This window comes from Triturus cristatus, chromosome 8 (assembly GCF_964204655.1).
Source record: "Triturus cristatus chromosome 8, aTriCri1.1, whole genome shotgun sequence".
NCBI classification, from domain to species: domain Eukaryota; kingdom Metazoa; phylum Chordata; class Amphibia; order Caudata; family Salamandridae; genus Triturus; species Triturus cristatus.
The window spans coordinates 1,145,007,936-1,145,296,293 of record NC_140591.1 but is presented as its reverse complement, the minus strand read 5'-3'; positions in this window follow the sequence as shown (position 1 = coordinate 1,145,296,293).

Sequence of the window (288,358 nt, the reverse complement as noted above, 5' to 3'; positions counted from 1 at the left end):
GGTCATTCCCCAAGAGGCAATCCACGGGGGCATCGTCCCGGACCGTCACTTTCAGTAGGCCGGAGACCCCTCCCCATTCAAACGGGACGCAGGCCATCTTGCACATGCTTTCGGAGTTATCCGCCGAGCGAACGGGGCAGAGAATGTTCGGCAGGATCTGCTCGGGCTTCACCAGGTGACGGCGGACGGCCGTCACGCTGGCGCCGGTGTCGCGCAAGGCCTCAGCTCTCTGTCCATTAATGGTCACCCACTGACCGTATTTTCTGGTGTTGGCGGGTAGGGGGACCCGCGGGACCATGTCTCTTCCCCCTAAGCAGGCCAGGACCATGGCGGCCGGTTCCCACCCTTGCTGGTCCTGCTCATACTCCTCGGGTCCTTCCGGTAACTGCTCCTCCCCCAGGGCAGCGGCAGCTACCTGGCGGGGCTTGGGCGTCTGGTTCAGCGGGCAGCTCGGATCGTTGGCGTAGTGGCCTAGTCGCTGGCACCGGTGGCACGTGACGTTGGCTCGGTACCCAGGCCGCAACGGGGGGTTGCCCCGGCCGGCCGACGGCGGAGTGCTGGTCACGGTTGTTGCTGGTACGGCGTCTCTCCCACGCCCCTGACCTCCTCCTCCTCCTCGAGGTCGGTGCTGGCCGTGGTTGTTTCTGTTCTGGTCGTGTGGCCCCTTCCGGCCCACTCGGGTGCTTTCCCACCGGTCAGCCTCTGCGGCGAGCTGCCGGGGGTCAGTCAGCTTACTGTCGAGCAGGTGCTGCCTGAGCTCGACGAAGCAGTTGTTCGACAGGTGCTCCCATACTATAAGGTTGAAGAGTTGTTCGTATGTGGTGACCTGACTTCCCTTGATCCACCCTTCGAAGGCCCGGCTGAAATAGTTCACGTATTCCACCCAAGTTGTACCTGGGATCCGGGTGCAATCCCTGAACCTCTGGCGGTACATCTCGGGTGTGAGGCCGTAGCGGGTGAGGAGGGCAGCCTTCATGTGGTCGTAGGACGACATTTGGTGATCGGGGAGCTGCAGCAGGGCATCGCGACCCTCGTTAATAAATCTTCCCCAAAGTCCGGCTCCCCAATCATTCCGGTCGATCCGGTGGGAGGTCATTGCGATCTCATAAGCCTTAAACCACTGCTGTATGTCGTCTTCTCGGACATACTCGCGGACCACATCCTTGGGGATGTGCACTTTTTTCTCCGTTGGTCCCGGGGTGTGTGGTCTTTCAGGCACCCCCAAGTCCTTCTGCTGTTTGCGCAGTTCTATCTCTGCCAATTGGCGCTCGTGCTCGAGCGTTAACTTTTTCTCTTCCAGCTCTCTCTGCCTCTGTTTCTCTTCCCGTTCCTCTCGAATCCGCATATGTTCGAGGTTGAGTTTTTGTTCAGCTAGCTTGAGCTCTCCATCCATCTTGAGTCGTGCCATCTCCAACTCGTGCAGTCTGACCCTGTCTCTTTCTCGTATCTCTTCCGGTGAGAGGCCCGTTCCCCGCTCCTCGGGAGACGTGGCGTTCCCCTCTGGTGTAACGCTGTTTTGGTCTGGTGTGATGCTGCTTGGGTCGGAGGGTCTTGTGACCCCCGTTTCTGTCCACGACTCAAGGGCGCGCTTTAGATCATCCTTGGTACTCAGGCCGGTGGTAGCAATGCCAAGTTCTATACAAAATTGTCTCAGTTCGCGGTGGTTGTATTCGTCTAGTTTCTCCATTTGGAACTTCTCGGTGGAGCTGCTATCTTTGGTCGACATCGTGCTTTGTCGTGGGGTGAGCTACTCTCTGTACGATTACGCGTTGATTCGGATCGCGCCGCTGGCCACCAATGTTAGAAAAGGTAGACGGACCGGGAGGGTCGGCCGGGGTCAGGAGGAGAGGTCTCCGGGGAGAGCCGTCTCCAGCGATCGTACAGACAAGTAACTTCCCCCCCCACAGACAAGTATCACACACGGAGAAGGTTCAATGATCTTTATAGGTACGTAAGTAAGGTACGGTCAAACGGTACAAGGAGGTCTGGACTCAGGGGTCCCCTCGATTAGAGTCTCGCAAGGTAGGGAAGGGGGTAGCGGGACAGTCTATTCATCAATCAGGTGATGGTGATGAGCTCACAATCCTCGAGCTTTGGTGGTTAGGTGGTATGGGCCGCGGCAGCGCCAGCAGGTCCCGGTGCGGATGGTCGATACAACGGGCCGCGGCAGCGCCAGCAGGTCCCGGGAAGATGAACGGTCCGCGGCAGCGCCAGCAGGTCCCGGTGAGGATGGTCGTTACAACGGGCCGCGGCAGCGCCAGCAGGTCCCGGGACGATGAAGGTTGCAGAGGGCCGCGGCAGCGCCAGCAGGTCCCCGGAAGATGAAGGTTACAGAGGGCCGCGGCAGCGCCAGCAGGTCCCAGGAAGATGACTGTTGCAGAAGGCCGCGGCAGCGCCAGCAGGCAGGACGATGGTTCACAAGAGCGGGCTACGGCAGCGCCAGTAGTCCGTCAGGGTTGAGTTCACTCGGTGTCTCTCGACTCCAGGATACAACTGCCTTCCTGCTCCGGAACTGCCTCAGTTATAGGGCTGGGGCCCTTTGATGTCCGGACCCTCGCACTTGGAGGTCGGAGGGTCCGGGATGAAGGTGTCCAGACACCCAGCAGGGGGTGGAGCCAGTGCCCGGAGAAGCTGGGAGCGATCGGCACCTGGCGGGGGAGAGCCCTTGACACTTCGGTCTCCCATTGACCTGCCAAGTGGTCCGCTCACCTCCTGGGTGGATAGTGGTGCCGGGATGTCGGGGCCGGCCAGGCCCGGGGTTAGGGTCGAGGGGAGGCCAGGCGGCCGCGTGGTACAGGGTCCAAGATGGCGGCTGGACCCGTCCGGGAAAGCCGGTGGGGCCGGACCCCGGGATGCGGGGGGGTCCGAGGGCAGAGGGTCCGTCGGGGGACGGGGTGCAGGTGCTCGTTGCGGGGTGATACCAGGTGGTCCGGAGTTCGGGCCTTGTCGAGCGGGGAGGGCGCGGGCCGTCTGTGAGGCCTGTCCAACACACCACAAATGGACACCAATCCGGTAGTATATAAAAATAAGCTTTTATGTAGTTTCAGCAGAGTTAAATACAAGGCCCAGTAACGTTGAACTGATGGGGCCACAATTCTTAGGAATACGGTAAAGTTCTCTTTGTACGGAAAGTTCTTTAGGCGGGCACAAGGTGACTGTAGGCCTCAGCACACTCCGGGCTGAGGCGGCGACTGGGAAGCCCAATGCAGATGACAGGGAAATCAGAACGTTGCGGACCCTGGATCCGATGTGAGCTCGCGGTCTAGTTCGTAAATACAGTACCTTGTTTCTTGTCGCGAAGGTGGGTGCGGGATGTCAGCGGCTCTTTGACCGAAGAGCGAGGCGGCGTCCGGGGCTCCCACACTTCACGATGGGTGTCTGATCTTCAGGCTCACGACCAGAGCGGGGTGTTGCAGGTGGCGGGTGAACAAAGCGGGGCAGCCGGGCACGCAGATATGTCCGGGCCGTCCGAGGCTTGGAGATGCTCACAAACGCCGATTCCGGCGGGAGGGTGAAGGTGCACAGCGAGCCTCCAGCGAGCGAGGTGACAGGGGCAGCCCAGCACAGCGTAGGGGGAGCAGCTCCGATCGAGCGAGGCTCTTCCCAAGGCGGGGGCGGCTAAGCAGTCCTGGTCACGGCTCCGGGAGGGACTGCGGCACGAGGGTCACAGCTCCGGCGAGGGAAAGGACACCACGGTCTAGCAGCAGGCGAGTGAAGATCAGGTAGAGCCCAATGGTCCTGGGGCTCAGTTCAGGGGGCAAGCTCAGTTCCAAGCCCTTGGAGATCGTTTTGGAAAAGCACAAGTCTTGAAAATAAAAATAAAGCAAAGTCTTCAGCAACAGTTTCTCTTCTCCCCTTTGGCAGCGAGGTCACCACTGCAGGCCAATCCCCCAGGATAGGGACAGTCTTCCTCCTACAGCTTTCCCGGTGCCTCCTCCTCAGGCAGAGATTCTTCTTGGTCAAAAGCGGATCTAGTTTCTTAGGAGCAGGGCTCCTCCATTTATCCCACAAATCTTTTGTTCTCCCAGGCCAGGGGGGCCCTTGCCTAGTTCAGTCCGGTTTCTGAGCACTTTGTTTACGTGATGCAGGCTTCTCCTTTCAGAGTGCAGGGCAGAGTCATCAGACGCTCCACAGGGGGTGGAGCCGGCATCGAGGTAGCGGAGCACTGTCCTATTCAGAGCCTAGGAGCACTCCTCCCACCCATCTACCTGTCGATCGTCCTATTCATACAAGGCTACCTAGCCCTGCCCATCTGGGTTCCCCCAGCCCTGTCACTCACACCAGCCAGACATCAGATACACATCACGCAGAGGCGGCTGAAATGGTTAGGCAAGCAAAGGCCAACTTTCTAAAAGTGACATTTGCAAACCCGGAATATTAAAATAAACCTTGCGAAAAGATGTACCTTATCATTCCGAGTTCAGGCATACTAAACTCGATCTCCTACCATGTTCCCTGGGTCGGTTAGGATCATAGGGTGTAATAATCCCGGCCGCCCACACTGGCCTATGAGAACAGGGTAGCCTTACAGCAGTGAACAACAAAAGGGCGGTCATTCACTACCAGGACATGCCACGCATCTAGGCTTGTCCTACCTTAGGCTCACAATGCACCCTGCCCGTGGGCCTACCAGAGGGGTGACTAACATGCAGCTAAGGGAAGGTTTCTGGGACGGCAAGTGTGGGCACTTGTCGGTCGGCGCGTCAGTACCAGACTGCACGCAGGTTCTGCGATGGCAGACCTTAGACGTATTTTACCGGCCGCTTCTGTGGGTGGCACAACCCGTGCTGCAAGCCCACCAGCGGCGTTTGCCTTTACATGCCCTGGCGCTCCTGGCGCACTTTACTGGGGTCTGATAGTAAATCAAACAATCCAATCATGGAATCCAACCCACATATACAATTTACAAAGGGAGCACTCGCACCGCGACACTGGTTGGCAGTGGCACAGCGCGCTGAGCGGCCAACACCATAAAATCACATGAGGCACAGCGACAAAAAGAGGGAGGGAGACTCACGCCAAGGTGCCAGGTCTAACACGTGTCCCCTCCAGCTGAAAAGTGGGGGGAACTACCCTACCCCAGGGAGTTCCTCATCACTAAGGCGGAAAAATCTGGACAGACCGTCAGCATTGGCGTGATCCGTACCAGGGCGATGTTCCACCGTGAAATCCATCCCCTGTAGGGAAATGGACCACCTCAACAGCTTTGGATTCTCACCCCTCATATGCATCAACCATCTGAGGGGCCTGTGGTCCGTCTGAACCCGGAAGTGAGACCCAAACAAGTAGGGTCTTAGCTTCTTCAGCGCCCAGACCACAGCAAATGCCTCACGCTCAATAGCACTCCACCTCTGTTCCCGTGGAAGTAACCTCCTGCTAAGAAAGGCTACGGGTTGATCTAGGCCCTCCTCATTAATCTGTGAAAGAACAGCCCCCACACCATGCTCTGAAGCGTCTGTCTGAACGATAAACTCTTTGGAGAAGTTGGGAGCCAAGAGCACGGGCGCCGTGCACATAGCAGTTTTCAAGGCCTCAAAAGCTCTCTGACAGGTGTCAGTCCAGATCACCTTCCGGGGCTGCTTCTTCGAAGTCAGCGCTGTCAAGGGGGCAACCATGTTGCCATACCCCTTGACAAACCTCCTGTAGTACCCGGTGAGACCTAGGAAGGCTCTCACCTCGGTCTGGGTTTTGGGCGCCTCCCAATTCAGGATGGTTTCTATCTTGGGCTGAAGGGGTGCCACCTGGCCACTCCCAACTTGGTGCCCCAAGTACACCACGGAACCCTACCCGATCTGGCACTTACTCGCCTTGATCGTGAGGCCTGCCTTCCGCAGCGCCATCAACACTTCCCAGAGGTGTCGCAAGTGTTCCTCCCACGTGGAGCTGAACACGGCGATGTCATCTAGGTAGGCTGCACTGAACGAATCCAGCCCAGCCAACACCTGGTTGACCAATCTCTGGAAGGTGGCAGGGGCATTCTTCATCCCAAATGGCATAACCCGGAACTGGTAGTGCCCATCTGGGGTGGAAAATGCTGACCTCTCCTTGGCCCCCTCGGTCAAGGCGATCTGCCAATACCCAGACGTTAGATCAAACGTGCTGAGGTAGTTAGCAGCCCCTAGCCGATCGATGAGCTCATCAGCTCTGGGGATGGGGTGTGCGTCAGTCCTAGTGACTGAATTGAGTCCTCTGTAGTCCACACAGAACCGGAGTTCGGGTGTGGCTCCCGGCGCTGCAGCTTTTGGGACCAAGACCACGGGGCTGGCCCAAGGACTGCTAGAAGACTCAATGACCCCGAGTGCAAACATCTTGGAGACCTCCTCCTTGATGCATGTCCTCACCCTGTCAGTCACCCTGTAGGCCTTGTGCCGCACAGGTGGGCTATCCCCAGTGTCCACATCATGGACGCACCAATCAGTGACACCAGGGACCAGGGAAAACAGATCAGAAAATTGTCCCAGCAACTGGCGACAATCATTCTGTTGCTCAGGGGTCAGGGTGGAAGAGAGGATGACACCATCCACTGACCCATCTTGCTCCTTGGCTGACAGGAGGTCAGGAAGAGGTTCTGTCTCCTCTTCCATCCCCGCATCTGTTGCCAAGAGCATGCCCACTTGGGACCTCTCCAAGTGGGGCTTGAGGCGGTTGACATGTAGGACCCGTAAGGGGTTCCTGGGAGTCTTCAGGTCCACCACGTAGGTAACAGGACTCTTGCGCTCCACCACCTCAAAGGGACCGGTCCACTTATCCTGGAGCGCACATGGCTCCACGGGGGCCAAGACCCATACTTTCTGCCCAGGCTGAAGCTCTACCAGAGTGGCATTCTGGTCGTACCACCGCTTCATCTCCTCCTGGCTGGCTTCCAGATTTGCCTCAGCAAGTTGCCTGAAATGCCTAGTCTGATTCCTGAAGGCCAGCATGTAGCTATATACATTCTGGGGAGGTTTCCTGGGAGATTGCTCCCAGCCTTCCTTGACCAGACTTAGAGGTCCTCTGACGGGGTGACCATACAGAAGCTCAAAGGGACTGAACCCCAGAGACTTCTGTGGCACCTCACGGTAAGCGAAGAGAAGGCATGGTAAGAGGACGTCCCACTTGCGCCTCATGGGTCCTTCTAGGCCCATTATCATGCCTTTGAGGGTTCGGTTGAATCTCTCAACCAACCCGTTCCCTTGGGGGTGGTAAGGTGTGGTGAACTTGTAGGTTACACCACACTCTTGCCAAAGAGATTTCATGTACTTGGACATGAAATTGGTACCTCGGTCAGACACCACCTCTAGAGGGAATCCCACTCGGGAGAAAATTTCCATCAGTGCACGTCCCACCACGGGGGCCGTCACTGTCCTCAGAGGAATAACTTCCGGGTACCGGGTGGCATGGTCCACCAGGACCAGGATGAACCTATTGCCCATCGCTGTCTTGGGGTCCAGTGGCCCTACAATGTCAATCCCCACTCGCTGGAATGGAGTACCGACCACAGGGAATGGCTGGAGTGGAGCCTTCTGCTTCCTCCCACTCTTTCCACTTGCCTGGCAAGTCTGGCATGTCCTGCAGTGAGTATCCGAACTCCTGCACATTTGAGGCCAATAAAAGTGGGTGACAAGCCTTTCAAAGGTCTTGTCCTGCCCCAAATGCCCTGCCAATGGCACATCGTGAGCCAGCCCCAGTAGGAAGGCTCTGAAGTCCTGGGGTACCACCAGCGCACGGGCTGACCCAGGCTCAGCAACCTTAGGCTCTGTATATAGGAGGTCGTTCTCCCAGTAAATGAAATGTGATCCTGACTGATCACCTGCGGCCTGGGCTGCAGCCTGCTGCCGCATACCCACGAGAGAAGGGCACTCCTTCTGTGCCTTACAAAAGTCCTCCCTGGTGGGACCCCCTTCCTGCTGCCAATGGGTCAGCTCCGGTAGGTCTCCCAGTTCAGCTATTTGTTCCCCTGTAGGCTCCAGGGCATCCCCCTCAAGGTCTGCTTCCTCCTGGACCGTGGGAACTTCAGGGGCCGCCTTCCCGCGCCCCTTGCTCCTTCTCTCTGAGGCCGGCTCCTGGGCCTCCCTCTCAGGCTCCAGGACCTCTCGAGTACCTCTACTGGCTGCCATGGACCGTGTGGTGACACACGCCCAATCCGGCATACCCAACATCTCCAGGTGAGCACTCCGCTCCACCTGAGCCCAAGGTGAGCTCTCCAAATCGTTCCCTAACAAACAGTCTACAGGCATGGCGGGCCTCACAGCTACCTGAAGAGTACCAGAGACCCCCCCCCCCCCCACTCGAAGGGAACCTGAGCCACCTTGCAGTGCCTCTCTGTGTTGTCAGCGGCAACAACGGGATAGAATGCATTGGGGACCACCTGCCCCTGAGACACCAGGTGACACCTGACAGCTGTCACACTGGCTCCTGTATCTCTAAGAGCTTCCACCCTATGGCTATTTATGGTCACCCACTGCCTGTACTTCTTAGTGTTCTCAGGCAGCTGGGTTGGAGGGACCACTTCACGGTCTCCTAGCGAGACCAGGGACATCTCTGCGGGACCCCACCCACCTTGGACATCCCTCTCCTCCCCCAAGGCTACACTAGTCACCTGCCGGGGTGGAGCACCAGTGGGTGCTGGTTTACCAAACATCGGACACTTCACATCAGAGGCAAAATGCCCCAAATTGTTACACCTGTAACATCTTACGGGCCCCTTCTGAACAGGAGGACCTGTCGGGGCCCCGGTCGGTTTCTGGGGTGGGGGAGGCTGAGAACCCTTCCCTTGGTTCCCTTGGTGATTATTTTGGGGCTCTTTTTGGAACTGCTTCTGTTTACCCCTGTCCCCCCCACTCTTCTGCTGGGGACCCTGCCCACCTTTGGCGGAATCTCCCACGGTACCCTTGTGGACCCTGGTACTGACCCAGCGGTCCGCCTCCTCAGCAAGCTTCCTCGGGTTAGTCAGCCTACTATCGATCAGGTGCTGGCGTAGCTCAGGAAAACAATTACTGGACAAGTGCTCCCATGCCATTAGATCAAGAAGCCCTTGATAATCATTCACCTTACTACCCTTTACCCAACCATCCAGCGCTCTGCAAAAGAAAGTCACATACTCCACATACGTACTATTGGGAATCTTAGTGCAACCCCTGAACCTCTGTCTATATAACTCAGCGGTCAACCCATACCTAGCCATCAATGCTTCCTTCATATGGGAATAAGAATTACGAACATCAACAGGTAAATCTAACAGTGTGTCCCGCCCTTCACTCAGGAACCTTCCCCACAACCCCGCTCCCCAATCTTTCTCAGGGACCCGGTGGGAAGACATGGCTACCTCGTAGGCTCTGAACCACTGCCCGATGTCGTCATTCCTGAAGAACTCCTTCACTACATCCTTGGGAATATAAACTCTTGGTTCTGCCGGTCCTGGCGGTGTGCTGCCACCAGAGGGATTAAGCTCCAAACTTTTTGCTTTCAGCTCCAGCTCCCTCAGCTTCATGTCATGCTCTAATTGTAGTTTCTTTTCTTCCATGGCTAATCTTTGTTTTTCCATATCCATCTGCCCATGAAGTTTTGCCATTTCCACCTCGTGTGCCCGGGTTGCTGCCCTGTCCGCCAACTCTTCTGGCGACAGGCATCTGCCAAACTCATGGACACTTTCTGGTGGAACCACTTCCACCTGATTCTCTGGTGCCTTTGACTCATACCAGGCCCTCAGCGCCTTCACAAATTGCTCCTTCTTCTTCAATCCAGTTTGGGCAATCCTGAACTTGGAGCAAAGACCTTTCAAGTCTTCATTGGTACGATCCAGAAGTGCGCCTTCTTCCCAATCTACGTCTTCAAATCCAGAGATTATGGAAGCCACCCTTCCGGCGGAAAGTGAACCAGGCATGGCTCTAACAACGGAGATTCTTGGCAAAACAAAAACAAATGCTAGCCTTGTGGCTGTGTTACTGGTCTGCTCTCACTACGTGGTGATCAGTGATTCACTATACGCAAACCACAAATGCAAATCCGTAAATCCTCACCGCTGCCACCAATGTTAGAAATGAGGGGGCTCTGGTTGACGAAGGTGTGAACCCACAACAAGCAGGGACCCTTTACTTCTTGTCAGGGCGAAGGATGACTCCCCAGAATAACCCCTGCTCACCCTCTAGGTGCGTGGCGCGAGCAGTCTAGGCTAAGTCTCAGGCGTACACGGTTAAGCAAGTGCAATCACACATACAGTAAACCCCCTGCATGCACCACAAATGGACACCAATCCGGTAGTATATAAAAATAAGCTTTTAAGTAGTTTCAGCAGAGTTAAATACAAGGCCCAGTAACGTTGAACTGATGGGGCCACAATTCTTAGGAATACGGTAAAGTTCTCTTTGTACGGAAAGTTCTTTAGGCGGGCACAAGGTGACTGTAGGCCTCAGCACACTCCGGGCTGAGGCGGCGACTGGGAAGCCCACGGCAGATGACAGGGAAATCAGAACGTTGCGGACCCTGGATCCGATGTGAGCTCGCGGTCGAGTTCGTAAGTACAGTACCTTGTTTCTTGTCGCGAAGGTGGGTGCGGGATGTCAGCGGCTCTTTGACCGAAGAGCGAGGCGGCGTCCGGGGCTCCCACACTTCACGATGGGTGTCTGATCTTCAGGCTCACGACCAGAGCGGGGTGTTGCAGGTGGCGGGTGAACAAAGCGGGGCAGCCGGGCACGCAGATATGTCCGGGCCGTCCGAGGCTTGGAGATGCTCACAAACGCCGATTCCGGCGGGAGGGTGAAGGTGCACAGCGAGCCTCCAGCGAGCGAGGTGACAGGGGCAGCCCAGCACAGCGTAGGGGGAGCGGCTCCGATCGAGCGAGGCTCTTCCCAAGGCGGGGGCGGCTAAGCAGTCCTGGTCACGGCTCCGGGAGGGACTGCGGCACGAGGGTCACAGCTCCGGCGAGGGAAAGGACACCACGGTCTAGCAGCAGGCGAGTGAAGATCAGGTAGAGCCCAATGGTCCTGGGGCTCAGTTCAGGGGGCAAGCTCAGTTCCAAGCCCTTGGAGATCGTTTTGGAAAAGCACAAGTCTTGAAAGTAAAAATAAAGCAAAGTCTTCAGCAACAGTTTCTCTTCTCCCCTTTGGCAGCGAGGTCACCACTGCATGCCAATCCCCCAGGATAGGGACAGTCTTCCTCCTACAGCTTTCCCGGTGCCTCCTCCTCAGGCAGAGATTCTTCTTGGTCAAAAGCGGATCTAGTTTCTTAGGAGCAGGGCTCCTCCATTTATACCACAAATCTTTTGTTCTCCCAGGCCAGGGGGGCCCTTGCCTAGTTCAGTCCGGTTTCTGAGCACTTTGTTTACGTGATGCAGGCTTCTCCTTTCAGAGTGCAGGGCAGAGTCATCAGACGCTCCACAGGGGGTGGAGCCGGCATCGAGGTAGCGGAGCACTGTCCTATTCAGAGCCTAGGAGCACTCCTCCCACCCATCTACCTGTCGATCGTCCTATTCATACCAGGCTACCTAGCCCTGCCCATCTGGGTTCCCCCAGCCCTGTCACTCACACCAGCCAGACATCAGATACACATCACGCAGAGGCGGCTGAAATGGTTAGGCAAGCAAAGGCCAACTTTCTAAAAGTGACATTTGCAAACCCGGAATATTAAAATAAACCTTGCGAAAAGATGTACCTTATCATTCCGAGTTCAGGCATACTAAACTCGATCTCCTACCATGTTCCCTGGGTCGGTTAGGATCATAGGGTGTAATAATCCCGGCCGCCCACACTGGCCTATGAAAACAGGGTAGCCTTACAGCAGTGAACAACAAAATGGCGGTCATTCACTACCAGGACATGCCACGCATCTAGGCTTGTCCTACCTCAGGCTCACAATGCACCCTGCCCGTGGGCCTACCAGAGGGGTGACTAACATGCAGCTAAGGGAAGGTTTCGGGGACCGGCAAGTGTGGGCACTTGTCGGTCGGCGCGTCAGTACCAGACTGCACGCAGGTTCTGCGATGGCAGACCTTAGACGTATTTTACCGGCCGCTTCTGTGGGTGGCACAACCCGTGCTGCAAGCCCACCAGCGGCGTTTGCCTTTACATGCCCTGGCGCTCCTGGCACACTTTACTGGGGTCTGATAGTAAATCAAACAATCCAATCATGGAATCCAACCCACATATACAATTTACAAAGGGAGCACTCGCACCGCGACACTGGTTGGCAGTGGCACAGCGCGCTGAGCGGCCAACACCATAAAATCACATGAGGCACAGCGACAAAAAGAGGGAGGGAGACTCACGCCAAGGTGCCAGGTCTAACAGTCGCACTCTGCATGTCCTACCAGCGTGTTACCCCAAAGCATTGTGGTCCATGAAGTCAGCATCAGCGAGTGCGCCTCTGCCAGGGTATTGAGCAAGAATCAAAGTCGCGTTGGCCATCCCTGGACATGTGTTTCGAGGTCATTACCTCTCATCAGCAGGGAATAGGCATGTGTGTAGGGTTGCTGCGTAGGCTGCCAAAATTTCTTCTCAGGTCCGGTACCGCTCGTGGCACGCAGGTGCGTAACCATGAGCTCGTCAGCCCCACCGACTCAAGGGAGCCTGAATATAAACATGAATCCAATTGGTCACACACTGCTCGTCCTACCAGCGTGTTACCCCAAAGCATTGTGGTCCATGAAGTCAGCATCAGCGAGTGCGCCTCTGCCAGGGTATTGAGCAAGAATCAAAGTCGCGTTGGCCATCCCTGGACACGTGTTTCGAGGTCATTACCTCTCGTCATCAGGGAATAGGCATGTGTGTAGGGTTGCTGCGTAGGCTGCCAAAAATTCTTCTCAGGTCCGGTACCGCTCGTGGCACGCAGGTGCGTAACCATGAGCTCGTCAGCCCCCTCGGCTCAAGGGAGCCTGAATATAAACATGAATCCAATTGGTCGCACACTGCTCGTCCTACCAGCGTGTTACCCCAAAGCATTGTGGTCCATGAAGTCAGCATCAGCGAGTGCGCCTCTGCCAGGGTATTGAGAAAGAATCCAATTGGTCGCACACTGCTCGTCCTACCAGCGTGTTACCCCAAAGCATTGTGGTCCATGAAGTCAGCATCAGCGAGTGCGCCTCTGCCAGGGTATTGAGCAAGAATCAAAGTCGCGTTGGCAATCCCTGGACACGTGTTTTGAGGTCATTACCTCTCGTCAGCAGGGAATAGGCATGTGTGTAGGGTTGCTGCGTAGGCTGCCAAAAACTCTTCTCAGGTCCGGTATCGCTCGTGGCACGCAGGTGCGTAACCATGAGCTCGTCATCCCCACCGGCTCGAGGGAGCCTGAATATAAACATGAATCCAATTGGTCGCACACTGCTCGTCCTACCAGCGTGTTACCCCAAAGCATTGTGGTCCATGAAGTCAGCATCAGCAAGTGCGCCTCTGCCAGGGTATTGAGCAAGAATCAAAGTCGCGTTGGCCATCCCTGGACACGTGTTTCAAGGTCATTACCTCTCGTCAGCAGGGAGTAGGCATGTGTGTAGGGTTGCTGCGTAAGCTGGCAAAAATTCTTCTCATGTCCGGTACCGCTCGTGGCACGCAGGTGCGTAACCATGAGCTCGTCAGCCCCACCGGCTCAAGGGAGCCTGAATATAAACATGAATCCAATTGGTCGCACACTGCTCATCCTACCAGCGTGTTACCCCATAGCATTGTGGTCCATGAAGTCAGCATCAGCGAGTGCGCCTCTGCCAGGGTATTGAGCAAGAATCAAAGTCGCGTTGGCCATCCCTGGACAAGTGTTTCGGGGTCATTACCTCTCGTCAGCAGGGAATAGGTATGTGTGTAGGGTTGCTGCGTAGGCTGCCAAAAACTCCTCTCAGGTTCGGTATCGCTCGTGGCACGCAGGTGCGTAACCATGAGCTCGTCAGCCCCACCGGCTCCAGGGAGCCTGAATAAAAACATGAATCCAATTGGTCGCACACTGCTCGTCCTACCAGCGTGTTACCCCAAAGCATTGTGGTCCATGAAGTCAGCATCAGCGAGTGCGCCTCTGCCAGGGTATTGAGCAAGAATCAAAGTCGCGTTGGCCATACCTGGACACGTGTTTCAAGGTCATTACCTCTCGTCAGCAGGGAATAGGCATGTGTGTAGGGTTGCTGCGTAGGCTACCAAACATTATTCTCATGTCCGGTACCGTTCGTGGCACGCAGGTGCGTAACCATGAGCTCGTCAGCCCCACCGGCTCAAGGGAGCCTGAATATAAACATGAATCCAATTGGTCGCACACTGCTCATCCTACCAGCGTGTTACCCCAAAGCATTGTGGTCCATGAAGTCAGCATCAGCGAGTGCGCCTCTGCCAGGGTATTGAGCAAGAATCAAAGTCGGGTTGGCCATCCCTGGACACGTGTTTCGAGGTCATTACCTCTCGTCAGCAGGGAATAGGCATGTGTGTAGGGTTGCTGCGTAGGCTGCCAAAAATTCTTCTCCGGTCCGGTATCGCTCGTGGCACGCAGGTGCGTAACCATGAGCTCGTCAGCCCCACCAGCTCCAGGGAGCCTGAATATAAACATGAATCCAATTGGTCGCACACTGCTCGTCCTACCAGCGTGTTACCCCAAAGCATTGTGGTCCATGAAGTCAACATCAGCGAGTGCGCCTCTGCCAGGGTATTGAGCAAGAATCAAAGTCGCGTTGGCCATCCCTGGACACGTGTTTCGAGGTCATTACCTCTCGTCAGCAGGGTATAGGCATGTGTGTAGGGTTGCTGCGTAGGCTGCCAAAAATTCTTCTAAGGTCCGGTACCGCTCGTGGCACGCAGGTGCGTAACCATGAGCTCGTCAGCCCCACCGGCTCAAGGGAGCCTGAATATAAACATGAATCCAATTGGTCAAACACTGCTCGTCCTACAAGCGTCTATGTCTACCCCCAGCATAATTCACCCCAGAAGGGAGTCCATGTCCACCCCAGCACAGTCCACCCCAGAAGTGGGTCTATGTCCACCTGCAGCACAGTCCACATTAGAAGGAGGGCTATGTCCAACCCCTGAACAGTCCACCCCAGAAGGGTGGATGCCCATCCCCCAGCACAGTCCAAACCAGAAGGGAGTCCATGCCTACCCCAGTACAGTCCACCCCAGAAGGGTATCCATGACCACCCGCAGCAAAGTCTACCCCAGAAGGGTGTCTATGTCCACCCCCCAGAACAGTCCACCCCAGAAGGTGTTCTATGTCCACCCCCCAGCACAGTCCACCCCAGAATTAGGTCTATGTCCAATCCCCAGCACAGTTCACACCAGAAGGATGTCAATGTCCACCCCGCAGTAGAGTCCGCCACAGAATGGGGTACATGTTCACGACCCAGCACAGTCCACCTCAGAGGTGTGGATGCCCATCCCCCAGCACAGTCCACCCCACAAGGGGGGCTATGTCCACCCCAGCACAGTCTACCCTAGAAGTGGGTCTATATGCACCCCCAGCACAGTCCAACTTTGAAGGGGGTACATATTCACCCCCAACAGAGTCCACCCCAGAAGAGTGTCCATGTCCACCCCACCACAGTCCACCCCAGAAGGGGGCTTTGTCCACCCCCTGCACAGTCCACCCCAGAAGGGTGGATGCCCATCCCCCAGCACAGTCCAGCCCAGAAGGGAGTCCATGTCCACACCCAGCACAGTCCATCCCAGAAAAGGGTCTATGTCCACCCCATGCACAGTCCACCCCAGAAGGGTGAATGCCCATCCCTACCACAGTCCACTTCAGAAGGGTGTCTATATCCACCCCCAGCACAGTCCACCCCAGAAGGGGGCTATGTCCATCCCCTTGCACAGTCCACCCCAGAAGGGTGTATGCCCATCCCCCAGCACAGTCCACCCCAGAAGGGGGTCTACATCCACCCCAGCACATTCCACCGCAGAAGGGGGTATATGTCCACCCCAGCACAGTCCACGCCAGAAGGAGATCTATGTCCACCCCCAGTGCAGTCCACCCAAGAAGGTGGGCTACATCCACTCCCCCTGCACAGTCCACCCCAGAAGGTTGGATGTCCACCCCAGCATAGTTCACCCCAGAAGAATGTCTTTGTTCATCTCAGCACAGTCCTACCCAGAAGGGGGTGTATGTCCACCCAATCACAGTCCAACCCAGAAGGGGTATATGTCCACCCCAGCAAAATCCACTCCAAAATAGGGGTTATGTCCAACCCCCTGCACTGTTGGACACAGAAGGGTGTATGCCCATCCCTCAGCACAGTCCACCCCAGAAGGGGTTCTACATCCACCCCAACACATTCCACAGCAGAAGGGGGTATATGTCCACCCCAGCACAGTCCACGCTAGAAGGAGATCTATGTCCCCCCCCCAGCGCAGTCCACCCAAGAAGGTGGGCTACATCCACTCCCCCTGCACAGTCCACCCCAGAAGGTTGGATGTCCAACCCAGCATAGTTCACCCCAGAAGAATGTCTTTGTCCACCCCAGCACGGTCCTACCCAGAAGGGGGTGTATGTCCACACAATCACAGTCCAACCCAGAAGGGGTATATGTCCACCCCAAAATAAGGGTTATGTCCAACCCCCTGCACTGTTGGACACAGAAGGGTGGATGTGCATCCCCCATCACAGTCCACCCCAGAAGGGTGTCTATGTCCACCCCCAACACAGTCTACCCCAGAAGGGGGGCTATGTCCACTCCCCCTGCACAGTCCTCCCCAGAAGGGTGGATGCCCATCCCCCAGCACAGTCCACCCCAGAAAGTGGTCCATGTCTACCCCCAGCATAATTCACCCCAGAAGGGAGTCCATGTCCACCCGAGCACAGTCCACCCCAGAAGTGGGTCTATGTCCACCTGCAGCACAGTCCACCTTAGAAGGAGGGCTATGTCCAACCCCTGAACAGTCCACCCCAGAAGGGTGGATGCCCATCCCCCAGCACAGTCCAAACCAGAAGGGAGTCCATGCCCACCCCAGCACAGTCCACCCCAGAAGGGGGTCTACTTCCACCCCAACACAGTCCACCCCAGAAGGGGGGCAATATCCATCACCCTGCACAGTCCACTCCAGAAGGGTAGAAGCCCATCCCCCACGCAGTCCACCCCAGAAAGTGGTCCATGTCCACCCCAGCATAGTCCACCCCAGAAGAGGGTCTATGCCCGCCCCCCAGCAAAGTCCACCCAAGAAGGGTGGGTGACTATCCCCCAGCATAGTCTCCCCCAAAAGGGGGGCTATGTCCACCCCCTTCACAGTCCACACCAGAAGGGTGGATGCCATTCCCCCAACACAGTCAACCCCAGAAGGGGGCTATGTCCACCCCCTGCACAATCAACCCCAGAAGGGTGAATCCAATTGGTCGCACACTGCTCGTCCTACCAGCGTGTTACCCCAAAGCATTGTGGTCCATGAAGTCAGCATCAGCGAGTGCGCCTCTGCCAGGGTATTGAGCAAGAATCAAAGTCGCGTTGGCCATCCCTGGACACGTGTTTCGAGGTCATTACCTCTCGTCAGCAGGGAATAGGCATGTGTGTAGGGTTTCTGCGTAGGCTGCCAAAAACTCTTCTCTGGTCCGGTACCGCTCGTGGCACGCAGGTGCGTAACCATGAGCTCGTCAGCCCCACCGGCTCAAGGGAGCCTGAATATAAACATGAATCCAATTGGTAGCACACTGCTCGTCCAACCAGGGTGTTAACCCAAAGCATTGTGGTCCATGAAGTCAGCATCAGCGAGTGCGCCTCTGCCAGGGTATTGAGCAAGAATCAAAGTCGCGTTGGCCATCCCTGGACACGTGTTTCGAGGTCATTACCTCTCGTCAGCAGGGAATAGGCATGTGCGTAGGGTTGCTGCGTAGGCTGCCAAAAATTCTTCTCAGGTCCGGAACGGCTCGTGGCACACAGGTGCGTAACCATGAGCTCGTCAGCCCCACCGGCTCAAGGGAGCCTGAATATAAACATGAATCCAATTGGTCGCACACTGCTCATCCTACCAGCGTGTTACCCCAAAGCATTGTGGTCCATGAAGTCAACATCAGCGAGTGCGCCTCTGCCAGGGTATTGAGCAAGAATCAAAGTCGCGTTGGCCATCCCTGGACAAGTGTTTCGAGGTCATTACCTCTCGTCAGCAGGGAATAGGCATGTGTGTAGGGTTGCTGCTTAGGCTGCCAAAAATTCTTCTCAGGTCCGATACCGCTCGTGGCACGCAGGTGCGTAACCATGAGCTCGTCAGCCCCACCGGCTCAAGGGAGTCTGAATATAAACATGAATCCAATTGGTCGCACTCTGCACGTCCTACCAGCGTGTTACCCCAAAGCATTGTGGTCCATGAAGTCAGCATCAGCGAGTGCGCCTCTGCCAGGGTATTGAGCAAGAATCAAAGTCGCGTTGGCCATTCCTGAACACGTGTTTCGAGGTCATTACCTCTCGTCAGCAGGGAATAGGCATGTGTGTAGGGTTGCTGCGTAGGCTGCCAAAAATTCTTCTCAAGTCCGGTACCGCTCGTGGCACGCAGGTGCGTAACCATGAGCTCGTCAGCCCCACCGGCTCAAGGGAGCCTGAATATAAACATGAATCCAATTGGTCGCACACTGCTCGTCCTACCAGCGTGTTACCCCAAAGCATTGTGGTCCATGAAGTCAGCATTAGCGAGTGCGCCTCTGCCAGGGTATCGAGCAAGAATCAAAGTCGCGTTGGCCATCCCTGGACACGTGTTTCGACGTCATTACCTCTCGTCAGCAGGGAATAGGCATGTGTGTAGGGTTGCTGCGTAGGCTGCCAAAAATTCTTCTCAGGTCCGTTACCGCTTGTGGCACGCAGGTGCGTACCCATGAGTTCGTCAGCCCCACCGGCTCAAGGGAGCCTGAATATCAACATGAATCCAATTGGTCGCTCACTGCTCATCCTACCAGCGTGTTACCCCAAAGCATTGTGGTCCATGAAGTCAACATCAGCGAGTGCGCCTCTGCCAGGGTATTGAGCAAGAATCAAAGTCGCGTTGGCCATCCCTGGACAAGTGTTTCGAGGTCATTACCTCTCGTCAGCAGGGAATAGGCATGTGTGTAGGGTTGCTGCTTAGGCTGCCAAAAATTCTTCTCAGGTCCGATACCGCTCGTGGCACGCAGGTGCGTAACCATGAGCTCGTCAGCCCCACCGGCTCAAGGGAGTCTGAATATAAACATGAATCCAATTGGTCGCACTCTGCACGTCCTACCAGCGTGTTACCCCAAAGCATTGTGGTCCATGAAGTCAGCATCAGCGAGTGCGCCTCTGCCAGGGTATTGAGCAAGAATCAAAGTCGCGTTGGCCATTCCTGAACACGTGTTTCGAGGTCATTACCTCTCGTCAGCAGGGAATAGGCATGTGTGTAGGGTTGCTGCGTAGGCTGCCAAAAATTCTTCTCAAGTCCGGTACCGCTCGTGGCACGCAGGTGCGTAACCATGAGCTCGTCAGCCCCACCGGCTCAAGGGAGCCTGAATATAAACATGAATCCAATTGGTCGCACACTGCTCGTCCTACCAGCGTGTTACCCCAAAGCATTGTGGTCCATGAAGTCAGCATCAGCGAGTGCGCCTCTGCCAGGGTATCGAGCAAGAATCAAAGTCGCGTTGGCCATCCCTGGACACGTGTTTCGACGTCATTACCTCTCGTCAGCAGGGAATAGGCATGTGTGTAGGGTTGCTGCGTAGGCTGCCAAAAATTCTTCTCAGGTCCGTTACCGCTTGTGGCACGCAGGTGCGTACCCATGAGCTCGTCAGCCCCACCGGCTCAAGGGAGCCTGAATATAAACATGAATCCAATTGGTCGCACACTGCTCGTCCTACCAGCGTGTTACCCCAAAGCATTGTGGTCCATGAAGTCAGCATCAGCGAGTGCGCCTCTGCCAGGGTATTGAGCAAGAATCAAAGTCGCGTTGGCCATCCCTGGACACGTGTTTCGAGGTCATTACCTCTCGTCAGCAGGGAATAGGCATGTGTGTAGGGTTGCTGCGTAGGCTGCCAAAAATTCTTCTCAAGTCCGGTACCGCTCGTGGCACGCAGGTGCGTAACCATGAGCTCGTCAGCCCCACCGGCTCAAGGGAGCCTGAATATAAACATGAATCCAATTGGTCGCACACTGCTCGTCCTACCAGCGTGTTACCCCAAAGCATTGTGGTCCATGAAGTCAGCATTAGCGAGTGCGCCTCTGCCAGGGTATCGAGCAAGAATCAAAGTCGCGTTGGCCATCCCTGGACACGTGTTTCGACGTCATTACCTCTCGTCAGCAGGGAATAGGCATGTGTGTAGGGTTGCTGCGTAGGCTGCCAAAAATTCTTCTCAGGTCCGTTACCGCTTGTGGCACGCAGGTGCGTACCCATGAGTTCGTCAGCCCCACCGGCTCAAGGGAGCCTGAATATCAACATGAATCCAATTGGTCGCTCACTGCTCATCCTACCAGCGTGTTACCCCAAAGCATTGTGGTCCATGAAGTCAACATCAGCGAGTGCGCCTCTGCCAGGGTATTGAGCAAGAATCAAAGTCGCGTTGGCCATCCCTGGACAAGTGTTTCGAGGTCATAACCTCTCGTCAGCAGGGAATAGGCATGTGTGTAGGGTTGCTGCTTAGGCTGCCAAAAATTCTTCTCAGGTCCGATACCGCTCGTGGCACGCAGGTGCGTAACCATGAGCTCGTCAGCCCCACCGGCTCAAGGGAGTCTGAATATAAACATGAATCCAATTGGTCGCACTCTGCACGTCCTACCAGCGTGTTACCCCAAAGCATTGTGGTCCATGAAGTCAGCATCAGCGAGTGCGCCTCTGCCAGGGTATTGAGCAAGAATCAAAGTCGCGTTGGCCATTCCTGAACACGTGTTTCGAGGTCATTACCTCTCGTCAGCAGGGAATAGGCATGTGTGTAGGGTTGCTGCGTAGGCTGCCAAAAATTCTTCTCAAGTCCGGTACCGCTCGTGGCACGCAGGTGCGTAACCATGAGCTCGTCAGCCCCACCGGCTCAAGGGAGCCTGAATATAAACATGAATCCAATTGGTCGCACACTGCTCGTCCTACCAGCGTGTTACCCCAAAGCATTGTGGTCCATGAAGTCAGCATCAGCGAGTGCGCCTCTGCCAGGGTATCGAGCAAGAATCAAAGTCGCGTTGGCCATCCCTGGACACGTGTTTCGACGTCATTACCTCTCGTCAGCAGGGAATAGGCATGTGTGTAGGGTTGCTGCGTAGGCTGCCAAAAATTCTTCTCAGGTCCGTTACCGCTTGTGGCACGCAGGTGCGTACCCATGAGCTCGTCAGCCCCACCGGCTCAAGGGAGCCTGAATATAAACATGAATCCAATTGGTCGCACACTGCTCGTCCTACCAGCGTGTTACCCCAAAGCATTGTGGTCCATGAAGTCAGCATCAGCGAGTGCGCCTCTGCCAGGGTATTGAGCAAGAATCAAAGTCGCGTTGGCCATCCCTGGACACGTGTTTCGAGGTCATTACCTCTCGTCAGCAGGGAATAGGCATGTGTGTAGGGTTGCTGCGTAGGCTGCCAAAAATTCTTCTCAGGTCCGGTACCGCTCGTGGCACGCAGGTGCGTAACCATGAGCTCGTCAGCCCCACCGGCTCAAGGGAGCCTGAATATAAACATGAATCCAATTGGTTGCACACTGCTCATCCTACCAGCGTGTTACCCCAAAGCATTGTGGTCCATGAAGTCAGCATCAGCGAGTGCGCCTCTGCCAGGGTATCGAGCAAGAATCAAAGTTGCGTTGGCCATCCCTGGACACGTGTTTCGACGTCATTACCTCTCGTCAGCAGGGAATAGGCATGTGTGTAGGGTTGCTGCGTAGGCTGCCAAAAATTCTTCTCAGGTCCGTTACAGCTTGTGGCACGCAGGTGCGTAACCATGAGCTCGTCAGCCCCACTGGCTCAAGGGAGCCTGATTATAAACATGAATCCAATTGGTCGCACACTGCTCGTCCTACCAGCGTGTTACCCCAAAGCATTGTGGTCCATGAAGTCAGCATCAGCGAAAGCGCCTCTGCCAGGGTATTGAGCAAGAATCAAAGTCGCGTTGGCCATCCCTGGACACGTGTTTTGAGGTCATTACCTCTCGTCAGCAGGGAATAGGCATGTGTGTAGGGTTGCTGCGTAGGCTGCCAAAAATTCTTCTCAAGTCCGGTACCGCTCGTGGCACGCAGGTGCGTAACCATGAGCTCGTCAGCCCCACCGGCTCAAGGGAGCCTGAATATAAACATGAATCCAATTGGTCGCACACTGCTCGTCCTACCAGCGTGTTACCCCAAAGCATTGTGGTCCATGAAGTCAGCATCAGCGAGTGCGCCTCTGCCAGGGTATCGAGCAAGAATCAAAGTCGCGTTGGCCATCCCTGGACACGTGTTTCGACGTCATTACCTCTCGTCAGCAGGGAATAGGCATGTGTGTAGGGTTGCTGCGTAGGCTGCCAAAAATTCTTCTCAGGTCCGTTACCGCTTGTGGCACGCAGGTGCGTAACCATGAGCTCGTCAGCCCCACCGGCTCAAGGGAGCCTGATTATAAACATGAATTTAATTGGTCGCACACTGCTCTTCCTACCAGCGTGTTACCCCAAAGCATTGTGGTCCATGAAGTCAGCATCAGCGAAAGCGCCTTTGCCAGGGTATTGAGCAAGAACCAAAGTCGCGTTGGCCATCCCTGGACACGTGTTTTGAGGTCATTACCTCTCGTCAGCAGGGAATAGGCATGTGTGTAGGGTTGCTGCGTAGGCTGCCAAAAATTCTTCTCAGGTCCGGTATCGCTCGTGGCACGCAGGTGCGTAACCATGAGCTCGTCAGCCCCACCAGCTCAAGTGAGCCTGAATATAAACATGAATCCAATTGGTCGCACACTGCTCGTCCTACCAGCATGTTACCCCAAAGCATTGTGGTCCATGAAGTCAGCATCAGCGAGTGCGCCTCTGCCAGGGTATTGAGCAAGAATCAAAGTCGCGTTGGCCATCCCTGGACACGTGTTTCAAGGTCATTGCCTCTCGTCAGCAGGGAATAGGCATGCTTGTAGGGTTGCTGCGTAGGTTGCCAAAAATTCTTCTCATGTCCGGTACCGCTCGTGGCACGCAGGTGCGTAACCATGAGCTCGTCAGCACCACCGGCTCAAGGGAGCCTGAATATAAACATGAATCCAATTGGTCGCACACTGCTCGTCCTACCAGCGTGTTACCCCAAAGCATTGTGGTCCATGAAGTCAGCATCAGCGAGTGCGCCTCTGCCAGGGTATTGAGCAAGAATCAAAGTCGCGTTGGCCATCCCTGGACACGTGTTTCGAGGTCATTACCTCTCATCAGCAGGGAATAGGCATGTGTGTAGGGTTGCTGCGTAGGCTGACAAAAATTCTTCTCAGGTCCGGTACCGCTCGTGGCACGCAGGTGCGTAACCATGAGCTCATCAGCCCCACCGGCTCAAGGGAGCCTGAATATAAACATGAATCCAATTGGTCGCACTCTGCATGTCCTACCAGCGTGTTACCCCAAAGCATTGTGGTCCATGAAGTCAGCATCAGCGAGTGCGCCTCTGCCAGGGTATTGAGCAAGAATCAAAGTCGCGTTGGCCATCCCTGGACATGTGTTTCGAGGTCATTACCTCTCATCAGCAGGGAATAGGCATGTGTGTAGGGTTGCTGCGTAGGCTGCCAAAATTTCTTCTCAGGTCCGGTACCGCTCGTGGCACGCAGGTGCGTAACCATGAGCTCGTCAGCCCCACCGACTCAAGGGAGCCTGAATATAAACATGAATCCAATTGGTCGCACACTGCTCGTCCTACCAGCGTGTTACCCCAAAGCATTGTGGTCCATGAAGTCAGCATCAGCGAGTGCGCCTCTGCCAGGGTATTGAGCAAGAATCAAAGTCGCGTTGGCCATCCCTGGACACGTGTTTTGAGGTCATTACCTCTCGTCATCAGGGAATAGGCATGTGTGTAGGGTTGCTGCGTAGGCTGCCAAAAATTCTTCTCAGGTCCGGTACCGCTCGTGGCACGCAGGTGCGTAACCATGAGCTCGTCAGGCCCACCGGCTCAAGGGAGCCTGAATATAAACATGAATCCAATTGGTCGCACACTGCTCGTCCTACCAGCGTGTTACCCCAAAGCATTGTGGTCCATGAAGTCAGCATCAGCGAGTGCGCCTCTGCCAGGGTATTGAGAAAGAATCCAATTGGTCGCACACTGCTCGTCCTACCAGCGTGTTACCCCAAAGCATTGTGGTCCATGAAGTCAGCATCAGCGAGTGCGCCTCTGCCAGGGTATTGAGCAAGAATCAAAGTCGCGTTGGCCATCCCTGGACACGTGTTTTGAGGTCATTACCTCTCGTCAGCAGGGAATAGGCATGTGTGTAGGGTTGCTGCGTAGGCTGCCAAAAACTCTTCTCAGGTCCGGTATCGCTCGTGGCACGCAGGTGCGTAACCATGAGCTCGTCAGCCCCACCGGCTCGAGGGAGCCTGAATATAAACATGAATCCAATTGGTCGCACACTGCTCGTCCTACCAGCGTGTTACCCCAAAGCATTGTGGTCCATGAAGTCAGCATCAGCAAGTGCGCCTCTGCCAGGGTATTGAGCAAGAATCAAAATCTCGTTGGCCATCCCTGGACACGTGTTTCAAGGTCATTACCTCTCGTCAGCAGGGAGTAGGCATGTGTGTAGGGTTGCTGCGTAAGCTGCCAAAAATTCTTCTCATGTCCGGTACCGCTCGTGGCACGCAGGTGCGTAACCATGAGCTCGTCAGCCCCACCGGCTCAAGGGAGCCTGAATATAAACATGAATCCAATTGGTCGCACACTGCTCGTCCTACCAGCGTGTGTTCTGCTTGGGTTTTCGGATCAGATAGAACCCGCTCAACAGAGCCTCTCTAACCCAAACCAGAATGTTACCCCCTCCCTAGGGCCTATTCACACCTAAGAAACCACATATATATGTACCACCTAAGGACAGGGAATTCCTATTACATACATGTATATATACCTACAAGTGGCGGCCTCGCGGTCCCAAACGGACCCAGGACTTCCTGCCCAGACGGCAGCCTCAGACAAGTGGCGGCCTCGCGGTCCCAAACGGACCCAGGACTTCCTGCCCAGACGGCAGCCTCAGACAAGCGGCGGCCTCGCGGTCCCAAACGGACCCAGGACTTCCTGCCCAGACGGCAGCCTCAGACAAGCAGCGGCCTCGCGGTCCCAAACGGACCCAGGACTTCCTGCCCAGATGGCAGCCTCAGACAAGTGGCGGCCTCGCGGTCCCAAACGGACCCAGGACTTCCTGCCCAGACGGCAGCCTCAGACAAGTGGCGGCCTCGCGGTCCCAAACGGACCCAGGACTTCCTGCCCAGACGGCAGCCTCAGACAAGTGGCGGCCTCGCGGTCCCAAACGGACCCAGGACTTCCTGCCCAGACGGCAGCCTCAGACAAGTGGCGGCCTCGCGGTCCCAAACGGACCCAGGACTTCCTGCCCAGACGGCAGCCTCAGACAAGTGGCGGCCTCGCGGTCCCAAACGGACCCAGGACTTCCTGCCCAGACGGCAGCCTCAGACAAGTGGCGGCCTCGCGGTCCCAAACGGACCCAGGACTTCCTGCCCAGACGGCAGCCTCAGACAAGTGGCGGCCTCGCGGTCCCAAACGGACCCAGGACTTCCTGCCCAGACGGCAGCCTCAGACAAGTGGCGGCCTCGCGGTCCCAAACGGACCCAGGACTTCCTGCCCAGACGGCAGCCTTAGCACGAGTTCATCCTATGATTACCACGACATACAACAGGGGAATCAGTGTTAATATGTATCAGATCACACAAAGACTGCTAGTTGAGCACAACCTGTTCTCCAGTTCGAGGGGCTCCTTTCTCCCTTATTCAGTTACCACTTACCTGATCAGGGTTAACATCTGTTCATATCAAGTCACAGCTGACTAGAAGAATAGGCTACCCTCTTATACAAGAACACGCAGCTCATGTTGATTCACTATAAACTGAATACTTTATTTAGTTACTACATACACACTCACAGAACATAATACATATCATAACCTGCAAAGAAAAGTGAAAAGATTAAGTTGTACACTCTAATAAAAAGGGGTTGACATCACCTTGGTCGTATGTAGCCTGCACTCAATGGTCATCTAGGTTCCCTTCTCGTCTGTGCCTCGGCTTCGCCTGTAAGTCACACCTCCGCAGTCACGGATCTACTCCCGTCTCCCTCTCCGAGTCACTGGGACCTCTTCCTCATCGGCTACTCTCTTCTCTTTGGAATATCTATTTCTCGGTTTTTCTCCACCTTCAAGTTTGTCATCTGTCTTCCCTGAAATAAGTAGTAGCTTTACTGCTAACGGCCAGAGGCCGCCTACGGACTAAAAAGCAAGTGCCAGTATCTGCCTCAGACTTTCACTAATATAGAGGTGCATTCTCTCATGGAAAATTCCAGCCCGTAACCTGCCGCCCACCAAATTCTTGTACCTCCCCGTGCCAAGGACACGTTCCCAGCCGGCCGGCCTGATGTAGTGTCTTCGGCATGAAGAAAAATACAATCCTTCGATAAGGGCCGGCCTGAACCGGTTCTCTCCAAGCGAATAACACCTCATAACTAAAACATTGCATTTGACCTAGAAGCATCCCAAGCTGCCGAAGCAGAAAGAAAGATGGAGTCCCTCCCGTTTGAGGCCTACCAGGCCTGAATTCAGCACGGCTCCATGAAATACCCCCACTACAAGACAGGTTATCCCTAATACTAACGAATCTATCCCCTAGGCTAGGTGTGCAAGCCCTGATCTATGGGGAAGAGCACAGGATCATGTCAAAGAGCCTAGTAAATAGGCTCCATTCACTACTCTAACCCTTAGACTTGGATGGAAATAGACTGAAGTCATATTGGTTCCCCTTTAACACAAGAAAGGCCGGGAAAATCGAGCAGTACATTTCACCCTTGACTTCAGTCTATGATACATTCATTAAATGGAGCTAACATCTGTGGAAGAATAATATGAAACAGAGCTAACTGATCTATGTCTAGTACCAAGTGTGCAGAATTGAAGTAGTGAAGGAATACACTGAATAAAGCAACAGATAGAAATCAAAACAGCAACAGCAATCAAAATACCACCTAATGTTTGGCGTAGCATGTGTATATCTGGTAACCAATTAAAGAGCCAGTCAAACCAGCCCCGGTCAATGTGTTTCCTAACTTCTTCCGTTAAGTCATGCAACTTGTCAATATGTGCACGAATGGATTGTGTATGATCAGATAAGTTAAAACAGCAGAGACCTTCAAAGTCAGAGCAATCATGTCCATGTTTAAGCAAAAGATAATCAATGGCTGCTCTATTTTGCAAAATGGCCCTACGTTCACCCTGGGCGTCTAATAGCATGTCAGACAAGACTGTAGAAGTATGATGAATAGATTTCACCATCCAGCAGGCCATTTTCCCAATGGATTTGGCATTATAAACCGCCAAAGCAGGAACACCAATAATTGAAACAGCTAAGCTAAGGTATTCAGACTTGGAATATAAATGCAAAGATGAGTCACAATCCTCCTGTAACATCACAGTATCTCGAAGCACACGAGAGTTGGCATTCGGATGTGATGAAAACATCAACAAACTGAGTCTCGTAATGGCACAAGGGCCTCCGGAAATGTTTGCAGGGACATATGGCCAGGAAGTATTACCACATGAGAAAAGCCATCCGGCAGGTACAGATCTCATCGGTGTCAAACAGAAGTGAGGGGCATCAGTCACCCTCTTGGCCAACAGTGTCCAAAAGTTCGATGATGAATCCCACGCATCGAAGGAACGCAACACTCGGGTTCTCAGTTCATCCCGGGTTGACGGGATCCCTTCTCTCTCGTCGAACCATCCCAAAAGGAGTCCAGCGCCGACACATCCTGCAGCAACAGTCCAAAGAATGATCTGAAAGAGAACCAAATACAGGCATTAATCATTCTCGTAAATAACATTTGTCAGCTGGGACCGCTTCCCAGCTATCTTTCCCTGGTCTCATAACCAAAATGGTATTGTCCTGACCGGTGGCAATGATCTATGCTGGTTCAGGGGGATTCTTAGGCGACTGAACCCAAACCCTAGCCCCAGGGTTATCCGTAGAGCCAAAACCTTTCTGGCCTCGTATAGTTAGCAAAGTTGGGGCAGTGCCTTTCGTAATCTCACCACTGAAAACAGGCATTATGAGTAATTGAGCCACTCGGTCAGTGCGATGTATCAGTAAATCAACCTCACTGCTATTCAGCAGGAGCACCTTAATCTCTTCCTGATAGTCACTGTCAATTATTCCTCCAAGCACCTGAATGCCTTTTACAGCCAGCCCCGATCTAGGGGCGATCAATCCGAAATTCCCAGGTGGTATATGAACACCAACACCAGTAGTAATGATGACCCGGTCCTTGCTTTTGATAACGGTGTCATCCATAGCATGCAAGTCTAAACCTGCCGACCCAGGGGTCGCTCTGCATGGAGCCAAAGCTCCGGGAGTAATTTCCCAATACATCACAGTTTCTCTGATTTCATTAGGCATAGTCTCAACATTCGGGGGAAACAAACGCATAAGTGGAGATTCAGCATTTAAAAAAGGACGATTATTCAAAATCAATAGTGCTTAGGGTAGAAAGTCTCGCCAATTTTTATACTTGTCATCTGTTAACTTACGCAACTGGTCCTTTAACAGGCCATTCAATCTCTCCACCAGGCCCGAGGCCTGTGGGTAGTAGGGTATATGGAATATCCATTCAATATTATTTTCCGCACAGAATTCCTGTACCAATCTTCCACGAAAATGGGATGCATTATCAGATTGAATTTGGAATGGCACACCATAATACATCATAATCAATTCCAGTGTTTTAATGGTATTCAATTGGGTAGCTTGCTTACATGGAAGGGCTACCAGCAAGCCACTGTATGTATCGACAACTGTGCAAACATATTGACAATTCCTACTCATAGGAAGTGGACCGATGTAATCAATCTGCCAAATTTGAGCGGGCAGTTTTCCGCGATGTAAATGACCTTTGACAATTTGGGGCACCTTACGCTGTCTAATATGCTGACAAACTGGACAGTGTAAAATAACATTTTTAATTAAATCTAGGGGAATATAAATTCCTCGATCAGCAGCCCACCTGCTGGTGGCCTTCTCTCCAAAATGTCCTGCCTTCTGGTGTGCCCATTTCGCCAATCCCGCAATATCAGAATCTTGCCTGTCCACCACTGCCTCAGCAATTTTAGATTTCTCATCTGCAATGTTATGAAAAAATTTGTCAAGGGAATCTATCGGGGTGTGAGCATCCACATGGAAGATTGTAACAGTACTCTGTGGGAGCATCTCCCAAATCTCTTGCCATAACTCTTTTCCCCACAGTTCTTTGGAATGTAACTTCCAATTATGAGAATGCTAAGTCGGCAACCAAATAGCCAGTCCATTGGCAGTAGACCAAGAACCGGTGAAAATATGACATGTACCAGGTAACTCTTGTTTCAAAACTTGGTAAACAGCGTAAAGCTCGGCAAATTGGCGGCTTGTACCTTCACCAGTTGTGCTCAGCAGTTTCTGTGTGACCGGATTATAGGACACCGCCTTCCAGTGCCGTGTCGTCCCTATAAACCTCGCTGAACCATCTGTGAACCAAACATGGTTTCTTTCCGCTGCGGACAAATCATCAAAAGGCTTACCCCATTTAACAGGAGACTCCTGCACTAAAGGTACGGAACACTCACTCTCAGTCTCAGTCGACGGTGCTCGCGCCACCTGCTCATGTAAAGAAGCAACTCCTTTCGGGCCCACACGTGCCCTGTCTTGTATGTACCATTTCCATTTAATCACACTCGCCTCTTGAGCATGTCCAATTCGGTGAGTTCTCGGTGAACTCAGAACCCACTGCATGATAGGAATTTCAGGACGCAAAACTATATCATGTCCCAAAGTCAATTGCTCGGTATCCACCAGAGCCCAATAACAAGCAAGTAACTGTTTCTCAAAGGGTGTGTAACGCTCACCAGCATCAGGTAATTTTTTGGTCCAAAAACCTAACGGTACTCTACTCCTGCCTTGTTTCTGCCACAAACTCCAATTTGCATAAGGGCCCTGTACAGACACATTCAAATCCACATCACCATCACGTACAGGCCATAAATCCAGAGCATGTTGAATTGCCTCTTTTGCCAGACTAAACGCATCTCGCTGTGGTTTACCCCATTCAAATGCATTCTTTTTACGCGTAACCCGGTACAAAGGGGCCAATATTTGACTCAAATGAGGAATATGCTGGCGCCAAAAACCAAACAAACCAATGAAGCTCTGGGCTTCTTTCCTATTCCTCGGAACTGCAAAACCAAGAATCCTCTGTTTAACCTGAGGGATCACTTCACGGTGCCCTTCATGCCAATTAATACCCAAAAATTTTACAGCCTGGGACGGACCTTGCAATTTATCCGGATTGATTTCCCAACCTTTCTCACGCAGACACTCAATGACTCTGTCCAATTGTGTCTGAACTTCCTCTTGTGTTTCGCCTTGGATCAAAACATCATCAATATAATGACATATCTGAATTTGGGGATGAACCGGTACCTCAGCCAAATGCTCTGCCACCAGCCGGTGACATATCGTAGGGCTATGCACATAGCCCTGGGGAAGACTTCTAAACGTCATCTGACGCCCGTTCCACGTAAAACTGAACTGTTCCTGACACTCAGGGGCAATTGGGATAGAAAAGAAAGCATTAGCAATATCAATGGATGCATACCATGTACCTGGATGTTTTTGTATTCTTTCAATTAGGGTAATAACATCCGGTACTGCAACAGTCAAAGAGGGCGTGTGTTTGTTCAATTCTCGATAATCAACAGTCATGCGCCAAGAATTATCACTCTTACGCACCGGCCAAACAGGATTATTCCAAGCAGAAGTAACTGGAGTTATAACTCCTGCATCCACCAACTCCTGAATAGTGGTACTAATCTCCTCATGGCCACCTGGAATACGATACTGCTTCTGACAAACCACTTTTGTCGCCTGTGGAACTTGTATGGGGGGCATTCTTAAACGACCAACCCGTATAGGCCTGGACGATATATAATGTGTCGTTCCAAATTGGTAACACCCGTCATCTAGATGTAACGTCATTCCTTTCAAAATATCAATTCCAATTATGAATTCTAAGAGTGGCACCACTAATACAGAATATTCTTTTCTAGGGATTCTACCTATTCTCATTTCAAGCAAAGTTTGAACTGCAGGGGTTTCTTTTCCACCTAATCCGGTAATAGTAAAAGGCTGACCTGTAAACTTCTTTGATTTTCCATGAATAAGAGTGGCCTCCCCTCCTGTATCTACCAATGCTCGGGCCCTTTGGATATTACGATGTCTCCAATAAATATCAATATCTACATAGGGTCTATTATCTCTGTGAGCCCATCTGTGTACCGGAGCTTGACCTATTTCCTAGTCATTCTTACTGCATTCTGTGTACCAAGACAAATCAGGATAAAGACTCTCACGTTTCTTAGGTATCGGTACCTTCTGTTCATATCCATTCCCCGTACGGAACGGATTCGAGTCTTCAGTATTGTACCGCGGGTTACGATCGACCAAACTGTGACGATCCTCTCTCCTCCTCAACTCAGGGGATTGATCCCTATCATCTCTACGTCTGCTGTAAGCATAATCATTTCTCCCCCTCTCTCTTTCCCCCTCTCTTTCCCTGTCTCTCTCTCGACGGGGGGACACATCACGTACAGAACGCCGATCATCACGACGATCAGAGCGCCCACGGCAGTCGTCATCACCGCTACCGTCGGAACAACCACGATCACACTCAGTCGTCCGAACACGCCGGGCACCCTCCTTCCGATCCAAACCACGTTTGCGAAACAACTCCCACAAACGAGTAGTGGTCTCACCGTCAATGTCTTCCCTACGTACACCATCGGCCACAAGACCAAAAAAGATATCACGTCTAGTAAGTTTATTCTCACCAGGAGTACGAGTGTCAGGCCGGGACTGACGTTCAGGTTTAAACCACTCACCCAACTCACCGAGTTGGCGCACTGATTCCAACACCGTAGATAACACATTGCCAGTCTGATTAATCAATAAAGTCATCATAACCTGCTTGTAGGCAACAGGAGAAGAACGAATAATACGATTCCGCACAGAAGATGTCAACATCCCATCAAGCAACCTGTCAGCAGTACCCAGAAAAATTGCCGTCTTCATCACCTCCTCTTTGAGACGTTGCGCAGCGTCACGCAGAGTATACCACGGCTTGTCATTGACAGGCCAGTCAGATTCAGTAGGATATTTCAAATTACAACCCTCAGTCGCCAATTGGAGTAAAGAAATTTGAGCGCCATCATTATAGTTACGAAAATGATCCTGCACAGTAGAATCCAAACTCAAGGAACAGAACTTCAAACAATCGCCAGTATCCAGCATAATACCAGCAGCGCCCAGTTCATAAAGGCGCACCATCCATGTGAGTAAGGCCTCACCAGTCCGCTGCCTAAATCGCTGCAAAATATCACTAATTTCCTGTTGCGTAAAGTCTTCCAAACAGTCCAAAGAAACACCCTGCGGAGCATTGGGAGACTGCTGCAACTTCCGACGAAAAACTGGATGCGCAGAGACCGCGGGACGAGCAGCACAAGGAGCCCGATCAGTACTCGTAGAGGGGCAATCAGTGTAAGAGGCATCGATCCCACCCGAAGAACGAGCGCAATCACAGGGTGCACCCTCAGAGGTGCGAGAAGTAGACGTACACTCATGACGGGAACGAGAAGACTCGCGTTTGGCAGACTCCTCACCCGAGGAACAAGAGTCAGTCGAGTTCCAGATATTACCATCCCATTCATCAGGATCCCAATCCAGTCCGGCTTTCGCCACGACTAGACGCACCTTTCGCGTCGAAACCCGACCGCGCCTGTTCTTGTATTTATAACGAGCAATTCGCACAGCCGCCCTTTCGGCAATCGTTTGGTAAGTCTCCAGTTTATCAGCAAGCAACTTATTTTGACACCGCAACAAAGTATGAGAATTCTGAATCTCAACAAAGTGCGCTTCCACATCGTGAAGAGAGACCTGTAATTTCAACAATCTCTCATGTAGAAGCCGATACGCAGACAGAACAATCCAACCTCTGCGCCCCAAAACGGGAATCTCCTCACCCCTCGATACAGGTGCCTTCTGCAAACAAGCAATCACATTAGCCGGCTCCGCCAGCTCTAAAGAAGAATTCCAATTCTCACTCAAACCAGTAGAGTCAGCCCACTCACGGGCTAACGCTTCATAAGGCGTTGAATCCCAACCGGGAATATCAACGGGCAACTTAAAAGCAGATTTGGATCTTCTAGAAAACATCGTGAAAAAGAAAAAAAGAAAAAGAAGAGAAAGAAGAAAAATAAAAACTATACACACAAGTATACAAAAAAAAAATGCAAACAAAACCACGCACGCGCCGAAAGCAAACACAAGACAACCACAACGCACACAGGTTTCGTAAACGGTTCGTGACGCCAAATGTTCTGCTTGGGTTTTCGGATCAGATAGAACCCGCTCAACAGAGCCTCTCTAACCCAAACCAGAACGTTACCCCCTCCCTAGGGCCTATTCACACCTAAGAAACCACATATATATGTACCACCTAAGGACAGGGAATTCCTATTACATACATGTATATATACCTACAAGTGGCGGCCTCGCGGTCCCAAACGGACCCAGGACTTCCTGCCCAGACGGCAGCCTCAGACAAGTGGCGGCCTCGCGGTCCCAAACAGACCCAGGACTTCCTGCCCAGACGGCAGCCTCAGACAAGCGGCGGCCTCGCGGTCCCAAACGGACCCAGGACTTCCTGCCCAGACGGCAGCCTCAGACAAGCGGCGGCCTCGCGGTCCCAAACGGACCCAGGACTTCCTGCCCAGACGGCAGCCTCAGACAAGTGGCGGCCTCGCGGTCCCAAACGGACCCAGGACTTCCTGCCCAGACGGCAGCCTCAGACAAGTGGCGGCCTCGCGGTCCCAAACGGACCCAGGACTTCCTGCCCAGACGGCAGCCTCAGACAAGTGGCGGCCTCGCGGTCCCAAACGGACCCAGGACTTCCTGCCCAGACGGCAGCCTCAGACAAGCGGCGGCCTCGCGGTCCAAAACGGACCCAGGACTTCCTGCCCAGACGGCAGCCTCAGACAAGCGGCGGCCTCGCGGTCCTAAACGGACCCAGGACTTCCTGCCCAGACGGCAGCCTCAGACAAGTGGCGGCCTCGCGGTCCCAAACGGACCCAGGACTTCCTGCCCAGACGGCAGCCTTAGCACGAGTTCATCCTATGATTACCACGACATACAACAGGGGAATCAGTGTTAATATGTATCAGATCACACAAAGACTGCTAGTTGAGCACAACCTGTTCTCCAGTTCGAGGGGCTCCTTTCTCCCTTATTCAGTTACCACTTACCTGATCAGGGTTAACATCTGTTCATATCAAGTCACAGCTGACTAGAAGAATAGGCTACCCTCTTATACAAGAACACGCAGCTCATGTTGATTCACTATAAACTGAATACTTTATTTAGTTACTACATACACACTCACAGAACATAATACATATCATAACCTGCAAAGAAAAGTGAAAAGATTAAGTTGTACACTCTAATAAAAAGGGGTTGACATCACCTTGGTCGTATGTAGCCTGCACTCAATGGTCATCTAGGTTCCCTTCTCGTCTGTGCCTCGGCTTCGCCTGGAAGTCACACCTCCGCAGTCACGGATCTACTCCCGTCTCCCTCTCCGAGTCACTGGGACCTCTTCCTCATCGGCTACTCTCTTCTCTTTGGAATATCTATTTCTCGGTTTTTCTCCACCTTCAAGTTTGTCATCTGTCTTCCCTGAAATAAGTAGTAGCTTTACTGCTAACGGCCAGAGGCCGCCTACGGACTAAAAAGCAAGTGCCAGTATCTGCCTCAGACTTTTACTAATATAGAGGTGCATTCTCTCATGGAAAATTCCAGCCCGTAACCTGCCGCCCACCAAATTCTTGTACCTCCCCGTGCCAAGGACACGTTCCCAGCCGGCCGGCCTGATGTAGTGTCTTCGGCATGAAGAAAAATACAATCCTTCGATAAGGGCCGGCCTGAACCGGTTCTCTCCAAGCGAATAACACCTCATAACTAAAACATTGCATTTGACCTAGAAGCATCCCAAGCTGCCGAAGCAGAAAGAAAGATGGAGTCTCTCCCGTTTGAGGCCTACCAGGCCTGAATTCAGCACGGCTCCATGAAATACCCCCACTACAAGACAGGTTATCCCTAATACTAACGAATCTATCCCCTAGGCTATGTGTGCAAGCCCTGATCTATGGGGAAGAGCACAGGATCATGTCAAAGAGCCTAGTAAATAGGCTCCATTCACTACTCTAACCCTTAGACTTGGATGGAAATAGACTGAAGTCATATTGGTTCCCCTTTAACACAAGAAAGGCCGGGAAAATCGAGCAGTACAGCGTGTTACCCCAAAGCATTGTGGTCCATGAAGTCAGCATCAGCGAGTGCGCCTCTGCCAGGGTATTGAGCAAGAATCAAAGTCGCGTTGGCCATCCCTGGACACGTGTTTCGGGGTCATTACCTCTCGTCAGCAGGGAATAGGTATGTGTGTAGGGTTGCTGCGTAGGCTGCCAAAAACTCCTCTCAGGTTCGGTATCGCTCGTGGCACGCAGGTGCGTAACCATGAGCTCGTCAGCCCCACCGGCTCCAGGGAGCCTGAATAAAAACAGGAATCCAATTGGTCGCACACTGCTCGTCCTACCAGCGTGTTACCCCAAAGCATTGTGGTCCATGAAGTCAGCATCAGCGAGTGCGCCTCTGCCAGGGTATTGAGCAAGAATCAAAGTCGCGTTGGCCATACCTGGACACGTGTTTCAAGGTCATTACCTCTCGTCAGCAGGGAATAGGCATGTGTGTAGGGTTGCTGCGTAGGCTGCCAAACATTATTCTCATGTCCGGTACCGCTCGTGGCACGCAGGTGCGTAACCATGAGCTCGTCAGCCCCACCGGCTCAAGGGAGCCTGAATATAAACATGAATCCAATTGGTCGCACACTGCTCATCCTACCAGCGTGTTACCCCAAAGCATTGTGGTCCATGAAGTCAGCATCAGCGAGTGCGCCTCTGCCAGGGTATTGAGCAAGAATCAAAGTCGGGTTGGCCATCCCTGGACACGTGTTTCGAGGTCATTACCTCTCGTCAGCAGGGAATAGGCATGTGTGTAGGGTTGCTGCGTAGGCTGCCAAAAATTCTTCTCAGGTCCAGTATCGCTCGTGGCACGCAGGTGCGTAACCATGAGCTCGTCAGCCCCACCGGCTCCAGGGAGCCTGAATATAAACATGAATCCAATTGGTCGCACACTGCTCGTCCTACCAGCGTGTTACCCCAAAACATTGTGGTCCATGAAGTCAGCATCAGCGAGTGCGCCTCTGCCAGGGAATTGAGCAAGAATCAAAGTCGCGTTGGCCATCCCTGGCCACGTGTTTCGAGGTCATTACCTCTCGTCAGCAGGGAATAGGCATGTGTGTAGGGTTGCTGCGTAGGCTGCCAAAAATTCTTCTAAGGTCCGGTACCGCTCGTGGCACGCAGGTGCGTAACCATGAGCTCGTCAGCCCCACCGGCTCAAGGGAGCCTGAATATAAACATGAATCCAATTGGTCGCACACTGCTCGTCCTACAAGCGTCTATGTCTACCCCCAGCATAATTCACCCCAGAAGGGAGTCCATGTCCACCCCAGAAGTGAGTCTATGTCCACCTGCAGCACAGTCCACCTTAGAAGGAGGGCTATGTCCAACCCCTGAACAGTCCACCCCAGAAGGGTGGATGCCCATCCCCCAGCACAGTCCAAACCAGAAGGGAGTCCATACCTACCCCAGTACAGTCCACCCCAGAAGGGTATCCATGACCACCCGCAGCAAAGTCTACCCCAGAAGGGTGTCTATGTCCACCCCCCAGAACAGTCCACCCCAGAAGGTGTTCTATGTCCACCCCCCAGCACAGTCCACCCCAGAATTAGGTCTATGTCCAATCCCCAGCACAGTTCACACCAGAAGGATGTCAATGTCCACCCCGCAGTAGAGTCCGCCACAGAATGGGGTACATGTTCACGACCCAGCACAGTCCACCTCAGAGGTGTGGATGCCCATCCCCCAGCACAGTCCACCCCACAAGGGGGGCTATGTCCACCCCAGCACAGTCTACCCTAGAAGTGGGTCTATATGCACCCCCAGCACAGTCCAACCTTGAAGGGGGTACATATTCACCCCCAACAGAGTCCACCCCAGAAGAGTGTCCATGTCCACCCCACCACAGTCCACCCCAGAAGGGGGCTTTGTCCACCCCCTGCACAGTCCACCCCAGAAGGGTGGAGGCCCATCCCCCAGCACAGTCCAGCCCAGAAGGGAGTCCATGTCCACACCCAGCACAGTCCATCCCAGAAGAGGGTCTATGTCCACCCCTAGCACAGTCCACCCCAGAAGGGGGCTATGTCCACCCCGTGCACAGTCCACCCCAGAAGGGTGAATGCCCATCCCTACCACAGTCCACTTCAGAAGGGTGTCTATATCCACCCCCAGCACAGTCCACCCCAGAAGGGGGCTATGTCCATCCCCTTGCACAGTCCACCCCAGAAGGGTGTATGCCCATCCCCCAGCACAGTCCACCCCAGAAGGGGGTCTACATCCACCCCAGCACATTCCACCGCAGAAGGGGGTATATGTCCACCCCAGCACAGTCCACGCCAGAAGGAGATCTATGTCCACCCCCAGTGCAGTCCACCCAAGAAGGTGGGCTACATCCACTCCCCCTGCACAGTCCACCCCAGAAGGTTGGATGTCCACCCCAGCATAGTTCACCCCAAAAGAATGTCTTTGTTCATCTCAGCACAGTCCTACCCAGAAGGGGGTGTATGTCCACCCAATCACAGTCCAACCCAGAAGGGGTATATGTCCACCCCAGCAAAATCCACTCCAAAATAGGGGTTATGTCCAACCCCCTGCACTGTTGGACACAGAAGGGTGTATGCCCATCCCTCAGCACAGTCCACCCCAGAAGGGGTTCTACATCCACCCCAACACATTCCACCGCAGAAGGGGGTATATGTCCACCCCAGCACAGTCCACGCTAGAAGGAGATCTATGTCCACCCCCCAGCGCAGTCCACCCAAGAAGGTGGGCTACATCCACTCCCCCTGCACAGTCCACCCCAGAAGGTTGGATGTCCAACCCAGCATAGTTCACCCCAGAAGAATGTCTTTGTCCACCCCAGCACGGTCCTACCCAGAAGGGGGTGTATGTCCACACAATCACAGTCCAACCCAGAAGGGGTATATGTCCACCCCAGCAAAGTCCACCCCAAAATAGGGGTTATGTCCAACACTGTTGGACACAGAAGGGTGGATGTGCATCCCCCATCACAGTCCACCCCAGAAGGGTGTCTATGTCAACCCCCAACACAGTCTACCCCAGAAGGGGGGCTATGTCCACTCCCCCTGCACAGTCCTCCCCAGAAGGGTGGATGCCCATCCCCCAGCACAGTCCACCCCAGAAAGTGGTCCATGTCTACCCCCAGCATAATTCACCCCAGAAGGGAGTCCATGTCCACCCGAGCACAGTCCACCCCAGAAGTGGGTCTATGTCCACCTGCAGCACAGTCCACCTTAGAAGGAGGGCTATGTCCAACCCCTGAACAGTCCACCCCAGAAGGGTGGATGCCCATCCCCCAGCACAGTCCAAACCAGAAGGGAGTCCATGCCCACCCCAGCACAGTCCACCCCAGAAGGGGGTCTACTTCCACCCCAACACAGTCCACCCCAGAAGGGGGGCAATGTCCATCACCCTGCACAGTCCACTCCAGAAGGGTAGATGCCCATCCCCCACGCAGTCCACCCCAGAAAGTGGTCCATGTCCACCCCAGCACAGTCCACCCCAGAAGAGGGTCTATGCCTGCCCCCCAGCAAAGTCCACCCAAGAAGGGTGGGTGACTATCCCCCAGCATAGTCTCCCCCAAAAGGGGGGCTATGTCCACCCCCTTCACAGTCCACACCAGAAGGGTGGATGCCATTCCTCCAACACAGTCAACCCCAGAAGGGGGCTATGTCCACCCCCTGCACAATCAACCCCAGAAGGGTGAATCCAATTGGTCGCACACTGCTCGTCCTACCAGCGTGTTACCCCAAAGCATTGTGGTCCATGAAGTCAGCATCAGCGAGTGCGCCTCTGCCAGGGTATTGAGCAAGAATCAAAGTCGCGTTGGCCATCCCTGGACACGTGTTTCGAGGTCATTACCTCTCATCAGCAGGGAATAGGCATGTGTGTAGGGTTTCTGCGTAGGCTGCCAAAAACTCTTCTCAGGTCCGGTACCGCTCGTGGCACGCAGGTGCGTAACCATGAGCTCGTCAGCCCCACCGGCTCAAGGGAGCCTGAATATAAACATGAATCCAATTGGTAGCACACTGCTCGTCCAACCAGGGTGTTACCCCAAAGCATTGTGGTCCATGAAGTCAGCATCAGCGAGTGCGCCTCTGCCAGGGTATTGAGCAAGAATCAAAGTCGCGTTGGCCATCCCTGGACACGTGTTTCGAGGTCATTACCTCTCATCAGCAGGGAATAGGCATGTGCGTAGGGTTGCTGCGTAGGCTGCCAAAAATTCTTCTCAGGTCCGGTACGGCTCGTGGCACACAGGTGCGTAACCATGAGCTCGTCAGCCCCACCGGCTCAAGGGAGCCTGAATATAAACATGAATCCAATTGGTCGCACACTGCTCATCCTACCAGCGTGTTACCCCAAAGCATTGTGGTCCATGAAGTCAACATCAGCGAGTGCGCCTCTGCCAGGGTATTGAGCAAGAATCAAAGTCGCGTTGGCCATCCCTGGACACGTGTTTCGAGGTCATTACCTCTCGTCAGCAGGGAATAGGCATGTGTGTAGGGTTGCTGCGTAGGCTGCCAAAAATTCTTCTCAGGTCCGGTACCGCTCGTGGCACGCAGGTGCGTAACCATGAGCTCGTCAGCCCCACCGGCTCAAGGGAGCCTGAATATAAACATGAATCCAATTGGTCGCACACTGCACATCCTACCAGCGTTTTACCCCAAACCATTGTGGTCCATGAAGTCAGCATCAGCGAGTGCGCCTCTGCCAGGGTATTGAGCAAGAATCAAAGTCGCGTTGGCCATCCCTGGACACGTGTTTCGAGGTCATTACCTCTCGTCAGCAGGGAATAGGCATGTGTGTAGGGTTGCTGCGTAGGCTGCCAAAAATTCTTCTCAGGTCCGGTACCGCTCGTGGCACGCAGGTGCGTAACCATGAGCTCGTCAGCCCCACCGGCTCAAGGGAGCCTGAATATAAACATGAATCCAATTGGTCCTACACTGCTCGTCCTACCAGCGTGTTACCCCAAAGCATTGTGGTCCATGAAGTCAGCATCAGCGAGTGCGCCTCTGCCAGGGTATCGAGCAAGAATCAAAGTCGCGTTGGCCATCCCTGGACACGTGTTTCGAAGTCATTACCTCTCGTCAGCAGGGAATAGGCATGTGTGTAGGGTTGCTGCGTAGGCTGCCAAAAATTCTTCTCAGGTCCGTTACCGCTTGTGGCACGCAAGTGCGTACCCATGAGCTCGTCAGCCCCACCGGCTCAAGGGAGCCTGAATATAAACATGAATAAAATTGGTCGCACACTGCTCGTCCTACCAGCGTGTTACCCCAAAGCATTGTGGTCCATAAAGTCAGCATCAGCGAAAGCGCCTCTGCCAGGGTATTGAGCAAGAATCAAAGTCGCGTTGGCCATCCCTGGACACGTGTTTTGAGGTCATTACCTCTCATCAGCAGGGAATAGGCATGTGTGTAGGGTTGCTGCGTAGGCTGCCAAAAATTCTTCTCAGGTCCGGTATCGCTCGTGGCACGCAGGTGCGTAACCATGAGCTCGTCAGCCCCACCGGCTCAAGGGAGCCTGAATATAAACATGAATCCAATTGGTCGCACTCTGCACGTCCTACCAGCGTGTTACCCCAAAGCATTGTGGTCCATGAAGTCAGCATCAGCGAGTGCGCCTCTGCCAGGGTATTGAGCAAGAATCAAAGTCGCGTTGGCCATCCCTGGACACGTGTTTCGAGGTCATTACCTCTCGTCAGCAGGGAATAGGCATGTGTGTAGGGTTGCTGCGTAGGCTGCCAAAAAATCTTCTCAAGTCCGGTACCGCTCGTGGCACGCAGGTGCGTAACCATGAGCTCGTCAGCCCCACCGGCTCAAGGAAGCCTGAATATAAACATGAATCCAATTGGTCGCACACTGCTCGTCCTACCAGCATGTTACCCCAAAGCATTGTGGTCCATGAACTCAGCATCAGCGAGTGCGCCTCTGCCAGGGTATTGAGCAAGAATCAAAGTCGCGTTGAACATTCCTGGACACGTGTTTCAAGGTCATTACCTCTCGTCAGCAGGGAATAGGCATGTGTGTAGGGTTGATGCGTAGGCTGCCAAAAATTCTTCTCATGTCCGGTACCGCTCGTGGCACGCAGGTGCGTAACCATGAGCTCGTCAGCCCCACCGGCTCAAGGGAGCCTGAATATAAACATGAATCCAATTGGTCGCACACTGCTCGTCCTACCAGCGTGTTACCCCAAAGCATTGTGGTCCATGAAGTCAGCATCAGCGAGTGCGCCTCTGCCAGGGTATTGAGCAAGAATCAAAGTCGCGTTGGCCATCCCTGGACACGTGTTTCGAGGTCATTACCTCTCATCAGCAGGGAATAGGCATGTGTGTAGGGTTGCTGCGTAGGCTGACAAAAATTCTTCTCAGGTCCGGTACCGCCCGTGGCACGCAGGTGTGTAACCATGAGCTCGTCAGCCCCACCGACTCAAGGGAGCCTGAATATAAACATGAATCCAATTGGTCGCACACTGCTCGTCCTACCAGCGTGTTACCCCAAAGCATTGTGGTCCATGAAGTCAGCATCAGCGAGTGCGCCTCTGCCAGGGTATTGAGCAAGAATCAAAGTCGCGTTGGCCATCCCTGGACACGTTTTTCGAGGTCATTACCTCTCGTCATCAGAGAATAGGCATGTGTGTAGGGTTGCTGCGTAGGCTGCCAAAAATTCTTCTCAGGTCCGGTACCGCTCGTGGCACGCAGGTGCGTAACCATGAGCTCGTCAGCCCCACCGACTCAAGGGAGCCTGAATATAAACATAAATCCAATTGGTCGCACACTGCTCGTCCTACCAGCGTGTTACCCCAAAGCATTGTGGTCCATGAAGTCAGCATCAGCGAGTGCGCCTCTGCCAGGGTATTGAGCAAGAATCAAAGTTGCGTTGGCCATCCCTGGACACGTTTTTCGAGGTCATTACCTCTCATCATCAGGGAATAGGCATGTGTGTAGGGTTGCTGCGTAGGCTGCCAAAAATTCTTCTCAGGTCCGGTACCGCTCGTGGCACGCAGGTGCGTAACCATGAGCTCATGAGCCCCACCGGCTCAAGGGAGCCTGAATATAAACATGAATCCAATTGGTCGCACACTGCTCGTCCTACCAGCGTGTTACCCCAAAGCATTGTGGTCCATGAAGTCAGCATCAGCGAGTGCGCCTCTGCCAGGGTATTGAGCAAGAATCAAAGTCATGTTGGCCATCCCTGGACACGTGTTTCGACGTCATTACCTCTTGTCAGCAGGGAATAGGCATGTGTGTAGGGTTGTTGCGTAGGCTGCCAAAAATTCTTCTCAGGTCCGTTACCGCTCGTGGCACGCAGGTGCGTAACCATGAGCTTGTCAGCCCCACCGGCTCAAGGGAGCCTGAATATAAACATGAATCCAATTGGTCGCACACTGCTCATCCTACCAGCGTGTTACCCCAAAGCATTGTGGTCCATGAAGTCAGCATCAGCGAGTGCGCCTCTGCCAGGGTATTGAGCAAGAATCAAAGTCGCGTTGGCCATCCCTGGACACGTGTTTTGAGGTCATTACCTCTCGTCAGCAGGGGATAGGCATGTGTGTAGGGTTGCTGTGTAGGCTGCCAAAAACTCTTCTCAGGTCCGGTATCGCTCGTGGCACGCAGGTGCGTAACCATGAGCTCGTCAGCCCCACCGGCTCGAGGGAGCCTGAATATAAACATGAATCCAATTGGTCGCACACTGCTTGTCCTACCAGCGTGTTACCCCAAAGCATTGTGGTCCATGAAGTGAGCATCAGCGAGTGCGCCTCTGCCAGGGTATTGAGCAAGAATAAAAGTCACGTTGGACATCCATGGACACGTTTTTCAAGGTCATTACCTCTCGTCAGCATGGAATAGGCATGTGTGTAGGGTTGCTGCGTAAGCTGCCAAAAATTCTTCTCATGTCCGGTACCGCTCGTGGCACGCAGGTGCGTAACCATGAGCTCGTCAGCCCAACCGGCTCAAGGGAGCCTGAATATAAACATGAATCCAATTGGTCGCACACTGCTCGTCCTACCAGCGTGTTACCCCAAAGCATTGTGGTCCATGAAGTCAGCATCAGCGAGTGCGCCTCTGCCAGGGTATTGAGCAAGAATCAAAGTCGCGTTGGCCATCCCTGGACATGTGTTTCGGGGTCATTACCTCACGTCAGCAGGGAATAGGCATGTGTGTAGGGTTGCTGCGTAGGCTGCCAAAAACTTCTCAGGTTCGGTATCGCTCGTGGCACGCAGGTGCGTAACCATGAGCTCGTCAGCCCCACCGGCTCCAGGGAGCCTGAATATAAACATGAATCCAATTGGTCGCACACTGCTCGTCCTACCAGCGTGTTACCCCAAAGCATTGTGGTCCATGAAGGCAGCATCAGCGAGTCCGCCTCTGCCGGGGTATTGAGCAAGAATCAAAGTCGCGTTGGCCATCCCTGGACACGTGTTTCAAGGTCATTACCTCTCGTCAGCAGGGAATAGGTATGTGTGTAGGGTTGCTGCGTAGGCTGCCAAAAATTCTTCTCATGTCCGGTACCGCTCGTGGCACGCAGGTGCGTAACCATGAGCTCGTCAGCCCCACCGGCTCAAGGGAGGCTGAATATAAACATGAATCCAATTGGTCGCACACTGCTCGTCCTACCAGCGTATTACCCCAAAGCATTGTGGTCCATGAAGTCAGCATCAGCCAGTGTGCCTCTGCCAGGGTATTGAGCAAGAATCAAAGTCGCGTTGGCCATCCCTGGACACGTGTTTCGAGGTCATTACCTCTCGTCAGCAGGGAATAGGCATGTGTGTAGGGTTGCTGCGTAGGCTGCCAAAAAATCTTCTCAGGTCCGGTATCGCTCGGGGCACGCAGGTGCGTAACCATGAGCTCGTCAGCCCCACCGGCTCCAGGGAGACTGAATATAAACATGAATCCAATTGGTCGCACACTGCTCGTCCTACCAGCGCGTTACCTCAAAGCATTGTGGTCCATGAAGTCAGCATCAGCGAGTGCGCCTCTGCCAGGGTATTGAGCAAGAATCAAAGTCGCGTTGGCCATCCCTGGCCACGTGTTTCGAGGTCATTACCTCTCGTCAGCAGGGAATAGGCATGTGTGTAGGGTTGCTGCGTAGGCTGCCAAAAATTCTTCTAAGGTCCGGTACCGCTTGTGGCACGCAGGTGCGTAACCATGAGCTCGTCAGCCCCACCGGCTCAAGGGAGCCTGAATATAAACATGAATCCAATTGGTCGCACACTGCTCGTCCTACCAGCGTCTATGTGTACCCCCAGCATAATTCACCCCAGAAGGGAGTCCATGTCCATCCCAGCACAGTCCACCCCAGAAGTGGGTCAATGTCCACCTGCAGCACAGTCCACCTTAGAAGGAGGGCTATGTCCAACCCCTGAACAGTCCACCCCAGAAGGGTGGATGCCCATCCCCCAGCACAGTTCAAACCATAAGGGAGTCCATGCCTACCCCAGCAAAGTCTACCCCAGAAGGGTGTCTATGTCCACCCCCAGAACAGTCCACCCCAGAAGGTGTTCTATGTCCACCCCCCAGCACAGTCCACCCCAGAAGGAGGTCTATGTCCAATCCCCAGCACAGTTCACCCCAGAAGGATGTCAATGTCCACCCGCAGCAGAGTCTGCCACAGAATGGGGTACATGTTCACGACCCAGCACAGTCCACCTCAGAGGTGTGGATGCCCATCCCCCAGCACAGTCCACCCCACAAGGGGGGCTATGTCCACCCCCAGCACAGTCTACCCTAGAAGTGGGTCTATATGCACCCCCAGCACAGTCCAACCTTGAAGGGGGTACATATTCACCCCCAACAGAGTCCACCCCAGAAGAGTGTCCATGTCCACCCCACCACAGTCCACCCCAGAAGGGGGCTTTGTCCACCCCCCTGCACAGTCCACCCCAGAAGGGTGGATGCCCATCCCCCAGCACAGTCCAGCCCAGAAGGGAGTCCATGTCCACACCCAGCACAGTCCATCCCAGAAGAGGGTCTATGTCCACCCCTAGCACAGTCCACCCCAGAAGGGGGCTATGTCCACCCCGTGCACAGTCCACCCCAGAAGGGTGAATGCCCATCCCTACCACAGTCCACTTCAGAAGGGTGTCTATATCCACCCCCAGCACAGTCCACCCCAGAAGGGGGATATGTCCATCCCCTTGCACATTCCACCCCAGAAGGGTGTATGCCCATCCCCCAGCACAGTCCACCCCAGAAGGGGGTCTACATCCACCCCAGCACATTCCACCGCAGAAGGGGGTATATGTCCACCCCAGCACAGTCCACGCCAGAAGAAGATCTATGTCCACCCCGAGCGAAGTCCACCCAAGAAGGTGGGCTACATCCAATCCCCCTGCACAGTCCACCCCAGAAGGATGGATGTCCACCCCAGCATAGTTCACCCCAGAAGAATGTCTTTGTCCACCTCAGCACAGTCCTACCCAGAAGGGGGTGTATGTCCACCCAATCACAGTCCAACCCAGAAGGGGTATATGTCCACCCCAGCAAAATCCACCCCAAAATAGGGGTTATGTCCAACCCCCTGCACTGTTGGACACAGAAGGGTGTATGCCCATCCCCCAGCACAGTCCACCCCAGAAGGGGTTCTACATCCACCCCAGCACATTCCACCGCAGAAGGGGGTATATGTCCACCCAGGCACAGTCCACACTAGAAGGAGATCTATGTCCACCCCCCAGCGCAGTCCACCCAAGAAGGTGCGCTACATCCACTCCCCCTGCACAGTCCACCCCAGAAGGTTGGATGTCCACCCCAGCATAGTTCACCCCAGAAGAATGTCTTTGTCCACCCCAGCACGGTCCTACCCAGAAGGGGGTGTATGTCCACCCAATCACAGTCCAACCCAGAAGGGGTATATGACCACCCCAGCAAAGTCCACCCCAAAATAAGGGGTTATGTCCAACCCCCTGCACTGTTGGACACAGAAGGGTGGATGTGCATCCCCCAGCACAGTCCACCCCAGAAGGGTGTCCATGTCCACCCTCAACACAGTCTACCCCAGAAGGGGGGCTATGTCCACTCCCCCTGCACAGTCCTCCCCAGAAGGGTGGATGCCCATCCCCCAGCACAGTCCACCCCAGAAAGTGGTCCATGTCTACCTCCAGCATAATTCACCCCAGAAGGGAGTCCATGTCCACCCCAGCACAGTCCACCCCAGAAGTGGGTCTATGTCCACCTGCAGCACAGTCCACCTTAGAAGGAGGGCTATGTCCAACCCCTGAACAGTCCACCCCAGAAGGGTGGATGCCCATCCCCCAGCACAGTCCAAACCAGAAGGGAGTCCATGCCCACCTGCAGCAAAGTCTACCCCAGAATGGCGTCTATGTCCACCCCCCAGAACAGTCCACCCCAGAAGGTGTTCTATGTCCACCCCACAAGGGGGGCTATGTCCACCCCCAGCACAGTCTACCCTAGAAGTGGGTCTACATGCACCCCCAGCACAGTCCAACCTTGAAGGGGGTACATATTCACCCCCAACAGAGTCCACCTGTTAGACGGACCGGGAGGGTCGGCCGAGGACAAGGGGAGAGGTCTACGGGGAGAGCCGTCTCCAGCGATCGTACAGATAAATAACTTCCCCCCCACAGACAGACACCACACAAGGAGAAGATTTAGCGGTCTTTATAGGCAATTTCTTAAGGTACGATGAAATGGTACAAGGAGGTCAGGACTCAGGGGTCCCCTCGATTCAAGTCTCTCAAGATGGGGAAAAGGGGGTAGCGGGACAGTCTGGTTACCAGTCTGGTAGTTGAGATGGTATGGTGGATAGCTCACAATCCTCGAGCTTGGTGCTCTAGCTGGGACGGGCCGCGGCAGCGCCAGCAGGTCCCGGTGAAGATGGTCGATACACGGTCCGCGGCAGCGCCAGCAGGTCCCGGGAAGATGGTCGATACACGGTCCGCGGCAGCGCCAGCAGGTCCCGGTGAAGATGGTCGTTACAACGGGCCGCGGCAGCGCCAGCAGGTCCCGACGAGGATGGATGTTGCAGAAGGCCGCGGCAGCGCCAGCAGGCAGGACGATAGTTCACAAGGTAGGGCTACGGCAGCGCCAGTAGTCCGTCAAGGCTGAGTTCTCTCGGTGTCTCTCGACTCCAGGATACAACTGCCGTCCTGCTCCGGAGCTGCCCTAGTTATAGGTCTGGCGCCCTTTGATGTCCGGACCTTCGCACTTGGAGGTCGGAGGGTCCGGGATGAAGGTGTCCAGACACCCAGCAGGGGGTGGAGCCAGCGCCTGGGGGAGCTGGAGGCGATCGGCACCTGGCGGGGGAGAGCCCTTGACGCTTCGTTCTCCCATTGACCTGCCAAGTGGTCCGCTCCCCTCCTGGGTGGATGGTGGTGCCGGGATGTCGGGGCCGGCCAGGCCCAGGGTTAGGGTCGGGTGGAGGCCACGTGGCCTCGTGGCGCAGGGCCCAAGATGGCGGCTTGATCCGGCCGGGGGAGCCGGTGGTGGCTCGGTCCCGTGATACATGGAGGTCCGGGGGCAGGAGTTCCGTCGGGAGACGGGGTGCGGGTGATTCTTGTGGGTCACGCCTGGCGGGCCGGGGCTCGGGCCCTGTCATGCGGGGAGGGAGCAAGCCCTTCGTGTGGCCTGTCCAACATGCGTCCCCCCCAGCTGAAGGCGGGGAGAGTCACCCATCTTCCTGGGGACTCTCCTCGTCGAGGCGGAAAAAGCGTGACAGGCCATCTGCGTTGGCGTGGTCTTGGTCCGGTCGATGTTCCACGGTGAAGTCCATTCCCTGCAGGGAGATGGACCAGCGCAATAGTTTTGGGTTCTCCCCCCGCATCTGCATCAGCCACTGCAGGGGTCGATGGTCGGTTTGTACCCGGAAGTGGGTACCGAAGAGATAGGGCCGGAGCTTTTTGAGGGCCCACACCACTGCGAAGGCCTCCCTCTCGATTGTGCTCCAGCGCTGTTCTCGGGCCAGGAGACGTCTGCTGATGAAGGCCACCGGCTGGTCATGACCCTCGGGGTTTAGTTGGGAAAGAACCGCTCCGATGCCGTGGTCGGAGGCGTCTGTCTGTACAATGAATTCCCGACTGTAATCGGGGGCCTGGAGCACAGGGGCGGTGCACAGGGCGGCCTTCAGCTTTTCGAAGGCCGCTTGACAGTCGGGGGTCCAGTTAATCCGCTTCGGCTGGTTTTTGGACGTGAGACCCATGAGGGGCCCCACAATGCTGCCGTAGTCCCTCACGAACCGCCGGTAGTAGCCAGTGAGCCCCAAGAAGGCTCGGACCTCGGTCTGGGTGACGGGGGGCTGCCAGGACTGGATGGCAGCAATTTTAAGTTGCAGCGGGGCCACCAGCCCGCTTCCCACCTGGTGCCCGAGGTAGGTCACGGACCCTTGACCAATTTGGCATTTGCCAGCCTTAATCGTGAGGCCGGCCCGCTGGAGGGCCTGCAGGACCTCTTGGAGGTGGAGGAGGTGGTCGGACCAGTGGCGGCTGTACACAGCGATATCGTCCAGGTAGGCGGCGCTGAACTCTTCGAGCCCCGCCAAGACCTGGTTCACTAGACGTTGAAAAGTAGCGGGGGCATTCTTCATGCCGAAGGGCATGACCTTGAAGTGGTAGTGGCCATCGGGGGTAGAGAAGGCGGACCGTTCCTGAGCCCGGGGTGTGAGACCGATCTGCCAGTAGCCCGCTGTTAGGTCGAAGATGCTGAGGTAGTGGGCGGCCCCCAGCCGGTCGATCAATTCATCCGCTCGGGGGATAGGATGAGCGTCGGTCCGGGTGACAGCGTTCAAGCCCCGGTAGTCGACGCAGAATCTCAGTTCAGGTGTGGTGCCGGGGGCAGCGGCTTTGGGGACCAGTACAACCGGGCTGGCCCAGGGGCTGTCCGAGGGCTCGATGACCCCGATCGTGAGCATTTTGGCCACTTCCTCTTGGATGCAGGCCCGTACCCGATCTGGTACGCGGTAGGCCCGGTGTCGGATAGGGGGACTGTCCCCGGTGTCCACGTCGTGCAAGCACCAAGGGGTGATTCCGGGGGTGAGGGAGAACAGTGTAGCGAACCGCAGCAGGAGGTCCCGGCAGCCCTGGCGTTGCTCTGGGGTGAGGGCATCGGAGAGCCGGACCCCGTCCACGGAACCGTCGTTCTCCTGAGTCTTCAGGAGATCCGGGAGGGGTTCGGAGTCCTCCTCCGCCCCACTGTCCGTAGCCATCAGGAGGCTGAGTTCTGAGCGCACAAAGTGTGGTTTGAGTCTGTTGGTGTGGAGGACCCGAAGGGGGTTCCGGGGGGTCCCCATGTCGATGAGGAAAGTGACGGGGCTTTTGCGCTCGACCACTTTGAAGGGCCCCGTCCACTTATCTTGCAAGGCACATGGTTCGGTGGGGGACATCACCCACACTTGTTGACCAGGTTCGAACTCGACGGAGGAGGCATTGTGATCGTACCATCTTTTCATGTCCTCCTGACTGGCCTCGAGGTTCGCCTTGGCCATCTCCCTGAAGCGCCTGGTCTGATTGCGGAGGGCCAGGAGGTACTTGAAGACGTCTGGAGGGGTCTTTAAGGGGGCCATCTCCCAACCTTCTTTGACTAGGCTGAGGGGCCCTCGCACAGGGTGCCCGTACAGGAGTTTAAAAGGGCTAAAGCCGAGGGACTTCTGGGGAACTCTCGGTAGGCGAAGAGGAGGCATGGGAGTAGGACATCCCACTGGCGACGGAGGGGCTCTTCCAATCCCCCAATCATCCCCTTGAGGGTGCGGTTGAATCGCTCCACTAGTCCGTTCCCTTGGGGGTGATAGGGGGTCGTGAATCGGTAGGTGACCCCGCACTGTTGCCAGAGGGACTTCATATATTTTGAGATAAAGTTCGTGCCTCGGTCGCTGACGACTTCTCGGGGGAAGCCCACCCGGGAGAAGATCCCCATTAGGGCCCGGCCAACCACCGGAGCTGTTACAGTTCGTAGGGGCACCGCCTCGGGGTAGCGGGTGGCGTGGTCCACCAGTACCAGGATGAACCTATGTCCTTGTGCCGTGCGGGGGTCCAGGGGCCCCACAATGTCTATTCCTACCCTCTCGAACGGGGTGGTGACCACTGGGAAGGGTTGCAGAGGGGCCTTCAGCTTACGGCCGCTCTTCCCGCTGGCCTGGCACGTGGGGCAGGACCGGCAGTGGTTAAGGACGTCGTTCCGCATCTTCGGCCAGAAAAAGTGAGTCACTAGGCGACTGTAAGTTTTGTACTGGCCCAGGTGTCCAGCCAGGGGGACATCGTGGGCCAGAGTTAGTAGGAAGTCTCTGAAGCGGAGAGGTACTACCAGCACTCGACCGGCCCCTAGCTCTGCGATTCTTTGTTCGCTGTATAGCAGGTCGTTATCCCAATAGACCCAGTGAGTTCCGGTGGAGTCCCCTGCGCTCTGGGCGCTGGCTTGCTGGCGGAGTCCCTCGAGGGAGGGGCAGGTCTTTTGCTCCTGGCGGAACTGTTCTTGGGTGGACCCCCCTTCTTGACGCCACTGAGCCAGGCCGGGAAGGTCCTGGGGTTGCGCGTCCCCTTCAGTCGTTGGTTCTGGGGGGTTGGCCTCATCGTTGTCCTCTACTGGGGCGACCGGGGGCGGAGGTGCTGGCCATTCCGGTTCTTCTGATCGGGGGACGGCACGGGCGGCCATGGACCGGGTGGTTACGCAGGCCCAGTCCGGGAGGCCCAGCATCCCCAGGTGCTCTCTACTTTCGACGGTGGCCCACGGGGAACTCTCAAGGTCATCCCCCAGGAGGCAGTCCACGGGGGCATCATCCCGGACCGTCACTTTCAACAGGCCGGTGACCCCTCCCCATTCGAAGGGGACGCAGGCCATTTGACACAGACTTTCGGAATTGTCGGCTGAGCGGACGGGGCAGAGAATGTTCGGCAGGATCTACTCGGCTTCACCAGGTGACAGCGGACGGCCGTCACACTGGCGCCTGTGTCACGTAAGGCCTCGGCCCGACGCCCATTAATTGTCACCCACTGGCCGTATTTCCGGGTGTTGGCGGGTAGGGGAGCCCGCGGGACCATGTCTTTTCCCCCTAGGCACGCTAGAACCATGGCGGCCGGTTCCCACTCTTGCTGGGCCGGCTCATATTCTTCCTGTTCCTCTGATAGTCGTTCTTCCCCCAGGGCGGCGGCAGCTACCTGGCGGGGCTTTGGTGTTTGGTTCTGCGGGCAGCTCGGGTCATTGGCGTAGTGGCCGACTCGCTGGCATCGGTGGCACGTGACGTTGGCTCGGAACCCCGGGCGCATCGGGGGGTTGCCTCGGCCGGCCGGGGGCGGGGTGCTGGCCACGGGTGTTGCCGGGATGGTGTCTCTCCCTCGCCCCTGGCCTCCTCCTCCTCCCCGGGGACGGTGCTGCCCTTGGTTGTTTCGGTTTTGCTCGTGTGGTCCTCTCCGGCCCACTCGGGTGCTTTCCCATCGGTCAGCTTCGGCGGCGAGTTGCCGGGGGTCAGTCAATTTACTGTCGAGGAGGTGCTGCCTGAGCTCGACGAAACAGTTGTTCGACAGGTGCTCCCATACCATAAGGTTAAAGAGTTGCTCGTAGGTCGTTACATGGCTCCCCTTGATCCAACCCTCGAAGGCTCGGCTGAAATAGTTGACGTACTCCACCCAAGTTGTACCCGGGATCCGGGTGCAGTCTCTGAACCTCTGGCGGTACATCTCGGGTGTGAGGCCGTAGCGGGTGAGGAGGGCAGCCTTCATGTGGTCGTAGGACGACATTTGGTGATCTGGGAGCTGCAATAGGGCATCGCGGCCTTCGTTGACGAACCTCCCCCATAGTCCGGCTCCCCAATCACTCCGGTCGATCCGGTGGGAGGTCATGGTGATCTCGTAGGCTTTGAACCACTGTTGTATGTCGTCCTCTCGGACATACTCTCGGACAACATCCTTGGGGATGTGGACTTTTTTCTCGGTTGCTCCCGGGGTGTGCGGTCGCTCAGGCACCCCCGGTTCTTTATTCTGTTTCCGAAGTTCTATTTCCGCCAGTTTGCGCTCGTGTTCGAGTGTTATTCTTTTTTCCTCGAGCTCTCTCTGTCTCTGTTTTTCTTCTCGTTCTTCTTGGAGCCGCAGATGTTCTAGATTTAGTTTCTGCTCGGCTAACTTTAGTTCACCGTCCATCTTGAGTCGTGCCATTTCCAACTCATGTAATCTGGTTCTTTCTCTTTCTTGGATCTCCTCCTGCGAGAGGCCCGTTCCCCGCTCCTCGGGAGCCGTGGCGTTCCCCTCTGGTGCGACACTGTTTTGGTCGGGGGATCCGGCGACCCCAGTTTCTGCACACGACTCAAGGGCGCGCTTCAAATCGTCTTTGGTACTCAGGCCGGTGGTAGCAATGCCTAGTTCCATGCAGAATTGTTTAAGTTCGCGGTGGCTATATTCTTCCAACTTATCCATTTGGAACTTTTCAGTGGAACCGCTATCTTTGGCTGACATCGTGGTTTTGTCGTGGGGTGAGTACCAAATCGTCTTTGGTACTCAGGCCGGTGGTAGCAATGCCAAGTTCTATGCAAAATTGTCTCAGTTCGCGGTGGTTGTATTCTTCTAATTTCTCCATTTGGAATTTCTCGGTGGGGCTGCTATCTTTGGTCGACATCGTGTTTTTGTCGTGGGGTGAGCTACTCTCTGTACGATTACGCGTTGATTCGGATCGCGCCGCTGGCCACCAATGTTAGACGGACCGGGAGGGTCGGCCGAGGACAAGGGGAGAGGTCTCCGGGGAGAGCCGTCTCCAGCGATCGTACAGATAAATAACTTCCCCCCCACAGACAGACACCACACAAGGAGAAGATTTAGCGGTCTTTATAGGCAATTTCTTAAGGTACGATGAAATGGTACAAGGAGGTCTGGACTCAGGGGTCCCCTCGATTCAAGTCTCTCAAGATGGGGAAAAGGGGGTAGCGGGACAGTCTGGTTACCAGTCCGGTAGTTGAGATGGTATGGTGGATAGCTCACAATCCTCGAGCTTGGTGTTCTAGCTGGGACGGGCCGCGGCAGCGCCAGCAGGTCCCGGTGAAGATGGTCGATACACGATCCGCGGCAGCGCCAGCAGGTCCCGGGAAGATGGTCGATACACGGTCCGCGGCAGCGCCAGCAGGTCCCGGTGAAGATGGTCGTTACAACGGGCCGCGGCAGCGCCAGCAGGTCCCGACGAGGATGGATGATGCAGAAGGCCGCGGCAGCGCCAGCAGGCAGGACGATAGTTCACAAGGTAGGGCTACGGCAGCGCCAGTAGTCCGTCAAGGCTGAGTTCTCTCGGTGTCTCTCGACTCCAGGATACAACTGCCGTCCTGCTCCGGAGCTGCCCTAGTTATAGGTCTGGCGCCCTTTGATGTCCGGACCTTCGCACTTGGAGGTCGGAGGGTCCGGGATGAAGGTGTCCAGACACCCAGCAGGGGGTGGAGCCAGCGCCTGGGGGAGCTGGAGGCGATCGGCACCTGGCGGGGGAGAGCCCTTGACGCTTCGTTCTCCCATTGACCTGCCAAGTGGTCCGCTCCCCTCCTGGGTGGATGGTGGTGCCGGGATGTCGGGGCCGGCCAGGCCCAGGGTTAGGGTCGGGTGGAGGCCACGCGGCCTCGTGGCGCAGGGCCCAAGATGGCGGCTTGATCCGGCCGGCGGAGCCGGTGGTGGCTCGGTCCCGTGATACATGGAGGTCCGGGGGCAGGAGTTCCGTCGGGAGACGGGGTGCGGGTGATTCTTGTGGGTCACGCCTGGCGGGCCGGGGCTCGGGCCCTGTCATGCGGGGAGGGAGCAAGCCCTTCATGTGGCCTGTCCAACACCACCCCAGAAGAGTGTCCATGTCCACCCCACCACAGTCCAACCCAGAAGGAGGTCTATGTCCAATCCCCAGCACAGTTCACCCCAGAAGGGTGTCAATGTCCACCCCGCAGCAGAGTCCACCACAGAATGGGGTACATGTTCACGACCCAGCACAGTCCACCTCAGAGGTGTGGATGCCCATCCCCCAGCACAGTCCACCCCACAAGGGAGGCTATGTCCACCCCCAGCACAGCCTACCCTAGAAGTGGGTCTATATGCACCCCCCAGCACAGTCCAACCTTGAAGGGGGTATATATTCACCCCCAACAGAGTCCACCCCAGAAAAGTGTCCATGTCCACCCCACCACAGTCCACCCCAGAAGGGGGCTTTGTCCACCCCCCTGCACAGTCCACCCCAGAAGGGTGGATGCCCATTCCCCAGCACAGTCCAGCCCAGAAGGGAGTCCATGTCCACCCCAGCACAGTCCATCCCAGAAGAGGGTCTATGTCCACCCCTAGCACAGTACACCCCAGAAGGGGGGCTTTGTCCACCCCATGCACAGTCCACCCTAGAAGGGTGGATGCCCATCCCCAGCACAGTCCACCCCAGAAGGGGGTCTACGTTCACCACAACACAGTCCACCCCAGAAGGGAGTCCATGTCCACCCCAGCACAGTCCACCCCAGAAGGGGGCTATGTCCACCCCCTGCACAGTCCACCCCAGAGGGTGTTTGCAAATCCCCCAGCACAGTCCACCCCAGAAAGTGGTCCATGTGTACCCCATCATAATTCACCCCAGAAGGGAGTCCATGTCCACCCCAGCACAGTCCACCCCAGAAGTGGGTCTATGTCCACCTGCAGCACAGTCCACCTTAGAAGAAGGGCTATGTCCAACCCCTGAACAGTCCACCCCAGAAGGGTGGATGCCCATCCCCAGCACAGTCCATCCCAAAAGGGTGTCTATGTCCACCCCAGCACAGTCTACCCCAGAAAGGGGCTATGTCCACCCCCCTGCACAATCCACCCCAGAAGGGTGTATGCCCATTGCCCAGCACAGTCCACCCCAGAAGAGAGTCTACATCCACCCCCACTCAGTCCTCCCCAGAAGGGGGCTATGTCCACCCCATGCACAGTCCACCTCAGAAGGGTGGATGCTCATCCCCAGCATAGTCCACCCCAGAAGGGGGTTCATGTCCACCCCCCAGTACAGTCAACCCCAGAAGGTGGTCCATGTCCACCCCCACAGCTCAGTCCACCCCAGAAGGATGGATGCCCAACCCCTCAGCACAGTCCACCCCAGAAGGGTGTCTATGTCCACCCCAGCACAGCCTACACCAGAAAGGGGCTATGTCCACCCCCCTACACAGTCCACGCCAGAAGGGTGTATACCCATTCACCAGCACAGTCCACCCCAGAAGAGAGTCGACATCCACCCCCACTCAGTCCTCCCCAGAAGGGGGCTATGTCCACCCCCTGCACAGTCCACCTCAGAAGGGTGGATGCCCATCCGCAGCACAGTCCACCCCAGAAGGGGGTTCATGTCCACCCCCAGTACAGTCAACCCCAGAAGATGGTCCATGTCCACCCCCACAGCTCAGTCCACCCCAGAAGGGTGGATGCCCATCCCCTCAGCACAGTCCACCCCAGAAGGGGGCTATGTCCACCCCCCTGCACAATCCACCCCAGAAGGGTGGATGCCCATCCCCCCAGCACAGTCCAACCCACAAGGGGGGCTTTGTCCACTCCAGCACAGTCCACCTGATAAGATGGTCTATGTTCACCATCAGAACAGTCCACCCTAGAAGCAGGTCTATGTGCACATCCCAGCAGAGTCCACCCCAAAAGGAGGCCCATGTCCACCCCCTGCACAGTCAAACCTTGAAGGGGCTCCATGTTTACCACAGCACAGTCCACCCCAGAGAAGTGTCCATGTCCACCCCACCACAGTCCACCCCAGAAGGGGGCTTTGTCCACCCCCCTGCACAGCCCACCTCAGAAGGGTGGATGCCCATCCCCAGCACAGTCCAGCCCAGAAGGGAGTTCATGTCCACCCCAACACAGTCCATCCCAGAAGAGGGTCTATGTCCACCCCTAGCACAGTCCACCCCAGAAGGGGGGGCTTTGTCCACCCCGTGCACAGTCCACCCTAGAAGGGTGGATGCCCATCCCCAGCACAGTCCACCTCAGAAGGGTGTCTATGTCCACGCCCAGCACCGTCCACCCCAGAAGGGGGCTATGTCCACCCCCCTGCACAGTCCACCCCAGAGGTGTTTGCCCATCCCCCAGCACAGTCCACCCCAGAAGGGGGTCTACGTTTACCACAACACAGTCCACCCCAGAAGGGTGTCTATGTCCACCCCCAACACAGTCTGCCCCAGAAGGGGGGTTATGTCCACTCCCCCTGCACAGTCCTCCCCAGAAGGGTTGATGCCCATCCCCCAGCACAGTCCACCCCAGAAAGTGGTCCATGTGTACCCCATCATAATTCACCCCAGAAGGGAGTCCATGTCCACCCCAGCACAGTCCACCCCAGAAGTGGGTCTATGTCCACCTGCAGCACAGTCCACCTTAGAAGAAGGGCTATGTCCAACCCCTGAACAGTCCACCCCAGAAGGGTGGATGCCCATCCCCAGCACAGTCCATCCCAAAAGTGTGTCTATGTCCACCCCAGCACAGTCTACCCCAGAAAGGGGCTATGTCCACCCCTCTGCACAATCCACCCTAGAAGGGTGTATGCCCATTGCCCAGCACAGTCCACCCCAGAAGAGAGTCTACATCCACCCCCACTCAGTCCTCCCCAGAAGGGGGCTATGCCCACCCCATGCACAGTCCACCTCAGAAGGGTGGATGCCCATCCCCAGCATAGTCCACCCCAGAAGGGGGTTCATGTCCACCCCCCAGTACAGTCAACCCCAGAAGGTGGTCCATGTCCACCCCCACAGCTCAGTCCACCCCAGAAGGGTGGATGCCCATCCCCTCAGCACAGTCCACCCCAGAAAGGGGCTATGTCCACCCCCCTGCACAATCCACCCCAGAAGGGTGGATGCCCATCCACTCAGCACAGTCCAACCCACAAGGGGGGCTTTGTCCACTCCAGCACAGTCCACCTGATAAGATGGTCTATGTTCACCCTCAGTACAGTCCACCCTAGAAGCGGGTCTATGTGCACCCCCCAGCAGAGTCCACCCCAAAAGGAGGTCCATGTCCACCCCCTGCACAGTCCAACCTTGAAGGGGCTCCATGTTTACCACAGCACAGTCCACCCCAGAGGAGTGTCCATGTCCACCCCACCACAGTCCACCCCAGAAGAGGGCTTTGTCCACCCCCTGCAGAGCCCACCCTAGAAGAGTAGATGCCCATCCCCAGCAGAGTCCAGCCCAGAAGGGAGTCCATGTCCACCCCAGCACAGTCCATCCCAGAAGAGGGTCTATGTCCACCCCTAGCACAGTCGACCCCAGAAGGGGGACTTTGTCCACCCCGTGCACAGTCCACCCTAGAAGGGTGGATGCCCATCCCCAGCACAGTTCACCTCAGAAGGGTGTCTATGTCCACCCCCAGCACAGTCCACCCCAGAAGGGGGCTATGTCCACCCCCCTGCACAGTCTACCCCAGAAGGGTGTATGCCCATCCCCCAACACAGTCCACCCCAGAAGGAGGTCTACGTTCATCACAACACAGTCCAACCCAGAAGGGGTCTATGTCCACCCCAGCAAAGTCCACCCCAAAATAGGGGTTATGTCCAACCCCCTGCACTGTTGAACACAGAAGGGTGGATGTGCATCTCCAAGCACAGTCCACCCCAGAAGGGTGTCTATGTCCACCCCCAACACAGTCTACCCCAGAAGGGGGGCTATGTCCACTCCCCCTGCACAGTCCTCCCCAGAAGGGTGGATGCCCATCCCCCAGCACAGTCCACCCCAGAGAGTGGTCCATGTCTACCCCTAGCATAATTCACCCCAGAAGTGGTCCATGTCCACCCCCCAGCACAGTCCACCCCAGAAGTGGGTCTATGTCCACCTGCAGCACAGTCCACCTTAGAAGGAGGGCTATATCCAACCCCTGAACAGTCCACCCCAGAAGGGTGGATGCCCATCCCCCAGCACAGTCTACCCCAGAAGGGTGTCTATGTCCACCCCAGCACAGTCTACCCCAGAAAGGGGCTATGTCCACCCCCTGCACAGTCCACCCCAGAAGGATGCATGCCCATTCCCCAGCACAGTCCACCCCAGAAGAGAGTCTACATCCACCCCACTCAGTCCTCCCCAGAAGGGGGGCTATGTCCACCCCCTGCACAGTCCACCTCAGAAGGGTGGATGCCCATCCCCAGCACAGTCCACCCCAGAAGGGGGTTCATGTCCACCCCAGTACAGTCAACCCCAGAAGGTGGTCCATGTCCACCCCCACAGCTCAGTCTACCCCAGAAGGATGGATGCCCAACCCCTCAGCACAGTCCACCCCAGAAGGGGGCTATGTCCACGCCCCTGCACAATCCACCCCAGAAGGGTGGATGCCCACCCCCCCAGCACAGTCCAACCCACAAGGGGGGCTATGTCCACTCCAGCACAGTCCACCTGATAAGATGGTCTATGTTCACCCTCAGAACAGTCCACCCTAGAAGTGGGTCTATGTGCACCCCCCAGCACAATCCACCCCAGAAGGGTGGATACCCACCCCCCCAGCACAGTCAAACCCACAAGGGAGTCCATGTCCACCCCAGCACAGTCCATCCCAGAAGAGGGTCTATGTCACCCCTAGCACAGTCTACCCCAAAAGGGGGGCTTTGTCCACCCCGTGCACAGTCCACCCTAGAAGGGTGGATGCCCATCCCCAACACAGTCCACCTCAGAAGGGTGTCTATGTCCACGCCCAGCACAGTCCACCCCAGAAGGGGGCTATGTCCACCCCCCTGCACAGTCCACCCCAGAGGGTGTTTGCCCATCCCCCAGCGCAGTCCACCCCAGAAGGGGGTCTACGTTCACCCCAACACAGTCCACCCCAGAAGGGAGTCCATGTCCATCCCAGCACAGTCCACCCCAGAAGGGGGCTATGTCCACCCCCTGCACAGTCCACCCCAGAGGGTGTTTGCAAATCCCCCAGCACAGTCCACCCCAGAAAGTGGTCCATGTGTACCCCATCATAATTCACCCCAGAAGGGAGTCCATGTCCACCCCAGCACAGTCCACCCCAGAAGTGGGTCTATGTCCACCTGCAGCACAGTCCACCTTAGAAGAAGGGCTATGTCCAACCCCTGAACAGTCCACCCCAGAAGGGTGGATGCCCATCCCCAGCACAGTCCATCCCAAAAGGGTGTCTATGTCCACCCCAGCACAGTCTACCCCAGAAAGGGGCTATGTCCACCCCCCTGCACAACCCACCCCAGAAGGGTGTATGCCCATTGCCCAGCACAGTCCACCCCAGAAGAGAGTCTACATCCACCCCCACTCAGTCCTCCCCAGAAGGGGGCTATGTCCACCCCATGCACAGCCCACCTCAGAAGGGTGGATGCTCATCCCCAGCATAGTCCACCCCAGAAGGGGGTTCATGTCCACCCCCCAGTACAGTCAACCCCAGAAGGTGGTCCATGTCCACCCCCACAGCTCAGTCCACCCCAGAAGGATGGATGCCCGACCCCTCAGCACAGTCCACCCCAGAAGGGTGTCTATGTCCACCCCAGCACAGCCTACACCAGAAAGGGGCTATGTCCACCCCCCTACACAGTCCACGCCAGAAGGGTGTATACCCATTCACCAGCACAGTCCACCCCAGAAGAGAGTCTACATCCACCCCCACTCAGTCCTCCCCAGAAGGGGGCTATGTCCACCCCCTGCACAGTCCACCTCAGAAGGGTGGATGCCCATCCGCAGCACAGTCCACCCCAGAAGGGGGTTCATGTCCACCCCCAGTACAGTCAACCCCAGAAGATGGTCCATGTCCACCCCCACAGCTCAGTCCACCCCAGAAGGGTGGATGCCCATCCCCTCAGCACAGTCCACCCCAGAAGGGGGCTATGTCCACCCCCTGCACAATCCACCCCAGAAGGGTGGATGCCCATCCCCCGAGCACAGTCCAACCCACAAGGGGGGCTTTGTCCACTCCAGCACAGTCCACCTGATAAGATGGTCTATGTTCACCATCAGAACAGTCCACCCTAGAAGCAGGTCTATGTGCACATCCCAGCAGAGTCCACCCCAAAAGGAGGCCCATGTCCACCCCCTGCACAGTCCAACCTTGAAGGGGCTCCATGTTTACCACAGCACAGTCAACCCCAGAGAAGTGTCCATGTCCACCCCACCACAGTCCACCCCAGAAGGGGGCTTTGTCCACCCCCCTGCACAGCCCACCCCAGAAGGGTGGATACCCATCCCCAGCACAGTCCAGCCCAGAAGGGAGTCCATGTCCACCCCAGCACAGTCCATCCCAGAAGAGGGTCTATGTCCACCCCTAGCACAGTCCACCCCAGAAGGGGGGCTTTGTCCACCCCGTGCACAGTCCACCCTAGAAGGGTGGATGCCCATCCCCAGCACAGTCCACCTCAGAAGGGTGTCTATGTCCACGCCCAGCACCGTCCACCCCAGAAGGGGGCTATGTCCACCCCCCTGCACAGTCCACCCCAGAGGGTGTTTGCCCATCCCCCAGCACAGTCCACCCCAGAAGGGGGTCTACGTTTACCACAACACAGTCCACCCCAGAAGGGTGTCTATGTCCACCCCCAACACAGTCTGCCCCAGAAGGGGGGGTTATGTCCACTCCCCCTGCACAGTCCTCCCCAGAAGGGTTGATGCCCATCCCCCAGCACAGTCCACCCCAGAAAGTGGTCCATGTGTACCCCATCATAATTCACCCCAGAAGGGAGTCCATGTCCACCCCAGCACAGTCCACCCCAGAAGTGGGTCTATGTCCACCTGCAGCACAGTCCACCTTAGAAGAAGGGCTATGTCCAACCCCTGAACAGTCCACCCCAGAAGGGTGGATGCCCATCCCCAGCACAGTCCATCCCAAAAGTGTGTCTATGTCCACCCCAGCACAGTCTACCCCAGAAAGGGGCTATGTCCACCCCTCTGCACAATCCACCCCAGAAGGGTGTATGCCCATTGCCCAGCACAGTCCACCCCAGAAGAGAGTCTACATCCACCCCCACTCAGTCCTCCCCAGAAGGGGGCTATGCCCACCCCATGCACAGTCCACCTCAGAAGGGTGGATGCCCATCCCCAGCATAGTCCACCCCAGAAGGGGGTTCATGTCCACCCCCCAGTACAGTCAACCCCAGAAGGTGGTCCATGTCCATCCCCACAGCTCAGTCCACCCCAGAAGGGTGGATGCCCATCCCCTCAGCACAGTCCACCCCAGAAGGGGGCTATGTCCACCCCCCTGCACAATCCACCCCAGAAGGGTGGATGCCCATCCCCCCAGCACAGTCCAACCCACAAGGGGGGCTTTGTCCACTCCAGCACAGTCCACCTGATAAGATGGTCTATGTTCACCATCAGTACAGTCCACCCTAGAAGCGGGTCTATGTGCACCCCCCAGCAGAGTCCACCCCAAAAGGAGGTCCATGTCCACCCCCTGCACAGTCCAACCTTGAAGGGGCTCCATGTTTACCACAGCACAGTCCACCCCAGAGGAGTGTCCATGTCCACCCCACCACAGTCCACCCCAGAAGGGGGCTTTGTCCACCCCCTGCAGAGCCCACCCTAGAAGAGTGGATGCCCATCCCCAGCACAGTCCAGCCCAGAAGGGAGTCCATGTCCACCCCAGCACAGTCCATCCCAGAAGAGGGTCTATGTCCACCCCGTGCACAGTCCACCCTAGAAGGGTGGATGCCCATCCCCAGCACAGTTCACCTCAGAAGGGTGTCTATGTCCACCCCCAGCACAGTCCACCCCAGAAGGTGGCTATGTCCACCCCCCTGCACAGTCTACCCCAGAAGGGTGTATGCCCATCCCCCAACACAGTCCACCCCAGAAGGGGGTCTACGTTCATCACAACACAGTCCAACCCAGAAGGGGTCTATGTCCACCCCAGCAAAGTCCACCCCAAAATAGGGGTTATGTCCAACCCCCTGCACTGTTGAACACAGAAGGGTGGATGTGCATCTCCAAGCACAGTCCACCCCAGAAGGGTGTCTATGTCCACCCCCAACACAGTCTACCCCAGAAGGGGGGCTATGTCCACTCCCCCTGCACAGTCCTCCCCAGAAGGGTGGATGCCAATCCCCCTGCACAGTCCACCCCAGAGAGTGGTCCATGTCTCCCCCTAGCATAATTCACCCCAGAAGTGGTCCATGTCCACCCCCCAGCACAGTCCACCCCAGAAGTGTGTCTATGTCCACCTGCAGCACAGTCCACCTTAGAAGGAGGGCTATATCCAACCCCTGAACAGTCAACCCCAGAAGGGTGGATGCCCATCCCCCAGCACAGTCTACCCCAGAAGGGTGTCTATGTCCACCCCAGCACAGTCTACCCCAGAAAGGGGCTATGTCCACCCCCTGCACAGTCCACCCCAGAAGGATGCATGCCCATTCCCCAGCACAGTCCACCCCAGAAGAGATTCTACATCCACCCCACTCAGTCCTCCCCAGAAGGGGGGCTATGTCCACCCCCTGCACAGTCCACCTCAGAAGGGTGGATGCCCATCCCCAGCACAGTCCACCCCAGAAGGGGGTTCATGTCCACCCCAGTACAGTCAACCCCAGAAGGTGGTCCATGTCCACCCCCACAGCTCAGTCCACCCCAGAAGGATGGATGCCCAACCCCTCAGCACAGTCCACCCCAGAAGGGGGCTATGTCCACGCCCCTGCACAATCCACCCCAGAAGGGTGGATGCCCACCCCCCAGCACAGTCCAACCCACAAGGGGGGCTATGTCCACTCCAGCACAGTCCACCTGATAAGATGGTCTATGTTCACCCTCAGAACAGTCCACCCTAGAAGTGGGTCTATGTGCACCCCCAGCAGAGTCCACCCCAAAAGGAGGTCCATGTCCACCCCCTGCACAGTCCAACCTTGAAGGGGCTCCATGTTTACCACAGCACAGTCCACCCCAAAGGAGTGTCCATGTCCCCCCCACCACAGTCCACCCCAAAAGGGGGCTTTGTCCACCCCCCTGCACAGCCCACCCCAGAAGGGTGGATGCCCATCCCCAGCACAGTTCAGCCCAGAAGGGAGTCCATGTCCACCCCAGCACAGTCCATCCCAGAAGAGGGTCAATGTCCACCCCTAGCACAGTCCACCCCAGAAGATGGGCTTTGTCCACCCCGTGCACAGTCCACCCTAGAAGGGTGGATGCCCATCCCCAGCACAGTCCACCTCAGAAGGGTGTCTATGTCCACCCCAGCACAGTCCACCCCAGAAGAGGGCTATGTCCACCCCCCCTGCACAGTCCACCCCAGAAGGGTGTATGCCCATCCCCCAGCACAGTCCACCCCAGAAGGGGGTCTACGTTCACCACAACACAGTCCAACCCAGAATGGGTCTATGTCCACCCCAGAAAAGTCCACCCCAAAATAGGGGTTCTGTCCAACCCCCTGCACTGTTGAACACAGAAGGGTGGATGTGCATCTCTAACCACAGTCCACCCCAGAAGGGTGTCTATGTCCACCCCCAACACAGTCTACTCCAGAAGCGGGGCTATGTCCACTCCCCCTGCACAGTCCTCCCCAGAAGGGTGGATGCCCATCCCCCAGCACAGTCCACCCCAGAAAGTGGTCCATGTCTACCCCCAGCATAATTCACCCCAGAAGGGAGTCCATGTCCACCCCCCAGCACAGTCCACCCCAGAAGTGGGTCTATGTCCACCTGCAGCACAGTCCACCTTAGAAGGAGGGCCATGTCCAACCCCTGAACAGTCAACCCCAGAAGGGTGGATGCCCATCCCCAGCACAGTCCACCCCAGAAGGGTGTCTATGTCCACCCCAGCACAGTCTACCCCAGAAAGGGGCTATGTCCACCCCCCTGCACAGTCCACCCCAGAAGGGTGTATGCCCATTCCCCAGCCCAGTCCACCCCAGAAGAGAGTCTACATCCACCCCCACTCAGTCCTCCCCAGAAGGGGGGCTATGTCTACCCCGTGAACAGTCCACCTCAGAAGGGTGGATGCCCATCCCCAGCACAGTCCACCTCAGAAGAGGGTTCATGTCCACCCCCAGTACAGTCAACCCCAGAGGTGGTCCATGTCCATCCCCCATAGCTCTGTCCACCCCAGAAGGGTGGATGTCCATCCCTTCAGCACAGTCTACCCCAGAAGGGGGTTATGTTCACCCCCCTGCACAATCCACCCCAGAAGGGTTGGGACCCATCTCCCCAGCACAGTCCACAACAGAAGGCGGTCCATGTCCACCCCAGTACAGTCCACCCCAGATGGTGTTCAATGTCCACCCCCACAGCACAGTCCACCCCAGAAGGGTATCCATGTCCAACCCCAGCACATTCTACCCTAGAAGGGTGTATATGTCCACTCCCCAGCACAGTCCACCCCAGATTAGAGTCTATGTCCACCCCCTGCAAAGTCCAACACAGAAGGGTGGATAGCCACCCCCAGCACAGTCCACCCTAGAAGGGTGTCTATGTCTACCCCAGCACAGTCTACCCCAGGAGGGGTCTATGTGCACCCCCAGTGCAGTGCACCCCAGAAGGGGGTCTACGTCCACCCCAGCACAGTCCACCCCAGGAAGGGGGCTATGTCCACCCCCTGCACAGTCCACCCAAGAAAGGTGGATGCCCATCCCCAGCACAGTCCACCCCAAGTGGGTATCTATGTCCACCACCAGCACAGTCCACCCCAGAAGGGGTCTATGTCCACCCCCTGGACAGTCCACCCCAGAAAGGTGTATGCCCATCCCCAGCACAGTCCACCCCAGAAGGAGGTCCATGTATACCCCAGCACAGTCCACCCCAGAAGGGGGTCCATGTTCAACCCAGCACAGTCCACCAGAGAAGAGAGTCCATGCCCACCCCACCACAGTCCACACCAGAAGGGGGCTATGTCAACCCCCCTGCACAGTCCACCCCATAAGGGTTGATGCCCATCCCCCCAGCACAGTCCACCTAGCAGGGGGTCCAGGTATACCCCATACAGTCTACTCCAGAAGGGGTTTAATGTCCACCCCAGCACAGTCCACCCCAGAACGGTGTCCATGTCCACCCCAGCACAGTCCACCCCAGAAGGGGGTCTATGTCCACCCCCAGCACAGTCTACCCCAGAAGGGTATACATGACCACCTGCAGCACAGTCCACCCCAGAAGGGGCTGTTCGTCCACCCCAACATAGTCCACCCCAGAAGGGGGCTATGTCCACCCCATGCACAGTCCACCTCAGAAGGGTGGATGCCCATCCCCAGCACAGTCCACCCCAGAAGGGCGTTCATGTCCACCCCCAGTACAGTCAACCCCAGAAGGTGGTCCATGTCCACCCTCACAGCTCAGTTCACCCCAGAAGGGTGGATGCCCATCCCCTCAGCACAGTCCACCCCAGAAGGGGGCTATGCCCAACCCCCTGCACAATCCACCCCAGAAGGGTGGATGCCCATCTCCCCAGCACCGTCCACAACAGAAGGCGGTCCATGTCCACCCCAGTACAGTCCACCCCAGATGGTGTTCAATGTCCACCCCCACAGCACAGTCCACCCCAGAAGGGTATCCATGTCCACCCCAGCACATTCTACCCTAGAAGGGTGTCTATGTACACTCCCCAGCACAGTCCACCCCAGATTAGAGGCTATGTCCACCCCCCTGCAAAGTCCAACACAGAAGGGAGGATAGCCACCCCCAGCACAGTCCACCCCAGAAGGGTGTCTATGTCCACCCCACTACAGTCTACCCCAGGAGGGAGGTCTATGTGCACCCCCAGTGCAGTCCACCACAGAAAGAGGTCTACGTCCACCCCAGCACAGTCCACCCCAGAAAGGGGGCTGTGTCCACCCCCTGCACAGTCCACCCAAGAAGGGTGGATGCCCATCCCCAGCACAGACCACCCCAGGAGGGTATCTATGTCCACCGCCAGCACAGTCCACCCCAGAAGGGAGCTATGTCCACCCCCCTGGACAGTCCACCCCAGAAAGGTATATGCCCATCCCCAGCAGTCCACCCCAGAAGGAGGTCCATGTATACCCCAGCATCGTCCACCCCAGAAGGGGGTCCATGTTCAACCCAGCACAGTCCACCAGAGAAGAGGGTCCATGTCCACCCCACCACAGTCCACCCCACAAGGGGGCTATGTCAACCCCCTGCACAGTCCACCCCAGAAGGGTTGATGCCCATCCCCCCAGCACAGTCCACCTAGCAGGGGGTCCATGTGTACCCCAATACAGTCCACTCCAGAAGGGGTTTCGTGTCCACCCTAGCACAGTCCACCCCAAAACGGTGTCCATGACCACCCCAGCACAGTCCACCCCAGAAGGGGGTCTATGTCCAGCCCCAGCATAGTCCACCCCAGAAGGGTATACATGACCACCTGCAGCACAGTCCACTCTAGAAGGGGGTGTATGTCCACCCCAACACAGTCCACCCCAGAAGGGGGGCTATGTCCATCCCCCTGCACATTCCACCCCAGAAGGGTGGATACCCATCCCCAGCACAGTCCACACCAGAAAGTGGTCCATGTCCACCCCTCAGCACAGTCCACCCCAGAAGAGGGTCTATGTCCACCCCCAGCACAGTTCATCCCAGAAGGGCGGATGCCATTCCCCCTGTACTGTCCTCCCCAGAAGGGGGCCATGTCCACCCCTTGCACAATCTACCCCAGAAGGGTGGATGCCCTTCCCCCAGCACAGTGCAGCCCAGGAGGGGGTCCATGCCCACCCCAGTACAGTCCACCCCAGAATGGGCTCCATGTCTACCACCCAGCACAATCCACCCCAGAAGAGTATCCATGTCCACCCACAGCACAGTCTACCCCAGAAGGGTGTCTATCTCCACCCAAGCACAGTCCACCCCAGGAGGGGGTCTAGGTGCACCCCCCAGTACAGACCACCCCAGAAGGGGGTCTAAGTCCACCCCAGCACAGTCCACCCCAGAAAGGGGGCTATGTCCACTCCTGCACAGTCCATCCCAAAAGGGTGGATTCCCATCCCCCACACAGTCCACCCCAGAAAGTGGTCCATGTCCCACCCCTGCACAGTCCACCCCATAAGGGCGGATGCCCATCCCCCAGCACAGTCCACCCCAGAAAGTGGTCTATGTCTACCCCCAGCATAATTCACCCCAGAAGCTAGTCCATGTCCACCCCCAGAACAGTCCACCCCAGAAGAGGGTCTGTGTCCACCCGCAGCACAGTCCTCCTTAGAAGGAGGGCTATATCCCACCCCTGCACAGTCCACCCCAGAAGGGTGGATGCCCATCCCCCAGCACAGTCCACCCCAGAATGTGGTCTATGTCTACCCCAGCATAATTCACCCCAGAAGCTAGTCCATGTCCACCCCCAGAACAGTCCACCCCAGAAGAGGGTCTGTGTCCACCCGCAGCACAGTCCTCCTTAGAAGGAGGGCTATGTGGAGGGCTATGTCCAACCCCTGAACAGTCAACCCCAGAAGGGTGGATGCCCTTCCCCTAGCACAGTCCACCCCAGAAGGGTGTCTATGTCCACCCCAGCACAGTCTACCCCAGAAAGGGGCTATGTCCACCCCCCTGCACAGTCCACCCCAGAAGGGTGTATGCCCATTCCCCAGCACAGACCACCCCAGAAGAGAGTCTATGTCCACCCCCACTCAGTCCTCCCCAGAAGGGGGGCTATGTCCACCCCCTGCACAGTCCACCTCAGAAGGGTGGATGCCCATTCCCAGCACAGTCCACCCCAGAAGGGGGTTCATGTCCACCCCCAGTACAGTGAACCCCAGATGGTAGTCCATGTCCACCCCCACAGCACAGTCCACCCCAGAAGGGTGGATGCCCATCCCCTCAGCACAGTCCACCCCAGAAGGGGGCTATGTTCACCCCCTGCACAATCCACCCCAGAAGGGTGGATGCCTATCTCCCCAGCACAGTCCACAACAGAAGGCGGTCCATGTCCACCCAAGTACAGTCCACCCCAGATGGTGGTCAATGTCCACCCCCACAGCACAGTCCACCCCAGAAGGGTATGCATGTCCACCCCAGCACATTCTACCCTAGAAGGGTGTCTATGTCTACTCCCCAGCACAGTCCACCCCAGATTAGAGGCTATGTCCATCCCCGTGCACAGTCCACCCAAGAAGGGTGGATGCCCATCCCCAGCACAGTCCACACCAGGAGGGTATCTATGTCCACCCCCAGCACAGTCCACCCCAGAAGAGGGCTATGTCCACCCTTGGACATTCCACCCCAGAAAGGTGTATGCCCATCCCCAGCACAGTCCACCCCAGAAGGAGGTCCATGTATATCCCAGCACAGACCACCCCAGAAGGGGGTCCATGTTCAACCCAGCACAGTCCACCAGAGAAGAGGGTCCATGTGCACCCCACCACAGTCCACCCCAGAAAGGGGGCTATGTCCACCCCCTGCACAGTCCACCCAAGAAGGGTGTCTATCTCCACCCCCCAGAACAGTCCACCCCAGAAGGTGGTCTATGTCCATCCCCTTCACAGTCCACCCCAGAAGGAGGTCTATGTCAAATCCCCAGCACAGTTCACCCCAGAAGGGTGTCAATGTCCACCCCCCAGCAGAGTCCACCACAGAAGGGGGTACATGTTCACCACCCAGCACAGTCCACCCCAGAAGTGTGAATGCCCATCCCCCCAGCACAGTCCACCCCACAAGGGGGGCTATGTCCACCCCAGCACAGTCCACCTCATAAGATGGTCTATGTTCACCCTCAGAACAGTCCACCATAGAAGCAAGTCTATGTGCACCCCCAGCAGAGTCCACCCCAAAAGGAGGTCCATGTCCACCCCTGCACAGTCCAACCTTGAAGGGGATCCATGTTCCCCCCAGCACAGTCCACCCAAGAAGAGTGTCCATGTCCACCCCACCACAGCCCACCCCAGAAGGGGGCTTTGTCCACCCCCCAGCACAGTCCACCCCAGAAGGGTGGATGCCCATCCCCAGCACAGTCCAGTCCAGTAGGGAGTCCATGTCTACCCCCATCACAGTCCATCCCAGAAGAGGGTCTATGTCCACCACTAGCACAGTCCACCCCAAAAGGGGGGCTATGTCCCCCCATGCACAGTCCACCCCAGAAGGGTGGATGCCCATCCCCAGCACAGTCCACCTCAGAAGGGTGTCTATGTCCACCACCAGCACAGTCCACCCCAGAAGGGGGCTTGTCCATCCCCCTGCACAGTCCACCCCAGAAGGGTGTATGCCCATCCCCCAGCACAGTCCAGCCCAGAAGGGGGTCTACGTCCACCCCAACACAGTCCACCCCAGAAGGGGGGCTATGTCCATCCCCCTGCACAATCCACCCCAGAAGGGTGGATACACATCCCCCAGCACAGTCCACACCAGAAAGTGGTCCATGTCCACCCCCCAGCACAGTCCATCCCAGAAGAGGGTCTATTTCCACTCCCAGCACAGTCCACCCCAGAAAGGCAGATTCCATTCCCCCAGCACAGTCCTCCCCAGAAGGGGGCTATGTCCACCCCCTGCACAATCTACCCCAGAAGGGTGGATGCCCTTCCCCCAGTACAGTGCACCCCAGAAGGAGGTCCATGCCCACCCCCAGTACAGTCCACCCCAGAAGGGGGTCCATGTCTACCACCCAGCACAGTCCACCCCAGAAGGGTATCCATGTCCACCCACAGCACAGTCTACCCCAGAAGTGTGTCTATGTCCACCCCCCAGCACAGTCCACCCCAGAAGGGGGTTTATGTCCACCCCCCAGAACAGTCCACCCCAGAAGGAGGTCTATGTCCACTCCCCAGCACAGTCCACCCCAGAAGGGTGTCTATCTCCACCCCAGCACAGTCCACCCCAGGAGGGGGTCTATGTGCACCCCCAGTACAGTCCACCCCAGAAGGGGGTCTACGTCCACCCCAGCACAGTCCACCCCAGGAAGGGGGCTATGTCCACCCACCCACTGGTCAGTCTACCCCAAAAGGGTGAATGGCCATCCCCGGCACAGTCCACCCCATAAGGGGGTCCATGCCCACCACAGTACAGTCCACCCCAGAAGGTTGTCCATGTCTACCCCCAGCCCAGTCCACCCCAGAAGGGGGTCCATGTCCACCTCCCCAGCACAGTCCACCCCAAAAAAGGGTCTATGTCCACCCCAGCACAGTATACCCCAGAAGGGGGCTATGTCCACCCCCAGCACAGTCCACCCTGGAAGGAGGTCTATGTCCACCCCCCAGCACAGTCCACCCAAGAAGGGGGCTATGTCCACTCCCCCTGCACATTCCGAACCATAAGGGTGGCTGTCCACCTCCCCAGCACAGTCCACCCCAGCACAGTCCATCCCAGAAGCGGGTCTATGTCCACCCCAGCACAGTCCACCCCAGAAGGGGGGCTATGTCCATCCCCCTGCACAGTCCACCCCAGAAGGGTGGATACCCATCCCCCAGCACAGTCCACACCAGAAAGTGGTCCATGTCCACCCCCCAGCACAGTCCACCCCAGAAGAGGGTCTATTTCCACTCCCAGCACAGTCCACCCCAGAAAGGCAGATTCCATTCCCCCAGCACAGTCCTCCCCAGAAGGGGGCTATGTCCACCCCCCTGCACAATCTACCCCAGAAGGGTAGATGCCCTTCCCCCAGTACAGTGCACCCCAGAAGGAGGTCCATGCCCACCCCCAGTACAGTCCACCCCAGAAGGGGGTCCATGTCTACCACCCAGCACAGTCCACCCCAGAAGGGGGCTATGTCCACCCTTGGACATTCCACCCCAGAAAGGTGTATGCCCATCCCCAGCACAGTCCACCCCAGAAGGAGGTCCATGTATATCCCAGCACAGACCACCCCAGAAGGGGGTCCATGTTCAACCCAGCACAGTCCACCAGAGAAGAGGGTCCATGTGCACCCCAACACAGTCCACCCCAGAAAGGGGGCTATGTCCACCCCCTGCACAGTCCACCCAAGAAGGGTGTCTATCTCCACCCCCCAGAACAGTCCACCCCAGAAGGTGGTCTATGTCCATCCCCTTCACAGTCCACCCCAGAAGGAGGTCTATGTCAAATCCCCAGCACAGTTCACCCCAGAAGGGTGTCAATGTCCACCCCCCAGCAGAGTCCACCACAGAAGGGGGTACATGTTCACCACCCAGCACAGTCCACCCCAGAAGTGTGGATGCCCATCCCCCAGCACAGTCCATCCCACAAGGGGGGCTATGTCCATCCCAGCACAGTCCACCTCATAAGATGGTCTATGTTCACCCTCAGAACAGTCCACCATAGAAGCAAGTCTATGTGCACCCCCAGCAGAGTCCACCGCAAAAGGAGGTCCATGTCCACCCCTGCACAGTCCAACCTTGAAGGGGATCCATGTTCCCCCCAGCACAGTCCACCCAAGAAGAGTGTCCATGTCCACCCCACCACAGTCCACCCCAGAAGGGGGCTTTGTCCACCCCCCAGCACAGTCCACCTCAGAAGGGTGGATGCCCATCCCCAGCACAGTCCAGCCCAGTAGGGAGTCCATGTCTACCCCCAGCACAGTCCATCCCAGAAGAGGGTCTATGTCCACCACTAGCACAGTCCACCCCAAAAGGGGGGCTATGTCCCCCCCATGCACAGTCCACCCCAGAAGGGTGGATGCCCATCCCCAGCACAGTCCACCTCAGAAGGGTGTCTATGTCCACCCCCAGCACAGTCCACCCCAGAAGGGGGCTATGTCCCTCCCCCTGCACAGTCCACCCCAGAAGGGTGTATGCCCATCCCCAGCACAGTCCAGCCCAGAAGGGGGTCTACGTCCACCCCAACACAGTCCACCCTAGAAGGGGGGCTATGTCCATCCCCCTGCACAGTCCACCCCAGAAGGGTGGATACCCATCCCCCAGAACAGTCCACACCAGAAAGTGGTCCATGTCCACCTCCCAGCACAGTCCACCCCAGAAGAGGGTCTATTTCCACTCCCAGCACAGTCCACTCCAGAAAGGCAGATTCCATTCCCCCAGCACTGTCCTCCCCAGAAGGGGGCTATGTCCACCCCCCTGCACAATCTACCCCAGAAGGGTGGATGCCCTTCCCCCAGTACAGTGCACCCCAGAAGGAGGTCCATGCCCACCCCCAGTACAGTCCACCCCAGAAGGGGGTCCATGTCTACCACCCAGCACAGTCCACCCAAGAAGGGTATCCATGTCCACCCACAGCACAGTCTACCCCAGAAGTGTGTCTATGTCCACCCCCCAGCACAGTCCACCCCAGAAGGGGGTCTATGTCCACCCCCCAGAACAGTCCACCCCAGAAGGAGGTCTATGTCCACTCCCCAGCACAGTCCACCCCAGAAGGGTGTCTATCTCCACCCCAGCACAGTCCACCCCAGGAGGGGGTCTATGTGCACCCCCAGTACAGTCCACCCCAGAAGGGGGTCTACGTCCACCCCAGCACAGTCCACCCCAGGAAGGGGGCTATGTCCACCCACCCACTGCTCAGTCTACCCCAAAAGGGTGAATGCCCATCCCCGGCACAGTCCACCCCATAAGGGGGTCCATGCCCACCACAGTACAGTCCACCCCAGAAGGTTGTCCATGTCTACCCCCAGCCCAGTCCACCCCAGAAGGGGGTCCATGTCCACCTCCCCAGCACAGTCCACCCCAAAAGGGGGTCTATGTCCACCCCAGCACAGTCCACCCCAGAAGGGGGCTATGTCCACCCCCCAGCACAGTCCACCCTGGAAGGAGGTCTATGTCCACCCCCCAGCACAGTCCACCCAAGAAGGGGGCTATGTCCACTCCCCCTGCACATTCCGAACCATAAGGGTGGCTGTCCACCTCCCCAGCACAGTCCACCCCAGCACAGTCCATCCCAGAAGCGGGTCTATGTCCACCCCAGCAGAGTCCACCCCAGAAGGGGGGCTATGTCCATCCCCCTGCACAGTCCACCCCAGAAGGGTGGATACCCATCCCCGGCACCGTCCACACCAGAAAGTGGTCCATGTCCACCCCCCAGCGCAGTCCACCCCAGAAGAGGGTCTATTTCCACTCCCAGCACAGTCCACCCCAGTAAGGCAGATTCCATTCCCCCAGCACAGTCCTCCCCAGAAGGGGGCTATGTCCACCCCCCTGCACAATCTACCCCAGAAGGGTAGATGCCCTTCCCCCAGTACAGTGCACCCCAGAAGGAGGTCCATGCCCACCCCCAGTACAGTCCACCCCAGAAGGGGGTCCATGTCTACCACCCAGCACAGTCCACCCCAGAAGGGTATCCATGTCCACCCACAGCACATTCCACCCCAGGAAGGGGGCTATATACAACCAACCAACCCACTGCTCAGTCTACCCTAAAAGGGAGAATGCCCATCACCGGCACAGTGCACCCCAGAAGGGGGTCCATGCCCACCCCAGTACAGTCCACCCCAGAAGGTTGTCCATGTCTACCCCCAGCCCAGTCCACCCCAGAAGGGGGTCCATGTCCACCTCCCCAGCACAGTCCACCCCAAAAGGGGGTCTATGTCCACCCAGCACAGTCCACCCCAGAAGGGGGCTATGTCCACCCCCCAGCACAGTCCACCCTGGAAGGAGGTCTATGTCCACCCCCCAGCACAGTCCACCAAAGAAGGGGGCTATGTCCACTCTCCCTGCACATTCTGAACCATAAGGGTAGCTGTCCACCTCCCCAGCACAGTCCACCCCAGCACAGTCCATCCGAGAAGCGGGTCTATGTCCACCCCAGCACAGTCCACCACAGAAGGGGTTCTATGTCCACCCCCCAGTACAGTCCACCCCAGAAGGAGGTCTACGTCCACCCCCAGCACAGTCCACCCCAGGAGGGGGTCTATGTGCACCCCCAGTACAGTCCACCTCAGAAGGGGGTCTACGTCCACCCCAGCACAGTCCACTCCAGAAAGGGGGCTATGTCCCCCCGCTGCACAGTCCACCCCAAAAGGGTGGATGCCCATCCCCCACACAGTCCACCCCAGCACAGTCCACCCCAAAAGAGGGTCTATGTTCACCCCAAGCACAGTCCACCCCAGACGGGTGGATGACTATCCCCCAGCACTGTCTTCCCAAAAGGGGGGCTATGTCCACCCCTCTGCATAGTCCACCCCAGAAGGGCAGATGCCATTCCCCCAGCACAGACCACCTCAGAAGGGGGCTATGTCCACCCCCTTCACAATCTACCCCAGAAGGGTGGATGCCCATCCCCCCAGCACAGTCCACCCCAGAAGGGGTCCATGTCTACCACCCCAGCAGAGTCCACCCCAGAAGGGTATCCATGTCCACCCACAGCACAGTCTACCCCAGAAGTGTGTCTATGTCCACCCCCCAGCACAGTCCACCCCAGAAGGGGGTCTATGTCCACCCCCCAGAACAGTCCACCCCAGAAGGAGGTCTATGTCCACTCCCCAGCACAGTCCACCCCAGAAGGGTGTCTATCTCCACCCCAGCACAGTCCACCCCAGGAGGGGGTCTATGTGCACCCACAGTACAGTCCACCCCAGAAGGGGGTCTACGTCCACCCCAGCACAGTCCACCCCAGGAAGGGGGCTATGTCCACCCACCCACTGGTCAGTCTACCCAGAAAAGTGTATGCCCATCCCCAGCACAGTCCACCCCAGAAGGTGGTCCATGTATACCCCAGCACAGTCCTCCCCAGAAGGGGGTCCATGTGCAACGCAGCACAGTTCACGCCAGAAGAGGGTCCATGTCCATTTCACCACAATCCACCCCATATTTTGGCTATGTCAACCCCACTACACAGTCCACCTCAGAAGGGTAGATGCCCATCCCCCCAGCACAGTCTACCCAGCAGGGGATCCATGTCTACCCCAGTACAGTCCACCCCAGAAGGGGTTTCATGTCCACCCCAGCACAGTCCACCCCAGAAGGCTGTCTATGTCCACCCCCAGCACAGTCCTACCCAGGAGGGGGTCTATATTCACCCCCAGCATAGTCCACCCCAGAAGGGGTCTATGTCCACCCCAGCACAGTCCACCCCAGAACAGGGGCTATGTACACCCCACTGCACAGTTGACCACAGAAGGGTGGATGTGCATCCCCCAGTACAGTCCACCTCAGAAGGGTGTCTATGTCCACCCCCAAAACAGTCCACCCCAGAAGCATGTCTATGTTCACCCCACTGCACAGTCCACTGCAGAAGGGTGGATGCCCATCCCCCCAGCACAGTCCACTCGAGAAAGTGGTCCATGTCTACCCCCAGCACAGTCTACCCCAGAAGGGAGTCCATGTCCACCCCCCAGCACAGTCCATCCAAGAAGAGGGTCCATGTCCACCCCCAGCACAGTCCACCCCAAAAGGGGGCTATGTCCACCCCATGCATAGTCCACCCCAGAAGGCTGGATGCCCATCCCCAGCAAAGTCCACCTCAGAAGGGTGTCTATGTCCACCCCCAGCACAGTCCACCCCAGAAGGGGGCTATGTCCACCACCTGCAAAGTCTGCCCCAGAAGGGTGTATGCCCATTCCCCAGCACAGTCCACCTCAGAAGGGGGTCTACTTCCAACCCAACACAGTCCACCCCAGAAGGGGGGCTATGTCCACCCCCTGCACAATCCCCCCCAGAAGGGTGGATGCCCATCCCCCAGCACTGTCCACCCCAGAAGGGGGTCTACTTCCAACCCAACACAGTCCACCCCAAAAGGGGGGCTATGTCCAACCCCCTGCACAGTCCACCCCAGAAGGGTTGATGCCCTTCCCCCACACAGTCCACCCCAGAAAGTGGTCCATGTCCACCCCAGCACAGTCCACCCCAGAAGAGGGTCCATGTCCACCCCCTGCACAGTCCACCCCAGAAGGGTGGATGACTATCCCCAAGCACAGTCTACCCCAAAAGGGGGGCTATGTCCACCCCCCTGCACAGTCCACCCCAGAGGGGCGGATGCCATTCCCCTAGCACAGTCCACCCCAGAAGGGGGCTATGTCCACCCCTGCATAATCTACCACAGAAGGGTGGATGCCCATCCCATGGCACAGTCCACCCCAGAAGGGGGTCCATGCCCACCCCAGTACAGTCCACCCCAGAAGGTTGTCCATGTCTACCCCCAGCCCAGTCCACCCCAGAAGGGGGTCCATGTCCACCTCCCCAGCACAGTCCACCCCAAAAGGGGGTCTATGTCCACCCCAGCACAGTCCACCCCAGAAGGGGGCTAGGTCCACCCCCAGCACAGTCCACCCTGGAAGGAGGTCTATGTCCACCCCCCAGCACAGTCCACCCAAGAAGGGGGCTATGTCAACTCCCCCTGCACATTCCGAACCATAAGGGTGGCTGTCCACCTCCCCAGCACAGTCCACCCCAGCACAGTCCATCCCAGAAGCGGGTCTATGTCCACCCCAGCACAATCCACCCCAGAAGGGGTCTATGTCCACCCCCAGCACAGTCCACCCCAGAAGGTTGTCAATGTTCACCACAATACAGTCCACCCCAGAAGGGGGGCTATGTCCCTCCCCTGCACAGTCCACCATAGAAGAGTGGATGCCCATCCCCTAGCACAGTCCACCCCAGAAGGTGGTCCATGTCTACCCCCAGCACAGTCCACCCCATAAGGGAGTACATGTCCACCCCCAGCCCAGTCCACCCCAGAAGAGGGTCTATGTCCACACCCAGCACAGTCCACCCCAGAAGGGGGCTATGTCCACCCCCCACACAGTCCATCCCAGAAGGGTGGATGTCCATCACCCAGCACAGTCCACTCCAGAAGGGTTTCTATGCCCATCCCCTAGAGGGCCTATGTCCACACCACTGCACAGTCCGCCCCAGAAGGGTGGATGCCCATCACCCAGCACAGTCCACGCCAGAAGGGGGTCCATGTCCACCCCAGCACAGCCCACCCCAGAAGGGGTCCATGTCCACCCTCCAACACAGTCTACTCCAGAAGGGGGTCTATGTCCACCCCCAGCACAGTCCACCCCAGAAGAGGGGCTATGTCCACCTCCCAGCACAGTCCATCCAAGAAGTTTGGAAGCCCATCCCCTCAGCACAGTCTTCCCCTGAAGGGGGTCTATGTCCTCTCCCCAGCACAGTCCACCCCAGAACAGGGGCTATGTACACCCCACTGCACAGTTGACCACAGAAGGGTGGATGTGCATCCCCCAGCACAGTCCACCTCAGAAGGGTGTCTATGTCCACCCCCAAAACAGTCCGCCCCAGAAGCATGTCTATGTTCACCCTCCTGCACAGTCCACTGCAGAAGGGTGGATGCCCATCCCCCCAGCACAGTCCACTCCAGAAAGTGGTCCATGTCTACCCCCAGCACAGTCTACCCCAGAAGAGGGCTATGTCCACCCCATGCATAGTCCACCCCAGAAGGCTGGATGCCCATCCCCAGCAAAGTCCACCTCAGAAGGGTGTCTATGTCCACCCCCAGCACAGTCCACCCCAGAAGGGGGCTATGTCCACCACCTGCACAGTATGCCCCAGAAGGGTGTATGCCCATTCCCCAGCACAGTCCACCCCAGAAGGGGGTCTACTTCCAACCCAACACAGTCCACCCCAGAAGGGGGGCTATGTCCACCCCCTGCACAATCCATCAGAGAAGGGTGGATGCCCATCCCCCAGCACTGTCCACCCCAGAAGGGGGTCTACTTCCAACCCAACACAGTCCACCCCAAAAGGGGGGCTATGTCCAACCCCCTGCACAGTCCACCCCAGAAGGGTTGATGCCCTTCCCCCACACAGTCCACCCCAGAAAGTGGTCCATGTCCACCCCAGCACAGTCCACCCCAGAAGAGGGTCCATGTCCACCCCCTGGACAGTCCACCCCAGAAGGGTGGATGACTATCCCCCAGCACAGTCTACCCCAAAAGGGGGGCTATGTCCACCCCCCTGCACAGTCCACCCCAGAGGGGCGGATGCCATTCCCCTAGCACAGTCCACCCCAGAAGGGGGCTATGTCCACCCCTGCATAATCTACCACAGAAGGGTGGATGCCCATCCCACGGCACAGTCCACCCCAGAAGGGGGTCCATGCCCACCCCAGTACAGTCCACCCCAGAAGGTTGTCCATGTCTACCCCCAGCCCAGTCCACCCCAGAAGGGGGTCCATGTCCACCTCCCCAGCTCAGTCCACCCCAAAAGGGGGTCTATGTCCACCACAGCACAGTCCACCCCAGAAGGGGGCTAGGTCCACCCCCAGCACAGCCCACCCTGGAAGGAGGTCTATGTCCACCCCCCAGCACAGTCCACCCAAGAAGGGGGCTATGTCAACTCCCCCTGCACATTCCGAACCATAAGGGTGGCTGTCGACCTCCCCAGCACAGTCCACCCCAGCACAGTCCATCCCAGAAGCGGGTCTATGTCCACCCCAGCACAATCCACCCCAAAAGGGGTCTATGTCCACCCCCAGCACAGTCCACCCCAGAAGGTTGTCTATGTTCACCACAATACAGTCCACCCCAGAAGGGGGGCTATGTCCACCACCTGCACAGTCCACCATAGAAGGGTGGATGCCCATCCCCTAGCACAGTCCACCCCAGAAGCTGGTCCATGTCTACCCCCAGCACAGTCCACCCCATAAGGGAGTCCACGTCCACCCCCAGCACAGTCCACCCCAGAAGGGGGTCTATGTCCACACCCAGCACAGTCCACCCCAGAAGGGGGCTATGTTCACCCCCCACACAGTCCATCCCAGAAGGGTGGATGTCCATCACCCAGCACAGTCCACTCCAGAAGGGTTTCTATGCCCATCCCCTAGAGGGGCTATGTCCACACCACTGCACAGTCCGCCCCAGAAGGGTGGATGCCCATCACCCAGCACAGTTCACGCCAGAAGGGGGTCCATGTCCACCCCAGCACAGCCCACCCCAGAAGGGGGTCCATGTCCACCCTCCAACACAGTCTACTCCAGAAGGGGGTCTATGTCCACCCCCACCACAGTCCACCCCAGAAGGGGGGCTATGTCCACCTCCCAGCACAGTCCATCCAAGAAGTTTGGAAGCCCATCCTCTCAGCACAGTCTTCCCCTGAAGGGGGTCTATGTCCTCTCCCCAGCACAGTCCACCCCAGAAGGGGGCTATGACCACCCCCAGCACAGTCCACCTTGGAAGGGTGTCTATGTCCACCCCAGCACAGTCCACCCCAGAAGGGGGTCTATGTCCTGCCCCCAGCACAGTCAACCCCAGAAGGATGTCCATGTCCACACCCCAGCACAGTCCACCCCAGAAGGGGATCTATGTCCACCCCCAGCACAGTCCAACCCAGAAGGGGGTACATGTCGACCCTGCACAGTCCACGTCTGAAGGTGATTCATGTCCATCCCCCAGCACAGTCCACCCCAGAAGGGTGTCTTTTAGACCTGGTACCATTGGTGTGAGTCTCCCTTATACTTTGCGCTGTTGTCTCCTCTGTTTTTGATATGTTTTTGCTGGTTTACATGTATTGGGTACTGTGCCACTGCTATTCAGTGCCACAGTGCAAGTGCTCTTTATTGTAAATTGTTGTAATAGATTAGTGACTCCATGATTGGCCTATTTGATTGTCTTGTCAGACCCTAGTACAGTGTACTATGTTTGCCCAGGGCCTGTAGATCAAATGCTGCTAGTGGGCTTGCAGCACTGATTGTGCCACCAACAGAAGCAGCTTATAAAGTGTGTCTCAGTCCTGCCATTTCTAGACCTGTGTGCATACTAGTACTGCCATGTTGACTTCTTAAGTGCACCCTCTTACTAGTCCCTAAACCTTCTTTTTTCTACATGTTAGCCACCCCTAAGGTAGATTCTTCTTTGGGGGCATGGTGATGGGTGGTGGTGGAAATGGATGTGTGTGTGAGTGTGAAAATTAGGGTGAGTATGTATAAGTGAAGCTGGGTGTTTGTGAGTGTGCTTTTAGAGAGTTGCTAGTGGTGTAAAGGTTGTGTGTCTGTCAGTGCAGTTTGGTAGTGTTCTCTGCTGGCTGTTCTGTGGAATTTGCAAAGGATCATGGTAGGGATTTTGGCCCTTTATGTAGGTGGAGTTGTGGGTGTGTCTTTGTTTTTTTTTACTTTGACAATGCTTGTTTGGTCGTTTTCTGTCTGTTTATCTTTGCTTTGTTGAGCATGAAGGACAAGTTCAGTTGACCGGGACGGATACTTACAGCTGCAATTGCGGGGTAATCCGAGTCTGTCACACTCACATTATGCTATGTAGCATTGTTCCCATACGAGTCTGTCGCATCACGCTGATGCTAGGCTATGTGTCATCAACCGCGTACGAGTCAGTCGCGTTGCGCTTATGCTAGGCTATGTGGCATCAATCGCATACGAGTTTGTCCCGTCGCAAGGATGCTGGGCTATGTAGCATCGTTTGCATATGGGTCGGTCGCGTTGGGCTCTTTCTCAGGCATTTCGCACGGACGGATTGCTTTCCGTACGAGTCGGTCATCCGTATTTTACTCCGTACGAGTCGTTTATATTTAATACGCATTGCATCGTACTAGGCCATTGGGACAGCACGTGTACAAGTCGTTCGGAGGTCGGTCCAGATCCGTATTGGTCGGACCGATTCCCGATCGGAATCGGGCCCTAAGTCTGCATCTTGCAATGCATATAAACAGGGTAAGAAGATTAATCAGAACTAAAATAGCATTTAGACTCGATACCCATTACCATTTTCCTAGTTATTCAATTGTGACTCAGGAGTCAGAGATACCCCGGTAGGTTTTGATGTAAAATATTTTGAAAGCCCTGCCTTTAACAATCAGTTGTCCCATATCCATGGACAGAGTAGTCAAGCCAGCATTCATATAATCAAGTTAAAGCCAAACTGACTTATATACACCTGTCTTGGTGGCCTCTCAAACAAAAAATGTTTCTCTAACTAGCGTGAATTGTGGATGTCACTGAGAAAGAGTTGTTGTCCCACCTCTTTATCGAACACTACACCACAATGAATTAACCGTTCACAACTGAGTTTCCTCTCCTATTACTCGTTAACTTTATGTTTGTCTTTGGCCATGTACAGCTCTGCTGCCTTTTGGCTAGGTATGAGCTAAAGATATACCATATACATACATACATAGAGAGAATTATCTACACTACCTTTAACATTTGTATTTTTAGCTAGCCCTAAAGACCAGGAGACCTTCTAACAACACAACTGTATCAATCTGCAACACAATTTAATAGGATTGTCAGTGGTGTCCTTGCCACCTCTTCAGTGAACACTCAGACACAGGCACTCTGGATATCAGCGCAGGGATCTGGTACACCTGTGGTAGCGGAACTTTACACAAGTGGGACAGTATGCCACCCCTCCTGTGACACAGATAAAAAGGTCTGATCACACTAGGATCATGCCACCACCATGCTGACCACTTGAAACGTTACAGGGACAGTAATCCTCTTTCACTATGCAGAAAAGGCTTGGTACACTGCCGCAGGTCCAGGATCAGACTCACATCAAGGGACAGGCCTAGGCCTTCACTCAGAAATGAAATGAAAATGAAATGAAAATGTGATTTATAGAGCGCTGCAGCTGCCCTGAGGCGTCCAGGCGCTAGAGACAGAGAAAACCCTCATAAGGTTACTTTGTTAAGCATTAAACAGATGAGTTTTTAGCTGTTTACGGAAGCTGGTCAGGTAGGGATTGTTTCTCAGCTGCATAGGGAGGGTGTTCCAGAGTTTGGAGACGTTGTACGAAAAGGAGCGTCCTCCTGCTCTGGCTCTATAGATTCTGGGAATTTTGGCTAGAAATGCCGTTGATGAACGAAGGGTCTTGTTGGGCCTGTAGGGGGAAATCAGGGAGCAGTTGATGTCTGGGCCCGTTTCCCAGAGTGTCTGGTGGGCAATACAGAGTGCCTTGAACTTTATTCTGTCCTTGACAGGTAGCCAGTGTAAGGTCTTTAGGCCGGTTTTTATTGAGGTCCTTCGAGGGATTCCCAGCAGCGCCCTGGCAGCACAGTTCTGGGTGCGTTGAAGCTTTTGTAAGGTGTAGTCTGGTGCTCCCAAATAGAGGGCGTTATTAAAATCCAGACGAGATTGGATAAGGCCCTGTATGATTATTTGTTTAGCCTCGAAAGGGAGAAGGGGAAGGACTTTTTTGATCACCCTTAGGAGGCCAAAGCAAGTGGCTGATATCTTGGTGGCCTGTGTATTAAGGCTCAGAGATTTATCGAGCCCACGCCTAGGCTTTTGATGTTGTCTCTGGACTCAGACACTAGATTAGTGTGAGGCGGGGGCCAAAACCCCAATACACAGGATACTAGATAATTGCAACTGGGTCCTCACTGCAGCGGGCACAACTGTATAGCATGCACTGGACATTCCCATCCCAGCACTGGTTCTAAATAACAACTTAGAATTCTCAAACTGGCAGGGTTTCAGTTCTGGTATTCGACCAAGAGATCAAGGTTTATAAAACCTTTTTGGATAGTTGTGGCCGAAGTATAATAATAGACTGTAAATTACACCATGGTAATTAAGTTATGCACTTTTTGCAGGCCTTAATATTTATGACATCTCTATAGAATGGTTATTAGATGGTACACATATCATGTACTTCTACAGAGCATACTTGAATCTACAGATCGTGCATAGATCCAAAGTCTGAGAAAGGGAAAAACACAATAAAAATAACACAATAACTATTCTATTGACTTGCTACCAAGTTGTGAGGTTACAGAGCAGTAGGTTACTCTGTTTCTCTTGATGGCTCTTGGGGGTGGCAACCACATTTGAATTTGAGGCTGCTCTTGATTTGACTACAAACTGTACCCAGCCAGGACATGACATGGTCCAAAGAAATTAGATTGTCTGTGAAGTGAAGCATATGCAGCATATCGAGGTGGAGTAGAACCCGCCACTGCTCCTTGCATCAAAACACTTTATATGTGCGGACACTGCTGCATGTCCCAATGTCGTCACATCACTGGGACACAGGCGGGAAAATTCTTACATGGCGAACTGGAATCTGGTTCTAGCTCAAGATCAGCTGCCAGAACCAGAATCCATCTGGAGTCCCCGCTATTCCAGCTATTCCAGCACTAGATTTGAGAAATGTTCATTTTGCAATCAAAGATTGTTACTATTACGGTGAGGGCAATCTTTTCTTCATAATATATCCTGCTTTGATAATGAATGGGATGGGAGTTGCTCTCTTTGTGCTAAAATGCTTTGTAGCAAGAATCGACACATCTTTTATATGTGGTCCATATGATATATCATGTTCAATGTATGACTATCCTAATGTTGAACATGTTATTTTGCTGAATACCGTTGTAATACACAACTTCCTTTAGATATAAAACACATCATGGTTTGGTTTGATGTTGTTTGTCTTGCACCTGAAATTGACTCAAATTTATAAAACAAGGTTTCATCATTTTAAATGCTCTATGTGAGAGCCTGGTAGCTTCAGCATTCTTTTGTTTACTTCACATCAAAAGCTCTTGCTCAGACAATTCCACTCTGAAAACATGGCAGCTCTGCAAAGATACCATATGAGAGTCCAGTGATCACAGCAGTACCTGCATTAAGCCCTAGGCTTTTCCATTGTCACCCCATCCATTGACAAGCCCTGTCAATGAAATGGTGCCGGCAATCAAGGCTGGATTTACACATTGAGAAATTTGGTCTTATATCGTTCCATGTGTATCAAGTCAGTGTTCGCCATTGTTTGTGAAGCCTGAACTACTGCAGAATAAGGAAAGGCAAACTTTATAAGTCAACTTGAATACATTTGTGTACATTTTATATTTATATGTTCAACTCCATTCAGTGATTGTGAAAACTGATCTTTCATTTCTTGCATGAGGTTACATTTTCCCAACTCACCGCATCAAGGACAGATGATCAACTGACCTATGAGAGAAGTTGGAAGCACAAGACTTTAGGCAACTTGTGACTAGTAAATTTCATTCTTCCAGACAAAACGTAAGATTTTGTCTCATTTATGACACTATTGAATAAGCTAGTAATTGAGTGAATTGCATTAGTCTTTAGTAAATCTTCTCCTGGGACCTTGTAGAAGCACTAATTGATCAACAGAGATGCCTAAATTGTCATAGTTTAGATTCTGAGGCAGGAGCAGACCACCTTTGGTGAAAATGCCTAAGTACACCCATCCACACACCCACACATGCGTGTGCACATATGAACAAATCAGCAAGTTATTGAACTTATACTGCACCCTTTATGAAGAAACTTGGATTTTCCCCACCTTCTGAGATACTGATTCTGGGGTACTGATATCTCTGAGGGTTGTCAAAATACAGGGCATTACAAGTGGGACTCTGATGATTCCCATAGAAATGAGGAATTACCGGGGGAATCTGTAATTCTAGAAATTCCCCTTTTTCCTCTTGATTTCACACAGAAATGTTGGTTAGCTCTAACAGCCGAAATATCTGTGTGAAAAACAATCGATCTCATAATCCTGATGGGGCCTGTAACTGCTGTTGTGTGCAAAATCGTAATTAAGAGGTCACTCGTAATGAGAGTCAAACTAGTAATTAAGACTTCTGAGCTCCATTGAGGCAGTGGTGCTGGAATAATTTTTAGAGTGGGGATACTGCCAGGAATATTACATCACTGAACACATAGGGACTGTGAAAAGTGTAGCAAATCAGCCACTCCCATTCAGCAATAAGTCACTAAGAGTATGGTATGTAGTTTGTTGTGAATGTTTTTAGCACTCTGTCACAATTATATTACTAAAGCATAACTCAAATGGGGGCAGGGGATTAGGGAAATAATAATAAAATAAAACAATTAACTGTCCTGCAGTCGACGCTGCTAGCCGCCTCGGTGCTCCTCTTCTCTTGTGCTGCTGATATTCTCACAACAGTCCCTGGGACATAAGTACAGGTTCGCTACCCTATCCTGGCACTGCTCTCAGTAGCATGACAGTGTGAGAAGTTGGCCTGGTATATGCTGCCCACTAGTTATAATGGGCACCCTGTATCAGTCCAAACAACCCCTTATTGATGATAGGTTAAAGACAACCTTTATTGAAAGCTATCCTAGTGGTAGCTACGGAGAGCAACCTTCAGGCTATGTCTTGAAGGAATGTAAAGTAGCTTGTTTTACCAGTCTATAATCTCTTGAATGGCTAAATGAAAGACAACCACACCAGGTATATATATATAAAATATATGTATGTATTTCTAAACACACCCTCCTAGTCTCTTTATGAGGCTAGAGGTCAAAACAAAGAAGTTACACTTCAAATATAACAGTAATAAGCACAAATACACATCAGGCCCTAGGGGTGAGCCAAACCATATACTAAAATAGTGGTATAAGAACCTCGACTTAACTAGACACAAGGCCTAGAGCCTGTAGAATCGCTGGGACTCCAAGGAACACCCCCAAGGTAGTGACACAGGGGACCCACGGGGCCACGTGCAGTGTGAGAACACAGCCGCGAGCTCCCGTTAGCTTCTATGGGGAAAGTCGCAGTTAGATTTTTAAAGATTAGGGACACTTAGAAATGAGTCAGGACCAAACCCTTTGGGATTTAGGAAGTCCTAGGGTCAACACCCACGGGAGCACAGGAGTACTTGTGTTACCTCACGCAGGGAAGCCAGGTGCATTGGTGTCTAATGGTGTCGGGTCGCATCGTCGATTTCAATGGGAGCTGGCAAAGAATTGCTGCTACCGGGAAGATGCGAACTGACCATAGAGATCCAAGCCTGGATTGAAGTTGAGAAGAACCTGAAAGCAGAGGGGACAGAGTCTGGGTCACTTGCCAGTGACCAGGAGGACGATAGGCAGATGCCCACCGATGTCGGGTGATTTCAGGTGAAGGAGGTGAAGCTTGACTCTTCAGCCATGAGAACCAGGAGGCGTCGAGGACAACCAGGTGCTGGATTCGAGCTGTTCCACAAAGGATGTCGAGTGCTGCAGCATCAGTGCCCAGATTGGGCACAACAAGCCTCGGCAACAGCAACCCATGCAGAAAGGAGAAAGATGCTTCGGTGCAGACCAGCAAGGTCTGTGGGACTCACCACTTGGTAGGGTGTCAGAGCACGTCTGGAGCAACCAGGCAAGCCCAAGGAAGATCAAAGTTGCCTTCACAGGGACCCCTCAATCGATGGACCAGGGATCGCGAAGGAGCCTCAAGAGGAAACACAAAATGGCGTCCCACGGGTCACTCGGGGTGACTAGGCCAACAATCTTCAGTGGATTCTCTGCTCGAGATGGGGGCTACAAGTAACCTCAAGCACAACTTCAAGAGACGTCGAGAAGTCAATGCACTTGCAAAAGTGCACAATGACCAGGAGTTCTGGTTCCACACTACTCACGAGGGCTACGGGTCTCAGCTTTCCTGGGGACTCGGGTCGGCCTCTGAGATGTCTGGAAATCCTCTTCCTGGGCTGCAAATACTTCGGAGTCCAGAGGGAGCTTCGGAGATGCAGACAGGCAAAATGCTTCGTTGGTGCCTGCCAAGCAGGGGACTCACACCTTGACCCCAAGGGAGATTTCTTCAGTCCTGTAGTCTTTAGTAGAGCGTCAAAGGTTTCAGGATTCAGCTTCAGAGTTTCGTCCAGGAATATCTAAAGTTCTCGTTACAGAGGTTCCTTACTTATACCTAAGGAAGGGGTTGGACTAACTCTGGGGACCCACCTATGGGAGGGTTTTTTAAAGAGGGGTTGCTACACCCATTTCCTTTGTCCAGTTTCGCACCAGAGCAGGGGCCGGAAGCCCCTGAACCGCTTTGGGCTGGACTATGCACAGGGACACCAAATGTGCCCCCAGTGCAGGACTTCAAAGCACTCTGAGAGTGCTCCCACCCAGCCCCAATACACATCAACCTGTCTGGAATGTGGTTACACCTCCCTGTGACAGGAAACCTATTGTTCAGGCCTCCCCTGCCGGAGTTTCGGTCAGCAGCAGGAGGCCAGACCCGTGTCTGTGGCTGCAGCATCCATTTTGTGATGCCAGGGCTCTGTTAAATTTCTACCGGGTAACCCAGTACTGCCATGTCTCTCCCTCTAGAAGGGTGAGATCATATTCTCACATCAGGAATTGATGTAGGGGTATGATTCCAATGTGTTTGACACCAAACACAACATGTTTCCGTGCAGTCAGTCCAAAGTTAGCATTAACCGTTTTAGATATAATGCACTTAAGAGAATATGGTCAGGCTGCACCACTGACAACCCCGGAAAAGAGATTCCGAAGGCTGCAGAGGGTCTCAGCTCATGCCTGGACACCCTCTCACATATAACCGAGCACCCTGTCTTCAGGATTGATAAGGCCTGCCATAGGGGTGACTGATAGGTTACTATGTGCAGTGATAGGTGAGGTATAGCAAACTTATACCTCAGTAAGGGGTGCATGCACCACCTTACCCAGGCTGCAGTAACAGACCTGTGGTGTCATTTTGAAGGGATTCCCAGGGGTGTCAAAATACATGCTTCAACCCCTGGTAGGCCTCTGGGGTACCTATGCCCTGGGCACATGGTATACCATATACTAGGGACTCACAAGGGTACCCCAGAATCCAATGTGGAGTGTAACTAAATGACATGGAATCAATTTATAAGAGAAAGCAGATAGGCTGGGGACCTGAATAGTAGGTTCCCAGCCAAACTAAGTAAAAAACAAACAAAACACCAGGAAAAAAGTGGGGGCAACCATGCAGTCAGATTGCACCTTCCTACATAACCCCCCAAATGAAAGGAGATAAGGCTAACCTTGGCCAGTTGAGCCTTTATTGACTTAGTGGCCATATAAGGAAGTACCTGCACTAGCATGGTTACCCTCTGTCTTATGGTCCATTAAGTTATCCCTCACTCTAAGGGAATGAGAGGGTCTCAACCATGGGAAATCACTACCTGTGGTTTGTTTTGGTAAATACAAAGGCTGGTGAGGTGTCTGAGTAGGGAAGTGAGGCCCTAATAAAGTTGGTTTCAGCTTCCTCAGATCACTGGTCACCATGTATGCCTCTCTTTCCATGACTGAGTTGCACTTTGCTCTAAGGGTCAACCTTTGGCTGCCTACAGCTGGGGGTTGGGTCCCTTTGTGTGGAACACTGGAGGGACATCTCAGGTTTGGAACCTTTTGGTCCCAGGTTTGCCCTTGCCCCAGTGGGTTGAGGAATTTTACCTGGCTAGGGCTACTAGACTGGGTGCCCCTAATCTGCTGATGGGGTGGTTCCTCCGGACAAGGGGCCCTGTGGGGTCCACTGACCACCCTTACCTCTGCAGCCTTGGGCTGACTGAGGCAGGCTAGAGAGAGGCAGGTTACCTGCTCCAGACTGGGTCCCACCTTGGAAGGGTCCCCTGCCATCAGAGGTGTTGCCAGGCCAGGCCTGACTACCTCTGGGGCAGTTCCTTCACTTGGAGTAGGATCAGTTCCCTTACCTAAAGTCTGGGGGGATGAAGACTTTTCTTCAACCCTTGTGCTCTCTTGTGGAGGAGAGTGGGCCATTCTTTCAGGCCCCATCACTCGAAAATGTCCCTGGAGTTGGGCTGTGGCCATCACAGCCCCACCCACTCTCTCAGGGAGGCCTAACATTTTTAAATGGGCCTGTATCTCAACTTCAGCCCAGACTGAAAGTTCCAGATCATTGCCCAACAGGCAATCTACAGGCAAGTTTGGGGACACTACCACTCTCTTTGGGCCAGTGACCCCTCCCCAGCTGAGATTGAGTATGGCCATGGGATGATCTGTTTTGATACCATCTATGTTGGTCACCTGGTATTTAAACTCACGTAAAATCTGGTGAGGGGGGACGAGTTTCCCTGTCACCATGGGACACTAGCCCCTGTGTCCCTGAATTCCCAAGCTTTTTGACCATTGATCAAGGGCTCCTGTCTGTATTTGTCCAAAGGGTTGGGACCCATGGTAAAAGTGGCAAATCCCATGCCACCATCACAGACTAAGGAGGCTTGTGAGGTGGACCTGTCTAAACTAGGACCCACCTCTGTTCCCCGTGAGAATGCACCTAACTTTTTGGGTGCAATACTATCGCCTGGGGGATTACTACTAGTAGTACCAGGAGGGGTGGTAGTATTATTTGGAGGAACATTTTATTTATTGCCAATCCTGAGGCAACTGGGATCAGTTTTCCAGTGGGCAGGCTTTTTACAAACATGGCAATAGGGTTTATTTTCAGGGGAGGAAGGAGTTTGAGACCCACCCCCAGGGGAGGACTTTTGGGGCCCTGTAGAGGACTTATCTTTAGATTTATCCCCACCTTTCTCTTGGGACTTGGTAGAAGCTTTCTTCTGGTCACCATCCTGATTTTTAAGCCTTACCCTGGTTCTGACCCATTTGTCTGCCTTTTTTCCCAATTCTTGGGGAGAGGTCAGATCAGAGTCCACCAGGTACTGGTGTAAAAGCTGGTTTTGACAATTATTAAGGATCTGCTCCCTCATAATCAAATTATACAATCCTATAAAGTCATGCACTTTGCTGCCATGTATCCAACCTTCCAGAGCCTTAGTAGCACAATCTACAAAGTCAACCCAGTCTTGAGTCGGAGCCTTTTGGGTGTCTCTGAACTTCAACCTATACTGTTCAGTGTACACTTACAGACAACGGCAGACACAGTGACCGCACTCTCCTGCTGTGTATCCTTCATGTGAAGATCAACGATTATTCAGATTGGGTGTGCAATAGCCACTCCAGCACCTGCCGTTGTTTGGTGCTAATTGAAACGCAGAACAATGCTGAACCCAAGATATGGAGTGGTGCACCACCTGATGTGTAGACAAAGTTGTTTTTCAATTAGTCTTATAGTCTTTCCTAGGTTTTCATAAACATTCGGACGGAGCAGAAGGCTGCAGATATCGTGTCCCACAGATTGCGAGCCCTTATCAAGGAGGACCACGCAGCCCACTGTACACGCTTATATTTCATACAAGACGCCACATAATCCTATGCCCTGAAGAAGTTCATTGTTATGAACGAAATGCGTTGGCTGACAATTTCCTGAAATTGAACTGTTTTGCAATAAAAAAGAATGTTTATGAACACCCAGGAAAGACTATAAGACTCATTGAAAAACAACTTTGTCTACACATCAGGTGGTGCACCACTCCATATCTTGGGCTATACTGTTCAGTGGTTAGGCCAAACCCATCAATCAGAGCCCTCTTCAAAACGTTTTAATTGTCAGCATTCTCTTCTCTAACAGTGAGGAGCTTATTTCTACCTTTGTCTGCAAACGAAAGCCATAAGATTGCTGCCCACTGCTCCTGGGAGACCCTTTGAGCTTTGCAGGGCCTTTCCAGTGCAGTTATCCATTTGTGGATATCATCCCCTCTCTGGTAGGGAGGTACAATCGTATTCAGGTTTCTATGGCCATGAGACCTCTCCCTATCTCTAGTCCCAACTTTTGTCTAGCTCTGTAGAGCTCTAGGGTCTCCCTGTCTAGGGCTACCTGCTGCTTTCTGATTTCAAGCTGGGCTTCCTCATACTTCAGCAGTCTCTCTCTCCTCTCCTGAGAGGTCTCCCTCCCATGAGAAGAAATAGAGGTCCCTGTAGATGAACCAGAATGGTTAGACTCCACAGAGGGAGATCTAGACCTTCTAGGCCCACCATCAACTCGTCCAGGAGGGACAAAAATGGGGCCATTGTGGCCCTCCCCCTCATCTTCCAGGGGAGCTGGATTTTCAAGGTCAAGATCATTGTCATCTTCTTGGTCAGGTCATGGGGAATTTCACCCCTAGGCCCTTCCTCATGTGCTGTCCCACCCACTCTGCCTACCCCTTCAGACCCTATAGGTCTTCTGAGCTCATCCAGCCTGAGAACCTCTTTGAGATGCTGGGTGGTTGGACTTTTGCCTGTCCTCAGTTTCCTAGTAGTGCATATTGCTCTCAGTTCCATGAATAGGAGGTTATCATACTTGGAGACAAGAAGCTCATTGGCTTTTGGCAGGGACCCACTGGTTCCTGGCCTTGAAGACATTACTAGTGAGGTGTGGTGTATTGCACTACCTACTCTAGTGTGGCCTACTAAACTCTCTTGAGTAGTAGAAAGGGTGTGCTAAGCCCTAAAAACACAACTCTAAGTTCAGTAGAACTTACTGTATTCTAAAGCTTGTATTATATGTAACTAGGGTACCTTTAGTGGTTTTCAGTTAGTCACTCAATTGAGATTATCTGGTAAAACAACAGCAAGCTGGAATCCCACACGCTGCACACCAATGAGCGAAGTTGCCCTGGTATATGCTGTCCACTAGTTATAGTGGGACACTGTACCAGTCCAAACAACCCGTTATTGATGATAGGTTAAAGACAACCTTTATTGAAAGCTATCCTAGTGGTAGCTATGCAGAGCAGCCTTCAGGCTACGTCTTGAAGGAATGTAAAGCAGCTTGTTTTACCAGTCTATAATCTCTTGGATGGCTAAATGAAAGACAACCACACCAGGTATATATATAAAATATATGTTTTTTTTCCTAAACACACCCTCCTAGTCTCTTTATGAGGCTAGAGGTCAACACACATAGTTACACTTCAAATATAACAGTAATAAGCACAAATACACATCAGGCCCTAGGGGCGAGCCAAACCATATACTAAAATAGTGGTATAAGAACCCCGACTTAACTAGACACAAGGCCTAGAACCTGTAGAATCGCTGGGACCCCAAGGAACCACCCAAGGTAGTAACACAAGGGACCCACGGGGGCCGTGTGCAGTGTGAGAACACAGCCGCGAGCTCCCGTTAGCGTCTATGGGGAAAGTCGTGGTTAGATTTTTAAAGATTAGGGACACTTAGAAATGAGTCAGGACAAAACCCTTTGGGACTTAGAAAGTTCTAGGGTCAACACCCATGGGAGCACCAAAGTACTCGTGTTACCTTACCCAGGGAAGCCGGGTGCATAGGTGTCAAATGGTGTCGGGTCGCGTCGTCGATTTCAATGGGAGCTGGCAAAGAGGTGCTGCTGCCGGAAAGATGCGAAGTGTCCGAAGAGTTTCAAGCCTGGATCAAAGTCAAGAAGAACCTGAAAGCAGAGGGGACAGAGTCTGGGTCACTAGCCAGTGACCAGGGGCACGATAGACGAATGCCCACCGATGTCGGGTGATTTCAGGTGAAGAAGATGAAGCTTGACTCTTCAACCACGAGGACCAGGAGGTATTGAGGACAACCAGGAGCTGGATTCGAACTGTCCCACAAAGGATGTCGAGTGCTGCAGCGTCGGTGCCCGGATTGGACACAACAAGCCTTGGCAACAGCAACCCACGCAGAAAGGATAAAGATGCTTCGGTGCAGACCAGCAAGGTCTGTGGGAGTCACCACTTGGTAGAGAGTCAGGGCACGTCTGGAGCAGCCTACCTAAGGAAGGGGTTGGAGTAACTCTGGGGACCCACCTATGGGAGGGTGGAAATCTGATTTCAGTGAATATTTGTCACTTGAACATAATCAAGTAAAGTACCTTGATGTGCTTTGATCTTATTAAAATATTTGCTTACATCACGCTTCAGAATTACCAAAAAAAGCACTTAATGTGTGCTTTCCTAAGTGCTGATATATTTTGAAATATCTATACAGTTCATTTATAGGTAGTTACATTTTGTTGAGTGTTTGAAAAAAAACACCCTTTCATTTCATTCCTTCAAGTTTGCCACAATGTTCACTTTGCATATTCCTCTCACTTTTAATCAGAGAAGGAAATGTAAACATCAGTACACATGTTAAAAGAATAAACATAAATTTGTAAGAAAATGTAGTCTGAGATTTGACCTTTGTCTTTGAAACCACAACAATTGTGACAATATATAAGTAAAGTTTAAAGGCATCTTTATTGCTCATTCACCTTCAGAACTCCCGCATGATTATTTTGGGGGTGCTTCAGCACCCCCAGAATCCTCTACTACCAGCACCTATACATCCTCATATAAAGTAAGGGAGATTTGTGTTTTTTATTCCACATCAAGGGCTTCCTCATCACACTTGTAGCCATGTTATGGGTGATTCCTCAAGACAGGCAATATATTGCATTCAAGCTCCGTATGTAAATAAGGATTTTTCTATTTAAAATCATTTGCATAGTCTAGCTTCTATGTTTATCACCCTTATATATTAATATCCTTTGCTTCTCACCTTGGGCTCCCATAAGTCTCAGGCAAATCACAAAACTGACTGTTTTTTTCTGTCTCCATGACTCAATCCTCTAGAATACTTTCTACTGTTGCTTCTGGGTCTGCTTATGAGGCGGTTCGTCCCCTGGCAGTTCTGCTTCATTTTGCCTGAGAGCCTGAAGGCTGAGCAGTTAGCTTTCAGTCATCTTGGTTATTCCAGCGAGGCGGCTTCGTTATTTTTTGTTTTTTTTGTCCTCATTGTGCAATACCGGGTTTTTGAGATTTTTCAGGGTTCTGACATTTGGATGGCTCTCTTTCGTGGCTCCCATTATAGAGAGTTGTCAAGGATGCTGTATCTCTTTGACCCTTTTATGGAAGGTGTGTGGAGCTAGCCATTCAGGCTACTCTAGTCGTCAAGACTTCAGGTGTATTGTTAGTGCATAATCATTGGACCCATGTTGAAACAACCTATAGTTTAACTAGTCGAGACATTTTGCTGTTCCCAAATTTCCCAGAATTTAAATCTTTTGTTGGCCCTCCCACTCCTATCTAGTCTTGAAATCCTATGTACAGTATTTACCCACCCCATGTGTGAGGGGATGTCAGATCTTAACCAATTCACACATATTTCCCTCCTGGCAAGAAGAATTAAGGTAAAGAGCAGATTTTCTTGCTCTTTCGTTAATTTAACAAGTTTTGCCCCTTCTTCTCTAATCCCAAATATAACCAGATGGGTACTTACATCAACTGGATATTTAAATACCTTCTCCAAGGTTTTGGACACTCTCTCCAAAAGACATCAATCCGGGGGCACTGCCGAAACATATGCAAGTAGTCTTCTTCAACTTCATCACATTTCGGACATTTTTTCGGAATTGAATTTTTGAATTTCGAAAGCTTTTTCGGCGTCCAATACGCTCTATGAAGAGTGAACAGATGATTTCTTCTTAGGGCAGCAGATTTTATAACACCCCAGCATTTCCCCATAGATACTTGCCATAGGTTTTCGATGTCATTTGTCGGCAATGCATTACTCCAGATCTTCTCTAATGTCTTGAGGTTGTCTTCTCCTGTTTCTATAAGCATCCAATACCATAAAGAGACTTCTTTCTTATGAGTTCCGATATTAAACATTTTGAGCTCCATTTCTCTGTCTCCTTCATAGGGTTCCGTCAGGGTCTTAATCCAGCTGGATAGTTGATAAAACTTAAATTTAGATAGAGAACCTCCCATGATGTTATTTAGGAGGGACCAGCTTATGATGTGATCCTGTTTTATGAGTTGCCCCCATCTAGTAACCCCATTTAGTAAGAGAGGAGTTGAAAGACTATCTTGGAGGCATTCTGGCGTGCCAGGGGACTCCCATATCGGGGCGTATTCACTGTAGTAAGGGATTTTAGTTGATTTTCTTGTTTGTGTCCACAGTTTGACTGCGGATAGGAGGACCTTTAGTTTTATTTTTTTGTAAAATTTTGGGTGGCCAAATTTGTATAAAAAATTTCCCACGGGTCTCGTTATGGCTTGCAAGTGAGGTGGATAAGATTTGTAGTCATTTAATAAGATTCTTGCATATTTAAACTGGAAGGCCCGACAGTATTGCAATAGGTCTGGACTAGCTATACCCCCTTGATCTTTCTTCTTTCTAAGTTTATTCCATACAATTCGGGGGGATTTATTGGCCCAAATAAAGGAGTTTAGTTCTCCCTGCAGTTTCTTTATTGATGTTCTATCAAACTCTAACGGGATCGTGCTAAAGATATAAGTAAATTTTGGTAGTATCGTCATTTTGATGATGTTTGACCTTCCCATAAAAGTTAACGGCAAACCACTCCAGGTTTTTAGAAGCTTTCTAGTTTCACTAAGGAGCCTTTTAAAATTTACTTCCGCAATTTTATTTATATCAGTAATTATGTCTAGCCCTAGATATCTTATTTTTGTTTTTATCAAGGGGTGATTATTGGTGCAGTTCCACACCATAATTTCAGATTTTGCTTGGTTGACCGTATATCCAGAAAGTGCTCCAAACTGATTAATAGAAGCCTCAATGTCAGGAAGAGATGTTAAGAAATTATCAGTAAAGATCATCAAGTCATCTGCAAAAAGGGCAACTTTTTTCGTCCATCCATTATAAGTGAACGGGGATATATTAGAGTTGTTCATTAATTTTGTTGCTAAGGGTTCTATATACAGATTGAAAAGAAGGGGCGACAGAGGGCAGCCCTGTCTAGTTCCTCTTGTAATTTGTATCTTATTTGAGAGGCTATTGTTGACTAGGACTCTAGCTGAGGGTTTTTTATATATTAATTTAATTGAATCTTGAAAGTTGTCTCCGAGTTTATATCTACTCAAAACCGCGTTCAAATATGCCCAGTTAACCCTATCAAACGCCTTAGCTGCGTCCATGGTGATGATAGCTAGTGGAAGTTTTTCATGAGTTGCTATGTCTATGGCTGCAGTGAGTTCCTGAGTTAGTTCTTGAATTTGTCTGCCCTTCATAAAACCCTTCTGGTTGTTGTCGATTAGGGGATTGACTACTTTAGTCAGTCTTGTTGTTAAAATTTGAGTATAAATTTTGTAGTCACAGTTTAGAAGGGATATGGGCCTATATGATTCACACTGGTCTGGGTTTTTTCCGGGTTTCAAGATAACACTAATAATAGCTTCATTCCATGAAGTCGGGAGATTCTTTTTATTGATGAAAATGTCATTCATTACTTCAGTGAGATGTGGAGTTAGGGCTTTGCTTAGTGACTGATAGAATTCATTTGGTAAGACGTCTGGCCCGGGTGCTTTTCCCCTTTTAAGATTCCTAATAGCTTCTATGACCTCTTCTTCGTCTATTTTCATGTTTATTTCTATCCTCTCTTGCTCGCTGATAGAGGGAAGGTCTATAGAGTCTAAATAGTCTTGGGTTTGGGCCTCAGTCGCATAGCAGTTCTCTTTATAAAGACTACTGAAGAAATTTTGGAATTCTTCTCTGATTTCCTCATCTTCTATTGTTAATATTCCCGATTGGCCCTTACATATCTTGAGTATCTTGTTTCTAGTTTGTTCAGTTTTTAGTTTCCATGCTAGCAGTTTCCCGCAGCCTTCCCCATACTCGTGTTGTGAAAGTTTGCTCATCTCCCATTTCTCCTTTAATTTAATCTCTATGTGGTCAGCTAGATTTATCTTTTTTTGATTCCTTTCCATTATCAATTGCGTTCTATTTAAGACTGATGCTTCTACTGCCAATTTGGTATCAATAGTTTGTAATTCATCCTCCATAAGTTTGATCTTGGATTTGTTCGTTTTGGTTTTCCAGGCTGCAATGTTTAAAATTTTTCCTCTCATAACTGCTTTATAAGTGTCCCAGACTATTTGTGGCGACATGTCCATTTTATTGATCTTAAAAAATTCTGTTGTTTCGGTCATGAGATGATCTATGCTTTGGTTATCCAAAAAGATTGTACGATCTACTGTCCAGCTCCCTGGAACGCTGTTTTTTTTCACCTGTAAGTCCAGGGCTTTTGCTGAATGGTCGGATAAATGTGCCGGAATATGATCTACTCGAGTAATATTTGGCCCTAGACTGGAATCAAGAAGAAGGAAATCGATTCGGGAGGAGTGGCCCAGTCTTTTATTGTGGAAAGTAGATCCCTTTTTTCCGTTTTTTTTTTCTCTCCAGATTTCCACTAAACCAAGATCTTTTATGCTCAATGATAACCATTGTCTCATGTTTGGTAGGTTTAGTTCTTTCCTTGGAGGATGCCTGTCGAGATTTGGATCTAAAATGATGTTAAAGTCCCCCCCCCAAATTATGGGGGCTGTTGATGATAATAGCTGAGTATAGAGATTTTGCAGAGGTTCAGAGTCATCACAATTAGGACCATAGTATCCAACTATTGTTAATGGGTTACCTTGTAGTTTTATGTTAGCTACAGCCCATCTTCCTTGTTTGTCAACTATACTCGCTGTGACAGCTACTTTAGCAGCTGTTTTGAATAAAATGATAACTCCCTTTGTATTACAATTCTGGTCCGTGCAAACGTATGAATCTATCCATCTAAGGTTTTTTATAGTGTCTGCCCATTCTTCCTTCAGCAAATGGGTTTCTTGAAGGATCAAAATATTACACTCGGACAATTTTAAATATTCTAGTATCACCCTTCTTCGATTTTTACTCCTAAGGCCATTAACATTCCAGGATAAAATTTTTACAGTCAAAGAATCATCCATGAGATACTTCTTTTTTCTTTTGTGCTGGACGAAATTTCTATTGCACTTAGATCCCCTTCCATCTTCTTGATATATTTTGAGGACGTTTTTTTTTATTTTTTCCCTGATTTGCTCCCCACCCTTTTTGTGCATTTTTTTTTTACTTGTTTGAATTACAATGTCTCTAGAGACCCACCCTGGGGAAGCCTCCCTTATTTCCATTGGCAAATTAATTTGCCGTTTTGAGCTCTTTGTCTACCAGTCCATAACTTATTTTCTTATTGTTGTTCCTTTATTTGTATTAGTAGTTGTTCAACCTCTCTAGGATCTCTAATATTGTGCATTTTGTTTCTCCACATGATTTTTAAAGAGGCAGGGAATTTCATCTGCACAGTTGCCCCAAGAGATTTTAATTCTGACATAAATTGTCCGAGTTGCCATTGTCTGTCTTGCGTGACCTTGGCGACATCAGATCTAATTCTAAAGGACCAGTCGTCCTTGTTGTAAATCCCTTTTTTTAAAGCTTCACCCAGTATTCTTTCCTTGAGAGAGTAGGATTTGAAATTCACAAGAATTTTTCTTGGGTTTTTCTGAAGATTTTCTTTCCCAAATGGGTCTCGATGTGCTCTTTGTATATCTTCAACTAACATTTCTAGATCTACCCAAGGGAAGTATTCTTTAAGTAAGCCCGTAACAAAGCCTTTCATATCTCCACCCTCACGACCTTCTGGAATATTAAGAAGTTTTATGTTATTCCTTCTGGATTGGTTCTCAAGCGACTCCAGTTTATCGCGAAGGGCGGTCTCATTAGATTTCAAAATGCTGATTTCATTTTGCGAAGATTCTACCTCCTTGCTCAGAAATTCCACTGTGGTTTCTACTATTTTAACTCTTTCTCCCAGAGCATTCAACTTAGTATCAAAAGCTTTGCAGGTCTCTTGAATTTTTAGTTGGTTTTTCTCTGAGATTGCAAAATTGTTCCTCATTTCTGCCAAAACAGTTTCAAGTCGGCTACTAGAGGAGGCTGTTGGTATTTGATGGTCAACCATGTTGGAATCGAGTGACACACCCTCAGGTGAATCGGTCTGGGAGAAATCGTTAACTACAGCGGGTATACATATTGGACTCAACTCCCCCCTGGTCTTTGCTGCCGATCTTGGGTCGGAACTAGGTTCAATCATGGCCGCTGTTTCTGTCTCACTTGAGCTGCTCCTGACATTGGGTCGGATCCCTACCAAGTTCATGGCAGTAACAGTAACGTTAGTTTCTGCTAGCACGTTATCTTGGTCTACACTGGCTCGCAGGGTGGTTACCACGTTTTGGCTACTCAGTTTTTGACCACTCAGCTGTTTTTCCTCTTGGGTCTGGATTTTAAAGAAAGACCTAAGAGAAGGTGTTATTTTAGGTTTAAGGCTTGTCTCTAAGAGGGAGTGGTATGCCTTGTCCTGCTTATTTTTATTTTTTAAATAAGAGGTTGACGATAATGATTTTGTCGCAGTGCCTTTCTTTCTACCCTTAGACTTCTTGGTGCTGGTAGGGGTAATCTGGGAGTTTTTTGAGTTAGGGCTAGTCGAAGGGCATTCAGCCAGAAATTGCTTATTTCTTAGACAGTAGCTGATTCCTCTATTCAATTCTCCAGAGTCACTGTTGGCCTCATCTGTATTCTCCAAGGTCGAGTTATCGGCTACTGATGTTACTGACGAAATTAGAACTGTATTATCATTAGAAATGTTATCTCTTGTTTCCTTTTCAGCTACGGGAGGGGGTTTGATGATAGAAGCCTTTACAGGCGGGATTCCCTCAAATCTCTTTACCGTCTTCATGCAGCCCCCTGCCCTTACCTTGTACGCCGAATTTTCGCTAGCTACGTCGGTTTCATTACAGCTAGCGCCGCCAATCAGGTTCTGAAATCTTTGGAATCTCTGAAGTCCCGGAATCCGCTCCTGTGTCCGTGTCAGTTTCAGAGATGCTCGCGTGTTGATTCAAGCGCCGCTGCTCTGCCTTGACCGACCCGGAAGGAGAAACCAGCCACCGCTCGCCAGAAACCTGATCTTGCCTGCTGTGCCTCCGCCCAGACGCCAAGCGAGGAACCGCAACCTGAACCTGAACGCAGCGTCCGCGGAACCCCTGACGCTCTCAACCCTCTCAATGAGGAAATAAAAATTATGAGGCCTATGTGTCCCCTGTGTGTTTCCCGTCATTTATGTACACATGCATGTATCCCATGCATTTCCCCTCCATGGCCTGTCTATCATGATGCTTATGCTATAACGTGGCCTGCCATCATCCAGTCTCCCATGAGAGAAACGACAAATCTGCACTGAGGCCTACACGTTTTGCATCATGTTTTCCTGCATTTTCATGAAAACCCATGTTTGTGGCTCAGCCAGAGCCGAAAAGAGGTTTCAGGCCTCAGACGCTCTGAGAGCTGCAGCTGCGTATCCTTGGCCTTGCACACTTGGGCCTCAGCCAAAGGGGCCCTGTCCGAGGTGCCGAGACAGTATTGAGCATGGTTATCTGCTTACTCCTACTGAACCACATTCCTGCCTGGAGAAGGAGGAATAAACACGACCCGTCTGCAAAGGAGAGAGCCTAGCCTTTCTGTCTCTTTTTGTGTGATTGCAAAGCTCACATCAGTGAAAAGCCCATCGCCCCCATGTAAGGCCTACGCAGTGAATGAAGAAATAGATGCCACATTGGCTCTTGGTGATGGGCAACCTATGTCACAAATCAGTCCCTGCTCCAGACTTTAGATATCAGATAATACAAGATGTGCTGGTCGTCCTGACACTGAAGGCCTCACTTCCAGACACCCCGATTGCACAGCAGCCCTTCCCCACGTCAGTTACACGTCATCCTCGAGTTGAGCACAAGTAAGGCAAAGTTCCAGTAAAGTTACAGCTGATCACGCAACCCCTTCTAGGCATCCACCCACCTATGACATTCACCTATGATCATCAAGTGGACGCCCACATGGACGCCCACCTTCACGCCTACTTACACACCCACATGCTCTTATCTCATTCTCTCTTGCTCTGCCTGAAGCACTCCTGCTTACGTATATTATTGAATGTATATATACTGTACTCTGTGAATAAAGTTTGAGAATATTTTGAGAATTCTGAGCAGAAGACCCTTCCTGATCCCTTGTGGTGATGGAACTATTCTCCCTATAACTCGAGTTATTGGAATAAAGCCCTTTTGAACCTGATACCACAGACTCAGCCTCTTGCTTTATGCATGATCATATTGATACATATAGAAATTATGAGTGCGTAATACTTTATTTACGACATTAATGGCGCCCGAACAGGGACGAATCTCCTTCCCCACGCGCCGGAGATGAAGGTCCAGTTTTGCCCCCTTCTACAGCCGTGACGGACTTCAAGTGTACACGTCGTGGGTTTTCCCGCCAACTCCCTCAGGCCAACGAAGGAGACGGACTGCGACCAGGCATCCATACGAGGCGGTGAGGATTGCGGATCATCCCGACCCAGAGCCCACCCTGCGAGAGAGCTGTGTCCGAGGTTTCTAGAGATCTACCAAAGATACGCCATTCCCTGCGCAGCGTCAAGTGTCCGAGGCCTTCAAGTTCTGCTTCCCGGTGAGTTTTTCATGGGGGTTGCATTAAAGACGGGTTCATTTAATGAACACGGTAAAGACGTGTCTCACTTGTGAGACCGGTATGTTTTCTAGTATTCAAGAGCATGCATCAAGTATTAAAGAATTAAAGTAATCCAAGTATTCAGGTGCACCGATTCAACTGTATGAATGTTATTGTCTTAGTCAGGTTCAGTTAGGTTTGAATGTGTCAGGTTTTTATGTAAGTTTGTTTCATTGTGATTTTTGTTTTTGGGTCATTGGGATTTTTGTTTTCGGTTACATTCCAACATGCCGTTGTTTTTGAAACTGCGTAAGATATGTACCAGCAAAGGTGTACTAGAGGAACCAGTTAACATTCCGCCTAGAGACACACCTGGACATTTCATGTACTGTAAGCATGGTTTAGATGCCGTGTTGTTTTTAGAACTATGGGTGGATTACACAAAGGATTTAGAGACAAAGTATAGATGGCCTATCACTGGAACGTGGGATGCGGAATGCATTATGAAGGTAGAGGAAGAGATTTGGAAGAGAAAATCTAGACCTGCTCAGAAGGACGCCATTGAGTTTTGGCGCAAGGAGTCACATAGAAGAACAGAGAAAGAGTTCCACAAAGCAGAGAGAAGTAGACAGGAGTCTGAAAAAACCAAAGAAAAGAAATTACAGGAGGAAGGGGAACGGGTAAAAAGAGAGCAGACTGAAAGAGAAAGAAATACTGTCGTTGCTGGTATTTATCCCGTCCTTTCAGAGGAACTAGCAAGAGTGGCCCCAGTAGAAAGACCCATTAGAGTGCCACCGCAAGTATCCCGAAAAATAAAACCAACAGCATCCGAAAGGTTTATTAACACCTACCTAGAAGAATCGCCACCAGCATACGTGGACGGATCTTTCTCTGCACCTCCAACGCAAGCCCAGCTCCAGGAGCTCGAGGACGGCGGGGAGGGAGGATCCGGGACAACATCAGGAGGGGGGCCGACAGTAAAAGTAGACATCTCCGAATGTATATATGATCCAGATCCAGGAAAGGGCAGAATGCTCGTGTTTTCACTACGGCTTAGACGAGCAGTCGCAGATTTGGAAAAATTACCAGATATGGATAAACATCTAAAGAAAATGTACACATTCATAAGAACAGGGGAAGGTCCTGAGTGCATAGCAGAAGCTATACAAAATAGAAAAGTAATTATTAAGAACTATATCCTTCGCTTCCTAATTAACTGTCTGATCAGGGAAAAAGACGAAGGTGACGGGGACGTAGACCGTTGTTATATTGGTTGGAGTGATCGCATAGATGCCGGTCAGCATGATAAATCAGGACAGACAGACAACATGTTGACCAAAATCCGAAAGGCAATAATAGCGTCACACAAAGCAGGACCGAACGAAAAGGCTGAGTTATCATCTGATGATGAAGCAGGGGACAAAGATAGAATACAATATGTGGGCCATGCCCGGCGGTTCGAAAGGCCCAAGGGCCTCAATCACCGTAAACAGGGAACGGCTAAAAAAAAAAGATATTCCCTTGAAAGTTTGTTCCAAATCACCGAAAAAGCGGTGAATAAATGGTTAGGTAACGATCAGCCCCTCACCCCGACCGAAAATGAATTAGCACGGTCAGCCACCCTGTGGGTATCCCAATATGATATATATAATAATGATATCGTAGCACAGACGTTCTTGAGCCTCCCACCAAACGAACAGCGCATAGCTGGTGTTTACATGGTCCAACATTTGATTACGTTGTATGAGAGTCAATATTCTGGTCCTGGTCTATTGTATAAGTTGCTGGACGACATAATACTAGACAGGTGGATGAACATGGGTACTGAATTGATTAATGTCATCCTGGATCAGCGACACAAATATATAGTATACGTGACTAGGTCCCTGCTTCCCGCTCCACCACAGGATAAGGGACAGTTATACGACAAGCTGAACCCCCTACGAGAAGTTCATCCTGTAAAGGATACAAACAATGTGCTGCAACGGGTGTATGTCTACACCCCCTTGTCAAAATTAGAGATACTGGAAATGAAAACAATGTTGCCCTCCCATGATAAAGACCCGGGGGGTTTTCACCGAGAACTAAAAGACATTCTCCGCTTAGGAGAATTTACATATGCTGACGTTCTAAAGTTATTAAAAGTACTATTGCCTGCTGGTATTTACGAGAAGCTTAAAGGAAAGGACTGGGAAGTGGGAGAGAAAAAGATTAGCTGGGATCTGTTGGAAACAGAGGAAGAAGAAAGAGGCCCGGGGGTTGGTCTGAGTCCCCGAGCTAAAGACTTACCTGAACTCCTTGTACAAGTTTTGCCTAGATTATTAGTTACTAAGAAGGAAGATTGGGATGCTATTTCAGCCTGTAAACAGAAACCAGACGAGGACACTAGTGATTTTTACTCTAGGTTTGAGAAGTGTTTCACTATCAATAGTGGCCTTAAGCCCGGTAGCGATTCATATCCCCATCTTTTCGTGAGCAAACTAGTAGAAAATTCACTACCAGAGGTAAAGTATAGGGTACTGAAGGTTGAGAGTACTTGGCAAGCAAACAGCCCTTCCCAAATGTTACAGATGTTACAATATCACCAGAACAGAATTAGAGAAGAACACGACCTGGAAAAGAGACGCATGAAAGACACAAAGATGAAGATGCTGGTGGCCCAATCGACACCGGCAAACACAAACACGAACAAGAATAGCACGAAACAAACTAGTGGGACCTGTAATTATTGCAAGAAGCCAGGCCACTTCGTAAATGAATGTGCAGTCCTGAAACACAATATAGCTATAGGTAAAACAAAGCCACGTCCTTATCCTCCCAAGGAAAATAACACACATCAGACATCAGATACGTTTCCACCGCCGCCACCGCCTGTCCATGCACCAGCCCACGCCACAACACAAATGTATGAGCACGCTCAAACTAACTATCCAGAATACCAAGCATATTCATGAAGCAGCCCAGAGAGGGAATTCGACTTGCCCCTTATTCCAATTCCTGTGGACCAAGAGGGTCCCTATGTACATGCACGTTTACTAGGACAAGATAAAAAGTTTTTGATTGACACTGGGGCGAGTAGAACTACCATCAGTCATTCCGAGGTTCCAGGGGCACCCCTCTCGGGCTCAAAGAATATATCCCTGGGCTTTTCAGGAAAGCCTATTATTAATGAGGTTTCAGAACCAGTCTCTTTAGGAGTTGGTCCACTAATACGTACAACAGACTTACTGCTTACTAAATCATGTCCAGAAAACTTACTTGGTATAAAGACATTAAAGGAACTGGGGGCAATTATCTGTTGCTCGCCAGAGAGAGTGCGACTGTATTTACGTGATTTCAAGGGACATTTTGTAATGAAAGATATTGACATCAGGCTCCAAAATGTACCACAGCACCTATGGGCACAAGGCCCGACTGACGTAGGTTTCATGAACATTACACCACACCAGGTCACCCTCAAGGAAGGAGTAGTGCTGCCACGGATTAGACAATACAAAATCCCACCTGAGGCTGAAGTAGGGTTACTGAGAATAATCGATGAACTCATTGCACAAGGGGTGGTGGTAGAGACAGATTCAAACATATGCAACTCACCTGTTCTTCCTATTCTTAAACGAACTGATCCCAATACATCACCTGCCTATAGATTAGTTGTGGACCTGCAAGAATTAAACAAATGTGTGGTGCCACAGTACCCTGTGGTCCCGGACATTTCTTCATTATTGACTGCCATTGATGCGAAGGCTACGTTCTTTACAGTTATCGATCTGAAGAACGCATTTTTCAGTTTCCCAATACATCCAGACAGCCAATATCTTTTTGGTTTCAGTTTAAAAGGCCGCAGCTTCAGATTCACAAGAGCACCACAGGGCTTCACGGAAAGTCCTAGCATCTACAGTCAGGCACTCAAACGACAACTAGACAGTATTCATATGCCTACCACTACAGCACTGATACAGTATGTAGATGACATTCTCATCACTGCAAGATCGGAAACTGACTGTGAAGATGCATCACTCACGGTTTTACACTTCCTGGCTGACAAGGGGCACAAAGTGTCCCCTTCGAAGCTACAATTCTGTGAACAGCAAGTGGCGTACCTTGGGCACTTGCTATCCAAGGAGGGTAGGCGACTGACACCAGAACGTATTCAATTGATTTCTGGCCTTTCACAGCCCAAAACACAAAAGGAGGTACGTGCATTCATTGGCCTCACTTCATATTGCAGGCAGTGGATCCCCCAGTATGCTTACATAGCCAAGCCCCTAATACAGTTGACGACACAGGAGGCAGCTTCTACTAATGTCCTCCCTTGGACACAAGAACACACTGTGGCATTTGAAGAATTAAAAAGAGCTTTATGTCAAGCACCAGTTTTAGCGACCCCTGATTACAACAAATCTTTTATGCTTTTTGTGACAGAGCGGGATGGAACAGCACTATCTGTCCTAACACAAGATCATGCAGGAAAACACAAGCCCTGTGCTTATTTTTCTAGTACATTGGACCCAGTAGCACAGGCTTTGCCTGCGTGCCTAAAATCTGTTGCAGCAACGGCCTTAGCCATAAGACAAAGTGACTCGATAGTGCTGGGCCACCCCCTGACAGTACAAGTACCACACGCAGTGGAGGTTCTCTTGAACCGAACACAAACCCAACACCTGACTGTAGCGAAACTGACAGGTTATGAGCTGACGTTATTTCAACCACACATAGAGATCAGACGATGCAACATACTGAATCCTGCTACTCTTTTGCCCTCCAGTACAGAAAGCGTTTCCCCACATGACTGTGTTGAAGTGATACATACCGTGACTAAACCAAGACAAGACTTGACAGATGTTGCACTCCCAGACGCTGACCTAACACTCTATGTTGACGGCTCATGCATGAGGACGGGGGCGGGAGAATTAGTGGCAGCATATGCAGTGACCACTGCAACTGAAATCATAGAGACTAAAAGAATAGACATACTGTCAGCACAAGCAGCAGAGCTCATCGCCCTGACACAAGCGTGCATAAGAGCTAAGCACTTGAGAGTAAACATTTACACCGATTCACAATACGCATTCGGGGTAGTTCATGACTTCGGAGTACTGTGGAGAGAAAGAGGTTTCTTGACCTCTCACGGGGCCAGGATACAGCATGGCCCCCTTATTCAAGCCCTTCTGGAAGCGATACATTTACCAACAGCCATAGCTATCCTGAAATGCAAAGCACATACTAAAGCCACATATACCATTTCTCAAGGCAATGATCTGGCAGACCGAACTGCTAAACAGACAGCTCAGACCCCACTAGACATGACAAACTCACAGATACCATCAATGACCAAAGCCATGACAGTCAGGGATCCTTCCAGGGATGTACAAGACATACAGACACATGCTTCTCTAGACGAATTAATGGTCGGAACAAGGAGGGGTACTGACTGATCAGGGTTGGAGGACTAAGGGCAAAACAACATGGTTTCTTCCTGATTCGATGGTACAAGTGATCATAAATACCGCACATAGTCCTGCACACTTAGGAGAGAAAGCAATGCTAGACAGCTTAACAGCTTACAGAATATATGGTTCAACAAGCACCTGCGTGCAGCAGCGAAACAAAAGGTCAGAACATGTATGATCTGTTGCCAATTCAATCCAGGTAAAGGCATTCCGATGGAACAAGGTGGATTCCATCCACCTGACCATCCTTTTGAAGTCCTCCAATGGATTATATCCAAATGGACAGATGTAGAGGTTACAAATATGTCCTGGTAGTAGTATGTTCACTGACAAGGTGGACAGAAGCTTATCCAGTCCCTGATTATACTGCTGTAACTACCGCCAGACAATTGGTGCGAGAGTTTTTCCCACGTTATGGATTACCGCGTGTCGTATATTCCGACAACGGTCAGCCTTTCTCCTCTGAACCCATGAAACAGGTGTCCCTCCTGTTAGGGTATATCTGGAAGTTCCACTGTGTACGACATCCTGAGGCAGCAGGCCTTGTAGAAAGACACAATCAGACCTTAAAGATAAAACTAGCAAAGATTTGCGCAGACAAAGGTGTAGATTGGATGGTAGCCCTGCCGGTTGCCCTCTTTTACATGCGAATGGTAGCCCATTCTAGAACAGGCTTATTTCCCTACGAAGTGGTCTTTGGTAGACCACCGAATATGTGGGGCACTCCGATGCCTAAAAAGATTACTGATGTTGATAGTAACATGCTGACAGATTACCTGGCTTCCTTGATGTCTGCACTACTTTCTTGTCGTTCGCAGGTTGCTGCCGCCTTCCCTGACAACACCCAGGTCAAGGAACACTCCATCGCTCCTGGGGATTATGTTTTAATAAGGAACTTTGATAGAACGAGTCCTCTTGAGCCGAGGTGGAAGGCGCCGAAGTTAGCGTTATTAACCACGAGGACAGCCGTTAAAGTCGAAGGACGGAAAGGATGGGTTCATCTTCATCATTGTAAACGCTACTTCGGGAATAACGATCCTTTTAAAAAGGACACGAACGTTTCAGACTTTGAGCCCCCTTTACTAGAGGAGACTCCCCAGCAGGAGTACAAAGCTAAACTTAGATCTAAAAAGTCAGAACCCGTTTGATCAATTAAGCCCACTAGGTGGTGAAGCGGTTGAACATGTATTCTGGCTTGCATAAGATCTCGGACAATGATAATGATAAAAAGAGCAAGATGAAAAGCAAATACTGTAAAATATTACGTGGTAGATGTATAGTGACTTTGATTTTTCTATCTCTTCTGTGCATCACGATAATATGTATCAGCTTAATACTACATGCTATTTTTCCTCCTATTGCCTCACTCTTACACTCCTCCACTAATGATACCATAAAGCACACATTTAGTGATCTGCCATCCCATGAGCTATCATATCGACTTGCCCTGCGCAACAATACCTTTATTCAGATGCTGCACCATTCACATCAGACTAGCAATGCTACAGACTGCTGGGTCTGTGGCCGACTTCCCCCGTATCAGAAGGTGAAGGGGGTGTTGCCTCTTTTCCCTTTTCCGTTCTCCCATAATGGTTCTTGCGGAGCATGGTTTGCCTTAATGACATCCATCAACGGTAATGCCAAAGAATGTCAAGACAAGGAGTGTAGGGGCGACTGGGTATGGGGTAACTTGAATAAAGTCATGAATGAAGCATGTTTGCCAGATGAAGAAGGTCTTCCCCAAAGGAAAGGTACAGATCTAGAAAATGAAGAGTGTCTGCAAGGAAATGCGACCCTCGACTTTATAGTGTTGAATGTCAAGCCCATACACAATTTAGGTCCATCCTCACTTACAGTTCTGCCAGTAAAAGGGAACTTGTGTGTCAGAAAAGAAGGCTCAGTACATTTGGGGCACAGCGAGTGTAATACTATAATAGTGTTTAAAGACAAAGGAAAGTCCTATTTCAGAGCATCACGACACACCTACTTTATTTGTGGCCAGACAGCCTATGTGCAACTGCCCTTAGACTGGGGTGGGACGTGCTACATATAATTTCTTTTACCACCCGTTTTCTTGGCCCCATCGAACTATCTTCAAGATCTCCAACTAGCACTTATCAGACACAGACGAGGGCTCGATGCCTCCGGCATTGACCAGACTGAGACAGATTGGGAGCAATATACAGATTTCAACAAAGGATTTTTTTTCTTCATAGGTCCCGTCCAGAATAGTAAACTTATCCGCAGGCTAACAAGGATTCTAGAAACAGTTGCTAATGAGACTGCATCAGCCCTGGGGAACTTGACCCAGGAACAGTCTGCTATGAGAATGGTCGTTCTTCAGAATCGTCTTGTTCTTGATGTCATCCTGGCGGATAGGGGCGGGGCTTGTAGGGTCATCGGCTCCAGCTGTTGCGTTTTCATCCCTAATAACGCACCATCTGTATACAAAGCAATAACAAGGCTCCACAAGATTGCCCAAAGCATACATCAAGACCCAGGCACGTGGACTTGGTCCAGTTGGCTCTGGGGAATAATATCGGCATGGGGATGGAAAGTGTTGACCGTCTGTGGGTTGATACTACTAATGATATTCAGTTGTTGTCTATGTCTGCAGTGTGGCCCGGCCATTTGCGGCCTGTGTGCTACTGCATGTGTTCCACATCCCCATTTACAAAGCATTGAAAATGGAAAAATAATGCTGCAAGAACAGATTGACTGTCTCATGAGAATAGATGTGACATGAAGGGTCCACTAGGGGACAAGGAGGGAATGAGGAAATAAAAATTATGAGGCCTATGTGTCCCCTGTGTGTTCCCTGTCATTTATGTACACATGCATGTATCCCATGCATTTCCCCTCCATGGCCTGTCTATCATGATGCTTATGCTATAACCTGGCCTGCCATCATCCAGTCTCCCATGAGAGAAACGACAAATCTGCACTGAGGCCTACACGTTTTGCATCATGTTTTCCTGCATTTTCATGAAAACCCATGTTTGTGGCTCAGCCAGAGCCTCTGAGAGCTGCAGCTGCGTATCCTTGGACTTGCACACTTGGGCCTCAGCCAAAGGGGCCCTGTCCGAGGTGCCGAGACAGTATTGAGCACGGTTATCTGCTTACTCCTACTGAACCACATTCCTGCCTGGAGAAGGAGGAATAAACACGACCCGTCTGCAAAGAAGAGAGCCTAGCCTTTCTGTCTCTTTTTGTGTGATTGCAAAGCTCACATCAGTGAAAAGCCCATAGCCCCCATGTTAGGCCTACGCAGTGAATGAAGAAATAGATGCCACATTGGCTCTTGGTGATGGGCAACCTATGTCACAAATCAGTCCCTGCTCCAGACTTTAGATATCAGATAATACAAGATGTGCTGGTCGTCCTGACACTGAAGGCCTCACTTCCAGACACCCCGATTGCACAGCAGCCCTTCCCCACGTCAGTTACACGTCATGCTCGAGTTGAGCACAAGTAAGGCAAAGTTCCAGTAAAGTTCCAGCTGATCACGCAGCCCCTTCTAGGCATCCACCCACCTATGACATTCACCTATGATCATCAAGTGGACGCCCACATGGACGCCCACCTTCACGCCTACTTACACACCCACATGCTCTTATCTCATTCTCTCTTGCTCTGCCTGAAGCACTCCTGCTTACGTATATTATTGAATGTATATATACTGTACTCTGTGAATAAAGTTTGAGAATATTTAGAGAATTCTGAGCAGAAGACCCTTCCTGATCCCTTGTGGTGATGGAACTATTCTCCCTATAACTCGTGTTATTGGAATAAAGCCCTTTTGAACCTGATACCACAGACTCAGCCTCTTGCTTTATGCATGATCATATTGATACATATAGAAATTATGAGTGCGTAATACTTTATTTACGACAGGTTGACGATAATGATTTTGTCGCAGTGCCTTTCTTTCTACCCTTAGACTTCTTGGTGCTGGTAGGGGTAATCTGGGAGTTTTTTGAGTTAGGGCTAGTCGAAGGGCATTCAGCCAGAAATTGCTTATTTCTTAGACAGTAGCTGATTCCTCTATTCAATTCTCCAGAGTCACTGTTGGCCTCATCTGTATTCTCCAAGGTCGAGTTATCAGCTATTGATGTTACTGACGAAATTAGAACTGTATTATCATTAGAAATGTTATCTCTTGTTTCCTTTTACGCTACGGGAGGGGGTTTGGCGATAGAAGCCTTCACAGGCGGGATTCCCTCAAATCTCTTTACCCTCTTCATGCAGCCCCCTGCCCTTACCTTGTACGCCGAATTTTCGCTAGCTACGTCGGTTTCATTACAGCTAGCGCCGCCAATCAGGTTCTGAAATCTTTGGAATCTCTGAAGTCCCGGAATCCGCTCCTGTGTCCGTGTCAGTTTCAGAGATGCTCGCGTGTTGATTCAAGCGCCGCTGCTCTGGCTTGACCGACCCGGAAGGAGAAACCAGCCACCGCTCGCCAGAAACCTGATCTTGCCTCCTGTGCCTCCGCCCAGACGCCAAGCGAGGAACCGCAACCTGAACCTGAACGCAGCGTCCGCGGAACCCCTGACGCTCTCAACCCCGTGTCGACAATCTGTACACGTAGGTCGCTTTTCATGTTTCAGGCATAGGCATAGGGGCAGCTTGAGGTTACTTAACAATAGCTAGAGATCACTAAAAAAGGGACATTAAATAATGAACTTAGCATTTTACACGGACTGGTGACGAGGAGTTCCCGACCGGTAACATTAACCGGCCGCCATCTTCCCTGTCTTCTTCTCCATCGCGAGGCGGCTTCGTACACCAAATAGCATTGCATTCATCGGCCATGGCTTCGTATCCACAGTATTAACAATATTATAATATTTTTTGCTTCATCTCCTGGTGTAGATGCATGTTACTGACTGTCCCACGTAACTGGAGCTCGCGTCTTTCACCTATATGTCATGCATTATACATTTATTGTGAGGCTGGGAGACCTTATGCAGAGTAGGTAGTGTACTATGAAGGGTAAGTGTGAATGCTGCCCTTTCTTAGGGTATTCATGTCCTTCTTGATGTGACATACCTGTTGCTGCCCATGGTCGCATATCCCTCAGACAGGACAGGTGTAAGGATATAAGTCACAAAACCATATATTCACATCCTCCCGGGCCCAAGACATTCACTCAGCAATAGTACTTGAGCTCCCTGCCCCTGTGTTGTTTTGAGCAGTCAAATAGCAATTTAGAGAACAAACCTTGAGTGTCCGGTAGGCCCCTCTCTAGAATTCCAAATTGACCATTGAAGACCTGTCCCCTACTATTCCCTTCTGAAAACTGCCTAGAAACCCCACAAGGAAAGACTTGGCTGGAGTTGAGTTTCAACTTTTAAAGAAAACCAGAACTTAGATTGGCATGCACGTCCCGCTTGTGCTTCTAAGGAAGGATAAATACTGGCTCTTTGCAGCCAGTAACTTGCACTTTGTCTGGGCATCAAGGAAAAGCTCTGATCACAAGCACAGTGTGAAGACTGCCAGCAACAGTACTACGTATGTCTCTGAATCCCCTCAAGGCTGGGATCTTAAGAAGCCCTTTCGGTGAACCCTACCCCGGAAGTAGAGAATTCTGTACTATTGGGAATGTTGTGAACCTGCCCACAAACTCAGATGAAAAAGAGCAAAGGCCAGTGTACTGCCACCAGCGCAAAAGGTCATTTTGAGATAGTGAGCGACCCAGGAGACACAAGGACTTTGCAGCATAGCAGTCAGAACCAACCCCAGCAAAACTGCAACCACAAGATGATGGTGCATCTGCAGGCACAACAGAGAGTATTGTGGAAATGTCAGGGTGTGTGCGTGCATTGTCCCCAACCTCTTCTGCATGGTACTTGAGTTTGCAGGAACCTCCAAAGTACTGTTTACAGCCATGGGAGAAAGAGAATATTTTCTTTTTCACCCTATGTCAGCCTGTAGGTTGAAGCTGGTAATTTTGATTCCACAACCATCAATAAAGACCTTATAGAACCTACACCTAAATCTTAGGACCCCCCAGTTCCTGCTGGTGAAGTGGTAATCCAATGAGCATCTTTCGTCTATGGGTATCCATTGTGAGGTCAGCATTGATAACAGAAATAGACTTTTCGAGGTAGCCTTTTGAAGTTTGATACTTTTTTTGGACACATATTTGGGTGCTAGCTCAACTCCAACATCAATAGTTTATCTCCATAAGCTCTGATTTCTGAGAGTAGTTGTTGCCCTACTTGACTTCCCCATCCCCTAAACTATGTCTAGCTGCGCAAACACTGACAGACCACCAGATGGCCCCTGTTAAACTTGGTATGGAAATTGAGAGCAACTATTTCATTTCACAACAGCAATTAAACGTTTTGACTTTGGTGGGATATTCTGTTCACTTTAGGAGGTGCATTTGTGGGTGGTAATATCTTGGGACATTTTGGCAGATTCACAGCCAGCTGAGTTATTAATCTGCACTCTGGGCAGCTGGGAAAATAGGGCACAGCCTAGACACGTCTTAGCACACTTTATACATTCCAGATGAAGCCACCCTTTGCATCATTAACTTGAAGTTGTAAAACGCTACTATGATAGAGGAATTAAAGTCCAAGGATTTCCTAAGCTACTCAAGAAGACTCAACCCATTTCACATAGGTTAACATTGTTCATAATGGGGGCTTTTGTGACTGTTTAGTTTTTATTTCGCATCCTGCGTACAGATATTGCAATGTGTTTTTTCTTTAGAAATGTACTTTATGTAAATATGTGCATCCCTACCTGTATTACTGTTTTCTACACAATTCTGGTTTCTCTACTTATGTCTGTTAACCCCTTGTGCTTGTTTTACTTTATATATTTACTATTGTCCACACAAAGTACTATATATACTTTGCAAAGGGGAAAGTATTGTCTCAAATTAAAGCAGTAATCCCATCGTGGTTAATAAATACAGTGTCTTTTCAAATACTCACAGTGCTTCTGTTTTTTTCATCTTGCTTTCTTTTTGAATAATTGTTTTTGTACTTCTGAACTGTTTATTTTTTTAACGTGTAAACCCTCCTCTTAATAGGCCTTTACTTTCCTTTCTGTTCTCCAAAGAGTGTTTTATTTTGCCCATATCTTTATTAATGGTTGGTATAGAAAGCAATGGTCCTAGACTAATTGCCTTACGAAGGTGTTCATTAACTCAAAATATATGAACATGATACACATAGAACTCAAGTTATATTATAATTGCACCCCAGTAGTTTCTCAATTCAATTAAGTATATCCTCAAAAAGACACAGCAGCACAATAAATAGCTTCAATTGTGACTATTTATTCTCACAGTTATTATAACAGATCACTGTAGGGAACGTTTCAAAACAGAAAAGAGGGTTGCTCTAGGGGGAGTGTGGAAAAAGGATTGTGCTTGTGAGGATAGAAAAGATGTATAGGGAGGGATATCAGAGAGTAGTTAAACAATCAATTACATATAGTAATATCCTTAGTAAACTGGTCGTGGTTTACAGTAGCACCAGTTTTACAATAGGACCTGTCTCTCATGGATTAGAAAGTAATTTTCTGGTTCTTGATGTTGTACAGAGTATAATCTTCTGTAAAAAGGTAGGGATGGAGTGAAGTAGGGTACAGGCCCACTAGGGGAAAGTGTCAACGTTTCGCCCCTGGCGCATAGAGGGTCGTTTGTATCCTCTGCAGGCGGGTCTTCCTCAGGACGGGGATGGGGGGAACAACCTGTATCAAGGCGACGTCAGGGTTACAGCCCCTCAGGTGGCGGTCCGCATAAGTGTAGCGGTGAGTTAGAATAGGTATTGAAATACAATGTGCCGTTTTCAGGACAGCAGTGTTGATTGAATCCTAACACAGGTGGATTAAGGCATCTTAGTAAGCCTCCATAGCGCAGTCCCAGTGATCAGCGCTGCACTCCTAATTGTTTTTGTACTTCTGAAATGTTTAGTTTTTTAACGTGTAAACCCTCCTCTTAATAGGCCTTTACTTTCCTTTCTGTTCTGTGCCCATATATTTATTAATAGCAGAGTGGATGTTTTGTTAGAATTTTCCTTATTCTCCCTTTAACCCCTTCGCTGCTAGGCCTTCCCCCCCCCCCCCCCCCCCCCCCCCCCCCCCCTGTGCTAAGCCTTTTTTGGCTATTTGGGGTAGTGCGCGCTTTGGACCCTGTAACTTTTTGACCACATGAGGTATCCACACCCAATTTGCGTCCTTTTCTTCCAACATCATGGGGATTCTAAAGGTACCCAGGGTTTGTGGATTCCCCTGGAGGGGACCCAGAAATTAGCCAAAATACAGCTACATTTTGTTTTTTTGGGGAGAAATTGGAAAAACGGGCTGCAAATGAAAGCGTCTGGGTTTTCCCCTGCAAATGTTATCAAAAAAGGGTTTGTGGGGCTGAAATCACCATTTTCCCAGCTTTCAGGAAATGACAGACTTTTGTCAGAAAACCAACATTTTGTACACAGTTTTGGCATTTTTCTGGGACATAGCCTATTTTTGCTATTTTTTGTGCTTTCAACCTCCTTCTAGTTAATGGTAGAAATACGTGTGAAAGTAATAATGGATCCTGGAAAGCTATACATTTGAGAAAAGTAGACAAAATTCTGAATTCAGCAAGGAGTCATTTGTGTAGATCCATCAAGGTTTCTTTATAGAAACTAACAGTTAAATTTAGGAAAAATTGAAAATGAGTTGACAAAAACAGCCTTTTGTGTCAACGTTTTCACCTGTAACTTCTTCCAATTATGATAGATCTTTGAAAGCAATATAACGTTACATCTGCTGGACCTTCCTGGTTGTGGGGATATATAGGACTTCACCAAGAACCCGACGAACCCAGAGTCAAAAACTGAGCAGCAATTTGCAATGTTTTTTTATAATGTTCCGGGTATATAGCAATTATTGTGGGAATATGTATACATGGAAAAATCGGTATGAAAGACACCTATGTATTTCTGAAATGGGAACAAATTATAGAGTTTAGAAACAGTACATATTTGCACATTTTCGTAATTGAGATGTCGGGTACCCCACAAGACTTACTTTTGCTTGCGAAGTGATTCCGCAGAGACGACAGGAGCACCTGTCCTTGTCCCCACCTGACCTCCTCTGGGACCAGGACCCAACAGGGATGAGATGGACGCAAGGAAAGGAGCCAGAAAACGGGTATGAGGTGATAATGCGTGGAAGGTGCTGCGCAGGATATTCCGGGGGCAACTGGAAAACAGAACAAGAATCTAATTGGTAAAGATCCCCTGCTTTCGCCCTTTATCAAACCTTCCCTAAAACACACACAAGCGCTATCCTGCCAGGACTCACCGGTGTGTCTGCTGCTCACGGTCTCCAACTTTTCAATACGGAACTGAATACTCCAGGAGAGCTCCCCAGCATGGGCCCCCCGTAAAGCAAGACCATGCGCTCCTGCGTGGGTTCGAGGAACTAAATGATGAAGCGCCCCTGCGCTAGTCACAACGAAAGAAGGATTGCACTATGCTCTGACTCCCAAAAACGTAAGATGTAGCGCTCCTGCGCTGAACCCCCAAAGGACCTAAAGATGGTGCATATGCGTGGACCCCCAATTGTATTAGGGACGTAGCTCTCCTGCACGGTTGGCAAAAGAAAACAAGCCTGTTGGTGTTCCAGTGAGGAAACAAGAAAACACAAGGTTAGCGCTCCAGCGCGGTGACATGACAACACAGTATTAGCGCTCCAGCGCGGTGATATGAAAACCCCAAGGCTAACGCTCCAGCGTGGTAGCAAGGAAAAAACAATATATGCGCTCCAGCCCGGTGATCAGGAAAACCTCAGTTGTTACCGCTACCGCGCGGTAACCAGGAACACAAGTTAACGCTCCAACGCGTTTGGCAACGAAATAGACTGGTACTCACAGAACGGTGGGTCTCTGGAAACTCCCACTCGACGTGAGCCTCTGACGAAATCTGAAGCTCAGAGCCGGCGGGAAGCGCGAGCTAAAAGCGTTTCTCCCGGAAGTGCTTCAGTGCTCTGCAGGAACTAGACCGGGGCTCATCTTCCAACTGGAAGTGAGTATCCCGGCAGTGTTGTGTGTGTTTACAGGATGTCGGGGAACGGCAACCGCCGCGAACCCGACATGAGAATACTCATACTAGCATGAGAATTATTGGTCATTTTTCAAAATGGCTTCTTTTTACAAAATGTCTTTCATTTGGAAGGCAGAAATGCATCAAAAATCAATAGGTAATAACAGTTGCTTTACAAATCTGAATTACCCTACGTCTCACAATAAAAATGGAACCTCACATGTGTGGGTAGGCATAGTGCCCACGACAGGAAATGGCTCCAAACCCAACGTGAACACACCACATTTTCACAATGAAAATGTACCCTTTTTTTGTGAAGTGTCTAGCTGTAGTTTTTTAACACTAGCTCTGCCGGCACCGAGGGAAAACTAGCAAACCTAAACATTTTTAAAAACTAGACACCCAGGGGAATCCAGGATGGGGTGACTTGACTGCCTCCCACCAGGATCTGTTACCCAGAATCCCTTGCAAACCTAAAAAATTGTCAAAAAACCCACATTTTCCCCACATTTCTGTGGTGGAAAGTTCTGGAATCTGCGTGGATCCACAAATTTTCACCCAACCCGCGTTCCCCAAAGTCTTCCGAGAAAAATGGTACCTCACCTGTGTGGGTCGGTATAGTGCCCGCGACAGGGAACGGCGCAAAACGCAACGTGGACACCTCAATTTCGCAGTGAAAAATTACCCTTTTTTGGCTAAGTGCTTAGCTGTAGTTTTTGAACTCTAGCTCTGCCGGTACCTAGGGAAACCTAGCAAACCTATACATTTTGGAAAAAAAGACACCCAGGGAAATCCAGGATGGGGTGACTTAGCTGCCTCCCATCAGGTTCTGTTACCCAGAATCCCTTGCAAACCTAAAACATTGTCAAACAAAAACCATATTTTCCCCACATTTCTGCGGTGGAAAGTTCTGGAATCTGTGTGGATCCACAAATTTCCACTCACCCCGTGTTCCCCAAAGTCTTCCGAGAAAAATGGTACCTCACTTGTGTGGGTCGGCCCAGTGCCCACAACAGGAAACGGTGCAAAAAGCAACGTGGTCACACCTCAATTTAACAGGGAAAAATGACCTTTTTTTGGCAAAGTGCATAGCTGTAGTTTATGAACCCTAGCTCTGCCGACACCTAGGGAAACCTAGCAATCCTATACATTTTTGAAAACTAGACACCCAGGGAAATCCATGATGGGGTGACTTGACTGCCTCCCACCAGGTTCTGTTACTCAGAATCCCTTGCAAACCTAAAAAATGTTTAAAAAAACACATTTTCCCCACATTTCTGTGGTGGAAAGTTCTGGAATCTGCGTGGATCCACAAATTTCCACCCACCCAGTGCTTCCCAAAGTCTTACGAGAAAAATGGTACCTCACTTGTGTGGGTCGGCCTAGTGCCCGCGACAGGAAACGGCACAAAACGCAACATGGTCACACCTCAATTTTGCAGGTAAAAAGGACCCTTTTTTGGCAAAGTGCCTAGCTGTAGGTTTTTGAACCCTAGCTCTGCCGGCACCTAGGGAAACCTAGCAAACCTATACATTTTTTTAAACTAGACACCCAGGGAAATCCATGATGGGGTGACTTGACTGCCTCCCACCAGGTTCTGTTACTCAGAATCCCTTGCAAACCTAAAAATGTTTAAAAAAACACATTTTCCCCACATTTCTGTGGTGGAAAGTTCTGGAATCTGCGTGGATCCACAAATTTCCACCCACCCAGTGTTTCCCAAAGTCTTACGAGAAAAATGGTACCTCACTTGTGTGGGTCGGCCTAGTGCCCGCGACAGGAAACGGCGCAAAACACAATGTGGTCACACCTCAATTTCGCAGTGAAAAATGACCCTTTTTTGGCAAAGTGCCTAGCTGTAGTTTTCGAACCCTAGCTCTGCCGACACCTAGGGAAACCTAGCGAACCTTTACATTTTCGAAAAATAGACACCCAGGGGAATCTAGGATGGGGTGACTTGACTGCCTCCCACCAGTTTCTGTTACCCAGAATCCCTTGCAAACCTAAAAAATTGTCCAAAAATCCACATTTCTGGGGTGGAAAGTTCAGGAATCTGCGTGGATCCACAAATTTCCACCTACTCCGCGTTCCCCAAAGTCTTACGAAAAAAATGGTACCTCACTTGTGTGGGTTGACCTAGTGTCCGCAACAGGAAACGGCACAAAACACAACGTGGTTACACCTCAATTTCGCAGTGAAAAATGACCCTTTTTTGGCAAAGTGCCTAGCTCTAGTTTGTGATTCCTAGCTCTGCTGGCACCTTGGGAAACCTACCAAACCCACACATTTCTGAAAACTAGACACTCTGGGACTTCAAGGGAGGTATGGCTTGAGTGGAGCCCCCTACGTTTCCTTACCCAGAATTCCCTGCAAACCTCAATTGTTGGTGAAATAATCACTTTTTTAAAACATTTTTGTGTGGGAAAGTGTGGCATCATCGGACTCACACAAATTTCCCACCACCCAGCTTTTCCCCAAGTCTCCCAATAAAAATGGTACCTCACTTGTGTGGGAGGCCCCAGTGCCCGCGACAGGCAAGGGTCCAAAACGTTGTGAGACGACATAAAAATTGCCTATCTTTAAACCACCTGGTTTTGCAAGGGAGGTCACCTGGGTTGTTTAGCCCGTGCTCGGCAATCATCTAGGGAAACCTACCAAACCCACACATTTCTGAAAACTAGATACCTGGGGGCATCCATTCCGTCATGAACATCGAAGGGGTTAAGACATCCATTCTGTCATTTTCTTCTGTTGGGGCTGCTGCCACAGATCTGATGCCGACTGCAAAACGCAAGACCGGAGTGGCCTCTTACACCACTGGGCATTTCCCCAGTTGACTTGAGCCACTGGAGGCCAGTTTTGAGAGCCAAGGGTCGCTGGTGCCTCTGTCACTTTCCCCAACTTCCCCAGGTGAATTGCAGCAGATGTGGGGGGGGATTTGAGAGAAATAGGGAGATGGTGAGATGGAAACAAGCAAAAGACATCCCTGAGGGAGAACAGAGAGAGGAGAGAAGAATAGAAAGAAAAGAATGATACAAGAGATAACACATGGATCAAAATAGAAAGACAAAGCTAGAAGAGGAAGGGAGCAGGGCTTCTTTGATCATTTTTGCCAGGACCGCTTTTGGTTTCACAGTACAGCCCTGGCACAACTGACCCCATGGCGAGACCTGCATTCCACATTCCTCCTGCTTTTGCTGTTGCTCCCAACCGTGGTGCCAGATCATCATTGGCACCAGTTCACTATGAGGCACAGGTGCGCAGGTCACAAGTCATGGAGGTCAGCCCATTTTCAGTTGCTACCTTTAACACGATGGTCCCGGCATGGATGATGCAGTTGTCTGTATGCTGCCGGGCACTCCTCAAACATGGAATGCCTGAAAAATAGTATTTTTCCCACTACCACTGTGGCCAGCTGAAATATGCACCATCTCCGCCCTCTGCTGAAGACAAGTCAGACTGCACCCATTGTTGCAGTCTCTGGAATCAGGTCCTGGTCATTAGAGACTCTTTAATAGGGATTTAATGATGCATTCACAACATTCGTAGTCCCAGCAAATTGTCTGTAAGGATCAAGGAAAAAGGACTCTATAGACATTTCACCCGTCAGAGAAAGTGTCAATAATACATCAAAGAGACGTCTTCATCAGGACTAACCTAGGTGTAAAAATAAAACAAATTCAACATCACCTGTTTACTAGAAGTATACAATCTAAAAAGTATATGTTTAGAAAAGACTCACCCAGTCACCATTGCTCAAAACAGTGAAGTGGTGTAACTGTGTAGACAAAAGAATTCATACAATCATTCAATGGCAACTAATATTTCAAAAAAGTCCGGTGTCTGTAGCGCCCAGACAAGCTCCTAGAAAGAGGAACGGGACAGACTTAGGAAAAAAACTGAATTCAATCCTTCTACAGAAAAAAAAATTGGGGATGTATATATGGAAAGAAGAAACTCACCATAGATATGTGCAAGGGAATTGGTTGTTTCTTTTTGAAAATGTCTTCTCAATCAAGTGCTAAATCAAAAACATGTGAAAAAAGAAAAAGGAAAAAGAAAGAGAAGAAAAGAAAAGATGAAAGGTTTTAGAATTTTTCCTGGATTCTTACAGACTATTTGCTAGGACTATGACTGTTGTGAATGTATCATTACTTCCCTGTTAAAGAGAGTCTAATGACCGGGTTCCCAAGACTGCAAAAATATTGGTACTGTATTGTGTGTATACCTGTATATTTAAACAAAATCTATTTTATCTCTGTATCATGCTCCTGTTGGCACACTGCACAAGCACTTTTGCTTTGCTCACGGTGAACCCTTCCTGCTCAAATTTACATTATTATTGAGGAGTTAAATTATTTCCATATATTGGCTAGCTCTTCTTTTCACTTTTCCTGTGGTTTTGTTTATAAATTGTCCTACTTATATATGTGTACGTTATTCTGACAACCATTTTTTGGGTGTGATAGGGGTAGATAAATGCAGTAATTGCGAGAGTTTAATGGTCCCTCAAGGCTCTGGGAATCAGTGTCACTGCACCAGTGGTAGCTAGGCTCCTGGGATCTGCTCTCAAACAGGATATTTTCACTGTATGTGGCCTAGCATTGCGAGGTCTGTTTCTGGAACATCAAATGAAGACAACCTTCAACATTACTCCCCCATAGCCTCCACTCTACTGCCCACCAACACAAATTCCCTATTAAGTCAATGTGCGATGAGACCTGCTTGGGCCCAAACTGTGACGTAGCGGTGGAAAATAAAAGCTCCTCTATCATAGGTGTTAATTAAGACGGACACTGATCTGCATGGTGCTAGGAAATTAATATAATAACATTGAGAATGAGGACATACTGAGATACTATGAGGCTTTCTAGTAGGGTGATGGGACTATAGAGAGGTGAGTTATAATCATTGCAGCATCTCTCTCCCAAATAAGAGTTCACTACCAGTATTATTTTTAGCTTTTGTTTTAGATTATAACTCTGGTTGACATGAATAGCTGTGGAAAACACACTTTCTATTTTGAAAAAAATTGAGAAGATGCTTTTCAAAAACGTAATATTATCACTAGATAGAACTAGAGCCCATATTGCATTTCTAAATATAACCAGTAGTGAATCTGTACACGGAACAGTGCAATGAGCCTACTGAATATAGAAATTATATTTTAATATTGCAATTTATTTAGCGCTTACTCACCCTGAGGAGGCGTTGAAGAATTAAAAATATTACATTACTGCATACCGCATACAAATGCCTAAAAATAAGATGACAACTTAATCACAGAGAGAAAATAGTTGCTTGCTAAGGTGCGAAATTTCGAGGTGCACTATTGTTTATACTTTTCCAAACTCTTCATCAGCAACACAATAAGTAATTTATTGAAAAAACGGAATAATGGATACTGACAATTTTGAAAATCTGATGAGGTAACAGAGTTAAATGCAGGAAGTAGACATTCAACTGGCCTGTGTGATGAGTCAGTGTGAGGAGATTGGGCCAGAAAATTGATTTTAGTATTAGGTCTTCCTTGCATCTGAATTGTATAATGAATCAACAAAGTTCTCTGAGCGCACGGATATCTAAAGTTGAGGTCGTGGTTTCAACAGTTTTTTTTATTTCCTTGTATCATATACACCCTAGGCCAACACATGTTTCGTCTCTGGCTGTTACAGTCACAGCTGACTTCATCAGGGCTTTATATCTAAAACAAATTCATAATCTATTAGGGAGGAGTATCAGGAAAATTGTTGGACCTCCCACCTGGGTCAAGTGACCACAGAGGTACCTTGGGTGTTTGGAAGATATTTGTTGTGTACTCATTAGTTGGGACTACTTTTGGTATTCACAGAAGGCATTTAGTAGTCCTAACTTTACTACTACTAAATGCCTTCTGTGAATACCAAAAGTAGTAAGTTTAGGATTGTATCTCAGATCAGTTCTGTGAATCGGCCCCTCTGTGTCTAATACACTCATGCCAATATGAGCATGTGTCTGAAGAAGTCTTTAAAAAAGGTTCACAAATATTCCTTTTTGTAATATCTTCCAATCTTAAAGATCTATACTTAAATGTATATCTGATATCCATCAGTAGAGGCAGTGTATCTAATCAGATCCTACGTTGCTGATAGCAACTACAGATCCTCACCATTTTTATACATCTTCAAATGTCGTTCACTGGTCTTATTCTAGTTAGGTCCAGCATCAGTGAGTACCTCTTCTGCTTTCTACAGTGCATGACATGGTTTCTCCCTACCACCCCTGGGACCTAGGACACATTGAGAATCAATACAATATGAAATTCCTACCTGGTTATTATCACTAAAGACATTTTTGCAAGTGGCAGACGCTCCATATAATAAATCGCTGCTATATTTGTAAAAAAACACAATTGAAAATGACTGCTACCCATAGTTGTCAAAGCTGGGTCTGGTCACAGAAGCCCCTCTAATGAATTGTACTGGTGCCTGAGTAACTTGAGATTATTACATCCTTCACATGGGCAGCTCCAGTTTCTTGAAGATCCCTATGACCCGCAGAGTCCCCCAAGGTCCCGTCTCGTCCCTGTCACCTCAAACCACTGCATGAAGCCCTTGGAAATCTACTCAGTGATAACAGCATCAAAATTCACTAGTACACCAACGGCACACAACTATATTTTAAAGCCATCTCTGCGCCAGATATCCACTGACTCAAATACTGCTTACAACTTGTTAATGCCTTGATGTATAGCACATTTCCGAAGATTAACTACACCATAACAGAATTGCTGCTATTTGCCAAGAACTACAGCAAGAACTAATTGAAACTGACTCAATGACATGAACCTGAATGCATTTCAACCCCAACTTTCACCTAATGTCAAGTAACTCAGATTCACTCTGGGCACTGACTTCAACTTAAAAGAAACTATCGCCAATAAAATCTAGATGGCCTGTTACCAGCTCTCGCAATTAAAATAAAGTAAACCTATTCCTACCAGAAAGAGACTTCAGAACTGCCATTCAAGCCCTCTTACGCTTGCATCTGAATGGTGGCAATGCCCTTTTCCATGGCCTGCCATAGCTTCCCACATTCCTCACTGGCCTCTCTTAAGGGCATCTTACACACCACAGGATGCAAGATTTATAAGAAATATGACCACATCTATCCAGCTACCCCGCAAATTGAATGTATATTTGCCTTTGAAACTTTACAATACATCACTGCCTGTTGGCTAAGTTGCACGTTACAAATACCATTTACATGCATACAACTTTTGTGCCGATTACAATCCTGGAAAAAAATTCCCCGTACGGCTCGTATCCGGTCTTTTTACCGTACGAATCGTACAAGTGCCGTACAAACTGCCAACTACGATTCGCATGGGAAAAAGTCCATACGAATCGCATTGGGAATAATTCCCCACACGTCCTCGGGTCGTAAAATGTGTCCGACACGTCCCCGGACGATTTACCGTACAAATGTGAAAAGTGAAGTCCGACCGCGCAATTACGATCCATCCCGTGCGTCTGATGTTACAACCGGATGGAAAAAACACCGTCCGCACCGAACTCCTACAGCAACCATGGAGACATGTGCCCGCATACGCGCCCAACACCCCCCCAGCCCCCGTATGTACGCGCTCAACCACCCCCCCAGCCCTCGTATGTACGAGTCGAACCCCCACCCGTGTATATACACCCGTGTACGTACGAGTCGAACCCCCACCTGTGTATGTACACCCCCGTACGTATGGCCCGTACCCCCACCCGCGTATGTATGGAGCGTACCCCCACCCCAACAGTGTATGTATGGACTGTACCCTCACCCGCGTATGTATGGAGCGTACCCTACCCCAACAGTGTATGTACGGACCGTACCCTCACCCGCGTATGTATGGAGCGTACCCCCACCCCAACCGTGTATGTACGGACCGTACCCTCACCCGCGTATGTATGGAGCGCACCCCCACCCCAACAGTGTATGTACGGACCGTACCCTCACCCGCGTATGTATGGAGCGTACCCCCACCCCAACAGTGTATGTACGGACCGTACCCTCACCCGTGTATGTATGGAGCCTAACCCCACTCCAACCGTGTATGTACGGCCCGTACCCACACCCGCGTATGTATGGAGCATACCCCACCCCAACAGTGTATGTACGGACCGTACCCTCACCCGCATATGTATGGAGCGTACCCCCACCCCAACAGTGTATGTACGGCCCTTACCCTCACCCGCGTATGTATGGAGCGTACCCCCACCCCAACAGTCTAAGTACGGAGCGCACCCCAGGCCCCAACACCAGCACCCTCACCCAACATCGTGCATGTATGAGTCGTAACAAGCCAGAGACAAGGACAGCACTGTACAACAAAATGGCCGATGTACACACCGTACAGACGCTAAAAACACACGTACACAACCAGGACAAAGCAAAACAACACAAGAAGACTCCATTCGAATCGCACAAAGCCACAAACCATGTCCAACAAGCACAAATACAACACATTCACTGACCTGCAACTGCCAAACTCCCAAACAGAGGCCCAAAACACAACCACTCCTTATAACACACCCACCCAAAGTTCAAACACAGCCACACCCACCAATGGACTAATAAAAAGGCCCAACACACACAAACCATGATCCTTTGCAACAGACCCACTGCTGCCAGACCACACAGAGAAACAACTGCACCATACTACAACCTCCACTACACCTTACACCTGCACACCTTCACACAACGACCTTCACAAACACCCCCTCATCACATTCACACACCTGCACAACCACACCCACACACCCACACACCCACACACCCACAACCATCCACACCCACACCCCCCACAACCATCCATACCCCTCAACATGCCCACTAGCAAGAATCCAAAGTTCACTAGCCAAGAGTTGGAGGTCCTTGTCGACGAAATCCTCAGAGTCGAGCCACACTTCTTTGGAACATTGGTCAGACAGACCAGCATTTCCGAGAAAACAGCCATGTGGCAGACGATTGTCGATGCTGTGAATGCTGTTGCGTCCACCAGAAGGACCAGGCATGAATGCCAAGCCAGGTGGTACGATCTGCGGAGGACGGTCCGCCGCAAAATGACCGACGACCACAACCAGGCCAACATCACTGGAGGAGGGCCGCCCCGCAGACGCGTATAATACCATCCCTGGGAGGAGAAGGTGATGGCCATACTGCCGGTGGTGGCAGTGGATGGAGTAGAAGGACTCCGAGAGCCTGGTGAGTACACAAACAACTCACCTCACATGGGGGGAACGTCATCCACAACCAAACTCACAATCATGCACGCAACCACCCCAAGCTATCGCATGACTCAACCACCCTCCATAAACACGCACATGCCACTAGCGCCACCATGCCCCATGCACCCAGCTGGACAATGCCAAGTCACAGGCCACAGAAAACACCAACACAAGACACGGTAACCCGGATGGCGGGAGTTTGGGCCTCAAAAATCACATAGTGCAACTCAGAAGCAGACAACAATGCCCTCTGCACATATGGCCTAGGTCACAGCCAGACAAACAGTGTGTCCCCACACAGGAAAGACTTGCCTGCAAATGGCGGACGCCTTGCATGAAGACATGGGGGTGAAGGCACCTTTTTGCACATGACAGCAGCCAATGAACAGCCAACACTGTGAAAGAGTGGCAGCACACACCACCACAGCAGCAGCGCAGACACAGACACTACACCCAATGGGTGCCTGGAGATCAGAAACAAACTCACATGAACAAGCCAAGGGCCATTCAAAGATCTGCAAAAAGTGTGTGCCTAGGAAGCTGGGCTGAGGTGACAGAGGGTGACACACAGAGGGAGGGAGAGGGGGAGAGAGAGGGAGGGAGACACAGGGAGACGGACAGAGGGAGGAGGCTGACACAGGGAGGGAGGGAGAGGGGGACAGAGAGGGAGTGAGAAAGGGATACACAGGGAGACCAATTCAGCCTTGGGTGGTGTGGGAATGTCTGCTCGTCAGCAGGTGGACTGCGTGCATGTAGACAAGGGTGGCCAGTGCCTGAATCCCCCTCTCTTCTCCATGGCAAAACACTGGGCTATGTCTCAACCTGTGCACGAGCACAACGACAGCTACCTGCACTATATAAGTGTGTGGAACAACTCCATGTGCCCACGTACAGTGCAACATGGAAGGCGCCAATGCATGGCTCGCCACACCTGCTCACTCCACTGCTGACTGCAGTCAAAATTGACGCAGCAAGTAAGACTGTGTCACACATAGGTAAAGTCTCAAAAGCTGTGGCCAAGGGACATACCCATGCACAAGTGCACTGTGAGTGGAATGCAAGACATATCCAAATACCCAGAGGAAATGTGCCAACTTTGAAACGAATGAAACATGGATGTTGCATGGAACAAAAATAACATTGTCACTCATTTACACAGGTCAACGTCGTGGATCACCCCCCAACACTGGGGGGGAAGACTCACAGGACCCGGCTCTGCGGGATGACGATCCCACCGGCAGCTACGACTCTCACCACTCTGTGGACGACCCCGACCAACCTGGCCCCTCTGGTGTCCAACCACCTGCAGCACCTGCGTCAGGTACAACTGGGCCAACCACCACCCCCACTCCTGCCACATCCCAGGAGACACCCAGGATCCCTGCCCCACCACCACAACGCAGCCAGGCTGACCAGGAGGAACACGGTGTACCGGGCACCCAGGAGGAGGCAGGCGACAACGCAAATGCCACCCCTCAGGGGTCCCGGAGACCCGATGTGCTGACAAGGGCAGGACAGGTGCAAGTGGGCAGGAGTGGTGGGAGTGGAGGACGGCGGAGGCGCGAGCCTGACCAGTTGGCAGCGGAACCGGTATATTCCCATGTAAGAAACATCCTGGACACATACCGGCAGGACACCACGGGCATGAGCCAGGTTGTGTCCACCCTCAACGAGATGAAGGGGACCCTCGAGGCGATCAAGAACCAGCAGGCCCAGCAACATGCCTGTCAACTGCGACACCAAGGGCGGATGGAGGACAGACAGGCTGAGCTTGTGACGGTGCTCACAGGAATTAAACGTTCACTCCGTCGGATAGCCGACAACATGGGCAACCCTCCCTGTGCCACCAGGCGAAGAACATCACCACCCACAGGGAGGGATCAGGAGGAGGAGGATCCATCCGACGGAGCATCCCAAACATCGTCACAGCCTGCTTCTGAAGGTTCCCGCAGGAGGGCGGGTCATCCACGGAAAAGACCGTGAGGGTCGGCACAACAGCACCATCTCCCAGGACACCTGGCCTGGCACTTGGCCCACTGGACCAACAGCAGCACATCAGCAAATGACATTCTCTGCCACGTGGACTTGCTGGTTACTGTCTGACCAATGTTGACAAAGACTGTGGCATGGACTCTGATGATTTCCAATGGCAAGGACACCAACTCCCCCAGTGAACTTTGGATTCCACACACCCGGAAAGCCCCTCTTGTCATACCCCCCCCAACACGTACCCCAACACAAATAAAAACTTACCCGATAAAGAGATGATGCCTACATTTTGCATTATTACCTTACATGTGTCTTGTAAAGTCTAACCATGCCTGAGTTCTCATATGACTTCAACCATCCATACCCTGGGGCCTGAGTCTGGCACAGGACACACATGGGTCACAATGTATTAGGCAAGACACACATGGAGCACCATACACACCCGTGATGGGCCCAACCAGCTGAGGGGGTGGCCGCACAACCGTGCCGACAGACATATTGAGTACAGCAACAGTCATGCGCAGAGGTCAGGGATCATGTGGAGTGTCCTGGGGGGCACCCAGGTAAGTGTAGACAGGTGGCAGAACCACGTCCTGCAAGCTTGAGTCAGGTGGATGCAGAGAATGGTGGCCTGGCCAACGTTGGATGCATGGGGATGGCACATGTCACAATACCCACACAGTCATGGACATCATGCACAATGCAGAGTCTAATCCCACACAAACAGCTTGCATCTTGCTATTCTACACATAGACACATAGCCACTATTACTGAAAACCATGCCAGACATGCCACATGCACCGTGGCAACACACCAGCATTGACTGAGAAGAGGCACCTTGGAGGCATAGGGACACCTTTATTAGTCATGTATTCCGGAATGCAGAGGCAACTCGGAGTACACATACACAGGTCATGTGGATTAACATGTGGGTCCAACACTGGCACCCCCCTTCTGCACCACAAATGCGTGATATCCATGGAACTGGCACACAAGTGTCGGGTAACAGCTAAACACCCCCTGCTGCTCACGGAGAGGCTGCCATACACCATTGATCCTCTGATGTGGAAGTCCCACACCATGTCAAGCCAATGCAAACCGTATGTATCCGAGGGCAGTGTTACACACATTGATGCCATCATCACAATCCACTATCCCATTACAGATGACTGTCAACAAGTCTGACCATCTATTCAGGTGTATCCAGCTACATGTAATGTGTCCCATGGTGATGCGACATGTCTGCAGAGGAACCAAACATCGACAGGGGCAGTGTGCACACATCGTAAACAACTGCCACACCCAATACACCCCTGATGCATCCCTTACCCTAAGGAGACTTCCAAACTTGTCCGTGCGTGTAACGCTGAGTCAGCACACGATGACTTGTCCATGAGGAATGGCAGTGCCACAACAATGCAACCAGCAGACGGCATGCGCAAGTACCTGGGGATGAGAGACACACAAGAAGTCAGCCACAAAAAAGCACAGCCACTTGCATGTGCATGTACTCGACACATGTAAGGATGACAACATGCTAGGTCACAATTATGACTGGGGAAATACACTCATCACTGGCACCATCACTCGAGTGACCCATCCACACACACCTCTGACTCACGTGGCATACATGCAGATGGACACACACATCGCAACACATGCCACACGGGGACCAATGCGTGCAAACTCAGACACTGGTACTCACCACAAGCAAAGAAGTAGCGTATGAGCCGACTCCGGATGTCCTCTTGCGGAACCACATCCTCCACATCACTAGCCCCATTGCCAAGCCCTTCGTCCTCCACGGGTGGATGGTCCTGATCATCTTGATCCAGGATGAGTGGCACAGCTTTCTCAACTGCCATGTTGTGCAGCATGCAGCAGACCATGAAGATTTTGCAGACCTTCAACGGGGCATATGGGAGGGCGCCGCTGGTCTTGTGTAGGCACCTGAATCGGCTCTTCAGGAGGCCAAATGTCCTCTCTATCACTCGCCTTGTCCGGCCATGGGCGGTGTTCTAGCGGAGCTGGGCCGGCGTGCTGGGGTTGCGGAGAGGTGTGATCAGCCATGGCATGTTGGGATAGCCAGCGTCCCCTACATGGAAACCACATGGACATAAGTACTACAGGAGAAGCGGTCGGGCTGGAAGTCTACGCAAAATACAGGACAGACAGAGTGTACCCACCAACAACACATGCTCGTTCGTTGCGCAGCTGCGTCATCATTTCAGGCACCCTGCTACGCCTCATGATGTAGGCATCGTGTGCTGATCCTGGAAAACGAGCACAGACATGTGAAATCACCATGTTGGACAGACACACCACAAGGGCATTGATGGAGTGGTAGTGCTTGCGATTCCTGTACGCTACCTCCTGTGCCTGTGGTGGTACCAAAGCCACATGTGTCCCATCTATGGACCCAATGACATGGGGCATCCCTCCCAGGGCATAGAATCCACGCTTGACACCTGTCAACTGTTCAGGAGTTGGGAAATGGATGAACTCATCCAGGTGAAGCAACATGGCCTCTAAAAAATCATGCAGCACACGGCTGAACATGCTCTGGGACATGCCACCAACATGAGCTATGGTATTTTGAAAGGTACCCGTGGCAAGAAAATGTAGGGCTGCCATTACCTTCAGCTTGGGTGTCAGTGCCGTAGGATACCTGTGCAGCGGTTGCAGGTGTGGTGCCAGCCTTGCCGTCAACTCCTCAATCAACGGTTGGGGGAAGCGGTAGCAGCATATACAGTCATTCTCCCGCATGTCAGCCAAGTCCGGAATTGGTCGGGGAAGAGGCGGCGCTCTGCAGTAATTTGGAAGTGACAAGGAAGAGTGAGTGCACTACAACAACAATTTATATGTACTGAGCACATGTTAATCTGTCAATACACATATGCTACATAGGGAGTCAGGTATGTGCTACATGCCCTGGACACGTATGGCAGCCAGGTGACACTCCTACCAAGACCCAGCTACACACGGAGATTGTGAACCTCCACATCCCATGGCATGGGACTAGCTGTGTCCCAGTGTAAGTGAACAGCCAGACGCAATACAGGAGTGACATACATCAACATATCAGCAGAAGTAGGATGTTGATTGCAGAGACAGGTAGCGGAACACTAGAGCCACAGGTCACATGACATTACACTAGGACAGCCCACACACCTTGCCATGAAGGTGTACATGTCATGACTGACCACACATACATTGAGAGGATGCAGACAGGTCCTTGTTATGCTGCTCCGTGTCCCATGCATACATACACACCTTACATCCGATACCACATATGGCCTGGTGTGCGTAACAGTGTGCCATGTCCATCTACACACAGACACATGTTGGTTGCAGCAACAGCAGATGCTTATGAGGAAACACCAACATCAAGCTAATGTGAACACACCACACATACATGACATAGTCACATCGTGCACCGTGGGTAGTCACATGTCTGGTGTGGTAACCCCTGCAGCGGGCATCAGATGACACTTGCGTGTGTTGTTGACTGTGCGATGCCAGTAACGCTCATCTCAAGTGTGCTGTACGACATGCACACATGTCAAAGGAGTGACGGGCATGTCTGGCACATATAGCACCGTCACACATTACATCTGTACACATCTCATCATACATCTATTGCCTTCACAACTCAGGAGTAATGTGCCACCTCACAGCCTTTCACACCTGTGCCCCACACATGTAGTACTGGCCAGACAATGCCTTGATGTCCATCCATGGACAAGTATGTCAGCTCTATTCCTTTCTGTGTGCTGCCTGTCACCACTGTTATGTGTGTAAGGCACCGTACATTCGCTCTGAGGGCGTGTGTACGTTCCCTATCACTATGGGAGTGCTGCCGTAGGCCTAGCCGTAGTGATAGTGAGCGTACGCGCGTGTGTACGGTCCGTATCACTATTGGTACGCATACGCGAGCACACCCATAGTGATAGTGAGCGTACGCGCGTGTGTACGGTCCGTATCACTATGGGTACGCATACGCGAGCACACCCATAGTGATAGTGAGCGTACGCGCGTGTGTACGGTCCGTATCACTATGGGTACGCATACGCGAGCACACCAATAGTGATAGTGAGCGTACGCGCGTGTGTACGGTCCGTATCACTATGGGTACGCATACGCGAGCACACCCATAGTGATAGTGAGCGTACACGCGTGTGTACGGTCCGTATCACTATGGGTACGCATACGCGAGCACACCCATAGTGATAGTGAGCGTACGCGCGTGTGTACGGTCCGTATCACTATGGGTTTGCTCGCGTATGCGTACCCATAGTGATACGGACCGTACACACGCGCGTACGCTCACTATCACTATGGGTGTGCTCGCGTATGCGTACCCATAGTGATACGGACCGTACACACGCCTGTACGCTCGCTATCACTATGGGTAGGCCTACGGCAGCATTCCCATAGTGATACGGACCGTACACACGCGTGTACGGGCCGTTGCCATGCATTTGGGGTGCCCTAGGGCCCCGGGACGCACCGTACCTGTGTGTGAATCTCCAAATTACATAGGGGACACATGAGGGACAAGTATAAAGCCCTACATGCATGTTGGTTGTCATGGAGACCAAGTTTAAAGATTGAATTTTTTTCATCAGGTGCCCAGCAAAAGTCGGTTTGAATGAATCTACTTTGTTGCAATGTGGTTGTGGAGTTTACATCATGCTCAAGAAAAAAAATTAGCAAAGCCACTGACTGTGCTAGGTTTAAATGGATTGGTGGAAACATAGGATGCAAATGTGAGTGACCAATCACTCGGTACTCCTGTGCATGAAACAGGCCAGCAAGGCAGATATAAGGCAGCCAGGTCCCATGAGAGAGCACTTGCCTGCACATCTTTTGATTATACAAGACTGCTGCTGCTCGTGATTCCCTGGCACCATGTCAAAGTCTGTGGAGAGGGCACAGCCTTTCACCCTGGAGAAGAACCTGGCATTGCTGGATGTGATCCTCCCACAGTACCCCATGCTGTATGGGCGACCAGGGTTTCAGGTGAGTGCAGAGTCCACTAGCACAGACTGTGTCCCTTTTTTGTGACTGGGACTTCTGGCATTGTGTCCAGGTGTGACACACATGCATTGTACTGTGGAGTGGGTCCCAGGGGGGGGAATGTCTGATGTCTCCCAGCCAGAGCATGCTGTGGTGCATGTCTGTCGTCCTCACTTGCATTGTGTTTACTGTGACAATCACTGCATGGTGCATGCCACATTCTGCCTGTCTAAGCCTCCTGGGAATGTTGCTTCTACAGTCCTCATGTGATTATGTGGTCAGCCCAGTGTGACAGGTGACTGCACCCACAGATGTGTGTTAGTTCAGTGTACCTGTGCTGAGAGTGTCCACATGATGTGTTCATACCCTGGACATCGGTGTGTGTGTAAGTCCCCTGTCATGTGGGTGGGTGCATATGTGGAGTGTAGCGCCCAAGCTGCATGAGGGATGGATATACCCTGGCCATCTGATGCGAGCAGGGAGCTGTGCTGTGTGTCTGACGAGCAGAGCGAGCCCCACACCTGTGAGCCCCCCCAGTCCAGTGGCACATGTGCAGAGTGAGGTTTGTAGCTGCATTTGGCAATGGCAGGTGAATGTCCTGTGCCTGTGTGTGTCTGTGTACTCTGCTGAGGTAGCGTCAGTGGCCTGTGGCATGTGACTGCTTTGAGGTGCTGCACATAATCATGGTGTACCTTGTGATGCACAGTGTGAGTCTGGATCATTTATTGTGTCGTACCCCTCATGCCACCTGTGTACTTTCAATGGCACGTGGTGCATTTGCCATTACACAGAGAAAAATGTCCCTATGACAAAGGTGCAATGCTTTGGCTGCATACTATGCCTTGTTGAAACAAGCTAAATTGTACTAATGTGTGTCTCTGTGACATGTGGCAGGTGTATTGATGTAGTCTCACTTTTTAAACCCCACAGGTAGGCGCCGCTGCCAAGGAGCAGATCTGGAGGGACGCCGTCAGTGCCGTGAGGAGGACGGATGGTCGCAAGCGGCTCCTGGCCCAGGTGAGAAAATGCTGGCAGGATATCCGGTGCTGGACGTGGAGGATCGCACGGGTCCTGCTGGGGGACTCACCTGTGGGCCCTAAGAACCATGGGCGTCGCCGTCTGACCCACATCCACAAGCGTGTGCTGGCGGTGGTCTTTCCAGACATGGACAGGCGCTTACGGGAGAAGCAGCAGCAGGAAGGGGGTAGGTACATGTGTGTTTGTTGTGTGTCACCTGCATTTGCAAGTGCGCAGTTGTATGGATACACTGCCAGTGTTTAATTTTGCAGTGCAGGTCCTGTCACACACAGTATAGCGGTGCTGTCCTTCCTCCCTTCCCCTCCTTGCCATGTGTTCCCTGGTCTGTGTGTAGTCACTCTTTCACAAGGTCATCTGGGCTGGCAGTTAATCCACGTGACCAATGCTTGCAGCATCATGTGTGGGGGTGGTGTGTAACAGGTTTTGGCACCTTGCCTGTGCCCTGTCCAGTACAGTACTTGTGGGGTCCATGTCAATTGGCAATGATGCTGAGTACAGACATAGGAGTATTTTTCTGAGGTGTAATGCCTTACAGCAAGCATGTCCTATGTTGTGGCCTGTGACATGATGTGCATGAGTGTGCAATACGCAGAGTGCAGGGATGGTGGCCTGTGTTGCAGTCATTACCATTCAGGACCATGGACTATTCTGGCCACTACTGTCCCCTGGGGCATACTTTGCTAGGTATCATGTGTGTCATCACAATATGTGGACACTCTCAGTGTCTACAGCATAGGATGTGCTCTGTGCCATTGTCCCCTGGCACCATGTATATTTACGTAACGTGTTCTACAAGTGTCCACTGTACAGCCTGACCTAATTTTCCTCGTTCATACTCACGGTGGCCAGTGCCTGTGTGTCTTGTTACAATTACTGATGATGGCCATTTGTAAATGAGATCGTTGTACAGGCGCACATGGGGTATTTTGGGTGCAATATGGGTTTCTGGAAGCCCATGTGTATTTCTCCCAGACTAAGAGATGCAAGTGCTTCCTGTGTCTCATCACATTGTCTCATGTAGGGGGTGGTTGGTGCGGGCAAGCCCTACATGTCGACCCCTGAAATCTCATTGCTCGGTCTGGCCAGTGTGTGCTGTTTGTCTGGACATACACTCAAGGTGCAGTGTCCCATTCATGTTGGGCATGTCTTTAAGTATTACCTTTGCAGCATGTGCCTCAAGTTCATGGAGATGGTCCCTGCTCATCCCTAGTTACGGCAACGCTGTGTGGTGCAGATGCAGTGCTGGATTGTCCCCAGAGCCTGGCTCCTCTGTTCAATTCCATATCATGTCATTTGCAAATGTGTCATGCTCTCCATAGTTTATCAGTAGCATGGTGGGTGAACCAACTGTGTGTTGCAGGGCCTATATATGTACCTTGTATTGTAGATGTTACTCATCTTTCATTTCAGGCTATGCACTGTAACCTATGTTGATTTGACTCATGTGACATATGTATACAGGTGTCTGATTAATTCCTGTTCATTCACCTTGCCCACAGCATCGTCGGGGGACACGGATGGAGACACCGGCACGGACCGTGCGGAGGGACCGGGCACTGGTGCCAGCAGTGACACCTTAGCTGGCACATCGAGTGTAAATGAGGCCGAGGGGAGTGAGCCGGAGGACCTGTCCACTGCCACCACAGATTATGAAGCTGACGGGTCTGAGGCTGACCACTCCGAGGGGGCGGAGGATGCTCAACCAGCTGACAGCAGCACAACATCTCACCCCGCCCCCTCCATTGCCATCACCGGCCTCCCACTTGCTCGTGTCCCTTCCTGGCGTGCTAGGTCACCACGTGTCTCCTTCCTGCCAGGCACCGCACCCCCTGCCCCTGTATCCACTGCTGCCGCCAATGCCGAGTCTGTGGACATCCTGCAGCAGTTGCAGGTTGGTCAGGCTGCGATGCTTAATGTCCTCCATGGCCACGGCCAAGTGCTCACCAACATGGAGGCATACTTGGAGGGCATTTCAGCATCGCAGGCTGACCAACGCAACTTGCTGCAGTCTATTGACTCGACACTGTCTGCAGCAGTGGGTCTCCTGCAGCACTTCGTCCCACCCCCTACCCATGCCCCATCCACACTTCCCACTCCCATGCCTGTCCCACGTACACCCAGACGTCAGCATGCACACACCCCACCAGACACAGGCACAACACCAGCAGGGAAGGCAAAGCGCACACCTCCTGGCACGCACACACAGGGTGAAGTAAGCACACCCACTGGGTCGGGGGGGAAACGGAAGACACGCAGCCAGAGTGGGAGTCCACATTCCTCACGACCACCACCCTCCAAATCCACTCCCCTCAGCTCTCCTGGCCAAGAGTCGGACACTGGGTCAGTCCTGCCCAGTCTGTCCATCAGCCCCAGTGTGGCACCACCCCGCAAGCGGTGGAGGCAGGACACCGGCAGGGGAGTTGAGTCCCCCCCCTGTCCACACCCCCCCGTAGCGCTGCAACCCATCCCTGTGACCCCCCCCCCCCTCCTTGGGGCCTGTGGTTCCTTTGGGTGCAGGGGAGACGCTGAGCGACCTGGCAGTAGTGTGCAGCGCCGTGCTCGAATCCACCTTTGGCGCTGCCCCACCCCCTGTGTTGGAGTCGTCCGTCCCTGCACCCACAACACCTCCCCTTGCCCCTCCTGTCCCTGCGGTGCCTGGTCCTTACCCCCAACATGATGCCCCCCACCTGTGGAAGACAAAGGAGTCTGACTGTGCAGGCAAGCTAGGGGACACACGTACCACTGTGTCCCCCATCCGGATTGGAGTCATGGACTGCCCTATGGGCCTTGTATATATTGACATTTATGTTGCTTTTTACTTACATCATGCTGAATAAAGCAATTTGTTTTTTCCTTTGAACACTACTGTTTATCTGGTGTTGCTGTTGGTGGACCAGCTCCATGATTTTGGGTGGTGATAATGTGTTGGGTGTTTGGGAAATGTAGTCTTGTGCTGGTCATAGGGTGGACCCTGGTATCTGTGTGCCATCACAGGCTGTTGGCTAAATTACTTTGTTCATGTAAGCAGTTACTGCATGGTGACATCATCCCAAGGTGTGTTCCTTCCTCTGTGTAACCTGACATCTTCCCTGCAGGGTGTTTCCACTATGTGGTGCTGAGCTGTGTCTACATCAGCTGGGGGTGTGACGGACTCCTTCAACTTTGCACATGCATGCTGTGCGATGTCTCCACCTGCATCATTTGTGACATCCTTGGTGGTCACTGTACTTGTGTGTGTAGACTGTTGAGAAGACTTCATGTGGACATGTTCTCTTTTAGGCGCTATGCATGTGTGTACTCCCAGCCTCGCACACATGTGGTACATGTACTGCAGGGTCTTTGTGCACCTGACTGACATGTGTGGGCATTGTATCTGTGGGTACTCCACCCTTTGCGTTCCATGGGCACTGCTGGGAGGACTCTACACCCACCCCTCCTGTGTCTGGGCACTGCTGGGAGGACTCTGCACACACCCCTCCTGTGTCTGGGCACTGCTGGTAGTGATAGGCACCCACCCCTCCTGTGTCTGGGCACTGCTGGTAGTGATAGGCACCCACCCCTCCTGTGTCTGGGCACTGCTGGGAGGACTCTGCACACACCCCTCCTGTGTCTGGGCACTGCTGGGAGGACTCTGTACACACCCCTCCTGCGTCTGGGCACTGCTGGGGGGACTCTGCACACACCCCTCCTGTGTCTGGGCACTGCTGGTAGTGATAGGCACCCACCCCTCCTGTGTCTGGGCACTGCTGGGAGGACTCTGCACACACCCCTCCTGTGTCTGGGCACTGCTGGGAGGACTCTGCACACACCCCTCCTGCATCTGGGCACTGCTGGGAGGACTCTGCACCCACCCCTCCTGCGTGTGGCCATGTGCGCTCCATACATACACTGTTGGGGTGGGGGTACGCTCCATACATACGTGGGTGTGGGTACAGTCCATACATACACGGGTGGGGGTACGGTCCGTACATACACTGTTGGGGTGGGGGTACGCTCCATACATACGCGGGTGTGGGTACGGTCCATTCATACACGGATGGGGGTACGGTTCATTCATACACGGGTGGGGGTACAGTCCGTACATACACTGTTGGGGTGGGGGTATGCTCCATACATACGCGGGTGGGGGTACGGTCCATTCATACACGGGTGGGGGTACAGTCCGTACATAAACTGTTGGGGTGGGGGTACGCTCCATACATACGCGTGTGTGGGTACGGTCCATTCATACACGGGTGTGGGTACGGTCCATTCATACACGGGTGGGGGTACGGTCCGTACATACACGGGTGGGGGTACGGTCTGTACATACACTGTTGGGGTGGGGGTACGCTCCATACATACGTGGGTGTGGGTACGGTCCATTCATACACGGGTAGGGGTACGGTCCGTACATACACTGTTGGGGTGGGGGTACGCTCCATACATACGTGGGTGTGGGTACGGTCCATTCATACGCGGGTGTGGGTACGGTCCATTCATACATGAGTGGGGGTACGGTCCATTTGTACACAGGTGGGGGTACGGTCTATTCATACACGGGTGGGGGTACGGTCCATTCATACACGGGTGGGGGTACGGTCCGTACATACACTGTTGGGGTGGGGGTACGCTCCATACATACGCGGGTGTGGGTACGGTCCATTCATACACAGGTGGGGGTACGGTCCGTACATACACTGTTGGGGTGGGGGTACGCTCCATACATACGTGGGTGTGGGTACGGTCCATTCATACGCGGGTGTGGGTACGGTCCATTCATACACGGGTGGGGGTACGGTCCATTCATACACGGGTGGGGGTACGGTCCATTCATACACGGGTGGGGGTACGGTCCATTCATACACGGGTGGGGGTACGGTCCGTACATACACTGTTGGGGTGGGGGTACGCTCCATACATATACGCGGGTGAGGGTACGGGCCGTACATACACTGTTGGGGTGGGGGTACGCTCCATACATACACGGGTGGGGGTATGGTCTGTACATACACTGTTGGGGTGGGGGTACGCTCCATACATACGCGGGTGGGGGTACGGTCCGTACGTACCTGTGCCCACGCTGTGGAGTGCTTGTGCGGCCCGTACCCAGGCCTTTGGCACATGGGTACGGGCCGTACCGCCATTGTTGGGGTGACGTGGGTGTGGGCGTGGTACGACTCGTACCCACGCTCTTAAGGCGTGGGTACAGTACGTACCTGTATTGTTGTGTTGCCAGTTCGCGTCGTCGCCCACTTCCGTTGTGGCGGACGCTGGTGTTGCTGGACACGCCCCCACCCCCTCGAAGTGACCAGGGCCTGGAGGTCAGGTATGTCCAGGGCATGTGTGCTGTGTGACTTGGGTGGGGGTTTTGTGTCCTGCCCCTGCCCCCCCCTTTGCCCTTGGGTGTTGTTCTGACCTTCTGCGGTGTCTGCGTCGGTACTTGTAGAGGAGGTCGACTGCTATGAGGGCCGGCATGACATGTAGGTTCGGGTCCATGGATGTTCGTCGCGTACAGGTGCTCCTTGTGCGCGTCGTCCTGATTTCCCGGCAGTTTTTGGCTGCCGGAAAATATTCTCCGCGCGGGATGACGTCGGTGCGAATCGTACTTCCTGGTTCGTGGAACGCAGGCTGCATGCGTCCCGACGTCACGTCGGCGCTTTTCCTGATGTCATTTGTGTGTATATTTTCCTCGGTTGGTGTTTTGTACGATTCGTACGGAAATAGTGTTTCCGTGCGAATCGTACTTTCATGTTTGTAAAGTTTTGCAACCGGGTACGAGTCGGACGGAGAATACGCTCCGACCGACGGTTCGTACCCGGTTTCTCCAGGATCCTAATCGGCACCTATGTGTCCATATGATAAATAGACCCATACCCAAGTGATAACAAATCCAACAGCATTACAAAGTGAGCTCCTAACCATATTATAAGGCAACACATACATTATCAGTCTGCAAATTTCCATCAGGCAGCTAGAGACAATGAGTTGTTATTGTCTTGTGTGTATAGGCCCTTGTTTACTTTAAAAGGGACTACTGCCTACGGCTTCCTGTGAGCTGAGTCTAATCCATCTGAATGTCCATAAAGTGTCTGATACTTTTTGGCTTTGCTTCAACTGCATGTCTAAAGTATAAAGAGGATCACCATTTAATATACATTGGCTCCTTTGTTGGCGAATGCATTTCTCCAAGACACTTCATAGCATGAATGACAACAGTAATTTTTTCTATGGTGGATTATGTGCAGGTGGCCCATCACCATTTTCTACATATATTTCTTGAAGATACCCAAGTCGGAATTTTCTATTGATTTTTTTCCCATACTTTTTTTTATGGCATTTGCATTTGAGGACATTCTACTTTGAAAAATGGTTGCAGTGAATGACTGTATAATCTGTTCTCGGGCTCATACAGCTGAGTGTATGCTATTGATAATTGATTTGATTTTAGATCCATTTATGATGCTTAAGGCACCAAGTGATCACTAGGATGACTAAGCTCAATATGTGATATCGTACTCTGAGCTGACTTCGTACAATGCCAGGAGCTAAATGCCCAAAACTTTCAAATCTATTCAGTCTGACTGGCTGGCAGTAAAAATGAGAATGTGAATGAAAGAGCCTGACACCATTGCCTCAACAGAAGAGATTGGTTTATTTATTTTGTTTTTGTATACTACTGCTAGATCCAGGAGACTAGATGAGTACTGGACATGAACATTTCAAGTTCATATCACCACAAAATGTGAAGGGTTTAAGTATTTGTAGTCATCACCCACCCTATAACAGGCCAATGAAGGAACAACATAGGGTTGTACAGATATACAGAACAAGAGTTACAAGAGGAGGAATATGAAAAGTATAGGAGGTTAATAGTGGAGCCCTCTTTAGACTTATCTACATGGTAGATAATATCATAATGCATTTAGGGGCAGATTTATATCGGACTTGCGCCACTTTTACGCCGCCGTTGCGTCACTTTTGTGACGCAGCGGCGGCGTAAACCCTGCGCCATGTTGCGCCCCATTTACATCGTGACGCATCTATGGAGATGCATCACGGTGTAAAGCCCTGCGCCACATGAAACCTGCGTCAGGTTTCATGTGGGCGTTTCAACTCAGGGGGGGCGTTCTGTTGCAGGAACGCCCCTGAAAAGTGACTCAGTGAAATATATAAGATTTAACTGAGTCACTTTCCCAACGCTGATGCGTCAAAACCCTGCGCCTGCTTGAAGCAGGCGTAAGGCTTGACGCACCATGTTAGGGATAGGAAAGGTTGGAACAGTGCTGGAGTTGCGTCGCGCTTGCGACGCAACTTCAGCACTGCGCCAACCTTACGCCGGCAGATGCGTCACGTATCTGCTTGTCCATGCGCCACGATGCGCCGCATTGTAAATGCGGCGCATCTGCGGTGGCACAAGGGCAAACTTGCGTGACGCATCTTCCCTGGCGCATCCAGGCTGATTTGCAGGGATGCGCCAGGGAACATAAATATGCCCCATAGTGTTATTGAAACAAATAAGATATAGTTATCAACAAGACATGGTGATGCATCGATAGGTTATATAAGTCATTGGATAATATTGCTGATTAGTGTTATAAGTGTTTTAGAAGCCAATATCCTCTGAAGAAAGGACATGGTCTGGCCATCCTAAATTGAAGTCTTTGGCGTATAAGACAAAATAAGGCTACAGACTTGTTGATATCTGGTTAGGTGTTTCATTAGGCTACATCTGCCTTGTCCTCCTGATAGCAACATAAACCAGAGTATATAACAGCACTGAGATGGTGTGAAATCACGCAGTGCCATTGGCCGGATTTCTGTTAATCAGGACACAATAAGTGGCGCTCAAAGAATTGTATCTGTAAGCTTCAAGGGAAGGCAAAAAAGCTACAGAGAAGCCCACTGTTCACATGGAGCACAGGGACACCATAGATTTGAGCAATGATTGTGAATATCATGGAGTGTTGGCACCTCTGGTGGAGCAAACATGATCTTCCAATCTCCTCCTCCTGACAACATGATTTGCTCAACTAGCTTAATAGAATGAACTATGATGTAATACAATATTTAATTAGAAAATTAAGTTGTGCAAAGAGTGTTTCTTATAAAAATGTACAAATGCTCTCTGCCTATTTGTCTGAGGTCAGTCGTATGCTAAAGAACTCTGTGTAACTGAAAGGAAGGAGTTTATCTTTTATTTAGAAACTGGCATAGTAATGCTACCAAAGGATCACTCACCTATCAATCCTAGGATTATTAAGATCTTTTAAGATCATTACGAAGGTCTTTGCAAACTAGATTCACAAATAGATCAACCCCTCTGCAAGCAATCAGTCCTGATCACAACTGCAGTTTAGCAGTTCTAGTCACCATCCACGTGGTTAATGATACTCCTCAAATCTCTAAACAATATTCTGAGCCATGTAATTTTGTCCGTGTCCGTCTCTGCAGATTTCAACATTGTTGATCAATAAGCCCTTATCAATACCTACGCAGTCAGAATGGCTGTTGATGGAATTGACCTGCCGTGGTTCATATCTTACTTGAGGAACGGAGCACAGCTACTCCAGACGAGGTCCAAAAATCAGGCCCAAATCCATCTATCATTCTGTGGTATCCACTAAAAGTTCATCTTGTCAGCAGCGATCTTCAGCCTGTATGTGGACCTCATGAGAGTTCTTCTAGCCGGCATGGCCATTAGTATTGAGGTATGCAAATCACACCTAGTGGGAAGTTCTACATTGGGCGCATACAAAAGAAAATGCAAAAGATACTTTCAAAGATTAATCTGGATAGTTGTAGTCCATGGCTCAACAACAGCACAAGGTCCCTTGACTTTTACATAGAAGCTGAACTCAACTTCAAGACCTACATTTGTTGGTCTGAAAGTAGGTAGCTTGAGTCCAAGAAGCCAGATATATTAATAAGGGAAACGTTCTTTCAATTATTTTTGCTAAGAATGGTCCATTAGAGATTGTATGATAGCTGTCTGAGTGTGGTGAAATGGGGTTCTTCTTGATGACTAATCTGATTGTTGACGATGGTTCTTGGAGTGCTACATTTGTAGAGAACAATATTTTGTTGGAGAATTGAGAAGGACAAGGGTCTGATGATGAGCTAGAGAGTTCTTTTACCTTGACCAGCTACTCAAATTGGCAGTCAAAGAGTTGTTTAAAGAATGCCATGGTCAGATTTACATAGCCCAAATAAGTGTGGGGACAGCAGTATGGTTGCTGGTCATCTCATTCCTGAAGTGATATTGTAGGATCCTTGCTGTTGAGTAAAGGTGGTCTGCAGCATCACAGGAAGCTTAGAAGGGAGGGTTCTTTGTGGTTGTGCATGTTGAGTTGCAGAATTTTGTGAGGATACTATGTAATTCCCTAGGGGGGCACTTGACTTTGGAGATCAGCCTGGAGTTTTTCAGCCATTTAAACTTTTTGATGTAAATCCTCCTTAATCTGTGCTCTGACATTTTGGTCAAACATATTTTTTCTAACACCATTATGGCATGCAAATTTCTATCTTCACCATCTTTAGCTCTTTGATGAACCATGGGGTCTTAGGTCAACAAGTCGGTCATATTGACATCTTGAGCACTATGTGCCTGTCAGTGTTTTTGAAAAATTAGTGGTAAAGCTAATCCAATTATTTTACTGGGCTGCATTGTATGATGCCGGAGAGATGAGAGTTAAGTATTGCATGGCTGAATTTGTTTGACTTATTGTAGATACTCTTGTTGGTCACTGTTGCAGTGGTTAATATTGTCCTGTGGAGGTTGACAATGAAGAACAAGAGGCAGTGATTGCTCCAAATAACTAAGGTTTCCTGTGTACTGTGATGAATTCAAGGAAAAAAAATGTTGCAGTCTACGAGTGTGCAGCAGAGTGTACAGACGTAGAGGCAAGCTGGGTTAATCTGACAACTCCTAGGTTCATCTTGAGCGTTTCTAGTTGTGTGAAGTTTGGTTCGTCAAACCAGATGTTATGGTCTAAGTATGTTGTGATTTACAGCAATATTAGGAATGCTGTGCAGGCTAACTCTGCATGCTGTTGGTCACACTGGTGTGTACCAGGGTTGTGCCCATCACGGGGGTCTGGACACAGCTGGAGAATTTGGTAGGGAGAGAGGAATCCACTGCATCCTGAGACCTGTACAGGGTGAGGGTTCATGGATGAAACTGGGACGGACCTGTGCTAATTGTTAACCTTTATCTCAAGGCTAATCCATGATTCCCAGGGTCAGTAAGGAGCACTGTGTGCTCACAGATAGCAGTGGGGGAATAGGAGAGGCGCTATGCCTCTGCATGCCATACCTGTCCCTGGCCAACATCTATAGAGGAAGAGGTGGCAGGAATCACGACACTCCATTGCTCGGGGTTAGAGAACGTTCCCCCTAGACTATGAATGCAGTTCGCTCACCTTTCACATGTATTGATACCGACAAAGCCCAGACTACACTAACCAGTACCACTGTATTGCACACCACCTAAAACAGCTTCAGGCACAACATGTACAGCTAGCACAGCCAGGGCCAGCTTTAGGGCAGTGCGACCAGTGCGGCTGCACTGGGTGCTGACCTGGGGAGGGGGCACTAACCTCAGGGGGGGCACTGTGAATAACATACAATTAAAAAATACCTGCTGCAGAGTTCCTTGTGCATCCACATTTCAGGCAGCCATAAAAATGCCAAGATAACTCTTAAAATTAATGTTGCTGCTAGAAAAAGAGTTCAGTTTTGTCTAATGGCAGTTTTGACTCACCATAAAGTAGCACAGAGGGTTAATTTGCCTGCTGCAAAGAATGTGCGTACTGTACAGATCACGGATTGGTATTTTATGTGGATAGCTGAGTGGGTTACTGCTTTTGTCACAGGGATCCTTTTGTTAGTGCAGTTCATATGCACCAACCCAAATATAGAACAGTGACTGTTATGAACTGTCATCAAGGAGCTGAATGCAAACTGCATAAAATAGGTAAGGAACATTATGTTTTTTTTTCCCAGTCTTTCATTCTCTATTACTAATGTTGCTAAAAAGGGTTTGGTTGGGTAGCATAGTGATGCATTGCAGCCAATTTTATGCACCCATTTTTATTTCATCATTCTAAAATGGAGGGTGGAGTTATAGATTTCCAGACGAGGGAGACCTGGGTTTCCAGAATATTTCCCGTTATTATCAAAAAGCCCAGCTCAGGCTTTCTTTAGAATGTTCCCGTGACAAATCTGAAAAGCATTTGCTTTTTAAGGATAGAGTGGTAGAAGGACAACTTCTTTGGAAAATTCCTTTCCTCTACAAAACTGCCCTTGCCAGGAGCCTTTATCTTTCTCCTATCACTAGAACCTCTTTAGATGCCCGGGACAGAGTGGCTGTGTGAGATTGCCTCACCTCATTATCCTCTCCCCTGATGCCAATTGTTGGCAACCCAGATTTTACTCTGGGTCTAGATCTCTTAGATTTTAGAAACTGGTGTCAGACCGGCTGCCGATCCATTGGTCATTTATTTGACAAAGAAGGGCCCTTACCCTTCAAACGTCTATGTTCTGACTATGCCCTGCCTGACACAGAGCAGTTACACTATTTTCAGACATTGGTTGGTGCACCCTTCAGTTCGCCCTAAGGCGCAAAGCTTTCTTACCCCTTTCAAAAAATGGCTGTTCAACATCCAATACATGTCTCATGGCTGATCTTTTCAGCCTTCTCCGATCTGCGGTTATTCAGCCTAAATCCACAAGTCAGAAACGATGGGAGACAGAACAGGGCCGTTCGCTGACACAGAGGGAGTGGGGGAACATGGCTCGTAATATGGCCAGTATTGAAATGGGTACCAAGATCCTCACATATTGGTATCTCACACCTACCCATTTACATAAGGGCAACCCTGCTCGCAAGCCCAGTTGCTGGCTCAATTGCAGCTCCCCGGTTACTCTACTTCACTTACTATGGGAATGCCTGAAACTCACATCCTATTAGGTGCAATTGCTTGATGACATTAATACCCATGTCAATACACAGCTCCCATGCTTTCCAGCCTACATAATTCTGGGATTACTTTCCTACTTAATTCTCATTGAGGACAACAAGTTGGTTTGTCTTTGGGGGCGGCCCTGCAGAATAGCTTCCGACCTACCAGGGATGGTTACATGGACTTGGTACATCTTAGGAAAGGAATGCCTGACCCTTTCTCGATTGTCCCAGGGCGCCTCCTTCCCTGACTAATGGCACCCCTTCATCGCATTTTTATCTTTGGAGTTCTGAGAACTTCCCTGCCCCAGATATTTACGCCTTCTCCGAATAACTGAGGCTCCTCTTAGCCTTCCAGATGGGGGATCTGGTTGACTTGTTCGATCTAAGTCCACGAGACCATACTCTCATTCAATCTCACCTGCATTCTGGTTCTCTGGGAGGAGTTTGGGGTTTGTTAAGGGTATTTATATTGATAACACTAATTATGGGCCAACGGCCCCTCTATTGCTTTTTTTTGTTCTGAAAACATTAAAGAGATTCAAACCATAAAATGGAGGGTGGACATTTCAGCACAGTAAATTAAAAGTAAAAAATTTAAAACAAACTGTGCACACGCACAAAAAAGTAATCAAGCAACTTCATAGCACATTGCAGCTGTCAGGCCGTCATAAACAAATATTAAAATGAACCAAATAATTAAATGAGAAATGGGGTGTGAGAATCAGGGACGTGGAGGGGAATAAAAAGATGCTACTACAAAAAGTATTATAAATGGGATGAGGAATGAGGAGTGGGAAGAGGAGCATCAGGGAACTACAGAGGTGAAGGGGAGTTTAAATATAGCTCGCAGGAGGACACAGGAGCAAATGGGGAGAGAGCAAGGAAACACATTCACTCCCATGGTGTGCTGAATGCAAACTGAAAAGAATAGTTCTGAAAGTAAGCAGTAGGAGGATACAACTTCTCCAGCTCAAATACTGTGTGACCAATGGATCTCTGACAAAATTTCGAAGGTCAGAAATTCGACCTACAAAAATATCGCAACAAAAATATCGTAGTCAAGAATATCGACATCCTATCTACAACACGGTAAGTACAAAAATATCGAAAATAAAATATCGTTGTCAAAAATATTGTTTTAAAAAATATCGGTTTTTTTTGGTTACTAAAAACATGTAAAATAAACATAATAATAATTATAAATAAAATAAATATAATTAAATATATTTCCTAATGTTAAAAATTAATAATTAATCATTATAATTTACTAACAAAATAATTAAACATATACATATAATATATAATATATATATTTACTTAATAATGTTTTTATAATTATTTTAATAAATTATAAATTATTTAAAAATATTAAAAATTGCAAAAACATTACACACATAAAACAATAACATAAATAAAAATTAAATAATTATATATAACAAATTAAAAAAATTACATTTAATTTAAATGTTGTTAAAATTAATTATATACTACATTAGCTAAAATATTAAATAACAGAGACAATAAAACTACTACTCCAGCTCCAAAAAACAACAGTAAGGACAATTTCGGATAGCGGAGGGCTAAAAATTACTATATTCACTCCAGATAGTGTAACAGTAGGGAAAGTGTTGGATAACGTAGAAGTATAAATTATTATTCCGACTCCAGGGAGTGCAACAGTAAGGAAAGTGTTGGATAGCGTAGGGGTAAAAATAACTATTCCAACTCCAAAGAGTGCAACAGTAGGGAAAGTGTTGGATGGCGTAGAGGTAAAAATTAGTATTCCCACTCCAGACAGTGCAACCGTAGGGAAAATGTTGGATGGCGTAGGGGTAAAAATTACAATTCCCACTCCATACAGTGCAACAGTAGGGAAAGTGTTGGATAACGTAAGGGTAAAAATTACTATTCCAACTCCAAGGAGTGCAACAGTAGAGAAAGCGTTGGATTGCGCAGGGATAAAAATGACTATTCCCACTCCAGACACTGCAACAGTAGGGAAAGTGTTGGATAGCGTAGGGCTAAAAATTACTATTCCAACTCCAGAGAGTGCAACAGTAGGGAAAGTGTTGGATAGCGTAGGGGTAAAAATTACTATTCCAACTCCAGAGAGTGCAACAGTAGGGAAAGTGTTGGACAGCGTAGGGCTAAAAATTGCTATTCCAACTCCAGAGAGTGCAAGAGTAGGGAAAGTGTTGGATAGCGTAGGGGTAAACATTACTATTCCAACTCCAGAGAGTGCAACTGTTGGGAAAGTGTTGGATAGCGTAGGGGTAAAAATTACTATTCCAACTCCAGAGAGTGCAAAAGTAGGGAAAGTGTTGGATAGCGTAGGGGTAAAAATTACTATTCCAACTCCAGAGAGTGCAACAGTAGGGAAAGTGTTGGATAGCGTAGGAGTAAAAATTGCTATTCCAACTCCAGAGAGTGCAAGAGTAGGGAAAGTGTTGGATAGCGTAGGGGTAAAAATTACTATTCCAACTCCAGAGAGTGCAACAGTAGGGAAAGTGTTGGATAGCGTAGGGGTAAAAATTACTACTCCAACTCCAGAGAGTGCAACAGTAGGGAAAGTGTTGGATAGCGTAGGGGTAAAAATTACTATTCCAACTCCAGAGAGTGCAACAGTAGGGAAAGTGTTGAATAGCGTAGGGGTAAAAATTGCTATTTCAACTCCAGAGAGTGCAACAGTAGGGAAAGTGTTGGATAGCGTAGGGGTAAAAAATACTACTCCAACTCCCGAGAGTGCAACAGTAGGGAAAGTGTTGGATTGCGTAGGGGTAAAAATTACTATTCCAACTCCAGAGAGTGCAACAGTAGGGAAAGTGTTGAATAGCGTAGGGGTAAAAATTGCTATTCCAACTCCAGAGAGTGCAACAGTAGGGAAAGTGTTGGATAGCGTAGGGGTAAAAATTACTACTCCAACTCCAGAGAGTGCAACAGTAGGAAAAGTGTTGGATAGCTTAGAAGTTAAAAATAACATACTTATTAATACAATAATTCTTTAAAATAATTATTAATGTAATTATTAAATTACTCAAAATTACTTAAAAATACCAATAGATATTTATAAAAAACATAACTACCAATAAATAATTATTTAGCAATAAATTATTAATAAATACCAATAAATACTAATTAATGAATATTAATTACCAATTGAAAATTATTGAACAATTACATTTTTATAACAAAAATAATTATCAAACTTTAATTACGAATTAAAAAATATTAAACAATTGCATCTTTTTTATACCAAACATTATAATTATTATACATTAATTACCAATTAATAATTACTTATTAATATATTAATTAGAAATATCAATAAATAATATTTAAACATATCTAATTACCATTGATTATTAATCTACAATAACCCAATTTTCATAACCAAAATATTATAATTTAAAATATTTACCAATTAATAATTAATCTCCAATTAATTAATTATCAATATCCAGCAACAAATTTAATAATTACTTAATTAAATTTCAATTACTTCCAACACTATTCCCCTATAAACGCACGAAACACTCAAATAATAAAATAATACAGTTAACATAATTATCAATTAATCAATTAATGAAAAGTAATTACCAATTAATAAAAATTAATTACCAATTAATACTTAATTAACAAAAATATAATTATCAATACCAACAAATAAATATAAATATTACTTAATTACAATTAAATTACTTCCCACCCTATTCCCCTATACACCCACAACCCGCTACAGAATTTAAATGCAAAAATTATTTAAAATTAATTTATAATTCCTAAAAATTTATAATTAATTTCACATAATTCAATTACTTCCCACCCTAATCCCCTATAAACCCACAACCCGCTACAGAATTTAAACGCAAAAATTATTTTAAATTAATTTATAATTCCCAAAAATGTATTATTAAATTCATATAATTAAATTACTTCCCACCCTATTCCCCTATAAACCCACAACCCGCTACGGTACTAAAACACAAAATTAACTTAAAAAAAACATTATTAACATAGAAAAATTATATACATATATTTTAAACCAGTTGAACACTTAACAAAAAATAATTAACACATACATATTAAATACATGATAAAATAGATAGCAATATTATACATATTGATATTAGTGACATGGATATTAGTAACATCGATATATTTCATATGGATATTACTAACTTCGATATTACTAACATCGATATAAAAAAATCGATATTACTTGCCTTAGGGTCGATATTCTGTCCATCGATATTCTTGACATCGATATTCTTTCCCTTCGATATTCTAGACTCGATATTATTGTAGGTCGAAATTAACTTTTTGATATTTAGACTGCTCACTGTGACCAATATGCTCCTGAACAGGACAGACTCAAGGATAGGGAGAAAAATCATCAAAACTAAAGCAGACACCTGAGATAGAAAACACAACCACCCAATCATGAGGAAGTAGCTGACACAAAGCAACCATAAGGTGCCGATCACGATCCGGTAAAAAATATCCCCGTGCGACTCGTATCCGGTCTTTTTACCGTACGAATCGTACAAGTGCCGTACGAACTGGCAATCACGATTCGCATGGTAAAAAGTCCATACGAACCGCATTGGGAAAATTTCCCCACACGTCCTCGGGTCGGAAAATGTGTCCGACACGTCCTCGTACGATTCACCGTACAAACGTGAAAGGTGAAGTCCGACCGGGGAATCACGATCCATCCCGGGCGTCCGAATGTACAACCGTATGGTGAAAAGACCGTCCGCACCGAACTCCCATAACGACCACGGAGACGTCCAAACAGGTGCCCGGTACGTGCCGTACCCCCCCCCCCAGCCCCCGTAGGTACGTGCCGACCCCCCCCAGCCCCCGTAGGTACGCGCCGACCCCCCCCCCAGCCCCCGTAGGTACGTGCCGACCCCCCCCCCCAGCCCCTGTAGGTACGTGCCGACCCCCCCCCAGCCCCGTAGGTACGCACCGACCCCCCCCCAGCCCCCGTAGGTACGTGCCGAGCCCCCCCCAGCCCCCGTAGGTAAGTGCCGACCCCCCCCCAGCCCCCGTAGGTACGTGCCGACCCCCCCCCAGCCCCCGTAGGTACGTGCCGAGCCCCCCCCAGCCCCCGTAGGTACGCGCCGACCCCCCCTGTGTGTACACCCTTGTACGCGTCGAACCCCCCGTGTATGTACGGTGCGTACCCCCCCGTGTACGTTCGAGTCGTACCCCCCCCGTGTACGTTCGAGTCGTACCCCCACCCGTGTATGTACGGTGCGTACCCCCCCGTGTACGTCCGAGTCGTACCCCCCCCGTGTACGTTCGAGTCGTACCCCCACCCGTGTATGTACGGTGCGTACCCCCCCGTGTACGTCCGAGTCGTACCCCCCCCGTGTACGTTCGAGTCGTACCCCCACCCGTGTATGTACGGTGCGTACCCCCCCGTGTACGTCCGAGTCGTACCCCCCCCGTGTAAGTTCGAGTCGTACCCCCCCGTGTACGTTCGAGTCGTACCCCCACCCGTGTATGTACGGTGCGTACCCCCCCCCCCGTGTACGTTCGAGTCGTACCCCCACCCATGTATGTACGGTGCGTACCCCCAGCGCGTAGCGCTGGGGGTACGCACCGTACATACACGGGTGGGGGTACGACTTGAACGTACACGGGGGGGTACGCACCGTACATACACGGGTGGGGGTACGACTCGAACGTACACGGGGGGGGTACGACTCGAACGTACACGGGGGGGGTACGACTCGGACGTACACGGGTGGGGGTACGACTCGAACGTACACGGGGGGGGGTACGACTCGGACGTACACGGGGGGGGTACGCACCGTACATACACGGGGGGTTCGACGCGTACAAGGGTGTACACACAGGGGGGGTCGGCGCGTACCTACGGGGGCTGGGGGGGGTCGGCGCGTACCTACGGGGGCTGGGGGGGGTCGGCGCGTACCTACGAGGGTTGGGGGGGGGGTCGGCACGTACCTACGGGGGCTGGGGGGGGGGTCGGCGCGTACCGGGCCACCTACTCTGGTCGATTCGCGCCGTACTTCGCTTTTGCGGCACTTTTTGGGTGCCGTGAAAATATTGCCGTCCGGACTGCTGTCGGTTCGAATCGTAATTCCTGGTTCGTGAAACGCTGCCTGAAAGCGTCCCGACGTCACGTCGCAGCATTCCCGGATCACATTCGTATGTATATTTTCGTCGGTCGGTGTTTTGTACGAATCGTACGGAAATGGTGTTTCCGTGCGAATCGTAATTCCATGTTTGTAAAGTTTTACGACCGGGTACGAGTCGGACGGGGAAAACGCTCCGACCGACGGTTCGTACCCGGTTTTTACCGGATCGTGATCGGCACCTAAGTGTATGATATGTACTGGAAACAATAGGTCTGCCAGCACTCATCTAAAGCTCTCTGTAGTCAAGATATAAGAAGGAAAGAGCCTCCCTCACACACATAAATAAAATTAATTAGGGTTGGCTCTGAATGAATTTGAGCATGATGAGGGAATTCGTGAAGGAAGATGGAAGAAGATACATGGCAATCTGGCCAGACTGGGAAGAGATTTGAGGGTTCAGATGGAAAAAATATGGTTTCGGAAAAACTGTTCACCTATTAACAATTACATCTTTAGGCAATATCTTAGGGCCACATGTACGTAGCTCTATTCATGTCGCAAATGGCCCAATTCTGCAAAAAGTCATTTTTCTATGTACAAAGGCCCATTTTGAGATTCAGTAACCTATTACCAAATCGCAAAATGGGTTAGCAATTCGGTATTAAGCAGTGGCATGTTAAGGGCGCTGCTTCCTAATACTGACTCGCAGTGGTATGGAAGAATATTTTGCGACTGAAATGCGGTCACAAAACATTTAGATTTTACCACCAACTTGAAGTTGGTGGTAACCCATTCACAAACAGGAAGGGGACCCCTTCCCCTTTGTGAATGTATGCGAAAAGTTTTTTGAGGGACTACTGCCACCTTGTAAAAAATTTCCTTTTTGTTTTTGAAATGCATCCCGTTTTTCTTTAAGGAAAATGGGTAGCTGCATTTGAAAAAAAAGTTACTTCATTTAAAAGAAAACACAGACATGTCTCCAGCAGGCCACCATTTGTGTTTTTAGCAATTCCCAATGTGTAGCAAATTTCGACCTACCTCATGAATATTAATGAAGTAGGTCAATTGTGACGCCATTAGGAATCGCTAATTGTGTCAAAGGCACATTATTACATAGATGTTTGCGATTACCTAAATGCCTAGGTCATCGCAAAATATGAAAACTACGTACAAGTGGGTCTAAGTAGTCATTGAACAGTGTAATGGCAAATGTGCACAAACTCACTTTTGAGGCATTGTCATGCCTGCTCTGGTGTGAGAGCCACAGAGATCTTAGTGTCACCCAAATAATTCATCAAATGTAATATTGCAGAGGCTGCAGTACTGCAGTGCAATGCAGCACCACAGGCTCTGGAATGCTGAAAATCACCTCAGCCAATAATACAATGAGACTCTTACTGGAAATTGCAGAAGTTCTTGGGGGTGAGCGGGAGGCCAGAGTCTGCAATGTTGGGTGATGCTGGCAAATAGATACACTCCTTAGCAGTGCTGGTAGCAAGAAGATCATTAGCTGTGAGAATCCAGTGAAGAGGCACATCGATACAGAGCAGGATGTGCAGTGGGCGAAACAAGATTACTAAAAAGACCTTGATGGATGGAAGAGGTGGCAATGATATGCTCTTCTTGGCAGCTACAGTGGTGCAAAAGTCCTGAGTTTTGCTCCGGTCACATAGAGGTAAGGCTAGTAGCCTCAGGGATGGAGCCATCAGTGACATAACATTGCAATTCGGAGCACGGCTAACTGCAGCGCTGTGGCTTTGCCTACAGGACTCCTACAGATAGGGTGATTGGGAGGTGGGGCATGTACAGGTACCAGCATTAATGAAATTCCTACAGTTTTTTATTTATTTAATTTTACATTTGTAAAAACAACACTCAACATAAGTAGATATGTTGACATCATTGAAGTGCACAACAATTTAAATCTTATTGAACAAAAATATACACACTTATAAATGACTGTAAGGGGAAGAAGTAAAGGTGCACATCAAGCTTATACCCCACTGGTACCAAAGCATTCATATGACAGCCTAGAGCCAAGTGTTAGTAAAGCTCTGCACCATCAGCAATTATCCTTGCACCAGTCGATCAAGGTACAATAAAATATGTTGAGTGTTACAAGTCTTCCCTCTCCTGTTAAGAAGAGCACAATGGAAGGGACTCCAAATATTGCGTGGTCTTGTCATATTGGGTAGAAGTGCGGCATATGTCTCAGCATTCACCTTATAGCACTTTGCATCTTGCAACCATGCTGTAATTGAAGGGGAATGGCTCTCAAGGCAGGACATAACAACCCTTCTCGTGACCATAAGCAACTGAGGAGCTAGCTTTAGCAATCTATACGAGGTAGCAGAGACAGGACACTCGTGGACAGGTTTCTATAGTATGGTGAATCATGTACTTTTAATACCTCACACCAATAATGTTTGGCTTGAGGGCTCAACCCAGCCAAATGGATAAACTACACATTGCATGAATATTCTCTGTCTGTGTCAAATGTATGCATGATAGCCGGTGTGAAATAAAGGCAATGGAAAATTTGACATGAAGTAGTTTTATCTACAGTTTAGAGAAATAGAGGGACTTTGGGTGCATCAGAATAGCTATTTCTCTTCTGTGAGTGTGTCCATAGTGTCAGCTTCCCAGTATCTCCTCAAGTGAATGGTGATCTCTTCCCTAGTGGTATTTGACATATCATACAGCCGCGACACCCAACGTCAGACATTTTGCATTTGTATCAGTTTTCATTCACCTCATATTCCATTTATGTTGGAAGAGAGGGTTTGTGTGCACATGTGTGTAAGAGAGAGCCAGCTGGTTCTGCTGCGTATGCACCTGAACCATTGTCGTCTATAATTGATTTACAGGTCCTGATGGCAAAAGGGGATGTCATATTTTTAAACCTTAAATTTAGGAAGGATGTCAGTCTGTTGCAGTCAAACTTCATAAAGTCCATTCTAGAACTTGATTACTCTTCCAAAAAGTAGAAATATGGGAGGATCATATGGTATTTTTGATGGCCAAACAAGTTGATAAACAGGATGTTGTGTCGGAGAGAGTGACCTTTCTGAAGCAAAAAGCAGCACTTACTGGGGTGGGCAAAATAGATTTTCTCACAACAACCTGTTCATAAGAAGCATCAACGCAGGCATCGTGAACTCCGCATTGGAATCCCACATCCAGAAATTATTGCGCACACTATCAAAGGTGCCTGAAGACACTGACATAACTCTTAATCACACTGACAGTGTACACTCTGCATTTCAACAAAAGAAAAAATTCGATATCGCGGCGTTTACCCTCGACAGGTAGGTGGAATTCAGATATGGCACATTACACTTATTTAAGGAAAATATTCCTCATCGATTGTGCTTTCTTTTTCGCCTGATCTTCACTTTCAGTTGGAAAGCAATGTGCAGTGTAGTCACGTGAGGACACCATGGAAGTTGTGCACCTAGTTATACTTTGCCCCGCGAAGGCTATAAGAAATGTGTTCATATAATTGACAGGCACAGTGTAGTATCCTGCATATTTATTGTAAGGTGTTTTACCACCCCTGCTCAGCCAGTGCCTGTGCTCTGACTCATTAGAATGTTGGAGTCTGATGATGCCTCGGAATGTTGGGACTGAGAGCTGAAGTGACAGTTAGTCATGAGCGGAGCAGCTGACAGGCAGCTCCAGGTGGGGCTCAGATCTACTACATATCTTCTTGACGTCCTGTACCTGCTACTTGTTATCTTCTTGAATAAAACGTCCTGAATTACAACCTAATAGCGTGGACCTCCTGACTACACACAGCTGTCAAATTTAGAGAAATGAGAGGAGCTTCAAGAGGTGCTTTGGAAAGCCTGTTGTCAAAAGCCTGCTGATTGCCCAAAGGCATCCTAGGCAGGTTCACCAGAGGAAAAGAAGAGGCGGACAGTACTGAAGAGCAAGTGAAGCCAATCACCAAATTGGCTGTATTACAGCCGTGAAGCTGGTGGAGTCAGTTAGAACCCACACAAAAGGGTAAATTGGTGCTTACATCATCTCAGAACATCTGGTTAGCAAATGGAGCAGACACTAAAGGCCAGGAAGATGCTAACAGATATCATGGCCACTTGGAAAGAAATGACTGCTAGTTGTGGTGGCCCAGCATACTAACGGATCCATGCCCTGCATTTGGAAGGTGATTCCTACCTCGCCAGCCTTGAGGGAAACGGCGTTTCAACCCGGATCCTTTTTCCTGGTCTCTGCGGTGCCATGAGGCGAACGGCGGTGCATCTTAAGAACTACCACCCCCATCATTCCCTCTTCCGGGCGCCTGCCTACCGTGTCATCAGGCAGCGCCGGGGAGGGTTCATAGCCTCGGCTGCAGACCCGCAGCGCGGGACGCTCTTGCCCTGCATTTGGAAGGTGATTCCTACCTCGCCAGCCGTGAGGGGAACGGCGTTTCAACCCGGATCCTTTTTCCTGGTCTCTGCGGTGCCGTGAGGGGAACGGTGGTGCATCTTAAGAGCTACCACCCCCATCATTCCCTCTTCCGGGCGCCTGCCTACCGTGTCATCAGGCAGCGCCGGGGAGGGTTCATAGCCTCGGCTGCAGACCCGCACTGCCTGGACCTGACTGGACTGGGCCACCCCCCTAACATTGTCACACCTGCAGCTGCTGGAAAGGTAGATTTGCACTTCTAGTTTGCATTGGTTACATGACTAGTGTGCACTGCATATGTTAATCGAGGCTAGTGGCCTCTTTGTCTGATTATTGTAAAGTTGTACTGTGACTTAACTTTCAGTTTACTGTTACACCACATTGCTAATATTGTTTTGAGATTGCATTGTTACAGGGGTGTACACAGTATATGATGGCAGGCAAGGGGAAGCGCTTGGGAGGAGGTGGGTCTCTGTCTGGTACACTTGACCATTTTATCACAAGAGCTGTCTCTGTTTTAGAACACGAACTGGCAATCACTGAGCGTCGGCTATCCACCGAGTTAATTCAAGCTAGGCGTTCTTCCATGGGAATACTTGCCTCAGCAAAATCCCCTAGGGACTCGGTAATGCAGGTTTTGGGAGATGCTGTGCAGCAGCGAAACATAGGGGACAGCACCATTCCTTCACCCGCTCGAAATGATCCAAATGATGGCCCGGGAGAGGTTTCCCCCTTATTTATCAGTGTTCCTACTCATTCTAAACCTGTTTCTACTTACCCACAGACAAGAGCTAGCAAAAAGGGTGTCAAAAGTGTAATTGGTAAGAGGAAGAGAGATGGTTTGACTCAGGGTGGGAGACATGCTAAGCACTCTAACACCACGACATATTCACCATTGGAGACTGGTGAGGTTCAGGTTGTCGACAACTCTTTTCTGGATGAAACTTCTAATAGGTGTCCGGACCAGCCCCAATATAGTGATCTGACGTCCCAGATTGAGCAAGTAGTCCGTTCCCTAATACTGCCACTCCTGGAAAGGGTAAAGGTGGTCTCTGATAAAATTGATCGACTTGAGCAAACCATTCTAGATAATTTTTGCTCACTAAAAAATGTTATCAAATTAGCCACCAAGGACAGTGTCAATCCTATTAAGGTTAATCCCACTCTTCCTGCCCCGTCACTTTCTTCTTCCATCACTGATGCACCATCTATAGCGAATCCTAGGGTATCTCCCCCTAGAATTCCGACAAAAGATAATACCACTATTCAAGGCGGTAGCCAGGTCAGGGTTGGTTCAATGGATTCATCAGGAATTAAATCTATTATCAGGAGTACACATAAAGGATTAAACTTAGACCGCGGGGACAAAACAACTAAATCCTCCAATATTCATATCCATCTACCTCCTGACTCTATTCCATATGTTGTTGTCTTGACCGGTGTTCCGGAACTTAAAATTGGCACAGAGGAATCCTATCAACAACTCAAAAATAAAGTAATTTTCTGGCTTAATCAAAAGAGACCGATCCCAAACTTTTTGGACGGGAAGATTCTCTTTGCCAGAAGAGTTAGCTGGGTGGGTCCCAGACCAAAAAATGTCCCTGGGGATTGTATTATTATTAATTTTAAGGATAGCTGTGTGGTGCGCTTTATCTGTGATCAACCACCCAGTCGTGACAGGTCAGAAATAAGGGTATATGATTTATGGTATTTTTATAATTTTTACTCCAACACTTCTAGAAGTCTTGCCCAAAACCATGAAAGAAGGGGAAATAACCCAAACTTTGCTACATTCCCCCCCGAGCTTACTGACAACACATACCATCCGGATGACTTAGCTTGACCGGGGCTGGAGGGGTTCTCTTCTAGCACGTCTCTCTCACTAAATAATTTAATAGTTAGATCTGAGGGAAAGGGAGCTGAAGTTATAGAGCCGCATGAGTCCAGCCAAAAAACGTCCTGCAAAATCTTAAGCTGGAACATTGCTGGCATTAGACTCAAAAGCCAGGATGAGCTATGGGTGGGTTACGTTGCGTCCCATGATATCATTGCCCTGCAGGAAACCTGGGACACAGCGAATAAACTTTTTTTGGATGGTTATGTTCATTTTTATATTCCAGCCATACCTAGCTTGGCGGGGAGGGCAAAGGGGGGCCTTGCATTGTTGGTCTCATTGAACCTAAAGGGATCGGCAAAACAGGTAGAATCTGGCTCCCAACATTGCTTAGCTGTAGAACTAGTGGTGGCAAACTCCCCTTCTTTGCTTCTGATTAATTTTTATAATTCCAAAGATAGTGTCAGCTCAAATCAGCATCTAGAATCTCTGGGGGAGGTTCTGGACAAATTCAGAGTGTCACGCAATAGCTTTGAGGTCATCCTAATGGGCGACCTAAATATCCATCCCTGCAGCCTAGGTTGTATCTTGGATGATGATGATGGATTTCCCTATTCATCATCCACACACTTTGAACACACTAAACAAGGCGAGGCTTTGGAGAGCCTATTGGCTTCGGCAGACCTCTCCGAACCCGGTTGCTGCTTGGAAGGTCAGAGACTGTGTACTTTCAAAGGAACTGATTTAGGTTCAGTCATCGATTACATTTTTGTTTCTTCTTTGATTTTGCCCCTGATTTTAAATTACAGTGTTGAGTACTCCGTATTCAGTGACCATAATCCTGTGATAGCTGAGTTCGCCTCGGAAGGGTTCTTGGCCTTTAAAGACTCAAGAAATCTGGGAACTAGAGCCCTTGTAGCAAAAGACCAGGGCAGGAGATTAAAATGGGCTCACGTGACCCCGATCACTTTTCTACAAGAAGTTCTGTCTAAGGTTGAACCACAGGTGGCTAGATGTCTAGACCATGCTAATACCAACCCAAGGATAGTTGAGGCCTTTAATACCATTTGCCTACATATAAATGCGGCCCTCCTGGTTAAATTCAAGTCAGGTGGACAATCAGGCAAAAAATGGTTTGATACTAACTGTACCAAGGCTCATTCTGCTCTTTTGAAGGCAATAAAGGGTAAACCGAGAAACAGACCCCTGATTACATCTTTGAGGAAACAGTATAAACTGGCCATCAAAGCTCGTAAAAAAGAGGTTCAGGGAGAAGCCTGGAATAATTTACTGTCACCGGAAACTTTGTGGGATAGCGCCAAATTTTGGGGAATTATAAATCATTCTTTCTTTTCCGGTAGCGAGAGCCAGGCTATGGATTGTAGCATTCCTGACGAGCAGTGGTTAGCCCACTTTGAAAAAATCTACAGTTCATTCCCGTCTGGGAATTTAGAGGGGCTGTTACCCTTGAACCAGGTCGGCCCAGTCTTGGCCTTCAAGGAGGAGGATGTAGAAAAAGCTATTCTTGAGACATCTAAGAATAAGGCACCAGGCCCTGATGGCGTTCCTGCAGACCTATATAGGTCTGCTCCTAAACTGTGGGCCAAAATACTAACAAACGTCTTTAACGCCGCTAGAAATAAGAATATCCCGGCGTCTTGGGCAAAGTCCATAATCATCCCAATTTTTAAAAAAGGCCAGAGGGATGATCCGGCCTGTTATAGGCCCATTTCCCTAATTGATTCCGCCGTCAAAATCTTAGGCAGAGTCATTCTGGGCAGATTGAACACCTGGCTCGAGGGTAGTGGCATATTATCAGACGCCCAATACGGTTTTAGGGCTAATAGGAGCACGCAGGATCAATGCTTAAATCTCCACTTACTCATTTGCAAATATACTATTGCAAAGGAGGGGTCCCTATATATGGCCTTCATGGACCTCTCCTCAGCTTTTGACCTGGTTAACAGGTCAAAATTGTGGAGTATTCTTTTGGACATAGGGGTTGATCCCCCTCTGGTTGGATTTTTGGCAGATCTCCATCGTGGCTTATTAGCCTCGGTGAGAGTCACCCAAGGGGGAAGGTGCACCAGCTGCTTCAAGTCAGAGAGGGGTGTCAGGCAGGGGTGCATATTGGCACCTCTCCTCTTTACACTATATATAAACGCCTTCGACCCAGCCCTGGCCAATGCAGTGGCGGATGTACCACGTGTAGGAGATACTAAGATCCCAGTTCTCCTATACGCTGATGACGCCGTGCTTTTGGCGCGTTCAGGGGTGGCTCTTGATAGACTATTGGCCTCTTTCGGTGACTTTATGACTTCACTAGACCTGAAAATTAATACACAAAAATCACACGTTATGGTCACTGGTCAGGCCAGTAGGAAAAAGAAATCCAAATCCTTTTTTTGTCTAGGCCACGAGGTCAAAAGGGTCCCAATTTTTACTTACCTAGGGGTCATTTTTGATGAGAAAGGCACATGGGGCCCGCAACATAAACATAAAGGCAATTCTGTGGCAAGATCGGCTGCAGCTTTACTTGGTTTTGCCAAACGGTTGGGAGCTTGCCCTCTGGAGGCCATACTGAAAGTTTATAAAGCTAAATCTTTGGCAATAGCCACATATGGCTCTGCCATTTGGGGCTACACTAACATCGACACCATACAGAGGGTGGAAAATAAGTTTTTAAGATCTTTGCTGTCTGTTCCCCAGTCCACACCCACTTTTACAATTCACTCAGAACTGGGTATGGGGTTTGTTGTAGACCTAATCAAAGTGGCTCCTGTCATATGTTGGCTAAAAACTTGGCTTAACCAGGAAATTCCTCTAACCCACCTGATACTCAAGAATTGCCTTGCCCTGGATAGAGCCCATAGAATCCCATGGTTGGTATACGTTAAAAAGATGCTGGCAATAGTAGGCAGACCAGAGCTATTTAACTCCCCTGACTGTATTTACAAGAAGGACATCCTGGGGATCAAGACTGCACTACTGACACGATTTATGGCCGAGAGGAGGACTTGGAACTAAAAAAGCCGCTAGTGAGAAGGAACTATGGGTTAATAACTGTTCCTGGCCTTGAACCTTACCTGGCATTTGTAACTAGCCCACTTCACAGGTCTCTCCTAATTAAATTTCGTTTAAATCTAATACATTTTGTGCTAGGTTTTTATCCTACATGGGCTACTCCTGAAAATGCTACCCCATGTGATTGTGATAATTTTTCCTGTCAAGACACACTACATTTTATTATGTTTTGTGAACATTATGCACAGATTAGGACAAAATACCTGTTACCCTTACTTAAAGGGGCTGGTTTTGTCCAGGTTCGGCCAGCGCTTCTGTTTTTGCAACTTCTGCCTAACGTTACTATTGCTTTTTATATAGCAAATTTTTTGGTTGCAGCTGTTCGCATCAATAAGAAGCGTGTCAGAGTACGTCCCAGTCTTAAGATAACTGAGGTGGCGTGATGGATGGTGGTCTTTTGTCATGGAGCATTCTATTCCTGTTAGAATTTTAATTTGAAATTTTATCTTTGTATCTTATTTATTTTTTTGACCCAGAATTGAACTTATGAAATATGTTCTCTTCAAATTTTTTAAATTTTGAAAATGTGATTCATAATTATTTTTGTAATGGATGAATTTTTGCCCTGTATCTGATGTAATGTGACTATCTGTTTGTATTGTCTCTTTTTTTGATCTTTAACTGATCGAATAAAGTAATTGACTGACTGACTCACTACAAAGGTATGTATTTAACCCCAAGGTCATAGCTTCATATCAAAGTCAATCCTTTGAGAATTGTATTCTTCTGTGATGGATACAAAGAGAACCATTGAGTCAGATAACAATAAATATTTGTTGTAAGCCCAGAACAATAAGGCTCCTCCCCCCTGCCACGGGTATAATGTGTGCTCTACAAATACCACAGTTATGTTATGTATGAGAAACTTCTGGTAGTCAGGGCCTTCAATGTGCTGCCCCATATATTGCCTCGTCCCAACATTATGCTAGCACATGTCAGACACCAGGATCTAGCGGTGATCAAGTCCTGAATCTACAAGAGGGTGTTGCTTTCTGATTTGATGCTTTGGTGGAAAACAAGATGACAATGTGCTTCATTTGTTAGGCAACTGAACCGGGAGAAAGATCATCACACAAGTTTTCAAAGAAGCTACTGGAATAAGTGAGTGCTGATTTTTGTGTTATCACATTGAAAGGCAGCTGCCAATAGCTGTCAACAAATACTCTCTGCATCTCGAAATTAAATATTGAATACCACCAGACAAGAGACAACACACACCACTTTCCCGGCTGCTGGTGTCATGAGAAGTCTCACTGCCATCACAATCTCTGCTCAATCATCCTGGAATCCAGCTACCGAGGGAATGGAGGTCAAACACCAGTGGAGTAATAACAAGGTGAACCAGTGGAGATGCACCAGAATCTCAGGCATCCAGGTAGGGAAATATCATACAATACACAGGAGCAAAGTTCAGGATGCCCTTCACACCCTAACCATTCAGGGAAACTAACCAGAAAATTCAATGGTACTGTCAAAAGGATTATCCACATCAAATAGAATGTGTCTGCCTATTAGAGCTATCAAGGTCTTTACTCTGAAGTTTATGAGGACTCTGAAGACTCTCCCAAACTATGTGACAGTGACAGAGCACATGGCAGATCATCATCACCACATCTAGGTCCAAGCCAAGGGGCACTGAGCATGCCATCTTGGAATATTAGACATCTAAAAAGACTTGATATACATTGAGACACAACTCAAGGCATGTTCAGTAAGCCTGACACCTCGTTTGGACAAGATCAAGCTTGTGACCCGCAGTCTTAATACAAACAATTTTCCCAGAAAGTTTACTCAGTATACTGGACCTCGACCCAACAGGACCTCCATTTAACTAACCGCAATAGCCACGTCATGCGTTTACATTGAGAATGAGGACATACTGAGATACTATGAGGCTTTCTAGTAGGGTGATGGGGCTATAGAGAGGTGAGTTATAATCATTGCAGCGTCTCTCTCCCAAATAAGAGTTCACTAACAGTATTATTTTTAGCTTTTGTTTTAGATTATAACTCTGGTTGACATGAATAGCTGTGGAAAACACACTTTCTATTTTGAAAAAAATTGAGAAGATGCTTTTCAAAAATGTAATATTATCACTAGATAGAACTAGAGCCCATATTGCATTTCTAAATATAACCAGTAGTGAATCTGTACATGGAACAGTGCAATGAGCCTACTGAATATAGAAATTATATTTTAATATTGCAATTTATTTAGCGCTTACTCACCCTGAGGAGGCGTTAAAGAATTAAAAATATTACATTACTGCATACCGCATACAAATGCCTAAAAATAAGATGACGACTTAATCACAGAGAGAAAATAGTTGCTTGCTAAGGGGCGAAATTTCGAGGTGCACTATTGTTTATACTTTTCCAAACTCTTCATCAGCAACACAATAAGTAATTTATTTAAAAAACGGAATAATGGATACTGACAATTTTGAAAATCTGATGAGGTAACAGAGTTAAATGCAGGAAGTAGACACTCAACTGGCCTGTGTGATGAGTCAGTGTGAGGAGATTGGGCCAGAAAATTGATTTTAGTATTAGGTCTTCCTTGCATCTGAATTGTATAATGAATCAACAAAGTTCTCTGAGCGCACGGATATCTAAAGTTGAGGTCGTGGTTTCAACTGTTTTTTTTATTTCCTTGTATCATATACACCCTATGCCAACACATGTTTCGTCTCTGGCTGTTACAGTCACAGCTGACTTCATCAGGGCTTTATATCTAAAACAAATTCATAATCTATTAGGGAGGAGTATCTGGAAAATTGTTGGACCTCCCACCTGGGTCAAGTGACCACAGAGGTACCTTGGGTGTTTGGAAGATATTTGTTGTGTACTCATTAGTTGGGACTACTTTTGGTATTCACAGAAGGCATTTAGTAGTCCTAACTTTACTACTACTAAATGCCTTCTGTGAATACCAAAAGTAGTAAGTTTAGGATTGTATCGCAGATCAGTTCTGTGAATCGGCCCCTCTGTGTCTAATATACTCATGCCAATATGAGCATGTGTCTCAAGAAGTCTTTAAAAAAGGTTCACAAATATTCCTTTTTGTAATATCTTCCAATCTTAAAGATCTATACTTAAATGTATAGCTGATATCCATCAGTAGAGGCAGTGTATCTAATCAGATCCTACGTTGCTGATAGTAACTACAGATCCTCTCCATTTTTATACATCTTCAAATGTCGTTCACTGGTCTTATTCTAGTTAGGTCCAGCATCAGTGAGTACCTCTTCTGCTTTCTACAGTGCATGACATGGTTTCTCCCTACCACCCCTGGGACCTAGGACACATTGAGAATCAATACAATATGGAATTCCTACCTGGTTATATCACCAAAGACATTTTTGCAAGTGGCAGACGCTCCATATAACAAATCGCTGCTATATTTGTAAAAAAACACAATTGAAAATGACTGCTACCCATAGTTGTCAAAGCTGGGTCTGGTCACAGAAGCTCCTCTAATGAATTGTACTGGTGACTGAGTAACTTGAGATTATTACATCCTTCACATGGGCAGCTCCAGTTTCTTGAAGATCCCTATGACCCGCAGAGTCCCCCAAGGTCCCTTCTCGTCCCTGTCACCTCAAACCACTGCATGAAGCCCTTGGAAATCTACTCAGTGATAACAGCATAAAAATTCACTAGTACACCAACGGCACACAACTATATTTTAAAGCCATCTCTGTGCCAGATATCCACTGACTCAAATACTGCTTACAACTTGTTAACGCCTTGATGTATAGCACATATCTGAAGATTAACTACACCATGACAGAATTGCTGCTATTTGCCAAGAACTACAGCAAGAACTAATTGAAACTGACTCAATGACATGAACGTGAATGCATTTCAACCCCAACTTTCACCTAATGTCAAGTCACTCAGATTCACTCTGGGCACTGACTTCAACTTAAAAGAAACTATCGCCAATAAAATCTAGATGGCCTGTTACCAGCTCTCGCAATTAAAATAAAGTAAACCTATTCCTACCAGAAAGAGATTCAGAACTGCCATTCAAGCCCTCTTACGTTTGCATCTGAATGGTGGCAATGCCCTTTTCCATGGCCTGCCATAGCTTCCCACATTCCTCACTGGCCTCTCTTAAGGGCATCTTACACACCACAGGATGCAAGATTTATAAGAAATATGACCACATCTATCCAGCTACCCCGCAAATTGAATGTATATTTGCCTTTGAAACTTTACAATACATCACTGCCTGTTGGCTAAGTTGCACGTTACAAACCCCATTTACATGCATACAACTGTGTCCATATGATAAATAGACCCATACCCAAGTGATAACAAATCCAACAGCATTACAAAGTGAGCTCCTAACCATATTATAAGGCAACACATACATTATCAGTCTGCAAATTTCCATCAGGCAGCTAGAGACAATGAGTTGTTTATTGTCTTGTGTGTATAGGCCCTTGTTTACTTTAAAAGGGACTACTGCCAACGGCTTCCTGTGAGCTGAGTCTAATCCATCTGAATGTCCATAAAGTGTCTGATACTTTTTGGCTTTGCTTCAACTGCATGTCTAAAGTATAAAGAGGATCACCAATTAATATATATTGGCTCCTTTGTTGGTCAATGCATTTCTCCAAGACACTTCATAGCATGAACAGTAATTTTTTCTATGGTGGATTATGTGCAGGTGGCCCATCACCATTTTCTACATATATTCCTTGAAGATACCCAAGTCGGAATTTTCTATTGATTTTTTTCCCATACTTTTTTTTATGGCATTTGCATTTGAAGACATTCTACTTTGAAAAATGGTTGCAGTGAATGACTGTATAATCTGTTCTCGGGCTCATACAGCTGAGTGTATGCTATTGATTTAGATCCATTTATGATGCTTAAGGCACCAAGTGATCACTAGGATGATGAAGCTCAATATGTAATATCGTACTCTGAGCTGACTTCGTACAATGCCAGGAGCTAAATGCCCAAAACTTTCAAATCTATTCAGTCTGACTGGCTGGCAGTAAAAATGAGAATGTGAATGAAAGAGCCTGACACCATTGCCTCAACAGAAGAGATTGGTTTATTTATTTTGTTTTTGTATACTACTGCTAGATCTAGGAGGCTAGATGAGTACTGGACATGAACATTTCAAGTTCATATCACCACAAAATGTGAAGGGTTTAAGTATTTGTAGTCATCACCCACCCTATAACAGGCCAATGAAGGAACAACATAGGGTTGTACAGATATACAGAACAAGAGTTACAAGAGGAGGAATATGAAAAGTATAGGAGGTTAATAGTGGAGCCCTCTTTAGACTTATCAACATGGTAGATAATATCATAATGCATATAGGGGCAGATTTATATCGGACTTGCGCCACTTTTACGCCGCCGTTGCGTCACTTTTGTGACACAGCGGCGGCGTAAACCCTGCGCCATGTTGCGCCCCATTTACATCGTGACGCATCTATGGAGATGCATCACGGTGTAAAGCCCTGCGCCACATGAAACCTGCGTCAGGTTTCATGTGGGCATTTGAACTCAGGGGGGCGTTCTGTTGCAGGAACGCCCCTGAAAAGTGACTCAGTGAAATCTATAAGATTTCACTGAGTCACTTTCCCAATGCTGATGCGTCAAAACCCTGCAGCAGGCGTAAGGCTTGAAGCACCATGTTAGGGATAGGAAAGGTTGGAACAGTGCTGGAGTTGCGCCGCGCTTGCGCCGCAACTTCAGCACTGTGCCAACCTTACGCCGGCAGATGCGTCACGTATCTGCTTGTCCATGCGCCACGATGCGCCGCATTGTAAATGCGGCGCATCTGCGGTGGCGCAAGGGCAAACTTGCGTGACGCATCTTCCCTGGCGCATCCATGCTGATTTGCAGGGATGCGCCAGGGAACATAAATATGCCCCATAGTGTTATTGAAACAAATAAGATATAGTTATCAACAAGACATGGTGATGCATCGATAGGTTATATAAGTCATTGGATAATATTGCTGATTAGTGTTATAAGTGTTTTAGAAGCCAATATCCTCTGAAGAAAGGACATGGTCTGGCCATCCTAAATTGAAGTCTTTGGCGTATGAGACAAAATAAGGCTACCGACTTGTTGACATCTGGTTAGGAGTTTCATTAGGCTACATCTGCCTTGTCCTCCTGATAGCAACATAAACCAGAGTATATAACAGCACTAAGATGGTGTGAAATCACGCAGTGCCATTGGCCGGATTTCTGTTAATCAGGACACCATAAGTTGCGCTCAAAGAATTGTATCTGTAAGCTTCAAGGGAAGGCAAAAAAGCTACAGAGAAGCACACTGTTCACATGGAGTACAGGGACAATATAGATTGGAGCAATGATTGTGAATATCATGGAGTGTTGGCACCTCTGGTGGAGCAAACATGATCTTCCAATCTCCTCCTCCTGACAACATGATTTGCTCAACTAGCTTAATAGAATGAACTATGATGTAATACAATATTTAATTAGAAAATTAAGTTGTGCAAAGAGTGTTTCTTATAAAAATGTACAAATGCTCTCTGCCTATTTGTCTGAGGTCAGTCTTATGCTAAAGAACTCTGTGTAACTGAAAGGAAGGAGTTTATCTTTTATTTAGAAACTGGCATAGTAATGCTACCAAAGGATCACTCACCTATCAATCCTAGGATTATTAAGATCTTTTAAGATCATTACGAAGGTCTTTGCCAACTAGATTCACAAATAGATCAACCCCTCTGCAAGCAATCAGTCCTGATCACAACTGCAGTTTAGCAGTTCTAGTCACCATCCACGTGGTTAATGATACTCCTCAAATCTCTAAACAATATTCTGAGCCATGTAATTTTGTCCGTGTCCGTCTCTGCAGATTTCAACATTGTTGATCAATAAGCCCTTCTCAATACCTACGCAGTCAGAATGGCTGTTGATGGAATTGACCTGCCGTGGTTCATATCTTACTTGAGGAACGGAGCACAGCTACTCCAGACGAGGTCCAAAAATCAGGCCCAAATCCATCTATCATTCTGTGGTATCCACTAAAAGTCCATCTTGTCAGCAGCGATCTTCAGCCTGTATGTGGACCTCATGAGAGTTCTTCTAGCCGGCATGGCCATTAGTATTGAGGTATGCAAATCACACCTAGTGGAAAGTTCTACATTGGGCGCATACAAAAGAAAATGCAAAAATGACTTTCAAAGATTAATCTGAATAGTTGTAGTCCATGGCTCAACAACAGCGCAAGGTCCCTTGACTTTTACATAGAAGCTGAACTCAACTTCAAGACCTACATTTGTTGGTCTGAAAGTAGGTAGCTTGAGTCCAAGAAGCCAGATATATTAATAAGGGAAACACTCTTTCAATTATTTTTGCTAAGAATAGTCCATTAGAGATTGTATGATAGCTGTCTGAGTGTGGTGAAATGGGGTTCTTCTTGATGACTAATCTGATTGTTGACGATGGTTCTTGGAGTGCTACATTTGTAGAGAACAATATTTTGTTGGAGAATTGAGAAGGACAAGGGTCTAATGATGAGCTAGAGAGTTCATTTACCTTGACCAGCTACTCAAATTGGCAGTCAAAGAGTTGTTTAAAGAATGCCATGGTCAGATTTACATAGCCCAAATAAGTGTGGGGACAGCAGTATGGTTGCTGGTCATCACATTCCTGAAGTGATATTGTAGGATCCTTGCTGTTGAGTAAAGGTGGTCTGGAGCATCACAGGAAGCTTAGGAGGGAGGGTTCTTTGTGGTTGTGCATGTTGAGTTGCAGAATTTTGTGAGGATACTATGTAATTCCCTAGGGGCGCACTTGACTTTGGAGATCAGCCTGGAGTTTTTCAGCCATTTAAACTTTTTGATGTAAATCCTCCTTAATCTGTGCTCTGACATTTTGGCCAAACATATTTTTTCTAACACCATTATGGCATGCAAATTTCTATCTTCACCATCTTTAGCTCTTTGATGAACCATGGGGTCTTAGGTCAACAAGTCGGTCATATTGACATCTTGAGCACTATGTGCCTGTCAGTGTTTTTGAAAAATTAGTGGTAAAGCTAATCCAATTATTTTACTGGGCTGCATTGTAAGATGCCGGAGAGATGAGAGTTAAGTATTGTGTGGCTGAATTTGTTTCACTTATTGTAGATACTCTTGTTGGTCACTGTTGCAGTGGTTAATATTGTCCTGTGGAGGTTGACAATGAAGAACAAGAGGCAGTGATTGCTCCAAATAACTAAGGTTTCCTGTGTACTGTGATGAATTCAAGCAAAAAAAATGTTGCAGTCTACGAGCGTGCAGCAGAGTGTACAGACGTAGAGGCAAGCTGGGTTAATCTGACAACTCCTAGGTTCATCTTGAGTGTTTCTAGTTGTGTGAAGTTTGGTTCGTCAAACCAGATGTTATGGTCTAAGTATGTTGTGATTTACAGCAATGTTAGGAATGCTGTGCAGGCTAACTCTGCATGCTGTTGGTCACACTGGTGTGTACCAGGGTTGTGCCCACCACGGGGGGTCTGGGCACAGCTGGAGAACTGGGTAGGGAGAGAGGAATCCACTGCATCCTGAGACCTGTACAGGGTGAGGGTTCATGGATGAAACTGGGACGGACCTGTGCTAATTGTCAACCTTTCTCTCAAGGCTAACCCATGATTCCCAGGGTCAGTAAGGAGCACTGTGTGCTCACAGATAGCAGTGGGGAAATAGGCCTCAGCATGCCATACCTGTCCCTGGCCAACATCTATAGAGGAAGAGGTGGCAGGAATCACGTCACTCCATTGCTCGGGGTTAGAGAACGTTCCCCCTAGACTATGAATGCAGTTCGCTCACCTTTCACATGTATTGATACCGACAAAGCCCAGACTACACTAACCAGTACCACTGTATTGCACACCACCTAAAACAGCTTCAGGCACAACATGTACAGCTAGCACAGCCAGGGCCAGCTTTAGGGCAGTGCGACCAGTGCGGCTGCACTGGGTGCTGACCTGGGGAGGGGGCACTAACCTCAGGGGGGGCACTGTGAATAACATACAATTAAAAAATACCTGCTGCAGAGTTCCTTGTGCATCCACATTTCAGGCAGCCATAAAAATGCCAAGATAACTCTTAAAATTAATGTTGCTGCTAGAAAAAGAGTTCAGTTTTGTCTAATGGCAGTTTTGACTCACCATAAAGTAGCACAGAGGGTTAATTTGCCTGCTGCAAAGAATGTGCGTACTGTACAGATCACGGATTCTTATTTTATGTGGATAGCTGAGTGGGTTACTGCTTTTGTCACAGGGATCCTTTTGTTAGTGCAGTTCATATGCAACAACCCAAATATAGAACAGTGACTGTTATGAACTGTCATCAAGGAGCTGAATGCAAACTGCATAAAATAGGTAAGGACATTATGTTTTTTTTCCCCAGTCTTTCATTCTCTATTACTAATGTTACTAAAAAGGGTTTGGTTGGGTAGCATAGTGATGCATTGCAGCCAATTTTATGCACCCATTTTTATTTTATCATTCTAAAATGGAGGGTGGAGTTATAGATTTCCAGACGAGGGAGACCTGGGCATCCAGAATATTTCCCGTTATTATCAAAAAGCCCAGCTCAGGCTTTCTTTAGAATGTTCCCGTGACAAATCTGAAAAGCATTTGCTTTTTAAGGATAGAGTGGTAGAAGGACAACTTCTTTGGAAAATTCCTTTCCTCTACAAAACTGCCCTTGCCAGGAGCCTTTATCTTTCTCCTATCACTAGAACCTCTTTAGATGCCCGGGACAGAGTGGCTGTGTGAGATTGCCTCACCTCATTATCCTCTCCCCTGATGCCAATTGTTGGCAACCCAGATTTTACTCTGGGTCTAGATCTCTTAGATTTTAGAAACTGGTGTCAGACCGGCTGCCGATCCATTGGTCATTTATTTAACAAAGAAGGGCCCTTACCCTTCAAACGTCTATGTTCTGACTATGCCCTGCCTGACACAGAGCAGTTACACTATTTTCAGACATTGGTTGGTGCACCCTTCAGTTCGCCCTAAGGCGCAAAGCTTTCTTACCCCTTTCAAAAAATGGCTGTTCAACATCCAAAACATGTCTCATGGCTGATGTTTTCAGCCTTCTCCGATCTGCGGTTATTCAGCCTAAATCCACAAGTCAGAAACGATGGGAGACAGAACTGGGCCGTTCGCTGACACAGAGGGAGTGGGGGAACATGGCTCGTAGTATGGCCAGTATTGAAACGGGTACCAAGATCCTCACATATTGGTATCTCACACCTACCCATTTACATAGGGGCAACCCTGCTCGCAAGCCCGATTGCTGGCTCAATTGCAGCTCCCCGGTTACTCTACTTCACTTACTATGGGAATGCCTGAAACTCACATCCTATTAGGTGCAATTGCTTGATGACATTAATACCCATGTCAATACACAGCTCCCATGCTTTCCAGCCTACATAATTCTGGGATTACTTTCCTACTTAATTCTCATTGAGGACAACAAGTTGGTTTGTCTTTGGGGGCGGCCCTGCAGAATAGCTTCCGACCTACCAGGGATGTTTATCGTTTTTATAATGGTTACATAGATTTGGTACATCTTAGGAAAGGAATGCCTGACCCTTTCTCGATTGTCCCAGGGCGCCTCCTTCCCTGACTTATGGCACCCCTTCATCGCAATTTTATCTTTGGAGTTCTGAGAACTTCCCTGCCCCAGATATTTACGCCTTCTCCGAATAACTGAGGCTCCTCTTAGTCTTCCAGATGGGGGATCTGGTTGACTTGTTCGATCTAAGTCCACGAGACCATACTCTCATTCAATCTCACCTGCATTCTGGTTCTCTGGAAGGAGTTTGGGGTTTGTTAAGGGTATTTATATTGATAACACTAATTATGGGCTACCGGCCCCTCTATTGCTTTTTTTTGTTCTGAAAACATTAAAGAGATTCAAACCATAAAATGGAGGGTGGACATTTCAGCACAGTAAATTAAAAGTAAAAAATGTAAAACAAACTGTGCACAAGCACAAAAAAGTAATCAAGCTGCTTCATAGCACATTGCAGCTGTCAGGCCGTCATTAACAAATAATAAAATGAACCAAATAATTAAATGAGAAATGGGGTGTGAGAATCAGGGACGTGGAGGGGAATAAAAAGATGCTACTACAAAAAGTATTATAAATGGGATGAGGAATGAGGAGTGGGAAGAGGAGCATCAGGGAACTACAGAGGTGAAGGGGAGTTTATATATAGCTCGCAGGAGGACACAGGAGCAAATGGGGAGAGAGCAAGGAAACACATTCACTCCCATGGTGTGCTGAATGCAAACTGAAAAGAATAGTTCTGAAAGTAAGCAGTAGGAGGATACAACTTCTCCAGCTCAAATACTGTGTGACCAATGGATCTCTGACAAAATTTCGAAGGTCAGAAATTCGACCTACAAAAATATCGCAACAAAAATATCGTTGTCAAGAATATCGACATCCTATCTACAACATGGTAAGTACAAAAATATCGAAAATAAAATATCGTTGTCAAAAATATCGTTTTAAAAAATATCGTGTTTTTTTTGGTTACTAAAAATATGTAAAATAAACATAATAATACTTATAAATAAAGTAAATATAATTAAATATATTTCCTAATGTTAAAAATTAATAATTAATCAATATAATTTAATAACAAAATAATTAAACATATACATATAGGTGCCGATTACGATCCTGGACAAACCGGGTACGAACCGTCGGTCGGAGCGTTTTCACCGTCCGACTCGTACCCGGTTGTAAAACTTTACAAACATGGAAGTACGATTCGCACGGAAACACCATTTCCGTACGAATCGTAAAAAACACCGTCCGACGAAATTATACATACCAATGTGATCCGGGAATGCGCCGACGTGACGTCGGGACGCTGTCAGGCAGCATTTCACAACCCAGGAAGTACGATACGAACTGACAGCAGTCCGGACGGCAATATTTTAACGGCACCCAAAAAGTGCCGGAAAAGCGAAGTACGCCGTGAAACGACCAGAATAGGGGGCCCGGTATGCGCCGTACCCCCCCCAGCCCCCGTGAGTACGCGCCGAACCCCCCCCCCAGCCCCCGTGAGTACGCGCCGAACCCCCCCCAGCCCCCGTGAGTACGTGTCAAACCCCCCGTGTATGTACACCCGTGTACGTGTCGAACCCCCCGTGTATGTACACCCGTGTACGTGTTGAAACCCTCCCATGTATGTACTGAGGAAATATGAATTTTATGATCAATTATGTCCCCTATCTTAGACCCCAACGGCTCCATGTACATGCTACAAGTACATGTATGTTCCCTCCGGTTCCAGCTATGAAGACGCAAATACATGTGCGTCCAACGTTAACATGTCCTCTTTCAGATCCGCCATGAATGGGTCGGATATTCCGTTCCTAAGTATGATTGGCCACCGACTTTATATGGTACACTTTTCACGTTTTACAGTTCAGGCGAGTAGGCCCTGAATCCTGTCATCAAGTCTTTTCCTGCTTTCTGCCTCTGAAAGCTCCAGCCTGAGTTTGCATCTGTGTCCATGAACTTTGTCCTACTCCCTGCGCGGCTAACGGTGCCTGACGCGGCCTGTTGCCTGCCAAAAACTGTATTTCACCTTCAAGTTATCTGCTCCGCTCCTCATCCAATACATTCCTGTCTAGTAGTTTAGGTAAACATCCTTCCAGCTACCGAGCAAAGGGCCCGGCCTCACTGTCTTCATGCAAGTAATTCATAGCCCCTGTTACCATGGAAGATCCATGCCCCCTCGCATCTCATGTAGACACTTAGACGCTTGTACACGCACTAACCGTCAGTATAGAATAGATTCTGTCCGAGAAACCTTTCCTTTTGGATAATACAGTTCCTTAAACAAAGATATTAGATATGATTTGGGATTAGGTTGACCTGACCCCCTAGACTTCTGTCTCCTCAAGTAGGGCAAAATGTCACGTTCCCTTCACCCCCTAGTTACACGTCAATCACACGTCATGCGGCTGCGCGCGCATCTCTGCCAAATATTTCTGCTGACATTGCAGGATTCTCTTATGGATCCACCCACCTGTGACATCATTTTAAATGACGTTTCTAGTATACGCCTTTATGCACGCCTATTATAACGCCTTTTTCATTACGTATGTGTATTCTTATCTGTATTATCAGCTGTTACGCCTCCTGCATCTGTCTTAATGTAATGCATTTCATATATATACTATTACTTGTCAATAATGTATTGCCTATCCCTTCCTGAACCTTCGTGGTGATGGAATTCGATTGCCTGGTTCGAACCATAATTCCTTTGTAAGGAATAAAGTCCTTTTTAGAACCTCTAATACCACGGATTCTGCCTCTTATTTTACTGAGTTATTCTTATTGAATTTTACCGCATAAAAATAGTACAGGTAATTTAAATATTTACCACATAAATTGGTGCCCGAACAGGGACACTTTCCCCATCTCACGCGCCGGAGGTGCGTTGCAGGCCCGGTCTCCTGCCACAGCTGGACGGACAACTACGCGTACCCACAGGATTTCCTGTATCTCCCTCTGGCTAAGCGGGGGTGACTGAGGCTGCGATCAACACCCAGACGAGGCGGTGAGAAGTGCGAAGGATCCCGACCAGAGCCTAGCTGAGAGAGCAAGATCCGAGGTATACAGAGGCCCACCAGGTTCCGAAGTTCCGTGTCGAGTCGAGTCCAGTCCGGTCCAGTCCAGTTCAGTTCCGAGGCCTTCCGTTCCGTGCTTCCCGGTGAGTACCGTTGCTGGGAAGGCATTTAGACGTGCACATTAGTTTGTGCCGGTCAAGACGGGTTTGGGTACACAGATCCGGTCTGCACTGTTTCAGCAGTGTATCTGTACTGTTTAGCAGTATATCTAGTATATCTTGTGTATAATCCAGTATTATCTAGTATTAGTATTATGTCGGTAACTAGTTTTCTTCTAATTATCATTATACGTTAAATGTTAAATGTTTTAATATGTTTTAAAAATTGTGGTATGAATGAGTGTTCATTATTGTGTTTATTGTATTAATTGTGTTCAAGTCCAGGTATTAAGAGTTTGAGTAAGAATCAAGTAGCAAGGTTTAAAGATGCCGTTCTTTTCAAAATTAAGACAGATCAAAACTAGAAAAGGGGTACTCGAAGAAGCTGTACCCATTCCACCTAGGGACACTCCAGGGTACTTTATGTACCATAAACATGGCCTAGATGCCGTATTATATCTTGATTTATGGGTGGACTACACCAAGGATTTAGCAGAAAGTCAGAGATGGCCCGCAGCTGGGACATGGGATGCAGATTGCATCATGAGAGTAGAAGAAGAATTATGGAAAAAGAAAGCCAGACAGTCACAGAAAGATGCCATTGAATTATGGCGTAAAGAATCGCATAGACGCACAGAGAAAGCGCTCAGAAAAGAAGAGAAAAGTAGGGAGAATTCAAATAAAGTCCGAGAAAATATATTAATTGAGGAAGGTATCCGAGTAAAAACAGAACAAGTAGACAGACAACGAAACACTTATGAATGGTATGTATCCTCTTCTGGCCGAAGGTTTACCTAAGGCCACCCCGGAGGTACCAAAAGATCTGCCACCTCCATTACTGCCGATTAAAGCACATCCCAAGACCGCAAAAGATATTTTCCTTTCTCCCTATTTAGACGATGTAGCTCCCGAGTATGTTAACGCTCCGCCGCCACACACACCACCTGTCGATGGTGCTCAACCCCAAGATCATCCGCCCCCAACTCCGCAACAACAAACTCCTCCTCACATTCCAACAGTTTCATCTGTTTCTACCGCTTTTCCTACATCTACCGTCTCTACCTTACATTCAACGAATCCTTTCGTGCCTAGCACCTCAGAAGGTGCGACAGGAGGTGCGACAGCAATTTTTTCCACGCCACCGCAAGGAAATAAATTGACCTTTAGAGATTTAGCATACCAACGTACACCTCAAACAGCAAGATCCGATATGTTTAAGGAACATCTTGTGGATTGTAGATATGATCCAGTGCCCGGTAAAAATGACAGAATGCTGCTGTCATCACTACGTATACGACGAGCGTCCACATATTTAATGACACTACCAGGAATGGTTGCTCATCTGGACAATATATATCACTTTGTCCAATCAGGGCGAGGCCCTGAAAGTATTGACAAGGCCATGGAATACCAGAAAGTAGATATACAGAGACTATTGTTAAGCTTCTTCATAAACTGCTTGATCAGAAACAGAGATAGGCCTGAGGTAGATCAGGATGAAATGCAAGTACTTACCAGATGGGGTCAGAATATATCAGAGGGAAAACATGATAAACAGAAGTGTATAGTAGCTATGTGCCGAAAGATCCGCAAAGAAGTAGAACGAATACATAAAATGTGATTTGAGGCAGACAAAACTGAATCAGAGGGAGAGGAGGAGGAAGAATCAGATATGACCACAGGACAATTAGAACTACAAAACAGAGAAACGATAGCTTATGTAGGTAAGGGAAGATCTTTTAACAATACCAGATACTTTAATGATCCAATACGTCCGATACGTCCAGAATGTAACAGAAATTTTCAAGCCCCTATGTTAAATACGAGGTCCCCTGAACACCTATTCCAGGCTGCTGATAAATTACTCCGAGACCGAAGGGGGTATCATATGCTCGATTCTATGGATGAACAAGAATTAGCCAGGTCAGCAGTACAATGGGCTGACAGTTCTGAAAAATACAGTGATGATGCGCTAGCACACACGTTTTTGAATCTTACCCCAGACGAACAGCGTTTAGCTGGTATATACATGATACAACACCTCCTTATATTATATAGAAGCCAACACTCCGATCCTGGTCCCCTACCTGATATCCTGATAGAATTACTCACGAATAAATGGAGAGGTTCAGGTACTGATTTAATTAAAGAAATTCTAGAATATCGACACCAGTACATTGTCTTCGTATGCCCAGAACATGTTTCAGTTCCCACCGTGGAAAGAAAAACGTATCACATAGACAGACAGAATCCCTTACGCGAAGTGCACCCAGTCAAAGGTGAAGACAATACTTTTAAACGCGTGTTTGTGTACACGCCCGTAACTAAAATTGAATTATTGGAAATGAAGAAAGTAGTACCCAGCCATGACAAAGATCCAGCAGGTTTCCACCGTGAGATAAAATACATGTTACTCATGGGAGATTATACCTACCCTGACATTTTGAAAATATTAAAAGTATTATTGCCTGCCGGTATTTACGAGAAACTCAAAGAAAAGGAATGGGAGGTGGGAGACCAAAAGATAGATTGGACAGCATTAGAAAATGAAGAAAAGGCCCGAGCTGCAGGTTCAGGGCTTGGGGAAAAAACTACAGCATTACCAGGATTATTAGTGCAAGTACTGCCACGTTTATTAACTACGAAAAAGGAAGACTGGGGTGCAATTTCAGCCTGTAAACAAAAACAAGATGAAGACACTAGTGATTTTTATTCCCGATTTGAAAAATGTTTTGGTATTAATAGTGGCATAAAAGCGAATAGTGAGTCGTATCCACATCTGTTTGTGACAAAACTAGTTGAAAATTCCCTGCCCCAAGTTAAGAATAGAGTATTGAAATTCGAGAGTACTTGGCAAGGTAACACTCCGTCACAGATGTTACAAATGTTACAATATCACCACAATAGAATTAGAGAAGAACAAGAACATGAACAAAGACGTATGAAAGACACGAAAATGAAAATGCTTGTTGCTCAGTCAGTTCCAGCTGACGGTCATAAAAAGGGTACGACACAGTCCAGTGATTCAGCGGTTCCTGTAAAAGGGACATGCAACTATTGTAAACAGCCAGGTCATTATATACACGATTGTGCAGTTCTGAAACATAATATCTCTACGGGTAAAACCAAGGAGAGACCACGTCCACCTAGACAGGATCAGATCCAACAACAAGTACCTCAGCATGTGCAACCTATGCCAGTTCCACAACAGACCGTAGCAATATCACAGCCGCAGCCTATTGCTGCAACACAAGCCACGACACAACAGATGTACCAGTATGCACAAGCTGACTATCCCGATTATCAGCGATACACATGAAATAGCCTAGAGAAGGAAGTTGGCTTACCCCTTATTGAGGTTCCTGTAGACCAAGAGGGACCTTATGTACATAGTCAAGTATTAGGGAAAGACAGAAAATTTCTAGTTGATACAGGGGCAAGCAGAACAACTATAAGTCACAACGAAGTTCCAGGGGCACCCCTCTCAGGCTCACAGAATATTTCCCTTGGATTCTCAGGAAAGCCTATTATTAATGAAGTATCGCTACCTCTTCCACTTACGGTTGGTCCATTGACACGAACTACAGATTTATTGCTTACTAAATCATGTCCAGAAAACTTGTTAGGTATAAAGACACTGAAAGCTCTAGGAGCTATAATATGTTGTTCTCCGGAAGGAGTACGGTTATTTTTGCGTGACTTTAAAGGTCACTACGTGTCCAGAGACATGGATCACCGGTTACAGAATTTACCTGCACATTTATGGGCACAAGGCCCCACTGATGTTGGTTGCATGCACATTACACCATATCGAGTCACACTCAAAGCAGGAGTGGTACTACCACGAATGCGACAATACAAGTTACCTCCAGATGCTGTAGTGGCTTTGCTGCAAATCATTGACGAGCTCATTGCACAAGGAGTGGTTGTGGAAACAGACTCAAATGTATGTAATTCCCCGATAATTCTGATTCTTAAACGAACTGATCCAAAAGCACCGCCAGTATATCGATTAGTTATTGATCTGCGCGAATTGAATAAATGCATTGTACCACAATACCCCGTGGTCCCAGATATCTCTTCATTACTAACAGCTATTGACTCAGAAGCAACGTTCTTTACTCTAATTGATCTCAAGAACGCCTTTTTTAGCGTCCCAATCGATCCGGAAAGTCAATATTTGTTCGGATTCAGTTTAAATGGACGAAGTTTTAAATTCGCACGCGCACCTCAAGGATTCACAGAAAGCCCCAGCATCTATAGCCAAGCACTGAAAAGACAACTTGACAGTATCCACATGCCAGTTAACACTGCTCTGCTTCAGTATGTCGATGATCTGCTGATCACCGCCCGAAGCGAACCTGAATGTGAAAAAGCATCACTGACGGTTTTAAAATTCCTAGCCGACAAGGGGCACAAGGTGTCCCCTTCAAAGCTGCAATTCTGTGTCCAGCAAGTTGTGTACCTTGGGCACTTGCTGTCCAAGGGGGGAAGACAGCTTACACCTGACCGCATCCAGTTAATTGTTAATATGCCGCCACCCAAGACACAAAAGGAGGTGCGGGCATTCATAGGCCTCACTTCGTACTGTAGGCAGTGGATACCTCAATATGCATTTCTAGCAAAACCACTCATTCAGTTGACAACCCAGGAGGCAGCCACACCGACTGTCCTCCCTTGGACTCAAGAACATACACAAGCTTTTGAAAGCTTAAAGAAAGCACCTGTTTTAGCAACACCATGTTACAGTAAACCTTTTACACTTTTTGTTACAGAACGCGAAGGTACTGCCTTGTCAGTACTCACTCAGGAACAAGCAGGATCACACAAACCATGTGCTTATTTTTCTAGTACGTTAGATCCCGTAGCTCAGGCTCTTCCTGCGTGCCTGAAATCAGTCGCAGCAACAGCTTTAGCGATTAGACAAAGCGATGCCATAGTATTAGGACATCAATTGACAGTACAAGTACCACACGCAGTAGAGGTTCTCTTGAACCGGACACAAACACAACACTTGACGATAGCAAGACTGACGGGTTACGAATTGACATTGTTCCAGCCACACATAGAAATCAGACGTTGTAGTACATTAAATCCTGCCACACTTTTGCCATTAAGTGGAACAGACCCATTGGCACATGATTGTATTGAAGTCATTACTGTTACGACGAAACCCCGACAAGACTTGACAGATATTCCATTACCAGATCCAGACCTGACATTATATGTAGATGGTTCATGTATGAGAACAAGTACAGGAGAGTTAGTGGCCGCTTATGCAGTCACAACAGACACTGAAGTTATTGAAACAAATTGTATTAACACCTTGTCAGCTCAAGCAGCAGAGCTCATCGCTCTGACACAAGCCTGTATTCAAGCTACAAATAAAAAAGTCAACATATACACAGATTCACGTTATGCATTCGGAGTCGTCCATGACTTCGGCGTTCTTTGGCGCGAAAGAGGTTATTTAACTTCTCACGGTGCCCACATCCAACACGGACCCCTCATTCAAGCTCTATTAGATGCAATTCATCTACCTACTGCAATATCGATTATGAAGTGCAAGGCCCATACGAAAGTGACTGACATTATTTCTCAGGGTAACGACCTAGCTGACAGAACAGCTAAACAGACTGCTCAGAATCAGACCCATACACCTGACTTGACAAAGACAATAGTTCCGACACCAACACACTGCATGACAGTTAAGGATCCCGCCCGTGATGTAATTGACATACAGACACATGCTACACCAGAGGAAATAAAGAAATGGACTGAACTAGGAGGGATCCAAACGGATCAAGGATGGATGACGAAGGGAAAATCTATATGGTTTCTCCCCGACTCTATGGTTCAAGTTATCATTAACACAATACATAGTCCAGCGCACCTAGGAGAGAAAGCTATGCTAGATAGTATCCAACACATTTGGTTCAACAAACACTTGCGAGCAGCAGCCAAACAGAAAGTACGTACCTGCATGATTTGTTGTCAGTTTAATCCCGGTAAAAGCATTCCTGTAGAGCAAGGTGGATTTCAACCTCCCGATCACCCTTTTGAAGTCCTCCAGATGGATTATATCCAGATGGAACGATGTCGAGGATTCAAATATGTCCTCGTAGTTGTATGTGCTCTTTCCCGTTGGACAGAAGCCTACCCGGTTTCAGATTACACTGCCCCGACTACTGCCAAACAGTTAGTTCGAGAATTCTTCCCACGGTATGGTATGCCCCGTGTCGTGTACTCAGATAACGGCCAGCCGTTCTCATCCGAGCTAATGAAACACGTTTCACTTTTGTTAGGCTATCAATGGAAATTCCACTGTGTCCGACATCCCGAGGCAGCAGGTCTCGTGGAGCGTCATAATCAAACTCTGAAAATTAGATTGTCCAAAATCTGTAGAGAAAAAGGTGTCGACTGGATAGTAGCCTTACCAGTTGCGCTCTTTTACATGAGAATGGTAGCACATTCTCGAACAGGGCTATCCCCGTGTGAGGTGGTCTTCGGTAGGCCACCAAATATGTGGGGGACGCCTATACCTCGTAAAATCACTGATGTTGATTGTAATATGCTGACAGATTACCTGGCTTCCTTGATGTCTGCACTACAATCTTGTCGTTCACAGGTAGCTGCAGCTTTTCCCGATAACACTGAGGTGAAGCCCCATGAAGTGGTTCCAGGCGACCTAGTGCTTGTAAGAAACTTCGACAGGAGGAGTCCGCTGGAGCCTCGTTGGCAGTCGCCCAAGCTCGTTCTTCTCACCACAAGGACAGCCGTGAAGATAGAGGGTCGCAAGGGGTGGCTACACTCGAGTCATATCAAGAAATTTCATGGACTACCATCAGATTTGAACTTTCAGCCCTGCATTCCCTCACCGACTGACTCAAAACTCCCCCTGGTTGAAAAATCAGAGAAAGAGAACTATAAACTGAAACTAAGGTCTAGCAAGTCAGACAATTTGATTGTTTAAGTCCTCTCCAAGGTGAATCGGTTGAATTTGTCTCTGACATGTATCCTCTAGACCGAAATAGAGAGAGAAATAGACAGAAACAGCTCAAGAAACATGCGTACTGTAAATCACTTCGTAGTCACTGTATAGTGACATTATTAATTATGTTTTTTCTAAGTCTTCTGATCATTGTCGCAAGTATACTATTACACATGTATTACCCTATTTCCAAGCGTGCTTTCAATGCTACTGCCGAACATTCTTTTAGCGAATTACCTCCGCATGAGTTGTCCTATAGATTTGCGCTGCGTAACAACACATTCATTAGTATGCTACATCATTCCCATCAGACCAGCAATGCTACCAATTGTTGGATATGTGGCCGACTCCCTCCCTATCAGAAATACAAGGGAGTTCTGCCCCTCTTTCCGTATCCATTCACACACAATGGCTCCTGTGGAGCATGGTCTAGTTTGATTAATTCCTTAGATTCAAATTCAGTAGTTTACCAAGACAACTGGGTATGGGGAAACCTGAACCTAGTTTTACTTAAAGTCTGCTACCCTAACAAGGAGGGACTTCCCAAAAGAACAGGAACTGATCTAGAAAATGAAGTATATGGATTAGGTAACTTTACACTTAACCTCATGATTCTGAACGTTGAATCCGAAGCTGTACCAGTCTTGCCCGCTATGTCAGTATTTCCAGTTAAAGGTGAATTATGTGTAAGAAAGAATGGTTCAATACACATGGGCCATAGTAAATGTACCACTGTAATCGAATTCAGTGATCAAGGCAAGTCTACATTTAGAGCTTCTCGTCATTCCTACTTCATATGTGGCCAGACCGCATATATACGTTTACCTCTAGATTGGGATGGTACCTGTTACATTGCATTCCTTCTGCCACCTGTTTTCCTAGCCCCTCCTGATTATCATAGGAATACCCATTTAGTACACAACAGACAGCAGAGAGATCTCCCGATTGTCGACTACACTGAAACGGCATGGGAGCAATACACAGATTTCAATAAAGGTTTCTTTCCCTACATAGGTACAGTAACTAATAGTAAGCTGATACGTAGATTAACTAGAACCCTTGAAGCAGTAGTGAATGAAACTACTTCCGCCCTAGGCAACTTAACAGAGGAGCAGTCTGCGATGCGGATTGTTGTTCTTCAAAATCGTCTTGTCCTTGACGTCATCCTGGCCGATAGGGGCGGAGCTTGTAGGGTCATCGGATCAAGTTGCTGTGTTTTCATTCCAGAAAACGCGCCGTCAGTATATAAAGCCATAACTCGCCTTCATAAGATTGTAAGCCAGATACACCAGAGTCCAGGCACCTGGACTTGGTCCGGTTGGTTCTGGAGCGTGTTGTCAGCCTGGGGATGGAGGATTCTATCCTTCCTAGGTATTGGCTTTCTCATACTATTCAGTTGCTGCTTGTGTCTACAATGTGGGCCAGCGATTTGTGGTCTGTGTGCCACATCGTGTATTCCACATTAAAGTTTTCATTCAAGACCTCGTAAGAAGAAAGAAGAACAGATGATGCTATATGAACAGATTGATGGATTGATGAAGATCGATATTTCATGAAGGGTCCGTAGGGGACAAGGAGGGAATGAGGAAATATGAATTTTATGATCAATTATGTCCCCTATCTTAGACCCCAACGGCTCCATGTACATGCTACAAGTACATGTATGTTCCCTCCGGTTCCAGCTATGAAGACGCAAATACATGTGCGTCCAACGTTAACATGTCCTCTTTCAGATCCGCCATGAATGGGTCGGATATTCCGTTCCTAAGTATGATTGGCCACCGACTTTATATGGTACACTTTTCACGTTTTACAGTTCAGGCGAGTAGGCCCTGAATCCTGTCATCAAGTCTTTTCCTGCTTTCTGCCTCTGAAAGCTCCAGCCTGAGTTTGCATCTGTATCCATGAACTTTGTCCTACTCCCTGTGTGGCTAACGGTGCCTGACGCGGCCTGTTGCCTGCCAAAAACTGTATTTCACCTTCAAGTTATCTGCTCCGCTCCTCATCCAATACATTCCTGTCTAGTAGTTTAGGTAAACATCCTTCCAGCTACCGAGCAAAGGGCCCGGCCTCACTGTCTTCATGCAAGTAATTCATAGCCCCTGTTACCATGGAAGATCCATGCCCCCTCGCATCTCATGTAGACACTTAGACGCTTGTACACGCACTAACCGTCAGTATAGAATAGATTCTGTCCGAGAAACCTTTCCTTTTGGATAATACAGTTCCTTAAACAAAGATATTAGATATGATTTGGGATTAGGTTGACCTGACCCCCTAGACTTCTGTCTCCTCAAGTAGGGCAAAATGTCACGTTCCCTTCACCCCCTAGTTACACGTCAATCACACGTCATGCGGCTGCGCGCGCATCTCTGCCAAATATTTCTGCTGACATTGCAGGATTCTCTTATGGATCCACCCACCTGTGACATCATTTTAAATGACGTTTCTAGTATACGCCTTTATGCACGCCTATTATAACGCCTTTTTCATTACGTATGTGTATTCTTATCTGTATTATCAGCTGTTACGCCTCCTGCATCTGTCTTAATGTAATGCATTTCATATATATACTATTACTTGTCAATAATGTATTGCCTATCCGTTCCTGAACCTTCGTGGTGATGGAATTCGATTGCCTGGTTCGAACCATAATTCCTTTGTAAGGAATAAAGTCCTTTTTAGAACCTCTAATACCACGGATTCTGCCTCTTATTTTACTGAGTTATTCTTATTGAATTTTACCGCATAAAAATAGTACAGGTAATTTAAATATTTACCACAGTACACCCGTGTACGTGTCGAACCCCCCTGTATGTACACCCGTGTACGTTCGAGTCGTACCCCCACCCGTGGATGTACACCCGTGTACGTTCGAGTCGTACCCCCACCCGTGGATGTACACCGGTGTACGTGTCGAACCCCCCGTGTATGTACACCGGTGTACGTGTCGAACCCCCCCGTGTATGTACACCCGTGTACGTGTCGAGCCCCCCCGTGTATGTACACCCGTGTATGTGTCGAACCCCCCCTGTATGTACACCCGTGTATGTGTCGAACCCCCCCGTGTATGTACCCCCGTGTACGTGTCGAACCCCCCCTGTATGTACACCCGTGTACGTTCGAGTCGTACCCCCACCCGTGGATGTACGGTGCATACCCCCAGACACGTACACGGGTGTACATACATGGGTGGGGGTACGACTCGAACGTACACGGGTGTACATACACGGGGGGGGGGTACGACTCGAACGTACACGGGTGTACATACACGGGGGGTTCGACACGTACACGGGTGTACATACACGGGGGTACGACACGTACTCACGGGGGCTGGGGGGGTTCGGCGCGTACTCACAGGGGCTGGGGGGGGTTCGGCGCGTATGTGGGCACATGTCTCCATGGTTGCAATGGGAGTTCGGTGCGGACGGTGTTTCTTCCATACGGTTGTGACATCGGACGCACTGGATGGATCGTACTTGCGCGGTCGGACTTCACTTTTCACGTTTGTACGGTAAATCGTCCGGGGAAGTGTCAGACACATTTTACGACCCGAGGACGTGTGGGGAATTATTCCCAATGCGACTCGTATGGAGTTTTTCCCATGCGAATCATACTTGGCAGTTTGTACGGCACTTGTACGATTCGTACGGTAAAAAGACCGGATACGAGTCGTACGGGGAAAATTTTTCCAGGATCCTAATCGGCACCATAATATATAATATATATACTTACTTAATAATGTTTTTATAATTATTTTAATAAATTATAAATTATTTAAAAATATTAAAAATTGCAAAAACATTACACACATAAAACAAACCCATAAATAAAAATTAAATAATTATATATAACACATTTAAAAAATTACATTTAATTTAAATGTTGTTAAAATTAATTATATACTACATTAGCTAAAATAATAAAAAACATATTAAATAACAGAGACAATAAAACTACTACTCCAGCTCCAAAAAACAACAGAAAGGAAAATTTTGGATAGCGGAGGGCTAAAAATTACTATATCTACTCCAGATAGTGTAACAGTAGGGAAAGTGTTGGATTATGTAGAAGTATAAATTATTATTCCGACTCCAGGGAGTGCAACAGTAAGGAAAGTGTTGGATAGCGTAGGGGTAAAAATAACTATTCCAACTCCAAAGAGTGCAACAGTAGGGAAAGTGTTGGATGGCGTAGAGGTAAAAATTACAATTCCCACTCCATACAGTACAACAGTAGGGAAAGTGTTGGATAACGTAAGGGTAAAAATTACTATTCCAACTCCAAGGAGTGCAACAGTAGAGATAGCGTTGGATTGCGCAGGGATAAAAATTACTATTCCCACTCCAGACACTGCAACAGTAGGGAAAGTGTTGGATAGCGTAGGGCTAAAAATTACTATTCCAACTCCAGAGAGTGCAACAGTAGGGAAAGTGTTGGATAGCGTAGGGGTAAAAATTACTATTCCAACTCCAGAGAGTGAAACAGTAGGGAAAGTGTTGGACAGCGTAGGGCTAAAAATTGCTATTCCAACTCCAGAGAGTGCAAGAGTAGGGAAAGTGTTGGATAGCGTAGGGGTAAAAATTACTATTCCAACTCCAGAGAGTGCAACAGTAGGGAAAGTGTTGGATAGCGTAGGGGTAAAAATTACTATTCCAACTCCAGAGAGTGCAACAGTAGGGAAATTGTTGGATAGCGTAGGGGTAAAAATTACTATTCCAACTCCAGAGAGTGCAACAGTAGGGAAAGTGTTGGATAGCGTAGGGGTACAAATTACTACTCCAACTCCAGAGAGTGCAACAGTAGGAAAAGTGTTGGATAGCTTAGAAGTTAAAAATAACATACTTATTAATACAATAATTCTTTAAAATAATTATTAATGTAATTATTAAATTACTCAAAATTACTTAAAAATACCAATAGATATTTATAAAAAACATAACTACCAATAAATAATTATTTAGCAATAAATTATTAATAAATACCAATAAATACTAATTAATGAATATTAATTACCAATTGAAAATTATTGAACAATTACATTTTTATAACAAAAATAATTATCAAACTTTAATTACGAATTAAAAAATATTAAACAATTGCATCTTTTTTATACCAAACATTATAATTATTATACATTAATTACCAATTAATAATTACTTATTAATATATTAATTAGAAATATCAATAAATAATATTTAAACATATCTAATTACCATTGATTATTAATCTACAATAACCCAATTTTCATAACCAAAATATTATAATTTAAAATATTTACCAATTAATAATTAATCTCCAATTAATTAATTATCAATACCCAGCAACAAATTTAATAATTACTTAATTAAATTTCAATTACTTCCAACACTATTCCCCTATAAACGCACGAAACACTCAAATAATAAAATAATACAGATAACATAATTATCAATTAATCAATTAATCAAAACTAATTACCAATTAATAAAAATTAATTACCAATTAATACTTAATTAACAAAAATATAATTATCAATACCAATAAATAAATATAAATATTACTTAATTACAATTAAATTACTTCCCACCCTATTCCCCTATAAACCCACATCCCGCTACAGAATTTAAACGCAAAAATTATTTAACATTAATTTATAATTCCTAAAAATGTATAATTAATTTCACATCATTAAATTACTTCCCACCCTAATCCCCTACTAACCCACAACCCGCTACAGAATTTAAACGCAAAAATTATTTAAAATTAATTTATAATTCCCAAAAATGTATTATTAAATTCATATAATTAAATTACTTCCCACCCTATTCCCCTATAAACCCACAACCCGCTACGGTACTAAAACACAAAATTAACTTAAAAAAAACATTATTAACATAGAAAAATTATATACATATATTTTAAACCAGTTGAACACTTAACAAAAAATAATTAACACATACATATTAAATACATAATAATATACATAGCAATATTATACATATTGATATTAGTGACATGGATATTAGTAACATCGATATATTTCATATGGATATTACTAACTTCAATATTACTAACATCGATATAAAAAAATCAATATTACTTACCTTAGGGTCGATATTCTGTCCATCGATATTCTTGACATCGATATTCTTGACATCGGTATTCTAGACTCGATATTATTGTAGGTCGAAATTAACTTTTCGATATTTAGACTGCTCACCGTGACCAATATGTTCCTGAACAGGACAGACTCAAGAATAGGGAGAAAAATCATCAAAACTAAAGCAGACACCTGAGATAGAAAACACAACCACCCAATCATGAGGAAGTAGCTGACACAAAGCAACCATAAGTGTATGATATGTACTGGAAACAATAGGTCTGCCAGCACTCATCTAAAGCTCTCTGCAGTCAAGATATAAGAAGGAAAGAGCCTCCCTCACACACATAAATAAAATTAATTAGGGTTGGCTCTGAATGAATTTGAGCATGATGAGGGAATTTCTGAAGGAAGATGGAAGAAGATACATGGCAAACTGGCCAGACTGGGAAGAGATTTGAGGGTTCAGATGGAAAAAATATGGTTTCGGAAAAACTGTTCACCTATTTACAATTACATCTTTAGGCAATATCTTAGGGCCACATGTACTTAGCTCTATTCATGTCGCAAATGGCCCAATTCTGCAAAAAGTCATTTTTCTATGTACAAAGGCCCATTTTGAGATTCAGTAACCTATTACCAAATCGCAAAATGGGTTAGCAATTCGGTATTAAGCAGTGGCATGTTAAGGGCGCTGCTTCCTAATACTGACTCGCAGTGGTATGGAAGAATATTTTGCGACTGAAATGCGGTCACAAAACATTCAGATTTTACCACCAACTTGAAGTTGGTGGTAACCCATTCACAAACAGGAAGGGGACCCCTTCCCCTTTGTGAATGTATGCGAAAAGTTTTTTGAGGGACTACTGCCACCTTGTAAAAAATTTCCTTTTTGTTTTTGAAATGCATCCCGTTTTTCTTTAAGGTAAATGGGTAGCTGCATTTGAAAAAAAAGTTATTTTTTTTTAAAGAGAACACAGACATGTCTCCAGCAGGCCACCATTTGTGTTTTTAGCAATTCCCAATGTGTAGCAAATTTCGACCTACCTCATGAATATTAATGAAGTAGGTCAACTGTGACGCCATTAGGAATCGCTAATTGTGTCAAAGGCACATTATTACATAGATGTTTGCGATTACCTAAATGCCTAGGTCATCGCAAAATATGAAAACTACGTACAGGTGGGCCTAAGTAGTCATTGAAAAGTGTAATGGCAAATGTGCACAAACTCACTTTTGAGGCATTGTCATGCCTGCTCTGGTGTGAGAGCCACAGAGATCTTAGTGTCACTCAAATAATTCATCAAATGTAATATTGCAGAGGCTGCAGTACTGCAGTGCAATGCAGCACCACAGGCTCTGGAATGCTGAAAATCACCTCAGCCAATAATACAATGAGACTCTTACTGGAAATTGCAGAAGTTCTTGGGGGTGAGCGGGAGGCCAGAGTCTGCAATGTTGGGTGATGCTGGCAAATAGATACGCTCCTTAGCAGTGCTGGTAGCAAGAAGATCATTAGCTGTGAGAATCCAGTGAAGAGGCACATCGATACAGAGCAGGATGTGCAGTGGGCGAAACAAGATTACTAAAAAGACCTGGATGGATGGAAGAGGTGGCAATTATATGCTCTTCTTGGCAGCTACAGTGGTGCAAAAGTCCTGAGTTTTGCTCCGGTCACATAGAGGTAAGGCTAGCAGCCTCAGGGATGGAGCCATCAGTGACATAACATTGCAATTCGGAGCACGGCTAACTGCAACGCTGTGGCTTTGCCTACAGGACTCCTACAGATAGGGTGATTGGGAGGTGGGGCATGTACAGGTACCAGCATTAATGAAATTCCTACAGTTTTTTATTTATTTAATTTTACATTTGTAAAAACAACACTCAACACAAGTAGATATGTTGACATCATTGAAGTGCACAACAATTTAAATCTTATTGAACAAAAATATACACACTTATAAATGACTGTAAGGGGGAGAAGTAAAGGTGCACATCAAGCTTATACCCCATTGGTACCAAAGCACTCATATGACAGCCTAGAGCCAAGTGTTAGTAAAGCTCTGCACCATCAGCAATTATCCTTGCACCAGTCGATCAAGGTACAATAAAATATGTTGAGTGTTACAAGTCTTCCCTCTCCTGTTAAGAAGAGCACAATGGAATGGACTCCAAATATTGCGTGGTCTTGTCATATTGGGTAGAAGTGCGGCATATGTCTCAGCATTCACCTTATAGCACTTTGCATCTTGCAACCATGCTGTAATTGAAGGGGAATGGCTCTCAAGGCAGGACATAACAACCCTTCTCGTGACCATAAGCAACTGAGGAGCTAGCTTTAGCAATCTATACGAGGTAGCAGAGACAGGACACTCGTGGACAGGTTTCTATAGTATGGTGAATCATGTACTTTTAATACCTCACACCAATAATGTTTGGCTTGAGGGCTCAACCCAGCCAAATGGATAAACTACACATTGCATGAATATTCTCTGTCTGTGTCAAATGTATGCATGATAGCCGGTGTGAAATAAAGGCAATGGAAAATTTGACATAAAGTAGTTTTATCTGCAGTTTAGAGAAATAGAGGGACTTTGGGTGCATCAGAATAGCCATTTCTCTTCTGTGAGTGTGTCCATAGTGTCAGCTTCCCAGTATCTCCTCAAGTGAATGGTGATCTCTTCCCTAGTGGTATTTGACATATCATACAGCCGCGACACCCAACGTCAGACATTTTGCATTTGTATCAGTTTTCATTCACCTCATATTCCATTTATGTTGGAAGAGAGGGTTTGTGTGCACATGTGTGTAAGAGAGAGCCAGCTGGTTCTGCTGCGTATGCACCTGAACCATTGTCGTCTATAATTGATTTACAGGTCCTGATGGCAAAAGGGGATGTCATATTTTTAAACCTTAAATTTAGGAAGGATGTCAGTCTGTTGCAGTCAAACTTCATAAAGTCCATTCTAGAACTTGATTACTCTTCCAAAAAGTAGAAATATGGGTGGATCATCTGGAATTTTTGATGGCCAAACAAGTTGATAAACAGGATGTTGTGTCGGAGAGAGTGACCTTTCTGAAGCAAAAATCAGCACTTACTGGGGTGGGCAAAATAGATTTTCTCACAACAACCTGTTCATAAGAAGCATCAACGCAGGCATCGTGAACTCCGCATTGGAATCCCACATCCAGAAATTATTGCGCACACTATCAAAGGTGCCTGAAGACACTGACATAACTCTTAATCACACTGACAGTGTACACTCTGCATTTCAACAAAAGAAAAAATTCGATATCGCGGCGTTTACCCTCGACAGGTAGGTGTGCTGCAGATCAGAGCTTATAAATTCTCCCTACTTCCACGGACAGAGTAATTCCACAGTCATACGCACATACACTCACCATACGCTAGGGCCCATCACACCAACATTCATTCTATTACTCTATCCACACTGAATATACGAGAGAACTCCTAAATCAATCTGCATCTAATCTGAGGTCAATGCAACCTAATTGATTTGTCTCGAGTCATGATTTAAACAAATAAAACACATTTGAGATCTCAATAAATTGACAAAGAAATAACCATCCGACACTGTAATTCAAACAAAAGGTTATTTTATCTAAATTAGTTCAAATGAAAAGTCATCCAATAGCAAAATTATCATTCTCATAATTACCTATTCTAGCTAAATGTCGTATTTAGGTCAGGACAGGTCCCTCAGTAAAGTCTCCCGAGTCGCCGTCCTCTCAATCAGCATCGATCCTCTCGAGCATAAGTTCGGGAAGAAGTGGCCTTGGACCCTCTCTAGTCTAACAATATTTATACTAAAACTTACACATTAAGGTGCCGATCACGATCCGGCAAAAACCGGGTACGAACCGTCGGACGGAGCACAATCTCCGCCCGACGTGTACCCGGTCGTCAATTTTCACAAACAAGGAATTACGATTCACACGGGTACACCATTACCGTACGAATCGTAAAAAAGCCCGACCGAACAAAAAAACACCTACCAATGCGATCCGGGAAAGCGCCGACCTGACGTCGGGACGCTCGCAGCCGGCCATTCACGAACCAGGAATCACGATTCGCACCGACGTCACCCCGCACGGTGAAGATTTTGCGGCAGCCAAAAACTGCCGGGAAATCTGGACGACGCGAACAAGGACCACCAGTACGCAACGGACAGACGACGACGCGAACAAGGAGGACCAGTATGCGACGGACACACAGGACGACGCGACCAAGGAGGACCCGTACGCGACAGGACGACGCGATCAAGGAGGACCCGTACGCGACAGGACGACGCGATCAAGGAGTACCAGTACGCGACAGGACAACGCGATCAAGGAGTACCAGTACGCGACGGACAGACATGGACCCGAACCTACGAGTCATCCCTGCCCTCATAGCAGTCCACCTGCTCTACAGGCACCGACGCAGACGCCGCAGAAGGTCAGAATAACTAAGGGAGGGGGGAAAGTGGGGTGGGGTGGGGGTGGCACGACCAGGGCAGGCCACAAAACAACCACATAAGTCACACGTGGCCTGGACATACCTGACTCCCATGCCCTGGTCACCATGAGGGGGTGGGGGCGTGTCCTGATTAGCCAGCGACCGCCACAACGGAAGTCCGTCACCACGCGAACCGGCAACACAACCAGACAGGTACGTCCCGTACCCACGCCTGAAGAGCGTGGGTACGAGTCGTACCACGCCCACACACACGTCACCCCAACAATGGCGGGACGGATCGTACCCACGTGGCAAAGGCCTGGGTACGGCCCGCACAAGCATCACATAGCGTGGGGACGGATATGTACGGACCCTACCCCCACCCCGTATGCAAGGAGCGTACCCCCCACCCCAACAGTGAAAGTACGACCCGTACCCCCACCCGCGTATGCATGGAGCGTACCCCCACCCCAACAGTGTGAGTACGACCCATACCCCCACCCGCGTATGCATGGAGCGTACCCCCCATGCCAACAGTGTAAGTACGACTCGAACCCTCACCCGCGGACGTACGGACCGTACCCCCACCCCCACCAGTGTAAGTACGACCCGTACCCCCACCCGCGTATGCATGGAGCGTACCCCCCATGCCAACAGTGTAAGTACGACTCCTACCCCCACCCGCGGACTCACGGACCGTACCACCACCACACCAGTGTAAGTACGACTCGAACCCTCACCCGCGGACGTACGGACCGTACCCCCACCCCCACCAGTGTAAGTACGACTCCTGGACTCACGGACCGTACCCCCACCACAACAGTGTAAGTACGACCCGTACCCTCACCCGCGTATGCAAGGAGCGTACCCCCCACCCCAACAGTGTAAGTACGACCCGTACCCTCACCCGCGTATGCAAGGAGCGTACCCCCCACCCCAACAGTGTAAGTACGACCCGTACCCTCACCTCGAATGCATGGAGCGCACCCACACTGTGTATGTCCCAAGCGTACATATCCAGAAATTGGAGGTGTGTGTGCAGAGTCCACCCAGCAGTGCCCAGACACAGGAGGGGTGTGTGCAGAGTCCTCACAGCAGTGCCCTGAGACAGGAGGGGTGTGTGCAGAGTCCTCCCAGCAGTGCCCTGAGACAGGAGGGGTGGGTGCAGAGTCCTCCCAGCAGTGCCCAGACCCAGGAGGGGTGGGTGCAGAGTCCTCACAGCAGTGCCCTGAGACAGGAGGGGTGGGTGCAGATTCCTCCCAGCAGTGCCCTGAGACAAGAGGGGTGGGTGTGGAGTCCTCCCAGCAGTGCCCTGAGACAGGAGGGGTGTGTGCAGATTCCTCCCAGCAGTGCCCTGAGACAGGAGGGGTGTGTGCAGATTCCTCCCAGCAGTGCCCAGACCCAGGAGGGGTGGGTGCAGAGTCCAACCAGCAGTGCCCAGACACAGGAGGGGTGTAACACATGTGTGTGATGCCGGAATTACCCACATCCATACTGCCTACAAGGGAACATGTCCCCATGAACTCATGTCAACAGACTCCACACACAAGTACAGTGATCACCAAGGATGCCACGATTGTTGCAGGTGGAGACATGGCCATGCATGCATGGCCAAAGTAGAAGGGCTCCGTCACACACACAGCTCATGTAGACACAGCTCTGCGCTAAACATTGTGAACACCCTGCAGGGAAGAAACTGGGTACACAGAGGAAGGAATACACCCTGGGACAATTGAACCATGCAGTAACTGCTGACATGAACAATCCCCAAACCAAATGCACCACTTTTAAAACTGTAAGTTAAATCAAATTCAAATTCTTGAGTAGTTTTTATGTTTTCACAAAAGATTCACTTTTATTTTTCGATAATTTTTACACTTTAAAAGTCAAAGTTTTCCAGAACAGCCGGAACAGCCGACGCGTTTCGTCCACCAAAGGACTTCTTCAGGGCTGTAACAGATATATACAAAGACGTATTGAAAACTTTGTTTTAACAAAAGGACAAGACACAAGTAGACATTACAAAAAATGCTTAGAATTTCCTCTAAGTGTTATCAGACGCATCTACAAGTGTTTTCTTAAAAGGGTTGTTCAAACCAGCACAAATACAATCATAACATATTAGGTGTTAAACCATTACATTCGAAAATTTATGAATTTACAAAATGACACAATAATTAACATTATAGATAAGTACATAAAATCAGTATACATATAATCATCTATGTGAGGCTTATGGTCAAGAGACATTTTTTGTGTAAGAGCACTCCTCTCGAAATGTCTCAACACCAGCATGGTTAAGAGATCTCCCAACACGGGATGGGATGACCAAGGGAAGGAAAAAACCAAAATAACCAAAAAAAGTCTGGAAAGGGGAGGAAGGGGAAGGGGTAGGGAGGAAACGCAGAGAAGAGCCAACTATCAGAATCATGTATAAGTATCTCAAAGCCCAGGCGGGCATGAAGGGAATATGAAATATATACACATCAATAAGGGTTATTCAGTGTGACGTGAAAGGTATCTCCATAAATTATTCTTGATCTTGTGATTTCCTCACAATTGCCGATGTCCACAGTAATGAAATTAAAGGTCAATATATCTAAGGAAACAAATATAATATATGTGCGTCCATGATTAGGTCAAAGACCTGATAGAAAAATAGAAGATCAAAGTACAATCATGTAAGTCAAACGAACAGTACTCACTTCATATCAGAAATGCAAATGTCAAAAATGGCAAAGCCAATTAATGTATGGAAGAATTCACACCCAATTTAGAACGGACAGTGAAGGCCAGTCAGACTCGAGTATCGTCCAATAAGTTAGGCATATGTAGAAAAGTGAAGATACCTATAATAAAAGACAGACAACATATATGTATCCTAACGTGACCTTGATTATGAATTTGCAAGAATAAAAAATGAAAAAATCTTGTCAATTGGTAAGGGTACGTTTAATCTGAATGGTCTATTGTGATAAAGGAGAATTTTGACTTGAGAAAGGAGGGGGGGGAGAGAGGTAGAAAAACGAAGAAGCGATCCCTAATGCTGAGATCGTCATCATGATACGATCTATGGGATAATTAACGAAAAAGTGCGGTCCTAGTATAACGGCCGCCATCTTGGAATAGTATACGGGGCCTTCTCAGTAAATATATAACCCATATTATACCTGTATCTAGCTACATCTTAGCGCCTCTATTCGGAAGTGTTCAATAAAAGTTGATGGAGGCCCAATAAAAAAGCCAACGGCCACAACCTACAAACTCATGTATGCTGTAATACTATTAAAAATAGCACACTGAGGGGCTGGGGTTGTATCACTACCTATATCAATAAGAGGCATGAGAGAAAAAGTGTTCAATAAAAGTTGATGGAGGCCCAATAAAAAAGCCAACGGCCACAACCTGCAAACTCATGTGTGCTGTAATACTGTTAAAAATAGCACACTGAGGGGCTGGGGTTGTATCACTACCTCTATCCATATGAGGCATGAGAGAATACTGTGGCATGTGGCTACACAACTACAAACTCACTCGTTTGCTCTTTAGAAACATTTTGATGGATCTAGGCTAATTAGGGTTCACAAAGTGTTACCTATAAAGGAAAAAATGACATAACTCCTAGTCCACCATGTATCCAGTAAATAGAGATAAAAGAGTGTCTGCTGACAAACGAGCGCTTACCAGAATCCGTATCTCCAAGGAGGGTCAAACATCCACCCATCCAATCAGGCAGCCGTAGGACCTCCAATGGGAGGGTCCCATATATATAGTCCATGTGATTGGGCGAAAGAGATCGCACCTGGTTGGGCAAAGTCCCACCCAAAATTGCGGGACGACGGAAATGGCAACAAACCACCGAAAACATGGGTGCCATCTTTGAATTATCAGACCGTCAATAATTGGTGGTTTATATGTATTGAAAATGTTTTAAAAGCCTGATTTCAACATGAGTCCCCACTCCGCGGGAGAGATTTTTATAAAAACGACGGTCGAGACACGTTCGCGTGCCCCCAAAGTGTGTGCTAAACATGCGAAAAACCCCGTTAAATAAACGGCATCGCGCAATGTTGTAAATATATATAACAAAACGATGGAGCCAGTTAAAATAAACGTATAAGCGGAGATGAGAAGGGAAAAAGAATTGGGTGAACCCTAGTATTAAATCCGCCATAATGAAAGCGGCCTGTAGAACCGAAGGAGTATATTCCTGATAAAAAAGCCGCCATCTTGGAATGGTCAATGGGGCCATTTAGGTGTATATGTAACCCGTATTTTGTAACCCCTCCTTGGCCCCTCAGTAAGTCAACATCAATTTAAGAGGGGATCATGTCAATCAATTCATGGTGTATCCCTGAGAGAATTGTGTTTATTGGTATATTCATGAATATGCTGAATAAAACCGTAATTATCAATATATAAAAATGCGTAGTGTCTAGTAACAAAACACATATATATAAACGACGAAAAGGTCCAACCTAGGAAAAGCGACGTAACCCATCCCCACATGACTGATGTTGTGCACCGAAATGCATTGCCGTGCCATAAGAAATCTGCCGGTATTTGGGCCGATACTTAGAATTGTTCGGAGGGGCATGGTCAACAAAGATCACGAAGGGATGGAGGGAGTCCCAATATATCTTCAGAACCACCCATGGGGATCGGATTGCTACCTCTTAAAAAGAGTGAAAGGCCCTCCAGAAAGAGAGGTGAAATAAACTCTTGTAGGGAAAAGTGATAAATCGATGAGAGCGCCAAATAGGGAAGGGGTAAATGTTAAGACGAAAAAAACAACACTGCATAGGGGTCCAAATATATGCGCCCAATAGGTGGGGGGGTTTAAAGGGGGTAAATGTCAGGTTGCAAAAAACCACATGAGGGTCCAAATTGTAATTACAATCTGGATCAGAAAGTGTGACATATAAAGAGGGGTGCTCCTTAACAATATAAAAACGATCCAGGATTTCAAAAAACACACACTACCGCTGCAAGGAAGCATACAGACATACCCCTCTTACATGTATCATAAAGGGAAGATGTACCCAGTATGATGATACCCAAACATGTGTTCCTGAGTCTTTTGCGATGCTAGGGTAGAAGTGTCTCCAGAATGAACATAAAAGGTCTGAGGGCATTAGAGAAAATTGTGCATCTCTGATTCACTATTATGGCCCATCTCGACACAGCGGAGTTTACAAATCCAGCCGGCCTCATTCCTTCTTAGGGCAAGTTCCCTGTTTCCTCCTCGGGGTGACACTGGTATATGGTCTATGCCAAAGAACCATAGTTCATTGGACTTATGTTGTCTTTCTTGGAAATGGAATGTAAGGGGGTATCTGGAGTCACCGTTATTTATTGCTCTTTGGTGTTCCTGTATTCGGATCCTGAGTTCCCTTTTGGTACTGCCCACATATATTTTGTTACAAGGGCATCCTAAGATGTATGTTACAAACGTGGTTCTACATGTTATGATGTGTCTGATCTCATATGTCCTTTCAGTGTTGAATTGGAAAGTGCGCATTCTGTTTTTTCCAATCTTGCAGACACAACATTTGGTACATGTGTAAAAACCCCCCTGGCCCTCTCTCATCCAGTTAGAATTGTTCGACGATCTGATCAGGCTAGGGCAGAGCATATTTCTCAGGCTTTGACCACGTCTGTAGGTGATTTTGGGGTTTTGTGTGATCGAGTCCCTAAGGCCTGGAACATCCTCCAGGAGTCTCCAGTGTTTGCGGAGGATATTATAGATCCTGCTGCTGTCTCTGTTATACCCTGTAACAAGGGCCACGGGCAAGTGTTCCCCCCTCTTTTTACGTGGAGTTCTCTCTTCTAGTGTGCTCTCACGTTTGATGTTCAGTGCCCTCTTCTCTGTTCTGTTCATAAGGGTCACGGGATAACCCCTAGCCAGGACTCTTTTCTTGGTTTCTGTAATGTGGTGTACGAATGAGTCTTGGGTGCTACAGATCCTTCTCATTCTTACCATCTCCCCGAAAGGGATGTTGTTTACCACTTGTCGGGGGTGGGCGCTTTCATAGTGTAAAACACTATTACAGGCGGTGTTTTTTCGATGGACTGTGCTGTGGATCACATTGTTCTGCACAAAAAATTGGATATCTAAGAAATCTATTTTCTCCTTGTTCCAATTTAAAGTGAACTTCACATTATACGGGTTGTCATTAAGGTAGGTGTAATATTCCAAAAGGTCTGGGACAGGTCCATTCCAAATGATAATGACATCATCGATGTACCTGCCCCAGAACAAAACATGTTCAGTCCATGTGGTAGAGTATCTACCCCAGGCATGCACCCGCTCATACCAGCCCATGAAAAGGCCGGCATAAGCGGGCGCAAACCTGGACCCCATGGCTGTGCCCTGTATCTGCTGATACCACCTGTTGTCATGGAGAAAATAATTTTTAGACAGAATTATGTCTGTCATCTCCATGAGCATGTCATTGTGAGCCAGGTGGTCAGCCGTTCTCTGACCCAAATAAAATTCCAAGGCTCTGACGCCAAACTCCTTCTTTATGCAGGTATAGAGACTGGTTACATCCAATGTGACAAAAATCATGGAGTCCTGCCACTCCAATCCCTCAAATTTGGAAAGAATGTCTTTACTGTCTTTGATGTAAGCCGGTAGTCTCTGTACCAAGGGTTGCAGAAAGCCATCCACATATTGCGACAACCTCTCAGTAGGGGAGTTGATCCCAGAGATTATGGGTCGCCCTGGTGGAAAAGGACCACCTTTGTGAACCTTCGGTAGGACATAGATGCATGGAAATGTGGGCTCCATGACTGTCAAATATCTATGTTCCTTTTCGTCCAAAAGCCCTATTTCCCGCCATTCAAAAAGTCTGTTGTTGATATAATCACATAGTTGCTTGATGGGGTTAACAGTTAATCTCGTGTAACATGTGGTATCCGAAAGTTGTCTCTCTATCTCCCCCATGTAGTCTGTTTTTTCCATGACGACCACATTGCCCCCTTTGTCGGCCTCTCGGATGACTAATGTGGGATTTGCTTTTAGTTCCTTGAGAGCATGATTCTCGGCCAGAGATAGATTAAATGTTGTCGTATTATTTTTGGTGTGTGCAGCCTTCATGTTGTATAAGTCGTGGCATACCCTACCATAAAAGATATCAATATTGGGGTGTGTCCCCATTGGTATGAACTTAGATTTCTCTTTAAGATTGCTGTTTACACTTAGATCTTCCGTCAAGTCTAGTTCAATACGTAGATCCTCCGTATCTATTTCTGTCTCAAATTCAATCGAGAGCATAGCTTTGAGGGCATTAAATTCTGAAACCGTCTGTGCAACATGAGGTTGTTCGGAATTAGTTTCCACACGTGGAGGCAGAGTGTTTGCAAAATGATCCTTTAATTTCAGATGACGTACAAATTTATACACATCAACAAAAATGTCAACATCATTCCCAGTTTGTGTCGGGCAAAACCCAAGTCCCTTACCGAGAACAGAAATTTCATTGTCAGTGAGATCTTTTTTTGAGAGATTAACTATTTTCAGTTCGTCAGTCCTATTTGTCCCGGATTCCCCTATTTCCTGATTCCTCCCCTCCTTGTTCTGGTTGTCCTCTCTGGGATTTCGTTTACGGGTTTGTTTGAGGCGCTGTTCCTGCCATCTCCTACCCCCCCTTCTTGTCTTGTGTCTTTTCCCATAGCCCTTCCCCCTACCCTGACTTTCTCCATTTCTAATAAAAAAGACAAAGTCTGGATATTCTCTGCTGGTTTGGGGGTTGGCGTCTCTGGGGTTATGGAGCTAACAGAAGATGAGATTGATGACACACTGCCCGTGAATGATGATGATCCCAGGGTATCCTCACGTTGTCTCTTTCCCTCCCCTGTCACCTTGATATTATCGTATTTCCGAGCAAATGTGTACACCCTTCCATCCCTATAGTCTCTATCGTCCCTGCGTATTTTCTTCACTTTCTTGTCTTTAAGGTAAATGAGATGATCGTCCAAGATTTTATTCAGGATTTCGTAATTTTTCCCAATCGTCTCCTTGGGATCCATAGAGGCTATCTCGGTCTCAAGTTCAGTAATCTCCTGTTGTAGTTTTTTCCCTTTTCCCTCTGCATTTTTTATAAGGATTTTCATCATCACGAATGAGGCATCGTGAAGGTTTTTTTCCCAGTCCCTGAGGTCATCCTCCTCTAAATTCTCAAAGGTGGGGAAAATTAAGATTCTCAAACCCCTTGGAATTTTGTCATTTTCCATATACTTAGCTAAAGTGGTGCCATCCCACCACCTTGCCATTTCTGCCTTTTTTAGTCTCTCAAGTTTTTGAAATTTAATCTTTAAGCCCTCAGGGCTCGGGGTTGCAGTTGTGGTACCCCCGGCCCCGGGTTGTTGCCAAATAGGTCCTGTGCCAACTCATGTCTTCTGTCCTTAAACTGAGCCATATATGTACTAATATTGGGAAGCTGATTATACGCAACAAAGTGTCCCACTAAACAGTATGAGAGCTAAATCCGTGCTAACAGGGGTGACAAAGTATATACAACCAAACACAAAGCTAGCGGTGGCCCTCTAGAACAGCACCGGATTTGAAAATTACCCAATGTAAGTTATGGTGATATAATCCAATCACCGCAAGTGTGCAAACTTGGTAGACACCCGCCAGCACAATGTCGTTCCAAAAACTGGAAAATACATGTACAATCCCCAAACCAAATGCACCACTTTTAAAACTGTAAGTTAAATCAAATTCAAATTCTTGAGTAGTTTTTATGTTTTCACAAAAGATTCACTTTTATTTTTCGATAATTTTTACACTTTAAAAGTCAAAGTTTTCCAGAACAGCCGGAACAGCCGACGCATTTCGTCCACCAAAGGACTTCTTCAGGGCTGTAACAGATATATACAAAGACGTATTGAAAACTTTGTTTTAACAAAAGGACAAGACACAAGTAGACATTACAAAAAATGCTTAGAATTTCCTCTAAGTGTTATCAGACGCATCTACAAGTGTTTTCTTAAAAGGGTTGTTCAAACCAGCACAAATACAATCATAACATATTAGGTGTTAAACCATTACATTCGAAAATTTATGAATTTACAAAATGACACAATAATTAACATTATAGATAAGTACATAAAATCAGTATACATATAATCATCTATGTGAGGCTTATGGTCAAGAGACATTTTTTGTGTAAGAGCACTCCTCTCGAAATGTCTCAACACCAGCATGGTTAAGAGATCTCCCAACACGGGATGGGATGACCAAGGGAAGGAAAAAACCAAAATAACCAAAAAAAGTCTGGAAAGGGGAGGAAGGGGAAGGGGTAGGGAGGAAACGCAGAGAAGAGCCAACTATCAGAATCATGTATAAGTATCTCAAAGCCCAGGCGGGCATGAAGGGAATATGAAATATATACACACCAATAAGGGTTATTCAGTGTGACGTGAAAGGTATCTCCATAAATTATTCTTGATCTTGTGATTTCCTCACAATTGCCGATGTCCACAGTAATGAAATTAAAGGTCAATATATCTAAGGAAACAAATATAATATATGTGCGTCCATGATTAGGTCAAAGACCTGATAGAAAAATAGAAGATCAAAGTACAATCATGTAAGTCAAACGAACAGTACTCACTTCATATCAGAAATGCAAATGCAAAAATGGCAAAGCCAATTAATGTATGGAAGAATTCACATCCAATTTAGAACGGACAGTGAAGGCCAGTCAGACTCGAGTATCGTCCAATAAGTTAGGCATATGTAGAAAAGTGAAGATACCTATAATAAAAGACAGACAACATATATGTATCCTAACGTGACCTTGATTATGAATTTGCAAGAATAAAAAATTAAAAAATCTTGTCAATTGGTAAGGGTACGTTTAATCTGAATGGTCTATTGTGATAAAGGAGAATTTTGACTTGAGAAAGGAGGGGGGGGAGAGAGGTAGAAAAACGAAGAAGCGATCCCTAATGCTGAGATCGTCATCATGATACGATCTATGGGATAATTAACGAAAAAGTGCGGTCCTAGTATAACGGCCGCCATCTTGGAATAGTATACGGGGCCTTCTCAGTAAATATATAACCCATATTATACCTGTATCTAGCTACATCTTAGCGCCTCTATTCGGAAGTGTTCAATAAAAGTTGATGGAGGCCCAATAAAAAAGCCAACGGCCACAACCTACAAACTCATGTATGCTGTAATACTATTAAAAGTAGCACACTGAGGGGCTGGGGTTGTATCACTACCTATATCAATAAGAGGCATGAGAGAAAAAGTGTTCAATAAAAGTTGATGGAGGCCCAATAAAAAAGCCAACGGCCACAACCTGCAAACTCATGTGTGCTGTAATACTGTTAAAAATAGCACACTGAGGGGCTGGGGTTGTATCACTACCTCTATCCATATGAGGCATGAGAGAAAACTGTGGCATGTGGCTACACAACTACAAACTCACTCGTTTGCTCTTTAGAAACATTTTGATCGATCTAGGCTAATTAGGGTTCACAAAGTGTTACCTATAAAGGAAAAAATGACATAACTCCTAGTCCACCATGTATCCAGTAAATAGAGATAAAAGAGTGTCTGCTGACAAACGAGCGCTTACCAGAATCCGTATCTCCAAGGAGGGTCAAACATCCACCCATCCAATCAGGCAGCCGTAGGACCTCCAATGGGAGGGTCCCATATATATAGTCCATGTGATTGGGCGAAAGAGATCGCACCTGGTTGGGCAAAGTCCCACCCAAAATTGCGGGACGACGGAAATGGCAACAAACCACCGAAAACATGGGCGCCATCTTTGAATTATCAGACCGTCAATAATTGGTGGTTTATATGTATTGAAAATGTTTTAAAAGCCTGATTTCAACATGAGTCCCCACTCCGCGGGAGAGATTTTTATAAAAACGACGGTCGAGACACGTTCGCGTGCCCCCAAAGTGTGTGCTAAACATGCGAAAAACCCCGTTAAATAAACGGCATCGCGCAATGTTGTAAATATATATAACAAAACGATGGAGCCAGTTAAAATAAACGTATAAGCGGAGATGAGAAGGGAAAAAGAATTGGGTGAACCCTAGTATTAAATCCGCCATAATGAAAGCGGCCTGTAGAACCGAAGGAGTATATTCCTGATAAAAAAGCCGCCATCTTGGAATGGTCAATGGGGCCATTTAGGTGTATATGTAACCCGTATTTTGTAACCCCTCCTTGGCCCCTCAGTAAGGCAATATCAATTTAAGAGGGGATCATGTCAATCAATTCATGGTGTATCCCTGTGAGAAGTGTGTTTATTGGTATATTCATGAATATGCTGAATAAAACCGTAATTATCAATATATAAAAATGCGTAGTGTCTAGTAACAAAACACATATATATAAACGACGAAAAGGTCCAACCTAGGAAAAGCGACGTAACCCATCCCCACATGACTGATGTTGTGCACCGAAATGCATTGCCGTGCCATAAGAAATCTGCCGGTATTTGGGCCGATACTTAGAATTGTTCGGAGGGGCATGGTCAACAAAGATCACGAAGGGATGGAGGGAGTCCCAATATATCTTCAGAACCACCCATGGGGATCGGATTGCTACCTCTTAAAAAGAGTGAAAGGCCCTCCAGAAAGAGAGGTGAAATAAATTCTTGTAGGGAAAAGTGATAAATCGATGAGAGCGCCAAATAGGGAAGGGGTAAATGTTAAGACGAAAAAAACAACACTGCATAGGGGTCCAAATATATGCGCCCAATAGGTGGGGGGGGTTTAAAGGGGGTAAATGTCAGGTTGCAAAAAACCACATGAGGGTCCAAATTGTAATTACAATCTGGATCAGAAAGTGTGACATATAAAGAGGGGTGCTCCTTAACAATATAAAAATGATCCAGGATTTCAAAAAACACACAATACCGCTGCAAGGAAGCATACAGACATACCCCTCTTACATGTATCATAAAGGGAAGATGTACCCAGTATGATGATACCCAAACATGTGTTCCTGAGTCTTTTGCGATGCTAGGGTAGAAGTGTCTCCAGAATGAACATAAAAGGTCTGAGGGCATTAGAGAAAATAGTGCATCTCTGATTCACTATTATGGCCCATCTCGACACAGGGGAGTTTACAAATCCAGCCGGCCTCATTCCTTCTTAGGGCAAGTTCCCTGTTTCCTCCTCGGGGTGACACTGGTATATGGTCTATGCCAAAGAACCATAGTTCATTGGACTTATGTTGTCTTTCTTGGAAATGGAATGTAAGGGGGTATCTGGAGTCACCGTTGTTTATTGCTCTTTGGTGTTCCTGTATTCGGATCCTGAGTTCCCTTTTGGTACTGCCCACATATATTTTGTTACAAGGGCATCCTAAGATGTATGTTACAAACGTGGTTCTACATGTTATGATGTGTCTGATCTCATATGTCCTTTCAGTGTTGAATTGGAAAGTGCGCATTCTGTTTTTTCCAATCTTGCAGACACAACATTTGGTACATGTGTAAAAACCCCCCTGGCCCTCTCTCATCCAGTTAGAATTGTTCGACGATCTGATCAGGCTAGGGCAGAGCATATTTCTCAGGTATACAGTATAATATGGGTTATATATTTACTGAGAAGGCCCCGTATACTATTCCAAGATGGCGGCCGTTATACTAGGACCGCACTTTTTCGTTAATTATCCCATAGATCGTATCATGATGACGATCTCAGCATTAGGGATCGCTTCTTCGTTTTTCTACCTCTCTCCCCCCCCCTCCTTTCTCAAGTCAAAATTCTCCTTTATCACAATAGACCATTCAGATTAAACGTACCCTTACCAATTGACAAGATTTTTTCATTTTTTATTCTTGCAAATTCATAATCAAGGTCACGTTAGGATACATATATGTTGTCTGTCTTTTATTATAGGTATCTTCACTTTTCTACATATGCCTAACTTATTGGACGATACTCGAGTCTGACTGACCTTCACTGTCCGTTCTAAATTGGATGTGAATTCTTCCATACATTAATTGGCTTTGCCATTTTTGACATTTGCATTTCTGATATGAAGTGAGTACTGTTCGTTTGACTTACATGATTGTACTTTGATCTTCTATTTTTCTATCAGGTCTTTGACCTAATCATGGACGCACATATATTATATTTGTTTCCTTAGATATATTGACCTTTAATTTCATTACTGTGGACATCGGCAATTGTGAGGAAATCACAAGATCAAGAATAATTTATGGAGATACCTTTCACGTCACACTGAATAACCCTTATTGGTGTGTATATATTTCATATTCCCTTCATGCCCGCCTGGGCTTTGAGATACTTATACATGATTCTGATAGTTGGCTCTTCTCTGCGTTTCCTCCCTACCCCTTCCCCTTCCTCCCCTTTCCAGACTTTTTTTGGTTATTTTGGTTTTTTCCTTCCCTTGGTCATCCCATCCCGTGTTGGGAGATCTCTTAACCATGCTGGTGTTGAGACATTTCGAGAGGAGTGCTCTTACACAAAAAATGTCTCTTGACCATAAGCCTCACATAGATGATTATATGTATACTGATTTTATGTACTTATCTATAATGTTAATTATTGTGTCATTTTGTAAATTCATAAATTTTCGAATGTAATGGTTTAACACCTAATATGTTATGATTGTATTTGTGCTGGTTTGAACAACCCTTTTAAGAAAACACTTGTAGATGCGTCTGATAACACTTAGAGGAAATTCTAAGCATTTTTTATAATGTCTACTTGTGTCTTGTCCTTTTGTTAAAACAAAGTTTTCAATACGTCTTTGTATATATCTGTTACAGCCCTGAAGAAGTCCTTTGGTGGACGAAACGCGTCGGCTGTTCCGGCTGTTCTGGTAAACTTTGACTTTTAAAGTGTAAAAATTATCGAAAAATAAAAGTGAATCTTTTGTGAAAACATAAAAACTACTCAAGAATTTGAATTTGATTTAACTTACAGTTTTAAAAGTGGTGCATTTGGTTTGGGGATTGTACATGTATTTTCCAGTTTTCGGAACGACATTGTGCTGGCGGGTGTCTACCAAGTATGCACACTTGCGGTGATTGGATTATATCACCATAACTTACATTGGGTAATTTTCAAATCCGGTGCTGTTCTAGAGGGCCACCGCTAGCTTTGTGTTTGGTTGTATATACTTTGTCACCCCTGTTAGCACGGATTTAGCTCTCATACTGTTTAGTGGGACACTTTGTTGCGTATAATCAGCTTCCCAATATTAGTACATATATGGCTCAGTTTAAGGACAGAAGACATGAGTTGGCACAGGACCTATTTGGCAACAACCCGGGGGCCGGGGGTACCACAACTGCAACCCCGAGCCCTGAGGGCTTAAAGATTAAATTTCAAAAACTTGAGAGACTAAAAAAGGCAGAAATGGCAAGGTGGTGGGATGGCACCACTTTAGCTAAGTATATGGAAAATGACAAAATTCCAAGGGGTTTGAGAATCTTAATTTTCCCCACCTTTGAGAATTTAGAGGAGGATGACCTCAGGGACTGGGAAAAAAACCTTCACGATGCCTCATTCGTGATGATGAAAATCCTTATAAAAAATGCAGAGGGAAAAGGGAAAAAACTACAACAGGAGATTACTGAACTTGAGACCGAGATAGCCTCTATGGATCCCAAGGAGACGATTGGGAAAAATTACGAAATCCTGAATAAAATCTTGGACGATCATCTCATTTACCTTAAAGACAAGAAAGTGAAGAAAATACGCAGGGACGATAGAGACTATAGGGATGGAAGGGTGTACACATTTGCTCGGAAATACGATAATATCAAGGTGACAGGGGAGGGAAAGAGACAACGTGAGGATACCCTGGGATCATCATCATTCACGGGCAGTGTGTCATCAATCTCATCTTCTGTTAGCTCCATAACCCCAGAGACGCCAACCCCCAAACCAGCAGAGAATATCCAGACTTCGTCTTTTTTATTAGAAATGGAGAAAGTCAGGGTAGGGGGAAGGGCTATGGGAAAAGACACAAGACAAGAAGGGGGGGTAGGAGATGGCAGGAACAGCGCCTCAAACAAACCCGTAAACGAAATCCCAGAGAGGACAACCAGAACAAGGAGGGGAGGAATCAGGAAATAGGGGAATCCGGGACAAATAGGACTGATGAACTGAAAATAGTTAATCTCTCAAAAAAAGATCTCACTGACAATGAAATTTCTGTTCTCGGTAAGGGACTTGGGTTTTGCCCGACACAAACTGGGAATGATGTTAACATTTTTGTTGATGTGTATAAATTTGTACGTCATCTGAAATTAAAGGATCATTTTGCAAACACTCTGCCTCCACGTGTGGAAACTAATTCCGAACAACCTCATGTTGAACAGACGGTTTCAGAATTTAATGCCCTCAAAGCTATGCTCTCGATTGAATTTGAGACAGAAATAGATACGGAGGATCTACGTATTGAACTAGACTTGACGGAAGATCTAAGTGTAAACAGCAATCTTAAAGAGAAATCTAAGTTCATACCAATGGGGACACACCCCAATATTGATATCTTTTATGGTAGGGTATGCCACGACTTATACAACATGAAGGCTGCACACACCAAAAATAATACGACAACATTTAATCTATCTCTGGCCGAGAATCATGCTCTCAAGGAACTAAAAGCAAATCCCACATTAGTCATCCGAGAGGCCGACAAAGGGGGCAATGTGGTCGTCATGGAAAAAACAGACTACATGGGGGAGATAGAGAGACAACTTTCGGATACCACATGTTACACGAGATTAACTGTTAACCCCATCAAGCAACTATGTGATTATATCAACAACAGACTTTTTGAATGGCGGGAAATAGGGCTTTTGGACGAAAAGGAACATAGATATTTGACAGTCATGGAGCCCACATTTCCATGCATCTATGTCCTACCGAAGGTTCACAAAGGTGGTCCTTTTCCACCAGGGCGACCCATAATCTCTGGGATCAACTCCCCTACTGAGAGGTTGTCGCAATATGTGGATGGCTTTCTGCAACCCTTGGTACAGAGACTACCGGCTTACATCAAAGACAGTAAAGACATTCTTTCCAAATTTGAGGGATTGGAGTGGCAGGACTCCATGATTTTTGTCACATTGGATGTAACCAGTCTCTATACCTGCATAAAGAAGGAGTTTGGCGTCAGAGCCTTGGAATTTTATTTGGGTCAGAGAACGGCTGACCACCTGGCTCACAATGACATGCTCATGGAGATGACAGACATAATTCTGTCTAAAAATTATTTTCTCCATGACAACAGGTGGTATCAGCAGATACAGGGTACAGCCATGGGGTCCAGGTTTGCGCCCGCTTATGCCGGCCTTTTCATGGGCTGGTATGAGCGGGTGCATGCCTGGGGTAGATACTCTACCACATGGACTGAACATGTTTTGTTCTGGGGCAGGTACATCGATGATGTCATTATCATTTGGAATTGACCTGTCCCAGACCTTTTGGAATATTACACCTACCTTAATGACAACCCATATAATGTGAAGTTCACTTTAAATTGGAACAAGGAGAAAATAGATTTCTTAGATATCCAATTTTTTGTGCAGAACAATGTGATCCACAGCACAGTCCATCGAAAAAACACCGCCTGTAATAGTGTTTTACACTATGAAAGCGCCCACCCCCGACAAGTGGTAAACAACATCCCTTTCGGGGAGATGGTAAGAATGAGAAGGATCTGTAGCACCCAAGACTCATTCGTACACCACATTACAGAAACCAAGAAAAGATTCCTGGCTAGGGGTTATCCCGTGACCCTTATGAACAGAACAGAGAAGAGGGCACTGAACATCAAACGTGAGAGCACACTAGAAGAGAGAACTCCACGTAAAAAGAGGGGGGAACACTTGCCCGTGGCCCTTGTTACAGGGTATAACAGAGACAGCAGCAGGATCTATAATATCCTCCGCAAACACTGGAGACTCCTGGAGGATGTTCCAGGCCTTAGGGACTCGATCACACGAAACCCCAAAATCACCTACAGACGTGGTCAAAGCCTGAGAAATATGCTCTGCCCTAGCCTGATCAGATCGTCGAACAATTCTAACTGGATGAGAGAGGGCCAGGGGGGTTTTTACACATGTACCAAATGTTGTGTCTGCAAGATTGGAAAAAACAGAATGCGCACTTTCCAATTCAACACTGAAAGGACATATGAGATCAGACACATCATAACATGTAGAACCACGTTTGTAACATACATCTTAGGATGCCCTTGTAACAAAATATATGTGGGCAGTACCAAAAGGGAACTCAGGATCCGAATACAGGAACACCAAAGAGCAATAAACAACGGTGACTCCAGATACCCCCTTACATTCCATTTCCAAGAAAGACAACATAAGTCCAATGAACTATGGTTCTTTGGCATAGACCATATACCAGTGTCACCCCGAGGAGGAAACAGGGAACTTGCCCTAAGAAGGAATGAGGCCGGCTGGATTTGTAAACTCCGCTGTGTCGAGATGGGCCATAATAGTGAATCAGAGATGCACTATTTTCTCTAATGCCCTCAGACCTTTTATGTTCATTCTGGAGACACTTCTACCCTAGCATCGCAAAAGACTCAGGAACACATGTTTGGGTATTATCATACTGGGTACATCTTCCCTTTATGATACATGTAAGAGGGGTATGTCTGTATGCTTCCTTGCAGCGGTATTGTGTGTTTTTTGAAATCCTGGATCGTTTTTATATTGTTAAGGAGCACCCCTCTTTATATGTCACACTTTCTGATCCAGATTGTAATTACAATTTGGACCCTCATGTGGTTTTTTGCAACCTGACATTTACCCCCTTTAAACCCCCCCCACCTATTGGGCACATATATTTGGACCCCTATGCAGTGTTGTTTTTTTCGTCTTAACATTTACCCCTTCCCTATTTGGCGCTCTCATCGATTTATCACTTTTCCCTACAAGAATTTATTTCACCTCTCTTTCTGGAGGGCCTTTCACTCTTTTTAAGAGGTAGCAATCCGATCCCCATGGGTGGTTCTGAAGATATATTGGGACTCCCTCCATCCCTTCGTGATCTTTGTTGACCATGCCCCTCCGAACAATTCTAAGTATCGGCCCAAATACCGGCAGATTTCTTATGGCACGGCAATGCATTTCGGTGCACAACATCAGTCATGTGGGGATGGGTTACGTCGCTTTTCCTAGGTTGGACCTTTTCGTCGTTTATATATATGTGTTTTGTTACTAGACACTACGCATTTTTATATATTGATAATTACGGTTTTATTCAGCATATTCATGAATATACCAATAAACACACTTCTCTCAGGGATACACCATGAATTGATTGACATGATCCCCTCTTAAATTGATATTGCCTTACTGAGGGGCCAAGGAGGGGTTACAAAATACGGGTTACATATACACCTAAATGGCCCCATTGACCATTCCAAGATGGCGGCTTTTTTATCAGGAATATACTCCTTCGGTTCTACAGGCCGCTTTCATTATGGCGGATTTAATACTAGGGTTCACCCAATTCTTTTTCCCTTCTCATCTCCGCTTATACGTTTATTTTAACTGGCTCCATCGTTTTGTTATATATATTTACAACATTGCGCGATGCCGTTTATTTAACGGGGTTTTTCGCATGTTTAGCACACACTTTGGGGGCACGCGAACGTGTCTCGACCGTCGTTTTTATAAAAATCTCTCCCGCGGAGTGGGGACTCATGTTGAAATCAGGCTTTTAAAACATTTTCAATACATATAAACCACCAATTATTGACGGTCTGATAATTCAAAGATGGCGCCCATGTTTTCGGTGGTTTGTTGCCATTTCCGTCGTCCCGCAATTTTGGGTGGGACTTTGCCCAACCAGGTGCGATCTCTTTCGCCCAATCACATGGACTATATATATGGGACCCTCCCATTGGAGGTCCTACGGCTGCCTGATTGGATGGGTGGATGTTTGACCCTCCTTGGAGATACGGATTCTGGTAAGCGCTCGTTTGTCAGCAGACACTCTTTTATCTCTATTTACTGGATACATGGTGGACTAGGAGTTATGTCATTTTTTCCTTTATAGGTAACACTTTGTGAACCCTAATTAGCCTAGATCGATCAAAATGTTTCTAAAGAGCAAACGAGTGAGTTTGTAGTTGTGTAGCCACATGCCACAGTTTTCTCTCATGCCTCATATGGATAGAGGTAGTGATACAACCCCAGCCCCTCAGTGTGCTATTTTTAACAGTATTACAGCACACATGAGTTTGCAGGTTGTGGCCGTTGGCTTTTTTATTGGGCCTCCATCAACTTTTATTGAACACTTTTTCTCTCATGCCTCTTATTGATATAGGTAGTGATACAACCCCAGCCCCTCAGTGTGCTATTTTTAATAGTATTACAGCATACATGAGTTTGTAGGTTGTGGCCGTTGGCTTTTTTATTGGGCCTCCATCAACTTTTATTGAACACTTCCGAATAGAGGCGCTAAGATGTAGCTAGATACAGGTATAATATGGGTTATATATTTACTGAGAAGGCCCCGTATACTATTCCAAGATGGCGGCCGTTATACTAGGACCGCACTTTTTCGTTAATTATCCCATAGATCGTATCATGATGACGATCTCAGCATTAGGGATCGCTTCTTCGTTTTTCTACCTCTCTCCCCCCCCTCCTTTCTCAAGTCAAAATTCTCCTTTATCACAATAGACCATTCAGATTAAACGTACCCTTACCAATTGACAAGATTTTTTCATTTTTTATTCTTGCAAATTCATAATCAAGGTCACGTTAGGATACATATATGTTGTCTGTCTTTTATTATAGGTATCTTCACTTTTCTACATATGCCTAACTTATTGGACGATACTCGAGTCTGACTGGCCTTCACTGTCCGTTCTAAATTGGATGTGAATTCTTCCATACATTAATTGGCTTTGCCATTTTTGACATTTGCATTTCTGATATGAAGTGAGTACTGTTCGTTTGACTTACATGATTGTACTTTGATCTTCTATTTTTCTATCAGGTCTTTGACCTAATCATGGACGCACATATATTATATTTGTTTCCTTAGATATATTGACCTTTAATTTCATTACTGTGGACATCGGCAATTGTGAGGAAATCACAAGATCAAGAATAATTTATGGAGATACCTTTCACGTCACACTGAATAACCCTTATTGGTGTGTATATATTTCATATTCCCTTCATGCCCGCCTGGGCTTTGAGATACTTATACATGATTCTGATAGTTGGCTCTTCTCCGCGTTTCCTCCCTACCCCTTCCTCCCCTTTCCAGACTTTTTTTGGTTATTTTGGTTTTTTCCTTCCCTTGGTCATCCCATCCCGTGTTGGGAGATCTCTTAACCATGCTGGTGTTGAGACATTTCGAGAGGAGTGCTCTTACACAAAAAATGTCTCTTGACCATAAGCCTCACATAGATGATTATATGTATACTGATTTTATGTACTTATCTATAATGTTAATTATTGTGTCATTTTGTAAATTCATAAATTTTCGAATGTAATGGTTTAACACCTAATATGTTATGATTGTATTTGTGCTGGTTTGAACAACCCTTTTAAGAAAACACTTGTAGATGCGTCTGATAACACTTAGAGGAAATTCTAAGCATTTTTTATAATGTCTACTTGTGTCTTGTCCTTTTGTTAAAACAAAGTTTTCAATACGTCTTTGTATATATCTGTTACAGCCCTGAAGAAGTCCTTTGGTGGACGAAACGCGTCGGCTGTTCCGGCTGTTCTGGAAAACTTTGACTTTTAAAGTGTAAAAATTATCGAAAAATAAAAGTGAATCTTTTGTGAAAACATAAAAACTACTCAAGAATTTGAATTTGATTTAACTTACAGTTTTAAAAGTGGTGCATTTGGTTTGGGGATTGTACATGTATTTTCCAGTTTTTGGAACGACATTGTGCTGGCGGGTGTCTACCAAGTTTGCACACTTGCGGTGATTGGATTATATCACCATAACTTACATTGGGTAATTTTCAAATCCGGTGCTGTTCTAGAGGGCCACCGCTAGCTTTGTGTTTGGTTGTATAACTGCTGACATGACCTAAGGAAGTTAGCCAACACCTTGTGATGGCACACAGATCCCAGGGTCGCCCCAATGAGCAGAACACTACTACAAATCCCACACACCCAAAGCCTTAAACACCACCCAAAACAATGTAGCAGCCCCACCAACACCAATACCACCATAGCAGGAGTGTGATAATGAAAACAAAAATAAGCTTTATTCAGCATGAGCACAATGTCCGTGGATCGCAGGCAGTTCAATTTCAACAAAGGCCATAGGGCAGTCAATGATTCCCAGCTGGATGGGGGACACAGTGGGATGTGTGTCCCCTACCTTGCCTGCACAGTCAAATGGCATCGTCTTCCATACTGGTGAGGGCATCAGGGGGGGGGGAAGCAACAGGCACCGCAGGGACATCAGGGCAAAGGGGCGGCGTTGTGGGTGCAGGGATGGAGGACTCAACCACAGGGGGTGTGTCATGGCCAAAGGCGGAGGCCAGGATGGCACTACACACCTTAGCAAGGTCCTCCAGGGAGTCCCCTGCACCCGAAGTGACCTCAGGCCCCAAGGAGGGGGGGGGGTCAGAGGGATGGGTTGCAGCGCCACCGGGGGAGGGTGGAGACAGGGGGGGAGACTCAACCACCCTGACCGAGGACTTCCTTGACCGCTTGCGTGGTGGTGTCACTGTGGGGCTCAGGGACAGAGCGGCGATGAAGGAGTCCTTGGGGGAGATGTGGCCAGGAGAGCTGAGGGGAGGGGATTTGGAGGGAGTGGATTGTGTGGAATGCGGACTCCCACTCTGGCTGCGTGTCACACGTTTGCCCCCCGACCCAGTGGGTGTGCCTATCTCACCCTGTGTGTGCGTGTCAGGAGGAGTGCGGTGGACCTTCCCTGCTGGTGTGGTGCCTGTGTCTGTTGTGGTGGGTGCATGCCGACGTCTGGGTGTACGTGGGACAGGCATGGAAGTGGGAAGTGTGGATGGGGCAGGGGTAGGTGGGGGGAGGTCGCGCTGCAGGAGACCCACTGCTGCAGTCAGTGTGTAGTCTATGGACCTCAGCAAGTTGCGTTGGTCAGCCTGCGAAGAATGAATGCCCTCCAAGAATGCCTCGATGTTGGTGAGGGTTTTCCCGTGGGAATGGAGGACATTAAGGATCGCAGCCTGACCAACCTGCATTTGCCGCTGGATGTCCATAGACTCAGCATTGGCGGCAGCAGTGGAGACAGGGGAAGGGGGTGCGGTGCCTGGCAGGAAGGAGACATGCGGTGACCGGGCACGCTGGGAAGGGACACGAGCAAGTGGGAGGCGGCTGATGGGAACTGAGGGGGCGGTGCAAGGTGTTGTTCCGCTGTCAGCTGCTGGTGCAGCCACCGCCCACTCGGATAACTCTTCCTCGGACCTGTCAGCTTCGTATTCTGACGTGCCAGTCGACAGGTCCTCGGCAGCACTATCCTCCACCTCTGTCCCACTCGATGTACCAGCCCCGATGTCACGGCTGGCACTGGTGCTCGGTCCCTCCGCCTTGCCTGTGTCCATGTCTCCCTCTGTGTCCCCCGACGATGCTGTGGGCAGGGTGGAGAGAAAGAAATTAATCAGACAGCTGTACACATCAGTCACATGAGTCCAATCGACATAGGTAACATTGCATAGCCTGAAAAGGAAGATCCCTAACATCTGCAAAACAAGGTACCGATGTAGGGCATGAAACACACAGTTGGTTGAGCCACCATGCCACTGAAATACCATGGAGAGCATGAGACAATAGCTAAAGACAGGAAACGGAGTCTGACATAGCACCCAGGCCCTGGGGACAATCCAGCACTGCATCTGCACCACACAGCGTTGGTGAAAATACCGATGACCAGGGACAATATCCATGAACTTGAGACACATGCTGCATAGGTAATGCTGCAAACATGCCCAACATTACTCGGTCACTGCACCTTGCGTGTGTGTCCAGTAACATCACACACTGGCCAGACCCAGCAAGTAGAAATCAGGATTTGACACATAGGCATTGCCCGCCCCAAAAAACCCCCACACGATGCAAATTGTTGAGACACAGGTGGCACCAACATCTCATAGTCTGGGTGATAAACACAGGGGCCGGCAAAAAGCAAGATTGGACGCCAAACAGCCAAGGTGCGCCTGTACAAATAATGAGGTACCAGTGCCCATCCTCAGATGAGTATAACAAGACACACAGGCACTGGCAACTGTGAGCATGAAGAAGGACAATCAGGTCAGGCTGCACAGTGGACACCTGTACATAATAGCAAGTCTATATACATGGTGACAGGGGACAATGGCACAGAGCACAACCTACGCTGTAGACAGTGAGAGTGTCCACGTTGATGATGACACATACAATACTGAGGATAAGGTGCCCCAGGGGACAGTAGTGGGCACGCAACTACATGCTACAGAATGGTCATGACTGCTACACACGTCACCATCCCTGCACTATGCGTATCGCACACTCATGCACATCATGTCACAGGCCACTACATAGGACATGCGCTATGAGGCATGACACATGAGAGACCAACTCCCATGTCTGGAGTCAGCATCAGTGCCAACTGACATGGAACCCACATGCAGTGAACTTGACAGTTCACAGGCAAGGTCCCACAACCTGTTACACACCACCACCACACATGATGCTACAGTCATTGTTCTCGTGGACAAAGCGCCAGCCTACATTACCTTGTGAAGGAGTGACTACACACAGACCAGGGAACACATTGCAAGGAGGGGAAGGGTGGCAGGGGCGCAGCGCTATACTGGGGCAAACTGGATCTGCACAGCACCTTTAAACCCTGCCAGTGAATTCATGCCACTGTGCCCTTACAAATGCCGGTGACACACAACAAACGCACATGTACCTACCCCCTTCCGGCTGCTGCATCGCCTGTAAGCGCCTCTCCAGGTCTGGAAAGACCACCGGCAGCACACGCCTGTGGAGGTGGCTCAGACGGCGGCGGCCGCGGTTCTTGTGGCTGTCAGGTGAGTCCCCCAGCAGGAGCCGTGCAATCCTCCGCGTCCAGCACCGGATATCCTGCCAGCGTTTCCTCACCTGGGACAGGCTCCGCCTCCGACCATCCACACGCCTCACGGCACTGACGGCGGTCAGCCAGATCTGCTCCTTGGCAGTGGCGCCTACCTGTGAGGAAGAACAAGTGACACCACATCAATACACCAGCCACATGTCACAGAGAGACATATGAGAACAAATTAGCTGGTTACAACAAGGCATGTCATGCAGCCAACGCATTGCACCTCTGTCATAGGGACATCATCCTCTGGTGAGGGAAAAGGCAGTACGTGCCATAGTGGGTACACAGGTGGAATGATGGCAATGTCACAATCAATGATCAAGGCTCACACTGTGCATCACACCCACCCCTCCGGTCTCAGGGCACTGCTGGGAGGAATCTGCACACACCCCTCCTGTCTCAGGGCACTGCTGGGAGGAATCTGCACACACCCCTCCTGTCTCAGGGCACTGCTGGGAGGAATCTGCACACACCCCTCCTGTCTCAGGGCACTGCTGGGAGGACTCCGCACCCACCCCTCCTGTCTCAGGGCACTGCTGGGAGGAATCTGCACACACCCCTCCTGTCTCAGGGCACTGCTGGGAGGAATCTGCACACACCCCTCCTGTCTCAGGGCACTGCTGGGAGGAATCTTCACACACCCCTCCTGTCTCAGGGCACTGCTGGGAGGAATCTGCACACACCCCTCCTGTCTCAGGGCACTGCTGGGAGGACTCCGCACCCACCCCTCCTGGGTCTGGACACTGCTGGGAGGACTCTGCACCCACCCCTCCTGTCTCTGGGCACTGCTGGGAGGAATCTGCACACACCCCTCCTGTCTCAGGGCACTGCTGGGAGGAATCTGCACACACCCCTCCTGTCTCAGGGCACTGCTGGGAGGAATCTGCACACACCCCTCCTGTCTCAGGGCACTGCTGGGAGGAATCTGCACACACCCCTCCTGTCTCAGAGCACTGCTGGGAGGACTCCGCACACACCCCTCCTGTCTCAGGGCACTGCTGGGAGACATCAGGCACCCCCCCCCCTGGTACCCCTCCGACAGTACATGGCATGTGTGTCACACCAGGACACAATGCCGGAAGTCACAGTCACAACATAGGGACAGTCTGTGGCAGTGGCCTATGCACTCACCTGATACCCTGGTCGCCCATACAGCATGGGGTACTGTGGGAGGATCACATCCAGCAGAGCCATGTTCTCCTCCAGGGTGAATGGCTGTGACCTCTCCACAGCCCTTGACATGGTTCCAGGGAATCAGTAGTGTAGGAAATGGGACCCCCGGCCGGCCAGGGCTTGCGCCACAGCCAGTCAGAGACCACCACTCCTATGAAACGTCGACCCCTGCTCGCCCTCTAGGTAACGCGGCGCGGGCAGCCAGGCCTATCTCGGAGGACATGTGAAGCATTTGCGCACGCACCCACCAACAACAACCTCCCGGGCCTCCCACAGAGGAACTCCACACCAAGTATATATATATGAAAAATAGATTCTGTATTAAGCAGGACACATAGGAACACACATCGTACAAGGTGCCAGGGGCACGGGTAGGGGCTGCGGGGAAGAAGGTACAGCACAGGGCCAAGGGACCACGGCCAGGAATCGCACAGGGGACATCTCGTATTCAGGGGGGGAAATAGGACAAGGTATACAACAACAGGAGCACCCGTAGAGGTGCAACACAGAATACGTGTATGGATCACATTAGACCTGGTCCATGGCAATCCACAGGCCAGCGGGCCTTTCTGGGGCAAGGCGCCCAAGTGTCTCGATGTTCATGGCAGGGAGCCGGGGCAAAGCTAAACGTAGCAGTGGCCCACTAAGTGCTGGGCCACTGAGGGACCCCGTGGGGGCCTTACCGGCCCTGGGGAAAAGGGTACCAACGGGTGGAGCCACTCGGGCTCTGGGGGTAACGATGCGGTGGAGCCTCTTGGGGCTCTGGGGGCAATGCCACAGGTGGAGCCTCGCAGGGCTCAGACCATTGAGGGGGCACGCGGAGTCCCTCTCGGGGGACTGGGCTTCGTGGGAGGCCTCCCGGGCCTCGGGCACAAACGGAGAGTCACTCGAGGGGGGCGGACACCGACAACGTGTCCCGACGCCCCTCCTCCCTGTGGCTCGCAGCAGCACTCACCGGTTTTGGTGCGCCGGTCTCCTTCGCTGCGCCAGCCTTCTCCTTGTGCTCCGGGGCTCTCTCTCTCTCGGGAGCCCCGGGGAAGATCAGCAAGTTCACGGGGGTGTCGTAGGAGCGCGGGGTGAGCTCCCGCCGCTCCTGCTTCGTCGTTCTCCTTCAGCCGGCCTCTCCTCCTTCTCCCGGGCCGGCAGCCAATCACGGCGCGGCCTGGGGGATGACGCTAGGGGGGAATCCCGGGCCGGCAGCCAATACCAGCGCGGCCCGGGGATGACGTCACTAGGGTCCCGGGCGGCGGCGGTGAACTCGGGGAGAAATTGACGAGGAGTGGGCTCCCTAGTAAGGCACGCGGGCAGAGAATAAAGCGAGGTAGGCACTCGCTGGGGGGTATCGAACACTGGGAGCACGGGGCAGACGCCGGGTGAGCACCGGCTTGTTGGATATAGCGCTACCAGCGCTTGTGCAGGAGGGAAGGACCCCAAAGCGGTAGGGAGCAGGATGCAGCGCTTCCAGGTGCTGGGCAGGAGGGACAGCGCTCCCCCAGCGCTAGATGCAGATTACAAAAGTCTGTTGGTAGTCCAGGACCTCAGGGGGGGGGCCAGCAGCGCCAAAAGAGGGGAAAGGGCCATCCTCAGTCCAGGAGTAGGGCAGGGCCCAGGGAGGCACGCCACCCCTGAGCCCCAGCAGCAGCAGCTCCAGGTAGATTCAAGTTGGAGAACAAGAACAAGTCCAGAGTGTCACAGCACCCTTTTTATACACACATTCTTGGCCTGAAGGGGCAGGCAGGGGGAGAACCAGCTGGAACTGGTTATGGGGGATTCTTTACACTGGCCAGGCTAGGAACATCAGCCGCACCCCAGGGGGTGGAGCCAGCAATGTCTGGGGAAAACCCAGCCTCATTCATGACACTCAAACCAGACGGTCAATCCACAAGCAGACCCAGGCTCACTCCTCCCCTCACATCAGTATGCTAAACACTCCATTCACCACCGGGCAGACCCTCCCAGCTCCTGGGAGCCAGGCTCACCAGCCAGCCCCGGCCAATCATACGCCAGGCACATATTCCACAAATATGCCACTTCCCAAAAGGGGGACTTCTACACTAGACACACTCATACCTCATATACCGTTGCGCAGCATTCAACCTCACGAGTTCATACATACCAGACTTGACCCGGCACACCCTACGCACCGGGAACTACCCAGGACTCATCCATTCCCCATGTATTCCTATGGAAGGGTAGGTCGCTCTCTCCTCACACTTACTCAGAGGGGGAATCACCATCCCCAGGTTACATATACCATAAAAACTTCAGGGGCGGACCTGCCAGAGGGGCCACGTCCAACACATGCCCCTCCCAGCCCAAAGGCAGGGCAGACCAATCACCACCGTGATGGACTTCCCTGCGTGCAGGGCGATAGAACATGGACGTGGCCCGCGCTACCGAGCCACCCTCCAGCTCAACGCCCACCTGGACCGATAGACACACACAGGCTACAGATTAAGACAAATAAAAAAAATGAAAAATAATAAAGACATAGGCCCAACCAGGCTACCCTACTGGTACGCCTTAGTTGTCCGTGATTAGGACCAGGCCCTGGGCTACCCAGATACCACTGGTCCCTGCTAATCCGGAGTGGGGGGTGGTAACCCCGGGCCCACAATAGCCCTTCTCCACTCCCTTCCTCAGGGTAGCCACGCCTACCACTGTTCCTTCCACCTAGGGTCCGCACCCTCAGGCTTGCCAGAGGTCACGGGCAAGAATGCCCCACCCTACCTCTACTTCTGAGGTTCCGTGTTCTCCCAGGAGGAACACCCTCAGAACACACCTTCCTATCAGTTTTGGAACTTCCTCCCTCCACTGGTCTTCCACCTGGGAACTAAGCGTTCAGCTCTCCCCAAGGCAAGCCGCGGCCGAGCCAGCAGGTCTTCCTTGTCCGGGATACAACTACCATAACTTCCACAAAACGAGCCGCGGCAGCGCCAGCAGGTCTCAAGGTTCAGCTCTCCCCAAGGCAAGCCGCGGCCGAGCCAGCAGGTCTTCCATGTCCGGGATACAACTACCATAACTTTTAACAAACCGAGCCGCGGCAGCGCCAGCAGGTCTCAATGTTCAGCTCTCCCCAAGGCAAGCCGCGGCAGCGCCAGCAGGTCTTCCTTGTCCGGGATACAACTACCATAACTTCCACAAAACGAGCCGCGGCAGCGCCAGCAGGTCTCAAGGTTCAGCTCTCCCCAAGGCAAGCCGCGGCCGAGACAGCAGGTCTTCCTTGTCCGGGATACAACTACCATAACTTTTAACAAACCGAGCCGCGGCAGCGCCAGCAGGTCTCAATGTTCAGCTCTCCCCAAGGCAAGCCGCGGCAGCGCCAGCAGGTCTTCCTTGTCCGGGATACAACTTAACGTAAATTCAGCCAGGGCGACACCTGACGCCTAAACCATATTCAGCGGGGTACGGGGGGGACACCTGACGCATCAGACACATTCAGCGGTGCACGGAACACATGATGCCTCCAACACATTCAGCGGGGTAAGGAAGGACAGGATTAACGTTGACTCAGCAAGCTCCCCATCCCGGGGAACTTATATTCCATTACTCATCATACCTCAACATTCATGCACATACCGTCCCCTAGACTGGTAGGACAGTTTTTTCCACCGCCCCTGATTCCTCAACCTGACCCTCGGGGCACGGGTACCATTACTCTAGGGCAGGGACACGGACCATACATATTTGACCACAATTTCGCAACCACTACTGGGTCCCACCCTTCTGGTGAATCCAGAGAACCATATTACACTAGGGAGATGATTTACCCTCCCAAGCTAGGGACACCTAACTTGAACACATCTTTCACAGAACGGACATTTACGTAACCTCTTACAACAATAATCTCCTTTCTTTGCAACCATGTACAATACAGAGTTTTGCAGGGAGGCCAGTTATCGTTGGGGTACTGCGCAAACACAAGTCCGGATCCCACCGCTTGCCACCAATGTAGGAAATGGGACCCCCGGCCGGCCAGGGCTTGCGCCACAGCCAGTCAGAGACCACCACTCCTATGAAAGGTCGACCCCTGCTCGCCCTCTAGGTAACGCGGTGCGGGCAGCCAGGCCTATCTCGGAGGACATGTGAAGCATTTGCGCACGCACCCACCAACAACAACCTCCCGGGCCTCCCACAGAGGAACTCCACACCAAGTATATATATATGAAAAATAGATTCTGTATTAAGCAGGACACATAGGAACACACATCGTACAAGGTGCCAGGGGCACGGGTAGGGGCTGCGGGGAAGAAGGTACAGCACAGGGCCAAGGGACCACGGCCAGGAATCGCACAGGGGACATCTCGTATTCAGGGGGGGAAATAGGACAAGGTATACAACAACAGGAGCACCCGTAGAGGTGCAACACAGAATACGTGTAGGGATCACATTAGACCTGGTCCATGGCAATCCACAGGCCAGCGGGCCTTTCTGGGGCAAGGCGCCCAAGTGTCTCGATGTTCATGGCAGGGAGCCGGGGCAAAGCTAAACGTAGCAGTGGCCCACTAAGTGCTGGGCCACTGAGGGACCCCGTGGGGGCCTTACCGGCCCTGGGGAAAAGGGTACCAACGGGTGGAGCCACTCGGGCTCTGGGGGTAATGATGCGGTGGAGCCTCTTGGGGCTCTGGGGGCAATGCCACAGGTGGAGCCTCGCACGGCTCAGACCATTGAGGGGGCACGCGGAATCCCTCTCGGGGGACTGGGCTTCGTGGGAGGCCTCCCGGGCCTCGGGCACAAACGGAGAGTCACTCGAGGGGGGCGGACACCGACAACGTGTCCCGACGCCCCTCCTCCCTGTGGCTCGCAGCAGCACTCACCGGTTTTGGTGCGCCGGTCTCCTTCGCTGCGCCAGCCTTCTCCTTGTGCTCCGGGGCTCTCTCTCTCTCGGGAGCCCCGGGGAAGATCAGCAAGTTCACGGGGGTGTTGTAGGAGCGCGGGGTGAGCTCCCGCCGCTCCTGCTTCGTCGTTCTCCTTCGGCCGGCCTCTCCTCCTTCTCCCGGGCCGGCAGCCAATCACGGCGCGGCCTGGGGGATGACGCTAGGGGGGAATCCCGGGCCGGCAGCCAATACCAGCGCGGCCCGGGGATGACGTCACTAGGGTCCCGGGCGGCGGCGGTGAACTCGGGGAGAAATTGACGAGGAGTGGGCTCCCTCGTAAGGCACGCGGGCAGAGAATAAAGCGAGGTAGGCACTCGCTGGGGGGTATCGAACACTGGGAGCACGGGGCAGACGCCGGGTGAGCACCGGCTTGTTGGATATAGCGCTACCAGCGCTTGTGCAGGAGGGAAGGACCCCAAAGCGGTAGGGAGCAGGATGCAGCGCTTCCAGGTGCTGGGCAGGAGGGACAGCGCTCCCCCAGCGCTAGATGCAGATTACAAAAGTCTGTTGGTAGTCCAGGACCTCAGGGGGGGGCCCAGCAGCGCCAAAAGAGGGGAAAGGGCCATCCTCAGTCCAGGAGTAGGGCAGGGCCCAGGGAGGCACGCCACCCCTGAGCCCCAGCAGCAGCAGCTCCAGGTAGATTCAAGTTGGAGAACAAGAACAAGTCCAGAGTGTCACAGCACCCTTTTTATACACACATTCTTGGCCTGAAGGGGCAGGCAGGGGGAGAACCAGCTGGAACTGGTTATGGGGGATTCTTTACACTGGCCAGGCTAGGAACATCAGCCACACCCCAGGGGGTGGAGCCAGCAATGTCTGGGGAAAACCCAGCCTCATTCATGACACTCAAACCAGACGGTCAATCCACAAGCAGACCCAGGCTCACTCCTCCCCTCACATCAGTATGCTAAACACTCCATTCACCACCGGGCAGACCCTCCCAGCTCCTGGGAGCCAGGCTCACCAGCCAGCCCCGGCCAATCATACGCCAGGCACATATTCCACAAATATGCCACTTCCCAAAAGGGGGACTTCTACACTAGACACACTCATACCTCATATACCGTTGCGCAGCATTCAACCTCACGAGTTCATACATACCAGACTTGACCCGGCACACCCTACGCACCGGGAACTACCCAGGACTCATCCATTCCCCATGTATTCCTATGGAAGGGTAGGTCGCTCTCTCCTCACACTTACTCAGAGGGGGAATCACCATCCCCAGGTTACATATACCATAAAAACTTCAGGGGCGGACCTGCCAGAGGGGCCACGTCCAACAAGTAGCAGCAGCTTGGTTGACAAATGCAAAGATGTGCAGGCAAGTACTCCCTCATGGGACCTGGCTGCCTTATATGTGCCCTTCTGCCCAGTCTCATGCACAGGAGTACAGAGTGATTGGTCACTCACATTTGCATCCTATGTTTCCACCAATCCCTTCAAACCTAGCAGTCTGTGGGTTCTCTATCGGTTTCATTCTCCTGCATGATGTCAGCTCCACAAACACATTGCAACAAAGTAGAAGAATTCCAACTGACTTCTGCTGTGCACCTTCCAGAACAATTTCGAAATTTGAACTTGGTCTCCATGACAACCAGCATGCATGTAGGCCTTAATACTTGTCCCCTATGTAATTTGGAGAATCACACACAGGTACGGTGCGTTTCGGGGCCCTAGGGCACCCCAAATGCATGGCAACGGCCCGTACATGCATGCCTACGTTCACTATCACTATGGGTCTGCACGCGTATGCGTACACGTAGTGGTACGGACCGTACACACGCATGTACGCTCACTATCACTATGGGTCTGCACGCGTATGCGTACCCGTAGTGATAGTGAGCGTACATGCGTGTGTACGGTCTGTACCACTACGTGTACGCATACGCGTGCAGACCCATAGTGATAGTGAGCGTACATGCGTGTGTACGGTCCGTACCACTACGTGTACGCATACGCGTGCAGACCCATAGTGATAGTGAGCGTACATGCGTGTGTACGGTCCGTACCACTACGTGTACGCATACGCGTGCAGACCCATAGTGATAGTGAGCGTACATGCGTGTGTACGGTCCGTACCACTACGTGTACGCATACGCGTGCAGACCCATAGTGATAGTGAGCGTACATGCGTGTGTACGGTCCGTACCACTACGTGTACGCATACGCGTGCAGACCCATAGTGATAGTGAGCGTACATGCGAGTGTACGGCCCTCTCACTATGGTTCTACACGCGTATGCGTACTCGTAGTGGTACGGACCGTACAAATGCCTGTACGCTCGCCATCACGATGGGTACACATACGGCAGCACTCCCACAGTGATTTGGGAACATACACAGGCCCTCTTAGCAGCAGTACGGCGGTTTGTACACATCACTGTGGTGATAGGCGACACACAGGTAGGAATAGGGCGGACATACTTGTCCATGGATGGACATACTTGTCCAGGAATGGACATCAAGGCATCGTCTGTGCATTACTACATGTGTGGGGCACAGGTGTCACAGGCTGTGATGTGGAACATGCCTCCTGAGTGGAGGAGGCACCAGATGTATGATGAGATGTGTACAGGTGTACTGTGTGAGGGTGCAATGTGTGCCAGGCATGCCCTTGACTCCTTTGACATGTGTGCATGTCGTACTGCGCACTTGGGGTGAGCGTCACTGGCATGGGACGGACACCAACACACGGAAGTGTCCCATGATGCCCGGTACAGGGGTCATGACACATGACTTGTCACTACCCACAGTGCACAATGTGACTATGTCATTTATGTGTCCGGGATTTACATCAGGTTGATGTTGTAGCACCCTCAAAAGCTGCAGCCGTTGCAGCAACCAACATGTGTCTGTGTGTAGATTGTCATTGCACACTGTTCCGCACACCATGCCACATGTGTTATCGGATGTGAGGTGCACATGTATGCATGGGACACGGAGTAGCGTGACAAGGCCATGTCAGCATCCTCACAAGGAATGTGTGGTGAGTCATGACATGTGCACCTTCATGGCAAGGTGTGTGGGCTGGACTAGTGCAATGTCATGTGACCTGTGGCTCCAGTGTTCCGCTACCAGTCTCTGCAATCGGCATCCTACTTCTGCTGATGTGTGGGTGTATGTCAATCCTGTGTTGCGTCTGGCTGTTCACTTGCACTGGGACACAGCTATTCCCATGGCGTGGCATGGGGAGGTTCTCAATCACCGTGTGTAGCTGGGTCTTGGAAGGAGTGTCACCTTGCATCCATACGTGTCCTGGGCATGTAGCACAGACCTGACTCCATATGTTGCATATGTGTATTGACAGATTAACATGTGCTCAGTACATATGAATTGTTGTCGTAGTGCACTCACTCTTCCTTGTCACTTCCTCATTACTGCAGAGCACCGCCTCTTGCCCAGATAATGCCAGACTTGGCTGCCATGCAGGAGAATGACAGCATCCGGCTCTACCGCTTCACCCAACCGTTGATTCTGGAGTTGACGGCGAGACTGGCACCACACCTGCAACCGCTGCACAGGTATCCCACGGCACTGACACCCCAGCTGAAGGTAATGGCTGCCCTACATTTCCTTGCCACGGGTACCTTTCAATATACCATAGCTCATGTTGGTGGCATGTCCCAGAGCATGTTCAGCGGTGTTTCTTAGAGGCCATGTTGATTCACCTGGATGACTTCATCAAGTTCCCAACCCCTGAACAGATGACAGAGGTCAAGCGTGGATTCTATGCCCTGGGAGGGATGCCCCATGTCATTGGGTCCATAGATGGGACACATGTAGCTTTGGTACCACCACACGCACGGGAGGTGGCGTACCGAAATCGGAAGCACTACCACTCCATCAATGCCCTTGTGGTGTGTCTGTCCAACATGGTGATTTCACATGTCTGTGCTCGTTTTCCAGGATCAGCACACGATGCCTACATCATGAGGCGTAGCGGGATGCCTGATATGATGATGCAGCTGTGCAACGAACGGGCATGTGTTGTTGGTGGGTACAGTCTGTCTGTCCTGTATTCTGTATAGCCGAGCAGCACGATCGCTTCACCAGTTCTAACGATATCCATGTGCTTTCCATGTAGGGGACGCTGGCTATCCCAACATGCCTTGGCTGCTGACACCTCTCCGCAACCCCATCACACCGGCCCAGCTCCGCTACAACACCGCCCATGGCCGGACAAGGCGTGTGATAGAGAGGACGTTTGGCATGCTGAAGAGCCGATTCCGGTGCCTCCACAAGACCGGCGGCGCACTCCCATATGCCCCGGCGAAGGTTTGCAAGATCTTCATGGTCTGCTGCATGCTGCACAACATGGCAGTTGAAAGAGCTGTGCCACTCATCCTGAATCAACATGACGAGGACCATCCACCCCTGGAGGACGAAGGGCTTGGCAATGGGGCTAGTGATGTGGAGGATGTGGAGCCGCAAGAGGACATCCGGACTCGGCTCATACGCGACTTCTTTGCTTAGTGGTGAGTACCAGTATCTGAGTGTGCACGCCTTGGTCCCCGTGTGGCATGTGTTGTGATGTGTGTCTCCACCTGCATGTATGGCACGTGAGTCAGAGGTGTGTGTGGGTGTGTCACTGGAGTGATGGTGGCAGTGATGGTAGTTTTTCCCCACTCATAATTGTGACCTAGCATGTTGTCATCCATACATGTGTCGAGTCAATGCACATGCAAGTGGCTGTGCTTTTTGTGGCTGACTTCTTGTGTGTCTCTCTTCCCCAGGTACCTGCGCATGCCATCTGCTGGTTGCATTGTTGTGGCACTGCTATTCCTCATGGACATGGCATCGTGGGCTGACTCAGCGTTACAGGCACGGACACGTTTGGAAGTCTCCATGGGGTAAGGGATGCATCTGGGGTGTATTGGGTGTGGCAGTTGTTCACGATGTGTGCACACTGCCCCGGTCGGGGTTTGGTTCCTCTGCAGACATGTGGCATCCCCATGGGACACGACATGCAGCTGGGTACACCAGAATAGATGGGCTGCCTGGTTGTCAGTCATCAGTGATGGGATAGTGGATTGTGATGATGGCATCAGTGTGTGTGACACTGCCCTCGGACACATACGGTTAACATTGGCTTGACATGGCGTGGGACTTCCACATCAGCGGATCTATGGTGTATGGCAGGCTCTCCGTGTGCAGCTGTGGGTATTTAGCTGTTAGCCGACGCTTGTGTGCCAGTACCATGGCTATCACGCATTTGTGCTGCAGAAGGGGGGTGCCAGTGTTGGACCCACATGTTACTCCACATGAAGTGTTCATGTGTACTTCAAGTTGCCTCTGCAATCCCAAAAACATGACTAATAAAGGTGTCCCTATGCCTCCAAGGTGCCTCTTCTCAGTCAATGCTGGTGTGTTGACACGGTGCATCCTGCATGTCTGGCATGGTATTCCCTGATTGTGGCTATGTGTCAATGTGTCGAGTGGCGAGATGCAAGCTGTGTGTGTGGGCTGACACTGTGTATTGGGCATGATGTCCATGACTGCGTGGGTATTGTGACATGTGCCATCCCCATGCATCCAACGTTGGACAGGCCCCCATTCTCTGCATCCACCGGACTCAAGCTTGCAGGACATGGTTCTGCCACCTGTCTACACATACCTGGGTGCCCCCCAGGACACTGGACAGGATCCCTGACCTCTGCGCATGACTGTTGCTGTACTAAATGTGTCTGTCAGCACGGTTGTTCGGCCACCCCCTCAGCTGGTTGTGCCCATCACGGGTGTGTATGGTGCTCCATGTCTGTCTTGCCTAATAAACTGTGACCCATGTGTCCTGTGCCAGACTCAGGCCCCAGGGTGTGGATGGTTGAAGAGAACAGATAACTCAGGCATGTTTAGACTTTACAAGACACATGTTAGGTAATAATTCTACCAGCAGGCATCTACTCTTAGTAGTGTGATTTATTATTGGGGGGGGGGGGACAAAGTGAGGTGCTTTCCGGGATTAGGGAATCCAAAGTTCAGTAGGGGAGTTGGTGTCCTTGCCATTGGAAATCCTCAGAGTCCATGCCACAGTCTTTGTCAACATTGGTCAGCCAGTGACCAGCAGGGCCATGTGGCAGAGAATGTCTCTTGATGCTGTGATGCTGTTGCTCCAGTGGGCCAGGTGCCAGGCCAGGTGTCCTGGGAGATGGTGATGTAGCAGCCACCCTCACGGTCCTTTCCGTGGACGACCCGGCCTCCTGCGGGGAACATCACCAGCAGGCCGTGACGACGTCTGGGATACTCCGTCGGATGTTTCCTCCTCCTCCTCCTGATCCCTCCCTGTGGGTGGTGATGTTCTCCGCCTTCTGGCATAGGGAGGGTCGGCCATGGTGTCGGCCATCTGACGGAGTGTAGCGTGAATCCCCTGGAACGACGTCACTTGCTCAGCCTGTCTGTCCTCCATCCTCCGTTGGTGTACCAGTAGACAGGCTATTAGGTCCGCATGTTGCTGGGCCTGCTGGGTCTTGATCCCCTCGAGGACGGACACAACCTGGGCCATGCCCGTGGTGTCCTGCCGGTATGAGTCCAGGATGTTACGGACATGTGAAAATACCGGATCCCCAGCCAACTGGTCAGGCTCGCGCCTCCGCCGTCCTCCACTCCCACCACCCCTGCCCACTTGCGCCTGGCCTGCACTTGTGGGCACATTGGGTCTCCGGGACCCCTGAGGGGTGGCATTGGCGTTGTCGCCTGCCTCCTCCTGGGTGCCCGGGACAACGTGTCCCTCCTGGCGAGCCTGGCTGCATTGTGGTGTTGGGGCAGGGATCCTGGGTGTCTCCTGGGATGTGGCAGGAGTGGGGGTGGTGGTTGGCACGGTTGTACCTGACGCAGGTGCTGCAGGTGGTTGGACACCAGAGGGGCCAGGTCGGTCGGGGTCGTCCGCAGAGTGGTGAGAGTGGTCGCTGCCAGTGGGATCGGTCTCCTGCAGATCCGGGTCCTGTGAGTGTTCCCCCCCAGTGTTGGGGGGTGCAGCACGACGTTGACCTGTGTGTGAGAGAGACAATGTTAAATTTGGTCCATGCAACATCCATGTTTCATCCGTTTCAAAGTTGGCACATTTCCTCTTGGAATTAGGATCTGTCTTGCATTCCACTCACAGTGCACTTGTGCATGGGTGTGTCCCTTGGGCACCACTTTGGCCCCTTTAACTATGTGTGGCACAGTCTTACTTGCTGCGTCAAGTGTGACTGCAGTCAGCAGTGGAGTGGGCAGGTGTGGCGAGCCATGCATTTGCACCTTCCTTGTAGCACTGTACATGTGCACATGGAGTGGATCCACACACTTATATGATGCAGGTAGCTGTCCTTGTGCTCGTGTACAGGTTGTGACATGGCCCTGCATTTTGCCATGATGAAGAGGGGGGGTTCTGGCACTGGCCACCCTTGTCTACATGCACGCGGTCCACCTGCTGACGAGCAGACATTCCCACACACCAAAGGACTGATTTGCTCTCCCTGTGTCTCCCTCCTTCTCTGTCCCCCTCTCCCTCCCTCTGTGTCCCCCTCTCCCTCCCTCTGTGTGTCAGCCTCCTCCCTCTGTCCGTCTTCCTGTGTCTCCCTCCCTCTCTCTGTCCCCCTCTCCCTCCCTCTCTGTCCCCCTCTCCCTCCCTCTGTGTGTCAGCCTCCTCCCTCTGTCTGTCTCCCTCCCTCTCTGTCCCCCTCTCCCTCCCTCTGTGTCCCCCTTTCCCTCCCTCTGTGTGTCCCCCTCTGTCACCTCGGCCCAGCTTCCTGGGCACAGACTGTTAGCAGATCTTTGAGTGGCCCTTGGCTTGTTGATGTGAGTTTGTTTCTGATCTCCAGGCACCCATTTGGTGTGATGTGTGTCTGTGCGCTGCTGCTGTGGTGGTGTGTGCTGCCACTCTTTCACAATGTTGGCTGTTCATTAGCTGCCGTCATGTGCAAACCAGTGCCTTCACCCCCATGTGTTGATGCAAGGCGTCCGCCATTTGCTGGCAAGTCATTCCTGTGTTGGGACACACTGTTTGTCTGGCTGTGACCTAGGCCATATGGGCAGAGGGCATTGTTGTCTGCTTTGGAGTCGCACTATGTGATTTTTGGTGCCCAGCCTCCAGCCATCCGGGTTACCGTGTCATGTGTTGTTGTCTTCTGTGGCCTGTGACTTGACATTGTCCAGCTGGGTGCATGGGGCATGGTGGCAGCAGTGGCATGTGCCTGCTCATGGAGTGTGGTTGAGTCATGCGATGGCTTGTGGTGGTTGCATGCCTGTTAGTAATTTTGGTTGTGGTTGCAGTTCCCCCCATGTGAGGTGCGTTGTTTGTGTACTCACCCGGGTCTCGGAGTCCTTCTAATCCTTCAACTGCCTCCACCGGCAGTATGGCCATCACCCTCTCCTCCCAGGGATGGTAGTGTACGGGTCTGCGGGAGGGCCCTCCTCCGGTGGCGTTGGCCTGGTCGTGTTCATCCTGCCTCTTGGCTCCGACCCTCCTCCGCAGATCGTACCACCTGTTCTGGCATTCCTGCCTGGTCCGTCTGGTGTCCACAACAGCATTCACAGCATCGACGATGGTCTGCCACATGGCTGTTTTTGCTGCCTGGCTGGTGTTTCTGACCAATGTTCCAAAGATCTGTGGCTCGACTCTGAGGATTTGATCAACAAGGACCTCCAACTCTCGGTGACTGAACTTTGGATTCTTGGTAGTGGGCATGGTGAGGGGTGTGGGTGGGGATGGTGTGGGTGTGGGGGGTGTGTGGATGTTCGGGGGGGTGTGGATGGTTGTGTGTGTGTGTGAATGTGATGAGAGGGTGTTTGTGAGGGTGGTTGTGTAAAGGTGTGCAAGTGTAAGGTGTGGTGTAGCTTGTAGTCTGGTTCTGTGGTGTCTGGCAGCAGTGAGTCTGTTGCAAAGGCTCATGGTTTGTGTGTGTGGGCCCTTTTTATTGGTCCATGGGTGGGTGTGGCAGTGTTTGAAGTTTGGGTGGGTGTGTTATAAGGAGTGGTGGTGTATTGGGCCTCTGTTTGTTTTTGGCAGTTGCAGGTCAGTGATTGTGTTATTTTAGTGGTTGTTGGCCATGTTTAGTGGCTTTGTGCCTTTCGAATGGTGTATTCTTGTGTTGTTTTGTTTTGTCCTGGTTGTGTACGTGCGTTTTGAGCGTGTGTACGGTGTGTACATGGGCCATTTGGTTGTACGATGATGTCCTTGTGTGTGGCTTTGTACGACTCGTACATGCGGTTGTGATGTTGGGGCATGGGGTGCGCTCCGTACTTAGGTGGTTGTGTTGGGGGTGCGCCAGGAACTACTGGGGTGTAGGTACACGGGGGGTACGACACGTACTGGGGTGGGGGTACGACTGGAATGTACTGGGGTGTAGGTAGACGGGGCTGTGACACGTACTGGGGTGGGGGTACGACTGGAACGTACTGGGGTGGGGGTACGACTGGAATGTACTGGGGTGTAGGTAGACGGGGCTATGACACGTACAGGGGTGGGGGGGTGTACATTGACGGTGGTACGACACGTACTGGGGTGGGTGTACGACTGGAATGTACTGGGGTGTAGGTACACGGGGGGTACGACACGTACTGGGTGGGTGTACGACTGGAACGTACTGGGGTGTCGGTAGACGGGGGATATGACACGTACTGGGGTGGGGGTGGGGATCGAACGTACTGGGGTGTAGGTACACGGTGGTACGACACGTACAGGGGTGGGGGGGTGTACATTGACGGTGGTCCGACACGTACTGGGGTGGGGGGGTGTACATTGACGGTGGTACGACACGTACAGGGGTGGGGGGGTGTACATTGATGGTGGTACGACACATACTGGGGTGGGGGGGTGTACATTGACGGTGGTACGACACGTACAGGGGTGGGGGGGTGTACATTGACGGTGGTGCGACACGTACAGGGGTGGGGGGGTGTACATTGACGGTGGTACCACACGTACTGGGGTGGGGGTACGACTGGAATGTACTGGGGTGTAGGTAGACGGGGCTATGACACGTACTGGGGTGGGGGTACGACTGGAACGTACTGGGGTGGGGGTACACGGGGGTACGACACGTACTGGGGTGGGTGTACGACTGGAACGTACTGGGGTGTCGGTAGACGGGGGATATGACACGTACTGGGGTGGGGGTGGGGCTCGAACGTACTGGGGTGTAGGTACACGGTGGTACGACACGTACAGGGGTGGGGGGGTGTACATTGACGGTGGTACGACACGTACTGGGGTGGGGGGGTGTACATTGATGGTGGTACGACACGTACAGGGGTGGGGGGGTGTACATTGACGGTGGTACGACACATACTGGGGTGGGGGGTGTACATTGACGGTGGTACGACACGTACAGGGGTGGGGGGGTGTACATTGACGGTGGTACGACACGTACAGGGGTGGGGGGGTGTACATTGACGGTGGTACAACACGTACTGGGGTGGGGGTACGACTGGAATGTACTGGGGTGTAGGTAGACGGGGCTATGACACGTACTGGGGTGGGGGTACGACTGGAACGTACTGGGGTGGGGGTACACGGGGGTACGACACGTACTGGGGTGGGTGTACGACTGGAACGTACTGGGGTGTCGGTAGACGGGGGATATGACACGTACTGGGGTGGGGCTCGAACGTACTGGGGTGTAGGTACACGGTGGTACGACACGTACAGGTGTGGGGGGGTGTACATTGACGGTGGTACGACACGTACTGGGGTGGGGGTACGACTGGAACGTACTGGGGTGTAGGTACACGGGGGTATGACACGTACTGGGGTGGGGGTACGACTGGAACGTACTGGGGTGTACTTAGACGGGTGGGGGTATACATACACGGGGGGTACGTGTCGGACGTACGGGGGCTGGGGGGAGTGTTGGGCGCGTATGCGGGCACATGTCTCCATGGTTGCTATGGATGTTCGGTGCGGACGGTGTTTTTTTCCATACGGTTGTACGCTCGGACGCACGGGATGGATCGTGATTCCTCGGTCGGACTTGGCTTTTCACGTTTGTAAGGTAAATCGTCCGAGGACGTGTCGGACACATTTTCCGACCCGAGGACGTGTGGGGACTGATTCCCAGTGCGGTTCGTATGGACTTTTTACCATGCGAATCGTGATTGCCAGTTCGTACGGCACTTGTACGATTCGTACGGTAAAAAGACCCGATACGAGTCGCACGGGGATATTTTTTGCCGGATCGTGATCGGCACCTAAAAGTTACAAACAAGCTCTAAACGTCCGTTGAGCAGAGCGAGCAGGAAAGGATGTTGGCTCGCAACATTTCGAAAAACCTCCGCTCTCGAATATCACAAAAATAAAAACACGGAAGAAGGAAGCACAAACTAAATCTGCAACATTCATGGATGCTCTTCTCCGGAATTATAGTGAAGCCACCGCAAGTTTATCAAAATGTTCATTGTGGCAATTGTCCTCTTCCAAGGATATCTGGCGATGAGCCCAAAGCTTCTGTCCTTTCGGAAACTTTTAGCTCAGAGAGAGGCCGAGGTCGTATTTTCAACCATATTCAGCGAGGCCTCTCTTCGTATTTCATCTACTCAAATGCAGGCTGTAAATATCGGCCATTGTCCAATAGGCCAAAATGGACAATCTTAATTAAAAGAAACACAAAACAACGTTACTACATCGTATTGATTATACAGTGTTAATTCCCACTAATACCCTCATGTGTATGTATTTATCTAGCCATTTGCGACATAAAGAAGCATTAAAGCATATTATTTTAAGCGCAAACACATAACAAATAGCACATTAGCTACACTTATTTAATTAATTTGCTCACCAACTTAGTTCACTTATTAATTAAGCCATGCAATTGCATTCCCACGTGTAATCCTTTCATTAGTAAGGTTGATCAGTCAAAACACTCAACAAACTTAATATCTAGTAATTAATTATTAGTAATTTTAATTATGACATATAAAAATATAAGCTGATGTTTGGGTTTAAACAGAAAACCCTGCTCCAGCAATCCCCCCCTTTGGTGATATATCATCACCACAAAAATCCAACCCAAAAATTGAGTCCCCATTTCTTAGGAGAAATTCAAATGTCTTTTCGTGTTAACATTACACACCAGTTTCTTTTTCATCATCTCTTTTAGTGTCTAAATACATGCTCTCTCTAAATTCTTCCAATTCTATTTCTTGAGGGTCTCTTTTTGACCTCTTTTGTCTTTTCTCAATATTTTCTCTCATTATTTTCTTTTTACTCCTCCTATTTCTACAGCATAAATACCCTAATCTAAGAATCAATAAAGCAACAATTACACATGTCAAAGGAAATAATATCTTACCAAATATGGTACTACCTATCTTAGCAATAAAATTCTTAACAGCAATCATCTTATTAGCCATTTTAGTCCAGATACTTTCAACTTCCAGTGGGACTAATTCTTCATGCAAATCAGTAATATTTTTGATATAGACCTTTAGATCTTTGCTTTCATCAGGAATGTAAGTACAACAATGTTGAACTTTCAGCATTCCACAGACTCCACCCTCTTTAGCCAATAGAATATCAAGGGCAAGTCGATTTTGCATTGACATGGCGCATAAGGCAACCATCTCTGTATTTACCAACAGAAATCCACCACCGGTGCTTGTCGATAAGCGATCCACCACTGTTGACAGCTTCCGAATTCCATATGCATTTAATGAAATTCCCACCGCTGGAATCAAAGCTCCAAAAATATCTACTACAATTTCTGACCAAGTTTCTCTTTTAAAGCGCGTTAGTAGATTAATTTGTTCTGCATCTTCTATTCTATCCATATGAAAAATCTTTGGAAAGACCAGGCCAACATAACATGTGCCATACCAATGATCAGGCAACCTGTAATAAGCCTTATTCCCACAAATATAATACACTCCCGGGAAAACTGGATCTTCTCCTCCTTTAAATCCCCATCCTGTTGCAATAAAGTATGTATCATGGCACTCACTAGTCCCAACGAAATAATTATCATATTGGGATTTCCTTCTGGTAATGCATAGTTTACCCTTCTGTGGTGCATCTAAAGCCGAAGTTGGTCTGGCCCCATTTTTCAACTCTTTTCCCATCTCAATGTCCCACATTGTCTCACTCATTTTATATCCTCCTGCCTTTTCATGCATGCTCATTCTCCTTTTCTCTACCATGTCTAGGAAAGCTTTTTCTTCTTCCTTCAAACTACAAGTTAAATTGTTTCTAAAAATTTAATCTAATGTTAATTCTTCTGTTTCAATAAAAATCTCACCAAAAATGTTAGCTTCTTTAGCAGGATTCAGTTTCTTATTCATAGGCAATTTCCCAAAAATGTTATCCTTATTAGACATCTCATAATCTATTTTCCCTAACAGATAAAAAACACTACTCAACACACTACATGAAATCCCATACGTAGCTGGAAGATGATGATAAGTAACTCCTTCTGAAACAGAAGCAGGCAATTGCATACAGACGTAGCAATCCCTTACCTCCATTGTCTTTACGTATTCATATAACAATTTTGAAAAAACATTGCTAGAAAAATCATTAATTGACCTATCCTTATGTATGTATATATTACTAATTCTAGTTGGTACTACTTTCTGTGAACTCTTCCCTATGTTAGTCATATTCTCAGTATGTATTCCAAAAGTGTCTATTGTAACTCTAAAAGTAACTAATAAAGCAAGTACACTCCATAATAGCATTAATAATCCTGTACAGCAGCAGCACATTCTGCACCATCTTTTTAAGAAGGTACATCTACTTTGATTATTTTCTGTGTTAGCCATCTTATTACTTTGGCTGTGTCTTTTGACTTAGCCTCTACCTACTACTCCACTACTGAATTTCTAGAACACTAGATTATTTCAATCTGTTAACTTTTAGATTTCTTCTCCTTCACTCTTTTCCAAGTGACTCCTTCAGTTCACTCAATTTGGATTTTCATCACTTTTCACTTCTTCTTCAGCAACATCAAATTGTATCAGATCTTCAACATCCTGAGCATCTGACTCTTCTCCAATGTCAGTCAAGATAACTTTCAGGATTCCAACAGCTTTCTCCTCCTCAACCACTCTCCGTAAGGTCCCCTCTGGATTTCCTTGACTTTCTGCCTCTTCCTCTTCTTCAGGCAATGCCACATACGTCCATTCCGGTGACCTGTACTTCTGGTTGGGTTTTCTAATTCTTTTGATCACTTCTGGTTCCTTTGGTTCTCTTGGTTCATCTTCTTTCGCTTGATTTTGGCTTGACACTTCGTTCACCTGTTCAGCTTTCGATGAATTTACTCGTGTCAGACGATATCTCAGCCTCTTTATCTTGTTAGGCCAAAGATCTCCTTTTATACTTCTTTTCTGTCTCACTTCTCTATTGTTTCTCTCTCCGATCCAAGTTCTCTTTCTCAGAACTCGACCCTCTGGTTTCTCATTCTCACTCTCATCCGATTCTGTTTCATTTGCCTCTTGTTCATCAACAATTCTCTCTTTTCCCACAGACTTCTTCTCCACCGATTGAGATTTCCCTACTACTGTCCCTCCTCGGGCCTTCGACACGCAATCTTCTTGCTGTCTACTTGTCCCTTCACCTAGCTTATCAGGAATGTTCCCTACACCTCCTCGGGGGTCTTCCGCAGTCTGTCCCTCTATATCTTCTTCTGACCCTACTTCTTCAGAAATAATCTCAGGTGGATTCTCAATCTCTTCATCTGACTCAGGTGTAGTCTCTGTGGAATTGCTCTTTTCTTTTCTTTCTTTCTCCTTTTCTTTTCCACTGCTCGTTGGAACTTCAGGCACTTTTCCAGAATCTAAACTCTCTTCCGAGGTTCTCAATGTTCCTCTTGAAGCCTCTCCTGGTAAGAAAAAAGAATCACCTGACTCTCTTTCTGACTCTCTTTCCCCCCTTTCAGGATTCTTTTTTCTTCTCACTGTTTCAGTGTCTGCATCATCACTGGAATCTGATTCTTCAAAGTACTCCTTCCCAGTCCCATCCTTTGGATTTGGAACTCTCAAAGTATGACTTGCATGAACCCAGTTCTTCACTCCAGCACACTTCACAGCAGTCGTAGTAGTCAGAATGACTTGTCTTGGCCTTCCCCACCTTGGAACCAAACAATTTCTTCTTCTGTGCACTTTTATTCTCACCCAGTCCCCTGGACTCAGATCATGGGCTTGCTTCTTTTCAAGTGTAGTGGCGTCTTCTCCAACCTGGTGAAACACAGAATGAACTGCGTCAGCCAGGCCTTTACAGTAATCCAAAATCATGTCATCAGTTATTGTCATCAACTTGTTGACAGGCACGAATGCATGTCTCATTGCACGTCCCATCAATATTTCATGTGGACTCAACCCTGTAGTTCTGTCTGGAGTAGATCTAATAGTCATTAGCACTAGAGGCAAGACATCAGGCCATTTCATTCCAGTGGCTAAACACATCTTACCAATTCTGTTTTTAATTGTGCCATTCATCTGCTCAACAACGCCAGAAGCCTCTGGCCTGTATGCACAATGTAGCTTCTGCTGTATGCTCAATGCTTCACAAATCAAACTCATAAGTTCATTGTAGAAGTGTCCCCCTCTGTCTGACTCAATAGTCACTGGGAACCCGTACCTAGGAATCAATTCTCTTAACAGCAACTTGGCCACTGTTATTCCATCATTCCTCCTAGTCGGATATGCTTCCACCCACCTTGAGAACAAACAGACTACCACTAGAACATACCTCAATCTATTGACTTGTGGCATTTCAATGAAATCTATTTGCATTCTGGTAAAAGGACCTCCTTCTCTGCCTATTGTTCCTAGGCTCACCACTGTCTTCTTTCCAGTATTGAACTGCTGACAAATCAAACATCTTTGACAGATGCTCTCTGCTATCAGCCTGAACTTTGCATTGTACCAGGTTTGTTTGAAGGACCTAATCATAGCATCCCTCCCCAGGTGTCCCTGGCCATGATACATTCTTGCCATTGTTGACAACATGGAATTTGGCATAACTGGTCTTCCATCTCTATAGATCCAAACATGATCTTTCTCTCGTGGTGCACAACCTGCCTTGATCCAATCTCTCATTTCCTCATCTCCTGCTTCATCCTGCAACTGCTTCACCTCATCCCATGTTTCCAGGACATTAGTAAACATCACAGTACAAAAAGACATTTCCTTCTCTATTCCCTTGTTAATCGAATGATTGTTCTTCGCACAATACTGTGCTATGTCATTTGCAAACCGATTACCAAGAGTAACAAAATCATCTCCCTGTCCATGAGCAGCACATTTTACAACTGCTAGTTCTTTAGGCAGCTGTATCGCCTCAAGCAATTTCCCAATCACTTCAGCATTCTTTATAGGAGTTCCACTCGAAGTCAAGAAACCTCTTTGTAGCCAAAGCTGGCCAAAGTCATGAACCACTCCAAATCCGTACTGACTATCAGTCATTACAGTCACTCTCAAATTCTTTCCAATCTTGCAAGCTTTTGTCAATGCTACCAATTCAGCTACTTGAGCGGATCTAACTCCTTTCAAAGATGAAGCTTCCATTACTTCTGAAACTTTGCACACCGCATATGCAGCACTCAGCACACCTTCTTCTGTTCTCAGACACGATCCATCCACAAACAACACATGATCACTCTCAGGCAATGGCAGATCTCTTATGTCTGGTCTTGGTTTTGTACAGTAATCAAGCACATCCAAACAATCATGATCAACAGCATCTCTCACACTCACATTTTCAGCATCCGGCAACAGTGTCGCTGGATTCACATTCACACATCTCTCAAGAGTCACATTTGATGCTCCCAGAATGATTTTTTCATATTTAGTCAGCCGACTATGTGACATATATTGAATTCTGCTTCTTGTCAAAAGAATTGCCACATCATGAGGTACAAACACCCTTACAGGATATCCCATTATTATACCCTCACTCTGTTCCAAGCTTCTGCATGTAGCAGCTACTGCTTTCAGGCAACCTGGTAAACCCACAGCTACTGGGTCAAGTGTTAATGAGAAGTACGCAATTGGCCTTCTCAGTCGTCCATGTTTCTGTATTAACACTGAAAGTTCACATCCATTCCTCTCACTACAGTACAGTTCAAACTCCTTCTCATAGTCTGGCATTCCCAGAGCAGGAGCTTCACATAATCTGCTCTTTAATTCTTCAAATGCTGCCATTTGTTCTGCATTCAATTCCAACGGGTCTTTCACCTCACTTTTGGTCAATTTAATCAGTGGCTTTGCTATCAGGGAAAAATTACTTATCCACTGACGACAATAACCCACCATTCCCAGAAACATTCTCACTTCTCTCTGGGTCATTGGGGCTCTCATTCCTCTGATAATTTTGATCCTGTCATTGGTCACTTTTCTCAGACCTTTCTCAATATTGTGTCCAAGATAATGTACTTCTTTCTTGCAAAACTGCAACTTGGCTGGAGATACCTTTAATCCTCCATCTGCCAGATGATTCAGTAAAGCTATGGTATCTACTTCACAAGCTTCACGTGTCTTCGATGCCACAAGCAGGTCATCAATATACTGTACTAGTACTGAACTTTCAGGCATGATCAGACTCTCCAAAGATTTCTTCAGCGACTGATTAAATATTGAAGGACTCTCTGTATACCCCTGTGGGATACGGCACCATGCCAAAATACGCTGTCCAAACCGAAATGCAAAAATCGGCTGGCTGTCATGATGCAATGGAATTGAAAAGAAAGCATGACACAAATCAATTACCGTGTACCATTCAGCATCATGAGGAATCTGATACAAAATCACTGACGGATTTGGCACAATGGGACAGCATGATACCACAATTTTGTTAACTTTTCTCAAATCTTGCACAATCCTGAACTTCCCATTAGGTTTTTTCAGTCCCATTATTGGTGAATTACATGGGCTACTCAGTAACTCTCTCAAAACACCTTGCTGTATCATCTTATCAATTATAGGTGTTATTCCTTCAATTATCTCTGGTGTCAATCTGTACTGTGGGATATTAGGGTAAGTGATTCCCTCTTTCACTGTAATCTTCACTGGATCTACATTATTCATCAATCCCACATCTTCCCCAGTAAAATCCCAAACTGCTGCTTTTACTGTATGTCTCAACTCTTGAGGCAAGTCACCTGGATTAAATACAGCATATGTTCCAACAATCTCACTTTCTCTATTATCTAGAGTCATCCTGTATAAGACATCCTCATCCGGTGTCTCAAAAGCTATTCCATCCGGAGTACAAAAAATTGTGAAATTCATTTTACACAATAAGTCCCTACCTAACAAGTTCACCGGACTGGTGTCGCACACCACAAATCTGTGCATATCTGAAAATTTCCCTATTCTTACCCTTACTGGTTCAGTAAGACGAGTCTTAATCTGTGTATTAGCTACACCAACCACTTGGATTGCTTCGTCCGAAAGAGGAAGATTTCTTATATCTGCTGACCTGCCAGTTGATCTTGTTGCTCCTGTGTCTACTAAAAAAGTAACACTTTCCCCATTTATTTTCCCATCTACAAATGGTCCTGCCTGGTCTATTTCTAGAGTTGCTCCAAGTATGCACTCTTCCTCCTCTCTTCGGCACCGTCAGTAGTCCCCTTCAGACTCACTCCCCTCATTCTTTAACCAGTACTGCTGTACCGGGTTTGTACGTCTCGGTTTGTTTACCTGCTCATCATTGTAGAATCCTGAGTCCTGGTTATATCTCTGGGACCCTCTGTTCTGTGGCAAGGGCGGTTTTGGCTCTTGATTCTGCTGCTTAACAACCTTCTGCTGTTGCTGCTGATGATTACACCCCTCGTTCTGCACCTGTTGATTCAAGGATTTATTCTCATTACTCACTAATGGTGGATTCGTACACTCGGATCTCCAATGCCCCAATTGCCCACAGTTGTGGCACGGGAACTTCTTTTTCGCCTCTTCTAGATTCCACTTTCCTTTTCCTGAACCATATCTGGGCCTATTTCCTGGATTGTTTGCTTGTTCAACCAGCTGTGCTTCTTGTCTTTCTGCAACCTTCACCTGTGCCCCTATTGCTTTCTCCTTCAGCTTTCTTTGTTTCGCCTCAATTTCATCACTGAAGTATTTCGCATGTCTCAAGATCTCATCAATCTTTTTACTCTGCCAATCAACTGTATGCTCACGAATCATTTCACTGATTTCAGGTCTCAAGCCATATACAAATCCGTATACAAAATGACTCAAATCTTTATCTCCCAGATGTTCATCTCCACTGAACTGTTTAAAAGCCAGAATTAACCTTTCATAGAAAGCATGAACTGATTCTTTTGCTTCCTGATGTGTTCGATCTATCTTAACCCAATCTGTCTCTTTAGGGGGTACCTTATTCTTCAGGAACACAATAACCTGCTCGTACTTTTTCATAACCTCCGGGTCTGGAGCTCCTGTTTTCTGATCTCTCGGGTATTCCTTAGCAGGCCAATCTACAACTATTTTGCACTCTGCCCACAAGTCTGCTGGAACAATTATATCAAACAGACTATTCAGGTCAATCCACAGCACTTTTGACAATTTCACAAACCTGTCTACCTGCCTATACCACTCGACGGGTTTTTCTCTCAGTCGAGGGAAATCATTTGTTAATGACAAAATATCCTGTCTAGTCCATGGAACATGTACATATCCTCCTCCAGGAATCTCTCTCATAGGATAGGCATCCACTGTGTTTTCCTTTTCTCTCATGGGAAATGCTGAGTAAGTCCTGTCCACTGAATCTTCTCTTTTCTTGTACCATCTATCCTTCCACTTTTCCACATCACCCCATTTTCGCAATAAGGAAATCATTTCCTTAATTTGCCCTGTTCTACCAACATCATTTAGATTCTCAATGTCCTTATCAGAAAAATCCACCCTGTAAGGCTTCTGCAAAGCTTTCACCTTGTCCATGTCAACTCCCATTTCACTCGCTATTCCTTTTAACCTATCATGTGTACTCTTAGCCCTCCAGGTGATACTCTTGCACATGAATAACAGCTCTCCATCATGATGATTCTTCAACATTTCTGTAGGAATTGTTCCTGCTATAAGTTCCTCCAATTCTATGCGTAACCTGGCTACATCAATTGACTGAGAATCCTTGTCTTTCTTGTGGAGAATCTTCAACCAATCATTCAAATCTTCAGCTGTTATTTCTGTAGACTTTTTCACTGTACTCACTTGTTCTGCCATCCTCTGTGGTTCCAAAATTGATCCTCCCATCATAACATTTCTTCCTACACAACCAGTATTCAATCCTGAATTAGGCTGTACATCTAACTCTCTACCACATGTGTCATGTCTCATCTGTCTCAAATGATTTTCTCCCGTCCTCATTCCTGACTCTTCCGGAGAACCAACCAAACCATTTCCTACGTATGGAACTGTCAAACCATTTTCACCCATTCTTTGCTTATCAAAAATAGGCATAACCGGACCTATGGTTACAGGCACTGTAACAGCTTCTAGATTCTTTGTCAATTCCCTAATTTTCTCTGTCAATTCAGATGTGGTCCTTGCTAATTCTCTTGTTTTCTCATCCCCGATTGCATTCTCTCTCTCTCGCTCTCTCTCACTTTCCCTTTCCACGAAAGAGCTACCACTTTTCAAATCAGGTGTTGCAATTTCTGTTTTAACAATTTGCAAAGTATCTCTTATTGGAGTAGCATCTGGTGTTCTCACCTCTGGTTCTGGTCTATATGGAGGTGGTCTCTTATAGATCATGTCATCCAAGACTTCATCCTCATAATCATTAGCCCCATACCTTCTCAATTCTGTATCAGGTACCCTTTCCGTACCTTTCCTCCCTTCCGCTTCCTCAATAGTTCTCATCGGATACAGTCCCTCTGACATACTAGCATCTCGCCATCTCCTCATTCGATCATGATGAGTTTCACGATCATATTTCCTCCCAAAAATATACCTATAATTACCTCCACTCCTCTGCTTTTCTCGCTCATGCACCTCATCTTCCCATTCTACCAATGCCTCGAACTGTGTCGGCCTTGGTCTAGGCTCTAGACACATCATCTTTTCCTTTAAATTTCTCAACACGGCCAAATTAAATGAACCATGTTCCGGGAACGCTAAAACACCATCTTCTTTAGTGTACTTAGCCCAATTGTCTAACCAGATACAGGTATGATACCCATATTTCGCAACCATGAAGGATGCAGGGGTTCTTGTCGGAGGTAATAATTCACCTTCTCTAGTTATTATGTCCTTATCCTTGTTGAACCACTTTTTAATTTTACCGAACAAGGATTTCTTCTTCTTTTCCTCCGTTTGGTAATACATTTTCGCGTTTACCACAACCCTCTAGCCCTTTCCGCAACTGTACGATCTCACACTAACACACCAATCCTGGAGCGTCTACGTCACCCTGTACTCCTTCCAAAACCAGCGCGGCTCACACCAACGCACCAATCACAGTGCGAGCACTGTTCTAACCCACTGTCCAATCACAGCGCGGTCTTTCTGACGTCAGTAGTCGCTGCAGTCGCTTCTACTCTCGTCTCCTGTCACTCGTCTACCCCTCCTTTACAAAGCCTTCTTAGTAGACTCTGTTTCAGATTCTACAAAATCTATTAGTTACAACATATAAACATCTCCATTGTCTGCTCCGCTAACCACAGAATAGGAAAGACCTTTCTCACAAGAATCCCGCTTCTTACTAGAACAGCGCTTACCTCTGCTCCACTACGGAATTATTACTTTTGTTGACACAGTAGCACATCCCTCTACTCTGCCCCGTCTAACATGCATTCATTAACTGTTTCTTCCCAGAATGCTCCAAAGAGTTTCACAATCAACTAAATGCTCATACATTCACGCACTTTCGCACCAGAAAATATAGTACATTTACACAGAATCCTGCCTTTCCCGAGAACAGCGAACAATCTGTCCCACTACAGAATTATAACATACGTTAACCAAGGAGCGCTTACCTCTGCCCAGTCCTTCAAACAAGCTCAGAGAATATCTATTACTTCTCCAGCGGTAAGCTTTAACGGCGAACCTTACGGATCCCTGGGACTTAAGACCAGAGTTTCACAGATAACCTTTCGCTACCATACACACTCCTCTTATACAGAAAATATATCTCTAGTAGTAACACACAGCGATGTCACTGATTCCGAACCAAGACAATGCGACGCGCAACTTCAATTGTCACACGCTTTTCCCTGCATACGTACAGGGCCAACAATCCCGTCTTTCCCGAGAGCAGCACTCACTTCCCTCTGCCCTACTACGGAACCGTCACCAGCTCCCTACGTTCCAGAAGCCGTACACACTACATATAACTCAATACAACGACGACTTCAACATTTAGTATTAGTACATATATCAACATCAATCAATAAATCAATAAATCTGAAGCCTATGTACAAGCAATCTATCAGATCAAGACAATAATCATAACCATCATACTGTTACCAGGAAACTGCTGCAGATCAGAGCTTATAAATTCTCCCTACTTCCACGGACAGAGGAATTCCACAGTCATACGCACATACACTCACCATACGCTAGGGCCCATCACACCAACATTCATTCTATTACACTATCCACACTGAATATACGAGAGAACTCCTAAATCAATCTGCATCTAATCTGAGGTCAATGCAACCTAATTGATTTGTCTTGAGTCATGATTTAAACAAATAAAACACATTTGAGATCTCAATAAATTGACAAAGAAATAACCACCCGACACTGTAATTCAAACAAAAGGTTATTTTATCTAAATTAGTTCAAATGAAAAGTCATCCAATAGCAAAATCATCATTCTCATAGTTACCTATTCTAGCTAAATGTCGTATTTAGGTCAGGACAGGTCCCTCAGTAAAGTCTCACGAGTCACCGTCCTCTCAATCAGCATCGATCCTCTCGAGCATAAGTTCGGGAAGAAGTGGCCTTAGACCCTCTCTAGTCTAACAATATTTATACTAAAACTTATACATTAAAAGTTACAAACAAGCTCTAAACGTCCGTTGAGCAGAGCGAGCAGGAAAGGATGTTGGCTCGCAACATTTAGAAAAACTTCCGCTCTCGAATATCACAAAAATAAAAACACGGAAGAAGGAAGCACAAACTAAATCTGCAACATTCATGGATGCTCTTCTCCGGAATTATAGTGAAGCCACCGCAAGTTTATCAAAATGCTCATTGTGGCAATTGTCCTCTTCCAAGGATATCTGGCGATGAGCCCAGAGCTGCTGTCCTTTCGGAAACTTTTAGCTCAGACAGAGGCAGAGGTCGTATTTTCAACCATATACAGCGAGGCCTCTCTTCGTATTTCATCTACTCAAATGCAGGCTGTAAATATCGGCCATTGTCCAATAGGCCAAAATGGACAATCTTAATTAACCCCTTCGACGCTCATGACGGAACGGTTCCGTCATGAGCGTCGGTTGAGCTGTGCTCATGACGGAACCGCTCCGTCATGACCACGCCCGCGCAAGCAGCAGTCAGCACCGCGGGGGAATCCGCCCCGCGTGGAAGGGGTTAAAAGAAACACAAAACAACGTTACTACATCGTATTGATTATACAGTGTTAATTCCCACTAATACCCTCATGTGTATGTATTTATCTAGCCATTTGCGACATAAAGAAGCATTAAAGCATATTATTTTAAGCGCAAACACATAACAAATAGCACATTAGCTACACTTATTTAATTAATTTGCTCACCAACTTAGTTCACTTATTAATTAAGCCATGCAATTGCATTCCCACGTGTAATCCTTTCATTAGTAAGGTTGATCAGTCAAAACACTCAACAAACTTAATATCTAGTAATTAATTATTAGTAATTTTAATTATGACATATAAAAATATAAGCTGATGTTCGGGTTTAAACAGAAAACCCTGCTCCAGAAGGTGGAATTCAGATATGGCACATTACACTTATTTAAGGAAAATATTCCTCATCGATTGTGCTTTCTTTTTCGCCTGATCTTCACTTTCAGTTGGAAAGCAATGTGCAGTGTAGTCACGTGAGGACACCATGGAAGTTGTGCACCTAGTTATACTTTGCCCCGCGAAGGCTATAAGAAATGTGTTCATATAATTGACAGGCACAGTGTAGTATCCTGCATATTTATTGAAAGGTGTTTTACCACCCCTGCTCAGCCAGTGCCTGTGCTCTGACTCATTAGAATGTTGGAGTCTGATGATGCCTCGGAATGTTGGGACTGAGAGCTGAAGTGACAGTTAGACATGGGCGGAGCAGCTGACAGGCAGCTCCAGGTGGGGCTCAGATCTACTACATATCTTCTTGATGTCCTGTACCTGCTACTTGTTATCTTCTTGATTAAAACGTCCTGAATTACAACCTAATAGCGTGGACCTCCTGACTACACACAGCTTTCAAATTTAGAGAAATGAGAGGAGCTTCAAGAGGTGCTTTGGAAAGCCTGTTGTCAAAAGCCTGCTGATTGCCCAAAGGCATCCTAGGCAGGTTCATCAGAGGAAAAGAAGAGGCGGACAGTACTGAAGAGCAAGTGAAGCCAATCACCAAATTGGCTGTATTACAGCCGTGAAGCTGGTGGAGTCAGTTAGAACCCACACAAAAGGGTACATTGGTGCTTACATCATCTCAGAACATCTGGTTAGCAAATGGAGCAGACACTAAAGGCCAGGAAGATGCTAACAGATATCATGGCCACTTGGAAAGAAATGACTGCTAGTTTTGGTGGCCCAGCATACTAACGGATCCACTACAAAGGTATGTATTTAACCCCAAGGTCATAGCTTCATATCAAAGTCAATCCTTTGAGAATTGTATTCTTCTGAGATGGATACAATGAGAACCATTGAGTCAGATAACAATAAATATTTGTTGTAAGCCCAGAACAATAAGCCTCCTCCCCCCTGCCACGGGTAAAATGTGTGCTCTACAAATACCACAGTTATGTTATGTATGAGAAACTTCTGGTAGTCAGGGCCTTCAATGTGCTGCCCCATATATTGCCTCGTCCCAACATTAGGCTAGCACATATCAGACACCAGGATCTAGCGGTGATCAAGTCCTGAATCTATAAGAGGGTGTTGCTTTCTGATTTGATGCTTTGGTGGAAAACAAGATGACAATGTGCTTCATTTGTTAGGCAACTGAACCGGGAGAAAGATCATCACACAAGTTTTCAAAGAAGCTACTGGAATAAGTGAGTGCTGATTTTTGTGTTATCACATTGAAAGGCAGCTGCCAATAGCTGTCAACAAATACTCTCTGCATCTCGAAATTAAATATTGAATACCACCAGACAAGAGACAACACACACTTTCCCGGCTGCTGGTGTCATGAGAAGTATCACTGCCATCACGATCTCTGCTCAATCATCCTGGAATCCAGCTACCGAGGGAATGGAGGTCAAACACCAGTAGAGTAATAACAAGGTGAACCAGTGGAGATGCACCAGAATCTCAGGCATCCAGGTAGGGAAATATCATACAATACACAGGAGCAAAGTTCTGGATGCCCTTCACACCCTAACCATTCAGGGAAACTACCCAGAAAATTCAATGGTACTGTCAAAAGGATTATCCACATCAAATAGAATGTGTCTGCCTATTAGAGCTATCAAGGTCTTTACTCTGAGGTTTATGAGGACTCTGAAGACTCTCCCAAACTATGTGACAGTGACAGAGCACATGGCAGATCGTCATCACCACATCTAGGTCCAAGCCAAGGTGCATTGAGCATGCCATCTTGGAATATTAGACATCTAAAAAGACTTGGGTGCCAATTACGATCCTGTAAAAAAATTCCCCGTGCGACTCGTATCCGGTCTTTTTACCGTACGAATCGTACAAGTGCCGTACGAACTGGCAATCACGATTCGCATGGTAAAAAGTCCATACGAACCGCATTGGGAATCATTCCCCACACGTCCTCGGGTCGGAAAATGTGTCCGACACGTCCTCGGACGATTTACCGTACAAACGTGAAAAGTGAAGTCCGACCGAGGAATCACCATCCCACCCGTGCGTCCGATCTCACAACCGTATGGTAAAAACACCGTCCGCACCGAACTCCCATTGCAACCATGGAGACATGTGCCCGCATACGTGCCCAACACTCCCCCCAGCACCCATACGTTCGAGTCGTACTCCCCGTGAATGTACACCCCCCCCTGTATGTACACCCGTGTACGTGTCGAACCCCCACCCGTGTATGTACACCCCAGTACATTCGAGTCGTACCCCCACCCCTGTACGTGTCGTACCACCGTCTATGTACACCCCAGTACGTTTGAGTCGTACCCCCACCCCTGTACGTGTCGTACCCCCGTGTACCTACACCCCAGTACGTTCGAGTCGTACCCCCACCCCTGTACGTGTCGTACCACCGTCTATGTACACCCCAGTACGTTCGAGTCCTACCCCCACCCCTGTATGTGTCGTACCCCCGTGCACCTACACCCCAGTACGTTCGAGTCGTACCCCCACCCCTGTACGTGTTGTACCACCGCGTACCTACACCCCAGTACGTTCGAGTCGTACCCCCACCCCTGTACGTGTCGTACCACCGCGTACCTACACCCCAGTACATTTGAGTCGTACCCCCACCCCTGTACGTGTCGTACCACTGTCTATGTACACCCCCCCACCCCTGTACATGTCATACCACCGTCAATGTACACCCCCCCACCCCTGTATGTGTCGTACCACCGTCTATGTACACCCCAGTACGTTTGAGTCGTACCCCCACCCCTGTACGTGTCGTACCACCGTCTATGTACACTCCAGTACGTTCGAGTCGTACCCCCACCCCTGTACATGTCGTACCCCCGTGTACCTACACCCCAGTACATTCGAGTCGTACCCCCACCCCTGTACGTGTCGTACCACCGTCTATGTACACCCCAGTACGTTCGAGTCCTACCCCCACCCCTGTACGTGTCGTACCCCCGTGTACCTACACCCCAGTACGTTCGAGTCGTACCCCCACCCCTGTACGTGTCGTACCACCGCGTACCTACACCCCAGTACATTCGAGTCGTACCCCCACCCCTGTACGTGTCGTACCACCGTCTATGTACACCCCAGTACGTTCGAGTCATACCCCCACCCCTGTACGTGTCGTACCCCCGTGTACCTACACCCCAGTACGTTCGAGTCGTAACCCCACCCCTGTACGTGTCATACCCCCGTGTACCTACACCCCAGTACGTTCGAGTCGTACCCCCACCCCTGTACGTGTCGTACCACCGTCTATGTACACCCCAGTACGTTCGAGTCGTACCCCCACCCCTGTACGGGTCGTACCACCGTCTATGTACACCCCAGTACGTTCAAGTCATACCCCCACCCCTGTACGTGTCATACCCCCGTGTACCTACACCCCAGTACGTTCGAGTCGTACCCCCACCCCTGTACCTGTCATACCACCGCGTACCTACACCCCAGTACGTTCGAGTCGTACCCCCACCCCTGTACGTGTCGTACCACCGTCTATGTACACCCCAGTACGTTCGAGTCGTACCCCCACCCCTGTACGGGTCGTACCCCCGTGTACCTACACCCCAGTACGTTCGAGTCGTACCCCCACCCCTGTACGTGTCGTACCACCGTCTTTGTACACCCCCCCACCCCTGTACGTGTCGTACCACCGTCTATGTACACCCCAGTACGTTCCAGTCGCACACCCAACACAACCTCCTAAGTACGGAGCGCACCCCAGGCCCCAACATCACTACCGCATGTACGAGTCGTACCAAGCCACACACAAGGACAGCACCGTACAACCAAATGGCCCATGTACACACCGTACACACGCTCAAAACGCACGTACACAACCAGGACAAAACAAAACAACACAAGAATACACTATTCGAATGGCATAAAGCCACTAAACATGGCCAACAAACACTGAAAAAACACATACACTGACCTGCAACTGCCAAAAACAAACAGAGGCCCTAAACACCACCACTCCTTATAACACACCCACCCAAACTTCAAACACAGCCACACCCACCAATGGACCAATAAAAAGGGCCCACACACACAAACCATGAGCCTTTGCAACAGACTCACTGCTGCCAGACACCACAGACAACTTACAGCACCTTACTACAAGCTTCACCACACCTTACACTTGCACACCTTCACACAACCACCTTCACAAACACCCCCTCATCACATTCATACACACACACACCTGCACAACCACACCCACACACCCACAACCATCCACACCCCCCCACCATCCACACACACCCCCCACCATCCACACCCACACCCCTCACCATGCCCACTACCAAGAATCCAAAGTTCAGTAACCGAGGGTTGGAGGTTCTTGTCGATGAAATCCTCAGAGTCGAGCCACAGCTCTTTGGAACATTGGTCAGAAACACCAGCATGGCAGCAAAAACAGCCATGTGGCAGACCATCATCGATGCTGAGAATGCTGTTGGGGACACCAGAAGGACCAGGCAGGAATGCCAATCCAGGTGGTACGATCTGCGGAGGAGGGTCCGAGCCAAGATGCAGGAGGAACACAACCAGGCCAACGCCACTGGAGGAGGGCCCTCCCGCAGACCCGTACACTACCAGCCCTGGGAGGAGAGGGTGATGGCCATACTGCCGGTGGAGGCAGTGGACGGATTAGAAGGACTCCGAGACCCGGGTGAGTACACAAACTACGCACCTCACATGGGGGGAACGTCATCCACAACCAAAATCACTAACAGGCACGCAACCACCCCAACCTATCGCATGACTCAACCACACTCCATGAACACACACATGCCACTGCCGCCACCATGCCCCATGCACCCAGCTGGACAATGTCAAGTCACAGGCCACAGAAGACACCAACACATGACACGGTAACCCGGATGGCGGGAGGGTGGGCCCCAAAATTCACATAGTGCAACTCAGAAGCAGACAACAATGCCCTCTGCCCATATGGCCTAGGTCACAGCCAGACAAACACTGTGTCCCCACACAGGAAAGACTCGCCAGCAAATGGCGGACGCCTTGCATCAACACATGGGGGTGAAGGCACTGTTTTGCACATGACAGCAGCTAATGAACAGCCAACAGTGTGAAAGAGTGGCAGCACACACCACCACAGCAGCAGCGCACACACAGACACTACACCCAATGGGTGCCTGGAGATCAGAAACAAACTCACTTCAACAAGCCAAGGGCCATTCAATGATCTGCTAACAGTGTGTGCCCAGGAAGCTGGCCTGAGGTGACAGAGGGTGACACACAGAGGGAGGGAGAGGGGGACACAGAGGGAGGGAGAGGGGGACAGAGAGGGAGGGAGAGGGGGACAGAGGGAGGAGGCTGACACACGGAGGGAGGGAGAGGGGGACACAGAGGGAGGGAGAGGGGGACAGAGAGGGTGGGAGACACAGGGACACGGACAGAGGGAGGAGGCTGACACACGGAGGGAGGGAGAGGGGGACAGAGAGGGAGGGAGAGGGGGGCAGAGAGGGTGGGAGACACAGGGACACGGACAGAGGGAGGAGGCTGACACACGGAGGGAGGGAGAGGGGGACAGAGAGGGAGGGAGAGGGGGGCAGAGAGGGAGGGAGAGGGGGACAGAGAGGGAGGGAGACACAGGGACACGGACAGAGGGAGGAGGCTGACACACGGAGGGAGGGAGAGGGGGACAGAGAGGGAGCGAGACACAGGGAGAGCAAATCAGCCGTGTGGCGTGTGGGAATGTCTGCTCGTCAGCAGGTAGACTGCGTGCATGTAGCCAAGGGTGGCCAGTGCCAGAACCCCCCCTCTTCTCCATGGCAAAACACAGGGCCATGTCACAACCTGTTCACGAGCACAACAACAGCTACCTGCATCATATAAGTGTGTGGATCCACTCCATGTGCACATGTACAGTGCTACACGGAAGGCGCCAATGCATGGCCGCCACACCTGCCCACTCCACTGCTGACTGCAGTCACACTTGACGCAGCAAGTGAGACTGTGCCACACATAGCTAAAGGGGCCAAAGTGGTGCCCAAGGGACACACCCATGCACAAGTGCACTGTGAGTGGAATGCAAGACAGATCCTAATTCCAAGAGGAAAAGTGCCAACTTTGAAACTGATGAAACATGGATGTTGCATGGACCAAAATTAACATTGTCTCTCTCACACACAGGTCAACGTCATGGTTCACCCCCCAACACTGGGGGGGAAGACTCACAGGACCCAGATCTGCAGGAGCCCGATCCGACCGGCAGCGACCACTCTCACCACTCTGTGGACGACCCCAACCAACCTGGCCCCTCTGGTGTCCAACCACCTGCAGCACCTGCGTCAGGTACAACAGTGCCAACCACCACCCCCACTCCTGCCACATCCCAGGAGACACCCAGGATCCCTGCCCCACCACCACAATGCAGCCAGGCTGGCCAGGAGGGACACGGTGTCCCGGGCATCCAGGAGGAGGCAGCCGACAACGCCAATGCCACCCCTCAGGGGTCCCGGAGACCCGATGTACCCACAAGGGCAGGCCAGGTGCAAGTGGGCAGGGGTGGTGGGAGTGGAGGCCGGCGGAGGCGCGAGCCTGACCAGTTGGCTGGGGAACCGGTATTTTCCCATGTCCGCAACATCCTGGACACATACCGGCAGGACACCACGGGCCTGGCCCAGGTTGTGTCCGTCCTCGAGGGGATCAAGACCCAGCAGGCCCAGCAACATGCGGAGCTACATGCCTGTCTACTGCAACACCAACGGAGGATGGAGGACGGACAGGCTGAGCTCGTGACGGCGTACACGGGAATTCACGATACACTCCGTCGGATGGCCGACAACATGGCCGACCCTCCCTGTGCCAGAAGGCGGAGAACATCACCACCCACAGGGAGGGATCAGGAGGAGGAGGAGGAAGCATCCGATGGAGCATCCCAGACGTCGTCACGGCCTGCTTCTGAGGGTCCCCGCAGGAGGGCGGGTCGTCCACGGAAAAGACCGTGAGGGTCGGCGCAACATCACCATCTCCCAGGACACCTGGCCTGGCACCTGGCCCACTGGAGCAACAGCATCACAGCATCACGAGACATTCACTGCCACATGGCCCTGCTGGTCACTGTCTGACCAATGTTGACAAAGACTGTGGCATGGACTATGGGGATTCCCAATGGCAAGGACACCAACTCCCCTACTGAACTTTGGATTCCAAACTCCCGGAAAGCCCCTCACGTTATACCCCCCCCCCCACCCCCCCACAAAAATAAAAAATAACACCATGAAGAGAAGATGCCTGCTGGTTGCATTATTACCTTACATGTGTCTTGTAAAGTCTAAACATGCCTGAGTTATCTTTTGACTTCAACCATCCACACCCTGGGGCCTGAGTCTGGCACAGGACACACGGGTCACAGTGTATTAGGAAAGACAGACATGGAGCACCATACACACCCGTGATGGGCCCAACCAGCTGAGGGGCTGGCCGCACAACCGTGCTGACAGACATATTGAGTACAGCAACAGTCATGCGCAGAGGTCAGGGATCATGTGGAGTGTCCTGGGGGGCACCCAGGTATGTGTAGACAGGTGGCAGAACCATGTCCTGCAAGCTTGAGTCTGGTGGATGCAGAGAATGGGGGCCTGGCCAACGTTGGATGCATGGGGATGGCACATGTCACAATACCCACACGCTCATGGACATCATGCCCACTACACAGTCTCAGCCCACACACACAGCTTGCATCTTGCTACTCGACACATTGACACATAGCCACAATCAGGGAATACCATGCCAGACATGCTGGATGCACCGTGGCAACACACCAGCATTGACTGAGAAGAGGCACCTTGGAGGCATAGGGACACATTTATTAGTCATGTTTTCGGGATTGCAGAGGCAACTTGAAGTACACATGAACACATCTTGTGGAATAACATGTGGGTCCTACACTGGCACCCCCCTTCTGCAGCACAAATGCGTGATAGCCATGGAACTGGCACACAAGCGTCGGCTAACAGCTAAACACCCACAGCTGCACACGGAGAGCCTGCCATACACCATAGATCCGCTGATGTGGAAGTCCCACACCATGTCAAGCCAATGCTAACCGTATGTGTCCGAGGGCAGTGTCACACACATTGATGCCATCATCACAATCCACTATCCCATCACTGATGACTGTCAACCAGTCAGACCATCTATTCAGGTGTAAACAGCTGCATGTCGTGTCCCATGGTGATGCTACATGGCTGCAGAGGAACCAAACATCGACAGGGGCAGTGTGCATACATCGTGACCAACTGCCACACCCAATATACCCCTGATGCATCCCTTACCCTATGGAGACTTCCAAACGTGTCCGTGCCTGTAACGCTGAGTCAGCCCACGATGACGTGTCCATGAGGAATAGCAGTGCCACAACAATGCAACCAGCAGACGTCATGCGCAAGTACCTGGGGAAGAGAGACACACAAGAAGTCAGCCACAAAAAGCACAGCCACTTGCATGTGCATTTACTCGACACATGTATAGATGACAACATGCTAGCTCACAATTATGACTGGGGAAATACAACCATCACTGCCACCATCACTCCAGTGACACACCCACACACACCTCTGACTCACGTGCCATACATGCAGGTGGACACACACATCACAACACATGCCACACGGGGACAAATGCGTGCACACTCAGACACTGGTACTCACCACTAAGCAAAGAAGTCGCGTATGAGCCGAGTCCGGATGTCCTCCTGCGGCTCCACATCCTCCACATCACTAGCCCCATTGCCAAGCCCTTCGTCCTCCACGGGTGGATGGTCCTCGTCATGTTGATCCAGGATGAGTGGCACAGCTTTCTCAACTGCCATGTTGTGCAGCATACAGCAGACCATGAAGATTTTGCAGACCTTCGCAGGGGCATATGGGAGGGCGCCGCCGGTCTTGTGGAGGCACCGAAAGTGGCTCTTCAGCAGGCCAAACGTCCTCTCTATCACTCGCCTTGTCCGGCCATGGGCGGTGTTGTAGCGGAGCTGGGCCGGCGTGATGGGGTTGTGGAGAGGTGTGAGCAGCCAAGGCATGTTGGGATAGCCAGCATCCCCTACATGGAAAGCACATGGACATCGTTAGAACTGGTGAAGCGGTCGTGCTGGTAGGCTATGCAAAATACAGGACAGACAGACTGTACCCACCAACAACACATGCTCTTTCGTTGCGCAGCTGCATCATCATTTCAGGCATCCTGCTACACCTCATGATGTAGGCATCGTGTGCTGATGCTGGAAAACGAGCACAGACATGTGAAATCACCATGTTGGACTGACACACCACAAGGGCATTGATGGAGTGGTAGTGCTTCCGATTGCGGTACGCTACCTCCAGTGCGTGTGGTGGTACCAAAGCTACATGTGTCCCATCTATGGACCCAATGACATGGGGCATCCCTCCCAGGGCATAGAATCCACGCTTGACCGCAGACAACTGTTCAAGGGTTGGGAACTTGATGAAGTCATCCAGGTGAATCAACATGGCCTCTAAGAAATCATGCAGCACACGGCAGAACATGCTCTGGGACATGCCACCAACATGAGCTATGGTATATTGAAAGGTACCCGTGGCAAGAAAATGTAGGGCTGCCATTACCTTCAGCTGGGGTGTCAGTGCCGTAGGATACCTGTGCTGCGGTTCCAGGTGTGGTGCCAGTCTCGCCGTCAACTCCAGAATCAACCGTCGTGGGAAGCGGTAGCACCGGATCCGATCATTCTCCCGCATGTCAGCCAAGTCCGGCATTGCTCGGGGAAGAGGCGGCGCTCTGCAGTAATTTGGAAGTGACAAGGAAGAGTGAGTGCACCACAACAACAAATCATTTGTACTGAGCACATGTTAATCTGTCAATACACATATGCTACATAGGGAGTCAGGTATGTGCTACATGCCCAGGACAGGTATGGCTGCCAGGTGAGACTCCTACCAAGACCCAGCTACACACGGAGATTGAGAACCACCCCATGCCATGCCATGGGAATAGCTGTGTCCCATTGCAAGTGAACAGCCAGACGCAACACAGGAGTGACATACGCCCACACATCAGCAGAAGTAGGATGCCGATTGCAGAGACTGGTAGCGGAACACTAGAGCCACAGGTCACATGACATTACACTAGGACAGCCCACACACCTTGCCATGAAGGTGCACATGTCATGACTCACCACACAATCATTGTGAGGATGCAGACATGTCCTTGTCACGCTACTCCGTGTCCCATGCATACATGTGCACCTCACATCCGATACCACATGTGGCATGGTGTGCGGAACAGTGTGCAATGTCCATCTACACACAGACAAATGTTGGTTGCCGCAACAGCTGCAGCTTTTGAGGGTGCTCCAACATCAACCTGATGGGAAGCCCCCACACATACATGACATAGTCACATTGTGCACCGTGGGTAGTGTCAAGGCAGGTGTGGTAACCCCTGTACCGGGCATCAGGGGACACTTCCGTGTGTTGGTGTCCGTGCCATGCCAGTGACGCTCACACCAAGTGTGCAGTACGACATGCACACATGTCAAAGGAGTCAAGGTCATGCCTGGCACACATTGCACCGTCACACAGTACACCTGTACACATCTCATCATACATCTGGTGCCTTCTCCACACAGGAGTAATTTTCCACATCACAGCCTGTCACACCTGTGCCCCACACATGTAGTAATGCACAGACGATGCCTTGATGTCCATTCCTGGACAAGTATGTCCATCCATGGACAAGTATGTCCATCCATGGACAAGTTTGTCCGCCCTATTCCTACCTGTGTGCCGCCTATCACCACTGTGATGTGTGAAAACCGCCGTACTGCTGCTAAGAGGGCCTGTGTATGTTCCCAAATCACTATGGGAGTGCTGCCGTATGTGTACCCATCGTGATGGCGAGCGTACAGGCATTTGTACGGTCCGTACCACTACGAGTACGCATACGCGAGCAGACCCATAGTGATAGTGAGCGTACATGCGTGTGTACGGCCCGTACCACTACGAGTACGCATACGCGAGGACACCCATAGTGATAGTGAACGTAGGCACGCGTGTACGGGCCGTTGCAATGCATTTGGGGTGCCCTAGGGCCCCGAAACGCACCGTACCTGTGTGTGAGGCTCCAAATTACATAGGGGACAAGTATTAAGCCCTACATGCATGCTGGTTGTCATGGAGACCAAGTTCAAATTTCGAAATTGTTCTGGAAGGTGCACAGCAGAAGTCAGTTGGAATTCTTCTACTTTGTTGCAATGTGTTTGTGGGGCTGGCATCTTGCAGGAGAATGAAACCAATAGAGAACCCACAGACTGCTAGGTTTGAAGGGATTGGAGGAAACATAGGATGCAAATGTGAGTGACCAATCACTCTGCACTCCTGTGCATGAGATGGGTCAGCAAGGCAGATATAAGGCAGCCAGGTCCCATGAGGGAGCACTTGCCTGCACATCTCTGTATTCCACGACCCAGCTGCTGCTACTGATTCCCTGAAACCATGTCAAGGGCTGTGGAGAGGTCACAGCCATTCACCCTGGAGGAGAACATGGCTTTGGTGGATGTGATCCTCCCACGGTACCCCATGCTGTATGGGCGACCAGGTTATCAGGTGAGTGCAGTGTCCACTGCCACAGACTGTGTCCCTTTTTTGTGACTGTGACTTCTGCCATTGTGTCCAGGTGTGACACACATGCTATGTACTGTAGGGGGGGTCCCAAGGGGGGGAATGCCTGATGAATCTCAGCAGTGCCCTGAGACAGGAGGGGTGGGGGCCTATCACTCACAGCAGTGCCCTGAGACGGGAGGGGTGTGTGCAGAGTCCTCCCAGCAGTGCCCTGAGACAGGAGGGGTGGGTGCCTATCACTCCCAGCAGTGCCCTGAGACAGGAGGGGTGGGGGCCTATCACTCCCAGCAGTGCCCTGAGACAGGAGGGGTGGGGGCCTATCACTCCCAGCAGTGCCCTGAGACAGGAGGGGTGTGTGCAGAGTCCTCCCAGCAGTGCCCTGAGACAGGAAGGGTGTGTGCAGAGTCCTCCCAGCAGTGCCCTGAGACAGGAGGGGTGGGGGCCTATCACTCCCAGCAGTGCCCTGAGACAGGAGGGGTGGGGGCCTATCACTCCCAGCAGTGCCCTGAGACAGGAGGGGTGGGTGCAGAGTCCTCCCAGCAGTGCCCTGAGACAGGAGGGGTGGGTGCAGAGTCCTCCCAGCAGTGCCCTGAGACAGGAGGGGTGGGGGCATATCACTCCCAGCAGTGCCCTGAGACAGGAGGGGTGGGTGCAGAGTCCTCCCAGCAGTGCCCTGAGACAGGAGGGGTGGGGGCATATCACTCCCAGCAGTGCCCTGAGACAGGAGGGGTGGGTGCAGAGTCCTCCCAGCAGTGCCCTGAGACAGGAGGGGTGGGGGCATATTACTCCCAGCAGTGCCCTGAGACAGGAGGGGTGGGTGCAGAGTCCTCCCAGCAGTGCCCTGAGACAGGAGGGGTGGGTGTGATGCACAGTGTGAGGCTGGATCTTTGATTGTGTCGTTGCCCTCATTCCACCTGTGTCCTTTCAATGGCACGTACTGCTTTTGCCCTTCCCCAGAGGATCATGTCCCTATGACAAAGGTGCAATGCGTTGGATGCATACTAGGCCTTGTTGTAAACAGCGAATATGTTCTAATCTGTGTCCCTGTGACATGTGCCAGGTGTATTGATGTAGTGTCACTTGTCCATCCTCACAGGTAGACGCCTCTGCCAAGGAGCAGATATGGCTGGACGCCGTCAGCGCCGTGAGGAGTGCGGAAGGTCGGAGGCAGCGAATGTCCCAGGTGAGGAAACGCTGGCAGGATATCCGGTGCTGGACGCGGAGGATCGCACGGGTCCTGCTGGGGGACTCACCTGAGAGCCACAAGAACCGCGGACGCCGCCGTCTCTCCCACATCCAGAAACGTGTGCTGGCGGTGGTCTTTCCCGACTTGGACAGGCGTCTACAGGACATGCAGCAGCCGAAAAGGGGTAGGTACATGTGGGTGTTTGTTGTGTTTCACCAGCATTTGTAAGTGCAATGTTCCATGGATACACTTCCAGGGTTTATGGTGCTGTGCAGATCCTATTCCCCACAGAATTGCAGTGCTCTCCTGCCTCCCTTCCCCTCCTTGCAATGTGTTCCCTGGTCTGTGTGTAGTCGCTCCATCACAAGGTCATGTAGCCTGACACCTTCTACAAGTGTACAATGCCTGCAGCATCATGTGTGGGGGTGGTGTGTAACAGGATTTGGGACCTTGCCTGTGCCCTGTCCAGTTCTGGACTTGTGGGTTCCATGTCAGTTGGCACTAATGCTGAGTCCCGACATGGGAGTTAGTCTCTCAAGTGTGAGGCCTTACTGCACGCATGTCCTATGTGGTGGCCTGTGACATGATGTGCATGAGTGTGCTGTACGCATAGTGCAGGGATGTTAGCGTGTGTTGCAGTCATTCCCATTCAGGAGCATGGAGTTGTGTGGCCACTACTGTCCCCAGGGGCATAATTTCCTAGGTATCATGTGTGTAATCCTGCCTCCCTTCCCCTCCTTGCAATGTGTTCCCTGGTCTGTGTGTAGTCGCTCCATCACAAGGTCATGTAGCCTGACACCTTCTACAAGTGTACAATGCCTGCAGCATCATGTGTGGGGGTGGTGTGTAACAGGATTTGGGACCTTGCCTGTGCCCTGTCCAGTTCTGGACTTGTGGGTTCCATGTCAGTTGGCACTAATGCTGAGTCCCGACATGGGAGTTAGTCTCTCAAGTGTGAGGCCTTACAGCACGCATGTCCAATGTGGTGGCCTGTGACATGATGTGCATGAGTGTGCGGTACGCATAGTGCAGGGATGTTAGCGTGTGTTGCAGTCATTCCCATTCAGGAGCATGGAGTTATGTGGCCACTACTGTCCCCAGGGGCATAATTTCCTAGGTATCATGTGTGTAATCCAAATATGTCGACAATCTCTGTGTCTACAGCATAGGTTGTGCTCTGTGCCATTGTCCCCTGGCACCATGTTTATTGACGTGAGATGTATTACAAGTGTCCACTGTACAGCCTGACCTGATTTTCCTATTACATACTCACGGTGGCCATTGCCTTTGTGTCTTGTTGCAATCATCTGATGCTGCCCATTTGTACATGATAATTTGCACAGCCGCACCTTGGGTATTTTGTGTGCAATATAGTAGTTTTGCATCCCATGTGTATTTCACCCAGACTAAGAGATGTACGTGCTTCCTGTGTCTCCATAGATTTGTCTCATGTAGGGGGTGGGTGGTGCGGGCATGGCCGACATGTCAAGACCTGATATCTCCTTGCTAGGACTGGCCAGTGTGTGATGTTTGCCTGGACATACACTCAAGGTGCAGTGTGCCAGTCAGGGTGGGCATGTTATCAGTATTACCTATGCTGCATGTGCCTGTGGTTCCTGCCTATGGTCCCTGCTCATCCCTATTTGCTGCCACGCTGTGTGGTGCAGATGCAGTGCTGGATTGTCCCCAGGGCCTTGCTCCTCAGTCAAAATTCCATATCATCTCATTTGCTAGTGTGTCATGCTCTCCATAGTTATTCCATGGCATGGTGGGTCGAAAAACTGTGTCTTGCATGCCCTACATATGTACCTTGTTTTGTAGATGTAACTCTTCCTTTGTTTCAGGGTATGCACTGTAACCTACGTAGATTTGACTCATGTAACATATGTATACAGGTGTATGATTACTTTCTGTCTCTTCACCCTGCCCACAGCATCGTCGGGGGACACGGAGGGAGACATGGACACAGATGGCGCGGAGGGACGGAGCACCAGTGCCAGCGGTGACATCGGGGCTGGCACTTCGAGTGGGACTGAGGCGGTGGAGAGTGAACCCGGGGACCTGTCGACTGGCACATCAGAGTATGAAGCCGACGGATCCGAGGAGGATCACTCCGAGTGGGCGGTGGCTGCACCACCATCTGACAGCAGCCCTATGTGAGACCGGCCTCACGGCGTTGCCCTCTCCATCATCCAGCCCACCTGCAACCACCCTCAAGACACGACATCTCCGGCTCCGGACGCCCCAGCCACCCCCGCTCCGCGGGCCGGCCAGAGGCCTGACAGACTCAAACACCCTACCACGCATGTCCACCCGAGGGAGCGGGAACCCTCGAGCCAGACCCAGAGGCGCCAGCCCAGTCACACCTCGGGTCGCCTTCCCCGGGAGGACTCGATCGGCCACCAGGCCCCTGGGGAGCAGGCGCCTCCCCTGCCGAGCGTCTGGGGTCCCAGACCCACCTGAAAAGACCAAAGAAGTGAGCGGCAGGAAATCCCGCCGAACCCCCTCCGTCACCCCAGTCCCCCCTCTGCGAGGACTCCGGACTTCAAAGAGCAAGCGGGGTATAACAAGGGGTGCCGGAGGAACGAAAGCAGAGAAGACCTGGAACCATCTGAGCCTGCTGACGCTGTCGCGGCTCCTGAACGCTGAAATCACCTGGCCTGCTGAGTGACTCACGGCCTCTTGCTATTGAACCATCTGAGCCCTGCGGACGAGGTCGCGGCTCCCGAGCACTGAACCACCTAGGCCTGCTGAGTGACTCGCGGCCCCCAGCTACTGAACCATCTGAGCCCTGCTGACGGAATCGCGGCTCCTGAACTCCGACCACCTGTGCCTGCTGAGAGACTCGCGGCGCTCCCCTTGAGGACGACTCGGGAAGAGATCGCCCAGAGACACGACACCCCCCAGCTCGAGGATTGTGAGCTTCCGCAGGGTATTTCGCAGAGACACTATCTTGAAAGACTGTCCCGCTACCCCCATTCCCCACGACTAACTTGTGGTACGTTGTGCCACTGCTGTATCATTTGCCTTTTGGGTCATAAAGATCCCTTGAAATCATCGATAAAGAACCTATCGTCCTACAAAGCATACGTGTGGTGTCCCTCTGTTCGCAGTGCCGTTCAGGGTGTGCGCGCTTGGTTCGGCTTACTTGGGAGAGGTGGGTCAAAGGGGTGGGCAAGACGTGTATCGAACCCCCCTCCGGCGAACGCCTTTCCAACATTTGGTGGCAGACGACGGGATCCGAGCCGACACCGAAAGAGAGCGTGCAGTGAACGACTGACGCACTACCAAACAGAGATGGAAGGAGAAACCTCCCTGGGTGCCGCAGGTACCGAAATAAGCTCACCGTTCCGAGAGGATCAATTGGACTATTACACGCATAGGGAACTAAAACAGTTTTGCAAAGACCTTGGCATCGCTACCACCGGACTAAGCACAAAGGAAGACTTCCAGAAAGTACTGAAAGCCTGGGTCGAGACGGGGGCGCCCCCGACCCAAACGGAAAGAGACTCTACCCATGAACCACCAAGCACCCCGGCGAGAAACAACGGGCCAGAGGGGAACCTGTCCCCCGAGGAACTAGCGGACCGGGAAAGAAGCCGCAACCACGAACTGGAACTGGCAAAACTAAAAATCGAGGGAGAGATAAAACTGGCAGAGAAGAAGTTAGCCGTCGAGCAGTTACGGCTACAAGGGGAACTCGAAGAGAAGAGACTCCAAAGGGAGCACGACGAAAAGAAACTCCAGCTAGAACATGAGCGCGGCCTGAAGGAGATTGAGTGGCGGGCTAGACACGAAAAGTCACAGCCACCCGGGAATCCACCGCCCGCTCCCACCGGGGAAACCAAAGTTCACATCCCCAAGGATGTGGTAAAAGAGTATTATAAGAACGATGATATCCAGCAGTGGTTTAAGGCCTACGAAGTCGCCACTTGAGGGCCCAGACTACGACAAAGGCCTCTCGCTCTATAGTACTCCAACGCTGCTCCCTCGGCAGCAGCCTTCGGCTGATGAAGGCTATGGGCTGATCAATGCCCTTGTCGTCGAACTGTGAGAGTACGGCCCCGATGCCGTGTTCGGATGCGTCGGTCTGGCCCACGAACTCTTGGGAGTAGTCGGGGGCCTTGAGTACGGGAGCGGTGCACATGGCGGTTTTCAAGGCGTCGAACGCCTGCTGGCACTGGGTGGTCCACTGCACCTTCTGCGGAAGCTTTTTGGAGGTCAACTCTGTGAGGGGCCCTGCGATACTACCATAGTTTTTAATGAACCTCCGGTAGTATCCCGTAAGGCCCAGGAAGGCCCGAACCTCTGTCTGCGTGGTGGGGGGCTCCCAGAACTTGATGGCATCGATCTTCGGCTGGAGAGGAGCGACCTGGCCGCTGCCCACCTGATGCCCCAGGTAGACCACGGAGCCTTGCCCGAGCTGGCATTTGCTGGCTTTCACTGTTAGGCCTGCTTGGCGCAGGGCCATTAGTACTTGTCGGAGGTGCTGGAGATGCTCGTGCCATTGAGAGCTGAATACGGCGATGTCGTCAAGGTACGCTGCGCTGAACTCCTCGAGTCCGGCCAGGACCTTGTTCACCAACCGCTGGAACGTGGCGGGAGCGTTTTTCATTCCGAACGGCATGACCCTGAAGCGGTAGTGGCCATCTGGCGTGGAGAAGGCAGAGCGCTCTTTCGCTCCTTCCGTGAGAGCGATCTGCCAGTATCCGCAGGTCAGGTCGAAAGTGCTGAGGAACTGGGCGGCCCCCAGGCGGTCGATGAGCTCGTCGGCTCGGGGAATAGGGTGAGCGTCTGCGCGGGTGACCGCGTTGAGCCCCCGATAGTCCACACAGAATCTTAGTTCGGGGGCGGCAACTGGGGAGGCCGCCTTCGGGACCAGAACCACCGGGCTGGCCCAGGGGCTGTTGGAGGGCTCGATGACTCCTAGGGTGAGCATTTTCTGTACCTCGGTCTTGATGCAGGTGCGGACTCGGTCAGGCACCCGGTAGGCTCGGTGTCTCACAGGCGGGCAGTCGCCAGTGTCCACGTCGTGGACACACCAGTCGGTCACCCTTGGAATGAGGGAGAAGAGGTCTGCGAATTGTCCGAGCAGCTGGCGGCAGTCGTCGGCCTGTCGGGGAGTGAGGGTGGCTGACAGTTTCACTCCCTCCACGGACCCGTCCAGTTCTTTCGTGCACAGGAGGTCGGGCAGGGGTTCGGTGTCTTCTTCTGCCCCCTCATCGGTGGCCAGTAGCAAACTCAATTCTGTCCGTACAAAGTGGGGCTTGAGACGGTTTACGTGGAGGACCCGGAGGGGGTTCCGTGGGGACTGTACGTCGACCAGATACGTGACCTGGCTCTTCCGTTCGACCACCTTGAAGGGACCAGTCCATTTGTCTTGTAGGGCGCAGGGTTTCACCGGAGCCATGACCCAAACCTGCTGGCCCGGCTGGAACTCGACCAGGGTTGCGTTTTGGTCATACCAGCGCTTCATTTGGCACGCCCCCTCCATTGGCATCAGCCACCTCCCACGTGCTCGTGTCCCTTCCCAGCGTGCCGGGTCCCCACATGTCTCCTTCCTGCCAGGCACCGCACCCCCTGCCCCTGTCTCCACTGCTGCCGCCAATGCTGAGTCTGTGGACATCCAGCGGCAGTTGCAGATTGGTCAGACTGCGATCCTTAATGTCCTCCATGGCCACAGCCAGGTCCTCAACAACATGGAGGCATACTTGGAGGGCATTCATTCATCGCAGGCTGACCAACGCAACTTGCTGAGGTCCATAGACTCCACACTGACTGCAGCAGTGGGTCTCCTGCAGCGCTACGTCCCACCCCCTACCCCTGCTCCTTCCACAATTCCCACTCCCATGCCTGTCCCACATACACCCAGACGTAAGCATGCACCCACCACAACAGACACAGGCACCACACCAGCAGGGAAGGTCCGCCGCACACCTCCTGACAAGCACACACAGGGTGCAGTAGGCACACCCACTGGGTCGGGGGGCAAACGTGTGACACGCAGCCAGAGTGGGAGTCCGCATTCCACCCAATCCACTCCCTCCAAATCCCCTCCCCTCAGCTCTCCTGGCCACATCTCCCCAAAAGACTCGTTCATGGCCGCTCTGTCCCTGAGCCCCACATTGACACCACCCCGGAAGCGGTCAAGGAAGTCCCCGGTCAGGGTGCTTGAGTCCCCCCCCCCTGTCCACAACCACCCCCAGTGGCGCTGCAACCCATCCCTCTGACCCCCCCCCCCTCCTTGGGGCCTGTGGTTCCTTCGGATGCAGGGGAGTCCCTGGAGGACCTTGCCAAGGTGTGCAGCGAGATCCTAGAATCCACCTTTGGCCCTGCCCCACCCCCTGTGGTGGAGTCCTCAATCCCTGCACCCAATTCGCCTACCCTTTGCCCTCCTGTCCCTGCGGTGCCTGTTCCTTCCCCCCCACATGATGCCCTCACCCCTGTGGAAGACGACGACTTGTAACTGTGCAGGCAAGCTAGGGGACACGCATCCCACTGTGTCCCCCATCCAGCTGGGACTCCTGGACTGCCCTATGGCCTTTGTTATTATTGGACTTACGTCATACTAGTTTTTTGCTCATGCTGAATAAAGCTATTTATTTTTTGGCCTTGGAACACTCCTGCATTGCTGGCATTGCTGTTGGTGGGGCTGCTACATGGTTGTGGGTGTTGGTCATGTGTCGGGTGTGTGGGAAATGTAGTAGTGTGCTGCTCATAGGGGGACCCTGAGATCAGTGTGCCTCACACGGTGTTAGCTACCTTTCTCCATTCATGTAAGCAGTTGCTGCATGTTGCAATTGTCCCAAGGTGTTTTCCTTCCTCTGTGTACCCTGACTTCTTCCCTTCAGGGTGTTCCCAATATTTAGTGCAGAGCTGTGTGTACATTAGCTGGGTGTGTGACGGACTCCTTCAACTTTGCACATGCATGCTGAGCCATTCTCCACCTGCATCATTCGTGGCATCCTTGGTAGTCATTGTACTTTTGTATGTGGACTATTGACATGACTTCATGTGTAAATGTTTTGTTTTTGGCCCTATGCATGCGTATACTTCCAGCCTCGCACACATGTGGTACATGTACTGCAGGGTCTTTGTGCACCTGACTGACATTTGTGGGCATGGTATATGTGACTACTCCACCCTTTGCGTTCCATGGGCTCTGCTGGGAGTGATAGGCACCCACCCCTCCTGTCTCAGGGCACTGCTGGGAGTGTTAGGCACCCACCCCTACTGTGTCTGGGCACTGCTGGGAGGACTCTGCACACACCCCTCCTGTGTCTGGGCACTGCTGGGAGGACTCTGCACCCACCCCTCCTGTCTCTGGGCACTGCTGGGAGGATTCTGCACCCACCCCTCCTGTCTCAGGGCACTGCTGGGAGGATTCTGCACCCACCCCTACTGTCTCAGGGCACTGCTGGGAGGACTCTGCACCCACCCCTCCTGCGTCCGGGCACTGCTGGGAGGACTCTGCACACACCCCTCCTGTCTCAGGGCACTGCTGGGAGGATTCTGCACCCACCCCTCCTGTCTCAGGGCACTGCCGGGAGGATTCTGCACCCACCCCTCCTGTCTCAGGGCACTGCTGGGAGGACTCTGCACCCACCCCTCCTGCGTCCGGGCACTGCTGGGAGGACTCTGCACACACCCCTCCTGTCTCAGGGCACTGCTGGGAGGACTCTGCACACACCCCTCCTGTGTCTGGGCACTGCTGGGAGGACTCTGCACCCACCCCTCCTGTCTCAGGGCACTGCTGAGAGGATTCTGCACCCACCCCTCCTGTCTCAGGGCACTGCTGGGAGGATTCTGCACCCACCCCTCCTGTCTCAGGGCACTGCTGGGAGGACTCTGCACCCACCCCTCCTGCATCTGGGCACTGCTGGGAGTGTTAGGCACCCACCCCTCCTGTCTCTGGGCACTGCTGGGAGGACTCTGCACACACCCCTCCTGTGTCTGGGCACTGCTGGGAGGACTCTGCACCCACCCCTCCTGTGTCTGGGCACTGCTGGGAGGACTCTGCACACACCCCTCCTGTCTCAGGGCACTGCTGGGTGGTCTCTGCACACACCGCTCCTGTCTCAGGGCACTGCTGGGAGGACTCTGCACACACCCCTCCTGTCTCAGGGCACTGCTGGGAGGACTCTGCACCCACCTCTCCAATTTCACAATATGTACGCTCATGACATGCACGGATGTGGGTACGCTCCATGCATTCGAGGTGGGGGTACGTGTCGTACTTACACTGTTGGGGTGGGGGTACGCTCCATGCATTCGAGGTGAGGGTACGTGTCGTACTTACACTGTTGGGGTGGGGGTACGCTCCATACGTACGCGGGTGTGGGTACGGGTCGTACTTACACTGTTGGGGTGGGGGTACGCTCCATACGTACGCGGCTGAGGGTAGGGGTCGTACTTACACTGTTGGGGTGGGGGTACGCTCCATGCATTCGAGGTGAGGGTACGTGTCGTACTTACACTGTTGGGGTGGGGGTACGCCCCATATGTACGCGGGTGTGGGTACTGGTCGTACTTACACTGTTGCGGTTGGGGTACGCTCCATGCATTCGAGGTGAGGGTACGTGTCGTACTTACACTGTTGGGGTGGGGGTATGCTCCATACGTACGCGGGTGTGGGTACGGGTCATACTTACACTGTTGGGGTGGGGGTACGCTCCATACGTACGCGGCTGAGGGTAGGGGTTGTACTTACACTGTTGGGGTGGGGATACGCTCCATGCATTCGAGGTGAGGGTACGTGTCGTACTTACACTGTTGGGGTGGGGGTACGCCCCATACGTACGCGGGTGTGGGTACGGGTCGTACTTACACTGTTGGGGTGGGGGTACGCTCCATACGTACGCGGGTATGGGTACGGGTCGTACTTACACTGTTGGGGTGGGGGTACGCTCCATGCATTCGAGGTGAGGGTACGTGTCGTACTTACACTGTTGGGGTGGGGGTACGCTCCATACGTACGCGGCTGAGGGTAGGGGTTGTACTTACACTGTTGGGGTGGGGGTACGCTCCATGCATTCGAGGTGAGGGTACGTGTCGTACTTACACTGTTGGGGTGGGGGTACACTCCATACGTATGCGGCTGAGGGTAGGGGTCGTACTTACACTGTTGGGGTGGGGGTACGCTCCATGCATTCGAGGTGAGGGTACGTGTCGTACTTACACTGTTGGGGTGGGGGTACGCTCCATACGTACGCGGGTGTGGGTACGGGTCGTACTTACACTGTTGGGGTGGGGGTACGCTCCATACGTACAAGACTGAGGGTAGGGGTCGTACTTACACTGTTGGGGTGGGGGTACGCTCCATGCATTCGAGGTGAGGGTACGTGTCGTACTTACACTGTTGGGGTGGGGGTACGCCCCATACGTACACGGGTGTGGGTACGGGTCGTACTTACACTGTTGGGGTGGGGGTACGCTCCATACGTTCGCGGCTGAGGGTAGGGGTTGTACTTACACTGTTGGGGTGGGGGTACGCTCCATGCATTCGAGGTGAGGGTACGTGTCGTACTTACACTGTTGGGGTGGGGGTATGCCCCATACGTACGCGGGTGTGGGTACGGGTCGTACTTACACTGTTGGGGTGGGGGTACGCTCCATACGTACGCGGGTGTGGGTACGGGTCGTACTTACACTGTTGGGGTGGGGGTACGCTCCATGCATTCGAGGTGAGGGTACATGTCGTACTTACACTGTTGGGGTGGGGGTACGCTCCATACGTACGCGGCTGAGGGTAGGGGTCGTACTTACACTGTTGGGGTGGGGGTACGCTCCATGCATTCGAGGTGAGGGTACGTGTCGTACTTACACTGTTGGGGTGGGGGTACGCTCTATACGTACGCGGCTGAGGGTAGGGGTCGTACTTACACTGTTGGGGTGGGGGTACGCTCCATGCATTCGAGGTGAGGGTACGTGTCGTACTTACACTGTTGGGGTGGGGGTACGCTCCATACGTACGCGGGTGTGGGTACGGGTCGTACTTACACTGTTGGGGTGGGGGTACGCTCCATACGTACGCGACTGAGGGTAGGGGTCGTACTTACACTGTTGGGGTGGGGGTACGCTCCATGCATTCGAGGTGAGGGTACGTGTCGTACTTACACTGTTGGGGTGGGGGTACGCCCCATACGTACACGGGTGTGGGTACGGGTCGTACTTACACTGTTGGGGTGGGGGTACGCTCCATACGTACGCGGGTGTGGGTACGGGTCGTACTTACACTGTTGGGGTGGGGGTACGCCCCATACGTACGCGGGTGTGGGTACGGGTCGTACTTACACTGTTGGGGTGGGGGTACGCTCCATACGTACGCGGGTATGGGTACGGGTCGTACTTACACTGTTGGGGTGGGGGTACGCTCCATGCATTCGAGGTGAGGGTACGTGTCGTACTTACACTGTTGGGGTGGGGGTACGCTCCATACGTACGCGGCTGAGGGTAGGGGTTGTACTTACACTGTTGGGGTGGGGGTACGCTCCATGCATTCGAGGTGAGGGTACGTGTCGTACTTACACTGTTGGGGTGGGGGTACGCTCCATACGTACGCGGCTGAGGGTAGGGGTCGTACTTACACTGTTGGGGTGGGGGTACGCTCCATGCATTCGAGGTGAGGGTACGTGTCGTACTTACACTGTTGGGGTGGGGGTACGCTCCATACGTACGCGGGTGTGGGTACGGGTCGTACTTACACTGTTGGGGTGGGGGTACGCTCCATACGTACAAGACTGAGGGTAGGGGTCGTACTTACACTGTTGGGGTGGGGGTACGCTCCATGCATTCGAGGTGAGGGTACGTGTCGTACTTACACTGTTGGGGTGGGGGTACACCCCATACGTACACGGGTGTGGGTACGGGTCGTACTTACACTGTTGGGGTGGGGGTACGCTCCATATGTTCGCGGCTGAGGGTAGGGGTTGTACTTACACTGTTGGGGTGGGGGTACGCTCCATGCATTCGAGGTGAGGGTACGTGTCGTACTTACACTGTTGGGGTGGGGGTATGCCCCATACGTACGCGGGTGTGGGTACGGGTCGTACTTACACTGTTGGGGTGGGGGTACGCTCCATACGTACGCGGGTGTGGGTACGGGTCGTACTTACACTGTTGGGGTGGGGGTACGCTCCATGCATTCGAGGTGAGGGTACATGTCGTACTTACACTGTTGGGGTGGGGGTACGCTCCATACGTACGCGGCTGAGGGTAGGGGTCGTACTTACACTGTTGGGGTGGGGGTACGCTCCATGCATTCGAGGTGAGGGTACGTGTCGTACTTACACTGTTGGGGTGGGGGTACGCTCTATACGTACGCGGCTGAGGGTAGGGGTCGTACTTACACTGTTGGGGTGGGGGTACGCTCCATGCATTCGAGGTGAGGGTACGTGTCGTACTTACACTGTTGGGGTGGGGGTACGCTCCATACGTACGCGGGTGTGGGTACGGGTCGTACTTACACTGTTGGGGTGGGGGTACGCTCCATACGTACGCGACTGAGGGTAGGGGTCGTACTTACACTGTTGGGGTGGGGGTACACTCCATGCATTCGAGGTGAGGGTACGTGTCGTACTTACACTGTTGGGGTGGGGGTACGCCCCATACGTACACGGGTGTGGGTACGGGTCGTACTTACACTGTTGGGGTGGGGGTACGCTCCATACGTACGCGGGTGTGGGTACGGGTCGTACATATCCGTCCCCACACTATGTGATGCGTGTGCGGCCCGTACCCAGGCCTTTGCCACGTGGGTACGAGCCGTCCCGCCATTGTTGGGGTGACGTGGGTGTGGGCGTGGTACGACTCGTACCCACGCTCTTCAGGTGTGGGTACGGGACGTACATGTCTGGTTGTGTTGCCGGTTCGCGTCATGACGGACTTCCGTTGTGGCGGTCGCTGGCTTAGCTGGACACGCCCCCACCCCCTCGTAGTGACCAGGGCCTGGGAGTCAGGTATGTCCAGGGCATGTGTGCTGTGTGACTTTGGTGGGGGGTTTGTGGCCTGCCCTGGTCCTGCCACCCCCTCCACCCCACTTTCCCCCCTCCCTTAGTTGTTCTAACCTTCTGCGGCGTCTGCGTCGGAACCTGTAGAGGAGGTCGACTGCTATGAGGGCCGGGATGACACGTAGGTTCGGGTCCATGTCTGTCCGTCGCGTACGGGTCCTCCTTGTTCGCGACGTCCTGTGTGTCCATCGCGTACTGGTCCTCCTTGTTCGCGTCGTCCTGTGTGTCCGTCGCGTACTGGTCCTCCTTGTTCGCGTCGTCCTGTGTGTCTGTCGCGTACTGGTCCTCCTTGTTCGCGTCGTCCTGTCTGTCCGTCGCGTACTGGTGGTCCTTGTTAGCGTTGTCCTGATTTCCCGGCAGTTTTTGGCTGCCGGAAAATATTCACCGTGCGGGATGACGTCGGTGCGAATCGTAATTCCTGGTTCATGAATGGCAGGCTGCGAGCGTCCCGACGTCAGGTCGGCGCTTTCCCGGATCGCATTTGTAGGTTTATTTTGTTCGGTCGGGGTTTTTTACGATTCGTACGGAAATGGTGTTCCCGTGCGAATCGTAATTCCATGTTTGTATTTTTTTACGGCCGGGTACGCGTCGGACGGAGAATATGCTCCGTCCGACGGTTCGTACCCGGTTTTTACCGGATCGTAATCGGCACCTTGATATACATTGAGACACAACTCAAGGCATGTTCAGTAAGCCTGACACCTTGTTTGGACAAGATCAAGCTTGTGACCCGCAGTCTTAATACAAACAATTTTCCCAGAAAGTTTACTCATTCAGTATACTGGACCTCGACCCAACAGGACCTCCATTTAACTAACCGCCATAGCCACGTCATGCGTTTAGGGGTTCAATCAATAATGTGAAAATATATTATGATTACCAAAATGGTTGCTAAGCAAGTTCTTTATGTGAAAGGAAAACCCTCATAGTGAACTGTGGGAATGCACCATCAACATCAGGAATGTTTTGTGCTTGGATGGAAAAGACTGAATAAGACATTGAGCTTGACGATGAAGATTGTAACTGGGCCACTACAACCCAGGCAGCTAAGCTTGACGTTAGCACTATGTGCCTTATATTTACTGCCAACCTGAGGACAATGCAATTACAGTATCTAACAGGCCCCAATAAATGTATAACTCCCACTAGTGACAATATCAAAGGGAGGTCTTTATAATACTTGTAAAGCTATGGTGTATTAACCCATTCTGAATAAAAAGGTTTTTGTCTTTCATGTTCAAAATGTACTTTATTGAAATTCTATGAACTTAGACTTAACTCTTCCTCACTTATAAGAAAGCAAGGAAAAACAAATATATATAAATTGTAAATATATTTTTTATATCTTTATGTGTACGCGTGTGTGCACATCTAAATATATAAATGTATAAATACACACACACACATGTGCCGATCACGATCCTGTAAAAACCGGGTACGAACCGTCGGACGGAGCATATTCTCCGTCCGACGCGTACCCGGTCGTCAAAATATACAAACATGGAATTACGATTCGCACGGAAACACCATTTCCGTACGAATCGTACAAAACCCCGACCGACGAAAATAAACATACAAATGTGATCCGGGAAAGCGCCGACGTGACGTCGGGACGCACGCAGCCTGCCATTCACGAACCAGGAATCACGATTCGCACCGACGTCATCCCGCACGGTGAATATTTTCCGACTGCCAAAAACTGCCGGGAAATCAGGACGACGCAAACAAGGAGTACCTGTACGCGACGGACAGACATGGACCCGAACCTACGTGTCATCCCGGTCCTCATAGCTGTCGACCTCCTCTACAGGTTCGGACGCAGACGCCGCAGAAGGTCAGAACAACAAAGGGAGGGGGGAAAGGGGGGGCAGAGCCAGGGGCAGGCCACAAAACACCCACCAAAGTCACACAGCACACATGCCCTGGACATACCTGACCCCCAGGCCCTGGTCAGTACGAGGGGGTGGGGGCGTGTCCAGCAAAGCCAGCGTCCGCCACAACGGAAGTGCCTGACGACGCGAACCGGCAACACAACAATACAGGTACATCCCTTACCCACGCCTTAAGAGCGTGGGTACGAGTCATACCACGGCCACACCTACGTCATCCCAACAATGGCGGGACAGCTGTACCCACGTGGCAAAGGCCTGGGTACGGCCGGCACAAGCATCACATAGCGTGGGGACGCATATGTATGGACCGTACCCCCACCCCCGTATGCATGGAGCGTACCCCCAACCGCAACAGTGTAAGTACGACCCATACCCTCACACGCGTATGTATGGAGCGTACCCCCACCCCAACAGTGTAAGTACGACCCGTACCCTCACCCGCGTACGTATGGAGCGTACCCCCCACCCCAACAGTGTAAGTACGACCCGTACCCTCACACGTGTACGTATGGAGCGTACCCCCACCCCAACAGTGTAAGTACAACCCGTACCCTCACACACGTACGTATGGAGCGTACCCCCAACCACAACAGTGTAAGTACGACCCGTACCCTCACCCGTGTACGTATGGAGCATACCCCCCACCCCAACAGTGTAAGTACGACCCATACCCTCACACGCGTACGTATGGAGCGTACCCCCACCCCAACAGTCTAAGTACGATCCGTACCCTCACACGCGTACGTATGGAGCGTACCCCCACCCCAACAGTGTAAGTACGACCCGTACCCTCACCCGCGTACGTATGGAGCATACCCCCCACCCCAACAGTGTATGTACGACACATACCCCCACCTCGTATGCATGGAGCTAACCCACACCCGTGTATGTTCTAAGCGTACATATCGTGAAATAGGAGGGGTGGGTGCAGAGTCCTCCCAGCAGTGCCCAGAGACAGGAGGGGTGTGTGCAGAGTCCTCCCAGCAGTGCCCAGACACAGGAGGGGTGGGTGCCTATCACTCACAGCAGTGCCCAGAGACAGGAGGGGTGGGTGCAGAGTCCTCCCAGCAGTGCCCAGAGACAGGAGGGGTGGGTGCAGAGTCCCCCCAGCAGTGCCCAAAGACAGGAGGGGTGGGTGCAGAGTCCTCCCAGCAGTGCCCAGACACAGGAGGGGTGTGTGCAGAGTCCTCCCAGCAGTGCTCAGACACAGGAGGGGTGGGTGCCTATCACTCACAGCAGTGCCCAAAGACAGGAGGGGTGTGTGCAGAGTCCTCCGAGCAGTGCCCAGAGACAGGAGGGGTGTGTGCAGAGTCCTCCAAGCAGTGCCCAGAGACAGGAGGGGTGGGTGCAGAGTCCTCCCAGCAGTGCCCAGAGACAGGAGGGGTGTGTGCAGAGTCCTCCCAGCAGTGCCCAGAGACAGGAGGGGTAGGTGCAGAGTCCTCCCAGCAGTGCCCAGACACAGGAGGGGTGTGTGCAGAGTCCTCCCAGCAGTGCCCAGAGACAGGAGGGGTGTGTGCAGAGTCCTCCCAGCAGTGCCCAGACACAGGAGGGGTGGGTGCAGAGTCCTCCCAGCCGTGCCCAGTGACAAGAGGGGTGTGTGCAGAGTCCTCCCAGCAGTGCCCAGAGACAGGAGGGGTGGGTGCAGAGTCCTCCCAGCAGTGCCCAGACACAGGAGGGGTGTGTGCAGAGTCCTCCCAGTAGTGCCCAGAGACAGGAGGGGTGTGTGCAGAGTCCTCCCCGCAGTGCCGAGACACAGGAGGGGTGGGTGCCTATCACTCACAGCAGTGCCCAGAGACAGGAGGGGTGGGTGCAGAGTCCTCCCAGCAGTGCCCAGAGACAGGAGGGGTGGGTGCAGAGTCCTCCCAGCAGTGCCCAGACACAGGAGGGGTGGGTGCCTATCACTCACAGCAGTGCCCAGAGACAGGAGGGGTGGGTGCAGAGTCCTCCCAGGAGTGCCCAGACACAGGAGGGGTGTGTGCAGAGTCCTCCCAGCAGTGCCCAGAGACAGGAGCGGTGTGTGCAGAGTCCTCCCAGCAGTGCCCAGAGCCAGGAGGGGTGTGTGCAGAGTCCTCACAGCAGTGCCCAGAGACAGGAGGGGTGGGCGCAGAGTCCTCCCAGCAGTGCCCAGACACAGGAGGGGTGGGTGCAGAGTCCTCCCAGCAGTGCCCAGACGTAGGAGGGGTGGGTGCCTATCACTCCCAGCAGTGCCCAGACACAGGAGGGGTGGGTGCAGAGTCCTCCCAGCAGTGCCCAGACACAGGATGGGTGGGTGCCTATCACTCACAGCAGTGCCCAGAGACAGGAGGGGTGGGTGCAGAGTCCTCCCAGCAGTGCCCAGAGACAGGAGGGGTGGGTGCAGAGTCCTCCCAGCAGTGCCCAGACACAGGAGGGATGGGTGCCTATCACTCACAGCAGTGCCCAGAGACAGGAGGGGTGGGTGCAGAGTCCTCCCAGCAGTGCCCAGACACAGGAGGGGTGTGTGCAGAGTCCTCCCAGCAGTGCCCAGACACAGGAGGGGTGGGTGCAGAGTCCTCCCAGCAGTGCCCAGAGACAGGAGAGGTGGGTGCCTATCACTCACAGCAGTGCCCAGACATAGGAGGGGTGGGTGCAGAGGCCCCCAGCATTGCCCATGGAAAAAATATAAGGGTGGAGTACCCACAGATCAAATTGCCACAATTGTCAGTCAGGTGCACAAAGACCCTGCAGTACATGTACCACATGTGTGCGAGGCTGGGAGTACACACATGCATAGCGCCTAAAAGAGAACATGTCCACATGAAGTCTTGTCAACAGTCTACATACACAAGTACAGTGACCACCAAGGATGCCACGAATGATGCAGGTGGAGACATCGCTCAGCATGCATGTGCAAAGTTGAAGGAGTCCGTCACACCCCCAGCTGATGTAGACACAGCTCAGCACCACATAGTGGAAACACCCTGCAGGGAAGATGTCAGGGTACACAGAGGAAGGAACACACCTTGGGACAATTTCACCATGCAGTAACTGCTTACATGAACAAAGACACTTAGCTAACACCTTGTGATGACACACAGATACCAGGGTCCCCCCTATGACCAGCACACTACTACATTTCCCACACACCCAACACATGTTCACCACCCAAAATCATGTAGCAGCCCCACCAACAGCAATACCAGAAAAGCAGTAGTGATCTAAGGAAAAAAAAATGGCTTTATTCAGCATTATCAAAAATTTTTTGTGTGGATAAAGTTCAATATTTACAAAGCCCATAGGGCAGTCCATGAGTCACAGCTGGATGGGGGACACAGTGGGACGCGTGTCCCCTAGCTTGCCTGCACAGTCAGACTCCTTCGTCTTCCACAGCGGGGAGGGCATCATGTGGGGGGGAAGGACCAGGCACCGCAGGGACATGAGGGCGAAGGGTAGGCGTCGTTGTGGGTGCAGGGATGGAGGACTCCACCACAGGGGGTGGGGCAGGGCCAAAGGCGGAGGCCAGGATGTCGCTGCACACCTTAGCAAGGTCCTCCAGCGTCTCCCCTGCACCCGAAAGAACCACAGGCCCCAAGGAGGGGGGGGGGCGGAGGGATGGGTCGCAGCGCCACTGGGGGAGGGTGTGGACAGGGGGGGGGACTCAACCACCCTGACCGGGGACTCCCTTGACCGCTTGCGGGGTGGTGTCACAGTGGGGCTCAGGGACAGAGCGGCCATGAATGAGTCCTTGACGGATATGTGGCCAGGAGAGCTGAGGGGAGGGAATTTGGAGGGAGTGGATTGGGTGGAATGCGGACTCCCACTCTGGCGGCATGACTTACGTTTGCCCCCCGACCCAGTGGGTGTGCCTACTTCACCCTGTGTGTGCGTGCCAGGAGGTGTGCGTATGACCTTCCCTGCTGGTGTGGTGCCTGTGTCTGTTGTGGTGGGTGCATGCTGACATCTGGGTGTACGTGGGACAGGCATGGGAGTGGGAAGTGTGGATGGGGCAGGGGTAGGGGGTGGGACGTAGCACTGCAGGAGACCCACTGCTGCAGTCAGTGTTGAGTCTATGGACCTCAGCAACTGGCGTTGGTCAGCCTGCGATGAAAAAATGTCCTCCAAGTATGTCTCCATGTTGTGCAGCACTTAGCTGTGGCCATGGAGGACATTAAGGATCGCAGCCTGACCAACCTGCAACTGCCGCTGGATGTCCACAGGCTCAGCATTGGCGGCAGCAGTGGAGACAGGGGCAGTGGGTGCGGTGCCTGGCAGGAAGGAGACATGTGGTGACCGGGCACGCTGGGAAGGGACACAAGCAAGTGGGAGGCGGCTGATGGCAATGGAGGGGGCGGGGTGCGATGTTGTGCCGCTGTCAGCTGCTGGTGCAGCCTCCGCCCACTCGGAGAGATCATCCTCGGACCCGTCAGCTTCATATTCTGTCGTGCCAGTGGACAGGTCCTCGGCCTCACTCTCCTCCCCCTCAGTACCACTCAATGTGCCAGCCACGATGTCAACGCTGGCACTGGTGCTCGGTCCCTCCGCTCCGTCTGTGCTCATGTCTCCCTCCGTGTCCCCCGACGATGCTGTGGGCAAGGTGAAGAGACAGCAATTAATCACACACCTGTATACATATGTCACATGAGTGCAATCTACATAGGTTACAGTGCATACCCTGCAACGAAAGATCAGTAACACCTACAAAACAAGGTACAGATGTAGGGCATGCAACACACAGTTGGTTGACCCACCATGCCAATGAAAATACATGGAGAGCATGACACAATAGCAAATGACATGAAATGGAGTTTGACATAGGAGCCAGGCCCTGGGGACAATCAAGCACTGCATCTGCACCACACAGCGTTGCCGAAAATAGGGATGAGGAGGGACCATATCCATGAACTTGAGGCACATGCTGCATAGGTAATACTGAAAACATGCCCACCATGACTGGCTCACTGCACCTTGAGTGTATGTCCAGACAAACATCTTACACTGGCCAGACCTAGGAAGGAGAATTCTGGTTTTGACATGTAGGCTTGGCCCGCACCAACCACCCCCTACATGACACAATTTGTTGAGACACAGGTGGCACTTACATCTCTTAGTCTGGGTGAAATACACAGCGGCTGCATAAATGCAAGATTGGACGCCAAATACCCAAGGTGCGCCTGTCCAAATAATAATGTACAAATGGCCACCATCAGATGATTGTAACAAGACACACAGGCACTGGCCACCGTGAGTATGAACAAGGAAAATCAGGTCAGGCTGTACAGTGGACACTTGTACTACATTTTACGTCAATATACATGGTGCCAGGGGACAATGGCACAGAGCACAACCTATGCTGTAGACACTGAGAGTGTCCACGTTTTGTGATGACACACATGACACCTATAAAAATATGCCCCAGGGGACAGTAGTGGCCACACAACTCCATGGTCCTGAATGGGAATGAGTGCAACACACGCCACCATCCCTGCACCATGCGTATCGCACACTCATGCACATCATGTCACAGGCCACAACATAGGACATGCGCGCTGTAAGGCATGACACTTGAGACTAACTCCCATGTCTGGACTCAGCATCAGTGCCAACTGACATGGAACCCACATGTACTGAACTGGACAGGGCACAGGCAAGGTCCCAAAACCTGTTACACACCACCCCCACACATGATGCTACAGGCATAGTTCACGTGGAGAAAGCGCCAGCCTACATTACCTTGTGAAGGAGTGACTACACACAGACCAGGGAACACATTGCAAGGAGGGGAAGGGAGGCAGGAGAGCACAGCTATACTGTGGGTAACTGGATCTGCACAGCACCTTTAAACCCTGGCAGTGTATCCATGCAACTGTGCACTTACAAATGCTGGTGACACACAACAAACACACATGTACCTACCCCCTTCCTGCTGCTGCTTCTCCTGTAAGCGCCTCTCCAAGTCTGGAAATACCAGCACATGCTTGTGGATGTGGGTCAAACGGCGGCGCCCCTGGTTCTTATGGGTCTCAGGTGAGTCCCCCAGCAGGACCCGTGCGATCCTCCGCGTCCAGCACCGGATATCCTGCCAGCATTTCCTCACCTGGGCCAGGCGCCGCTTGCGACCATCCGCACTCCTCACGGCACTGACGGCGGTCAGCCATATTTGCTTCTTGGCAGAGGCGCCTACCTGTGAGGATGAACAAGTGACACTACATCAATACACCAGGCACATGTCACAGAGAGACATATTTGAACAAAATTGCTGTTTACAACAAGGCATAGCATGCATCCAACGCATTGCACCTTTGTCATAGGGACATGATCCTCTGGGGAAGGGCAAAATCAGTACGTGCCATTGAAAGTACACAGGTGGAATGAGGGCAACCACACAATCAATGATCCAGGCTCACACTGTGCATCACAAGCTACACCAGGATAATGTGCAGCACCTCAAAGCAGTCACATGCCACAGGCCACTGACGCTACCGCAGCAGAGTACACAGACACACACAGGCACAGGACATTCACCTGCCATTGCCAAATGCAGCGACAAACCTCACTCTGCACATGTGCCACTAGACGGGGGGGGCTCACAGGTGTGGGGCTGGCTCTGCACGTCAGACACACAGCACTGCTCCCTGCTCACATCACATGGGCAGGGTATCTCCATCCCTCATGCAGCCCGGGCGCTACACTCCACATATGCACCCACCCACATGACAGGGGACTTACACACACACACATGTCCAGGGAATGAACACATCATGTTGACACTCTCAGCACAGGTACACAGAACTAACACACATCTGTGGGTACAGTCACCTGTCACACTGGGCTGACCACATAATCACATAAGGACCGTAGAGGCTACATTCCCAGGAGGACAAGACAGGCAGATTGTGGCATGCACCATGCAGTGATTGTCACAGTAAACACAATGCAAGTGAGGACGGCAGACATGCACCACAGCATGCTCTGGCTGGGAGACATCAGGCATTCCCCCCCTGGGACCCCCCTACAGTACATAGCATGTGTGTCACACCTGGACACAATGCCAGAAGTCACAGTCACAAAAAAGGGACACAGTCTGTGGTAGTAGACTCTGCACTCACCTGATACCCTGGTCGCCCATACAGCAGGGGGTACTGTGGGAGGATCACATCCAGCAAAGCCAGGTTCTCCTCCAGGGTGAAAGGCTGTGACCTCTCCACAGACCTTGACATGGTTCCAGGGAATCAGTAGCAGCAGCTGGGTCGTCGAATACAAAGATGTGCAGGCAAGTGCTCCCTCATGGGACCTGGCTGCCTTATATCTGCCTTGCTGTCCTGTTTCAGGCACAGGAGTACAGAGTGATTGGTCACTCACATTTGCATCCTATGTTTCCTCCAATCCCTTCAAACCTAGCACAGTCAGTGGGTTCTTATTGTGTTTTTTTCTTCAGCATGATGTCACCTCCAGAACCACATTGCAACAAAGTAGATTCATTCAAACTGACTACTGCTGTGCACCTGTTTAAAAAAATTCAAACTTTAAACTGGGTCTCCATGACAACCAGCATGCATGTAGGCCTTAATACTTGTCCCTCATGTGTCCCCTATATAATTTGGAGCTCCACACACAGGTACGGTGCGTCCCGGGGCCCTAGGGCACCCCAAATGCATATCAACGGCCCGTACAGGCGTGTGTACGGTCCGTACCACTATGAGTACGCATACGCGAGAACACCCATAGTGAGACGGACCGTACGCACGCCTGTACGCTCACTATCACTATGGTTGTTCTCGCTTATGCGTACTCATAGTGGTACGGACTGTACACGCGTGCGTACGCTCACTATCACTATGGGTGTTCTCGCGTATGCGTACTCATAGTGGTACGGACCGTACACACGCGTGTACGCTCACTATCACTATGAGTATGCATACGCGAGCAAACCCATAGTGAGACGGGTCGTACACACGCGTGTACGCTCACTATCACTATGGGTGTTCTCACGTACGCGTACTCATAGTGGTACGGACCGTACACAAGTGCGTACGCTCACTATCACTATGGGTGTTCTCGCGTATGCGTACTCATAGTGGTACGGACCGTACACACGCGTGTACGCTCACTATCACTATGGGTGTTCTCGCGTATGCGTATTCATAGTGGTACGGACCGTACACACGCGTGTACGCTCACTATCACTATGGGTGTTCTCGCGTATGCGTACTCATAGTGGTACGGACCGTACACACGCCAGTACGCTCACTATCAATATGGGTACACATACGGCAGCACTCCCATAGTGATAGGGAACGTACACAGGCCCTCTTAGCGAAAGTACGGTGCCTTTCACACATCACAGTGATGACAGGCAGCACACAGGAAGGAATAGGGCTGACATACTTGTCCATGGATGGACATCAAGGCATTGTCTGGCCAGTACTACATGTGTGGGGCACAGGTGTGAAAGGCTGTGATATGGCACATTACTCCTGAGTGGAGAAGGCACCAGATGTATGATGAGATGTGTACAGATGTTATGTGTGACGGTGCAATGTGTGCCAGGCATGCCCTTAACTCCTTTGACATGTGTGCATGTCGTACTGCACACTTGGGATGACCGTCACTGTCATGGCACGGTCAACAACACACGCAAGTGTCCCCTGATGCCTGGTACAGGGGTTACCACACTAGATATGTCACTACCCACGGTGCACAATGTGTCTATGTCATGTATGTGTGGTGTGTTCCCATTAGGTTGATGTTGGAGCTCCCTCAAAAGCATCAGCTGTTGCAGCAACCAACATGTGTCTGTGTGTAGATGGACATGGCACACAGTTACGCACACCAGGCCACATGTGGTATAGGATGTGAGGTGCGTATGTATGCATGGGACACGGAGTAGTGTAACAAGGATATGTCTGCATCCTCTCTATGAATGTGTGGTGAGTCATTACATGTACACCTTCATGGCAAGGTGTGTGGGCTGTCCTAGTGTAATGTCATGTGACCTGTGGCTCTAGTGTTCCGCTACCAGTCTCTGAAATTGACATCCTACTTCTGCTGATGTGTTGATGTATGTCACTCCTGTGTTGCGTCTGGCTGTTCACTTACACTGGGACACAGCTAATCCCATGCCATGGCATGTGGAGGTTCACAATCTCCGTGTGTAGCTGGGTCTTGGTAGGAGTGTCACCTAGCAGCCATACGTGTCCAGGGTATGTGGCACATACCTGACTCCGTATGTCGCATATGTGTATTGACAGATTAACATGTGATCAGCACCAAAAGATGTTTGTTGTAGTGCACTCACTCTTCCTTGTCACTTCCAAATTACTGCAGGGCGCCGCCTCTTCCCCGAGCAATTCCGGGCTTGGCTGACATGCGGGAGAATGACTGTATCCGGTGCTACCGCTTCCCCCAACCGTTGATTCTGGAGTTGACGGCGAGGCTAGCACCACACCTGCAACCGCTGCACAGGTATCCTACGGCACTGACACCCAAGATGAAGGTAATGGCAGCCCTACATTTTCTTGCCACGGGTACCTTTCAAAATACCATAGCTCATGTTGGTGGCATGTCCCAGAGCATGTTCTGCCGTGTGCTGCATGATTTCTTAGAGGCCATGTTGCTTCACCTTGATGAGTTCATCCATTTCCCAACCCCTGAAATGTTGACTGGGGTCAAGCGTGGATTCTATGCCCTGGGAGGGATGCCCCATGTCATTGGGTCCATAGATGGTACACATGTGGCTTTGGTACCACCACAGGCACAGGTGGTAGCGTACAGGAATCGCAAGCAATACCACTCCATCAATGCCCTTGTGGTGTGTCTGTCCAACATGGTGATTTCACATGTCTGTGCTCGTTTTCCAGGATCAGCACACGATGCCTACATCTGAGGCGTAGCAGGGTGCCTGAAATGATGACGCAGCTGCGCAACGAACGAGCATGTGTTGTTGGTGGGTACACTCTGTCTGTCCTGTATTTTGCGTAGACTTCCAGCACGACCGCTTCTCCTGTCCTACTCATGTCCATGTGCTTTCCATGTAGGGGACGCTGGCTATCCCAACATGCCATGGCTGAACACACCTCTCCCCAACCCCGTCACGCCGGCCCAGCTCCGCTACAACACCGCCCATGGCCGGACAAGGCGAGTGATAGAGAGGACATTTGGCCTCCTGAAGAGCCGATTCCGATGCCTCCACAAGACCGGCGGCGCCCTCCCATATGCCCCGGCGAAGGTCTGCAAAATCTTCATGGTCTGCTGCATGCTGCACAACATGGCAGTTGAGAAAGCTGTGCCACTCATCCTGGATCAAGATGATCAGGACCATCCACCCGTGGAGGACGAAGGTCTTGGCAATGGGGCTAGTGATGTGGAGGATGTGGTTCCGCAAAAGGACATCCGGACTCGGCTCATACGCGACTTCTTTGCTTAGTGGTGAGTACCAGTGTCTGTGTGTGCACGCATTTGTCCCCGTGTGGCATGTGTTGCGATGTGTGTGTCCATCTGCATGCATGGCATGTGAGTCAGAGGTGTGTTTGGATGTGTCACTGGAGTGATGGTGCCAGTGATGTGTATTTCCCCAGTCATAATTGTGACGTGGCATGTTGTCATCCTTACATGTGTCGAGTACATGCACATGCAAGTGGCTGTGCTTTTTGTGGCTGACTTCTTGTGTGTCTCTCATCCCCAGGTACTTGCGCATGCCGTCTGCTGGTTGCATTGTTGTGGCACCACTATTCCTCATGGACACGTCATCGTGTGCTGACTCAGCGTTACACGCACGGACAAGTTTGGAAGTCTCCTTAGGGTAAGGGATGCAACAGGGGTGTATTGGGTGTGGCAGTTGTTTACGATGTATGCACACTGCCCCAGTCGATGTTTGGTTCCTCTGCAGACATGTCGCATCACCATGGTACACATGACATGCAGCTGGGTACACCTGAATAGATGGTCAGACTTGTTGACAGTCATCAGTGATGGGATTGTGGAATGTGATGAGGGCATCAATGTGTGTTACACTGCTCTCGGACACATAAAGTTTGCATTGGCTTGACATAGTGTGGGACTTCCACATCAGCGGATCAATGGTGTATGGCAGTCTCTCCGTGAGCAGCAGGGGGTGTTTAGCTGTTAGCCGACACTTGTGTGCCAGTTCTATGGCTATCACGCATTTGTGCTGCAGAAGGGGGGTGCCAGTGTTGGACCCACATGTTACTCCACATGACCCGTTCATGTGTACTCCGAGTTGCCTCTGCAATCCCGAATACATGACTAATAAAGGTGTCCCTATGCCTCCAAGGTGCCTCTTCTCAATCAATGCTGGTGTGTTGCCACGGTGCATCCGGCATGTCTGGCATGGTTTTCCGTGATAGTGGCTATGTGTCTATGTGTAGAGTAGCAAGATGCAAGCTGTTTGTGTGGGATTAGACTGTGAATTGTGCATGATGTCAATGACTGTGTGGGTATTGTGACATGTGCCATCCCCATGCATCCAACGTTGGTGCTCCATGTCTGTCTTGCCTAATACAATGTGACTTATGTGTGTCCGGTGCCAGACTCAGGCCCCAGGGTGTGGATGGTTGAAGTCAAATGAGAACTCAGGCATGGTTAGACTTTACAAGACACATGTAAGGCAATAATGCAATCAGTAGGCATCTTCTCTTTATGGTGTGACTTTTTATTTTGGTTGGGTTGGGGGGGGGGTTTGACATGAGGGGCTTTCTGGGTGTGTGTAATTCAAAGTTCACATGGGGAGTTGGTGCTTGCCAGTCTTTGTCAACATTGGTCAGACAGTGACCAGCAAGTCCATGTGGCAGAGAATGTCTTTTGCTGCTGTGCTGCTGTTGCTCCAGTGGGCCAGGTGCCAGGCCAGGTGTCCTGGGAGATGGTGCTGTTGCGCCGACCCTCACAGTCTTTTCCGTGGACGACCCACCCTCCTGCGGGGACCCTCAGAAGCAGGCCGTGACGATGTTTGGGATGCTCCATCGGATGTCTCCTCCTCCTCCTCCTGATCCCTCCCTGTGGGTGGTGATGTTCTACGCCTGATGGCACAGGGAGGGTTGCCCATGTTGTCGGCCATCCGACGGAGTGTACTGTGAATTCCCGTGAACACCGTCACGAGCTCAGCCTGTCTGTCCTCCATCCGCCGTTGGTGTCGCAGTAGACAGGCATGTTGCTCCGCATGTTGCTGGGCCTGCTGGGTCTTGATCTCCTCGAGGATGGACACAACCTGGGCCATGCCCGTGGTGTCCTGCCGGTATGTGTCCAGGATGTTTCGGACATGGGAATATACCGGTTCCCCAGCCAACCGGTCAGGCTCGCGCCTCCGCCGCCCTCCACTCCCACCACCCCTGCCCACTTGCACCTGGCCTGCCCTTGTGGGCACATCGGGTCTCCGGGACCCCTGAGGGGTGGCATTGGCGTTGTCGCCTGCCTCCTCCTGGGTGCCCGGGACACCGTGTCCCTCCTGGCCAGCCTGGCTGCATTGTGGTGGTGGGGCAGGGATCCTGGGTGTCTCCTGGGATGTGGCAGGAGTGGGGGTGGTGGTTGGCCCAGTTGTACCTGACGCAGGTGCTGCAGGTCGTTGGACACCAGAGGGGCCAGGTCGGTCGGGGTCGGGTTCGTCCACAGAGTGGTGAGAGTCGTCGCTGCCGGTGGCTCCGTCATCCCGCCGAGCCGGGTCCTGTGAGTTTTCCCCCCCAGTGTTGGGGGGTGATCCACGACGTTGACCTGTGTGTGAGAGAGACAATGTTAATTTTGTTCCATGCAACATCCATGTTTCATTGGTTTCTAAGTTGGCACATTTCCTCTGGGAATTTGGATATGTCTTGCATTCGACTCACAGTGCACTTGTGCATGGGTATGTCCCTTGGGCACAGCTTTTGCGACTTTACCTATGTGTGGCACAGTCTTACTTGCTGCGTCAATTGTGACTGCAGTCAGCAGTGGAGTGGACAGGTGTGGCGAGCCATGCATTGGCGCCTTCCGTGTAGCACTGTACGTGGGCACATGGAGTGGTTCCACACACTTAGATAATGCAGGTACCTGTCGTTGTGCTCGTGCACAGGTTGTGACATGGCCCTGTGTTTTGCCATGGAGAAGAGGGGGGGTTCTGGCACTGGCCACCCTTGTCTACATGCACGCAGTCCACCTGCTGACGAGCAGACATTCCCACACACCACAAGGCTGATTTGCTCTCCCTGTGTGTCCCTTTCTCGCTCCCTCTCTGTCCCCCTCTCCCTCCCTCTGTGTGTCAGACTCCTCCCTCTGTCCGTCTCCCTGTGTCTCCCTCCCTCTCTGTCCCCCTCTCCCTCCCTCTGTGTGTCAGTCTCCTCCCTCTGTCCGTCTCCCTGTGTCTCCCTCCCTCTCTGTCCCCCTCTCCCTCCCTCTGTGTGTCAGCCTCCTCCCTCTGTCCGTCTCCCTGTGTCTCCCTCCCTCTCTGTCCCCCTCTTACTCCCTCTGTGTGTCACCCTCTGTCACCTCAGCCCAGCTTCCTGGGCACACACTGTTAGCAGATCTTTGAATGGCCCTTGGATTGTTGATGTGAGTTTGTTTCTGATCTCCAGGCACCCATTGGGTGTAGTGTCTGTGTCTGCGCTGCTGCTGTGGTGGTATGTGCTGCCACTCTTTCACAGTGTTGGCTGTTCAATAGCTGCTGTCATGTGCAAGAACGTGCCGTCACCCCCATGTGTTGATGCAAGGCGTCCGCCATTTGCTGGCAAGTCATTCCTGTGTGGGGACACACTGTTTGTCTGGCTGTGACCTAGGCCATATGGGCAGGGGGCATTGTTGTCTGCTTCTGATTTGCACTATGTGATTTTTGTGGCCCACCCTCCCGCCATCCGGCTTTCCGTGTCATGTGTTGGTGTTTTCTGTGGCCTGTGACTTGACATTGTCCAGCTGGGTGCATGGGGCATGGTGGCGCCAGTGGCATGTGCGTGTTCATGGAGTGTGGTTGAGTCATGCGATAGCTTGGGGTGGTTGCGTGCCTGATTGTGAGTTTGGTTGTGGATGACGTTCCCCCCATGTGAGGTGAGTTGTTTGTGTACTCACCCGGGTCTCGGAGTCCTTCTAATCCGTCGACTGCCACCACCGGCAGTATGGCCATCACCCTCTCCTCCCAGGGATGGTATTGTACGGTTCTGCGGGGCGGCCCTCCTCCAGTGACGTTGGCCTGGTTGTGTTCGTCGGTCATTTTGGCTCGGACCCTCCTCCGCAGATCGTACCACCTGGCTTGGCATTCATGCCTGGTCCTTCTGCTGTCCGCAACAGCATTCACAGCATCGACGATCGTCTGCCACATGGCTGTTTTTTCTGAAATGCTGGTCTGTCTGACCAATGTTCCAAAGAGGTGTGGCTCAACTCTGAGGATTTCATCGACAAGGACCTCCAACTCTCGGCTAGTGAACTTTGGATTCTTGTTAGTGGGCATGGTGAGGGGTGTGGTTGTGGATGGTGGGGGGGTGTGTGTGGATGGTTGTGGGTGTGTGGGTGTGGTTGTGCAGGTGTGTGTATGAATGTGATGAGGGGGTGTTTGTGAAGGTGTGTGTGTGAAGGTGTGCAAGTGTAAGGTGTAGTAAAGGTTCTAGTTTGGTGCTGTAGGTTGTCTGTGGTGTCTGGCAGCAGTGAGTCTGTTGTAAAGGCTCATGGTTTGTGTGTGTGGGCCATTTTTATTGGTCCATTGGTGGGTGTGGCTGTGTTTGAAGTTTGGGGGGGTGTGTTATAAGGAGTGGTTGTGTTTTGGGCCTCTGGTTTGGATTTTGGCAGTTGCAGGTCAGTGAATGTGTTGTTTTTGTGGTTGTTGGACATATTTTGTGGCTTTGTGCCATTCGAATGGTGTATTCTTGTGTTGTTTTGCTTTGTCCTGGTTGTGTACGTGTGTTTTTAGCGTGTGTACGGTGTGTACATGGGCCATTTTGTTGTACAGTGCTGTCCTTGTGTCTGGCTTGGTACGACTCGTACATGCGCGATGTTGTGTGAAGGTGGTGATGTTGGGGCCTGGGGTGCGCTCTGTACTTAGAATGTTGGGGTGGGGGTACGCTCCATGCATACGCGGGTGGGGGTACGCATCGTACATACACGGTTGGGGTGGGGGTACGGTCCGTACGTACGCGTGTGAGAGTACGGGTCGTACATACACGGTTGGGGGTATACATACACGGGGGGTTCGACTCATACGTACACGGGTGTACATACACGGGGGGTACGACACGTACACGGGTGTACATACACGGGTGGGGGTACGACTCTAACGTACATGGGTGTACATACACGGGGGTACGACACGTACACGGGTGTACATACACGGGTGGGGGTATGACTTGAACGTACACAGGTGTACATAGACGGGGGGTA